Raw genomic sequence first — 232,189 nt, forward strand, 5'->3', positions numbered from 1 at the left:
TGACCTCTGCCTTTCTTAAGGGACTCGGCTTCAGGTTCATTTTCACTGACTATTACCCTACCTGGGTTTGCCCTGGTACAAAGTTCTCATTACAATTTTATAAGTCACAACCCATCGCTACCTAGTAATTGTGTTGTTCGCTGGGCCACTGGAGATTTCTTTAGCCTTCTGTTTTGTAATAGCTTCCTTTCAGTATTCTTTGGTAAATACCCATGCCCTTCATCTCCCTCTGCCCAAGTTTTCTTGGAGGAAAGTAGTCCCCCAGATGATAAGGTCCTGTCATGTTGTGGTTAAAAGGCGTGTAACTGTTTAATCCCTTGGAAACTTGCTCCCTCCTCTGGCCCTGTCCTAGAAAGTCCCTAGTTCAGCAATTCAGCCCTGGGGGTTCATTCCCCATCCTGGTCTGCAACTCCTGACCTCCAGTCCTGGTTCAGAGGGCCCACTGCTCAGATGTTCTTTCTGGAGCTAAGAGCTAGCTCGTGCAAGCATGAGGACCGTGCAGCCCCACACCCACATAATAAAGCTCAGCTTGGCGCATTGTAGTCTTAGCACTGAGAAGGCAGAGACCGGAGAGTCCCGGAGTTCTCTGGCCGGCCGGTCGATCCTGATTGGTGACATCCAGGTTCAGTGAGAGACCCTGTGTGAAAAATAGACGTGGAAAGCCACTGAATTGACACCTGATGTCATCCTCTGCTGTGCCCCGCCCCCAGTCTCACTTTTGGTTTGTCTCTCTGCCTTTGTCTCCCTCTGCAAAGGGCCCTCAGGTAGGAAGCAGCTTGCTCCTGGGGGCATGGAGATGTGTCGCCTGAGCCATGCCTGTGAGCACCGTCCAACCACAAATGCTGTGCACATTGCGGTTGTCGACAGGCAAACTGAATGAGCACTAGACACAGTTCTCCTCAGTCACAGGACTTTCCACATGTGCCCCTGGCTTTGCCCCTTTGACAGTTTGTTCCATTAACTCTTTCTGTCTCACACCTTTTGCCTACCACCCCCTCTGGAGCACCCAATTAAATAAAAAGGTTTTCAAGATGCAAGTCATGACCCATTCATGGATAGTAAAATCAGCATAGGCTCTCGTTCCCTTTAAGAGTTGTTGAAGAATAATTTGGAATGTAAGAATGTTTTTCCAGGCAGATAGTGCTGATGTTGGTTACCATTGCACCCGTGGACTGGGCTGCAATATAAAACCCATTTCTTGCTATGTATCAAAAAGAGACTCTTAAAACCTTAGAAAATAGTGGAGGCAAAGCCCCTAAAGCCACCTACCCAGGGGCTTCCCTTAGCATCTGGCACTGGGTCTTCCCCCTAAGAACTTTGAAGTTTAACTGCAGGCAATAGGATTTTCCTGCAGATGTGTGGGCTGCAGGATGATGGTGATCTCGAGAACTCATCAAGCAGTTGTACACAGGCTGGCTTGGGGACTGGAGAGAGAGAGGAGGCAAGGAGTCTAGTTAGAAGATGCTTCCCAGGCCTGGGAATGAGCAATGAGGACCTGGATAAGGATAGTGTGGTGCAGGATGGTAATGGCCATAATGGCCATCATGGTTTGTTTAAACACGTGAAAGGGATTTTTGTTTTCTGTTTTGGGTGTGGTCTCCATTTTAGAACCGAGTCACCCTGGATATTTGAGCTCATCTAATCAAATCTGCAAAAGTGTGTTGACTGTCACTGGGAGATAACTCCTGCAGCTGCTGCATTATCAATTTCTGGTCAGGTTCTGTTGGGGCACAAAGTAGGTTTTGTTAGCAGCTAGCTAATCTGAAGAGGTGGTTCCCATGAATGGGTCCCATCCCAGTGCTCTCAGGTTTCTGTGGGCTCACATCTTGCTGGGTGCCCATCAGTGTTGGTTTGTTTGGACCCGGGTGCCTAAGCTCTCTGGCAATGATTGCTTTAGAGAGGAAGGCAACAGATAGAAATCAGTAAGCCAGCAGCCTTCCTAGAGCAGTAAGTTCTGCCTTTCCCGATTAGTTGGATCCTCTCAGCTCCATTACCCTCCCATTCTTACTTCTGTTTGCTTGTGTGTCCTAGGAAGCAGCCCAGCAGCCCCCACAGAGCCCAGCGGTCCCTCTGCCTTCGTCCCGACACCAGTCTCTCCTGACCAACATCACCTTCTTGAAGGTTCTCCTCTGGCTGGTCCTGCTGGGTCTGTTTGTGGAACTGGAATTTGGCCTGGCTTACTTTGTCCTGTCTATGTTCTATTGGATGTACGTAGGGACTCGGGGTCCCGGAGAGAGGAAAGAAGGGGAGAAGAGCGCCTACTCTGTGTTCAACCCCGGCTGTGAAGCCATCCAGGGCACCCTGACTGCAGAGCAGCTGGAGCGCGAGTTACAACTCAGGCCCCCACGGGGGAGGTAGACCCACCTCAGCTGGTCCTCCTAGCCTCGAGCATGGACTCCAGAGGACAGAGGACAGCTTACAGGGTGGCCTTGTGACTGCCACACCCTCCACTTCCTCCTCATCTGCTGCAGTTTCCTTTTTGGACTCCTCTTTGATTTTGGTGACATTTTCTAAAAGACACTCACTGTGGGGCTGGTGCAGTTTATAAAGCCATGGAAGAAGGAGGCTGCTTTGTCTCATTATTGGAGGGTGGTGATAGTGGCATGTTACAGATGCACTGTGCGGTCCTCTGGTTTGCCCAGTGATTAGATGGATGAGTAGGCACACCGGGGCTCTGTATAACACCCACATGCTCTTTTAAGATATTTAAATATTTACTCAGCCATATTCCAGGCCAGCCAGGGGGACTGGTCTCAGTCTTCTTCTTTTCAAATGTGTGAGTGTTTTGCTTGAATGTGCCTGGTACCCTCAGAGGTCAAAAGGGGGCATCAGAGCCTCTGGAACTTGAATTATAGATGGTTGTGAGCCACTATATAGGTACTGGGAACTGAACCCAGGTTCTCTGCAAAAACAACAAGTGCTCTTAACCACTGAGCCCTCTCTCCAGCCCTTCAAGAAAATTTACAGAATTATTTTTCCAAAAGCTTTAAGTTGCAAGTTTTCAGAAGTTTGTTTGTGTCTTGTATCCTCTCTTTTCAGCCATCAGTGCCATTGAAATGTGAAATATCTTGAGGATACTTTCCATAAGCAGGTCCCAACACTGCCCATCACATCTTTCATCATGTCGCTGCTCTCTCCCTACTTGGGAAAGAAGAGACAGAGTCTCAGCAGGACAAAGTCAATATTAGAGATAAGAAAAGACTTACTTGTTTGTCTGCATGTGTGTGCACCACATGTGTGCCTGGTACCTATGGAGGCCAAGAAGAGGGTGTCCAATCCCCTAGAATTGGAGTTACAGATGGTTGTGAGCTGCCTTGTGGGTTCTGGGAACTGGGTCATCTGCAAGAGCAGCCAGTGATCTTAACTGCTGAGCCATCTTTCCAGCCCCAGTGGTGGGGATTTGATAAGAGGCTATTAATGCTAAGTCCATCAAGAGACATTCTTGAGTGTGTGCAGAGGGGAAGGGCTAGGTAATAGGACTCTCTGGAATGACTTGCTTGGGTCATGTTTCATTTTCTTTTAGGTATTTTTGGAAGGGTCTCCTGTGGCCCAGGCTGGCCTTGAACTCACACTTTTGTGGTTCTGGTTTATATACTGGAGCCTTGTACACCTTTAGTGAACATTCTGCCTCTCATGTGCTGATGTAGAGTAAGGAGTCTCTGCCTGTGGCTCTGGTCGGCAGCTGTGGAGACAGCAGCCTCCGCGCCTGGTGTGGGTGCTATTTCCTCTTCCGGCACAGTGGTGGAGTTTAGGTTCATTGAACTTGGGCCACACACACCTTTTCTGTGAGTCACACTGTTGAATAAAAAGACTCCAATTTTGTTCAAACTTAAGGTTTTAAGAAATTACTGATTCCTTCAGTGTTGCAGAATATTCCATCACACTGTGTAAAGATATGTCACTGAGATTGGTTTAATAAAAAGCTAAGGGGGTGGGGGGCTACAGTCAATAGCTGGGCAGGAGGTATAGGTGGGACTTCTGGACAGAGAGCACTCTGGGAAGAAGAAAGGTGGAGTCACTAGCCAGATGGAGAGGAAACAGGGTGGACATAATGGAGATGAGGTAACAAACGTGTGGAAGGACATAGATTAAAAAATACGGGTTAATTTAGGTTATAAGAGCTAGTTAGAGATGCTCAGGTCAAAATGGCGGGCCGACCTGCTGTTACAGTGTCAAGCAAGTGGCTGGCTGGTTTTCAAAAATGGTATTATAATGCTGCAGGATTCAACAAACTGGGGTTAATGCAAGATGATACAATATACGAGATTGAAGATGTGAAAGAAACCATAAGAAGGCTTCCTGAGAATATTTATAATGACAGAATGTTTCGAATTAAGAGAGCTCTGGACCTGACTATGAGGCATCAGATCTTGCCTAAGGAGCAGTGGACAAAATATGAGGAGGTAGAACAGGACAAATTCTACCTTGAACCCTATCTGAAAGAGGTTATTCGGGAAAGAAAAGAGAAGAATGGACGAAGAAGTGATCTTGTAGTTGAGATCTGTGGATGTGCCTGGTCTTAGCATGTTTTTATGAAGTTTCAACTTGAATCACAATTTAAGAATTATTTGCTCTGCAGAGGCCTCTCTTTAAATAAATGTCTATTGTAACCATAAAAAAAAGAGCTAGTTAGAAACAAGCCTAAGCTAAGGCTGAGCTTTCATAATTAATAAGAAGTCTCCATGTCATTTTTTTTGTGTGAGCTCACAAAAGTCCATCTACACTTCAGCAATTTTTCACTAAGCTACAAGTAAGCATAATGCAAGCTATAACTCTTACACTATGAAGGTAACTTTGTGTCTGTGTGTGTGCACGTGTGTTTGCTGGTGCCCACAGAGGCCAAAGGAGGACATTGGGTCCCTCAGTTTTAGAACTACAGGCTGTTGTGAGCCTCCCAGTGAGGATGCCAAGGAGAAACCTTGGGTCTTCTGGAAGAGCAGCGGGCTCTCCTAATTGCTGAGCCTTCCATCTCCCCAGCTCCCGAAGGTAACTTTAATACCTGAAATAGTAATTAAATCGTGGAGGTCTAGTGTTAATTCTTTTGTTCCTCCTTATATGTTCTATCTATGAGACACATTCTTAGTTTTATCTAAGTTTATCTCTTGTTCATTGAGTCCTGGCACCCTCCTAGGCTCCTGGCTATGATAGGAAACACGCAGACCTTGCCAGTCACAACCCCATTGCACACTCTTGCTCACCTCTAGGGAAAGTGGGGGGTGAGCCAGTCACACGCTTGGCAGGGAGTCTCAATTTTCTGAATTTAGACCTGTGGGTCTCAGAACTTCCACTTGAGGCTTTACCAATAGTCCCAAATGAGACTGCCGTTAAAGGCAGCTCTGTCACCAGAGAGAGGACGTCGCTGCCGGAGTTGCATGTGGGAATGGTTGTCTCTGTCACCTTCAGTGTCTTACAGGCATATTGGTTTTGCTCTTTCTCACAGTATCTGGCCTGGTCTGTCCACAGGCAGGGCCACATTTATTCCCAAGTAAAGATGATGGGTCACTAATGACCCCAAGGAGGAGTCCAGTTACAAGGCCCAGGTGCTTCTTCAGGAATTTGTGTCCTGGGAGAACTCCAGCTGCTCTTCCTGCCACCAAGGTTCATTCCTCCTTACTCCAATCTCAGGGCCCCCGGGAGCCCCCGGACTCTGTCCTGCAAGCTGGTGGGCCACGAGTTCTCTCTTCTCCCTCTCTCGGGCTCAGTCAAAGGAATGATGTCCCCGGAACAGTCTCCTTCATTCACCATGGGCCCCCTCTGGGGGCTTCAGGTTGGGGATTTTTTACCAAGAATGATTTCATGCCACTGGGACTGTGCATCGAGCACGGGAGGCTGTCACTATTGTCTTCTGGTTGCTTTGCGCCATCCGATTAGGCACCTGGGTCTGCTACAGAGAGGAAGTTACACAGTTGGGCAAACTCGCCATCCTCATTTGGGCAGAAGCAAGGAAAATGGGAACAATGCAATAGGTTCTTGACACTCCAGCAAATATTTGGAGGTTCTCTGGTCATGACACACAAAGAGCATATTGGGATGGAGAAGAGCCACAGAATGGATAAAGGGGTAGGGCAGAAGCCCGAGGATCATGGTGCCACCAGGGGGCAGTGCAGAGTTGCTGCAGCCTGACCTACATACTTGATCGTTTATGTTAAGAGGAAAACCCTCTGGGATGCTTCTTAGAACCAGTGTGCTGGGTTTTTTGTTTGTTTGTTTGTTTGTTTGTTTGTTTGTTTGTTTGTTTTTTCTTCAGACATTTTTTCCCACTTCAAGATTTGAGTAAAGACCTCTTCATAGGTTCTGGAAAGGCTCTAAAAGCTCCCAGCAGTGATTTACTATATACATATTTTAAGATAAGACAGCAGCCCCTCCCCAAGGTTAGCAGGCAGCCTTGTAGTTCCCTGTCCACTTCTGAGCTCAAGGGGACTGGGGCACAGCTCTTAGGAACCTACAGAGCTAACAGAAACATTGGTCACCAAACTAAAGAAGGTGAGATTTGAACTCAACACTTTGGTTTCTGTTACACTTTTATTTTGAAACACTGAGCATTTGGACCAAAGATTTAGACCTTGTTCTCAAAAAGCTTAGTGCACAGAGAACCATGTCAGAGGGGACGGGTATGCTGGGAGAGGTGTCTCAGACACAGAAATCTCTGTCTCTGTTTCTCTGTCTCTGTCTCTGTCTCTGTCTCTGTGTCCCTGTCTCTCTCTCTCTCTCTCTCTCTCTCTCTCTCTCTCTCTCTCTCTCTCTCTCTCTCTCTCTCTCTCTCTCTCTCTCTCTCTCTGTGTGTGTATGATATGTATGTGTTTGTGTGGGCATCTGATATGTTCATGTGGGTGCCAGTGCACATGAGTGCATATGCTTGTGGAAGCCGGAGGTTATGGGATGTCGGCCTGAGTTACTCCACCAAATTTCTTGAACAAAGTCTCTCGTTGAACCTGGAGCTCATTAATTCAGCTGATTAGCTGGCTGGTCAGCTCTGGGGGTTCATGTGACGCTGCCTCCCTGGCTCTGGGGGTTCATGTGACGCTGCTTCCCCGGCTCTGGGGTTGCAGACACAGCAGCCTTTTACGTGGCACCGGGGTCTGAACTCGGGTCCGCATGCTTGGGCAGCAAGCACTTACCACTGGGCCATCTTCCCTGCCCCCAAGTCACTTCCTGTTGTGGATTTTATATATCACCTGCCTCCCAAATCCACAGGAACTACATTACAAATACTCCTTAGCAGAGACTCAGAACTGTGGGTGGAGACGTTCTCTGTATAAACCTTTTCCTGATGCACATGCATCTATGATAGTGTGAAATTCATAACATGGACACTGCAAGTGATTAGGGATAGCCGATAATCCAGCAGACCAGTCAGAACATGGACTGTAATGAACGTTATTTAAAACTTGCGACATTTTCAATTTACTATGTTTTGTCCTTTGTTGACCACACAAGTAACAGAAACCACAGCAAATAAGAGAGAGAACACTGTGCTATGCAGCTGTTCATTGTTTCTGAGATGGTATCAGATGGCCCAGGCTAGCCTCAAATTGACTGCATAGCCAAGGCTTGTCTTAAGATCCCAGTCTGGGGTCCAGTCCTCCTGTTTGTGGGAGGCCAATTCCCACCTTCTCCAGGGTTCTTATGAGGAAGAGAGAGGGATAAGATATCTTTTTAGATAGAAAGATAGCAAAGAGGAGAAAGACAGAAGCACAGGATAGCTTCAGGAGGACCTGGATCAAAACCCACCGGCCCCTTCTGCCTCTTCAAAAGGGCTTTTTATAACAATGCCAAGGGGAGAGGCAAAAGACCTCCCCCTTGCTAGATCAAAGCACACGGCACAGCCAAGCATAGACCCTTCCAAACACCTGGTAACCACACCCGTGGTCAAGTCATCCCCTTATGCAGCCCTGCTGGGTAAAGCAAGCTCAGATTCTTGGACCCTGAGTAAGTGTTCACTAGGAAACCTCTGTGGGTCTCTATACACGCTCCACCTCCCAAGTGCTGAGATTACAGGTGTGGGCCACCACTCCCACATTAGATGTTCTGAAAAGTGGTCTGTTGGGCCCACAGCTCAGTTGGTAGATGGCATGCCTAGTGTATCAGCTGCTTTCCTGCTGCTATGATGAAACACCATGACCGAAAATGGCTTAGAGAATAAGGTTTATTTTGGCTTATGGTTCCAAAGGGAGAGTCCACAATGGCAGGAGAGGCGTGGTGCCAGATAACCAGAGCAGGAAGCAGAAAGGTCCCATCACAACCGCACACACAGGAAGTAGAGAACAGAAAGTAGAAACTGGGTAAGGCTAGAACTCTCAAAGCCCACCCCCCGTGACATAATGTCCTCTAGCAAGGCTCCCATTCTAAAAGTTCCATATCCTCCCCAAATGTCACCAACCGGGAACCAAAGTTTAAACACATAAGCCTATGGGGCCATTCTCACTCAACCACCAGACCTAGCATGGTCCAGGCCATGAACTTGGCTTCTAGGACCACATAAAATTAGGCACTGATGGTACATGCCTATTATCTCAGCACTTGGGGGGTAGAGGCAAGAGGATCAGAAGTTCAAAGTCATTCTCAGCGATATAGAGAGTTTAAGGGAAGCCTAGGATACATGAGACACTGTCTGAGAGAGAGACAGAGACACAGAGACAGAGAGACACAGAGACAGAGACACAGAGACAGACAAAGAGACAGACAGAGACAGAGAAACAGAGAGAGACAGAGACACAGAGACAGACAGACAGAGAGAGAGGAAGAGAAATACAGAGAGTGTGTGTGAGGGGCTGGAGAGATGGCTCTCGGTGGGTAAGCATGTGCTGTATAAGCATGAGGATTTGAGTTTGAACCCCAGTACCCACATATAAAGCTGGGTAACCCTTGTGCTGTGGGGGGCCAAGACAGGAGGGATTACTGCCAACCTAGCTCCAAGTTCAGTGAGTAGGAATATCCTGGAGAATAATAGAGAGGACACCTTACATTGTCTTCTGCCCCCACATACCTGTGACTGACATACCTATGTACGCATGTGCATATACACTACACTACACACACACACACACACACACACACACACACACACACACGCACACGCACATGCACAGACATTTTAAAAAAGAAGAAAGGAATGAAGAAGGAAAGAAAACCGGAAAAAGAAGGAAAAGAAAATTGGTCCCTTCAGAAGACTCCTTTAGCCCTGTTAAATGTGGCTCTGGGACCCCACTCACACCACTGAACACCTGCCTCCTCTCTACCTCCCTGGCTTGAGGGCTTCAGTGCACTGCAGCTCCCAACATCACCTGGAAATGTACCCTAGGAAGCAGACCCGAGGAGGATGGCATCCAAGCAAAGAGTTGTTTTAGGAGGGCCACAGGCTTGTCATTTTCCAGCTGTTCATCTGGACCAGCCCAGGCAACTTTAAAACAAGGAGGCTCCCAGAGACTGTAACTAAAGGCACTTTACTTCCTCAGTTTTCATTTCAGAACATTCTAGAAACACAGAAAGTACAAATTTGACTGTTGAATTTGTGTGCCTATATATCAGGAACCAAGAGATTCCCAGGTGCTTGTGACGGTCCTCCTGTTCTTTCGTCTTTAAGCTCAAACTCCTATTTACTTATTTATTTATTTAATAAGAGCATCCTGTGCTTGCTTCTGTTTCCTTCTTTAGGAGTTGGGTTCATGTATGCGCTTATGAGGTTTTATGTAGGGGAATTCAGGGTTTGAGGCTCTCCCAGGCTGTAGTGGGGAGTGCCCCTTGTCATTCATACCCTTACCTCTAGAGCACATGACCTTCCCAGGCTGGTGCTGGGCTCTGGGCTCCCCCAGTCAACATGGAGGAGCTGAACTCATCATCAGGGAGGAGGCTGGTCTCCTAGGCTGCTCCCAGGCAGACGGGGAGGGCAGCCCAGAGTAAGACAGTTACAGTGCAGTGTGTGGAGTCCAGAAGGATTCCTGGAGGCAGGGACATTATACTAAACTTGAGGGGGGGGGGACCAGATACTGCCAGAAAAAGTGTGGGAGCAAAGAGGTAACACTTGGGCCCAAGGAGACTTCTTGGAAGAAGGGTGATAATCACTGGGAGATTGACATACCCAAGAAAATGCGTGCATTCTGGGGACTTTGATGTTAAGAAAATAAAATGAAGACCTTGTTGAGAGGCAATTTCTGGAATGTTTGATGCCTCCTGCTTATTTCCTTATTTTCTTCCCTCCCCTTCTCTCTTCCCTCATCCCCCCTCCTTCATTTCTTTCCCTACTCCCCTTTGCTCCCATTTTCTTCCTTTCTTTCTTTTCCAGGCAGGCGCTCACCAAACATTACCCAGGTGGCCTTGAACTTGTGGGCTCAAGTAATTATCCACCTCTCACATATCTAGTATTCAGGCCCACGTCACTGCATCCAACTTGCTTTCATTGTTTTTAAGCTAATAGCATTTCTTAGTAATTGTTCAGTATCAACATGTTTTTATAGTTTCCTGTCATAGTTTTTGAAGCCTGGGGCTGTCAGCTGGAGTTCTCTATGTTGGTGGGACAATGGTCACTGTTATCACCACATGAGAGAGGTGGAGGGCACCTGGCAGGGTCCCCTACTCCGTTGTATGTGCATGTCCAGCTGAGCACTGGAGATTCCTGCAGAGTGTGGAGCAATGTGTGAGGGTCCCAGTTGTTCCTGGGATGTTCCAGTCCATTGTCTGAGGACAACCTGTCTTAGTCACTGTTCTTTTGCTGTGAAGAGACACCATGACCAAGACGACTCTTATAAAAGAAAGTATTTAGCTGGGGCCTTGCTTACAGTCTCAGAGGCTGAGTCCATGTGGCTAAAAGCATGGCCACATGCAGGCACACTACTGGAGAAGTAGCTGAGAGCGACATTTTGATCCATAAGCAGAGGGGGAGAGAGAGATACTGGACTTGGAATGGACTTTGGAAACCTCAAAGCCCACCTCTCATAAGGTATCTACTCTAAGGCCAAGGCTGCCCTCTTAGTCCTATTCCTTTCAAGTGGTACCACTCCCTGGTGACTGAGCCTTCAAATGTACGAGCCTAATGGGGCCATTCTTATTCAAACCACCGCAACACCTAACTATGGCAATATTCTGCAATAAAACTTAAAATTGATAGCAGAAGAAATCTAGTAAATATGCAAACTTGTTGAGATGAAAAAACTCATTACTAAATGATGAATGGGCCAAAGAAGAAATCAAGAAAAAAAAATTTAAAAAAACTTCCTGGAACTAAATGAAAATGAAAACACAGCAAACTCTCTGAGACACAGGAAAGCAGTCCCATGAAGGCATTTTATAGCTCTAAGAACATGCATTCAAAAATCAGAAAAAACATAAGTAAATGGAAAACTAGCTGTCCACATACAAAAGAATGAAACCTGACAAGTATTTTTCACCTTGCACAAACATTAACTGCAAATGGTTCAAAGACCTAGACTTGAAACCCGAAACATTGAAACCTCTAGAAGAAGAGATGGGCAGTACCTTACGTGATATGGGCACATGTATGTAAGGGCTCTGTACATAGGACATTAACCCAAGACCTAAGGCCGACAGCTGACAAGTGGGACTTCCTAAAACTAAAAGGCTTCTGTACAGCCAAAAAAAACCAGTCAACCAGGTGAAGAGGAAGGCCCCAGAGTGGGACGGAGTCTTTGCCAGATATACAGCTGACAGAGGATTGATATCCAGAATATGCAATTAACTAAAAAATCAAGGAGTCAGAAAAAAATGTCCTATTTGAAAATGGGCTTAGGACCTGAACAAAGAGTTCTCAAAAGAAGAAAATAATGTCTGAAAAATATCTCAAGAAAATGTTCACCATACCCAGTAATTAGGGAAGTGCAAATCAAAACAACTTTGAGATTTCATCTTACCCTAGTCAGAATGGCAAATATCAGCTGAACAACTGGTATTTGCCATTCTGGAGGGGATCTGGGGAATGGGAAACCCTCATTCACTGCTGGAGGGATTGGGGAAATCATTGTGGAAAATTGTCAAAAAGCTGCATACACCTACCGTATGACACCTAGCTACACATTCCTCAGCATGTGCCCCAAAGACCCTACCCCATGTATATTTTCTCCCCCAGGTTCATGGCCGATCTATTCACAATAGCCAGGAAATGGCACCAACCTAAATGTCCCACAGCCAGTGAATGGCTAATGAAAATGTCATCCATACACACTGTGGACCACCATTCAGCTGAGAATACTGAAGTCATGAGAACTAGAAAATATCATAGCGAATGAGGTAATCCAGACACAAAAAGACACATATCACGTTTTCTTTCCTTGGAGGCTCCTAGCTCCAAATCTTGAGATGTGAGTATGTAACTTGTAACTACAGAAATCAAGAAAGTAAAGTGGGACCATGGCCAAGGTAGGGAGGCTGGGGAGCAAAAAAGAGATTAGTAGGGAACAAGTGATCTGATCAGGGAAGTGGGGGAGGTAAAAAAATACAGAAGATGACAGACGGGAAAAGGAGGGAACAGAACAATACAAGGAATCTGATAGGGAAATAAAGGGAAAGGGAGGACTCTAGGGAGGGGAAGGAGGTAAGTAGGGAAGAAGGAGGAAGGTGGGCAAAATAACTACAAGGATGTCTGAAAAGCCACAATCGGTCATACTATTAACTATTTACCTAAGAGAAAAAATATAATAATGCAATGCCATGTATAAATATACACATACAGTTTTTAAACATTTTTTCATAATTCCTTATTGATGCTTTGGGAATTTCACATCATACACTCTAATTCTGCTCACCTCCCAGTCCCTCCATGTCTGCCCCTCACTCCTATTGCATCCCCCTGAAAGGAACCCCCCCAAATTAATTAAAAACAAATGAAAGACCCCACCTTGCTCTTCCTTCTTCCTGTCTCTTTAACATCGCTTATTTGTCCCAGTGGCATTTGGAGCTGCTGTCTGTCACACAGTACACCCTTTTCTCCAGTCAGCCCCACCCACAAATGTTCATTGCCATGAGTCATTAGTCTGGTTCGAGGCCTCATAGGACCCTCAATGAAACTCCTCTTGGGTATCCTGCTGTTGCCCGGAGTCAGGGTGATTTGGTGGCTATCACGTACACCAGCAGGTCATAGATGGGGTAGGTGTTAGAGTGGACCAACCCAAGGCCCAGGATGTGCGGCTGGGTGGTAGCTGAGCTGTTTAGTCTCGGCCACTGGCATCGCCTGCTCAGGTGAGGGGCGGAACCAGTTCTCTCCTAGGCCTGTGTCATAGGGACCAGCTCTCCCACACCAGTGGTGAGGGGTGGGGCCATCTCTCCTGAGTGCCAGTTGTGGGGGGGACCAGCTCTCCTGCTGCAGTGTCCAGTGAGGGGCAGGGCCAGCTATTTCAGGATCAGCCAAGGGCTGGCTGGCTCAGCATGGCCCTCGGATTTCAACATGCATGGTTCCTATGGCCCCCTGTGGTAACACGGGCCATGGACATCAACACAGACCTCAACTGCACCAGGAGCGCAGACCCAGACATGGCCCTCGGCAGCAGTTCAGCCCCAGATGTCACCATGGCCTGGGTGACAGCATAGGCCACACAGACCAGTATGGCCCTGGCTGCAGCATGTCCCTCAGACACCCACATGATCTCAGGTAGCTGACCAGCCCCCAGGCATCTGCCCGGCCCGCAGTGGTAGCGGGAGCCACGGACATCAACTCAGACCCTGGCTGCTGTAGGGCCATGGACCCGGACATGGCCTGGACGTCATCATGACCCTGGGTGGCAGCACAGGCCGCTCAGATCAGCATGGCCCCTGAGCCGGCACGGCCCTCAGACACCAACATGGCCATAGGGGGCAGACCAGTACCTGGGCATCCTTGTAGCCTTTAGTGGCAACCTAGGTCATGGATGTCAATACAGACCCAGCTGTGGTAGGACCACGGACCCAGACATGGCCCTTGGCAGCATCCTGGACGCAGATGTCACCCTGGCCTGAGGTGGCAAGCAGGCCACCCACAATAGCCTGTCCCTTACCCAGTTCACATCTTCAATTCCGCCCCTTTCCATAGCACATGAACGGTTCTGCCTTTCCCTCTCTCCCATCTCTCCACTATGTGCTCATCCTAATGACACTTAACCACCTGGCATCCACAAGGAGCGGGGCAGACCTGTGGATGCCTTCAGCCCCCGCCCCCCGGACTGTGAGGACCCAGGCTGGCTCGTGGGTGTCTTTCATCTGCCTGAGCCGAGTGGCACAGGGTGGGCCTGTGGATGTCTTCACCTAGCCCAGACTGTGAGCTACACATACAGTTTTAATGAACTTTTCTCAGTTGGGCTGATGGCTAAAAACCACCTAACAAGAACCCTTGATACCATACATAAGAAGGCCTCTTCTGAGCTATTGCCCAGGATTGCCCAAGAAACTCCTAAAACTTACAGCCTATTGCTGGTGTCCTCGGTTACCCCTCTGGGTAGAAGGTAAGTCCCTATTGCCGAAAACACCATGAACTTCAGAAACGGGCCTAGAGACCCCTGAGCTGAAACTGACCGGAATGCCCCCTCCATGAGGATTAACTTTCACGGGACCTGAAGGCACCAAAGAGGGAGGCCACCAATAGTCCTATCCAGATAGGATGCCTACGAACCACATCAATGACTACAGGGGCACAACGACCCGAAGGGTGCAGCAGCGGTGTGCATACCTTGCCAACAGCTCTCTACTTGGACTTAAGACCCACTCAACAAGAGGAAAGTCGCATCTGTTATTAGACACGACTAACTTCTTAGTGCTAGTGAAGTTTTGGTTATCGGAGGAGAATCTGCAACCTCCACTTACCAAACCAGCGTAATCCCTAACAACCTAAACAGTTATCCTTATCTTCACAGGTAAGAGCAGCCTTCCCCCGCTCATCAAGGAAACAACTTCATAGTGTCAGAGACAGCTATAAAGAGCCACAGTCAATGGAAATGCAGTTTCAGAGCACAGTCCCAACGGATGCATCTGCAAACACTCCCGCACCTGAGGCTTAGGTGTGTGGAAGAAGGATGGAAAGACTGGGGGAGCCAGAGGTCGAGGAGTCTGCTGTGAGGCTGCGTCTCCTTCGAACACCAGAATCTGCACCCGTGAAGTCTCACCAACGTCACTGCCCAAATGTGAGCGGAACAAGGAGGACACCAATGAGTATGCTAAACTGGATGGGAGAAGCCCATGAGGCCTCAGCCCTACACAGAGAACTACAGCCAACGGAGGAAAGCTGGGAGTGAGAGAGGTGGTCCTCCTCTGGGAAGAACACGCCCAATTGGTTGGTCAGTGCGTAACATCCATCTCTGAAAAATATGGGAGTAACATATATGGATGGAATAGGTTATATTTAGGAATATTTACATGCCTATATGCATGCAAGAACAATTATCGAAGAAAGAGCCCATGAATTTGAAGGAGAAAAGGGAGGGGATATGGGAGGGTTTGGAAGGAGGAATTGGAACGAAGAAATATAATTATATATATTATATCTCAAAAATTAAAAAGAAATTTAGTGAAAATAAACATCATCTGGGCTGGGCATGGTGACGCATGCTTTTAATCCCAGTTCTAGGGAGGTGGAGATGGGCGGATCCCTGTAAGTTTGAGGCCAGGCTGTTCCACGTAAGTTCCAGGCCAGCCAAACAATGTCTCCAACAAATCACTGGGGCCAGTGAGTGAGAGGGCTCAAAGGGTAAAGACACTTGCCAGTGAGCCTGACACCTCAGCTGCGTCCTTGAGACCCGTATGTTAGAAGCAGAGACAGGACACCTATTTGTTCTCTGGATCTCACATACACACTACAGAACACCCCCGCCCTCCCCACACATAAAATAAATACAGGGGCTCCAGCGCAGAAATGTGCTGAGCACAGCTCTGTGCCACGCGTAAAGAAGGGTCTCATCTGCCCGGGGGAAATCCAAAGGTGGTGTTTGGGGGACCTCTTCTGGCAAAGGGGTCTTCGTGCATTCGTCCTGAGGAAATGAGAAGGTTCGTAGCAGGCTAGCATGCCACCTACTTCCTGTCACTTTTGTCAAGTGTCTTTGGACAACCTTAGAGTGATTCCTATTTGTGCACCGAGAGATAGCCCGAATGTTCCCACTGCTTCCTTCTGTCAGCCGGAGAGGGAAAACCGTGATGAAATGAACGGATATGGGTGAATTCACATGCCAGAGTTAGGTCTGGAGGGAGTCCATGGTTGGTTATAGGACTGTGCCATTTTTTAAAAAAATAGATGAACTAACCCTGGGAATTATTTTCTTAGAATTCCTAGCTTTATATGTGCCCCCCCTCTGTGTATGTGTATTTTTCTGCATGGAAAACACATACAGTAAAAGCCAGGTGGTATGGAAAAGGCTACAAAAAATGGGTGAGGAGGAAGAGCAGAGATGAAGAGCGTTGGGGCCCTAGGGAAAGAGTGGGGGTGGAGGCTGCAGAGATCTCAGCAGTTAGGAGCACTGTATGGTCTTCCAGTACTCACATGGCAGTTAACAGGCACATGTAACTAGTTTCAGGAGATACAACATCCTCCTCCAGTCTCTGCAGGTACCTGGCATGAATATGGTATACCCATCAGCATACATACACATGCAGGCAAAACACTCATAGGTGTAAAATTATATATGTAATATCTATATATTATATTTAATATGTAATGTATTATACAAACAACATACTAGCATTATATTATATTTATATAAATAATATGCACAATATAACATATATTAAATAATGTATATTATATCTAATATATTTATAAATATTACACAACACACACACACATATATATATAGGGAGAGGGAGAGAGAGAGAGAGAGAGAGAGAGAGAGAGAGAGAGAGAGAGAGAGAGAAATAGGTAAAAAAAAATCCCCAGGGTTCCTCTTTACCCAACTAGAACCACAGAATGGAAGAATTATGCAGCCAATCAGAATTAGCTGCAAACTGATACCACAGAAATGCCCTCATTTACATGGCAAGAATCTAGGGGTGAGCATGGATCTCACTGGACAGCAAGTGTGCTTTCTTTCTTGACTAGGCTTGATGTGGTGGCTTGAAGAAGAATGGTCACCATAGGCTCATAGCTGTGAATGTTTGGTCTCCCTGGAGTGGCACTATTAGGAGGTGTGGCCTTGGGTTCATCACTGGGAGTGAGTAATGAGGTTTTCAAATGCTCAAAGCAGGCCCATGTCAGTCTCTTGCTGCTGCCTGTGGATCCAGACGTGGAGCTCTCACTACCTCTCCAGCACCATGTCTGTCTGCGGATCCAGATGTGGAGCTCTCACTACCTCTCCAGCACCAGCATGACTGCGGATCCAGATGTGGAGCTCTCACTACCTCTCCAGCACCATGTCTGCCTGCAGATCCAGATGTGGAGCTCTCACTACCTCTCCAGTACCATGTCTGCCTGCGGATCCAGATGTGGAGCTCTCACTACCTCTCCAGCACTGGCATGCCTGTTGCCATGCTTCCCACCATGACGGTAATGGACGCTTAGTAACGGCTCTGGGTGTAAGCCAGCCTCAATGAAATGTTTTCCTTTATAAGAATTGCCGTGTCGTGGCATCTCTTCACAGAAATAGGACACTGACGAAGACAGTTGGGTTTCTGTCAGAGAGAAAATATGTACTGTGGTGAGGGTGACCCAGGCCTGTCTCACTCAGCTTTGGAATGAACAAAGGCGACTATGGCTCAGGATGCTGCTCAGAGGCACTAAATTTTTACTTCCACAAGGTGGCACCCTACGCCTGGTATACCCTTCCTCATGGCCTGAGGACAAACACATGGAGACTTTGCCAGAAGAGGTCGCAGAAACACCACCCTTCCTTTCCCTACCTGTTGAGAGGGGACTGTCTTTATAAGCTGTGGTCAGAATGGAGGAAGGTGATAATTTAAGCCAAGTCACTACCATGAATTGGAAGACGGTGTGGGGCCCTAACCTATCATACAACTGTATAGAGAAAGCTTTAGTTAATGTTCCCTAATATAATATAATATAATTAATATATATTACTTCCAAATATAGCATATAATTAAAATATAATACTCCTTAGTATAATATAATATAACATAGTACAATACAGGAGGAGAATAATTCATAATACATATTTCTACTTTACCCTTTCGTGGCAGAAGTAATGTCAAAGCAGAGGCGGGCGAGGAGGGCGGCTCTGAGACAGTGTCCATAGGGTGCTGTCATTTGTGGAGAAAGGCTGGGGTGTATGTAGTTGCTGTTCTTCTTGGGTCTATAAAATAATGGCAGGAAATCCTAAAACGATCCATGGAACAGGGGAGGGTGCTCGGGAAAGGCAGAGTGAGCAAATGGAGGTTTCCAGAGCATAGATTTTCTGTGGTTTAGAATTTAGATTTAGGGGCTGGAGAGATGGCTCAGTGGTTTAAGAGCACTGGCTGCTTTTGCAAATCCCTAAGACAAACTATAAACCTAACAACCTAAAGTATAACCCAAGTATTAAACCCTAGGGTAACCATAAACCTAACCTTAGACCTAACCTAGCCCTAACTCTAACCCTAACCCTGATATAACACTAACCATAGCCCACGCCCCATTACTATATGCAGCCTTAACCTCAACTCTAACTCTAGGACCAAATCTAAACCTAACACTATGTCTAACCCTAACCTTAACCCTAACTCTGCACTCAAATCTAGCCATAAACCTAACACAACTCAATAGCCTAAATCTAAACCTAAACTTAAGCCTAACTCAAATCCAAACCTAGATTAGCTCTATCCCAATGCTAAACCTAAGCCTAATTCTAAATGTAGCTCATGCCATAATTATAAACCTATTTCTATCCTTAACCATAGCCTGAACCCTGACATCAGTGTCAGATACAGCCTAACCTAACAATAACCCTAACCTTACACTATTCTTAAACAACACACATAATACCAGAGCACCACCATTCAGGGCTTTCTCCTCTTCCTACAGGCACCAGCCATAATATTAACATAAAACATGACCAAAAATAAAACCACGGGCGTCACATTATAAATACAACCCTAGAGCCGGGCGGTAGTGGCGCACACCTTTAATTCCAGCACTCGGGAGGCAGAGGCAGGCAGATCTTTGTGAGTTCCAGGCTAGCCTGGTCTACAAAGCGAGATCCAGGAAAGGCACAAAGCTACACAGAGAAACCCTGTCTCAAAAAAACCAAAAAATAAATAAATAAAAATAAATACAACCCTAGAAGCAACCATAAAACTATCACAGCCAAAGCTCTAACACGAACAATAACTACAATATGGTACCTAAGTTTAAATGTAAACACATCCCTAGACCCATCAATACCCAATAGCCTAGATGTAACTATAACCAGAGCCTAAGGCTCAATCTACCCCTAGGGCTCATGCAAACAATAACCTTAACTCTAAACCTGTTCAAAGGCCTGAGAAAAACAATTCCATGAATCCTAAATAAAAACATTGTAACTACTTCAAGGTTTAAAGCTTAAACTTTAAACCTAACTTTACCCAAGGTCTGGACCATCATAAATATAAACCCAAGATGTAAACCTAAGTAAAAGTATAACACAAACCCTACACTTAACCTTAACCCTAATTCTAGCCCTAACCCCAACCTCACCCTAATCCTAGCCCAAGAGCTGAAGCTTGGCCAAGCCCTAACCTTAACCCTAGTTCCAAACCAAAGCAAAGCCATAGCCTTAACCCTAGCATTAACCCTAAACATAACCATAGCCATAGCTCTAACCCCAACATTAACCCTAACCTAACCATAACCACAGCCTGAACCCCAGCATTAACCCTAAACCTAACCATAGCCATAGCTCTAACCATGGCATTAACCCTAAACCTAACCATAGCCACAGCCCTAACCCCAGCATTAACCCTAAACCTAACCACAGCCACAGCCCTAACCCCAGCATTAACCCTAAACCTAACCACAGCCACAGCCCTAACCCCGGCATTAACCCTAAACCTAACCACAGCCACAGCCCTAACCCCAGCATTAACCCTAAACCTAACCATCTCCTCTGACAGTTTCCCCCCTTCAGCTCCCTCTTCCACTTTGATCCTTAAGCTTTGGGGGCTGGTACAATATGAATGTTCCCTTTAGAACAGAACATTATCTTATTCCCAGCACCGTGGCCAGTTGTGGGTCTGTGTTAAATCACCATTGACAGCAAATAGAAGCTTCTCCAATAAGGGTTGAGAGATGCACTGATCTATGGATGTGATAATAAGTCACTAGGAATCAATTCCATATTATATCGATTTAACACCACAGTAGTAAGTTCTCTCTAAGGGCCTATGACATATCGGGACATATATTCTTGGTCTGATAATGGTGCTAGATACAGGTTTCATTGTTTTGCAGTGGGACATAAATCCAATCAGAAAGTGGTTGGTTGATCGTGTGATGTTCATGCCAGTGGACATTTCTTGCCAGGCCAGTCATTGTTGTAGCTCACAGAGTTAATAGCTCATCATGATGGATGATACTTTTCTCCCTCAGTAGCCTTCAAAGACGCTCCTAGCACTAGGAAAACCAGCCAGAAAGGATGAAGCATCCAGGTCCACACCAGCTTGATTTTCAATGTGGAATGTTCAGTGAAAGGGTCTTGCCATCAAATTCTGGAGGGCAACTAAGAGCAATGGCAATAGCTTGTAATGTTTGGGGCTCAATTGGACCCCAGTGGTCAACGAATTAAAAAAAGCAATCCATTCCTGGCACTGGGCTTTTCGTTCATTAGCCTCTGGTGTCTTGTTGCCCCTGTTATAAAGTAACTCAATTGCCAAACTTCTTAATGTATATTGATACCAACTTGAGGTTCAACTTAAAAGAAATGGACCAGTCTCTTTGGCAGAGGAGTAATCTGGTAACACTTCTCCATGACCTCTGCATCAGTTCCTGCCTCCAGGTTCCTGCCTTGAGTTCCTGCCCTGACTTCCCTGGATGATAGACTGCAAGCTGTAATATTAAATAAACCTTTTCCTCCACAAGCTGCTTTTGGTCACGGTGTTTTATCAGGAAAATAAAAGTCCTAACTAAGACACTCTCTTTTCTTGAAAGCCGCTCTCCATGGCCCTGAGTGACTTTCAGACCTATATGGATATTTCAAAAGAAGCCCACATATCTGAAAATTCAAAGCTAACATTCACCGATGAGAGAAAACACTTGACATCTGTCTTTCTGGGTCTGAGTTACCTGACTCTGAATTACTGTGGCCAGCTTTATCCATTTACGTGTGAATTTCATATTTTTTCTTTTTCTCTTTTTTTAAATAAAATTTGTTTTGATACAAAGTGGGGGTGGGGCAGGGCTGGGAAGACATTTAAACAAGGATGAGTGTGAGGAGCCAGCAGCAGCGGGTGCAGGGACTCTGTGGAGTGGGATGATTGGGATGATGTAGATTGAGTTCTGAGCCTCTTTGATCTCAACTCCATCATTGGCCAAGTCTGTGCTCCAGTCCCACTCCAGCTACCAAGAAGTCTCCAGCTCTGGAGCACTGGAGGCTGTTGATAAAACCCACCAGGGGAATGTCACAGAGGGTCAAGCTGCCAGAAGCCTTCTCCACACTGCCAAAGCCACACACAGGCACTGTGGGATCCTTTGGACACAAGGTCTGTATTGAGTAGGGCTGCCACCGATCATATCCAGAAGGGCTGTTCCAGGCCTGGCTCCCTATGCAGCCCATGAGCTTCATGCTGGAGGGCAAGGGGCTGTTTCTTGGAGAGGCCCTACAAGGCCTCAGAGCTGTCATCGATACAGGACCCCATGTGCTCCTTGTTGATCAGATGGATACAGTCAGTGGAGTCCTGGTAGCCATAGAAAACAAGCTGGGCTTCCTCTGGTATCTTCCACACACTCACAGTCCCATCCCAGCCCCCAGCTGTCACACAGCACTCTTGGCTCAGGGTGTCCAATGCAGCCACAGTATCCTGGTGCCCGAACAGTGTCTCCTTGTAGGAGTTCTCTGCTACATTCCACATCCCCATAAAGCAGTGATGGGAAGTGCCGTAGAGCAGGTGGGTACCTCTTTGGACTGCCAGTCCCTGACACTACCCCGGTGACCCGTGAAGGTGTACAGGTGCTGGCAGCTTTGGGCCTCCCAAATTAGAATGAGCTTGCTGCAGTTGCCAGAGGCAAGGTACATGCCATCACAGGAGAGAGCCATGCAGATGCTGTGGCTGCTGTGGCCTGAAGGCTGCCCCTGGGTACCCCACTTGGCTCAAAGAATCACACACAGCTTCCACCCTACTCTCTACACTCTGCAGTCTTTGGAGGCAGAGAAGATGGCCAGGTCATCAGGGGTGATAACCAAACACGCGATGGAGAGCTCCAATGGTGGCGGGAGCTGGGGCCTGGATCTCCTTTGCCACCGATTTCTGCAACCTGCCTCTCGGCTCAACCATGTCCTCCTTCAAGTGCTGCACCCCCGGGTCCTCCTCAAATGCACCTGCTTCAGCCTTCTCCTCTTGCTGCCTGAGCTGTTCAAGGTAGAGTTCGGCTAAGCATAGCTTCCTCTCCTAGGCAATCTCCTCCAGCTCCTCCTCCTCTTCCTCTGTTTTCCTGGGAGCCAAGCTCTGGCTTCATTCAACTTGCCGCCACTTTTGAACTTGCTCTTGTCCCCAACGGAGTCGGTTTTATCCCATGGCTTGCCAGCTCCCATAGCTGCCCGGGTCCTAGGACCAGTTTTGCCCGCTTATGAGCTGCCATGATGGATAACAAGATGCTCATCAAGGTGCCAGTGCGGCTGTGGGAGAACTCACGTGGCTGCTAAACCCTGCCCTTTTATTTTTCTTAATCCTTGACTAATATACTGTTATGTAAATGCCATCAGTTGATGGGCATCTACGCTGTTTTCACTTCTTGGTTATTGTGAGTACACGGATTAGCATGTGTCTAGAGTCCTTTGGAGATGTACTCTAGAATAGCGTAGAATCTACCCTGTAGATGAATCATATGGTAGATCTATTTTTGGCTTTTCGAGGAACCATCACACTAATTTCCATAGTAGCTACAGCAGTTTGCATCCCCATCTGTGGTGACTAAGTGTTCCCTTCTCCCGCATCGATGCCAACACTTAACATTTGTTATTTCTTACCTCAGCCCTTCTGAGTGTGCACATTCCTGACAGCTAAGGATGATGAGTATCTTAAAAAGACTTTCTCAGCCATTTGTATTTCATGTTTTGAGAATCTCTGTTTAGTTCTATGTCCCATTTTTAACTGAGTTGTCCATTTTATTGTTATTTAATTTTTTTGACTTTTTACATAGTATAGATACTGCTCTGTCAGATGCATAGCTTGTTAATATTTTTTCCTAATTCTGTAGGCTGCCTCTTTATCCAGTGTTTCATGAAGTCCCATTTATTAACTGTTGGTCTTAATGCCTGTGCTAATAGCATGTTGTTCAGAAAGTCCTTTCTTGTGCCAATAAGTACAAGCATATTGCTTGTTTTCTCAACTCTCCGAGTCAGGCTATCAGGTCTTATATTGAGGCCCTTGATGCATTTGGTGTTGAGCCTTGAGGACAGTGAGGAATGAGATTTGAGTTTTACTCCTCTACATGCTATCTAGTTTTAGCAGCACAGTCTGATGTGTTGTTGGCTTCTTTGTCAAAAATCAGGCCTGTTTGACCTGTTCATCATCCAGTAATGAGTTGTTTACCCTCCACCAGTGTGTGTTGTGTGTAATCACTAGGGCTTTGCTGTTGACTTAGTCTCACTGCATTATGATCAGATAGGATACACTGAGTGATTTAGATTTTTCTGAATTTATTAAGGCTTGTTTTGTATACCAAGACAGGGTTTATTTTTAGAAAAGCTTGAATGTGCTACTGTGTAGAATGTATATTCTTTGCTGTTGGGTGGAATGGTTAATGGAAGTCTGTTAGGTCTATTTGAGGCGTGATGTCATTTAAATCTGGTGTTTCTCCATTTTTTAAAATTTTGTTTAGATGATCTGTCTATTGGAGAAAATGGGGGATTAGAATCACTTACTAAAAATGTGCTGATGCTGGTCTGTGTCTTTAGTTCCAGTAATATGCTTCTTATGAAATCGGGTGCACCAGAGTTTGGTGTACATATGTTTAGGATTGCAATATCGCAGTTAATTGTTCCCCTGATTAGAATAACGTCTTTAGTTTTAGTTTTGATTCTCTTTTCTCAACACTAGGAGGGCAGCATCTGCTTGCTTTTTGGTCCTATTTTCTTGGGATATTTTTTCCACCCTTTTACTCTAAGGTAGTGTTTATCTTTAAAGCTGAGTTTCTTTTGACAAAAAAAAAATGGTGGATTTTGCATCTTAATCCCATCAACTAACCTATGTATTTTGATTAGGGAGTTGAGACCATTATTGTTACTCATTATTTAGAAGCATCTGTTGGTTGCAGTAGTTTTATTTTTTTTTTCCTGTTTTTGTTCTTATTCATAATTTGTGTTTCAGTGATTATAGTTTTGTTTAGTTTTTTTTCTGTCCTTTGGCTATACTTACTTCTCTCTTAGTCATAAAAATTGCTTCCAGTATTCACGGTCATAGATAGTTTGATGAACATGAGTTCTTTTATCCCATTTGGATCATGGAATTTTTTCTTTCTCCTTCAACAATGGCAGATAATTTGCTGGGTACAGTAGTGTAGGTGGCCACCTGTGTCTTTTAGGACTTGGAATATATTACTTTAGGTTCTCCTGGCGTTTAAAGTTTCCATTGAGAAATGTTGTTTTTCTGATGGGTTTTTCTTTATATGTGAATTTTGTTTATTCTCTTAAGGCTTTCAATAATGGTTTTTTTCTATATATTTAGTCTTTTAAGTATAATATGTCATGGAGCATTTATTTGCTTCTTGTATCTGTGTGGGTAAGTCTTTCCTCAATTTGGGGAAGTTTTCTCCTATGGGTTGTGGTTGAGGTTAGGGTTGGGGTTGCGTTTGTGGGTGGGGTAATGTTTGGGGTTGTCCAAATGAAGTTAGGTCAGGGTAGGGGTTGGACATCAGGTTTGAGTGTACTCAAATACTGGGGCTTGAGTAACAGTTGAGGTAGCAATTGAGGCTGGGTTTGGGGCTGGAGTTTTGGTTAGACTTGAGGTTGGGATTCACTCAGTTTTGTGGTTGATGTTGGGTTTAGGGTTAGGACTGGGAATGTGTTTGGGGTCCATGGTTAATGTTGGGGTTCAGGCTGTAGTTGTTGTTTAGATTAGGAATAGGGTTGAGTTTGGGGTTCAAGTTAAGGGGTAGGATGGGGCTAGTGTTGGAGGTGTGGTTAGGATTGGGTTTATAATCACGGTTGGGGCTGGATTAAAGCTGGGGTTATGGAGCTGGGCGTGGTGGAGCTTGCCTTTAATCTCAGCACACAGGAGGCAGAGGCAGGCAGATCTCTGAGTTCAAGGCCAGCCTGGTAGTTACAGGACAGCCAGGGCTATCTAGAGAAACCTTGTCTTGAAACAAAACAAAAAAGCTGGAATTGTGTTTGGGTATATGGTTAGGATTAAGATTAAAGTTGGGTTTGGGTTTGGGTATATGTTTGGGATTAAGATTAAAGTTGGGTTTGGGTGTGGGTATATGGTTGGAATTAAGATTAAAGCTGGGTTTGGGTCTGGGTATGTAGTTGGGATTAAGATTAAAGCTGGGTTTGGGTTTGGCACCAAGGTTGTTGTTTGTTTGGGGGATGGGCTTAGGATGTAAGCTGGGGAAAAGAAAGTATATCCAATAAACGGTGCTGGGGATATTGGATGCCCACATGCGGAAAATGTAACTATACCAAAATCTATCCCCTTGTATAAAAACTAACCCCAAATGGACCAAAGACCTAAACTTGAATCCTGAAACTGAAATCGCTAGAAGAAAACATAGAAGTATGCTAGATGATGCATATGTAGGAAAGAACTTCCTGTTTTTCTTTCTTTCTTCTATTTTTTATTTTTTTTATTTTTTTGTTTTTCAAGACAGGCTTTCTCTGTATAACCCTGGCTATCCTGGAACTCCAGGCTATGAGCATCTGAAGATGTGGAGACCAAGCTGGCCTCAAACACACAGAGATCCACCTGCCTCTGCTCCCCAAGTGCTGGGATTAAAGGCTTGCGCCATCACTGGAAAGGACTTTCTGAATAGGATTCCACTTACTGAGAACGAAGGCCAACAATTGACACACGACACTTCATAAAACTAAGAAGCTCCAGCAGAGCTAAAGAAACAGTGAGCCAGATGCAGAGGAAGCCCACACAATGGGGGAGTCTGTGCCAGCTATACATCCGATAGGGGATTCACATACAGAATACATTAAGAACTCAAGGAAACAAAGAGTCAAAAATACAAATGACCCATTCTAATAATGGACCTGGAATCTGAACAGACAGTTTCCAAAAGAAGGAAAAAAAAATGACTGAAAAATATCTCCAAAATGTTCATTTTCTCTAGCAATTAGAGAAATGAAAATCATAACAACTTTGAGATTTCATCTTACGCCAGTTAGAATAGCCAAAATCAACAAAACAACCAACAACAAATGCTAGAGGAGATGTAGGCAAAAAGGGGCCCTCATTCACTGTTGGTGGGATCGCAAGGTGGCATAGACAATATGAAAATCAGTGTAGGGGCTAGAGAGATGGCTCAGTGGTTAAGAGCACTGGGTGTTCTTCCAGAGGCCCTGAGTTCAATTCCCAGCAACCATGTGGTGGCTCACAACCATCTGTAATGAGATCTGATGCCATCTTCTGGCCTGCAGGCAGACAAAGTATTCATGCACATAAAACACATAAATAAATAAATCTTAAAAAGAAAAAGAAAACAGTGTGGAGAAGTCTCAAAAAGCTGAAAATAAGCCTAACATATGGTTCAGCATAGGCCCAAAGGACTCAGCAGTGAAAATATAGTATATCGAGAGTATGGAATAGTATTTGCTGTAAAAATGAAATAATGAACTTTGAAGGCAAATAAATGGAACTAGAGAAGGTCGTATGAGTGAGGTAACCAAGACCTAGGAAGATGTTACATAGTCTCTCCCATCAGAGGCTCCTGACTCCACATCTTCAGATGTTCATAGCCTGGAGCTACCACAGAAACCAGGAAAGGAAAAGGGAGCCATTGCCAGGACAGGGGTGTCGGGAGCCATGGAGAGAGAGGAATCACATGGTACAAGAGTTCGATCAGGGAAATGGAAAAAGAGGGATCTTCAGAAAAGAGGAGATATAGGTACAGAAGAAGGAGGGTAAAATAACAATAAAGATGCCTGAAAAGGGCATAGAAAATCATGCTATTAACTATATACCTAAAGCCCCTATAATAAATGTAATTCTATGCGAATATACATATACTGTTTTATTGAACTTTTCTCATCTGAGCTAATGATGTTCCCTACAAAAGCCAAAAATCACCTAACGAAAGCTCCAACACCAGGCACGAGAAGGCCCCTTTGATATGTTACAGGTCAGGGTTGTCCCAGACACTGCCAACACACACAGCCTACTGCTACAGCCCTTGGCTGCTCCACAGAGGTGGGAGGTAAGTCCATATTGCAGAAGATACCATGTACTTCAGATGCAGGGCCCAGAGGTCCCTGACCTGGAACTGACCTGCATGTCTCCTCCCTGAGGACTAGCTTTCATGGTACCAGAAGACACCTTCTAGCTTGCAAAGTAAAGAGACAACCCATAGCCCCAGCCAGCTCTGATGCCTATGCATCACATCGATGACCAGCATGGCATGACGACCTCAGTGGTACAGCAGAGGCACACAAATACCTAAGCAGTTCCCAGCAGCTTCTAATTGGGCTGAGGTCCTGCTCAACAAGAGCAAAATTGTCTCCGGTACTGTCTCCGGTACGCTGCTAACTTCTCAGTGTTAGTGAAGTCATGGATGTTGGAGGAGGATGTAGAGACATTACTTTACTAAACCCGCATAATCCCAACAACAATCTAAACATTTGTTCTTCTACCCCTTGCCAAGGAAACTTCCCTTTACAACAGATGGAGACCACGACAGAAAACTACAACCCATCAAAATGCAGACTTGTAGAGCCCAGTTCTAGTGAATACATTATACAGCACTTCCACCGCTAAGACTCAGGCAACACAGTGGAAGAGAGTACATGAAGAGTGTAAGACCAGGGAGTTTGCCAGGACATTGTGTCTCCTAGTAACGTCATAAAATACATCCATAAAGTCTCATCAATATGATTGCCCAAAAGTGAGCTGAATAAGGATGATGTCAATAGACATGCCCAAATAGATGGCAGGCAGGGGGGCGCGGGGAGCCCACCAGGCATTAACCCTGCAGAAGAACTACAGGCATTAAGGGATGTGGAGAGTGGGAGAAATAGTCTTCCTAGGGAAGAGCACAATGATTGGTTACCCCAGAGTTGGTCAGCCCTGAAAACATGATATATATACACATATATATATGTGTGTAACATCACACAGAATGAGCAAGTTGTATTTAGGAATATAGACATATATGCTTATACACATATACGTGTTCTAAAAGTTGATAAAAACAGAGGCCATGGGGTTGAAAGAAAGCAGGGAGTGGAATACGGGAGGGGTTGGAGGGAGTAAATGGATGGGAGCAATGTTGTAATTATATTCTCAAAAATAAAAAATTGACAAAAGAGAAAGACAAGAAATACAAGACAGACAAATGGCTGAGCAGAGCAGTTTTTAAAATGTTTGTTTGATCCCAAGTTGTAATCATAATGTTCCTCGCACAGAAGTCATTGGGTATGCTGTTCATGTATTGCTGGATAGAGCAAAGTCTGAGCAAACCATTTTCGCTGTTTATGATGCTTAACGCTACGTAGACATGCTGGTGGGGCTGTTGCAGATGTATGGGAAAAGCAGGCAAGGGACCTGCAGAGAATAGAGTAGCTTTATATATATATAGAAATTTGTTGTTTATTGGCTGAGCTGTTTAAGACAACACATCACACTTCTGACGCACAAAGTGTATCCAAAGTTGTTGACTGTGTTTCTAATCTCCTCAGACTTACAGTTCTGAGGCATAAAATGAGTATGGGAAGATTATCTGATAAGCAAAAGCAGGGAACTCTTCCCTTTATTCCAGCAAGAGCTGCGTGGTCCACAGCAGTTTCAAGGTAAGCAGCTAAATGAACTCCACAATTCTGTGTACAATGGACACGTCCAGTAAGTATTTCTAATCCTAAAGAGGAGCAGAATGGTGTGAACATTTTGAACAAGAGAATACTGGGGAAGTCTAAACAAATGACAATGTGGCATCGCTGAGCCCTAGTTATCCACTAAATCCCCTGTGTTGAGCTGCTAGAAGAGATGGTAGGAGTCTTGCTATCATTATATCACTTTCCTTTTCCATATTAAGGAAAATCACACATTGTGTATTGACTGTCCAAAGTCCCTCTTCACTAAAATACCAACCTCCACTTTTCCCATAATCACCTTGATTTCTCCTCTGTAAGACTTCTACTATGTAAGACTTTGTATTAGGTTTTGGGGACTGCTGTAACAAATTGCCAGAAGCTTGGTGGCTTTAAAAATCATTGCTGGTACACAATATTCACATTGAGTCCTGAAGAATGAAAAAGTTTAAAAAAAAAAGTTGGAGAAGATGTGGCAGAATGGGGAGGCATACTGAATTAGGGGTTTTGCTTTGGGCAAGCCTGGGAAACCTCTGATATAAAATCAAAATACCAATAAGCCATTAGAAAGTCAGCTATGTGGTTGAGCAGGAGAGCCAAGGTAGCAATAGGAATCAGGATTCCATTGACTTCAGGCTCTCCAGAGCATTAAGGCTGAATGAAGGTGACCACGGGTTAGAGTCATGTTCCCTTTGGTCACTGAGATTATTTTATTGTTTGCGTGTATCACATTGGGTCTTCTTATCTGTGGCCAGCTTCTCTAATTACCAAATAGGAAAGAACAAGTCGATAGAAATGCATATAGGATTTCTATGAGAGGATACAGGAGCCCCCTCCACCCATTTTTCTCACTGATCAATGGTGTGTATGATTATAAATTCCACTTCAGAAGTTCCCAAGAGGGTGTAGAGACATTTGCAAAGAAGAAAGGAAGGAACTCACTGTTGTTATGGAGTGAGACCGTATGGTAGGCAGTTTCAGGCACCCACTTCAAGCCTAGAGTTGATGGAAGATGCCTGGCGGGTTCTGTAACGTCATTACCAGCATTCATCCGTCCAGCAATGAATGGAAAAGCATGTTGATGCAGGTTGGGAGTGCAAGTTGCACTTTCCAGATGAGCCTGATAGAAGGAAGGAGCAAGGCGTTGTCAAGGGCATTATATACTGGCAAACCTAAGCTAGCTAAAGAGGAGAGTGGGCGCTGCATTCTGATGGATGCCAGTGCGTGATAAGGTTGAATGAATTGTGGGCCTCATTGGGATGGTGATTTTGTTGAGAGGCTTATTAAACATGTGACCCTGTGGAGTCTGATGTGGAGGCTACAGAATGGAATTCGAAGTTTGAGATCTCAGTGGCATGCAGTTTCTCATGATAGAGTCTAGTTTGTGACTGTGTTGCGAAAGAATGGCTGAGTGGCTGAGGAAGTACAGAAAGGAAGTGTGGAAGAGCTGGTGGGGAACGATGCTGACCAAGCTGTTGCCTCTGGTCACATGTGAATGCTAATGTCATTAAGGATATTAGCAAGGTCTGAAAAAAGAATTAACCAACTTCATAAAGAACATCACATTAGGAGGTGGTGGTAAGAAGCATAAGCAAAGAGGAGAGAACCGTGTTTTGGAAATAGTGTATAGCTAGCAATAAACTATGAATTGATGCTTTCCCACCCTTTGGCAGAGAGTTGTAAGGGAAATGGTGTATTCAGAGTGGCCACATTTTGTTTGATAAAAAGATGAAGGGTGCTCTGTTTAAGAGAAGAATTTATTAATGTCACTTAAAAAAATACACAGACTTAAGCCACAAGAGAAGGATTTTATTTTTTTTAATTTAATTTAATTTTTTTCATTTGGAAAAAATTTATTAAAATAATACATGTTAGCTACATAAAAAAATTTACAAATAAATTCCTTCATTATCCCACAAATACAGTTTAAGTGATTAGTGTGTGTCAGATATAGTTCAGGTACTTGGGATTCAACAAGAACAAGACAGATAACCAGCTGCCCTTCAGATGCTTAAGTTTTGGCAGCAAGGCAGGTAGTAATATAATGACTGTATGAAGCATACAACTAATATGTGACAACATGGTAAATACTGTGGGAAAAAGTGGCAGAGAGAGGTAAGAGAGTTGAGGCAATGTGGAAGGGGCTGAGGCCTGACTGGAAAGGGTGGTAAGCACAGATCTGAGAAGGATTTTATTAATGTCATTTTGAAACAGACTTAAGCCCCATTGGATTTTGAGAAATAATGTGGAAGAAATCATAAACTCACTGCAACATATTCAAGTGGTTATGGACATACTTTAGGCATTTCTTTTCAGTAAATGGAATCATTTTTCAGTGTGGGACTATAAAATGAAGTTTTAGCCAATCATAAACACTTGGAAATTTTTCTATACAGTAAAAACTTTTAGATTGTGAGTTTCTATTAATAAAATAAATAAAATAATTAAATTGTTTATTAAATTGAATTACAAATAATTCTCTGCATGTGAAATATTTGTGTCTGTCAACTTAAAACATGTTTAGTTTGAATTTAATCCTATTCCTAAAGGAAAAAGAATAGAATAGGTTATTATGCTTGCTGTAGATGTAAGTTGAGGCGTGTTTTTAAAGCAATTATTGGAAACCGAAGATCAGTCTACCTGCTTAGAAGGATATAAAATGACTCCAGGAAGCTGGGTGTCATAGCTTCCCTTGCTGCGACAAAATACCCTGACAAAGGCAGTTATAGGAGAGAGATTTTACTTTGGTTCACAGCAACACATATGACAACAGGGCACTTGGATGTGCTAGTACAGCAGTGCACATGTGTAAACTAGTACAGCAGTGCACATGTGTAAACTAGTACAACAGAGCACACGTGTAAACTAGTACAGCAGTGCACATGTGTAAACTAGTACAACAGGGCACATGTGTAAACTAGTACAGCAGGGCACATGTGTAAACTAGTACAGCAGTGCACATGTGTAAACTAGTACAACAGAGCACACGTGTAAACTAGTACAGCAGTGCACATGTGTAAACTAGTACAGCAGTGCACACGTGTAAACTAGTACAGCAGTGCACATGTGTAAGCTAGTACAGCAGTGCACATGTGTAAACTAGTACAGCAGTGCACATGTGTAAACTAGTACAGCAGTGCACATGTGTAAACTAGTACAGCAGTGCACATGTGTAAACTAGTACAGCAGTGCACATGTGTAAACTAGTACAGCAGTGCACATGTGTAAACTAGTACAGCAGTGCACATGTGTAAACTAGTACAACAGGGCACATGTGTAAACTAGTACAGCAGTGCACATGTGTAAGCTAGTACAGCAGTGCACATGTGTAAACTAGTACAGCAGTGCACATGTGTAAACTAGTACAGCAGTGCACATGTGTAAACTAGTACAGCAGTGCACATGTGTAAACTAGTACAGCAGTGCACATGTGTAAACTAGTACAGCCAGGCACATGTGTAAACTATTACAGCAGTGCACATGTGTAAACTAGTACAGCAGTGCACATGTGTAAACTAGTACAGCGGTGCACATGTGTAAACTAGTACAGCAGTGCACATGTGTAAACTAGTACAGCAGTGCACATGTGTAAACTAGTACAACAGAGCACATGTGTAAACTAGTACAGCAGTGCACATGTGTAAACTAGCACAGCAGGGCACATGTGTAAACTAGTACAGCAGTGCACATGTGTAAACTAGTACAGCAGTGCACATGTGTAAACTAGTACAGCAGGGCACATGTGTAAATTAGTACAGCAGTGCACATGTGTAAACTAGTACAGCAGGGCACATGTGTAAACTAGTACAGCAGTGTACATGTGTAAACTAGTACAGCAGTGCACATGTGTAAACAAGTACAACGGTGCACTTGGATGTATTAGTACAGCAGAGCACTTGCATGTGCTAGGACATCAGCACACGTGAATATAGCAGTACAGCAATGCATATGAATGACTTGCATTTTTTTTCTTTTGGAGCTTTCAATGTGCTTGTTATGAGTATTTAATGTTTTAACTATGGTATGCTGTGATTGTCTTTTCTGGTCTTGTATATTTGGTGTTCTGTGTGCTTCTTGTATTTGTATGGGTCATTCCTTGGTTTGGGGAAATTTCCTTTTATGACCCCAACATCAACCCTAACAGCAACACCAATGCCAATCCCAATGGTATTACTGTATTATTCAGGATTCTCTAGAGTAATAGAACTGATTGGCTATATATATGGAATTTATTGGAGTGGTTTACAGGCTGTGGTCCAGCTGGCTCCCCAATGGCTGTCTATCAGAAAGTACAAGATCCAGTAGTTGTTCAGACCACGAGGGTGAGCGTCTCAGCTGGTCTTCAGTGTATACTGGATCCTGAAGAAACAGGCTCTATTGTCAGTGAAGGAACAAATTCATGAGTGAGAGTTAAGGCATTCAGGCAAAGAACAAGTGCTTCCTTCTTCCATGTCCTTTATACAGTCTGCCACCAGAAAGTATGTCCCAGATTTAAGGTGAGTCTTCCCAATTCAAATGATTTAATTAAGAAAAATCCTCCATAGGTGTATCCAGTCACTTAGGTTTTAGTTAATTCCAAATGTAGTCAAATTGAAAATGAAAAGATAGCCATCATACCATTAAACCTCAAACCCAAACCCAGTCTAACTCCAATCCTAACCACAAAACTAGACCCAGTCCCAGCCTGCACCCCAAATCTAACCTGAACCCCAACACTTACCCCAAACTCAGTTTGAACACCAAGCACAATCAAACCCCATCCAGGAACCAAAAACTAACACCCCACAACCAACACCAATCTTATCCACAACCTCCAACACCATATTTAATCCCAACCTCTATCCCATCCCAGACCCCAACCCAACCACAACACCAACCCTGGGCACCATGACCTCAACTCTAACTACAACAACCCAAACCCAAACCCAACACCAGTCCCAACACCAATTCAATCCTCAACCACATCCACAAAACCCATCCAAGATCTGACACCATCCATAACCCAACCCCCAACTCCAACCAAGACCCCAAACTTGAACCCAACCTTGACCCCCACTCTAACCCTAACTGGTATCCCAACAATAACCCCAAACCCAACCCTAACCACAAGCCTAATGCTAACACCAACCTAAACCCAACCACAGCCCCAATCTGAACTCCAATCTAGATACCAAACCCAGCCCCAACCTGTAACCACAACCTAAGCAAACCTAATCACAACTCCAAACCCAAACTCAACCCAGACTCTGTGTTATTAATCCTCACTGTCCTGGGGACAGGGCAAGGAGGTGATATAAGCCCTCCACATACTAAACTAGACTTATCAACTATAAGAATTACTTATGCAATGAAATCACTTGACAGGACAACATAAATCCAAAATCCACCTGCACATTGGCTGATGAGCTGGTTTTTCCATGGTGCACAGTTAAGACATTTCTTAGCATCCTACACTGAAGTACAATTCATTGAAAACATCTCTTCCTGCCTCCCAATTATGGTCACAGCTCTCTGACTAGGAAACCAATTATAGTGCGCTAATAGCCTTACAGGTCTGGCTCTAGCACATTAATATAGCCCTGCTCCTCAATAAGAAACCCGTGTGGGGCTGCCATTCTAAGCCCAAGGCCTCTCCATCCTGCTGGACACCAGTACCTGAAATGAAAACAATTCATCCAGTCTTACATTCAAATGGAAGACTCTGGTGCGCTTGCTGGAAATGAGCTGAAGTCACATTCAAGGCCAGGAGTGTGAAACAAGGAAGAATTCCGCTATTTCATGTTCAAGTGTTATAGTCTAAATCTTGAGCTTATCGCTGACCCTAGAAGGTCACCTTTCCCCAAATTGACAGTAATTACCATAAGCCGGGCCAGGCAGGCACAGCACTGCGGTCAGCACGCAGAGCAGGTAAGGTCCAGTCTTCAGGCCCTTAGGGTCAGTCAGAGCTGCACAACATCTAAAAAACTCAAACCGTGTGGGGCAGGTGATGTCAAGACTTTTTACAAAACAGTAAAGCAGCGTGCCTCAAGGCTGCACAGTGGCTGAGATGGTGTGTGGAAAAATAAGCAGAAGACTCCTGTCGTCTCTGCCTGTGAAGGAGAAAAGGAGAAGAGTGTACTTTCACATGAGTTTAGTTAATCATAGTTTGATTGTGCTTACTTAGGGAATACTAGGTTACCCAGGAATAAGGAACTCTTCCCGTGAGCTGAGACCACAGAGTGAAAGCCGAGCTGCTGATTTCTGCCTCTGTGAACCTGCTTGCCCCTTGCTCTGTTTCTCTGCTTCTCCCTCGGGAAGTGAGCATCACCAACATCCACTCAGATAGCAGGTCCTGTTTGCTAAAGATAAAACTGTCCTAACCAGAAACCTGCAAATGTTTGCTTCTGTAAAACTTGCTTAGTTCCAGGAAATCCCTCTTTTGGGCTGGGATAAAAAGACCACCATAAGATGGTCACATGACTATGCCGATGCCGAACCCTATACAAACCATGAAATATTTCTGGTCAGCATTGTGCCTGTTTAAGCAATAGCAGGAAGCCGAAGTAGCAAACCAATTAAAGAAATTTTTCCCTTATTTCCGAGGGCTGAGAATTTCTCACTGGGGAAGGCTGAGGCCTGACCTCAATGCCTAAACTACAGTTGAGGAAAGAGCAGTTAGAAGGCAGGAATAACCGAGAAGCAACTGAGAACCCTCCTGAGTCCCCTTGAAGAACGTCAACAGGAACACTAAAGGCTGCCTACAATGACTACTGTTCCCGTCCATTGCTCTCTGTGTCCCACATACTCTGGATAGAGAGTAGGGGCCTGACAACCCATGCTAATCCCTTTTGCTCTGTAGTAGGTGGCTTGGATCATGCTTTGCTGCAGACATAGGATAGACTAGTCACCTTTTTCCTCTGCTCATGCAGACCATAACACTGTCGTATCCAGTGCCTACATGGTACTGATGGCTTTGCTGCCTTTTTGAAATGCTTTAACTACTCTAGGAGGTGGTTGTAACTCACGGCAATTTTACAGATGAAGAAAACAGTGCACACTGGAGCCAAGCAGCCAGCCAGCTTTGCACAGCTGGTATACAGTGGAACAGCTCTTGTTGCCATGGAAACCTTCCCTCAAGGCAGAGAGCCCTGGACTAAGAACATAGCCTTCCAGACCGAGTAGGCCAGGAGCCTGTTTTAGAAGAAAGGCTTCAGCGACAATAGGAGTTCACACTCACAATCCACACTCTCCTTTATTTCCACTGTCGTTCTTAACGTTACTACATCGCCATAGGTTTTTAATTTAGACCTACCCTTGTCTGTGCAGACCATCTCCTCTCCCTCATGTAAGCTATTGATGAAGACAGGGATTATCAGAAATCGGATACTGGGGTTGGTGAACTGGCCTGGAAGAAAAGGTGTTTGCCACTGATGATGCAAGCCTGACCAGCTGAGTTGGATCCTTGGAAACTGTACGAAGGTTAGGAGGAGAGATGTGGCTCTATAGTCCTCCTTCGCATGTTCATCATGGCATGTGTACCCGCACACATATCATGGGTACATACACACAATAGTTCTTAAAAAAGAATATGGCATTGTTTAGATGATTTTAACATTGCAACACAAGCAATTTTAACATTGCTTGTGTTGTGTAGTAGTTTCCTCTGAGATTAAAACCTTCCACTTTGGAGGGAAGCTCTTCAAGGTAAAGGATGTTAAAGGGGAGATAAAATAACATGATGTTCTAATGGGAGGTGAACGATCCCATCCTGTAGCTCAGGGAGTATACAACTCAATAGCCCCAGGAAGTGCCTAAAATTGACCAGATTCACTGGGTCCCTCCTTCCCCAAGCATATATAAGCATGAGGACTGCTAAGAGACTCTCAGATGGGCTGGGGTGCTTGAAAGAGCCTCAGACCAATTAAACTACCTGGAAACAATATTCCATGTAGAGCCGCCTTCAGGCTGTGCAGTGTGCTCTAGGCTTCCAGCTTCCATGACATGTGACCCATGCTGGGGGTGGGTTGTTGATGCTGCTGTCTTTGAGTCATTTCTGCTCCTAAAACTAACCCCAATAAAACTATTGATGCGCCAAGTTGGACTTTGATAACATCCTCTGGCCTGTCGTCCATTCTGTTGTAGGGTAAAAGGTTCGAGTCTACTGCTGTGTTTGAAAACTTACCCAAACCCACCAAACCCTGAGTATGAAATCCCCCTAATCCCTGGGCTTGGCTTGAAATCTCACCAATCCTCACCCTGGAAATCTCCACCTGAAAAACTCCTCCCCTTTCCCCAAAATCTATATAAACCTGCTCCTGCTCAGTTCTCAGCTGCTTCCTGCCTGAGGAGAGGCAGCCACGCTCTTGTGTCTTTCCTAATAAATCTCTTGTGTGAGGTTTGTTGTGCTGTGTGACTTTGTGGTGTTCCTCGGCTCCCGATCGCTAGGATACCTTTCACTCAGAGCTGTAGCACTTGCATCTGTGTCTGAGGTGAGGGGATGTTTGTTCGTGTTTCCTCAGAAATAGTGTCACACAATACTCACTAAATACCTGTTTCTCTTTCCCATGTGTACATTCTTGGCGCTTGAGGCTGATCACTTGAGTTCAAGAGTGAAGACATGCGAGTAGTTCCATTTCAGAATTCGGGGCATGAACTCTGCATACGGCTTTCATCTCCTAGGCTTTACTTGGCAAGTTTGTGTTGCAAAACAAATAATAATGGCAGGAGGACTCATTAGAGGACATTCAGATGAATTATGACAGCCTAACAGCAATTCGGCCCCAAAGCAATTAACTGACTTAATGCATTACTATGACCATTCTCAGTCTGTGAGTGCATCTAAACCCACTTCCCCGTTCCTTTTTCTTAGAAAGAGCAATGATAAACTGTCTATGAACAAATGCAACAGAAAAAAGGGAACTCAGCAGCCACAGAAAGTGACAAATGGTCAGGCTGAGATTGCATTGTCCCAGAGGTCTGCTCTCTGCTCACAGTTGCTCCATGGACTGGATTCTGTCACACAGGGCAGTCACTGCTGGCTCTGCTGTCCAGACTGCTGCTGCAGAGCCTTGACACGCAGGGCAGAGTGTGTTGTGCGTCAAGATCGGAACCACCAGGATCCAGAAGCCTGTGGGCAGAGTTGGTTGTCCCAGCATGCTTTGCATCTGGAAAGTACCGTTATATTAAAAGAAAGAACCTTCTTCAGTCTTGGGAGTCCCGGGCTTGAGCAGGTGAAGCGGACGTGAAGTTGCTCAGTCAGGAAGGCTGCCCCTTGGATGATTCTAAGCTTCGCGTCGGGCAGTAGATGTGGAGTTCTGGCCCTCTGGAAGTAGAGGTTCTGTCTTAGGAGGAGCAATTTCAAAGCCAAAAGGCACTTAGCATCTTCCCCTGAAACATTCCTCCTGTGATGCCCAGGTGTCTTAGGAGAAGAGGACTCCTTAGGGATTCTATGAACCATCTTCTAATGCCCCGGCTTTGGAGTCTAAACCCCAGACTTCACCTGACTCCTTTGAGACACCAAACGCAATAGATAACATCCATCCCACTTAACAAAGCTAGTCATTGTCCCAGGACTTTCGATGAGCCCGGTTAACTCTTAAAGCCCTAGGCGGCCGAGTCGTGTATAGTAACTAGTGCAAGCTTCTGGAGTATGTCGGGGTGGAACTGTGAATCAGATCTAGATGAGCACACACACGATGAGAGGCAGAACAGAGGCTTGGCTGAGGGGGGAACGTCATCCAGCATGAGACAGAAAGGCGGTGCAGGGGAGGGCAGCGAGGGAGGGGAAGAAATGGGGGTGAAGGATCGTGACACCCATGTACAAAGATGCCAGGGTGAAACCTCCCACTTGGAATGCGAGCTTCAAATGCTAATAACATTTAAGAAGTAAAAGGCAAACCCAGAGAGCTCCAGTCCTGGAGCCCTCTCCTCAAACACTGCGATCATCTAGACCTGAAGGAAGCTCTGGAGGAAAGAACAAAGGAAGAGGAAGTGTTGAAGAAGGTATGGCCACAGCCTCCCTGACACAGATGAGTATCCGAGACCTGCTCCGGCCCACGGCATGTGGCACAAGTTCACTGTGTGTGCTACAGGCTTCTGTTTACGTCAGTTTTAACCGTTTTCGAAACTAGCATTTGTAAGGAAGTCCACGCTGCTTCCTGAAGGAGACAGAGGCCATGTGGAGAATCTCTGAGATGAGAGCGCTTGGAGAGAGCCACCATGTGGAGAAGATTCCGAGGATGAGACATGGTGTGGAGGGTGAGCCCATTTGAGAGAACACGGATGCTTCTTGAGGACAGAAAAAATGTTAGAGAGGCCTTGATGGATTCCAAGTCCAGTCCAGCTACAGCCAGATGGGGCCACCTGAGTAGCAGCGACTGAGGAACAGGAAACACCCAGTCATGCAAAGAATTCTGAGGAACAGTAAATCATTCTCTTCAGGCTGTCAGTTTGGAAGTGGTTTGTTCCACTGTGGTTGGTAGCTTGTACAGATGACTAGGGAATTACTCAGGCTTGGGGAAAGAACAGAGTGCCTTGGTAGGGAGAGACCCAAACATGAGGTTAGGAATGGAGGAGGGAGGTCCTTGTTATCACACTAAGCACTTTGGACTTAACCTGTTGAGTTCTGAAGGTTTGTGAGGAGGAAGTGGATGCAGTGACAGGTTGTTAGGGATGCTAGTGGAACAGCATCACAAATAACAGAAATGCGAACACGCAGATGTGAGGGAGAAAGGCTGGGGGAGGGCTGACTGCTGAGCTAAACAGACGCTGTTGAAAATCACTGAGCAATAAGGCAGCAAATGCAGAATCAGGCATTCAGTCTTGGAGGCACAGATGTTTCCTGACAAACCATAGCCTCTCTCAGTTCTTCACCCAGTTTTCCAGCTAGGGCTGTCCTTCCTTTCAAAGATCCGTAGACGGAAACAGGGTGTGCACTGAAGAGGCGAGCCTGAGGTTTAAAATGAGAAACTAGCATCTCAGTCCATCCTCGTTTACCTTCTAGTTGTGCGCCTCTGGGCAAGTCCCTGAACCAGCTGGGTCTTAACTTCTTTTCTATAAAATAGATGCAGCAACGCTTGCTTCACGTGGGCATTGTAAGTGTCAAAAGAGACGGTGCCTGATGAATAACTGGGGTAAATGGCTACACACCCAGATATCAGTCCTCAGATGATTGCTTCTCTTTGCGTGGTTGAGCTTCAAGCTGGTGGGTGGGTCTTCACGACTTCACGCGAGAACTCGTGTGAGAGCTGTCTTCAGGGCGTGCCTCCCAAGGTTAAGCAAGCCATCACCGTTCTCCATACAGATGGAAAAGGCATGAAAGGCTCTGGCCAAGGAGTGTGTTCCCCTTCGACTCACGCTACAGCGTCAAGAACCTAGGCACTGGAACAGAGGCTTCCAAAAGGCCTGGGAAGTCCTACCATTCTACTCAGTGAAGACAAAGGGAAGAGAAAAACTGTATACTCTTTAGCTTTAGTAAGCCAATAAAACAACCTAGAAGGATACACCCTCACATTGCACTTCATGCGAGCTGAGTCAGGTCCCCCAGGATGCAGCCTGGGCACCGTGGCTTCATCAGTCTCTCCCAGTGACTAACACACAGCCATTTGAGAAACAATAGTTTGAGCCACTGCTACTTGGGTTTTCTGTCACTTGAAGCTGACATCATTTCTAATTTATAGGTTTGGATCATGCATCCCAGCTGTATGTGAACATGACAATTTTCTGGAGGAAAATTTAAACCTTTCAATTCCCAGGCTGTAGGGTGGAGCAATCATATCAGGTTTCCTTGGAATGATACTCAGGCATCCATATTTTATGAAATTTCAATGTACAGGTAAATTTGAGAGATATTGCATTTGGAAAAAAATACAATGTTTGGGATTTATCTCTTGCCTGCCTCTCTGCCTTGTGAGTTAAGTCTATATATTTCCCATGCTTGGATGGGGATAGCACTCACCAAGCATTCTTGTTAAATACAGACTCTGATTCAGTAGGACCCAGGTCAATACCTACAAGTTACACACCTGTCTTAGTTAGGGTTTCTGTTGCTGTGAAGAGACACCATGACCACAGCAACTCTTGTAAAGGAAAACATTTCCTTTTTTCAGAGATTTAGTCCAGTATGATCATGGTGGGAAATGTGGTGGCATGCAGGCAGGCATGGTGCTGGAGATGGAGCTGAGAGCCCTACGTCTTGACTTGCAGGCGACAGGAAGTGGTCTGAAACACTAGGTGTGGCGGGAGCATATATGAGACCTCAAAGCCCGCCTCCACAGTGACACACTTCCTCCAACAGGGCCATACCTACTCCAATAAAGCCACACCTAATAGTGCCACTCCCTACGAGCTTATGGGGGGCAATTACATTCAAATTATCACAATACCCATACCCACATAAGTCATATACCTACCTACATTCAGGTCTGTATCTATAAGGGTTATATCTATGTAAGTATATACCCACTTCTACGCTTCTGAGTTGGTGCTTAATGGTTAGTTCCACAAATAAAGATTAGTTATAACCAGCAAAGACCAGCATGCATTTTATTTTTCTTTCAATTGAGCTATCGAGCCATAAAAATATCCATAAAAATATCATGACTACTTCCATCTTTCAGACTTTCTGGAGGGTTGACTACCCCCAGGAGACAGCCCGTAAGAGGGCTGTTCAATAAATATCCTATCTCTGATTTGACCTTTTGTCTCAGGAAGTTAAAAAATTATATGAGGGGAAAGTTTGAGTGTCTCCACTTTTTATTTTAAACTAAAATATTTTTTACTTTCATGACTGTACTTATCTTTAAAGTAAAAACAAAACTTTGATCATAACTTTGGAAAGAACATGTAAGAATGTTTTCTTAAGAAGGACACAGGGTAAATAAGAAACACACACACACACACACACACACACACACACACACACACACACGGCCTAAACTTGAACCCTGGAAGTAAGACTGTGCACACAAAGCCTGCTAAAACTGAGAAAACAGGACTCATTTCCCTTTCTCCCATCTTTTCCTGAACTTCACTCATTCAGATTGCCACCCGTGTGTGTGTGTGTGTGTGTGTGTGTGTGTGTGTGTGTGTGTGTGTGTACCATGCTTCCCAACACGCAGTGTTCAGCGTTCAGTACTCAGCTCTCTCAACCTTGCTCACAAAAATTACTGCCAGATGTCCTTTAAAAGGTAGGTGATCAACTCCCTGCATGGCTGAATAATCCATGGTCCTAGAATCCACGTGTCACTAAACACAAACCCTGGCACCAGGTGTGGGAGGCCTCCTATATGTTGTTGATCAGGAAGTCTCTAGAGGCCCCCAGACGCTTGCCATTCTTCCTGGCTGCATGCCACAGCTAGAGGCTAAGGCCGTATTGTGGAAGCACCAGACACCTCAGACACAAAGGATGGAGAAGGAAAGCTCAACAGGAGCTAGGGACTTCCTTCTTCCTGGCTAGCTTTCATGGTTCTGGGAGGTGCTGGGCAGGGTACCGGGAAAGAAAAGGCAGCGATGGCCCTACCCAATGGTGAAGCTACAAAGTACAATACAAACATTCCAGCCCAGTGAGCCCATCTGTGCAACAGTGGTACAACAGTCACAGGGGTAACCACCTGCTCTCTGATTGGATTTGAGATCCAGTCCACAGCAGGGAATTCATGCCTGGTACTCAATCTGATCAAAAACATGTGACTGGGTGGGTCATATGCTCTAGGGGGGACCTCACTACTGTTGTTTAGATAAGTTGACTTGGTGCCAAACCGCCTTCTAAATATCTGTTTATACACATAAACAAATGGTACTTTCGATCTTAACCAGATAAGCCTCTCTTTGCTATAAATGATAGTGAGTACAGAGACTTGTGGCTCCCCAAGGAGCTAAGGGTTTGTGATGATTTCATGTTCATCCCTACCTAAATGAGACAGTTATGTCACCCATTCTAAGGCTCACAGAATGCCATGGAAGAGGAGACAGAAAAAAAAATGTAATTGCAGGAAGATAGGGAAATGCTGGTTCCTGAGCATGACACAGCCCTTCAGCTGCTGCGATTAACTGTATCAGGTCCACACAAAGATGGCCCTGTCAACAGCCAGCCATGGATGGGAAAAGAACTCATGGGACCCTGCATCTCCCTTCTGAACTATTTGTTACTGATAGACCCTAGGAGAGGAGACATCACTGTCTTCAGTTGCATTCCAACTGGTGAGTCCACGGAGTATGGAGCCAGGCGCCCAGTGTGTACTTCTAAAGCCACAGTCACAGGAACAACCCTGGTGACACTCAAAGGGTGAGAAAATGAATCAAAAAGATGTGAGTGCAGCAAAGGGATTCGTAGGAAGGAGGGTTCTGAGAGGTGTGGGAGGGAGGCAAGAAAGAGTGGGAGGTGGGAGCAGTCAGAGTGGGTTATATATGTGTATGAAATTGGTAAAGATTAGTATTAAAAATTATGCAATACTATGTTTCATAAGTTATCAAGGAACCCTTTGTTTCATAAATATATTTTTGTTTTCTTTTTAAAGAACTGTTTGCATAGTATCTATCACTTATTCTTTTTTCATTAACTCTGTTTTTATAACTACATGAATAGGCTTAAAAAGTAATGTGCTGCTGAAGGTTTATAAATAAAAAGACACTGTCCCATCACTTGCCATTCCTGATGACTGTTCCTCTGGGGCAGCTGCTTTTAACTCCTTAGCTTTTCCTTCAAATATTTAGGTGAATAATATTCTTGAATTACTACTTTCTAAATCATCTATTTTAGATGTTTGACTAATGTAGAATCTTCCACATCTTCCTTTTATAGAAACACTTTTGTTTTTTGACTAAATAAACATTTCATACAAGGCTGTGATCTGGTCTGTTTGCAGCCTTTCACATGATAGTTTTAGCATCTATCGATCATTATTGCCTTAATCGAAAATTACATTGGGTGCTGACGACATTTTTTTTTCTTTTAAAATTCTTTTTAGTCAAGGTCTCCTGTATGTATGTGGCCAGCTGAAAATGACGTGGAACTTAGGCTGTGTCTACCTAGAGCTACAGAATACTATGGTGATAGGCATGAGTCACCATGCTTGGTTTTATGCTGCCCTGGGGATCAAACCCAGGGCTTCGTGCATGCTAGGCAAGCACTCTACACACTGAGTTACAGCCGCAATGCACCGATGGCTACTTTTCTAGACTCATGTCTACATTTCTTATCCATATATATTCTTTCCTTTCTTTTTTACCTCAGTGTTATTCTATGTATTGCCATTAGTTATGCTCATTATTTTAAATGCTCTAATTGCTCCAAATTTGGCCAGTGAGAGCCCTTCGAGCTGGCGCCTGTAACCTTCTGACACAATCCCATTAATGTCTGAGCATTTCCTCAATCTGAAACAACATGTCAAAACTCACCTTGAACTCTTCCTGCCCCAGACAGCACACTGCCATTTTCTAGAAAAAGCCTTAATTCCTTTATACTGTGAACTGAGGCTTTGCTTTTCTGATTATGAAAACAATACCAATTCACCGTGAGAAGAAATAGGAATAGAAAGGAACATGTAAAGAAGAAAATGAAAGCCACATCACTACTCTGCCATCAATATCTAACTATTCTAAGATTCAGTGTTCTGCCTCATAGGCTTTTAAGCATGTATCTGCCAACAAATTTTTTTTTAATGATTTATTTTTATTTTCTGTTCTTTGATGTTTTACCTGTATGTACATTTGTATGAGGGTGTCAGAAGCCTTGGAACTGGAGTTACAGACATAGGTGCTGGGAATTGAACCCAGATCCTCTGGAAGAGTAGTTAAGTGCTCTCAACCACTGAGCCATCTCTCCAGCCCCTCAACAAAGATTTTAAACTTAAATTATGAGCTGACATGGCACCTTGCTTTTATTAAGTACACCATGAGCTTAGTTTATAACATATCATCAAGTACTCTTCAAAAACCATAATTTTATGATTTTTACCTTAGAAACTTTGTCTTAAAGTGCTTAGATCTTCCTCAGCCACCTACTGGATCAAATGAAAGCCAATCCACACCTCCTAAGGTGCATCCTAAATCACCATGGAGCCATCGGGCATTAGCTGAGTATCACAAATTAATAAGGCTGTGAAATGAGCACATCTCTTCAGAACAGAAACTCATACAAGGCAATATGATCCATTTCTCATATGCCAATCGTGATTCTGCTAGTCACTGTAAGGGGATATAGTTCCTTGAACATAGGCACAGAAAATAAAACGTCAAGGACTTCATTGCAAGTGTACCAAGAGTGGATTTTTTAAAAATATAGTTGACTAAGAACTAGAGATTATTGCTCTATGTTTCCTTGTAGCATGTCCATGGAATGTCATTCAACTGTTCTCTGCTTTTCTTATCTAAAAGTTAAGGCTAAATGTCATTTCTCCTAAATGGCATTGTTATGTAAATCAAATGAAGCAATAAAGTGTTTCTCATAGGGCTCGCATACAATAAGGGATCTATAATTCTAACTATTAGAATTATCACTGCTGACCAGAAGGCTGAGTTGGAATTGAACTACCATTAACGGAAGGGCACGAACTGGGTTGATGGGGGTGAGACAGAAAGGCATTGTGGGAGAAAGAACACCCCAGTCTATTGAGCAAGCCTGTTTGGCAGGAGAGGTGTATTGGTTTTTATTGCTGCGACAAAATACTTGACAGCTACAAATTAAGGAAGTTCTTTTGAGGGCTCACATTTCCCGTCATTGTGGGGAAGTCATCACAGCAGGAGGTTAGCTGGTCACCTTGCAGCCATAATCAGGAAGCAGAAAAAGATGAACGGTTGTTATGAACTGGTTTTCTTCTTTTAATTCAGTCCAGGACTCCAGCCTAAGGAACAATGTCACCCACACTTAGGGTGGGTGTTCTCACTTCAATTAATTCAATCCAGAAGCCCCCTCACAGATATGACCAGAGGTGTGTCTCCTAGGTGACTCTCAATTCTGTCAAATTGTGTTATGAAGATAAAACAAAAATTCTCTCATGATAGCTGAGTAAGCTTTTCTCCCATTTTTCTTTCTTGACATATTTTTATTTATGTGAGTCTAGCACTTCTGAATTGGGTTAAAAAAAACAATAGAGCTAATTTTTGTAGGAAAAGAGTATCAAGCTTGTCATTAAAAAAAGGGAGGCGGGGGCTGGAGAGATGGCTCAGAGGTTAGGAGCACTGGCTGTTTCTTCCAGAGGTCCTGAGTTCAATTCCCAGCAACCACATGGTGGCTCACAACCATCTGTAATGAGATCTGGCGCCCTCTTCTGGCCTGAAGGAATACATGCAAGCAGAACACTGTATGCTTAGTAAATAAATAAATCTTTAAAAAAAAAAAAAAAAGAAAGAAAGAAAGAAAAAAAGGGAGGCAGGGCTGGGTGGTGGTGAGGCACACCTTTAATCCCAGCACTCAAGAGGCAGAGGCAGGTAGATCTCTGTGAGTTCGAGGCCAGCCTGGACTACAAAGCGAGTTCCAGGACAGCCAGGACTACACAGAGAAAACCTGTCTCAAAGGGGGAAAAAAAAAAGAAAAAAAGAAGAAAAGAAAGAAAAGGAGAGGCATTAAACTTGAGTTAAAAAGCATCCAAGGAAACCCACTGCTGCTTTGAAACTTTGGGAGCATCTGCTCTTCTTCTTGTGGCCCTTTCAACCCTTTCTTAAACATGACAGGCCACACTTACACATGGCACAAGCTCATGCAGAGGCCACTTCTGTGGGTGATGCTTTTAATACCAACTTGCCATTCATTAAAATAACCTGACTAAGGAGCCTCAGCTGCTGTGTTGTCCTGATTGCCTTCACTGATGTGGGAAGACTTACCTTAAATGTGGCCTCTGTGGGAACTCATGCAAAGATTTACACATGCACACATGCACGCACGCATGCACGCATGCGCACACACACAAATGAAAAAGAAAAGGTGAAAACGCTCAACTTGGGTGGGCTAATGCTCAGACTTGACAGTCAGGGTGCCTACTGGATGATAATGCTAGTTATTAAGCATGTGGAAAATCAGAGCAAAAATTTTGATCTTTAAGACATTTCCAGATAACCTCAAGGGCAAGGTGGGACCTGCTGGATGTCTCGAGAACATGTTCTCCAGCTCCTTCACCGTGCACAGCTGAAGCACACAGCTGTATCTCACTTTTGAAGGACTTGATGTCCTGTAGAAGGGTGTAGAGGACACAATTACTGGAACTGGCAGTGGCTTTGAATTCAGAGACCCACCCCGACACAGAGCAGCATTTTCAGAAGGGCTCCCCTCTACTCAGGGTTTCTAAAAATGTCCTGAGCTATAAGCTTTAGGTCAGGAGTTAAGAGAATCTTCTACAGGATGTTTCTGGAATAATCCATTGACTTCAGATAATTGAACCAGCTATGCCACACATCCATAGGCAGTACTGAGTACTTGAGAAAAAACAAAAAGACTATGCATTGGAGGCAATGGGGGCTGAAAAGGATGTGATAGGGACAAGGGCACCAGTCCAGCCTCCATCACCCATCCATAAAACCCCTTATGTGCTGGGCTCTCTATCACTTATGTGAACTTGTCTACATTAAGGGGCTCCTCTTCTTGAGACAAAATGACTCAAGCCACAGTACTGGGTGGCTTCAGACAGCCACAGATCCTCCACAAGGGCCCTCAATCTTCACAGTCCCGGAGGGATCCAGGGGAGGTTTAAGAGTTCCCTGATAGAATACCAGGGCAGGAACCACAGTTTTGATGACAGAAGAACCCCTCAACCTGTCCTTCTCAGGTCCTCTTGGCACTGACGGCGGCCATCATTTCACCTGCTCTTAGCATCTAAGTAGAGGGGAGATAACCATTGGAGAGATTTGGCTCAAACTCTTTACCTTGCTTAGGGGCATGAAGTTCAATAAATGAGAGCATTCTTCTGGCTGGGTAAAGTTTTCGACCAGGGTAAAGTTCACAACTGTTTTCATCACAGTTTGAACTGGACTGTTTTCTGTAGCTAAAGTGTCTGCTTTCAAAGGGAGAGAAGAGGAAACAAAATAATCATCGGGACTTAAAAATGCTAAACACAGAGGATAAGGCTTGATCTACCTTTTAATCTCCCCTTACACACACACACACACAGAGAGAGAGAGAGAGAGAGAGAGAGAGAGAGAGAGAGAGAGAGAGAGAGAGAGAGAGAGAGAGAGAGAGAACTAGTATTTACAAACTAACATTTTGATACCCCCTCATTTTCTGTAAAGATGCTTTTGGAGCAAGTTACAAAAATCCCAAATCAAATGACACTAAATAATAAAGAAATGGATTGACAGCATGGATCGCACCAAGCTTGGTCTCTTCACTTCCACTTCCGTGTTGGCACCACCCTCGAGAGTGGTGAGCGAGCTGCGGGCATCAAGGTGGGCACAGGGTTCACAAAGAAGGGCAGACCAATTCTTCTCCATGCTGGCTCCTTAACACTGGCAAGGGAGATGGAATTGTGTATGGCCAATCAGTACTATCCTCATAGCCAGTGATAGAGCAGGGACCACTGAGGTCTGTAGCTGGGCAGGATGGGCAGGGAAGGCTGAACAAATCAGTGTTCTTCTGAGGAAGTGTAAGGGGACGTTTGGTGGGCTACCCTCAGCAGCGGGATGAAATTAGCCTGACTGACAAGCGGCTTAAGCTAAAGAGTTCTTTTCCCCATAACGTAAATTATGGCGTTAGCTGGCTGTTGGCACTGATGCAGCGTCCTGATGATGTCGTGACTAAAAAAACTGGTGACACACTTCACCTTTCCTTCACAACCCCAGGATGACAGTTTCAGCTCCAGATGTATCACCTAGGTTCAAAGCAGGAAGGTAGACCGGGGTGGGCGTGCCACAGGCTATAAAATCCAATATGAAGTGTGCTGGAATCTGTGGGGCGTGTGAACAAGGTAGACTCAGTCTCTCTACCTCACAAGTTTGCAAACTTCGTATGGGGAGACAACAAAACACAGAGCCACCGCCACCTCAGGGACCCCCACGCTATCAGTACCAACAACCAAGAGAAGCGAGCCAAGAGCTCGTCCAGGAGCTCGGAGGAGGAGTCCCCACAGACTGTATCTCACAGCTGTATATCTCCACACCTGGCCTACCCTGCCCACCTTAAGTCACAGCCCTGCTGCTTACTGGGCGCAGGTCAGCTCCAGGCAAGCTTCCGGCGTGCCCACCTGCAGGGGGCAGGTCTACGTCTGCGTGTCCTTCCAGCAGACAGCACATTTTCTCGGGACGACAGATGAGTGTACCAGACGGTGGCTCTTGGATGGTGACACTGTGCTGGCGGTGCTCCAGGGTGGCTGGGAATAGAGAGCTTTTAATGGGCCTGGTGGCGGAGCCGCTGAGGTGTGACTGGATGCGAAAGGACAAGGGCTGCTTTGGCAATGACATTATCAGAGCCTGGGTGGGCTAACTCAAGCTCCCGAAAGCCAGGCATCTGCTGCTGGTAGCCACCCGTTGGCCATGTGACATTTGGTGACCACGAGTTAAGTTTAGAAGAAGTTTCTAGAAAGGCAGGTTGTCATTTGGGTGTTGCTGTATCTCACATAGCATTTTAAACTTCGTAAGGGCAGTGAATATCTAAGTAGTTAAAGTCTGGGGTGGGATGTCCCTTACTTACCCTTATTGCGCTGTCCTCACTCCAGGCACACAATGGGTGACACGTGACAAGGTCTCCATCACTCCTACCACCCTCCCTAAACTTACCTTCTTCTCCCTATGTCCAGCTACCCTCCTAGCTTGGAAATTAAATACATAATTGACCCCAAAGTGGCCCATCAGCTTTAGTGCTCTGCCCTGTCTGTAGCGCTTGGCACCATTAACCAGACACCCCCGCCCCACCCCTTGCCCCTCTCTTCTCCTCTCTCTCCTCTCCCCAGCACCTGGCCTACCCTGCCCACCGTGTTGCAGCCTGCTGTTTCCTGGGCTCACTCCAGCTCTAGGCAGGCTTCCTGCTTGTGGGCTCCCTACTTCCTCTCCTCCTCTTCTCCCCTTCTCCCCCTCGCTCTCCTCCTCTTCTCTCTCCCCCCACATTCTCTCCTGGTTCCTTAGGGGTTTCTGAGGCACTTCTTCATTAACTGTTTTCCTCTGAGCCCTGTCCCAGGCTCAGGGTTCCACTTTCCATTTTTCCCCCCCTTGGGTCCTTTATCCAAATTCATAGCTTAAACTTTCCAGGAATTCTTTCTCAGCTCCCTCCCAAAGTCCAGACATTTGGAGACATATCCATCAACGCATTTCAGAGAAACCCTGAACTCAACAGGGACAAAACCAAAAGCACCCTCTCACCTCAAAATGGAACTACCCTTTTTAGAGGACACCAGCCTCCATGGACAAGAAGCTACAGTGTCTTCCTGGAATCTTAATGTGTTGGCATCTTGTGCCAGCTTACTCTTAGTAAGACACTGTTCCCTACAAGTTTCCATTAATGAAATAAATAAATAAATTGTTGGGTACCTTCTTGTACACACACACACATACACAAAAGAAAACCAAGCTATTATTCAGCTTTTCCAAAAGTAAAAGAGGGGATCCTGTCACTGTGAATAAACCTAGGGAACATTATGCCAAGAACATTATGCCAACAGATGCTGAAAGCCAAACATTGCAGGATTATAGTTATTACATTATACGCTGGCAATTTAATAAAGATACTGCTTTAGATTCCTTTAGACATTAAAAATCGGAAATATTTTCTGCATAATTTGAATTATTTCCCAAATATTTATGATGACGACTGAATCATGTTATATTGTTGCCCCGTTCTTCCTCCTCCTCTTCCTCCTCCTCCCCTTCCTCCTTCCCTTTTTTCTTCTCCTCCTCTCCTCCTTCTTTTCATTAAGTAGCCCAAGCTGGCCTCCAACTCACAGATATCTCCCTGCCTCCGGTTGGGCTTAAAGGTTTGTGCACCACCCTCAGCTTTCACCTATTCTATGTTGGACTTCAGGTTGCTTCCAATTTATTATAAAGTGTTACAAATAGCAATTAACTATCATTGTGTTTCGTGTGTTTCATAGTTCCTGCTAGTAAAATTCATGTGCCAAAGCGTGGCTCTTTTCAGGTGATTGATACATTGTCAAAATGCCTTTTTTTTTTTTTTGCCAGTTTTCTCCTTGCTAAACTGGAGAAGACATCCTCACTAAGCTGTTTCCCAATACTTAGAAATGACTGCCTGTCAGACTGACAGACACTTAAAGTTATAGGTTTGTGCTAAATCTTACTGCTGTTTTCCTTTTCTTTGTGCGTCTGTGTGAGGGGGCGGTGTTTGCACACGTGGAGCTCCGACCTTGATATTAGGATCGCACTTGCTGCTCTTGCCTTATTATTTAGACAGGGTCTTTCAGAGAACTTGGGGCTTCCCATTTCAGCTAGGCTAGCTAGCCAAGAAGCCATTAGGATCGACTTGTCTCCAGTGCTGAGTTATAGGCATACCACCAAACCCAGCTCTAACATGCATGCTGGGGATTCGAACTCAGGTCCCCACACTTGCATAGCAAGCGCTTTACCAAATGAGCTCTCTCCCCAGACCCAGCCGGTTTCATTTTTATTTCTTGTACTATAAACAAGATTGAAGCCCTCAATGTTCTGAAATGGCCATTTATAAATTGGCTTCTTTTATAAGTTGCTTAAATATGTATTTTGAGATCTTAGTTTTGTTTTTGTTTGTTTGTTTGTTTGTTTGTTTTTGAGACAGGGTTTCTCTGTGTAGTTTTGGTGCCTGTCCTGGATCTCCCTCTGTAGACCAAGCTGGCCTTGAACTCACAGAGATCCGCCTTGGCTCTGCCTCCCGAGTGCTGGGATTAAAGGCGTGTGCCACCGTGGCCTGACTATCTTAGTTTTTTAGTAGACATAGTTTGCATTGTTTATATTGATTTATGTAAGTTCTTAGTATCAGATCATTAACACTTTTATTTTTATTTTACATTTTTCTTAGCTTATTGTTGCATCTTTAATTGTATTAATTATTTTCTCTATAAATAACAGGGGATTCTACTGTTTATATAATAATCCAATATTTTCTTTATGATTTTCTATTGACTTTTAACCTTAGGAAGGACTTTTTTGTCCATAAAACAAATATTAACTATCTTTCCACATTTTCATGCTTTGATGTACTTTTTATTTAATGTTTTAATCTCCTCGAATTTATTTTGGCATGCCCTGTGAAGTAAAGTTCTGAATATTTTTGTCTTAACATTTAAGCAGTTGTATAAACATGACTCTTGATAACATTATAATGTTTTACATTGAATTGCATCTCAAGACAAAATTGCTAATAGGAAGTCAGGATAATGTTTAATGATTAAATTAAAGCTCTTCTTAATGTAATTTGAAATGGAAGAGAAGGATCTGGAATCCCAGGAACAGGGGTAAAGTGGAGTCAAATGTGACTAAGGCCTGGGGAGCCAGGCTGAATTCCACTTCAGGAGGCATCTCCAGCTGATGAAAATAAAAGGCAGAAGTCTTAGGAAGTTCTCAGTCCCAGAAGCAATTATGCATACAAATGACTGATTATCAATACCTGGGTAGGACATCAGCACCCCCATTTCTGTGGCAGGGTGTGTGTGTGTGTGTGTGTGTGTGTGTGTGTGTGTGTGTGTGTGTGTGCGTGCGCGTGCGTGAATACAGAAAGACAGGATTGTAATAAAGAACAGATGGGTGAGATATCATTTTAATGAGTGTCACTTCACACCTAAACAAACCTTAATTTCGACCCCAGAGTAAGCTACAGTTTCCTTCTCTACACAATGCTAAATACGCCAAAGACTGTAGGATCTCTTTACAAACAGACGCAGTTGCACATTTCTCTGCAAAACCCTGGGCTGCCTTAATTGACACATTTACTCACATGTTAGGAAGGACTCTCCACGAGCATGGGAATCACTACCGAGGTCATTCTCTCCTCTGCGAGTGTGGACCAAGAGTGGCCGGCAGGAGATGAGCTGTCTGTCTGCCTTTGCTTGACAGATCTGGGTTTTGTTGGGGAAGTCAAGTACAGGATCCTGCACTGTTTGGCCAAGACCTCTGGGTTTGACTTAGGCCTAAGCAAGCTAGCACGGGCGCTTCCAAGTCCTGAGAAACCTGCCGTGTGCTCTTTTTAAATTGTCATAATAACAGAAAGACTTGCTCTTTTTTTATTTTTTGCAGAAGCACAAACATGTATTCAGGGTACTATAACACTCAGTAAGAGAAATCAGGTCTCATTTAAATCAAGGCCACTCTGTTCCTCCTCCACGCAAATTCAGTAACATAGTTAGATACTCCATTCCACCCAGGTAGAGTCAAGAACACAGGACTCTCTCTTGATAATTTCCTTGGAAGGCATCGACTTCTTGGGAATGGAAAGATGGCAACAATCTTCATCTTGTAGCAATATTCTTAGTTCATGAGTAACTTTTGATGATTGGCTCCCTCATGAAGGCCACTCTCAGAACTCTTTAAAGTTGGGTTCACTCCTAAGGCTGAATCTACAGTCTCTGTATTCGTAAACCCATGTGAGTTGTGTGTGTTGCTTTCAGAGCACAACTTTGCTTGGTAGCTTTCCCAGAATCTGTGAGTTTATGGTGCATCCCAGACCTCTGACCTTCCACTTTGTAGGTTGGAGGTGTGGGTGAATGAATGCTCTCTACATCAGAAGCTGTTAGATTATTAAAAGGCAGCTATAGAGAGACAGAAGGCGCAAAGAAAGAAAGGCTTGGTCTGACCTGAGGTGGGACCATGTTTATTCTCAGCAAGGAGGCATCTCTGTCACTCACGTGTGCAGATGGTCAAAAGCCTATGGAGGAAGATAGGATGCGGCCCCTGATAGGGGCGGAAATGACTTCTATGGTCAGCAAGGGAAGCTGGGAAGTGTAGTCTTTCAGCAGGAAACTATCCATTCTAACTGAGAAGATTAAAAATAATAATAATTCAGGCCAGGGGTGTTTTAGCTGTTTTCTGCTGAGGAGGGTCTCTGTTAGATGGAGTAGTTCTGGGTTCCATCGAAGAGGGGGTCCTGTGGTCATGTAGTAAGGGGAGAGTCTTAACTTGATTGACTGAGAGAGTCAGCCGATTGCCGTCCTGTATTCTTGAAGAGACTTGGAAAATAACTACTACAGGACTGTAAGCAGCTGATCTGGTTACATAATAGATTTGAGAGATTTTCTGGGAAGGTTAGGGGGAGGTGAGGCCAGAGAGAGAAGTGGGCATAGAGTTGACTCAGAGTGAGTGTGATTAGTCCCCTGGCCAGGACTGCTGCACCAGAACGAACTAGCAGAAGTAGCAGGGAGCGACAGCATCCAAGGCAGGAGACAAGAGAAAATAGAGGACTAATGTAAAGAATTCTATGTGGCCTGGGCTGAAAGGGATGAAGGTCCATTCTAGCCAGTTTCTCCACAGCATCTAAAAGGTCTTTTTGCAGATGTACCAGAAACAAACAGAGCTGTTGTAGGGTGAGGGCTACTGGAGAGCTAACGTGGAACGTATTGTTTGGGTATAGAGTGAAGTTCAGCAGGTAAAACATTTAAAAGACAGGGTAAAAAACGTAAGTGTGAGGATAATAAAGAGGAAAGCGGTGATCCAGGGGGAGGAGCCAGATTGGGAGGGAACCAGAAGCTCATACATAGGAGGAGCTTTGTCCTTGAGTTTTTGTCTAGCCCCTGTCTCTAGGTGGCCCCATTTCAAACCAGTTAGGATTTGCTGTGGGAAGCAGCGTCCATGGAGGAGGGCACAGATCCCATCTGTACAGTACTGCGGCGGTCAGGAGTCCAGCTGGTCCTGAAGGATGGGAAGCTGATCTGAGCTGGTGAGACAGGGCTTAACTGAGGCAAAGAAGGCTTCAATACAGATGTTTTAGTTCTGAGTCCCCCAAACAATGTCCAGAGTGGCAAGAAGACAGATAAGTTGCATAGTCCATGGCCCATTAATTCCCTTTCAGAGGTCACCCAAACATTCTAGGGGTTTGGGGGCATCAATCTTCCAGTAATTGCTTCAAGGCTGACAGAAGGGTAGCAGAGGAGAGGCAGTAGAGTGCCTCAGAAGAGGGTCCATCCAAGGGGTCACAGTAAAACGTAACAGTTGGCAAAGATCCAGAACGTGAACCGGGAGATAATAATTGTACATGTGTGTGGGGAGCCTTAAGAGATAAAGTTACAAGAAGAAAACTTTTACATCAAGGTTAACAGGAACCAATATAATATAAGGTTAAATATAGAGTTAACAAGGTTAAATGCAATTGTACAACTGGCTGGACCATGACCAGAGTTCCGCAGAAAGATAGGTGACTATAATTAGCTGTTTGTTACATCAGACTCCTGCATGAGGAACAAGCTCCTGGAGGCTATGTAGAAGAAGCCAGTTAAAGTCAGCATCCAAGGAATGAATCTGAACAGAAAGTATCTAAGTGATACTCCTTGCTTCCACATATGACAAACTTTGTATATTTGTTTCAACTATTAACAATATCACCTATTATTTAATGACAACAGAGTATCTCAAGTGAAACACAATTTTCTGTTAGAAACAACTTGGTAAGGTAAATTTTTTTTATAAATTGGGACTATTACTTTAAATGGCCATATGTTGTATTTGAAAACATGACTTAATACATGTTTTTGTTAACACCGAATTATTGTATATCTATTCCAAGATTATATAATAAACATAAAGTTCAAATTGTTATATGTCTATTCCAAGATTATATAGTAAACATAAGGCTGCATGAAGAGACAATTTAATACTAAATTGTATTCCCCCAAAAGAAATGATTTTCAATTTCCAATTTAAAATTACTCCCAGAGACAGTGACTGCCTTGCTTTCTCCTCAACAGGCATTTCCCTAGAACACTCTAGAACATTCTAAGTTACTACTGAGTCAGCAACTACCATGTCAAAGTAGATGATTTGCTTTACAAAGTTTTCTGTTTTATTTATTTATTTGTTTGTTTGTTTGTTTGTTTGTTTTTCGAGACAGGGTTTCTCTGTGTAGTTTTGATTCTTTCCTGGAACTCACTCGGTAGCCCAGGCTGGCCTCGAACTCACAGAGATCCACCTGCCTCTGCCTCCCAAGTGCTGGAATTAAAGGCATGTGCCACCACTGCCAGCATGATCCTTTTATAGTATACTTTTACAAAATACCAGTTTTTTTTATATGACTAAGTTTCATCAAATAGCTAAAACTTGAAATTAGTACAGATACTGAATGAAAAATAAATAAATAAAAAAGAAAGGAAAGGACATGACTGATTCTAGGTTTGGTGGAGGAGAAAGTTTATTGTAGATATGTGGGAGAGCATGTCAGAGGCAGAGACATCTGGGAGAGTCCAGAGTGGACATGACCAGACTGAGCTGGACCATGTGGGAGATGGGAAGGGGAAGGAAGAGGTGAGAGAGAGGAACCAGGAGCAGCAGCCAGGAAGACAGGGGTCCAAAACGAGTGGGTAATCAAAATGTCTAAATTATATAAGGAAGAGCCTCTGGGGGGAGGGCAGCCCAGCCCTGGACTGGAGAGTTCAGGGTAGAGGGTGGGGTATGCCAGCCATACCCTGAAACAGGTCGGAACTGAGGGATGCTGGGAGAACCTGGAGGCCAAGTCGTTTTGATATGCTAAAGAGGCACCTTGGTCGTTTGGTTTGAAACTTAACAGATGTAAGCAATTACATGTACTGATTTAAGTCAGTTTCTACTAGCTTGAATAGACCATTATAACTTACAGAGTTTATAAGCCTTAATTATCAAACATATGTTGCATGGACCTTCTCCATGGTTTTGTCCTTATCTGTTATTTTTCATACTCAGGACAAAATAATATCACACAAAAATCCATCTTAATCCAAAATATCCTGGAGACCTGCTGTTGCCTCCTAAGTCTAATAAAGGGGACACAATGATAAGTAGAGGGCTTAATGGGTCTAATTGTCATATGGATGCTGCCTCATATTTATACCACGTGGGCACCCTACCAAGACGGTGGTGAAGTCACATGGCATGCCCTTTCTTTGACCTTGCTGAAGATGATGGCTGAGCCACAGGCCTGCCAAGATGGAGGCAAGCCACATGGTTGTTACTTATGCCAACGTGAACCCGGCAGGAAAACACCCTTTTTTATTACAGATTTTAAAAGTAACCTTTTTATTTGGAATTTTACAGCCTTTTAAAACCACACTTACAGGTTATGATATAACACGTAGTTTTGGAATGATTAAAGACACAGGCAGGATTTTTCGGGCTTGGAGAAGCAGAAGGGTGCAGGTAGGGCAAAAGCAAAAGGCCGGAGAGTTCTGCATTACGTATGCTAAAGGGTTAGGAATCGCAAAGGGACAGGTTGGGAGGCCCAGCATCCCGGCCCTGGGTGTGGCTGTAACTCAGACCCTTAAGAAAGATTTAAGTGAGCTGGGAGTTTTATGGGGAAGGGGGCCTGGACCACACTGCCACTCAGTCTTATGGAGTTATTTAAATCAGTAAATATACTAAAAATCAGAAGTTCTGAATTTGGGCCAGTGGTGGCCATTTGTCCAATGTATGTTGAGGCCAATTTTGCATTGAAAGGCAAAGGAGAGCTGTTGATTTTTAATTCTACAGAAAATTTAGAGCAGTTGAAGAGAAAAGCAAAAACAGAGGTCAAATCCAGCCTCGTGGAGCACCCCGCCCCCAAGTCCTGGATTCAGTCAAACCGGCCTGCAAAGTAGAAGGGTGTATCTCTTCTCCTCCACAAGTTCCAGCTCTAAAGATGGCAGAGCCTGTGGAAAATTCCAAGAAATCTCAGTCACTCTCAATGAGTGGAAAGCTGACATAGAAATGTGGGGAAAGGGTAGACTATTATGATGGGAAAAAAGGGGCAGATTATTGAATCTACTTTAACGGCCCCCCCAAAAAACTGCTAATCTCAAAATATTTTACATTGGTATGGATTTTAGTTTATTGATACAAATTTAAAGTCAATTTTGTTATATTGTATGTATATGTCTATTCTTATTTAAGGTATTATGTTTATGTAACTAATTTAAAAATGTAATGTATAATTTTAAAAAAAGATGAATAGTTAGTCATCTATAATAGTAAAACTTATAGCTTATTAGTTAGGTTTTCTAGATACAAAGATATACTTCAATTAGATAGGTAATCTTTAAACACTTCAAAGACCTATAGAATATGGCATTTAAAATGTTTTAAAAATTTAGACTTTTCTGGACAGTGAGACACATCTGCTCCTGGCAACACCAATTACTTCAAAGAGGATGATGGGCATTGAAGAAACTCCTTATAGAGTTTGCTTTCAATGTGGCAAGGCTAGCCATTTGGGCAAGAAACTGCTCTTACCTAGACTGCTTGACAGCATGTTATATAAACTGGACATCCAGGACCCACAGGAAAGTGACTGCTAACCTTTGCCAAAACAAGGTGGGATGATCCCTCAGGTTCCTGTTTCACAGAAGAAACTGCCAGACATTCTGCAGGACACAGAGGAAAGTGACTGATGAGCTTTGCCAATATAGGTGGGATAGTTTTTCAAATTTCCTGCTTCACTAAAAAGTCTGCCAGGTCCTTTAGGCCTGTAGTCTGAAGATGGATGCCCCACATTACAGAAAAACTTTGAGCGACTGTCCAGGCAGCTAGATGTCTCTGTCATTTCTAAAATTTTGGTAGTTGCTTGCAATGTACTTCCTGTTTACTCAGGTAATACTATATCCTTCTGGAATCTTGCAAGGAGTTGAAGACTAGATAGTAAAATTATAGTTTTCCTTAGTTATAATAAAAGGTAAGTTAGATATGAAACTTTAGACTCACAAAGATAGGATTGATGATAGAATATTTCCTTTAATTTTGCCAAATACAAATAGACTGGATATTGTAACTTGATTCTTACTTGATAACTGCTTTTGTTGTATATAATTTTACTATGTTAAAGTAAAAACCTTCCTTTGTGATTAGACAGAAAGGGGGAAATGCTGTGGGATCCTGTACGCTGTGAAAATGTGTTGTTCTCATTGGTTGATAATAAAGAATAGCTAAATAGAGATACAGGGAGAAGAAGGGCAGAGTAGGGGTAGATGCCAGTTCAGTTCCCCAGACCTGCAGAACTGCTAAGTTACTAACTGCCCTGCTGAGCTTAGGAGACAAGCTGGTGGGAGACAGCTTTGTTTCCTGTGCTAATGAAGCTCAGACCATCCCTTTGCCTTGAGGAGGCCTAGTGGTTCTCCAGAGCATTTTGACTGAGAACAAAAGATGTTTTTACATATCAAGGTGAGAGATAAAACAACATTCCTGAGGAGGCAGGGAATCACATGCCCAAGGAAAGAAATGATAGGCATTTTCTGTAGACAAGGACAGAACAGCATGGTGAGAGAGAAGGAGAGAGAAGAGAGGATGACAGAGGTTCCATAGAGGGTAAGCGGATCTCGAGTAGAGTCTTCTGAGTGCCAGGAGTAGGGAGTAGCAGAGATGGGGAAAGAGGATACAGAGGACGAAGATGAGGTTGAAAGCATAGGAGTTAGTCGTTAGCTGGACTATGAGCTAGGGAGCTGGACGGAACTGCAGTTATGGAGACAGGATTTCATCCCAGAGAAATAGAGTAGATGGATATAGAGCTTAGTATGTCTAGAGTTATTCCTGCCTTGAATGCCTGGTGGAGCTACAGCTGAATTGATAGAATTTTGTCTTAGAGGAATAAAGTTAACAAACATTAAGAACTTAGAGGAATAAAGTTAACAGACATTAAGAACATAGTGTACGTAGATTTGTTTTCCCCCTGATATTTCATGCCAGACATAGCAAAGCCCTCTTAGACCTTGGGGAATCGATAATGCATATATACGTGCACATATAGTCACAGACATACACACATATGTAGATATACATAAACATATAATGCATGTATAGACACACATGCACACACAGACATATACATATTTATGCACACACATTCACATATATACATACACAAGCACATATACACATGTGCACATACACATATGCATACACACATAGTCATATACATTCATATGCACACACATGCACTCACTCATAAGCACATTGACTATATGCGTATATACACATACACACATATGTATACACACAGATACGCATCCACAGGCACACACACTCATATGTTTGGCTCAGCTTACTTATGAGGCCTTGACTTGGAAAAAAAAAAACAATGTTGTAATTCATGCAGTTTATGAAACAGACCAAGAAAAATCACTAAATAAGTAGTTGTCATGGGAACATGGCAGATCTGTAAGTTACCAGGCCACATGCTGCATAAAGAGCCTGTATACAAATTACTCAGGCTTTGCTCTAAATACAATATGGCTGCAATTCAGGGTAAAAGCAATGAAATCAGACGCAAGGCTGTTATGTGACATTTCAAGGATCCCCCTTGATTTTAGTATTTTCTTGTCATTTAGGAATGTTTCCTTAATCATTCTTCGGCTCTCTTCTTCCCAGCCAGGTATTCAAATGCTTGAGTGCACAGGCTGCATTGTCTGTGTGTGCTCACAGGACAGTTCCATGCCTTGTACGTGGAGGACGTTCTGGAATGTGGAGGATGGAGTTGGTGTGGTACACAGCTTCCTAAACAGTTCCAGACAAGAAAATAACAGATGCACTTTGTCTGTGTTGTAGATGGTCCTTAAGGATGAGTAAGGCAAGCTGGGGCCATAGTTAACATGAGAATGGGGAAAAAAACGCTGGTTTCAGGCAAGAAAATGAACCAGCTCTTTTGCCAAAGTATATCGAGTGATCCAGCCTGGATTACTCAGGCCTCTGGCTCGCCTCCTTTTGTAAGGAGAACTGAGAAGAGGGGCGTCCAGAAATTTCAGGGTGTCAACACCAGTTCCTATGATTGTGTGGTCAGTCTCAGTGTCCGCCGTCAGTATGAGCCACCTGAAACCCCCAGAAGTCTTTCCTCTCAGTGTGTCATAAATGTCTAAACCTGTAGTTCAGTCAAATAAAAGACAGAATTTGGTTAAGTGGTAATCTGAAGAATTGTTGCTTTCTTCCTCTCTTACTGAGGTACAGCTGAAGTATCACAGCTGCACAGTCTTTGCCTCGCTCAGAGAGACTCCTCGGGCCTATTTGTTCATCATAACTCCTACTTCCAGCCCTAGGCAGCACAAATTGCCTCTGCCTCTGTAAACAGACTGAGTCCTAAACACATCATACAAATGGAGTCATGCACACAATAATGCAACCTTGCATGTGGCCCCTCTTGGTATATTGTAAAAGTGCATCTACATTGCGGCATGAGTCAGCAGTTTATTGATTTGGAGACAGGGTCTCCTGTATCCCAGGCTCATCTCTAACTCAATATGGAGTGGAGGATAAACTTGCATCCTGATCCTCTTGCCCGTACCTCCCAAATGCTGAGATTACCAATGACATGAGCTACTGCGCGGTTTACATGGTGCTGGGGATTGAACGCAGGGCTTTGTGCACGCTTAGGCAAGCACTCTGCCAATTGAGCTACATCCCTAGTCCAGCAATCCATGATGCTTTCATTTTAAGTGTTGACGATTAATTATTCCACTGTATGGACTTACCATACTGTGTTCATCTATTCTCCAGGTGACAGATACCTGGGAAGTTTTTTTTTTTCTTCTATTGAAAATAGTTATTTTTTTTCATACAATGTATTCTGATTACAGTTGCCTCTCACTGTACTCCTCCCAATTCCTTGTCACCTCCCCTCCCAGCTAGATCCACACCCTTTCTGTCTCTGTGTAGAAAGCAAACAGGCATCTAAGGGATAAAAAATAACATAAAATAAAATAAGAGATGAATCAAATATAAACAAACCAGAACATGATAAAACAGCCAGGCAAGAAAAATAGCCAGAGGAAAAACACAAGAAATGCCTTTAGGTCCTAGACACACACATTTGCAGACACAGGAATCCCATAAAACGTCCAAACCAGAAGCCATAATACATACACAAAGGACCTGTAAAAACTGTCATGACATAGCATTATGAGACAAAGAACCTCCAAATATGCCACTGAGTGTGTTTTGTGCTGGCCATCGACTGCTGGACATGGGGCTTGTCCTTAAGAATGGCTTGTTTCCCCCGTGAGACTCCTTGGAGAAAAGGACTTTAATTTACAAGTAGTTACATATTGGAGATAAGCTTCTGGCTTAGGGGTGAGGGCATGTGCCCACTTCCGCTTTTAGCTCTGCTACTCAGTTTGGTCCTGATCCATGCAGACCCTGTGCATGCTGCCACGGTCTCTTTGAGTTCCTATGGGCCCCAGCCCTGTTGTGTCTGGAAAGCCTGATTTCCTTGATGTCCTCCATTTCCTCTGACTCTTACAGTCTTTCTGCCTCTGCTTCCATAGTTCCCTGGGTTTTGAGGGGAGGGATTTGATTTAGGGCTGAGTGTTTCAAGGCCTCTCACTCTTTACATATGGTCTGGCTATGTGTCTCTGTGTTTGTTCTCATCTGCTGAAGTAAGAAGCTTCCCTGATAACAACTGAGCAAGGCATAGAGTTAGGAGTATAGCAGAATGCAGGGGTCATTTTATTGCTATATTCCTTTAGCAGAGAAGTAGTGTTTGGTTTTTCCCCTGGCCTATCTAGCCTCAGGTTCTTAGCCAGCCAATCAGCATTGGGTTCCATCTCAGATGGAATACCTCAGATAGTGGTTGGTTACTCCATAAGCTCTGTGCCTCTATTGCACCACCGTATCTTGCAGGCAGGTCATCATTGTGGACTGAAAGATTTGTGGCTGGGTTGATGATTACCCTTCTCCTTTAGTAGCATGCAGAGTACTGTGAACACTAGGCCGTAGGAGTGAGGGCTCTTTGTGGGCATCAGCTCAATTTCTCTGTGTTCAATGAGTTGTATTGGTGTTGTTGTCAGCAATAGGGTCTTACTGTCTGTTTGTAGCCTTGACAATATTGTGGGTTGTTGAGCGGTTCCCATGGAACCCCTTTGGCCAACAGCTGGGTTAGACATAACCCATTCATGGTACTAAAAGCTTCTTTTGGTGATGAGAGCTGTCCAGTTAGGAATCTGTCTCCACCATTATTTGGTGATTTCATTTAGGTCACCATCCTGTATGTGTATATTTTAGAAAGCTTCTACTGCATTGGGTTTACATATGACCCCTCAAATGGCCATTAGTTATAGCTGTCCCTCCTGAATTCCATCCTCATCCCCTTCTTCCCTCCCCCTCCCTATTTGATACTCCCATTCCAGTCTCTGCTCCACCCCCATCCATTCATAAGTATCTACCCTTCCCCCACTAGTCCCTTACTCTATCCCTAACTTCTGTGATTATACAGACTGCAGCTTGTTTATCAGTGATTTAACAACTACCATCCACATATAAGTGAACACATACCATATGTGTCCTTCTGGGTCTGGGTTACCTCACTCAAGATGAGTGTTTAAAGTGCCATCCACTTACCTGTGAATTTCATGACTTTTTTTTTTTTTAATAAATGATTAATTCCACTGTGTAAAGCTACCACATTTTCTTTATCCATTCATCTGCTGAGGGACATCTAGGTAATTTCCAATTCCTGGATATTATGAATAGAGCAACTATGAACATGATTGAGCAAGTCTCTCTATAGTAGGATGAAACATATTTTGGGTATATGCTCAAGAATGATATAGCTGGATCTTGAAGTAGATTGATTCCCAGCTTTCTGAGAAACCACTACACTGATTTCCATAGTGGCTGTGTAAGTTTGTACTCCCACCAGCAATGGATGAGTGTTCCCCTTACTCCACATCTTTGCTAGCATGAGCTGTCATTTGTTTTATTGATTTTAGCCATTCTGACTGTTGCAAAACAAAATCTCCAAGTAGTTTTGATTTGCATTTCCCTGTAAGTTAAGGATGTTAAAAATTTCTTTAGGTGCTTCTTAGGCATTTGAGTTTCCTCTTTTGAGAATTTTCTGTTTAAATATTTTAAAATATGGTTATTTGTTTTCTTATTGTTCATTTTTGAGTTCCTTATGTATTTTAGAGACTAGCCATCTTTCGGATTTGTAAAATGTCGTTTGTAAAAATCTTTTCCCATTCTGTAGATTGAGACTTTGTCCAAATGATGGTATCCTTTTCCATGTAGGAGCTTTTCAGTTTCATGAGGTTCCATTATTAATTGTTAATCTTAGTGTCTATACATTGGGTTTTCTGCTCAGAAAGTCTCTTGTGCCAATGAGTTCAAGGCTATTTTCCATTTTGTCTTCTATCAGGTTCAGTGTATCCAGCTTTATGGTAAGGTCTTTGTTTCATCTGGTGTTGAGTTTTGTGCAGGGTGATAAATATGGATCTATTTGCATCTTCTACATGCAGCCATTCAGTTTTAGCAACACCATTTGTTGAAGATGCTGCTTTTTTCCAGTGTGTATTTCTGGCTTCTTTATCAACAAATAAGGTGTCTGTAGGTGTGTAGACCTATTTCCAGGTCCTCAATTCTATTTCATTGACCAACGCTTTTGTTTTGGTGTAAATATCATGGTGTTTTTATTACTATAGCTCTGTAGTACAATTTGAGATCAGAAATGGTGAGACCTCCAGCAGCTCTTTTTTTTGTTTGTTTGTTTGTTTTTTTTTTTGTTCAGAGTTGTTTTAGCTATCCTGGGTTTTTTTGTGTTTTCATATGAAGCTGAAAATTGTCTTTTCAAGTTATATAAAGAATTGTGTTGGAATTTTGATAGAGATTGCATTGAATCTGTAGATTCCTTTTGGTAAGATGGCCATTTTTACCATGTTAATCCTACTGATCCATGAGCATGGGAGATCTTTCCATTTTCTGATATCTTCTCCAATGTCTTAAAGTTTTTATTATACAGTTCTTTTTTTTTTTTTTTTTTTTTTTTGGTTTTTCGAGACAGGGTTTCTCTGTGTAGCTTTGCACCTTTCCTGGAACTCACTCGGTAGCCCAGGCTGGCCTCGAACTCACAGAGATCCACCTGGCTCTGCCTCCCAAGTGCTGGGATTAAAGGCGTGCGCCACCACCGCCCGGCTTATTATACAGTTCTTTCACTTGCTTGATTAGAGTTACCTCAAGATATTTTATATTTTTGAGACTCTTATTTGAGGCTATTTCTTGGTCTGTCTGTCATTTGTATATGGAAAGACTATTGATTTTCTCAAGTTGATTTAGAAGCCTTCTACTTTGCTGAAAGTGTAGCTGTAGGAGTTTCTTGGTGGAGTCTGTAGGGTTGGTTAGATATACTATCATATCATCTGCAAATAAAGATACTTTTACTTCCTCCCTTCCTATTTGCATCCCCTTGATGTCTCATTGCTCTCTAGCTAAGACTTCAAGTACTAGATTGAATAGGTATGGAGAGGGTGAGCAATCTCGGTCTTATTTCTGATTTTAGTAATATTGCTTTGTGTTTCTCTCTAAGTTGATGTTGTCTGTGCTTGCTGTGAACTGCCTTTATTATGTTGAGGTATGTCCCTTGTATCCCTAATTTCTGCTTGGGAAGTTTGTGTTTGAATTTTCATACATCATATTCCCCTGAACATTCACATGCATCCTTTTATGCTTGATATATTGCAGCCAAAAGTTTTTTCAGGTCGTGCCAAGCCACGTTCCTTGGTTCCACCCGGCCCTGCAGCCCTGCGGTCCTGTGGCCTCTTATAAAATAATCATTCAGAGGCTTAATATTATTTACCAACTGTATGGCCTATGGTGGGCCTCTTGCTAGCTAGCTCTTATAACTTAACTCAACCCATAACTATTTATGTATCACCACGTGTTCCATGACTTTACCTGTGTCCCATTACATGTTGATCCTTCAGCAGCTGGCTCACGTCTCTCTAGACTCTGCCTTTCTCTTTCCTGTCTCTCTCCTTGGATTTCCCGCCTGCCTCTAAGGTGCCTTGCCATAAGCGAAAGCAGCTTATTTATTAACCAATGGAAACAATGTGTATTCACAGTGTACAGAAAGACATTCCCCAGGAGTGTACATTTTCCTTTCTTGTAGAAAAGTTGACTAGAGTAGCATTGGTGGATCATACAGTATTTTTGTTTAGCTTTTTTTCAGAGACTGCTAAACTTTTCCCCCAAAGAATCTGTATCATTTTAGTTTCCTACTGTCAATCCATGGAGGTTCCCTTTTTAATCTCATCCTTGCCAACACATGGTATTGTCTGTCCTTTTGGTTAATGCCATTCTGTTTTATATGTCATGTGGTTTTGCTGTGCATTGTGCCAATGATCAAGTATCTTGAACATCTTTCCATATTCTAATCTCTGTTTCTGCAGTCTCTAAATTATTTTTTAATGGACATGAAGTTGGGCAGAGTCACAGTTTGGAAGGATTTGATGGGAGTTTGAAGAGGAACTAGAAGTTGACTATGATCATGTTTCATTAACATACATGTGTGAAATTCTTAAGAATAAGGAAGTTTAACACTTAAAAATTTGGATTGTGGGGTTAACAGCCGTTAAGAACACTGACTGTTCTTCCAGAGGTCCTGAGTTCAATTCCCAGCAACCGCATGGTGGCTCACAACCATCTGTAATGGGATCTGATGCCCTCTTCTGGCCTGCAGGCATACATGCAGGCAGAACACTGCATACATAATAAATAAATAAATCTTTAAAAAAAATTTTGGATTGTTTTCTTATTATTGATCTGTAAGAATTTTTATGTGTCTTCTGGTTACAGAGTCTCTGTCAGGTGTATGATTTGTAAATGATATCTTTCAGCCTATGCTTCATCTTTCCATTCTCTTACTGCCTCCTGGGATGTTGGGGATTGAACCTGGGGTCTCAGATGTCTTAGACAAGCGTTTCACTACTGAGCTGTATCCAGCTTCATTTTTACTTTTTATTGTTTTAAGACAGGATTTCATTAAGTTTCACTAATTGGTCTGGAACTCATTCTGTAACCCAGCTTGCCCTTAAACTTGGAATCCTCCTGCCTCAGCTACTCAAGTAGTTAGAATTATACTGACTCAATAATGTCTTCTAGGCACAAATGATTTTAATTTTAATAAAATCCAGTTATTTGTCTTATCTATCACATGTTTGATATCATTATATTATGTCAAAAATAAATTGTATCGAGTGTCTGATACTAAACCATGCACATGTACTATATAAGTACAATATTTAATATTACATCAAATATATTGTATGAGGAAATTTTGTGTCAAAGTTTTCTTCATTACCACATCTGACCTACTTTGTACTTGGAGTAAAATCAGAAGTAGCACTCTGTCATAATTTTTAGGTTTTCGGAGCTACTGTAAAGGAAATTCACCTCCTACCCCTTAGTACAAGATACTGAATACAGCACCCGGGGCACCGTGCTGTGCAGGCACACCTCCTAGACGTGGCTTTATTGAATTGTAGTAGTTGAGCAAACAAAACCACGCAGAGGCTCTTCTGCCTGCCTTTTGATTTCCTTCCTGTACTGTTTCCTGTTTGTGTTTTTGACATTTTCTTTTGTGTGCAGAGTGTTTTGTCTTGTGTTTTTCCTGCACCTGCTGGAGCTGTCACTCTGGACAGGATACTCTCACATCCCTAGACAAACCGTCTCCCAACGGATTTCTTGGCGGCCGCGGTTTCATTTGCTGACGGAAGCAGCACCACCTGCCTTTCATTGAGCAGCACCTGCGTGGTGCCTTATGCTTCTGAGCAGCCTTCTCACGGGGGCTTAGCATGCCGCAAATGTCAGGTTCTAGAAATAAACAGAATTGTGATGTGGGTGTGCAAAGTCCCCTTTCCTGTGGCAAGGCACATGCAGGGGGTAGAGGGGGACAAGGGCTCAATCCTGAATACCAAATCCAAGAGGCATCCGGGAGAATTTACCCCTCCTGAATCTGCCATCAGCAGACCACAGCAGGTGACATCAACTGACAAATAGATGATGGTGAGTGAGCAAGAGAAGAAGGAAAAGGGGGTAAAGAGGTGCGGGGTAAGAGCGTGGAGTGATCCTGGCAAGTGTAACTTGCAGTGATATGAGGAGAGGGTCTTGACCTTCACTTGGAGTAGGGATGCATCATCCTCTGAGAAGAAAGGAAGAGGGGGGAGGAGTATCAGCTGCTATAGATAAATGTTTTGCATGTGTGGAGCAAGAAAACAGGAAGACGTCATGACTGATCATGAGATAGGACATGATGTCATCTGAAGAGTTTAAGGAGGGGAGTTAGAATGAAGCTGTTTTGGAATTATGAGTGAAGGGTGGAGAAAGGCTGGAGGCAGCGGCTATAGACAATAAAGGAGTCCTAAAAAAATAACTCATGATTAAACATTAATAGAAGGATTCCTAGAATGTGAAGGCTGCATGGCTTTCTCCAGCCACTCAGAGCAAGTGTTCAGAAGGAAGGCTGCTGAGACGGTGCTGGTGGGAGCAGGACATAGACACCAGCACTCTTTGAAGCTGCCCAGGTAAATTTTACATGAAGACAGCTTTGGAAAATACTGGGCTCATACATGAGGCCAGTAGTTTTCAAAGGATGCTCCCCAAACTAGCTTCATCAGCATAACCTAGACAGATGCTCTCCAGCTCCATCCAAGCCTACTGAGTTACAAATTCTGGAAGGAGGTTTCAGCTCACTTTGTTAAAACTTGGCAGTCACTGAATAGGGAGAAAGGCATACTGGTTCTGGCGATTCCTGGGAGCACCCGTAGTGAGGAGTCTGGAAGGACTCATAATCACTGACAGGCATCCATAAATTATAGCTAACTCTTTTCTGAGCCTCAAAGGGGTCAAGGAAGTAAAGGCTGTTGGTGTGCTGGATGGTTGCCTACAAGTATGTTTAAATATTCCAGGAATGTGGCAGGATTTGGGGATGGTGGGGAAACTTACAATGCTGACCATATGTCTAGAGTTTCAGTGTTTACAAGAGATGAAAAAAAAAAAAAAGTGGGAGCCTTCAGTCGCACAAGAGTTAGCGGAAAAAATGCTATTTTATAAATGATGGGATGTAGAAGTCCAGAGCTGGGTGTGTTCTGCCCCTGATCTGCAGGTTCCCACCTAGGGCTGTGTACAGGGAACAGGGGCCCCCATTGGGGAAGAAGCAAGAGATCCTGCCTGTCTGGTAAGATAGGCTTCATCTAATGGTGGTGAAAAGACGTCGTCAAGAAGAAAACCTTGGCTCCAGCCCAGCTTACCTAACATGCACGAAACCCTGGGTTTTATCACTGGTATTTTAGTCAGGATTTATTTTACTATGACACCATGACCACGACAACTCTTATGAAAGAAATCATTTATTACTGTTTCAGGGGCCTGCTTACCGTTTCTGAGGTTTAGTCCATTTTTATCATGGTGGGAAGCATGGTGGCATGCAAGCAGATATGGCTGCAGGAGAAGGAGCTGCAAGTTCTACATGCAGATCTGCAGGCAGCAAAAAGAGAGAGACACACACTTGGGTCTGGTTTGGGCTCTTGAAACCTGAAAGCCCACCCCCAGTGACGGACTCCCTCCGACAAGGCCGCACCTCCTAATCATTTCCAATAGTCAACACTTCCTGGCGACCAAGCATTCGAATCTATGAGCCTATGAGGACCCTTCTTATTCAACTGGTAAACATAAAGCTGAGCACGGTGGCACATGCCCACCACTGGAGGGGACATGACGAAGGCAGGAGGATCACAAGTTCAAGGTCATTCTTGGGGAAACAGAGAATTAGAGGCCAGCCTGAGATACATGAAACCCTGTTAAAGAAGGAGGGGGAGCAGGAGCAGAAGGAGGAAAAAATTGACAGGGAGGAGGGAAGGAGAGGGAGGAGGGGGAGAGGAAGAAGGGAGGACAGGGAGGAGGGGGAGTGGGGGGAAGTAGAACAAGAATATACTGAAACATTTCTGTTGGGTGAAATGGGGCTTACGGGTGTGCGGGAAAGGCTAAGGGCTCTCAGAGAGAGGTTGAGGGTGGAGGGCATCAGAAGGGACATAAAGTTACAGGACAGATGTTTGCGTGTCCAAAGGTGGGGGAGATCAAGTCCTATTGTCTTTCTGACGGTGGCATGATTATCAGTATGAGAGGCCTTGGTCCACTGATTAGCTTCCTTGACCTGAATTATTTGGTGCCACTGTGGTGGATCGTCCCAGACAGAAGCCTACGGTTTCCAGCAAGGCTGCTTTGTGACGGGCAGGGTGGCTGTGGGGACTGGCCAACGGCCCTCAAAGCGAAGCAGCCATGGCAGAGCCTGTCCAGAGATTAGGTCTTCTACGTGAGCCACCAAAACTACTCAGAGTCATGGATATGCTACCCAGAAGAGAGCTGCGCCTGCCTCAGAATGCTTCCGGGTCCTAGTTGTTATCATAAGGTTTAGCAGGACCAGAAGATTTTTACAAACTGTCAGCTATTGCTTATCTTGGCTTTGGCTGAGGGGGAGGCTGGAGGAGGCAGAGAGGAAGGAACGAATCGAGGAGATAATAACAAAGGCAGAGCACGGGTCCTTTGTGCTGGACAAGAATAATTTGGTTAATAACTTCTGTGTAACTCATGACCACACTGAAGATTCTAGAATGGATTACAAACAGGTATTAACGGACATTCTAATGGTCACAAAATACAACTTTTTCTTTTTCATTTTTTTCCATAGTATTGACTGAATCAAGGAGTTCTTCGAGGCTCCTCCTTTGGACTTTTTCAGTATTGATACTCGCCTCTTTACTGGACTACTGTCCTCAAGGGATCAACATCTTTGCCTCGACCACTCTCAAGTTTACATATGTAGTAAGGACTTCTCATTTCACCTCTCTCTCAGAATTCTTGATGGAGAAGAAGCGGTTCATCTTTAGTGTGTCTAGAGTGGAACATCTGATGGTATCTTCAAGCTTGTCCGTACTTCTTCCAGCTCAGCCAACAGGAAACAATTTTTTCCAGTCACTCGAGTCAAAAGTCAGGGTCATTTTACCATGGTGTTACCTTTGACCTATATCTGTGCATCAGCAGGGTTTTAGCAAGCAGCCACCATGAGTTCTTAGCTAGCAGCTAACCACTTCTTAGTACTCCAGTACCATCACCCACATCTCTAATCTGGAGTATCAAAATAATGTCTTAATTAGTATCTCTATCTCGGTTTTGACCCTTTCCCGCTCTAATCAAATTTCCTTACAGCAGCTGAGGTGAAGCATTTCAAATGCCGAGTAACAGTAGTTCCTCCTCTAAAAGTCTACCAAAAGTTCCCCCACTTCATTTATAATTTCATTTCAGAAACTGACATCCTCCAGATTTTGAGGTGGCCTGATTGGATCTAGAGCAAGCTGAGTCTTTCTGGCTGTGGTCTCCTCGGCCCCTGTCCTTCTGCCCTCTGACAAAAGTGCCACACCCCTCCCTCCTCTGTACCTTTGTCCTTACTAGTCCTTTGGCCCGGAGACTCTTCTTTCAGGTGTCCGCTTTGCCAGTTCCCTGACTCCAAAAGTACGTAACCTAAGGGCTTTAATGTCACATTCCAAGACATCCCTGCATGAAACATTTCAGCCTACCTCCCCAACTTCTTTTGCACTTTCCAAAAGAACATCTTTTCCTTTTTAATTATTTCCAATACTTAATCACATCTGACATACTGTCTTGAGTTTTTCATGTATTTATTGTGTGTGCTTCCTAATCCAATATAATCAGAATGAGAGCATTCAGGATTTAATGCCAGTACAGATCACAGTGCAGTCCTCAGGGCACAGAACAGTATCAGGGGCATATTATCCCTTGTTAAGTATTTTTTAATGAATAGATGGATAAAGATGAGTAGACATGCAAGACCAATCTTGATTGATAAAATCTAGAAATCAGTAGTAGAAACTATGGGTCGAGGACTGTAGCTCAATTGACTGCCTGCTTAGCACGGGAAAGGCCTCAGAACAAGTCACCGAGAAAACAGTATAAGGAGAAGTATTACAAGAAAATGGGCCACAACCAAGCTATATATTGTTTGAATATCCAATTCTGAGGGAAGGACAGGCAAAAATCACTTCCTTTTAGCAGTTACAATTACTTAGCAATCCCCCACCACCACCTTGTTTCATGGCCTATAAGAAAGTGAACCTCAAAATAAACTCAAATTTCACATACACTAGAGAAATCCAGATGTAATTGACTGACCTCATGGACTGTGGTAGTGTGAATGTAATTGGCCCCCATAAGTTCATAGGGGGTGGCACTATTAGGAAGTGTGGCCTTGCTAGAGTAGTGTGGGGGGTGGGATTTTAGGTTTCCAGGGCTTAAACTATGCCTAGTTCAGTTCACTTCCTGTTGCCTGTGAATCAAGATGTAGGATTCTCAACTCCTTCTCCAGCATACCTGCATGCTATCATGTCCCACCATTATGATAATGGACTAAACCTCTGAACTGGAGTGTAAGCCACTCCAATGAAATGTTTTCCTTTATAAGAGTTGTTGGGGGGGTGGGGGGAGCTAGAGAGATGGCTCAGAAGTTAAGATCACTGGCAGCTTTTCCAGAGGTCCTAAGTTCAATTCCCAACAACCACATGGTGGCTCACAACCATCTGTAATGAGATCTGGCGCCCTCTTCTGGCCTGCAGGCATACATGCAGGCAGAACTCTATACATAATAAATTTTAAAAAAGAATTTAAAAAAAAGAGTTGCTGTGGTCATGGTGTCTCTTCACAGCAATAGAAATCCTAACTAAGACATAAACAATGACAGCATATGTTATTTTCAAAAGAAATCACAGCTCAATTTCTAAAAAGTAATTTAGATCCTAAATGGTCTCACATGAAGATATAAAAAGCATATAACATGTAGTATAAAGATTCTCTTCTTTTTCCAAGTATTATTTTTAAAATAAAAAAACGTAATTATTGTAGAAATCCTCAGTGAGTATGTGTCAATTTTTTATTTCAACTAATTAAAATGACGACGATAGTTCAAGCAATAAGAAAGATAGTGCACATAGAAACATTGAAAGGAAATTGCAGAAATAAAGTTGTTAATTACATGGAATGCATATTAATTCATCATTGGACAAGAGACCATTAGCTTTGGGCTTATCTAATTATTTGCATCTCTACTTGGAAAAGACTTCTCAGTCAGTGTTAGGTGGCTAGGGCTGCTATAATTAAATATCATAGAGTGAGGGCCTGGAGCAGTAGAAACTTATTCTTTTACAGTTTTGAAGACTGGCAAGTCCAAGATCAGGCTTGATCAGTTTCTGATAAGGGCTCTCTTCCTACCTTTCAGGTGAGGTTTCCCTCTGGGTCCTCACGTGGAATGGAGATAGAAAGCAGCTCTCAAGCATCTCAAGGTCATGAATCCCTTCACAGGCTCTCCACCCTCATGTCCTCATGTAAACCTAGTCACCTCTTACCTAACTGACTCATTTCCAAGCACCATCACATTGAAACTAAAGTATTCAGCACCAGGGATTTGGGGGTGGCGGGGGGGGGGGGGAGGAGACAATTCAATCCATGGCAATGGGCAAACACATTTGCATCTTGATCTTTTGCAGCTTAAAGGATACACTTACAGAGCTATAAATGATCTAGTTAATCAGTAGTCAGCTGTAGTGGCTCATGCCTCTAAAGCCAGCACATGGGAGGCAGAGGCAAGCAGCGCTCTATGAGTTTGAGGCCAGCCAGGTCTACATGGTAAAACCCTGTCTCAAAACAACAGCAGCAACAATAATAATTTGTGGTTAGTCAGTTGAACAATTTCATATGCTTCTATATTTAGACAACTTTTAGATAAGCTCACTGTCCTAACATGACAGAGATGGCAAACAATATTCTATCATCTATCTATCTATCTATCTATCTATCTATCTATCTATCTATCTATCTATCTATCTATTGTCAGTTTATTTTATGAGTATACAAATGAGTGAATGTGTGTCTAGGGGTGTATATATGTGCACCACATGCATGCAGGTTCCTGAGGAGGGCATCATATCCTCTGTTCTCTGAAACTGGACTCATGGCAGCCTCCCTGCGCCCCACCCCCAGTGTGTGTGTGTGTGTGTGTGTGTGTGTGTGTGTGTGTGTGTGCGCGTGTGCACTGAAAATTGAACCTGGGTCTTCTGAAAGGGCAGAAAGAGCACTTAACTGCTGAGCCACCTCTCCAGCCCAGGAAAAAATAATTAACATTATCTATTTGCTTCTCTATAAACTCACTCATGATTCACACTTACGGAGCCCCAAACATATGATTTGTGGGTGTGGGTGCTATGTAATAAGAATATAAAGCCGGGTGGTGGTGGCGGCGGCGGCGGCGGCGGCGGCGGCGGCGGCGGCGGTGGCAGCAGCAGCAGCAGCAGTGGCGCACGCCTTTAATCCCAGCACTCGGGAGGCAGAGGCAGGCGGATCTCTGTGAGTTCGAGGCCAGCCTGGGCTACCAAGTGAGCTCCAGGAAAGGTGCAAAGCTATGCAGAGAAACCCTGTCTCAAAAAACAAAACAAACAAACAAAACAAACAAACAAAAAGAATATAAAATAAACATACAGACACATAAGCCAGGTTCCTGGGACCTAGAAGGAAAATATACTGGTGAGAACTTTGGGGACAATCTACCTTTACTCTCTCTCCCTAGCAATCACCACCCCATCTCCAAATGTGTCTTCTCTTCTAGGCATTCTATGCAAATCTCCATCATCATGGGTTTGCCTGTCCTCCATCAACTCTTCTCTGGTCGTTCTTGGTCTGTGTGATTTTTTTTTTTTTTTTAATGATGCAAACACATCAACTTCTCTAAGTATTTTCTAGTTCTTGCTTCCTGTTACTTTTATGATGAGAAGGAAAATGAGTCTCCTAAAAACCTGGAGCGAGGTAAGATGACGAATACAAATATAACTACATTTCCCATTAATCCTTGCTCTTTAAAAGCAGGAGCCCAAATGCCTTCTTCCGGGAAGGTGGAGATGTCTGCTACTTGAGAGACTGAGGCAGGAAAGCAACCCTTGAGTTCAGGAGTTTGAGGCCATCCTGGGGATAGGATGTAGTCAAGAAGCTTCCACTTAACAGTAGCCAAGAAACCTTCCTCTTAAAGAAATGAAAATTTTTATTTATTTATTTGGAATTTCAGAAAACAAGGACAGAGGTGTGAGAGTTGAGGGCCATAAATAACGACGGTGACTTATTTTTAGAAAAGTTATCAGGAATAGCAGCGTTGAGGGTACCGCTCACATCGGCCATCACAGCCAAAGTCCCGCGGATCATCTGCTTGCACAGTGGATAGAATTATTACCCTTGCATCGGGACCGCTGTCACCCGCCCTCCTTTTTTTACGACATAGGTGGCCAGATGCATAGCGTCGGATCTACTGTGTTTTTATGGCTTACTGTAGATGTCGAGATACTCTCAACACTGCCCTTCATTACGTAATGCCAGTCCCTACGGAGTTAGGAAGCACGGTTTTTGGACAAAGAAAGTGTTGACTTCATCCAGAAGCTGTGATAAATAAAAGACACACTGGGACTTTTAGAGAAGGGGCAGGCCTTTGAAGGGGTAGGGTGGGAAACGAAAACAGGAATTGCTTCAGAATTCCCTTCTGTCTGTGAACCGGGACGCAAACTCGTATTCATACATAACATTCGGAGCACTTTCTCTCTTCCATCCATGGTGCCCTGACCCGGAGCGGTAGGGACTGACGCCTGCTCCCTGATCATCTTGCCAGACTTCTGCAAACCTCAAGCTCCCCTGCTGAGGTCAGAGCCACGTGGAAGAGAGGCCTTCCCTGGTGACTGAAAACAGAGCTTGTCAACCAGCAGGGAGACAAGAGCCAAGCGCTGGGTGAAGGTGGCAGATGAAAGGCTGACGAGATGCTAATGTCGTCCCCTCCAGAGGTGGACAAGTCAGGTACAGCGGGCTTTGTGCTCCTGTACAGTGTGGCTGCAGATGCCCCTGGATGCCGAGTAAGGAGAAGAGTACGCCCAATCCACACAGATTGCTGTAAAGGGCAGCCTTTTCCGCCAGGGAAGAAAAGGATCGCTTTGGGGTGTTGCCCAAGTGAATTCTGGGAACCCATGAAGGGAGCTCTATATGGCACGCAAAGTTATGGAGAACAGACGTACTCATTAATAAAGGGCAAATGTTATAGATATGCATTTTTCTTTCCCTCCCTTTTGGGGCATTCCATTTGTTCCTGCTCTGTCCTGTTTGGCCTTAGCACATTGTATTACACGCAGATAGATACCCTATGTGCCCCAGCATCCCCTGCTGCATAGCTGAATAAGGACAAAATTCTGTGCTCGGAATAGCGGGGGCCGTGAAGGGTCAGAAGAGTCTCAACAAAAGAGCAGGGTGTAAACCCACAGAACTTTGTAAAACTAGGCACTAGCCACCGGCTCAGCTTCTTAAAAGCTCCCCTGTGAGCATCTAGTGAAAGCTGAGCAGAGAAAGTTCCTAGGCTGTGCGGACCTTTATTAACGCGCCAGGGTTCAGAAGAGTTGAGAAGGAGAGCCAAGTCAGAAATTACCATCAGAGGCAGAAGCGCCAAGCTGGCATAAGAGACACAAAGCACCCAAGACAGAAAAAGGGGGGTCGGGGGAGGCTAGGATTTGATTATCTCTGCATCTAAATCCACCTTCCTATGCCGTTCTTTTTATCTTGATAAAGAAAAAAATTATTTATGTCCTGATCTCTCAGCTCTCTTTGCAGCAGACAGAGGCCATTACAGAAAACCACAACCAGTCAATAGACAAGGATATGGAGCCCTGTTCCAGTGACTAGATCTACAAAATAACTCCCACACCCAAGGCTCAGGGAACACCGAAGAAGAGGAGGCAGAAAGATTGTAAGAGCCAGAGCACCAGAGAGTTTGCTGTGAGATGGTTTCTCCTAATGAATGTCAGCAGCCGCAGCCCTAAAATCTCAGGAGCATGACTGCCTGACCACAAGTGAACAGGGATCACAACAGGATGGTAAAGTGGACTGGGGAGAGTCCGCATGCCTCAACCAATACCAAACAACTCCAGGCAACTCAGGAATCCGAGAGTGGGAGAAATAGTCTCACCCAGGGAAGAGCACACCATTGGTTATCCCCTACCAAATGGTCAGCCCTGAAACATACACACAAGTAACACTATACAGACTGAGCAGGCTGTATTTATGTATTTAGGAATATATGCATGTAACAACAATTAATGAACAAAGAGGCTGTGGGTTTGAAAGAGAGCGAGGAGGGACATATGAGAAGGTTTGGAAGAAGAAAGGGAAAGGAGAAATGATGTAACTATATTATAATCTAAAAAATAAAAGAAAAAAGGTTTTTACAAAAAGGTAGCCATGCCGGGCGGTGGTGGCGCACGCCTTTAATCCCAGCACTCGGGAGGCAGAGGCAGGCGGATCTCTGTGAGTTCGAGGCCAGCCTGAACTACTAAGTGAGTCCCAGGAAAGGCGCAAAGCTACACAGGGAAACTCTGTCTTGAAAAACCAAAAAAAAAAAAAAAAAAGGTAGTCATGTTACTGTTCAATTCTTTATTGAACAGGGTTATTTACAAAGTAACATCCAGTCTTAGAAATCTCTGGGTAAGAATTGTACAGGAGAGATCTGGTTACACGTAGATTTGGTAGGTGTCCAGGTCAAATTTTGCCTGCTTTAACAGAATCCCATAGGCTGGTGGCTCCGTCAGGCAGACATACTAACGTACAGAAAATTGGCAGCCTCTACGCCTGCAGATACTTCATATTCTAAACAGTCTACAACTGCATTTCTGGGTCTGCAGTTATTTTTGTTCCTGACGCACAGGCTGATATAATCTAGGATTCTGAAAGAGGTTGCTCTCCATCAATGGCCAGACTCTAGATCTGCGCTGGCCTCTCTCTCCTCCAGTGAATGAGATTTGATAGATGATTGTAATTTTTTTTTTTTGGCAAGAAAAGAACAACTAAGCTGTCGGGCTTCAAATCTTGCTTCGATCACTCACTCACTGTGTGATCTTTGGCAAGTCACCCCACCTCCGGGAATCTCAGTTCCCACATCCCTAAAACTGGAGGAATGGCTGCTACCTAGAAGGTTGAGAATCCAGCACCGTACTTAAGGCTCTTAGGCCAACCCAGCAATCCAAGTGCAGAGGCTCATGCAGTAGAAGGAGTTTGGAAATCCTACTTCAAATAGTCTTTATTCATTTCTTTAAAATGTCCTCTTTGGGTTTCTTTGTGTCCTCTTTGACACTTCTACCCTCGGTCCACACACTTCCCCACACCAACCTATACCTGATACTCTCAAACTCAGAAGACAAGATGCTCGGAAGCGAGGGACCACTGAGGACGGAGCACTCTGGATGGATCTCCAGAACACCATGCTGAGTCCGAGCCTCACTCAGGAGGTTAGATATTGCATGCCTCTGCTTAACCGACACTCTGGAAAAGGCAATAAATGAGAAGGATGTCATCATGGAGGCATGAACTGCAAAAGGGGGTAATAAAACTGGGGAACTGATGCCATCAACCCACAGTTTTATCACAACAGTGACTTTGACGTATACAGTGGTCAAATCTCACATAACTATACTTTTTAAAGGGTAAATTTTGTTTTGTGCCAATCATACATTCTTCTTCTTCAAAATAAATGATAAGAGACCAAGATGTACTACAAAGGTGATTGTTTAAAGAATAACAATATCACGACAGTCTTATTGCTCATTCTGTAACACATAAGCGGAGGCAGCATGTACAGACCAGTGTCTCACTTCACACTTGGACCTTCTCCTTCCATTCTGGGAGCGGAGCTCCAACAGCCCCAAAACTTTAGTCAGCTGCTGGGTACTCTGACAGAATTATCCGTTGCTCACAGTTGTCTTGCAGTAAGCACTAGAATACTGTCATCGTCATTGTTTTGTGTCATTGACTAACCCTGTCATGAGCAAAGAACATCGAAGGACGGAAGAAGCTTTGAAGATAAGAATGAGCGAAGGTGGGTCCCTCTTGTCTGGTGAAATCAGCATTCTACCCAGACAGCTTCATCCTAGCTGTGTGTCTCCATGGGATTGGTGGATCTGGAAGCCTGTACTTTAGTCTAGGCACACACTGCATTTTTTTTCTGCTTTACCTCAAAACCATTTTTATCCCTTGGTTACTTTTCTATTGCTGTGAAGAGACACTAAGGATAGCCAAGGCAACTTATAAAAAAGCATTTCAATTTGGAGCTTGCATACAGTTTCAGAGGGTGAGTCCACAACCATTATGGTAGGGAGCATGGTGGCAGGCAGGCAGGCACTGAAGCTGTGGCTAAGAGCTTACATCTAATCAACAAGCAGGAGGGGGGAGGGGAGGAGGGAGGGAGGGAGGATGGGAGGGAGGGAGGGAGAGAGGGAGAGGGAGAGGAGAGAGAGAGAGAGAGAGAGAGAGAGAGAGAGAGAGAGAGAGAGAGAGAGAGAGAGAGAGAGAGAGAGAACTAATTGGGAATAGCATTGGCTTTTGAAATCTCGAAGTCCACCTCCAGCAACACACATCCTCCAACAATGCCACACCTCCTAATCTTTACCAAAGAGTAAGTTTGGTAAAACAGTTCCACCAACTGGGAACCAAGCATTCAAAAGTATAAGCCTGGCTGGGCAGTGGCGGCACACACCTTTAATCCCAGCACTTGGGAGGTAGAGCCAGTCTGATCTCTGTGAGTTCAAGGACAGCCTGGTCTACAGAGCAAGATCCAAGACAGGCACCAAAACTACACAGAGAAACCCTGTCTCAAAACAACACCACCAACAAAAAGTATGAGCCTATGGGGGTCATTTTCATTCAAAGCACCGTGATCCCTTATAGTTTATCATGAAGAAACCTTGTTTCTATCTGTGCCTGATGTATCTTTCCATCATTCATGTCTCCCAGGACCTCTATGGACCCTTCTCCATAGATTCTACCTTCAACAGTAAATTAGAGGCAGCAACTTCAGCCTTTTTGGCAAGTCTCCTCTTAGTTGGGTACAGGTTTAACTCTGCCCTTTGGATACAGCCTAAGTTTTCAGTTCCAAGACTTCTGAGGATGCTCTCTCCTCCATAGATGCCACCCCCCACTGGGCCCCACTCTCCTGAAACTCTCTCTACACTCTGAGTTTAACTCCTTCATTTTGCTACGTGAACCCCATCTCATCACCTTAGAGGTTTAGAGCTGACACTTGATAAAGAGAAATGAAAACTACCTTCATTGGTCTATTCTCTAGTCAAACAACCAGAATAGTGGTCCAAGCTTTCAGAGGACTGTAAATGACATCTCTTACATTACATGCCATGAGACAGTTTGGCTTCATTCATTAATCCCCTTTCGTTATATTATGTAAACAAATATCTCCATCTCCTCTAGCCAGCAGTATCCTAAGTCTTAAAGCCGGGTTCCATCACCACATATATTAAGTCCCATGACACCATCTCTTACCCTGCACCATAGCAAACAGGCTCAGTATAAACACCTGCATCTGATCACTTTGTTCCAAGAGAAGATGTCACACAGGCACACACACTGAGGATCAGGAAAATACTTTGCTCCACAAGGAAGAAAGTATGGGTAGCTCTATATAAAGATCTACACAAGCACAGCACCAGAGGAGAAACCCCCTCCATACACATAGTTCATGCAAAGGTTCCCAGATGTCACTCAGACACCAGGGCCCTCTGGACTGTGTCAACTACTGGAGCTTTGCCCAGGAGTCTGCACAGTAAGATTTCTCTCTAGGGCATTCTGATACTTGACCAAGTTGGGAAACCCTGTGGCCAGAAGCTCTATCAGAAAGGAAGCCTGGCACTGCCTACAGCAGTTCACGTGATCCCCTGAGTCCATGTGATCGACTATTGGTATGAGCACTCTGCAGACAAGAATGCTGAGGCTGAGGGACAGGCCATCCTCCTCCATAGGTGGTGGAGTAGACTGTTTCACAGAGTCCACAGGTTTCAACACAACTATTAAAAGCTAACAAAACATTAAGACACATGGAAGGAATGAAGGAGGAAGAGAGGAGAGGCTGAGAAGAAAATCACTCTAAGGGAATCAGTAGGTTACTATGAAAACCGGATATGAGTTCTGGCCACTAGAGGTAGGCGCGGAGCCCGGGGAAAGCTGTACTTCAGGGCTGTACAATGACTGGCATCTGAGGCTCTGCTTTGTTCTACATGGGGTCTTGCTACCTAGCCCAGGCTGGCCTCAGACTCTAAATTCTCCTGCCCCAGCTTCCAGAGTGCCCAAGTGAATCTTAATGACAGTCTGGAAAAAATGAAAATGCTATCAGGAAAGAACAAATTGTTTACAAGAGAGTATGATGGAAAAATTAGTCTAACCTTTAACATGAGTTAACTGTTCACAAGGAACAATGTAGAAAATTCCACCAACATTTCTTTTAAGGGTGTGCCTAGACCACTGTGCATTATTTCCTATTGTCTTAAGGCCTCCTTCTTGTCTAACCTAGATGACAACTGTAATGTCATGCTTATTTCTAAACCATTAATAAAACCAGGATCCTTGAAAAATCCTTTCAGAGCCAGAACACCGAGTGTATTCAGATCCAAGAGGACGGGGCTGATAATATCTAGTCTAGACGTAGGGATCCATCAAAGGAGGCACAATTAGAATCTTTTAATCTAAAGTGGGTGTCTTGAAATGCGTCTTTCTGAGAATCCAATTTTAACGTGTCGTTTTTGTAAAAGGAGAGAGCCCGGGCTTTCTCAGGAGACTAGACCATTTCACTGTGTCCACGTTGTGCCCACCAACGACTGAACCTGTGACTGGCAGGCAGAATTCCATCTGCAACAGCTGTGGGGCTCTGCATAGCACATCAGCATAAATGCTGAGGGGCTGGGTACCCCTGTTCCGAGCCAGGAAGGACTTTTCTGAGGTCCCACCAGAATAGTCACAGACCCAGCATTATTTAACATGATGGTGACTTGGCTTATGCGGCTAAAGGGATGACCTGTGGCTGACCTGTTTTCACAAAGGACAACTACTTACTAGAATTAAAGTAAAAAAAAAAATTCTCCCCCTCTGGAGAACTCTACCACTAAGTAATCTTGTCACAAAGGCCACAGCTTGCGATGTGGCTGCTAAAGACTCACTGGTATCATTATAGAGAGGAAAAGGCCAGCAATCCAATTAAGTTATAATAAGCTGAACTATTTCAGGTGCTTTTAATCAACTCCCTTCTTACTCTAAGTCCTAGGGAAGGTCTTCAGGGCCGAGAGAGGGGCCGGATACAGTTAACACAAACGAGTGATTGCTGAGTGGTTTGAATGAAGGTAGGAGGTCTACCTGAGAGAATAAGCCTGGCCTCCTCATCCCCGGGACCTCATCTTGTGCCCTTACACACCTGACCATAACATTCTTTGGAAACACTCAAGGATCTGAAGTGTGTCCCTTCTTGCCTCGAATTCATTGTCACTGAATGGTCTTTTCCAACATAAACCTGGGAGTGCCGGTGCCTAGACAAAAGTCTTCCATGGCTTTTCAGTCGGTGTTGATTGAGGCATCATGGAAAGTAAGCACTTCCCATCCAACCCCAAACCACCTCTTCCATCCACAGTGTGACCCTAGCAACACACTCTAGCCTTCTACTTCCCTGATGCCGAATCTTTCCTACCACACAGCCATGCTCTGTCCTTCCTCATGCCTCTAACCCACCAGTTACCCTAACTCACACAGCCCCCTCTCCCCCACCCCCTCAGTTCTGTCTGTAGCATAGATTCTCTGGGTAACCCGGGCAGAGTAAGTTCATCTCCCTGTATGTCCTTACCTCCGTCCCTGCCTCTCTGCTCCTCAACAGTGCTTAATGGCTGTCCCCAGCTACTCAATTGGTTTGACTGAAGACATTCAAGCCTCTGAGGTAAACACAGGGACTAATTTTAACTTGCAAATGGCTGCTACTGACTGTTTCTCATCTGCTCTTTTGTCTCTCTGGGCAGCAGGCTCCTACAACAACATTTTGTTCTAAGTCATAACTCTTCAGTCACTTGTGTTTCTTAAAACACTTTGGTCCTGTAAACTATTGAATATTTGGCTCAGACCTCTCTCCTCCCCAGGGAAGCCTACATGAAGCAACTCAGTGGCAGATCCACTCGGTGACACTGTCCCTTTCTTTCTTATGGAGTGTGAAGGAGAGGAAGAGAAAGGACCCCTCTGTCCTGGTTTTTTCACTGCCTTCAGTGGTGGCAGGGCTGCGAAAATTCTGCTGTTTTCCACAGCTGGGCTTGGGGAGAGCATCCGATCACGAGTAAACATGTGTTGGCCTTCAATCTCTACTCAGGAGAACATCATGCCAAGAAAGTCTCTCATTCAGTCTGGGGAGACGGTTCAATGAATGGGTAAAATGCTTGTGTGCAAGCAGGGTGACCTGCGTTCAGAGCCACAACACCCACTTCAAACAAACAAATAAGCACCCCAGAACTGGAAAGCAGAGTCGGGAAGGTCCTAGAGGTTTGCCCGCCAGCCAGTCTACCCAACTGGTGAGTTCTGTCTCAATAAAACAAGTTGGAGAGTCATAGAGGAAGACATCTAACATCACAAGTCCCAGCCTCCACATGCAAACACACATCAGCATGCATGCATGCATGCATACATACTCACATATGTACCACAAACCCTTCCCAAAGTTCCCTAACCACTGATGACTCCTTCTAAGGAGACTCAATGGCACATTCCAGCTCACCCCAACCTAGAGGCCCCCACCCCCACTGCTCTTCATGCTTCTTTGCCTCTTCTCATAATGTTTTCATAAAACAAACTCAACTTCCAGTGGATTTTATTGTTAGAGAATTTCACCTATCAGAACTATAGAACGAATAACAAAATCTTGAAAAGGAAAACATGCGCTCATGTACTCAGGTTTAAAATACAAGGTATCTTATTTACTGTGGGGTCTTTCTTCATCATTTTCTTTTCCCTGTTGGTTCTTTCAGGAATTTGTCTGAGATCAATTAGGGATCTTAAAAATTATACAACTTTAAACACAAATAAAAGTCCACGTATCTTTATATTGGATTTTAGACTCAATCTGGCCCCATGTTTCTCAAAATATGTTCTGAAAACACAAACGATGTGCTGAGAAGACCGTGTTCAGTGGTCAAATATATTTGGGAGACACTATGTTCTCTAGACTCGTCTCTTGGAGAATCATCATATTAGAATATCAACAAACCTTGTCAGGTCCTGCAGTAAGTGAATCTGATAGATACTCCAGGACTTAGAACTGCACAAAATTATTAAAGCTCTTAATTTCCTGTCCCAGTCTTGTAGTTACATTAGTATTGCTGTAATAGGACATCATGGCCAAGGCAACTTATAGAAGAGTTTGTTGGGGGCTTACAGTTTCTGAGGGTTATCGTCCATGACCATGGTGGGGAGCATGACAGCAGTCAGGCGGCCATGGTGCTGGAGCAGTAGCTGACAGCTTACATCTTGAGACACAACTAGGAGGTAGAGAGGAAGACATTGGTAATGGTGTGGGCTTTTGAAACTTCAAAGCCTGCTTTCCTAAATATACCTCCTTTAATGAGGCCACACCTCCTAATCCTTCCCAGATAGTTCCACCAACTGAGAACCAATCATTCAACCATTTGAGCTTATGGGGCCTATTCTTACTCAAACCACACACCACGTGACATTTACTGATCCATTTTGGAGCATGCTCACTTTAGGATGAGTACTAGAAAGAATGCAAGAAATGCCCTTACAGGAATCTGTTTGTACTCTGTAGTTCCAGTGGCCTTGAGGTCTGTCTGGGTATCATGGGTCAGGTACTAAGATCTGAATAAAGGAGAGGTTGGAATCCACTGCTTCATCAACTCTGATAAGACAGATTTTAGAAGGGACCTTGGGGTTCCAGCAGTTTATCTGTGTGCATTTTAGAAAACCTAGGAAAATTCTACCGTTAGATTTTTAAAACATGAAGATTTTGTCAAAAGGCAGGAAGATATTTTGTAGAAAAGTCAAAAAATGATTTTAAACCATGTATTCTGAAGTACAATGATGAAAAGTCCAGATGAATTATCAACAATTTTAGTTTTTTGCAAAATTATAGTAGTACATATTTTACATTTTTTCCGTCAAACAAGTGCACTATGGAATTACTAAGGTAAATATTTAGGTTATGATAATTAGAGAAATCCAGAGTGACCAATTTTTGGTAGGCAGTTTTAATCAGGGAGTTACATATCAATAAAAGGGAGAATAAAAATAGTTAATATTTTGTGGTTAATTTTACAAAATCATTGGATAGAAATAAAACTTACACATGACCAAACATGAAATGAAAACATTTGGAATCTTCACTCTGTTCTTTTAGAGTTAAACAAATGCATTCTGAAAAGAGTCCACAAGACCTGGTTTTTGTTTTGCTTTGAGGCTAACTTAATTTTTTCATGCCTATTAAGTCAGATTTCCTCTGGGTGGGACGGATTGCTGGAGGGCTCCAGCTACCTGAGAAAGGCATCTGTCTTCCTGTCGCCATGCCAACTGCTCGGGATCTCCCTCTTTTTTCCCCAGTGGGAACAGCACACTCCCCCACCTCGGGAGGAGCACTGTTTCTAACTACATTTGGCCCCTTCCCTCGCTTTTTGTGTGAGACTAGAAAACTGGCGATGAAATTGTCTTTTCGAATATGATTTTCGTTCTGTTTTGTTTCCTTGCTTTTCTTTCTGACGTCTTTGTGTGGTAGAGCCGGCTGGGATCCCACGGCATTCACATGGCAACCAGGAAATCAGTCATTGGCGTTGCCTTGGTAACCAGAGTGGGGGAAGGGAAAGGTCCATTTATCACAGTAGGCTGTGTCCCTTGTTGGAAGCCTACAGAATTTTTAGACAAAGGTCATTCTGAATACAGCAACCAAAAGAAAGCAAAAGGAAGAAAAGAAGGGAAGGAAGGAAGGAAGGAAGGAAGGAAGGAAGGAAGGAAGGAAGGAAGGAAGGAAGGAAGGAAGGAAGGAAAGCAGGAAGAAAGACCCCCAAACTCTGGCCTCAGGACAGGCTTGTGTGTGTGTGTGTGTGTGTGTGTGTGTGTGTGTGTGTGTGTGTGTGTGTGTGTGTGTGTGTGTGTGTGTGTGTGTGTGTCCTCTGCACAGGACACAGGGCTCTGACAAGTCAAGTCAGCTGAAGGAAGTCTGTGATCACTTAGCCCAGTGAGGCAGGAAGCCTTGTTGCTTGCGGAAAGCTCACCTTGGTTGCCTGGGGTACCACTTTACTTTTATGGTTGCTGCGGAAACAGAGCTCGGGGTACAGTCCTGAGAAAAACAGACGCGTCCATTGAGTCTTCTTTCCCGTCACATATATTAAGGACAGCGGTTCTCAACCAGTGTGTGTGTTGGGGGGGGAGGACGGATAGGGAGGGGTTATCAAATGACCCTTTCACAGGAGTCACATCTCAGATATCCTGCATATCAGACATGTACATCACAGTTCATAACAGTAGCAAAATCACAGTGATGAGTAGCTGGGAGTCACCACAACGTGCGGAGCTGTATTAAAGGGTCGCAGCATTAGGAAGGTTGAAGATCACCGGGTTCGGAATAATCAGCTTTCAAATTCAAAGTGGACAAGGCTAAGCACGGTGATGTCTCTTTTATAAGCCTGGTCATTAGGCTCTTCAATGAGGAAAATGAGGCAGATTTATGTTTGGTAACAAAGAGGAGTCTAGACGCCCGTTGGGCACAGACTTTCCTCCTGGATTTCCTGGTGTGACTTTTAGAGGAAGATTATCAAGAGTCCAATCGCACTCTAAGGTCGAGGAAACATAATTTGCTTTTAAAAGTTTTTTTATTGGCAACACTAGAACAAGCCAAGAGATAGGACCGCTGTGGCTGTAAAAGCCTTTTTCTTGTAAAATAACATCTTCCTTTAAAAAAAAAGTAGGTCGCTCTTTACCCCCTTACAAGCTGAGAGGAGGAAATTGTTGACTTCCTCCTCCTCTGCAAACTGTCCCCTCCCACCCCTCTGCTTCCATCTCTGCACAGGGCTCCACCACCCATCATTCACTTCCCACCCCTCTGTTTCCATCTCTGCACAGGGCTCCACCACCCATCATTCACTTCCCACCCCTCTGCTTCCACCTCTGCACAGGGCTCCACCACCCATCATTCACTTCCCACCCCTCTGTTTCCATCTCTGCACAGGGCTCCACCACCCATCATTCACTTCGAACCTTTCTTCCTCCTCCTCTCCTTCTCTCACATCCAATTTAGCAGCAAATTCTCACAACCTTATTTTGAAAATACACCCTGACTCTCTTCTCTGAGCCCTCAATATCTGTCATCCTGAACCACGCTCGCACAATCTTAAAAAAAAAAAAAAAAAAAAGCTCCCTATGGCACTTGCACAGCTTCCCTTTTGAAAACCCTTACTCTCGTGTTATCAGGCAATTCAGACCAGGCCATGCCCAGCCTGTCCCCCACTCTGCCCCACTGCTGAGCGTCACATTCACTAACCGGCCCTCGACCACCAAACCTGTTCCGATGTGGCTCCTGATGACGTCCCATTCTCACACCCTAGCTCTCTCACACTTGTGCATTCCTTACCCATGTTCACTCTTCTGTGCTCCTTGGAAACATCTGCTGATCCCAGGGGCTTCACGCTTGTTGAACACTGTGCCCTGGAAATGAGAAGCCTCCCCCCGCCCCCATTATCTATTCAGAGAGCCTCCCCTACAGGAAAACATTCATTTCTACTCTGGAGACAGAAGGCAGGCGATTTTTTCCCCCAAGAGTGAAGGGACTAGTCACATTGGTGTGTGCAGGGTTAAGGGAACCACAGCAAGATCCATCGCCACAACCAAGACCTGAAGGAGCTAGGGTTGCAGGATCACAAACAGCTGCAGTCCTGGAAGCAGTGGCCATGCCCAGAGGACTTGTGGCTTTTGCGGAAGGAAATCAGAACCAAAGCAATGTGGTAAGGGACATGCTGACCTCACTCCTGCCCATTGGCCAAACACAGACGGAAAGGCAGAGGCAGAAAGAGTGATAGAGAGTTAGCGCACCATGACTTTCCCTAACACAGGAGCGGGACATCAACTATTTTTCATTGTTTCTGTGGGTCAGGAATTTGGGAGCTCATCTTTGTACTTCCAGCCCCTTCTCACCTAATGCTATCCAGTCAGAATGCCAGTTATTTGAAAGCTTGCCCCGATTGGAGAGTCTCCTCCCAAGATGGCTCACTTACAAGATTATCAGGGCGCTGCGGGCTCTTGACAGGGGATCTAAGATCCTTTCTCTCTCCACAGGGCTGGCTGCCTGAGTGCCCTCAGAACATGACACCCAGGGCCTCTGACTGGTCGATCTGAGAGGCCACGGTGGGAGCTGTTGTACATTTTGTGGCTTACACGTGTAAGTCTCATAGGTAAGTTCAATGCAAGTGTGAATAGAAAGGGACAAGAATGGCCAGGATAGAAGACCCATCTTGAAGAGTCTGTAGGCAGAGAACAGAGCAAAGAAAACTAGGGGATGGATTAGAAAGAGCGGGGGAAGAGAAAGATCAAAGAAAAAAATCAGCACAGCCAGCATGCTTTGAAGACCGTCTTCCTTAAAATAGAGCATGTGTTCATGCCACTCTGTCCCTTTACTGTTTTATTTTCCTTCACAAGGTTTAATGATACACGATATATATTTATCTGTTAACCATTTTCTTTGTTGGTTCCCTTTGATCGCATAAACTTCGTGAAACAAGTGACATATTCTATTTTGTTCCTTAGCAAGTTCTTAATAAGTATTTGCATGTTTGAATATATAATTATATCCAGTTTTAGAGAAAAAGCAAGTGCTACTAAATGACTAATTCCAGCAATATTTCCATTCCTTTTAAACTGAATTTATTTTCTTCCTTCTCACCTAAAGAGTGAAGTAATACTCTTGGGTGAATTCAGTTTTGTCTGAGCCCCCTTTTAGAGGCTGTTACATGTTGTCTATTTTCCCTCCTCAGTTTCTTCTACTTTCATTTGAAAAGTGTATTGTTACTAGGCAATGGTGGTGCATGCCTTTAATCCCAGCACTTGGGAGGCAGAGGCAGGCAGATCTCTGTGAGTTTGAGGTCAGTCTGGTCTACAGAGTGAGTTCCAGGACAAGCTCCAAAGCTATACAGAGAACCCTGTCTCAAAAAACCAAAACCAAAAATAAATAAATAAATAAATAAATAAATAAATAAATAAATAAATAAATAAATAAAAGTGTGTTGTTTTGTCTCAGGTAAGAGGAGGTCCTGAATTTTAGAAGCAACTGTTTACCTTTCTCCCTCTTAAAATAAGAACACATGAGGGCTGGAGAGATGGCTCAGAGGTTAAGAACACTGGCTGTTCTTCCAGTGGTCCTGAGTTCAATTCCCATCAACCACATGGTGGCTCACAACCATCTACAATGAGATCTGGTGCCCTCTTCTGGCCTGCAGGCTAAACACTCATTGTAAACATAATAAATAAATAAATCTTTTAAAAAAAATAAGAACACATGAAATTGGGTTTTGTTTGTATGCCTGTCTTTGAGTTATCTTTTTGGAGATTTTATTTTAAAGTAGGTCTTCAGGAGACAAATCCTTCTTGTCCTTCTCGAAATATGCCAACAGTACCTGGGGGAATGTCTTGTCCTTTGCAGGACAGACAAGCTGTGGAAGATTGCTGACTCTCAGTTACTGATACCAGGAGACAAGAGCTCACAGTGTGAGAAGCATGTCTTCATGGGCACCAGGGAGTTACTCCAGTTGATGGATCCAAACATGGTGGCAGCCTCAGGGTCGACACACCCATCTATCTGTGCAAGGATAGGTTTCTCCCCGTCAGTCCCCAAAAGCACCTGTAGATGAACCACTTTCCAGGCACCAAGTGGGGAGAAACCAGTCCCTCAGGGTATGAAGCAATTTCCTTTGGGTGAGGGAGACAGTCTAGTATCAAAAGGTACGACCTGATGCCGTGACCACAGATTCATTGCTGCACGCCAGACACCGAAGTCCTCACCAGCAACCCTTCACCTCAACACCATATCCAGGAGCTTTGACAATTGTGGTTACTATGGTTAGCAGTGGTAATAGTGGTGTGTGTATGTGGGGCGTGGGGTACACATGAGTGTGTACCTGCCCCAGTGCTTGTGTGGGTATCAGAGGACAACTCTGGGAGCTGGTTCTCTTCTTTTACCTTTATGTGGGTTCCAGAGATTGAGCTCAAGGTGGTTGGGCTTGCATGGCCAAGTTCATCTCAGTTCTACCCACTGAGCCATCCTGTTAGCCTAGAAGCTGTGAGTCTAATCCATACTAAATTCCATCATTTACTTAATATGATAAATAGTCTCTGTTATTTCTGGGGTTCTTTGTTCATCCACGTAGCAAAGATTTAATGCCTACTGTGCTTTCTAGGTACTGGACACTCTGGAGACGCTGGCTAGTCAGAATAACCTCATTGTGACTGGTATCTCCAGTGTCTCCTCAAAGTCTGATGTGTTGAAGGCTTGGTTCCAGGCTGATGGGAAGTAGTTGGATTATGACAATCCACCAAAATGTGAACAAGCTGCATGGCAAGGTCCTGCCTCCAGGCACCCAGTCACTTCAGCCACCATGTCCCCATGAAGATAGACTATATCCCCGACCATAAGGCAGAATCTCTCATACCTTAAATTGCTTCTGTCAGGTATGCGGCCTCAGCGAATATTCAGAATTTGGTTTTCTGCAGGGGGTGGGGTTGTTTCTTTACACTCTGGCCAAGCTCTCATTTTGGACTTTCTTCCCACCCACGCCCCCTTCAAGGTACCCCAAGAAATACAAAAGCTTGAGACTTTCTGCTACAGTTGTTGTTTGCTCAATACACAGACATCTATGAACTACCTGCTACATTGGTTAAGAAAAAACAAAGGGACCCAAACCAGAGGGGCAAGACAGGCATACAGCAGATGAGCACTGAAACAACCAGTGTTGAAGCAGCAAGGCAGAATGCCTCACAAAGGAGAGAACCCGCTCTGCTTACATGGCCAGGGGATGGATGGATGGATATATGGATATATGTAATTTTTTTTTCTTTTCTTACTGCTCTGACAAAATACTCGACAAAAGCAACTCCAGGAAGGAGGGTCTATCGTGGTTCACATTTAGAGGGTGTCATCTGTCATGGTTGGGACAGCACATGGTGGAGGAAGTATGCAGCATCTGGCCACGGGAAGCAGGAAGATGTGAGAGTTGGACCTCAGCCAGCCTTCTGCCTTTCCCCTTCTAATTCAGTCTGGGCTCCCATCCTAGGGAATGGTGCTCCCCACATTTTGGGTGCATCTCCCTCCCTCAGTGAGGCACCCCGGGAAACACCTTCACAGGCACATCCTGAGATGTCTCCTGGGGTGATTTGAAACCCAGTCAGGTTGATAACAAAAGTTAGCCATCACAAAAGGCCTTTAGGAAAGGCTGTCTTGAATGATAAACAGGGGCTTTCCAGACTGCATGGGGAGAAGGATGAGGGAGGGTGTGTGTGGAGACAGGGATGGTAGGTGTCAAGGTACAGAGGTGTGGGCGGAAGCAGGCTCTACCACTCACCCACTGGGATGGCAGACATGGGATAGAAAGAGACAATGAGGCTGGAGTGTGGACAGGTGACATCATGTAGGGTCTTGTGTGCTGTGCAAAGAGGTTCAGGGCCTGTGTCTCCTAAGCCCTGGGGAGGGCAGAAAGGGGGGAATGAAAACGGGGCGGTGTAGTGATCAACTCTTCTTGGAACTGTAATTCTGGGGAGGATGGCTTAGAAGAATGGCTGGAGGTAGAAGTACATATTTGGGACATTGCAGCACATAGTAGGGACATTGCAGTCACACGGGAAACCCGAGCAGTGGGGACAGAAGGTGGTGGCAGGGGAGAGAAAGGATCACAGTGAGTAAGGAGATAATTTGGAGGCAGCAACCAAAGACTGACTTACTTCGAAATAGCAAAGAAAGGGGTCTGGGGCCATCCTAATACTGTGTGTACAACTGGTTGATGTGCATCATTAAAGGAAATGGAGAATATAGAAAGAGGAATAGGCTTCGGGTGAAAGTAACGTCTAGAATCTTCTAGCCAGAATGCTCAAAAATGCAGGACAGACATCAGGCTAAAATGATGTCCTCATCAGCTCCCACTATCAGATACATGTGAGAAATGCAACAAGCGATTAATTTCTGCAAACAAGGACAGTGGTGGACGTTAGGGCTGTTTTCAGTCTGTCCCTGTATTGATCTAATGTATGCAAGGCAGCTTGCGTCTGACAATTGACGGCACAAACATTTCACGTAAGGTAAAATGGTACCATGGTCCCTGTGAAATGGATACTTTAGAGATCTGGTGTCAGGACTTCCTATGCTTGTGTTTGAGTTAAACTAAACTGGGTTAATCTCTTCTCCTGGCTGAGCTACACACCCACCCTTGTCTTCTGTCTCCTGAAGAAGAAAAAAAAAGAAACTGCTAGAACTAGCTGGAAGCAATGAGGCCAATGACAGGAAGGGAAAGATCTTAAAATCTGACTTTTTACTTTGAGGAGTTTGGTTGACCTCTCTGGGACTGGGCAGCTCAATCTACTGTGAGCTTTATGACCAGAGATGAAAGGATGGATTAGAAGGTAGCAGGGCTGATTCCGAGTGATTCATTGATCAAAAGAGATTTTCTTATAAAAGCTTACACACAAGTATCAACCCCTTTCTCATGGATGGACGGATAGATAGGTAGGTAGATAGATAGATAGATAGATAGATAGATAGATAGATAGATAGATAGACAGACAGATAGATAGAAAGGATTCAAAGTAAAGATCTACCTGAATCCATAGCTAATGCTAGATTCAACTGGTCTAAAAATGACCAAATTCTTCGTTTTTTCCCCCCAATCTTTAAAAGCATGCTTTTAATTTTTCTTAGGCTTAGCATCATGTATCTGTGTTATATATATACATTACATATGTGTGTTGTAATTATGTAAGTGTGTGTGTGTGTGTGTGTGTGTGTGTGTGTGTGTGTGTGTGTGTGTATAATTTACATTAGACGTCTCTGGTAACCTTTGGCATCAGGCTTCTTGGCTTTGTGATAACCCGTGTGACACTGGACCTTTGTCCCATCTTCTAGCAGAGCACTCCTACTTGCTGTTACTTCAGAGGTGGTTCCTCAGCTTCCACATGGAAACCAACAAAAACCCAACAACTTTCCACGTCAGGGTCCCTTACAATAAAAAGATTTCCAGGAAACTTCATGGAACCTGAAATCAAAACAACAGGGAAGGGAGATTAAATTCTGTACCTGCCAGGATGACAGGCTGTGGTCCCCAAGGTGTGCTAGAAGGCTCACTTGATGAGCCTGAATCAATCCTAGATTTCTAATGATCCTGTCACTTTCCTTGCTGGGGGATGAAGGTAGGATAGGACCTTAAAAATACAGTTGCAGACTACTTCCAATGCTTGGGAAGGGTCCTGCTTCTGAGGGAGGATTTGCTGATTTATTATTTACACTTGAGACAAGATCTCACAGTGTCAGCCAGGGAAGCCTTGAGCTCTCTGTGATTCTCTTGTCTACCACATCCGGCTGGTACAGCATCACCTCCCTTCTGGAACAAGGACCCACTCTCCCACCCCCCCCTCCCACCCTGCCGGTGTTTAAACTGTAGCTTCCTTAATCAAAAGAGAGAATGACTCAAGCCTTGGGTATATTGTTACCGTGAGCATCAACTGTAGGGGAAGCCAGGGGAACAAATACTGGTTCTGGTTTGGCTGTTCAGGTCACTTGTCACATCTGAGTTTCAAGCTCCTCTAAATAATATGCACTAGTATGTATTGAATAGTTCTTCTCTTCCTGGAACTATAACGGTGCACCATGTGTCTGGTCTTTTTTAGTTCTCAGATTTTTCCACTGTGAAATATGGTATAATCATCTCTATTTTGCAAGTGGGGAAACTGAGGCACATAGAAGTTAAGTCATTTGTTAAAATTCACAGGCAGGGATGACAGCTCAGATTCTAACTCTGGAGGACAGACTGCCTGTGGGTTCTACCTTGACCCATGACACCAGCCATGAAGAGGACAGGAGGCCATGAAGACCCTCTCAGTCCTACCAGTATATGCGTGGGTGGTGGAGGAGGGGATCTGTTTCTAGGATGGGAATCCAGGCCATTCAGGACCTCCTCACTCCCTCCATTCACGCTCTTTGCAGCCTGTTTTCACTGTTCAGCCTACCTCAGCGTTGCAGGACTTGGCTTAGCTCCCATGTCCCAGAAGAAGTCCTGTGGGGCCATTATTTTCTCAGCATATGGGTTAAATAAAATCTCAGTGGTAGGGAGACCTTGGGGAAATGAAGCTCCGGGAAGGTTGGCCGCAAAGGAAAAACTCGGCAGCAAGAAGCTGCGAGCTAGCCCGGAATGCGGATCGGCCATCAAGCAGAAGGAGCTGTGGAGTCTGGCCCGGGATCTCAGGACTAGAGCCTGGTGGGGGCCACAGACCCAATAAACAGCAGCTGTAGTTCAGAATTGAGAATGCAGCTTAGGTGTTGAGAAGGAGACCCACTGAGGCACTCTGTGGGTGGGAGATGAGGGCTAGGGAATGAGACAGGGAAAGAAAACAGTGCCGTAGGGATGTGGGGGTGGAGGGCCGCTGGAACAAAGGGGTCCAGGGGATTAGAGCCAAATTACTATCAGCAGCAGGCAAAGCGACTTAGAGGAAGCCCTTTCAGTGGAGTGCGAGGCAAACAAGAAAGCTGGCTTGCTAGCCGGTACTAAGAGAGGAGGAAGTGGGAGATGCGCTGCTTCCTGTAGAAATGATGATTGAAGACAAAGCTGGGTGGGGACTCACGCCTGGGCTGCAGCGGCTGCTACACAGACACTCGACGCCGCTCGGTGGGCAACTCCTACTACGGCGGGGCTGGGCTGGGCTGGGCTGGGCTGGGCTGGGCTGCGCTGGGCTGGGCTGGGCTGGGCTGGGCGGGCCGAGCTCACCACCCATCAGCTCCGCCAGGGGAAGCTGCTCTCTAACCAAGCCTCGGGAGCCAAGCAAGGTAAAGGACACGTTTTCCATGTAGCTCCTTTTGAATAGAGATAAAATGACCGTGCCTGTGGGTTTTAGGGTGGATTTCTTAGGGAAGCGAGGGACATTGCTCCAGGCTTTGGTGTGTGTGTGGGGTGATTCAGGTGCGGTTTTTAGCTTTCTTTCTTTATTTTTTTTTCCGAGAAGGATGGTCAGATTTGTGACACATTTTGTTTAGGGAGCGGGGAACCACCCTCAGTGTTTAGGAAAACACGCTGAATGTAAGAAGTGGTTTGCTTAGCTGGCCCGGGAGTCAGGCAGGGCTGTGTAGCTGCAGTCTGGGCAACCGAGCGTGGCAGTCCCTTGTTTTGGGGTGTAAGTAGTGAAAGACGTTAAGCACGTTCATATTATATATCGCTGGGCCGTCTTCTTTCCAACATTATGGCTGTGGTTTGGCTTTGGGGAGATTGGGTCCTTTTGTGCATAGTGTTTTTTGTTTTTTAAACCAACAAAGGCTCAGATTTCTCGAGTGAGGGACGGGCAGTATTTACCACTAAGGAACCAGTGTCTTCCTCTCTGCTCTGTGCTCTGTGCAGCTCCTTCCTTGCAGGGTAACTAACCTCAGAGTGGGTTTGTCAGTAGGTCTTACCCTGAAGTTGCATCCTTATCCAAAGGACCGACTAGGGACGGTAACTTGCCCCAAATCGGATACCGGTGTGTGAATGCAGGATTCTATGCCTGTGTGGATTTATTCATCTCTAGATCGAAGCGATTGTTATTCCAGACAGAGAGATAATATCAAAGTGAGCTGGTTTGTCTCCTTGTCTGTGTATGCTGTACACTGAAGTAATATAATCAGAACACAATTTTTATTCGGTAATTTTTCCCCAGCAGTGGATGCTGATAACGGGTCTGGGACTGGTAATGGTAACTCTTTCGGTTTATGAATGATACATGTAAAAGTGCAATAAAGAGGTCTAACGGGCTTGAATGGAGATTGTGAGTTTTCTTTGGCAGAATATGTAGGATAAACAGTTTAATAAATTGTGGCATAATTTAAAAATATCTTCAACAGAAAGTGTGTGGTTATGCACAAGAGAGCATTGATTAAAATTATTTTTTAAACTTTTTATGTAGTGAAAGGAGATAATTTTTCAAAACAAAGAAGGAACCTCGGGTGCTAGAATGAAAACAATACAATGGCACGTTTGGATACTCAGGAATTATTAAAATACATTTTTTTAAAAAACCAAATATACCAATTGACAAAGTACATACTTTTGAGATAACACTATTATCAGTTGAAGGAGCCATATGATTGGGATTCTGTTCTGTTTTGTTATCGTTATGAAATTAATTTAGTTTCTCTGACTTTGCAGAGTAGCAGTGCATTTTCTGAGACAGGAAGCGTTCATGGGCACCAAAGAAATAAATCTCTATTTTCCTGAGTGTGTAGGAGTTGCTGTAACCATGGGGCTCTTGGGAAGGCTTCCTTGAATTTAATCAAATCAAATCGTGTCAGGGTTCCACAGTCCCCATTGTATCCTAAAGTAAAATATGTAGCACCGATCTTCCGGATGGGGCCCAGGCTAGACCTAGCCTGGTGATCCGGCTGTGTGTCTCTAAATGAAATAAAAAACTGGGCCTTTGGGTTATGTGGAGGCTGGGACATTCCTTCTATCCAGATCATCTACAGCCTGCCCTTCCCATACGATGCCAACACCCTGCTTTGTTTGGGGATGTCTAGAAAATGTGTTACACACCCATCCCACCCCACCCTGTGTCTCACAAGAGACTGAGACGATGAAACCTTGGCCAGTAGGCAGAGTAGAATCCAGGGACCCCCTGCTACCTTTCTGAAAACAACTAAGAGGTGCTTATTTTCTACCCAGCACAAAACATTTCCTTAATTGTGAAATTCCAGCTTGAGGCAGAATGTGAGTGAGGAACAGCAGATCAGTAAGGATAAAAGGCAGGGTTCTTTCTTAAGCAAGAAACAGATGGACATGCTTCTCTATTGCACAATGAGACTATTCCCACTCTTCTGGCTGTTTGGAATACTAACAGGCATTCTTTTGCCCAGGGTATTCAGTGGCTCTAGAAGGAAGGGACAAACACCGACATTTTAATTGTACGTGCTTTCCCCCACCCCCTCTTTCTGACATATGGTCCATGACTGAATGGAAACATGACTCGTTATTTTATGGCCAGCCCTGGGCCTCGTGTGATGGGTATATATAGTGATGTGTTTAGCCGAATAACAACTTTTTTAGTCTGCTGCAGAAGGCAGGGCCGACCTGTAAGTCTAAAAGCAGAAAACCTGTTCACAAGAGGTCCATCAGCGTGAGGCAAAGAGAGCACTATGGTAACGCACGCGCCAAGAAAGCAGGCTGTGGAGCAGAACGGTGTGCCTGGGCCCTGCCATGCTCCTTCCGACATGGCTCAGGACAGCCACTGGGGAACGTAGTTGATCCCCCGTGAAGAAGGAGTAACAGCACATAGTCAGGGTTTTATGTGGTGCAGCCTTTGCTTTGGTGCGTGGATAAAGTGAGTGTCGGGTACAAAAAGATGCTGGGGTGTCATGGTGTTCTTCTGTAGTAACCGTAAGGAAAAGTTGGCTTAGTCTTGGTCTCTGCCGTTGCCTCTGAGAACAGAGATTTCTTTATCGTAAAAGAATATTCATAACACAAAATGCCCCATTCCGTTCACATGCAAGCATGCAGTTCTGCAGTCACACTGATGTTGCCACCCATCCACCTTCTCAATTCTTCTTCATCTTTTTTATTTATTTATTTTTGATTTTTTTTTTTTTTTCAAGACAGATTTTTCCCATGTAGCTCCTCTGGCTGTTCTGGAACTCTGTAGACGAGGCTGGCCTTGAACTCACAGAGACCTGCCTGCTTCTGCCTTCTGAGTGCTGGGATTAAAAGGCGTGTGCCACCACCGCCCGGCTCTTTTTAATCTTGTAGAACAGAAAGTCAGTAAATACTAAATCGTAATTCTCCTTTTCTGCTGTACTCCAGGCTCTGTCAAACGCTGTCAACTTTCTCTCCGTGGATATGATGGAGAACCTAATGGATAGGGAATCATAGTGTTTCGTGATGAACTTAATTCATCTTCTATATTGTCCCCAGGGTTCATCCATGTTGTAGCACATACCAGAATGTCCTACCTTTTTAGGTTGAATAACTTTCCATCACTTATATCTATGACATGCTGTTTTTCCATTCATCCTTTAATGAATACTTGGACCGGTTTTTGGCTATTAGGAACAATGCTGTTGTGAATAGAGGTGGATAGAGTCCCTGGCTTCTGTGTTCAGGCTTTGAGGCACCACTGTACTGTTTTCTACAGCAGCTGCCCAATTTGACATCCCACCAGAAGGGGACAGTGGTTCCAGCTCCGGCACCTGCGGTTGCTTCTTTTGTTTATTTGTTTGGATAATCACCACCATGGAGTGGGCAGGGGACTCTCTTTGTGAGTGGACTTGCATTTTCCTGGCTATGGCCATAGCGCTTCAAGTAACCCCAATGCCATCTTGCAAGAGCGGATCCCGCGTGGCCGACGGTTTCCCAATGATTTTCACTTCCCATTTCCTTTTTGGTCACAGGTGCATCTTCTTTGAAGAAATGTTCATTCAAATACTTTCCAATTTTGAATGTGATTCTCCCTTTAAAAATTTTTGCTTTTTACTTTAAAATTATATACATGTGTGCATATGTGTGTGAATGTGAGTACAGTGCCCATAGGAGCCAGAAGGGGTCAGACCTCCTGGAACTGGAGTTACTGGAAGTTGTGAGCTGCTTGACATGGATGTGAAGCCAAAGTGATGGCTCCTCCAGCACACACACACACACACACACACACACACCATACACACACTCCACACCACACACCACACACACACACTCCACACATACCACACACTCCACACACACACTCCACACCACACACCACACACACACACCACACACACACCACACACACACTCCACACCACATACCACACACACACACCACACACACACCACACACACACCACACACATACTCCACACCACACACACACTCCACACATACACACTCCACACCACACACACACCACACACACACACACACACACACACACACACACACCACACACACTCCACACCACACACACACTCCACACATACACACTCCACACCACACATACACACCACATTCCACACCACACACACACACCACACTCCACACCACATACACACACACCACACCACACACACCACTACACACACACACACACACACACACACACACACACACACACTCCCATATGAACATGCACACACTCTGCACAAACAACACACTCAACAGCAGAGGGTGTCCAGTGATCTTGGGGTGATTGCACATTTCTTTGAAGTTGTTCTCCTGCGGAGGTCTGAAGTAAGGCAGGAGGAGCCTTTTATCTCTAGGCAAGTATGAGCAAAAGGACCAGGGGAGACGGAAGCAGCCACGTCTTCACTGATTCCTCCACCCTCGAGGCCTAGTTGGAGGCAGGCCTTCATGCTCCAGATCAGTCCTGGGGCCTAGCTAGTCTCCGAGGCAGGAGAGAGGCCTGGAAAGCAGGCTGAGGCTTCGCCTTGCGATCCGCCATTCTGTCAGCAGGCAGTTGTTTCTTGAAAGTCCTCTCCCCCTTTTTCTTTTCTTTCTTTCTTTCTTAATTTTTTTTTTTAATTTCACTTTCACTCCCTCCCATGCATTCACGGTGAAATCTGTACAGCCTCGACCGCTACTCACTTCGTTCCTTAGAGTTGGTCCAACCCTCTCTTTTTCTAACATATGTTGTAGGCTTCCTCAATCCTTATCTCTTCAGATTTTCTCCTTGTCTTCATTCAGACTGCAATAACGAATTACCACAGACCAGGCCATTTTACAAAGCCCAGAAATCCATTTCTCACAGTTTCTGAGTCTGGAGATCGGAGCTCATGGTGCCAGTAGATTAGGGGAGGACCTGTTCTTCAGAGATCCCGTCTTCTTGTATCCTTTATATTCCGGAAGGCCCTCTTCTCTGAGGGAATCAGTGCATGACCTGATCACCTCTGCAAAGGCACCCCGTCCTCTAATCCCAGTGCAAGACCACTGGGGTTAAATTCTAACCTATGAGTGGGAGAGGAATACAAGTGTCTGGACCAGAGTCACATGCATTCTGTGTTCTTTCCCTAGCCTTTCCTTCAAAGTGAGCTATATCCTTCATTCCAACTCTGTCTGTTCCCTCTTACCGCCTAAGTGATGATGCTCTGACAATAATCTTCCTCCCTCCATGTTGGCTTCCTTCTCTTACCATATTTATTATATTCACTTGTGTGTGTGCACACAGGCCATGGTGCACGTGTGGAGGACTTAGGATGGTTTGTGGGAGTCAGGTCTTTTCCTACCATGCGTATTCCAAGGACTGAATTCAAGCTGGCAGGCTTGGTGGCAAACGCCTTTACCTGCTGAGGCACCTCATCAGTCCTGGATTTCATTCCTTAATTGGCTCCTTCTTATTACCTTTGTCTTGTTTTTTCTTACATGCATAACTTAATGAATAAAATCTGCTAATCTGGGCTTTATTCCTTTGAGATAAGGTCTCACCGTGGAGCCCAGGCTGGCCTTGAACGCAGGTTTCTCCTGTCTCCTTGTCCTGAGTACTGGGATTACAGGTGTGTACCATCATGCCTGGGGACTCTGGACTCTTACGACCTTTCCTGCCTTCCATGTTCTCGCCACACCACTTGAAGGTTTCCAGCACCAATCACGCTTACACAGAATGTCGGACGGTTCTGCCCATTCTCTTTCCCTCTCGCCAGCTCCCATTCTTTCCTCTGGGTCTAATCATTGCTGCGTGAGGGTCAGCCCCAGCTCAGTTCCCATATCTGCTCTTTCACTGGTTTCCAAGCTTCCATAGCAAACTCACTAGACCATCCAATTCAACGCTCACATCCAAGATAGCACTCACAACCACCTTTTTGTACCTCAAATCCACTCCTCCCCTAACGCCATGGCTGCTAACGAACGCTCCTCTTTCAATTCTTACTTAGAAAAACTCTCTCTCACCATTTTCCTCACCAAGCAACCCGAGGAGCAGTAAACTGAACAGCTCTGGCGATTGGGATTGGAAGTGAACCCCGCTACCGTCTACTCGTTTCTATGGTGATAACAGTCTCTTGGTTCAGGGCCTCTTGGTCTCTCCAGGAGTGGTTTGTCCTCCCTTTAGATTAGCTTGCCTACTTCTGTATTTCACCTCACAGTCGTGCTTCTGCAAGGAGCTGGATTCTAACTAGGCTCAGGCCAGTGGTTCTGCCTTCCATGAAGGCTGCGTCGCTTTTTTCTCCTCCTTCCTGAATAAACAACAGTCTTTTTTCTTCCCTGAGCACAGCATTTAGCTCCTTCTCGTGTGTGTGTGTGTGTGTGTGTGTGTGTGTGTGTATTAATCTTGCACACTCACTCCCCTTTTAACCACGCAGCAAACACTTTGAGGATAGCAGCTACGTTGGGTTTTGTCCGTCTGCCTCATAGCACACAATACAATTTGTTTATCATGCACTTATTTAATGAACTTTCTTGAGTGACTCATAGTTTTGATGCAGAGTGAGCTAGACATAGAGCTCGTTCTCTGGGCTCTCACAGACCACTGGGGAAAACAGGCAGATACAGAAATAATTACAATTCAGCTAGTCAGTCTGTCCACAAGTCTCAAATGAATGTCTGCCCTGTGCCACCTGCCCTTTGAGATGCCAGGGAACAAAACAGGCAGGTTCTTTCTTTTCTTAGAACTTAAATTCTAGTTTTGAGACAGACTCAATAAACACATAAACCATAGATCTGACTACACATTAGCAATCACAAGGGAGTACTTTGGTTGGGGGAAGCTATGTCCCAGCTCCACCCCAGACTATGAAATCAGGATCAGTCAGGACTGGAAACCATGGGCAGAGATAAATCACAGCAGAAGAAAGTAACAGCTACCACTGTGTGTGGTGTTATCTGAAGGGGGGGGTAGTGTTAGATAGGTTGTATGTGTGATGACAGGGATTTAGGTTTCTTTTTTTTTCCTGTTTTGTTTTTGTTTTTGATAATCTCAGAAGGCTTCTGAAGAGGTGACATCGGGGTTAAGACCTAGGTTGCTAAGGACTCAGGCATGTGAAGCTCTAGGCTGTACCAGAGTGCTTCCAAGCGGAAAGTACAAGTACTTTTCTGAAGTAAGGATGAGGTGAGACCCCAGAGGCCATATGTCCTTCCTCCCACAGAAGCAGGAAGACCTACAGACTTTCTTCTACTGGAAGCAGCTTCTCAGTCAACCTAGACAGGCTCCAAGGCAGAATGCTTGGCTATGTGGTTGAGTATTTGGCCTGGGTTAGATTTTATTTAGATCAAATTGATTTGCACAGTCAGGAAGACTTCTCCATTTAATTATAGATTTTTCCTACACTGCAATCAACTCAACAGGGCTTGTTGTCTGAAGTAAACACTATCCTTATTGTTTAAAATAACCTTAGATATATGATATCCATCTCTTAGCTGAATTAAGAAGAGAAAGCAATGCTCTGTCCCCCATTGTGTTTGGGGGAAGCAGCAAAAAACGCTTACAGAGGAGTCCTTCAAGCCACATGAGGAAAGCACTCCCTCCTGGTAGAAGGGTGAACGGCACCACCCTCACAGGCCAGTTGAGGAGCAGCAGCATCTGAGGAGCGTTCAAACTGTGCTCTACACTTTATATGTTACTGTTTCCAACTCATTGTTACATTAACCACGTGAAATGAACTTTTTTTTTTTTCCTGCCAGAATATTTTGAGCTGCTGGTGAGGGAGAAAAGCTGTTGTCTAAATGGAAACAATAGGAATTTATCTCGGGATCCAGAGTCTGTTAGTGAGCAGCTGGGCAGCGTCCTCAACGAGCTGCACTCTTTTATTCTTCCCGCTCTGCTAGCCTTGCATGCTGATGTGCTCTCTCGGGCCAGCTCCCCTCACTGTGTGGAGATGCTGCCTACAAGTCCAAATTAGGAGCAGTTCGGAGCCCACAGGCACAGCTGAGGGGCCAGGTTCTTCTCATGAAGCTCATGTGCTCCCTTGTGTCAGTTTCTCGCTCAGTCTACCAGAGTCCTAGAGCTCATCATGTAGTCCAGGCTAGCCACAAACTTGTGACAATCCTCTTGTCCCAGGCTGCTAACTGCTGAGATTATAGGCATGACTACACGTATACCTGTCACTCATGCACCCCTTTTTAAAGTTGAAAAGCAGCCTGTGGGTCACCTGTACACTAGGGAGATATCGGAAGGAATTTCTTAAGTATGAGGCCAGCCTGGGCTACATAGTGAAGTCAAGGCCATCAGAAGCTACAAGGAAAAAAAAATCCCGCCTCAACAAAATAAGGCTATGCCTCAATCACAGAGAACTTACCTGTATGTCCAAGACCTCAGATGTGCTCCATAGCACTGCAAAAGAAAGAAAAAGAAAGGGAAAAAAAAGTCATCTCCAGCTGTATTCCCCTCCTGAGTCACACTTGACCAAGCAGAAGGAACCGCTGTGATTGTCTAATTTGGGAGCTTCCTTCCAGAGGCCTTGGAGCAGCCCAGCCTCTGTGAAAAACAGGGTCACCAGGACCCAGAAGAAAGATTCACTACTACTAACAAAAAACAAAGGGGTTAGTGGCCCCCAGGTAGGCTGTGAATATATTTTGCTACTATTAGTCCCATTTTGCAAGTGAGGGTACCAAGACTTGAAGATCAAATAGCTCCCCCAAACCACACAGCCTGACCTGAGTTGTTTTCCTACATTTCACTTTGAGAGCAACACACACACACACACACACACACACAGACACACAGACACACACACGTATCCACACATATGCATGTCCACACACACATGCACCCACACATATACACACACGCTCAGCACTCACCACTTACACACATGTCAAAACTTGTTTTTGCTGGTGATGGTGATCTAGATAGGATGGAGAAAGAAGTCCAAGCAGAGGAAAAATAGAACTCTGAGGTAAGACAGGTAAGAATAACCCTCTGAAGAGAATAGTCCTGAGGGAAATACAGCAAGTCCTGTAAAGGCAATAGGAAAAGTACTCACTTTAGACAGTCAACCCTACATTTCTGCATATGTGTATATAATTAAGTTGGTTCTCTGTGACTGATCATGCACATCAATTTGATCTAAATAAAAGCCAGCCTGGGCTGAGTATCGAGCTCGGCGGCCAAGGATTTGTCTGTCCAACTTCCATGAAAAGGCTGTTTTCTCCCGAGGGGTACGCTTGGTTGGTTACAGCACCTGTAAGTGAGACCTGACCAATCTCGGACATGTCTGATTACAAGTTTCTCAGACAATAGGTCTCCACTCTTTGGCAAGTGTGTGTGGTTCCAGCAGTGCCAAGGCTTGTCTGTGTCGCTGCTTTCTACTCAGGTGTTGCATTTCTGAGGCCATGTGTGTGCCACAGCGATAGGGAAGAGGAGAGATTTCAGTGTTGTGACGGCCTGTCGTGGAGACATGCGTCTGTGTATTCCCATCCTGGCAGACAGGTGGTGGTGGGAGTGATCTCTCTGCAGTGGATGATGGAGTGCTTCCTACTCGTCTATTTGCATTTTTAAACGGGAAAGTACAGTTAATGTCTAGTACAGTTACTGTCTAATGCCAACAGAGCCCTTCTTAAACAGAAGACATTTGTCTGATCTGTGTCGAGCCATATAAGAAAAAAAAAATGACATGGGAACAAAAAAAATTTTTTTCACTGTCGTTTTTGAGGGTTTCCATGGAGTGAACTGATCTCTTGTCTTTTTTTTTCCTTTAAGACTTCATGAATGAATTTATGGAACCCTGATATCCATGAGTATTATTAAACTACTTCACTAATAGTTTTATCATTATTTTTTCTCCTTTAAGCAAAAAAAAAATGTTGATATTAAACAGCTTTAAGATTCTTTTTTTCAATAAAAAATGTAAGGCAAGGTGAGAATTTCTAGGCCAAAATATATTGGTCCAGTCTTTTATTCTGTCTTGAAATGATCCAAAAATACAGCAGTGTGGGAAAGTTAGAGTGTAAGGGTTAGTATTTAGGAGTTAGGTAGTTAACGGAGATCAGTGTGGAGGTGTCACTTGTGGAAGTTGCTTGGACATTCTGTGTCCTGGCTTCCTCATCACGGCTACAGAGTGTTCATTTGTCATGAGCCTGAACTACAGTGGTTATCGCGGAAGTGCGGTTATACCTGTAACTTACACTGCTACAAACCTGAAGGAGAGTGCCTTTTAGTTTAACCAGGGTCTTCTTGCCACTCTCTAGTAGAAGGACTCGTACCCATCCAGTCAGAGTTCACCACTGGAGACTGGAGTCAACTGGGGAAGCCCATTTCCCTGGCACAGAGCACGGTCAATGCTCGGACTTAGTGAAGTGTTAATCTCAGATTTGAACTGTTTACCTGGGAGTCCACGGGCTTATCCGTAATCACGTCCAGGTTTCCTGCCAATTCATAACAGACTCACCAGACCCAAACCTGCTTTTTGGTAGGTGTGGCCAGGTGCCTGGCATTGGCCCGAGATAGGTGAGCGGTGTGGAACGCGTCATCAGTCGAAAGATGCTATAAGAACAATACACAAACGTGTCTCCTGGCCACTGGCGGTAGTGGAAGGGGCGGCAGTGGCTTTGATTTGAAAGTGAGGACAACACGAGGGAGCTCCCCGCGCTGACCAGTAATGACCGCGGAGCATGAGAGGAAACAGGCTTTGCCGGGTCAACAGTGGCTGTGGTCAGTCCAGTCTCGCCCACGCTGCCTGATAGTCACTTTGGTTTTCCCTTTAAACTGTGGGGGCGGCTGTTGGCCTTAGTACATAAAACATTTACATAATTCTGAAGATGGTGCTTTTAAATGCACGTTTTGAGGCATTGGTGTGTATGAATGGTACGGGGGGGGGGTGGAGATAATTAAGTTTACATAAGTAATTTGCATTTTAATTTCTTTTTGCAGTAAGGCTTATTTTCACTTCACACAGAGGAAACCCCTATATTAAAATGCCCAGCATATATTTCTTTGAGGGAGTCGATAGTAGTACCCAAGTCCTGCCTGTGGCGTGCAGCAGGTGAGGAGAGGTCCACCCTCAGGGGTGCCTTGTGAGTGTTCAAAGAGAAGGGAGCAGCCAGGCCGGCCCATGGGCCTCTGTCTGGAACGAGTCTCCTTAAGCCCTGTTGTTGTGTTCCAGCTATGTTCATACACGGCCTTCAATGATGTTTATTAAATAAATGGAAGTCATTTTCATTTCTTCCAGTGTCTGGATTCTTTCATGTTTTGAATTTTAAAAATAAATTATTTAACTTGGGACACCCATTTTAAAATACCTTGATATTAAGATTTCTAATTATTCTTCTGTAACAGTTCGTGCTTCCAGATTTAGGTTATTTTGTTTGGTATTTCTTATTAAATATTTTATTTCTCCTGCTGTTTCACTAGAGTCTTTAAAACTACTTCATGGAATTACTTAAATTATTTAAATTAGGAAGAGATTATCTCCCATACATAAATTCAAATTAATTTAATTGTAAACCTGAAGTAAATAGATTTATCTTGGAACATTGAGAGAACTGATTCGCTTTTTTCTTTCTATTCCTGATTTCTTCCTCCTTTCTTCCTTCCTTCCTTCCTTCCTTCCTTCCTTCCTTCCTTCCTTCCTTCCTTCCTTCCTTCCTTCCTTCCTCTCTCTCTCTCTCTCTCTCTCTCTCTCTCTTTCTTTCTTTCTTTCTTTCTTTCTTTCTTTCTTTCTTTCTCATCTTGAAGAAGGGCCTGTTTGATTTTATGGATCCCTCCTCATAGCAACAGATATGCTAATAAGAGCCCCCCAAAATGCAAGGAAACTTTAAATGGATTTTATAAACCAGCCAGAAACCTGTGTGTCTGGGGCTTCTGGGGGAACAACCCGTGAGTCATTTTAGCAAACACACTCATAATCTCATAGTGCATGCGGTTGCCATGGTAATTAGGCCTGTGGAGCTGCCTTGCTTATGTTCCTGCAGAGGGAAGACGGGAGAAAAACTGTGAACTCTGAGCTTTGACTATCGGCTTTGGCTTCAGCCTGCCTGCTGTGGGAGAGTTAGGGTTTCCCTTGAACACGCTGGCAAAGTCATTCTGGAGGGAAGTGGAGAGACTCTGGACTCCCCCTCCCCTTGTTGTTACTGAAGACAAACTAGCCGCCATATTAGTCTTGGGGATTGCAGTTCACGGGGGAGAGAAGGACGGATTGGCACTCTCTGGAGAAGAAGAGCACAAATGGTTTCTTTAGCTAATAGATAATTACAGGTAAGTCTCTAAGGTCAACCTGCTGAAATGCTTTGAGTGTCTGTGCACAGGGCCCTAATGATCTCCTAAAAGGTGCCGAATGCCTCTGGCATATCATTATTGCAGAATGTAATGATCAGCCATGTACTATCCAGGTAGACGCTGGTTTTATGTTTATGATCTGATTCATACGGGGACCTGCTATCTTTATTTATGGACTGGATTTGACTCCTTTATATTGGGCAACCATCTGATGATGCAGGCCCATGGTTCTCCAAGGAGACCACCAAGCTTACAGGAGTTCTGCTGAGTCAGTCATTGCACCTAAGCAAACCAAAATCAAAGCACATGCTTGATGGACATCCAAGAGGTCCTGGGGCTCCGTGAGAGGAATGTTGTGGAGGTCACTCCTCTTGGTTCTACTGAAGAACAAGCAGAGTCAGGAGCCAAAGACATGAGGGCACACATAGAATGTGTCAAACTCACCTTCCTAAGGCTGGGCATCCGCTCACATTATTATTATGTATAGGCTGAAATTTTATTCTTTAGAGCATACCTCTCGGAAGCAGGTTTTTACCTGGAGTTAGATTAAGATTTCCTTATTCCAAAGGCTTGAAATAAAGTGAAACGTGTATGATTGGTTCTCTCTACAACACTGTTGGTTCTAAACTCCATATTTATTTTTATTCTCATAAGTAGAGATAATTATTACCCCAACTTTATTTTAGATTTGATCGTCTTAACGTTAGTAAATAAAGTTTAACTTGAGCCCCTAAGATAGCTTGAGGGGTGAAAGCACCTGCTGCCAAACCTGACGGCCTGGATTGGACCCCGAGCTGGTTAGAGGATCCGCTCCTACAAGCTGTCCTCTGGCTTTCCAGCATGTACCAAGGTGTGCGTGTCCATATTCACACATGTGCACACACACTGGGAAAACATGCAAAGTAAATACATTTTAAAAACATAATAATATATTTTACTGATCATCAAAGTAATTCATGGAGAGCATTAAAAATTTGGAAGTAATAACATTACAAATTATGAATAACGAAAGTAAGAACAGCCCCGTTTAAGTTTGTGGTTAGTTGAACTAATTGCATGTGGCGGGGACCTGATTTTACAGTGGCTGGAGGAAGTTAGGAAGTATTTATTTCTTTTTAACACAACAACCCAGAGGTAAATGACCAATAGCAGTACTCAAGACCACACAGGGGACCCAGCTCTTCTGCCAGGTTGCTCCACGATTCTCTTGTTCTTGAGGTCTTAGATGACTTGTTACAAGAACCCGGAAGAAAGGGAGAAGGAGAAAGCATGGACCCACAGCTACATATGGCACCTTTACAGTTCTCCCATCGAACTCTGTCACATGGCTGCACACTTCCAGCAAGGGAGGCTGGGAAAATTAGCCCCTCTTAACATGTATGGGCATGTAGTTCTTTCTCAAAATATCTTCTTCTTGTGTACTCACCTTCTTGAGGTGATATGAGATAATAAAATACCTGCAGGATAAAATAAAGTACATTAAATAATAAAGATGTTGTCACATAGCATTAGGCCACTGTTTAAAGAATGATTGACTTTGAGACGAGATGTCTAATAAGTGACTCTAGTTAATGATGAAGAGGCAGGCAGCATATACAGTGTAGATACGTTGGGCAAAGGGATGATTAGTGCCCTGGGCAGGACCGAGGGAAGCCGAGTGGCATAATTTAAAACTTATGAATTATTCACTCCTAGAATTTTCCATTTTCCATGTATGGACATTTTCAGACTGCAAGTAACTAAAACCCAGAAGAGCACATTTCAAATGGGACTGCGGGATGCACCTAGTTGTATGTTATGGAACTAGCTGGCATTACACTGTAGATAGTGTTTTTGCTTTGGTGTCTCTGCGCCATATCAGATGCAGTTTTCCTCATCATTTAAATTTCTTGTATCTGGGCTGGGGATGAAGTACACGGGTAGAGAGCTTGCCTAAAATGCAGTCACCACCCTCCCCAAGCAAAAAAAAAAAAAAAAAATCTTGTCTTTATTGTTGATTCACCATGCAGAGTTCCCGTTGCCTAGGAAGTTGTATTATTGGTAATTGGGGTTATTTCTAACACCTTGGTAATCATTTTTGTCTGCAGCTGTTGTTTGAATCAAGGAGCGGACTCACTAGCATGATGACTGTGAACGTCTAAGTCCCTTGATAAATAGTAGCAAGCTGCTTTCCAGAGACGTGTGCCAGTTTACGCCATCGGCACTAATATATGAGCCCGCTCCTCAGAGCACCCTTGTGCAGGCTTATTTTCTGAGTCCCACTTAGTCATTATTATCCCCAGGGTTCAATCTCTGAAAATAGGTTGTTTTTTGCCCTTGGCTTGTTTTCTTTTCCTTTGCTGTCATTAATCACAAGATAATGATTTTCTTTTTTAATAACTTTGGCTCATTTAAAAACCTGTGACCTCTTCCGGCCCTCCGAGAACACAGCTGATTGGACTGAGACATACGTGCCGGTCTCACACGGCGTGAGATCTCTGGAGACACCGATCCCATTTAGTTAGTCCTAAGACCCCCTTTGAATTTGACTCCCACCCTTCGCCATGCTCCTCTTGGTGTAAGATACCTTTTTATTCTGAGTCAGAGATGAAGTAGGAATGGGAAGGTGCTCCCTGAGGCTTCGGGGTGAGTGCTCCTTCTGTGGGAAGCACAGACACTAGGCATAGTTAGGCTGACTCAGTTGGAATTCACAGGGGCATCAGCGAAGAGTGCAGGTGCCTTTAGACCTCAAAACAACCTAGGAAAGACTACATGCTAAAGAGACCTTCTCAACCACCAGCTGACTTCCATCTGCCCTCTTAAAGGGCCACATACCCACAGACTGAGCACTCTAGCCCCCTTAATTAACACCTAGGGCAAAAGGAAGTAGTCTCTGCTTTGATCTTGGTGGGAACCAATCCACCTAGCCCAAGAGCAGAGTTTAGAACTACCCATCCCAGGGTACACAGCTTCTGCCACCAAGAACTCTGCCTCCCTGCCATTGTGTTCTCGTGGTGGTTTTTGGTGGTGGTGGTGAGGTATGTGTGCATATGTGTGTGTGGTGTGTTTGGGAGGGTAGTGGATTTCACAAAGCAAAGGATTCCTGTTTCACTTGCTACATACCTTTTTTTAAAGAGAAAGTTCATAAAATACAGGTTCTGACATGGACACCCAAGATTCTCCGCCCTTACCACTTAGCCACAGCGCCCTTACCCTGGCCACAGAAACGTCCACTTGCTCACTTGGCTATCATTAATTTTGCTATTTCTCATTTTCTTAAAGTATGTTTTCTTCTGCTTTCTACACAGTCAGATCTACCAGTGAGCCTCCGGCCTTGAAAACTGACAAGGTAAGAATTTTGAAATATTTTCTCTAGGCTCATCATGAACCTAAGTAGAACTTCAGAAGGGACCATGAAAACATCAGTAATCTTATAGACCAGGACCTTTAAGTATGTGATGTTTCTGTAGAAAATAACCATTTATGGTCTTTAACAATGCTGTTATGGCTCTGGTAGTTAAAGAAAACATGGTTCTCTTTAGTGATAGTTAAAAGTGGAGTTTTACCCAGATTTCCCCTTATCTTCTAAGAAAAATGTCTGAGCTGGAGGACGTTTGAAGTTGTCGCCTTAATAATGAGATCCCTGTGGTACCAAAAGTGATTAAGGGATTTCAGACATTAACATAATCTGTGCAAGACAGAGCCCTGGGGTGACTGGCTTGGGAAGGTTAGCCTTGACTTGATGGATTGGTTATAGGCGTTGTACAAGCTTTTCCCTTAGCAATGACCGGAACAGCCAGAGGTCAGCTGAGTGCTGGTGGGCTTCTTCTGAAAGACCCTTAATTAACTTTGGACACGAGTTAAAGCCGTTCAAAACCGTTAGCCTGAGACAGGTAATACTGTAGTTTGTCCCAGCCCAGAAGTGAAGTTTCCATTCAGCAGAGGCTCAGAATTTTCTTTCCATTGTAAAGTTCAACTTCATTATGAAAACTTTTCAGCAGATGTCAAAGCAGAGATAACTATTACAAAAAAATCCCCATGACCTCATCACCCGGTGTCAACGGTTGCAGATTCACAGCTGGCAGTGTTCTTTATACTTTCTTCTATGTCTCCCCTGCCTTTCTCCATTGGGTTGAATGGTGTGGCCACTAGCATTTGGTGGTTGGACTTGCAGTCATTTATTTACATATGTGTTGAATGGCTTTAGCAAAACGTTGGTTAAAACAGAAAGCCTCGGTGCCTGGCTTAATTGGTTCCCAGAACTCGTCATTCATTTGTTTCTTCACACAGCAAATGTATACTTAGCATTTCCCAAACCCTAGACCTTCCTTTGGATAAGAGGGTCAGTTGTTTGGGTGTTTTTTGTTTTTTGGTTTTTTGGATTTTCGAGACAGGGTTTCTCTGTGTAGTTTTGGTGCTTGTCCTGGATCTCGCTCTGTAAACCAGGCTGAACTCAAACTCACAGAGATCCTCCTGCCTCTGCCTCCCGAATGCTGGGACTAAAGGTGTGCACCACCACCCTCCAGATTGTTTTTTTTTTTTTTTAACTTACAATAATGAGGTCCTCAGTTTGGACTTTTAAGATCATCAAATGAAGTCATCCATCAGAGACGCACTGACAGAAAGAAAAGACGACCTTCATCTACAACTTTAACAGTCAAATGTAAACATTTGACATATATCACAATTCTAGAAACCCGGCAGGGGGTCATTTCTGAACTTATTAATATAGTGGGATTGCAAAGACCACACACAAAACAAAGCTTCTCCCCACTCTCAGATCAATCCTGTTTTATCATGCATGTTCCTCCAGCAATCTATTCCAGACAAAGCTCTGTGAGAGCAGGTGTGGTTTCTAACCCGACAATTCTGCCTCCAGCATGTAGACAGCACGTCTGGCATTCGTTAGATATGTAATAAAAGTGTTGAATGAATGAACAAAAGAATGAATGCCAGATGCAGGAGCACGAAGATGCAAACCACACAGCATTGCCACAGCATTGCCAGTTGCATGGGGGAGTACTGTAGGACGAGGGGCCCCATGGGTGAGGTGTGAGCAGAATCACCAGCAGGTGGAGGAGGGGGCTGGCCCGGTGGCCCTGGGGAGAAAAGCTTTGAGTAGTGGTGAGATGCCCTCAGTCAGAAAGGGAGAGAAAACTCAACCCAGCCGTAAAGAATCCGGTGACGGAATACTCACAGTAAAGAATGCCGTGACGGAATACTCACAGATGCCGAAGGACGCGGTGTGTTCTGAAAGCCATCAGAGATGTAGAGTGGCCAGAGTGGAGTTGGCTGAAGCGGTGGGACTTGAGTAGCAGGCCAGCTAAGTGCGGAGGGACTCTGTGATCTTCTGGGTGGGCAGGCAGAAAGAATATGCGATGAGAAATTAACTTGGAAAAGATGGTTCTACGGGCGGCAGGGAAACGGAAGGAAGGCTGCCGCGAAGACGTGGGTCAAAGAAGATCCGTGTGGGTCGGAAGACGTGGGATCCCGGGGAGCTGATGGGGCTGATGATGGAAGTGGGGAGGGGAGGAAGCCCCTAGGAGAACTTCAAAACCTCTCTCTGGGGAGATGAGCTGGGGAGTGGTCACCAGGCCCCAAACGCGAGAAGAGAGACTGGAATCCAGATCCCAAGAGTGGCTTCATCCGTGTGGGCATGCCTGTCGGCTGCTTACTGCTGGACAGAGCAGCATTGTTCTGGGTTGGGGTTGTCCGTCAGCACCCGCAGAGAGAGGAACACGGAGACACATGGCTACGCAGAAGCCACCCAGATCAGTTGAATCAGAAGCCCCGGGAAAGACCTGGATATCCGTGTTTTCTAAAAGCCTTGCAGATGCTTTTACGGTGCAGCCAGGTTGAGAGCTTATTTGAAGATAGCTGTGTGTGTGTGTGTGTGTGTGTGTGTGTGTGTGTGTGTGTGTGTGTGTGTAAGACCACATAGAACCTCTGCTGCGTCATAATCAAGTTCTTTAGGTTTAAGTACCTCATACCTTTTGGATGAGGACTGGGTCATCCCAAATATTCCTTCAAATATTAGTAATAGCTAGGAACGCTTTATACATCTTCTGATGCCCTTCGTATGTTGTGTGGGTTTCATGTTTAAAAGTAAGCTGAAAATTTTCAAATCGACCCAAGCAGAGTTGACCAATGGAGTCTGTTCATGTGTCCAGTGGGACAGTTCTTCATTGTGCTTTCAGTACTTGTAGCTCATTAAGGGCAGTGGCATCCTTTAGTCATTGTGGCCTCTGGAATGTTCTAGGGACACACTGAGAACTACTGTGCCTTTGCACACAACTTTAAAGGAGTTATTTGGCATTTGCCGCTCTCCCCTAAAAGAAATCTTCTTCCAGGCAAAATTATTGGTCTCAGTGGTCCCTTACCTAAACCGTCTCTGAGTTAATAAACTAAAGAAAGAAACTAAACAAGGTAGATACACAAAAGCTGGTGTTGTTTTGTACTCTCCTGGGGATTTCGAGTAGGTTTGGTTTAGTACTGACTGCTTTCAAAGTCTGAACAGAGAACATTTAGACACTAGGTAAGAAGTGGTCAAATATGGCTGGAAGCAAAGTCCTGCTAAGGAGGCATCAGGCAAATGGCACACCACTGATGAGAGATTGTTTTCTTTTGCTACCTTAACATGTTATGATAAGTTTAACATCTTAAAAGCATACATATACATTTTCCAGTGCTGTAGAATAGGGTCTGTAGGCTCTCACTCGGGCTAAAAGCCACATATTAGGAGGCTCAAGGCTCCTCATCTTTATAGCTTCCAGTTCCATATTCAAAGCCTGGGACATTGTGCATCTGTGTGACTTTGTGCTGTAGGCACGTTACCCTCAGACTGGGTACATCTAGATGAACGGGGATAATCTATCTCATCATAAGATCCTTAATTTAACTGTATCTTCAGAGTCCCTTTATTCAGGTCAGGTTACACATTCACAGGCTCCAGGGGATTGAGACATGGACATATTTGGAGGCTGTTATTCTGCCTACCATAGAGGAAAGAGAGGAATTGTTCAGAACGGTAGGACCGCTTCAGTTTGGGATCTTGTCAAACTTCATTTGACCAGATTGAGGGGTTTTAGTGCTCCTGAGTGAATGAAGCAAGTTCTTGTCTTAGCTCTACAGTTTCTATTCTGCGGGTCCAGGCACTGGGAGACTTTTGCTTTTCTTAGAGTATTTGGCAATGAAGCGAGCAGACAGGTTGAAGTCCAGTGCCTCCCTTTATCTTGGCTAGACTGCAGTACTGTGGGTGTGGCCTTTGGAGAGCTTGCTGCTTTTGGTGTTTCTCCAGCTCTGAGTGCTTGCTTGTCTACTGGTCATAGGTTCCAAGGACTTTGAATAGCACCAAAGAGTGTGAAGGTTTTATTGTAGGCTGCTATGTCTGCCTGCCACATCATACATTATTTATTAGACTCCGAAATGTGGAGATTGGGGAGGGAATGGTATAATATTCAGCATCTCTATGCAGCATGGCTATTGCAGCCAGTTTTCAGGTGTGTCTCAGTTGCCTTCAAATGGATTATTGGGTTATGTTTTTTAAATAATTTATTTAAATTTATTTTATGTGCATTTGTATGAAGGTGTCAGATCCCCTGGAACTGGAGTTACAGACAGTTGTGAGCTGCCATGTGGGTGCTGGAAATTGAACCCAGGTCCTCTGGAAGAGTAGCCAGTGCTCTTAACCGCTGAGCCATCCGTCCAGCCCCTATGGGGTTATTTTTTAAAGGGATATCTTGTAAGGATTGTGAGAGTTTGAAGATTCTGGGGAGATTTTAAGCTCTTCAGATGTTTTTGTAGCAGGTCTCCCTTCTATCAACTTTAGATACTCCAGCACCCCAAGTCTGAAGTCTAAACCTAGGGCTCTCAGTAGAGCACCAAAATGTCCTGATTTTCCCAAGAGTGGGGGACACCGTCTTTCTTTTTTTCCCCTCAAGATACAGGACTTTCAGAACTAGAACTTAGAGAGTCCTAAGCATATCACAATAGTGGGTCATTTTAAAGGGCTAAGAAAATGGCTCCATGGACATTGGTGTCATTCTGATGAATTTTTAGAACAGAGGCTTTAGTTTAACTGAATAATAAAAACAGCCTCTGGGGTTTGGATTGAAAGTGGTGGAGGATCTATCCTGTTTGGAAAACCTGCATCTATTACCCTCTGTATTTTCATGGGTTCTGCCTCAGCAGATTCAACCGACCATGGCTGGAAAAAATATTTTTAAAAAATTACTTCTGGTGGTGAGCAATGTATCTTAGTAGGTAGACTGCTTGCCTAACATGCACGAAGCCCTTGGGTTTGATCTTTAGCATCACATAAAGCAAATGTAGTAGCAGCACACCCTTCAGTGGAAGCCCTTGGGAGGTGGAGGCAAGAGGATCAGAAGTTCAAGAGCATCCTCAACTACATAGGGAATTCAAGGTCAGCCTGAGACACGTGAGATCCTGTTTCAAAAACAAAACAAAGCTCTCAGTTCTGTACTATGCATCTACATGCTTTTTCCCTGGTCATCCCACAAACAATGCAACCTAACAGCATTTTCATAGCATTTACAATGTGTTAGGCATTATGAAAAAATCTAGAGGTGATTTAAAGAGAAGATGCATAAGAGGTTATGTGTAAATATTACGCCATTTGACAGAAGGGATTTGACAGCTACGGATTTTGGTATCCATGGAGGGTCTTGGAAACAGTCCTTCACAGACACGCCACAAGTCAGGATGGCCGGACACAGGCAGACTGATACAGTAACAATTCCTAGGATTCAGAAGAACTGGCAATGTTTGGGAAATCACAAGGTTGATTCAAAGTGGTTTCCTGCCCAGTTGGTTCCCCGGTGGCCGCTGCCGCTTCCTGTGTGCCTCCTGCAGTAATGGAAGCTTTAAGAGCTATGTTACTGAGGTAGCCATGGGATCTGAATCTTCTTCAGTATGTCAGCATGTGGAGGTTATAATACCGGTCTGCCACAGAGTCCTCTTAGCTTTCATTCTGCCTTTTGTGTTACAACACTGGACCCTTGCTCCCTAATAAATAGCAAAGAGTGTTTGGAAGAGTCTGGATGCTCTAAGGGATGGGATTGAGCAGACAATGACTTGGATGTTGCTGCATCTGCTAATGACCCCCCGCTCAGCTGTCCATAGGAAAGCCCAACAGGAGAGAAGCGGAGGGTCCCAGGTCGGTGTCCCTTTGCTCTTCTGTGGCTTTTACTTGGAGTTTTGATCTCTCTGAACCATTAGGACTAAGCAAAGAGAATCGTAATCGTACTGGTAGAGTACTTATTGAACTCCAGGAAAGGTCTTGTTTGCATCGAGCATGGGAACAGCAAAATCCCCAAACAGCAGCAAACCCTCATTTCAATGTCTGCTGGTGTTTTTGTGAACTAGCAAGTTCTATAAGAAACTATACAATTTCTTAAGCCCGGATCCTTTAATTCTTTTCAAAAGAGAGATTAGAGAACACGCAAATAAGGGATCAATGACTCTTATGCCTGGGTGGTGGTGGCACACGCCTTTAATCCTAGCACTCGGGAGGGAGAGGCAGGCCGATCTCTGAGTTGAAGGCCAACCTGGTCTACAAAGTGAGTTCCAGGACAGCCAATACTACACAGAGAAACCCTGTCTCCAAAAACCAAAACCAAAACCAAAACAGAAAGAAAGAAAAAGAATAAAAGCCCCTTGTGCTGGGGATGGGGTTTCCTACTGGGGAAACGTCCTGGAAAGAGATAAAGGTGACGTGTGCATTATTACTAAATGCTGTCCCATTGTTTGCTTTAATGAAAGGTGAACACTTTTACCTTAATTCTAAAAACTGATTAAACTTCCAGAGGGGAAAAGAAGCTGATTCCTCCTACCTTCAAACTCTCAGAGAGGTCTGTACCCAATAGAACGTACTCATGTTAAACCCCTGGCCCTCAGTGATTGTCTGTTCTGTTCCATTACTGGGAGGAAATACGAGCCTCAGAGTCATGGTGGCCCTGACTGAGGAAGCGCTGAAGGGGAAAAGCAGAACACTGGCTGTTCGCTGTTAAAATGTGTCCCTTTTGTCACTGGTTATCACTGGTCTATCCTTGGCAAAGCTTATCACAATAAAATGTGATTTTTTTAAAGTTTAGCTTCTTTCTGCCTGTCGTGGGATACGAGTCCTTAGCACCGTTGTAAGCTTTTGCTCTCCTGCAGTACAGACAGCTATTGGAAATGACAGAGTGGAAGAAGTCCAGATGTGACAATTTTAATGAAGTGTGAGCGAGGCAGCATATTTCATATATAGAAATATCTTTTATTAAACTATCTCCTTAGACATCCCAAGGGCCATTAATTGATGGGGACTTCTTTCAAGGGATCACGAGTAAATGTGGGTTTAATTATGAAATCTTGGGGCTTTAAATTTCTGCCAGATTTAGAGATAACCATTTTAACCTTTCTACAGAGATGTAACTAGGCAACCAATATAGCATTTGGTCTCTGCACAGCACCCAAAGTGTGTAGCTATTGCATCTTTTTTTTTTTTTAGAAATACTATTTAAATCTCTTCTTTAGCTTTGGCATATGCTGCCATGTAACCTTTATTTTCTTTGAAAATATCACACGCGTCCCCAACCTGGAGCGTGGTGTGGTTCCTAGAAGGCCAGCGTCCCTCTTAAGGCGGCATGTGCACAGGAGCAGGGATGTGCTTGACAGTGGCCACATGCACTGTGTTATAATTGAGGTTAAGGGGGTAGGTTTCACTTTAAAAAAAAAAGCTATAACAATATTTTTAAAATATTTTTATTAGTCCTTTGATAATTTCATACACTGTATCTTGATCATAATTATCCCCACTTCTCCCCTTAACTCCTCCCAGATCTACCCCACCTGCTTAGTCCCTCAGATTCATGCCTTCTTCTTCTTCTTTTTCAAATAACCCTTGACTCTGATTCGTGCTGTCAATATATTCCTAAGTGTGGGGCCGTTCACTGTAGAGTAGTCAGTGGGCCTACCAGGAGCCACACCTGATCCTCTCCCAGAGGGTCCTCTGTTTAGGATCCTCTCTCCCATTCTCACCAGTTCAGTTATGGTAGAATACCATTAGTCCTTCCCTTTCCCATCACGGGCTTGATCTCTGCAGGTCAAACACAGGCTGTCACAGCTGCCCTGATTTCATGACTGCAGCAGCCCCGTCATGCCCAGAAGACACTGCTTTGCGTCAGTCCTCTCCTACCTCTGCCTCTTAGAATCGTTTTGCCTCCTCTCCCATTTTGGTCTCTGAGCCTCGGGGAGGGGCTGTGATATGGATGTCTCAGTCATGGTGGAGGTTTGGTCAGTTTGTATGTTAGCCACTGTCCACTGCACAAACTTCTGTGAGGTCTGAGGGCTGCACCGATCTATGAGCAGAGAGATCTAAACTTAGAGAGCAACTTGGTGCACTACTTTGCAGAACAATAGTAGTAGGTTTTCTCCTGAGCCCTGTGAGTTTCACAAAACCATAGGCTCTTGGCCAGGCTTATAGTACCAAGCATACGTCTCCTCCTGCACAGCAGGACTTAAAACCAATCAGGAAGTGGTTGGTGACTCTTATGACGTTTGTGCCGCTGCTGCATCCATGGTCAGTTGCCACACTGGTTGGCCATTATTGCAGTTCACAGGGCTCCCAGTGGGTAAGACTGTTGATGAATCCCTCCCCCAAGCAGCCTTCACGGCATCTTCTAAAACTATGACCGTTTGCCATCAGGGAGAAGCGTCCTGGTCAGTACCAACTTGATTTCTCCATGCCCTGTGACCAGTGTGGGTGTTGTCTCCAACAATAGGGAGTAGGTGTCACTTTTACTGTGGGAACATGTAAAAGTGTAAACCTCTACCCTCAGCAGGTAGAAATGAGCATTTTTCACAGCATTATTAATGAAAAAAAAATAGATATCATAGAGAAGAAAACTGGGTTTTATGCTAATGGATTTGGTTTTACTGTACTGTATATGTGGTAACTAGAAATATCAAGTTTGGTCAATAAGCAAGAACTTACTGGAAGCATTTTATATCTCAAACACTCTCTAGGTAGGTGCTGTGTTCCTTTTTGGTTATAATCATGATTTTAAATTTTTAATTAGCATTTTATTAATAACATTAAAGTATTAGAGATGGATGTAAGTGAAAGGTGAAGGAGTTTTCCCCTGTCAGCTCCTAGCATCACCGTTGGAGGCCCTGAAGTGAACAGTTCCTGGTATCTGTGGGAGAGCTTCCCCTGTCCTAGTCTCTCTGTAGAGAAGGTGGGTGTGTTAAGTAGTACACAGCCATCTGTCCCTCAGCTTCTCCTCGAAGCTAAATCTTTTCGTTTTGAAATGCTGTTTGAGGCTTCTTTTTCAAATGTGCCTTTTAAGAATTGCCAGGGCCAGCGTGGAGAGGGCTGAGGGCGTGGAGGCCAGGGGAAGAGTCAGTGTGGGCGACAACCAAGGAACAATCTTTAGTGTTGTTCTCTGTAGTCTCCGTATCCACTGTAGTACATGATGTCCCTGTATCCTCTGGGTGACCAGTGACACAGCAACTGCTTATTTTACAGAACGGGAAGCTGTGGTTCCCAGAGTGAGACAATTTGCCCATGATCATTAGGTCACATAGACGATCAGTGGAGACAGGGTCAGGATAGACACCAAGTTTCAGCCTGTCTTAGTCAGGGTCCTATGCTGTGAAGAGACACCATGACCACGGCAACTCTTATAAAGGAAAACATTTTTTTTTTCTTAGTTTTTTTGAGAAAGGGTTTCTCCATGTAGTTTTGGTGCCTGTCCTGGATCTCACTCTGTAGACCAGGCTGGCCTCGAACTCACAGACATCTGCCTGGCTCTGCCTCCTGAGTGCTGGGATTAAAGACTTGTGCCACCACCACCTGACTAAAGGAAAACATTTAATTGGGGCTTGCTTACAGTTTAGAGGTTTAGTCCGTTATCACTGCGGAGGGGCATGGTGGCATGGTGCTGAAGAAGGAGCTGAGAGTTCTGTGTTTGGATTCTCAGAGAACAGGAAGAGAGAGAGAGAGTCTCTGGGCCTGGCTTGAGCTTCTAAAAACCTCAAAGCCCACCTCCAGTGACACACTTTCTCCAACAAGGCCAAACCTCCTAAGGCCACTCTCTAAGCGTTCAAACATGATCCTATGGGAGCCATTTGTATTCAAACTACCACACAGCCTTAAACCAGAGCACACTGACGACCGTGAAGATGAGGTTAACAACACTTAAGTGGTTCCTGAAGTGACTGCCTGACAGGGACAGTGAATTCTCAAGGTCTGGTTACACCCTCGTTCTGATTCTGCCACTGACAAGTTATTTAAGGCGGTGAGACCGGGGTGGGTGGGAGGAGCCAACTCTCTCCTTTCAGTTTTCCCAGTGGCTGTTCTGTCCCCATTTTGTTTCTTTAGGGAATTCTGGGTGCAAAGTGAGGGCTCAAGTCAAACTGATAAGGCCATGCGTCTTCATCCCTAGATGGGGTTAATTTAGAGAACCGGCATGTGACCAGCAGGGGCCAGAGCATTCTTTGGGTCATGCAAAAGTTGAGCAGGTGAAGGCCCCATCTCTTCCGCTCTTGAGGCAGAAGGAATTGTGCCTGGCTATGTTTCAGAAGATGAAGCGCAGTGCACAGTGGGAATCGGGGGAGGGGGGGGCTAGAGGTGGAGGGGGAAGAAGGGAGGGAGGGAAAAGAGGAAAACCGGAAGAATGGAAGAGTAAAGAGACCATGCAGGTAAAAGAATGAGCTCCAGCTGTGCCTAGAAACAACTGGGCTCTGAGAATCCAGCCAGTGCGAGCCCAGCTGATCCCACACATTTCCACTTTTTGCCTAATTTAATTCAAGCTGTTACTAAAGGCGCTGTCTCCGGCCAACACCTCCAGGCTTTAGTTCTCTCACCTGTAAGCTGGGGTTGTGGTAGCTCTGCCCCGTATCTGAGCTTTTACAAGCAACAATTGAGCTAATGAACAGGAAAGCGCTTTGTAAGCCGTTCAACACAAACGCCGGACGGACGGCGCTGTGCATGGGTGTTGTATTGAAGTAGGAAAAGTTGAAAGAATGAAGTTACCACTCATCTGGAGAATAAGAGGCGAGAGCTTGTGAGCCATCTGGTCTTAAGGAAGCTGCCAGAGCTCTCTAGGGTTTCTTCTCCGACCTGCTTTCAGAGTCCTTCAAGCTCTGCTTGTGCCCACAATGGACCCGAGGCTAGACCTGAGTTAGTCTAGTGGGTTTCTCCTCTCTCTCCTCTGCCCTCTTCTGTCACCCCCACCAAATGCACACACACCGTCTTATTAACACTTCAGCATTTTCTAGCTTGTCATCCAGAGAGCTTTACCAATTCATACTAAATAACACTTTGGCTTTATTAAAGAAAATATCATGAAAGAGCTTAAGGCAGCTATTTTTGTTGTATCTTTTTTTTTTGGAATGATATTGTGTAGGTGATTCTGGGAGTTGGTTGTTTCCGGATTTAGACAGGCTCAGAATTCACCTTTTTTTTTTCTTTTAAAGAGAATATCTTGCTAGTAGCTCCAAGTCTTGAGATTATAATTTATTCACGATGCAAGACTCACATTTCAGTTTTCTAGTATCCTTCACTCTACATGACGGTAGCTCCCAAGGAGATACCACAGATGGAGCCTCCACAACACCTTAGCTTTGCCGCCGCCGTCATTGCAGTTCACATTCATTTCCTTTATGTTTGATAATGAGCACCTCCTCCCAAGTCACTTAAGGCCTCAGTCTGAGAGGAAACTGTTTACAAAAAGGTTGCAGCAGTGTGGAAATTCGATCTGCAAATGTGAAGGAGCATGACCCACCCACCCCAAGGTGCTTTGCATTTCTCATGTTGGAAGATCTGGAAAACATATTCCATCCCCTTCGCTGTAATAAAAAATCTGTGAGGATGTACCATCCGACAGCCACACGTGTGTGTGTGTGTGTGTGTGTGTGTGTGTGTGTGTGTGTGTGTGTGTGTGTATGAGGCTGGATCTGTGCTGGCACCACCCCCTCCATACATCAATACCATACTGTGCCTGGTATTGATGTCATGAATGTCAGCGATTTCGTGTAAACTGAGGACTTAGAATAAGTTCGTATTGTGAACTGTGGGGTCTCCAAGCTGCAGAAAATGCCAGCTGAATTGGAAACAGTTGGCACCCTCAAATTGGTTCATTTCAGCCGAGCAACTATAAATACAGGGAGTGATTTTCAAGGGCATGGGCAGAGTCTAGGGGACATGGGAAGGAATGTGTGGTTGTCTTGGTTGCCCTTTGCCCTGAAGCAATGACAGATGAGGAACAGGACCTTCAAAATGGAGTTGAAGCCACCAGGAAAGAGGTCTGGTCATATGATGATGATCCTGTAGACAGAAGTCCCAGGAAACAAAAAGCCTGAATTGCTTCTCTTCTTCCCTCTAGTCTGGTCACGTTCCCTGCTGGCCAAGCCCACTGGCAGGCAAAGAGCCAGGTTGCCTGCGATGGAGTCTGTGCAGTTTAATTTCCTAGGGGTGTAGAGCCAGGACAGCAAATAGAAGACATCCAACCTGGTCCACCTAGGGAAGTCATGAATGAAACAAATGGCCACACTTCTCCCTGATGTAACCCTACCAACCAAAAAAACACTGTTTTAGTAAACGTTCATGCTTCCATTAATTTAACTTGATCAAGGCTGTAGCCCATGTTCAAATGGACCCAAAAACAATGGCAGTATTTGAACAGAGCTGTTGGGTGAACAATGGCTTGAAGGAGGTCACAGGATCTTCACAGGAAACCAACCTCATTCTTGTCTTATTCAGAGTTGGGGTGGCAACTTCAACACACAGTTTGAGTTTACAGCATGAAGTAGCTGGGCACCACTGAGAAATTTTTTTACCCCACAGTCAGGGGCTTGCCACAGTTAAAGGAATAGCTGTCATCCCAAAGAATTGCCAGGTCCGGCTAGAGAGCTGAGGGGCCAGGTGTTTGTTCGTTCTTGTTTTTTTAATATCAGTTCAATTATTTTCAATCCTTTGCCTAAGGAACCACCATTTCTTACTTTGATCAATCTAGTTGACCTACTTTGAATTGCTGAAAATGAGTAAATCCATCGAGTTAGCTATGACTTCATAGTTAGCAAAGGTGCTGGGAAATAACAGTCAGAGGAAAACCGTGTGTAATCAATCTTCTTTTGCACTATAACCCTCTTCTGTGGACCAGAAACTTCCCTGACCTGGTAAATCCAGGTGGGCAGAATTGAGTGTATAACAGGAACAATGGAAGATGTGGGGTGCAGAAAAAGAACATGAATGTCAGGTATGGAATAAGAGATCTTGACGTGATAATGCCTGTGAGCCTTGTGGCTTACTGAACTCTACTTCAGAGTCTCCTCACGGGCACCATAGGAATAATTCAACTTGCTTCAGAACTGATTGACATTTGGTATGCCAAATGAAGACATAGCTTTCTATCCAATAGTCATGAACTATTTGGGAGATATGTGTCCATCTTGATTAAAGAAACACTCATAACTGAAATGATGCATGCATTGAATGTTTGTAATGTGATAATGGATCGAGGTACGGCAGTGCACTCCTGTAATCCCATCACATGGGAGACTGAAAGGAGAGAATCGCAAATTACAAGTGAGCCTGGATCACATAGCAACATCCTGTCTCAAAAACAAAGCTCAACAGGAAACTTCCAATTAGATTTGTCCATAGACTCACTTAATAAAACCATCACTTCTTAGGTTTATTGATATTTAACTGATACACAATAAATGGTACATTTGAAGAGTATGATTTGATGAACGTGAACAGTATGAAACCATAGCCATAATCAAGATAATGATGATGCCCACCCACAAATCGCTTTATCACAGTGATAAGCCAGTTTCCCCACCCTATTCCAGCATAATCACATGGAGAAGCAGGCATGCTGTCCAGTCACCTGTTTATCCCTTTTAAGGCTGAACTGTATTTACTATAGTTAATGTTGTTTGCCTCTTGGTGGAATTATTCAGTTAGGTGTTAGGCCCTTTTCCCTCATTAATAGTATAACTTTTTTTTTTTTAAAGGATCCCATGTTATTACAGCTGACAGCTCTGTTATCATCCCTTTGGAATAAAACAGTAAACAAAGACTGGGTACAAATGAAGACAGAGCAGTAACTGAATTCACTAATGTCTGGTTTTGCTTGAGTTCAGAGCTGAAACCTGCTTCCTCCAGCCTCCTAAGCTTACTAAAAACAAGCAAGATGGTGGGAAGAACCTAGTGGCCACCAGCTGATGGGTGGCTAGCCAAAACTGTGGTCTGGATTATTCATCTGTAAGGAGGAGGGACACAGTGATGCATGTTCCAACATGGATGGACCTTGAGAACATTCTGCTAAGTGAGAGAAATCACATACTGTGTGGTTTTATTCACTGACATATCCAAAAGAGGACAATCCCCAGAGTAGACTGGTGGTGTTGAGAGCTGGTGGGAGGCTGGAGAAAAATGAATAGGATTCTGCTTTTGCTGTGATGAAAGTATCCAGGCATGTAATGATGATGGATATGAAACTTTGCGTTGTATTCCAATAAAGCTACGTGGGGTACGTGTGGAGGTGTGTTTGTGTGTGTGACACTTGTAGAAGCCAGAGATCAATGTTAGATGTCTTCCTGTATTGCTACCCACTTTATTTTCTGCCATAGGCTTTCTTCCAAACCTGGAACTTATCAATTAGGCAAGAATAACTTGCTAGTGATCCCCAAAGATCATCCTGTCCCTGAGTCCTCAGCACGAGGGTTACAGGTACAAGGAAGACACCATGCCTGGCTTTTACACAGATGCTAGGGATCCAAACTCATGGCCTGTGCTTTTTGTGGCAAACATTTTACTGAGTCCATTCTCCAGCCTGAAGCTAGTATGTGTGTGTGTGTGTGTGTGTGTGTGTGTGTGTGTGTGTGTGTGTGTGTGTAATGAAAAACTTTGCTTGGGGAAAAGCATTCAGGAACAGCAATTAACTGAATTCTTTCTTCTCATTGCCTGTGCTGCATCTGTTCCCAGGTCTGGAGCACAATGCAGAACATGCCAGCAGTAGGTAGTAGAAATGTGTCACTTGCAAATAAGTGGTATTCACTGGTAGAGGGGGCTTGGCGAGGTGTTGCTTTGGTTTACTTGAGATGATAAAGGACTTGTAGCCCTTTTGACTTCTGTTGTTGTTGCTGTTTTCTTTCCTTTTAAAAGTGGCACCACCCTGATTACCCAAGCACCTTGCTTCGCAGGATATCCTGTGTACAAGAGTCTTAGCTCTGCTGCCGCGGTGACTAGATACAGGCTATCCTGCGTGCAAGCGTCTTAGCCCTGCTGGCTGATTTGTCGAAGAGCTGACAGCGGTAGAATGGTGCAAGTCCAGGTTCTCGGCATAACCCTCAGAAAGGCAAGGAGCCAAATCAGAAAGCGGAGAGATTCGGGGATGCGGCGATGCGGTCAGAGGGCAGCTTGGGTTCCAGGCCGCGGTGCAGGGTGGACTGAAAACAGACTTTCTTCCTTTCTAACTCTCTTCCTTCATCTGGGAGAACATTACCTCCTTTAAAACCCATTTAGCTCTCCCAGGGTGTGATGCAGGGTGACCACTGAGCACTGCAGTCGCTCTAAGTAGAGCCCACCTTGTCTAGTTCAGTAAGCGTGTATGTTTCCTGGGTGCTCAAGGTTTACAGGAGGGAGACACCTCCTCCCTCTCCCCTCTCCCTTGAGAAAATCTTGCTGGCCCAGGTTTGAATTTCGACGCCATTTGCTTTAAACCTGAAGGTGACTGAAAGGTACTACCAACCTAAGAGGAAGACGAAACCGGCATGGTTCCACCCGGAAGTGTTGCCTGTGCTTTTGGCTGTAATTTGACAAGTTTTGGTTTTCCAAGGTGACCTGAAAACTTTTAAGGTGACGTGTGCATTTAGCTGCTTTTTTCTGTTGTTTGCTAACTCCTGGTACACTGCAAAACAATATTGCATAACCTTCCATTTTACCGTGGCACTGGAGCGTGAGGTGCCCCAGTACGTGTCTCTGGGTCATAGTCTACTAACCCATGTGGTGGATGTCACACAAAGTGTGCTAGGGAGGTGACCACGAGGTATCCGAGTCAGATGATGGGCTGTGTGGCCTGAGCAGGCAGACATGAAAACAGATGTTCTAGGATTTGCATCCTCTTGAAATCTGGGGTGGCTGAGAGTATTTTCCTATGTTTTAAGGGATCTTTTGCATTTCCTCTTCTGTGAGCTGCCGTTTCTCATCCTTTGCCTATGTGTCTAGAAGGCTGTTTGGCTCCTCCCTCAATTTGTGTCACATTTTAGTTGGGTGATGATAAAGCTTTGCTCTGCTTAATACAGTTATCTAATTCCCTGACTATCATTGCTCTTTAGTTTGGTTATAATGGTTTTCATCTTTAGTCACTAGTCTGTCTTGTGTGGCTTCTTCATTTCTTGCCTTGCCTAGGGACATTTCCCTTACCCAGAGTAATTAATTTAAGCACATTCCATATTTTTCTTCTGATACTTTAAAATATATTTTCATATGCCTATATTATGGAATATATTGCAATGGTTTGCATATGCCCCTGTGAGCTCAGGCCAATGTCCAAGTGCTTGTGGGGGTGCTGGGAGCTGCCTGTGGGCAGGAATGCCATTGCTTTCAATTGTCAATCAGCCACAGTTTTGCTAAAAGTGATCTGAATAGAGGAGATGGATTATTATATCTAGGTGTAAACACTCCTTGAAGCAGAGCCGTATCTATTGGATAGGGGCTCATCTTCCGACCAGACCCGGGATGCATGCTGCTGTCAGATAAGGGCCATCGTTGCTGAAGAACTTTTGTTATCCATGCAACTCAATCTATACTTGCTGTGCGTGTGCTCATTTCTGAAGACTAGACTTTATAAGTGGAATGTAGTTACTTCTGAGACACTAATGGCCTCAGCAATGTAGATGGCATTCTTGAGGCTATGAAAACACCTGCCGAAACCGACAATTGCCTCCAAGCAACATAACCTCAGCCTCCAAAGTGCAAGTCCAAGAGAAATCTTTCCAAGTGTCCACTTCATTTTTAAAAACCATGACTCCAAAGAACAAATCTACAAGAGAATAGGAAAAAAAAGAAAGAATGATGAACTTTAAAGTGATCTGATTTGAAACAACAAAAAGTCCCAATCAGAAATAACAACAGCAACAAAAGCCGACAACCTGAATAATAGTCTACATGAGAAAAAAAGAGATAAAATGCATGAGACCAAAGCTATTTCAGGGAAAATTGCAATGTCACAATTGAGGGTGTTTCCAGAAATAGTAAAAAAGGGAGGAAGACAGAAGGGATTACATGGTTATGTGGGGACTAGCCGTAATTAGGTAAGCATGTTCATTAATTATAGAACCAAATAAGTTAGATGGCTTAAATAAGCTTTGAAAAATAATTCCAGATCAAGTTGACCCATTTCTAGAATGGGACATCATTTATTACTTTAAAAAATATATAGTTTCTTAACTTTAAAATAATGGGGGGGGGAATACTTGAGTCAATGAAATATATATATAATTTTTAAAAAGCCAACAATTTGATATATAAAGTCTCCCTAGAATTCATTAAAGATGTGGCATATTGTATAAATTAGCATTCAGGGGAAGATGCTGAGGCTGATCTGATAACATTTCAAACTCCAGTGTGGAAGAAACCCTGAAATTTCTGCAAAGTAAGGCCAGATGACACTCTAAATACTGATTTCCAATGTAGCCACTATTAAGACCATGAACTTTCCAAGGCATTGAAATAACATCTGCAATTGTATTTATAGAAAAAAAATTCAGGCAAGAAAGTTGTTCATTTGGGAAAACTCACGAAGGATTTCCACATATCCCACCAGCCCTAAATAGTCATTGACTCACACTCTGGTTCCACACAGCTATTGCTCTACACTGTGGCCTCTGGCCAGGTCCTCCTCTCAGGAACATTAACCAAGGTCTGATCCAGAACTGTCCAAAAGAACAGCTCAGACCTACCATGGGGAAAGATGTTCTCATGTGCTTCCACATCCTCATTTAATAAAAGTGAAAGATACAAGACACATGAATCAAGGCCTGAAAAGATTTCTCATTGAAGAGAGAGAGAGAGAGTTGTTAAAATAACAGCTCCAGCCCAAGCCCAGTGGAAGAAACAAAGCAGCCACAAAGGACCAGGGAAAGTTCTTTGTCTGAATTAAAAATAACTAAAAGTGGTCAGATGTGAGTTGACTGCAAAATGCTGCATGCATGGCCGAATCCCCGAGCTCTCTAAGTCTGCAGCCTTCCTGACAAGGCCTGTCTCTGCTCCGCCCAGCTAGGACCAAGTCCCCAACCCTACTGTCTTCGCGGTCCACAACAGCACTTGGCCAATGTCGACTCTTCCCTGCATGCTCCAGCTGCCCAACCACAAGGAGCTGGTAGAGATCAAATAGATAGTGTGAAGCAGCCCGCTGATCCACAGAGACAGGATTCTAAAGGGAATGCGGAGATGGGAGCAGAGTGGAGAGGGGAGCTGTGCTCAGACTTCCCTGGCTGACAGTTCTGTGCTGGGCTATCTTCAAACATCTCCCCTGTGGAAGAGACCTTCAAGAGCTCCCCAAATGCCAATGGGTGAGACTTGCCCTTTGAAGGGCACCCCTGTCTCTGTCACACACTTCTGGTCCTGGACCCTCTCTGATAATAGTGAGCTTGCGACAGGAATTGTTTGGATGAAGTGACCCACCCAATCCGTTCTGGCCCTTCCGCTCTTGGCTGGCATGTCACAGGCTCTGGACAGCCCGTCATTTGTGGCTCAGATTAATTATCTTGATTTAAAAAAATTTAGATGGCCGGGCGGTGGTGGTGGTGCACGCCTTTAATCCCAGCACTCAGATCTCTATGAGTTCAAGGCCAGCCTGGGCTATAGAGCAAGATCTATGATAGGCACCAAAACTTACACAGAGAAACCCTGCCTAAAAAAAAAAAAAAAAAAAAAAAATTTAAATGTATTTATTTCATGTGGATGAGTGTTTTTTGCTTTCATGTACATCTCTGCGCTATGTGCATGCCTGGTGCTCTCAGAAGTCAGAAGCGTGGGTTGCATCCCCCGGAACTGGAGTTATGAACAGTTGGGAGCTTTCAGGTCTGTGTGCTGGGATAGAACCTGGGTCCTTTGCAAGAGTGAGCGCTCTTAACCCTTGAGCCATCTCTCCAGCCCCAATTATCTTGTTTGAGTTGGCTATGAAAAGTAATTTTTTCCCTCAAATATAAAAAAGCTATAAAAATGAATCCTCCTTTTGAACATATTGAAAATTTTAGTAAGAGCTGAGAAATCAGAAGTTATATACGCTAAATTATATAACCCGCAGTACATCTCTCCCCAAAATAATGTTGATTTAAAAAACAACAAACAACAGCTATACTTACAGTCCGCCTGTCATGGCCAAACAGCTATAAAGGGAGAAACGTATTGCTTGCAAACGTTCTGTTCTTCGTTCCTGCCTTCATTTGAACAAAGATAACTATTAATTAGGTAGAGAAGAAAAGGAGTGGACAGTGTTTGAGAATGAGACAAGAAGGAGCAGTGGCTCTTTGGGCACCTGCCACCCCCCAGGGGATTTTATTAATTTCTTCAGCAGGCCCAAGCAGGAGATGTCGTAGTTAGTTCCCAGGAGCAGGCTCCTTATCTTGCTTCCAAACATGCAGCCATTGAACCTATTTTTGCCTTTCTATTCCACCGCCAAAGTTAATTAATATGAACCAAGTTAACAGTTTCAGTTGAAATAGTGATAGGAAGGACACTTTCTCAATGATAACAAAGTCACTTTAAAATTGGTTGACCAAGAATTAATGTTTTGGCCAGGCAGTGGTGGCACACATCTTTAATCCCAGCAGAGCCAGGTGGATCTCTGTGAGTTCGAGGCCAGCCTGGTCTACAGAGCGAGATCCAGGACAGGCACCAAAACTACACGGAGAAACCCTGCCATGAAAAACAAAACAAAACCAAAAAAAAAAAAAAAAAAAGAATTAATTCTTCAAACAGTCTATGGAAGTCAAGGAAGAGTAAACCCATGAGCCACTAAAGTATATTTTAATATGTCACAATTCAAAATGGCATGGCATAGATAGTTACAGATAGGAACATAAATTATCACACACTTAGGATTTAATACACAATGCTGCATTTGTAGTTGGCAGGGAAAGTGATTTATTGTTTCCTCAAGTCATTGATTCATTAAGATTTTGTCTGCGTTTGAAAAAATAATAAACCTGGCTCCATGCTGGCCAGTAGAAGCTTTGTGTAGAATGTGTGAGTTTGTGGAGTGTGATGTGTGTGTAACTGCATGCATTCATGTATGTGCATACCTTCATGAGGGGATTGTGGGTGTGAGCTTCTGTTGGGACGTCCTCCCTGCAATCCTTTCCTTCCCCAGGATATCTGCCACTCATCTTCTCAGATTTGTGTTTCTGTACAGACCTGGCCCTTTGACATCTAATATTGTGACTTCTGCTTTCTAGTCCTCCTCCATCAGTGAATCTTAAGATTTAGCGTGTAGCCGAACCACTCAGGGCCTGGTTCTTAGGTCCCATCTCAGAAATTGCACTTCAGTGGGTCTGGGATAGGGCCAGAGGTTTTGCATTTCTGGCAAGTTCTGGATGCAGCATCCTTCCTCCGCCTAAGGTAATATATTAATGGAGAGGGAGTACTTAGGAGCTTTTTATATTAGCTGAAAAAGCTTCTGTTTCATAGAGCAATTTGGACTCTTTAGATTTAATAATTTTTTTAAAAATGAGTGCACTTTCAATGAAGTTTTTGTTTCATTTTTCTAGTTATCTAGAAATTGTAATTATTTGATTTTTATAATAGCACCAGACTGCACAGCACTGGATATGAAAAACAGACAAATAGGGCTGGAGAGACGGCTCAGCGGTTAAGAGTGTTTCTGCTCATACAGAGAACTGGCATTCAGTTCCCAGCACCCACAGCAGACAGCCCACAGGAGATGGATGCCCCCTCTAGGCACCTGTACACAATTGCACAGACACACATATGTACACACTCACAAATAAAATCTTCTTTTAAATGGACAAATAAAGGCATATCCTCACCGTGGATTGTTCACTATGGTTTCTCTTAGAAGGGTCACATAGTTTGGGGCAGACCACAGCCTACAAGCCCTTGTAGATAACCTGGTAAAACAAACAGAGATGAGCTGAGTGGTGGTGGTGGTGGTGGTGGTGGCGGCGGCGGCGGCGGCGGCGGCGGCGGCGGCGGCGGCGGCGGCGGCGGCGCACGCCTTTAATCCCAGCACTCAGGAGGCTGAGCCAGGTGGATCTCTGTGAGTTCAAGACCAGCCTGGTCTACACAGAGAGATCCAGGACAGGCACCAAAGCTACATGGAGAAACCCTGTCTCAACACCCCCCAACCCCCCAAAAAAAGAAAAAACCAAGCCGGGATGATTTCAATACGACATAGACAGATGCCATCAGGTCCCACAAAGCACCAGAACATAAGACCACATGGCACTGCTGATTTACATGTTGACCATGAAAAACTAAGCTAAGCTTTTGGGAGTGAGTTCTCTCCTTCCACCAAGGGTTCCATGGGTCAAAACCAAGTCATCGGCTTTTATGGCAAATGATTCTACCCACCGAGTTGTCTTGATGGCACCCAACATTTGACGTTTGCTTGAAGCTTCCAAGTTCCTCTTTCTCATCAACTTGTGATGGAATTAATTCAGTCAACTCACTGCCCTGTCTGGAGGCCATTGTCTGCTTTTGATGATAACTTTGCAAATCTCTATCAGAGCCCATTATGTTATAATGTCAAAGCATGAACGTCACAGATATATAACAGGAACAGGGCAAAAATTTAGCTAACACATTAGAGGACAAATCAATATAAAGCCTGGTTTAAAGAAGCCTAAAGTACCAATGCTCTGAGGAACAGGAAGAATGCTGAAGTATGGTTGCCATGTTATATAAAAACCAGTTAGTATCCTCCAGAGCAGGAGAGATGTGACCTTTTGGGTAATTTCCTCATTCAGATAATTTGTACCTCTGCTAGACAGAACTAACTGACAATTTACCAATCTGTAAGTAGACTCCTAACTTTCTGGAGTCGCGGCCCTAATATATATTAAGTCAGAAAATATCCTACAAAGCAGTGAGTCACATCAGATGAGCTTACACAGTTGACTTCCTATTTCTGAGCTTTGAAAAAAAATTGTCTTCGCAGACTTAAAAGCTTTACTCACAGAGAGAAATCCTTTCCTTTGTTTTCCTGATGAGTCTGGGGGCAGAACAGAGAGAATGTTCTTTTTTCCAATGTCCAGGAGTCTGAAATGACAGCCATGGTCTTAAAGCACTTTGAGAGCCTGCAAAATGGCTGTGGGTAAAGGCACTTGCTTCCAAGCCTGATGCCCTGAGTTGAAACCCCAAGCCCCACATGGTGGAAAGAGAGAGTCAACGTTCATGAGTTGTCCTCTAACCTCCACCTGTACACTGTGGCACATACATGCCAACACATATAACACACACACACACACACACACACACACTCGTGCAGGCACACGCGTGCAAACACACACATGTAACTAAATTAATTAATGTAACATTTAAAAAAAAAAATTTAAAGCTTTGGGATCTATTGTCTAATTGCCAGTAAGAGTAACACCATTTTCATGCCTGAACAAGAACGATGGGGTAATTGTGCCCACTGGCATTTAAAGGCTGTCCTGTGTGACTTTGGGGTTTGTTTGTGTGGGTCAGATAGTCAGTGCATACAAAGCTCAAATATAGACCTTGATAACCTCTGCACCCCCACATCCTGCCATGTAAACTATCTCCATGGCTTGAAAATGCATGGGACCTGTTGTCTAAGCATGATAAGCCCCAGGAACAACTTTTCTGCATTATTGTGTGATTAAAGTATTTGTTTGGGAGTACCCAGAGGCCTATATACCAGGGGAGTGCCCATGTTGATATACTGAAATGAGCTCTCACCAGTCGGTAAAAAGACTCCATCTCTTCACTAAGATTAAAAGTACCTAATGATGTGGCCCGTTGGTAGCCAGGAGGTGGTAGTGGACCTGGAAAGAGTGCCAAACAGATGTGGATTGCAGCAGCCACCCAGTGCCCAAGGGCAACATCGGAGGTACATCTGTTACCTGTCTCTGCCTAGGAGCCATGAGGAGAGGAGAACGGGCAGGACCAGGTGGCCCCATGCTGCTGTTTTGCAGGGTCAGAGGAAGACCCAGTGAAGCAAAGGCCTGCTGGGAGGTCCTGGCACCCAGATGTGCACTGTTCTGGGAGCTCTGTGGTGCACACCGCTGCAACAGACCCTTGAGTTTCAAGACTGTCGGTGCAAAAGGAAGTCTCCGGTGTCACTCTTATGTGGTCTGGCCAGGACGTCACTTAGCCTGGCAACTCCAGCATCAGTGACGATCGCTGCAGAAATTTGACTTTTGCCTTGTTTGTTTTACGAGGGGGCGTCATGTAGCCTAGGCTAGCCTCCCTATGCAAAATGAGAATGACCTCGTGTCTACCTCTCCACTGTGTCCCCATAACCCATTTGTGCTGTGCCCGGGAACGGAACCCAGGGCTTTGTGCGTGGTAGGCAAGCACCTTACCGACTGAGCTACAGTCTCATGACAGCAGTTTGTGAAAAGTCAGCCGAGGACTTGAAAATACCTACAGTATGCTGGCACGTCATTTCTGCTGCAGTTCATCGTGTGTGTGTGTGTGTGTGTGTGTGTGTGTGTGTGTGTGTGTGTGTGTGTAATGGTGTAGCTGACTTAGTCAATAAAAGGAGTGCTAAACATCTTTTAGCCAAATACTTTGGGTTTATCACACTACACATTAACACTTATCCAGCTATCTTTAAAATATTCTCATTTTGGGTATGGCTCTTCAGACTATATAAAGTTGAAATTATTTTAGCCCGACCATCAAAAGTAAGAAAAGAAATGATATTGGCAACATGAAAGATAATCTTTTTGTCTAGAGCCGGCAAGATGGCCCGGTGGGTAAAGGCACCTTCCACCAAGCCCAACACCCTCGCTCAGGCACCAGAATCCGCGTGGGAGAAGGAGAGAACGAGCTACCACAGGTTGCCCTCGGAGCTCCACAGACACACATCCTGAGTCAATAAACGCCTTTCTGAAAGACTCCCTGTCCAAATTTACAGAAAGTGTTTATTCAAAGTTAAAAAGACGACAGACGCTTTTCGTGAGTGCACAGTCAAAACTGAACAGTTTGTGGAGAAGCAATGTCAGGCATGGAAAAGGTTCCCGAGGGAAGGGGACAGTAGCTGACCTGGGCCCGGCCTCCACGCCTACCTGGAAGCGGCTAGATAAAAGTTAACAGATGAATGAGAAAACGAGTCAGCACGTGAGCAGCTCATTGGCCTGACCGGCAATTAAGTGAGTGCAAATTGAAGCAATAATGAAATATAATTCTGTACCTGTTAATCCAGCAAAATGGAAATAGAAATGAAGTCCACACTAAAGGACCTTGAGGAAAACACCCTTATTGAAAGGACCTGTTCATTTGTGTCCCCTAGGGCCGCTCCCTTTCTTCAGCCCCTCTTGAAGAATTCCCCCGGGAAGCAATGGTAAAAAGCACTGTAGTAGAACTCGTAACACTGAGACTAGACACAAGCTACGCACACCCAGCCAATCCATACTGTGCAGCCCTCTGAAAGAATGTACTTGGACGGAACCGTGTCAGGACCAGCACCATGTGGGCTGGGGAGATGGCTGTGCAAGTCTGAGGACCTAAACCCCGGCTCCCAGCACCCACCTAAAAAGCCAGGCCTAGCAGCACACACCCGTAATCCCAATCCCGGGGAGGCAGAGACAGGAGGGTCCCTGGGGCTTGCTGGCCATATTAATGAATTCAGGTTCAGTGTGAGACCCTGTCTCCAAAAAATGTGGATGTGTTCATTAGGTGTTTTGTCAACTCGATACAAACTAGGGTCTTCTGTTGTGAGGAATCTCAGCTGAGCACATGCCTCCATCTGTAATTCTGTGGGACATTTTCTTGATTGCTGTGGGAAGGCCCAGCCTGCTGTGGGTGGTGCCACCCCAGGCAGGTGATCCTGGGTCATATAAAAATGAAAACTGACCAGCTGTGGGAATCAAGCCAGTAAGCAGTGCTCCTCCATGGTCTCTGCATCAGCTCCTGCCTCCAGGTTCCTGCCCTGCTTGAGTTTCTGCCCCGACTTTCCTTCATGTTGGACCGAAGCCACAAGATGACATAAGCCCTTTCCTCCCCAAGTTGGTTTCGTCTGTCACAGCAAATGAAGCAAAGTAGGCCAGTGGAGGATACACAGGATGGCTCAATGGGTAAAGGCACTTCCCGACCTTGAGGACCTGAGTTTGATCCCTGGGTCTCGCATGGTCACATTCCATGGAGCGTTAAGACTTTCCATCTTTTGGGAAGGTTTTCAGGTCCATTGTTCAGATCCCTTTTCTCTAACAGATTGTTATTTGAGAATCATGGATCTGTACAATAAATCCTGAGATGATGTCATCCTCTGGTGGACCTACACAGCGCTCTTTCTTGTGTGCCCGCAAGGTTAGCTAGTGATAACTACTCTCAAGTCTCTGCTTTGGGAAGAACCCAGGTAGGGACATAGTAGCTTCCACCCAAATCCTAATCAGAGAACTTACACTGAGAAGAAGAGAACCATGCTGTCTCTTAGCTCTGGCCTCTCTGGATCTTCTTAGTTGTCTAGTATTTGTCCGGTAAATGTCTTGCTCTATGAACGTGAGGCTGTAGGAGATGGATTGGGTTGTGCTCTCTGTGCTGTCTGAAGTCACGGCCCTCCGCTTCTCTGCCTCTGAGTCATCCTCGTAGCCAGGAACTAGGAGGGGTCTCTGTGGAGGTTTGAATGAGAATAATGCCCATAGGCTCATGTATTTGAATAACTGGTCCTCAATTGATGGAACTGTTTGGGAAGGATTAGGGGGTGTGGCCTTGTTGGAAGAAGTGTGTCACTGGGGGTGTGGGCTTTGAAGTTTCAAAAGCCCATGCCAGGCCCAATTTCTCTGTCTCTCTGTCTCTCTGTCTCTGTCTCTGTCTCTGTCTCTCTCTCTCTCTCTCTCTCTCTCTCTCTCTCTCTGTGTGTGTGTGTGTGTGTGTGTGTGTGTGTGTGTGTGTGTTTGTGTGTGTTTGTGTGTATCTGTCTGTCTGTCTTGTGATTGTGTCTCAAGATGTGAGGTCTCAGCTACTGATCCAACACCATGCCTACCTGTCATGATGGTCATGGACTGCAATCCTATTAAGTCCCAAATAAATGTTTTCTTCTGTAGCTTTCCCTGATCATGGTGTCTTATCACAGTAATGGAAAAGTCACTAAGACAGTCTCAAATAATTATTTACATTCTGCGGTGGCCCCAGCCCCTAAGAAACTCTAGGCTTGCTTCTTAGACACTGGGGAGTCAGTAATATTTTATGTGAAAGAGTTTGTTTGTAGAAGATTTAAGTTGTCTTTGAGACAGCTGTAGTTTGGGTTTTGGAGAAGGTTGGTGCTTTCTGGTTATTTTACTACATCAGTGAAAACTAAAGTCAACCACTGAAAAACAATAACTAGTAGTTACTGTAGCTAAAACTGTGGTACAGTTTCCATCTAGACACTTCTCCTACCTGATTCAGCTGAATTTTTCCTGAATACAACTTTGGATGAAAAGATTAAAAAAAAAAAAACTCACATAGTAGCCCATGAGTGCATTTAATGCTTACCTTTTGTAAAATATAAATTTCAGATTATAATATAATCACATCATTCCTCTTTTCCTTTTCCTCCCTCCAGCTCCTCTCACATGCCCTACCCTGCTCTCTTTCAAATCATGGCCTTTTAGTTGGTTTTTTACATGTGTGTATTCCTAAGTATATACATACAGCTTGCTCTGCTCATAGTGTTGTTTGTCTGTATATTAACGTTTACCTTATTATGCATCAGTTAAAAACAAAGATGCCCTTGGAACAGCTGGATGCCTTTGCTTCTTCAGTTTGAATACTGGGTAGGTTTGTGAAGAATGGGATCAAAATGCCACAGGGGTTAGGTCTGCCTCGAACAGGAGAGGTTTTCCTTGTCAGGGTGCCACCAAATACAACAGACACCCTGGACCAGCAGCATTTGCCTCCACGGCTTGAAGCCAGCAAGCTCAGAGATGATCATGCCTGTCTTTCTGTGCCGTGAATTGCTAGAATCCAGACTTTCTAGGTGAGGCAAGGGTTTCTACTTCTTTTCTACCACCTGGTTTTCAGGACCCCCCCCCCCCCACACACACACACACTTTCCTCCGCCTTCCTGTTTTGATTTTGCTTTCATATTATTTTTTTTTTACCTCCCAGGAGTTAGAACATTATAGGCTAGTTTCTGCATCGTGCTCCATCATGTTCGAGTTTACTTGTCATTTAAAACATGTTCTCTAAATGTAAATTTCTGGTTAAGTCATTACTCGGTTTAATCAGTGTCCTGGATTTTCCTGTTGGAGGATGGGTGCGTGGGGCAGGACTGCCTTTCAGTCTCACTGTGTAGCATCACTGGAACAGTAGCTCCCAACATTTCAAATTGGAAAAAATCTTCCTTTCTCCACACAACTTCTCAAATCTCAGTGTAGTAACTGGTAGGAGACAGGCTTCTATGTGTGCACGTGTGTACACGTGTGTGGAAGCCAGAAGTAGATAGCTGGTCACATGTGTCCACGTGTGTGGAAGCCAGAAGTAGATATCTGGTCACATGTGTACACGTGTGTGGAAGCCAGAAGTAGATATCTGGTCACGTGTGTACACGTGTGTGGAAGCCAGAAGTAGATATCTGGTCACGTGTGTACACGTGTGTGGAAGCCAGAAGTAGATAGCTGGTCACATGTGTCCAGGTGTGTGGAAGCCAGAAGTAGATATCTGGTCACATGTGTACACGTGTGTAGAAGCCAGAAGTAGATATCTGGTCACGTGTGTACACGTGTGTGGAAGCCAGAAGTAGATGGCTGGTCACATGTGTCCACGTGTGTGGAAGCCAGAAGTAGATAGCTGGTCACATGCGTACATGTGTGTGGAAGCATGAAGTAGATAGCTGGTCACATGTGTACATGTGTGTGGACGCCAGAAGTAGATAGCTGGTCACATGTGTACATGTGTGTGGATGCCAGAAGTAGATAGCTGGTCACATGTGTACATGTGTGTGGACACCAGAAGTAGATAGCTGGTCACGTGTGTACACGTGTGTGGAAGCCAGAAGTAGATAGCTGGTGTCTTTCTTAGTCACTGTCACTCTGGCACTGAGCCTGGAGCTGGCCAATTCAGCTAGACCAGCTGGTCAGCCGTCCCCAGGGACCCTCCTGTCTCCACTACCCAGTAACAGGCCCCTCCTAGCCTGCCTTCCTTCCTTCCTTCCTTCCTTCCTTCCTTCCTTCCTTCCTTCCTTCCTTCCTTCCTTCCTTCCTCCCTCCCTCCCTCCCTCCCTCCCTCCTTCCTTCCTTCCTTCCTTCCTTCCTTTCTCTCTCCCTCCCTCCCTCCCTCCCTCCCTCCCTCCCTCCCTCCCTCCCTCTCTCTCTCTCTCTCTCTCTCTCTCTCTCTCTCTCTCTCTCTTTCTTTCTTTCTTTCTTTCTTTCTTTCTTTCCTTTCATATGGATACTAGGAGTAGAACTATGTCCTCATACTTGGGTGACCAGCACTTGACTAAATGAACATCTCCCCAGTCACTGGAGATGAACTTTTACTGTCTGTTATTTGGGAAACAATTTACTGAAAAATGTCTTAAGTGAATTTGCATCCAGCCCATCACTGCCCTCTTTGTACATCCATGAAAACAGAACTTGTGTGTCTGGACTGTGTTTTACTCACAGCCCGCTGGACAATCCTTTACATAGATTCCGTGCCTTCATTCTGAAGCCAAGCTGGAGGCACAGGGATGGCAGCTCCTGGATTGGAGTCAGGCTGGCAACCGCTGCCAGGTCTTGGGCCCGTGGAGGAGACTGGCTCTCCGTGCGCATGCTGCCACGCTTCTCTGACCTCTCATTGTGTTTAGAGGTCCTGATTCACACCACACTTTCTCACGTATACAGTAACGACGAGATGCATACCAACTATTTTAAACAGAAAAGAAGAGGCATCTTAGCTGCATTTGGACGAATTCTCTTGGCTGGGTTGAGACCATGGAAAACAGGGATCATGAATGGGAGCACACTAGCAATGGCAGCAAGGAATTCTGTAACATGCAGCCTCAATTCCCTCTGCGTCCGGGGCATTAAGGGAAATTAAGCCTCCATACACAAGGAGCCCATTTCTTTACTCCTCAGAGATCACGCTTAGCAGGAGAACAATAGGCAGTTTTCCCAGCATGCTCTTTGTTAGGGTGTGCTCCTATGACATCTAATTTGAACCACTGCCTGGCCCAATAATGGAACAGTGAGTTGGGTCAAGAAGAAAAGGCAGAAGTCTTTTTTAAGGTGCAGGACTTGAATCTGAAGGCTCGGGAACACATCAGTCCCCGCTCCTGCGATCCCTGTGACCTTCATCCGACTCATTTCCTGCCTCACATCCTGAGGAGGCAGAACACCCTGAGGGCGGGACAAAATGCCTTGCACTAAGTCGAGTGCGTGGTCCTTACCCACGTGGAGACGGCACACGAGTGGTGTGAGAATAGTTTAGAATGTGGAGGAGGGATCCACAACTTGGGAACAGGCTTGAACCCTTTGAGCTGGCTAGGTCCAAGTGTAGTGAGGAAAACTGGCGAACACTTGCCATCTAGAATTTACTGCACGTCAGTGTGTGCGAAGGACTGACCGAAAGAAACTGCCCACACGATTGCTCCATGATATGATGAAGACTTTTTATTATAGATATGAGAGAGAGAGAGAGCAGTCAGAAGCACCTGGAAGAGTCTAGATCAGAGAGAGAAAGAAGCAGCCTGAATACGGCCGGCCAACTGGACATGGCCAGGGCTAAGGAAGCGGGAGAGCGGGAGAGAATGGCGGGGACAGCAGGATAGGAAGCGGGGGAACAGAGCACAGTGAGAGTTTAGAAGGAGAGGGAGTAAGTGCTGGGATAGTACAGAATAGCAGGTCGTAAGGAGGGTGAGTAGTTGTGGGAGGGAAGGGACAGGAGGCTGCTGTGGCGCCTTTGAAACGTGTAACCAGTGCTCGTGAGTAGCAGCCGAGGAAGCCTGGAGGCCAGCACGGGCTTCATATACAGCCAGAGATGTATGTCAGTGGCTGTACGTCCCTTCTGCCAGAGGTAAGGGAAATGACTCCTTTTGACAGATGGGACCAGGTATTACACGTTTCTGAGGAATGTGTAACTATTTCTATAGAGATCCTCCGGTAGTCCAACTTAAGCTCACTTCTGGACATATGAACTGCCCTTTGGGGCTTGGGGAATCGGGGTTTCCTGTGGACCTGACCGGCCTCGTGCGTGTTTTGGAGGGTGGTCTGTCACGAAGCTGCATTGTGACCTGAGCTGAAGCCGAAGCCTCTGAGTCCAGACTGCGGCTGCAAATCTAGTTCCAAGCTTGTTTGTGGGGCTATTGGCAGGAGGCCTCAGTTCCTTACAAGGACTTCTCTAAAGACCTCTCTTGACAGGCTTGCTGGAGCACCACTGATCCAAAGAGCAAGACGAGAGACATTTACAGCCTAATTTTAGAAGCAACACATCCCCATTTCTGTCCCTTCGGTTGACCACACAGGGTATGAATACCAGGAGGGAATAAGTCTAGAAGGTCATCTTGGAGGCAGGCTGCTGAAGGTCCAACATGACCAGCTTTCTAGGAAGCACAGATAGCTGCATTCTTTGTAATTCTGGTATTTGATCAAGGTAATAGCAATATTATATTTTGAAAACAAAAAGCTGTACCTTTGTTTTTAAATGTAAAATTTTATATGTGTAAATAAAATATACTCCTAATGTATAAATAATAGATACTAGCATATAATATAGAAATTGAAAGTTTCAGTAATACCCATGGTTATCGATAAATATTTATATATCACTATAAAATATATCCACTTAAAATACTCAATATTGTGAATCTTGCTTTATTTTCCACATAATATCATGGGTATCTAATAATGTCATATAAAATCTATTCTTTAACTTTGAAACACTGCGTTGAATGACTATAACACATAGAATTCCCATATCTAGAATTGCCTCACCAGTGCCCATTGCTGGACAGTTGAGATTTCCCCCTTCACCTGTTTTGAAAGTCCGAGTCTTGCTTACACCCATAACTCTACATGTGCTGTGAGAATTTTCAGGGTAAATGATTTTCAGAGGGTGAATTCTGGAGGGAAGGGGTGTGTGCTTTACCAGGGTGCTAGACATTGCCGAGTTATCAGATAAAAAGCACCCAATTACATCTTGCCAGAGGTGACAAAAACATGTGACTTCTGAAGCCAGCACCACTTCCCTCTGGTATGCCCTGCTGTGACTTTAAGGAAGGCATGATATACTTGGCAGGAGAACTCAAGAAAAGGAAGAGAGAGCCGAAACCCCTGGTGAGCACAGTTTTCTGCGGGCGTGGCTGCTGGACCCCAGTAGACCCTCCACGTGCGGCAAGAAGCTCCTGAGCCTTGCTCCGGCTTCTCTGCTTGGAGCATGGACCTTAGGGACGCTCACCCAGCTCCTCTACAAAAGAGCCCACTCCGGTGGTGTCAGCCACCACGGCTCTGTCCACTGAAGCCAGAAACGGCAGGAAACGAAGTCAGTGGTTGACTATGGCAAGCCAGCTTCCCTCTGTGCTTCCCAGCAGTCCACCATCTTCCTTTTTTAAAATCTCACACTACTGTGGCCAATGCTTCAGACTCAAGAGCCTTTAAACAACCCACAAATCATTTGAGGGATGCAGTGCATGCATGGAGACTCATCAGTAGGGCCCAAGCAAGGTAACCACTTCCCCGTCCTTGACAACTGACCTACGACCACAAAATTCATTCACCGTATTACATGGTGTGATGGCAACAGCTTCCGTTCATCCACTCATCCACAGACTCGACTGTGAGAGAGTGCCACTGTGTGCCAGAAGCTAGAAGAGGCCCTGGGTAGGGGTGACAAGAGACGTGGACATGAAGTGTCCTTCCAGTGTGGGAAATAGACAGCATCCAAATAGCCACAAACAGTTAAATGCAAACTGTGTCTAAGAAATGAGTAGTAGCTCAGAAATCCCAGGAGGTCGAGTCTAAAGGATGTGTTTGAGGTCAGAAAGCAAGCTGGGAGGATTGTGCAAGGCAGGAAGCCAAGTCACACAGGCATGCAAAGGCCCTGAGGTAGGACATAGCTGGCGGTGAGAGAAGCCAGTGTGACCAGATGGCTAGAGATGAGGTAGCGAAGGAGGAAGGAGCCAGGCCATGGAGGACCCACACAGGCTGCTGGAAGTAGTGTTTTCAGAAAGATAGACTCAGGAAATGGATCTATGAAAGGCAGGCTCACAAGCGGATGGAAGTGGCATTTGCCGTTGGACTGGTGGGAGGCATGTGGGCTAGGAAAGACACAGCTGGAGTCTCTGTCGGCCGCATACCTCCCGGTCGTCATTGTCTGCCTGGGACTTGTGTGAGCACAGTTCCATTGTGCTGACCCTTACTGCATGTGACAAGCAGCACTGCCGGGACCTCCCTTTGTATCCATTTCTGCCAGCTGGGAGCATTCCAACAGAAGTCCATGCTATGAACTGAACTACAAGAGGAACATTCAAGAAGACTTAATCTGTCTCCATGTCACCCTCAAGTGTTCACAGCTGTGATAAGCCTGGGGTGGTGGGCCTCGGCAGCAGCCCTCAGTGGACACACTGGGGGTCACCCGTCCACAGGGACTTTGCTGCCGTAGTGTCCAGGACAACCTACATTGCTTTTAGCTGGTGAACTCTTGAGGTGTATTGCTGTGACCCCGGTCAGTTTTGAATCGTTATTTAACAAAGAGCCGATAGCTAACAGATCTGTGCGGCTAGCTCCTGAATTTACCTCTTTTGGTGCTACTGTGGGGTGAAAAGTCATGTGGCTGGGGCCTTGGGAACTAGGTCAGGGCCTGTTGGTGATGTCCAGCCATCTGGTAGCTTCAGCATTATAAATCAAAGGTTGCAACATGAGGACTAGGGATGTGACTCACTTGGTGGGATGCTCGTCTAGCACCCATGAAGCCCTGGGCTTGATGCCCAGGACCACACAAACTGGGCATGGTGGTGCATGCCTGTAATCTCAGCATTTGGAGAGGGGGAACAGGAGGTCAGAAGTACAGCCATCCTCTATGCATAGCAAATTATGATGGCAGCCTGGCATCGAATAAAAGTGTCACATGATGTGACATTCTAGCAGGGCTTGCTTTAGAAAAGATGTGTATGAGTGTGTCTGCAGTGGGTTAGGGATGAAGAAGGAACTTCTCACGGGGCATGGCAGGGTGTGGTTATCCTTGCCAGGGGCTTAGCGATAGTCCCTAAAATGAGCATGGTACTCTCATGGCTAGGCTTCGGATACCACAGAAATGAATGGTCAAGAATATGGCCTTGGGGACCCATGGCCAGAGTTCAAATCCTGACACTACCACTTAATAACTGGGAAGTCTTAAGAGTTTAACAAACTTACCTGAGCTTCATTCTCCTCTGGATGATGGTCATATTGGCAGGTGTTGTTCTTCATAGGTTTTGGGTTAGGACTACAGTAGCAGAGGTATGAAAAGTCCATTATTATTATTTTTTTTTAAATGCCGAATGCCGTTTATTGAAGGAGGGAGGAGGTCTTGAATACAGGCTTACAGCACAATGGGAGATTCCATTATATTTAGTGATTTTTTTTTCCCCCGTAAGAAATGGAAAAGAAAGTGAACAGCACCCAGGCCAATTTAGTCCACACAAGATCCTAGGGAGTATGTGTTGCTACCACCACCCCACTTCCCAGATAAGGAAACCGGGGCGCAGAGGCAGTATCACTTTCCACAAATCACATCCCTAGTAAGTGGAGCTGAGGCCTGAGTTCTGAGCGGCAGGGCTTGGAGTCTTCACTTCCTCACTCACACCTCGCCCAGCTGTAGAAAAGTATTAGCTTTTGTCGTCACCAAGGGCAAGGAGGAAATTGTGCTGGAATGTAAGAGGTAAACATGCAGAGAGTTGGAATAATCCATCAAGGAGCCACGCGAACACCAGCTACCCCAAGTGACAACACTGGAGTCTGTTCCCTGTCCCTCTGTCTCTCCACACCCTTGGATGCCTCGAGGCTCCATCCATGGAAACTCCAGCAATCGCCTCGCTTTGAAAGCCAGAGTTGTGTGAGAGCGAGCTGCTGCCCCTCAGTGTTTACTGTAGCTGTTTTCCACTCCACACCCCCACACCCCCACACCCCCACATCCCCACACCCCCGAAAGTAGCAACATACCCCTCCCTGCCTGGAGCAACATAGCCCCCCCAAAGAGAAACAGCTGCCCCCCCACAGGAGCAATGTACCCCTCCCTCACAAGGAGCAACATAAAGAACTAAGGCAAGCGGGTAGCTAAGTTAGGAGGTGTCCAATCCGTCTGTCCAGTGAGGCAGAGAAGAAAGCAGTGTCACACCTTACTGCCGCCGGCAGGACTGGAGGCCCCCCCCACCCTTTGCCCCACCCCACAATCCTTCATTCCAGTGAGCTGTACTGATAAGGCTCCAGCACTCTTTCCCGGTGAGCCACCACACTCTATCCTGATAACATTCCAGCACTCATTGCTCACACTTGGGCGGTAGGGACTGTCACGTCCTCTTCTCACTGCAGCTTCCCTGGCTTGTGGAGGCTGCCGCGGGCCTCTCTTAGGGGGCCTGGTGCCACTTGCAGGGCAGAAGCCCTCTTCCTGGTTGTGTCCTGTCTGCTTTCATTACTCCTGGGCTTCTTCGAAACTACCAGAAGTTCCTCCTCAGGGGCAAAATTCCCCTAACAGAACTGCGTGATCGACCCAATCTGACATTCCAAAGCCAGTCGGTCCCTCTGGGCTCACCAGCCTAGATTCTTTCTCTTGAGATGTCAGTGAGTCTAATAAGAGGCCAGAGGCCCCGTTCAAGGGAGCAGGATCCACGCACAGTCTTTATGGACCTTTTCTCCCAGCAGTATGCAGAGACGCAAGGCTTCCCTAATCAAGAGGTTTCGTGTGGTCTTAGCCTCCCTCAAACTCTGTGGTTCCTTAACATGGAATCTCAATAAAGCTTGCTATACAACTGAGGATGACATGGATTTACCCCCATCCTGCTTCCTTTTTTTTTTTTTAAATATATTTTTGAGATGTTACTTAGGTTACAATCAGCTTTAATTTTGGAGAATGCAATAGTTCAGTTTGGGCTCATGGGTCTGTCCGTCTCCATTTTCGTTTCTTGTGGTGTGGAGAATGGGATCCTGGGCCTGACACGCGCTTGGAAAGAGTTCCGTCCACTGAGTTACAGTCCCTCCCCCTGTCACCAGTTTAATACAGCTGGAGGTGACTGGATAGGCGTCACTGGGGAATATAAAGTGGGTAAGTCAGAGCGAGGCTAGGTGGGAGAGGATCGCCATCTTAGGCCACTCCCATTGTCTAATGCAGAGGAAGAAGCCACGCCCACAGGCCCCTGCTCCGGCTTGGCTTTCACGCTCCTCTGAATCTTCTTGAGGGACCCTCTGTCTTGAGGGTGCTCAGGGCATACAAGAGATCTGTCATTTCTGCGTCTGTGCTTTGGTGTTACATTCCCAGTGACAGCATCTGATCAGAGTGTGATGTCAGTGCTTTTGGTGTGGCTGTTTTAAATCTACTTAAAGCTTTAAAGAGACCACGTGAGTAAAATACTTCAGGTGCTGCTCTCTCATTCATTCATTCATTTGTAAGTGAAATGCCTAATTAAAGCAGGCTGGGGAGTGTCTCGGCAGCCACGCGCTGGCGGATCTGGTAACAGATCTTTGCTCGTGACATGTGTGGGGCCTGCCCTCACGCTTTCTCAGATGTTGGCAGAGGACTGCTGTTGGCTTTAAATGTCACGTGGGATGAGCTGGTCCTGCTGTCTTCCAGCCTCCCATTGGTAGCTCTGGGAGAAACCTGGTGACAGTATGTTGGGTCTCTCTCAGTTAATATGGGGGGCACGGGCAAGACAGTGCTTGTCCTTGCTCTGTTGCCGACGGCAGCTCACAGTGCCATCAGGATGAACTGCCACTTCACGACTGCTTGCTCACCTTCAAGGCTTTTCTTTCTACCTCGCGTCTGCTTTGGCTCCGGTCATTTGTGAACTAACTGTGGCACTCAGGGTGCTCACCATTGTGATATGGCTGTTGTGAGTCCGTGTTCTATTTGTTGTGAAGAGACACCATGGCCACAGCAACCCTTTTAAAGGAAAGCATGTAATACGGGCTGGCTTATGTTGTACCCATTTTCCAGAAACCCCCAGAGACCACTAAGGAGCAGGTTTCCAATGCGAGCACATAAGGGTCCTTTTATTGTCAGGTTCTAACCTGGGCCACCGCCAGGCAGATGGAGGGAAATGCGGTGGCGGCGGCGGCGGCGGCGGCGGCGGCGGCGGCGGCGGCGGCGGCGGCAGCGGGCCCAGGGGTAGAGAGTTTTTATAGGGAAAAACCCACAAGCCAGGAATTACTTGCTTTGGCATCATGAGATTGTGTAGAAGGGATACAGGGCAAGGTGATTTTTTTTGAAACTATTGGTCTAGACTTTTGGCACGAAACCACATTTGAAACTATTGGGTTAGACTTTTGGTGGGGAACTACAATTTGCTGAGGAGGATTATCTGGGCTGCGCAGCAGGATTAACTGGATATCTTCAAGGGCCATAAACTGCAGACACAATGTCTACAGGAGCATACTGCCCTGTATCTGTTCAAGTTGTCATGGCACATTCCTGAGGTAGGTCCTTCCTGGAACTGAGTACAGCAGGTGGTCTGAGATGGTGGCCCTACCCTAAGATGGAGTCTGTATTGCCTTCACCCTTACAGTTTCAGAGGGTTAGTCCTTTACCATGGTGGGAAGCATGGAGGCATGCAGGCAGACATGGTACTGGAGAAGGAGCTGAGAGTTCTACATATGGATCCACAGGCAGCAGAAAGAGAGAGACACTGAGCCTGGTTCGGATTTCTGAAACCCCAAAGCCCAGCTAAGAGACACACTCCCTCCAACAAGACCACACACACCTCCTCCAACAAGGACACATACCCTAATCATTTCAAGTAGTGCCACTCCCTGTGAGGGCCATTTCATTCAAACCACCACAGCTGGTGGGAAACAGTGGCCACTTGCAGGGCCACTGCCCATGCTCATCAGTTTAAGTATCGTTTCTCTATGCTGCCTTTCATCTCCTTGTTATTGCCTTATAATAAGGGCATCATCCGGGCACAGAGATGGTTCAGTTGGCAAAATGTTTGCCCTGCAAGCTTGAGGATCTGCATTTGATCCCCAGAACCCACGTGAAAAAGCCAGACAGGGTGATGTGCACTTACAGTCCTGGTGCTAGGAGACAGAGGAAGGCAGCCAGTGTGGCCTAATTGCAGAATTCCAGGCCAAAGAGAGAGCTTATTCCAAAAAGTAAGGTAAAGGAATGGCATCCAAGTTTATCACTGTCTTCCACATGTACACAGGTGGGTGTGTATGCACCTGCACACACACAGACACACAGACACACAGACACACACACACACACACACACACACACACACACACACATACAGAATGTAAATGAATACGAGGACACTATTTCTATATTGGAAGAGCCAACACTTGGTGCAGGCAGTTAAGACTCTTGTGGATGAAAATGTTTGGACATGGAACTCCCCTCAACACTTGGCCCCGCTGATCCTTTCTGAGGGAAAGGATGCGTCTTGAGTGTAGTGGGCAGGGCAGACCTGACAGTGCTGTGTTCTTTGAACATGCTTACTGCTCCGAGTTGAAGAAGAGAAACAGGGGCCTAAGTGAGCTCACGAGACAGAAGGCTGGGCTGTCCCGGGTACAGGAGGGGCTTCGGTTAGAGGCAGCGGGAAGACAACCCGAGGAAAAGAACAAGCTGCAAACTTGGGGTGGCGGCGGTAACGTGAGTTCACCCTTAGGTCCTTCACCCTTTGGTATTTTTCTAAAAATGCTTTTTTCAGATGAACTAAACTTAGTCTCTGACAAGTTCTTACGCGGCACATGATGCATTCTGAACACTCTCACTCCCTCATGCTCTCATTGACCTCTCTGAAATATTTCATGGAACAATGCTGTCGCTCTCAACCAGTGCTCCCCAAGGGGCATGTCCTCAGCCTGGAGCTGAGGAGTACTGTAGTACAGTGTAGTACAGTGTAGGAGCACCTGCAAGGAGCGTTAGGGGGCCCGGGGAAACCAGGCAGAAGCACAGCACGGGTGCCTCATCCAGCTGACAGTTCTCCCGGGACTGTGGCGGTGGGTGTCGCGGCTGATACTTACTGAAAGATCAACCTATGGCTGGTCATTTTTAGAGAGGGAAGCATTAGAAAGACAAAGATACCGTGGGGGGCCACAACAGTCAGCCTCAGAGCTCAGCCCAGGAGCCTCTTTGTGTGTGTGTGTGTGTGTGTGTGTGTGTGTGTGTGTGTGTGTGTGTGTGTGTGTGTTTCTTCTCTTCCTGGACAGCAAACAGTCGGGCACCAACTGGGTGCGTGAATGAAGCCCCGCCCCCCACTCCACGTCATTTTCTTCTGCGTGAAATGTCTTGGGATCAGTGACAGCAGATCTTCTCTGAACAGGGCTAATTTTAGGGAGAAAGCCTTGTTTTCAGCACTCTTATCATTTCAGCCAGAAGAAAACACTGACGTCGAGCGGGCGCTAGAACACAGCCAGCCGTCCTGTGCCCTCTGCAGACGCATCCGATAGTCGGCAGAGGTGCAGCCAACCGGTTGGGAAAAATCGCCCTGCGCCCCGTGGGCCTCCCAGGAGGCCTGTTTGATGCTGAGTTAGTTCGTATTTCAGTCTCTGCCCCTGCGAGAATATCCTAACGTGTGAAACTTTCTCCACAGAAATACTTCTGGGGGGAGAAGGGAAGGAAATCCGAATGAACATACCCTCCCTGGGGAACAGGATTTGAGCTGGTTAAGCCCGACCAAGGGAGATGGGAAGGAATGGAGAGGGAGCTGCCCAGGGAGAGCCAGCCAGCTGCAAGACATTGGGGGAGGCGCAGGGGCCCTGCTGGGCCTTAGGAAGTGTAGTTCCCATGAAGAAGCGAAGAAGCGGTGTGACCAACAGGGTGTCAGGCAGTGAGTGAGTGGATAGTGTTCCCCACTTCTCGGAAACCTCAGATATTGCCAGAAAGGGATTGAGGAAGGAACATTTTTTTTTTCCACATTGCACCTGCTGAACCCCAGGAGGAAAGAAGCTTCTAGAAAATGCCATCCCATTTTTCAAAGGGCGATGACAGGATTGGTTGAGTTTATATTACAGTCGCCTCTGTAATCTTCCTGAAAGATCACCACCCTCTGGAGGATTAGTGTCGCAACCCCAGCCTGGGGCAGAGTTGATTAGAATTCTGTCTTTTCTGTCACTTACCATCCAGCAAATGGAACTAATCCCTCAGACACCAAACTTCCTCAAATTAAAAGTATGTGGAATTAATCAAAGGAGATTTGTTATTCCCTGAAAGAAAAAAAAAATCCGAGTCTTTTTTTTTCTTTTTAAATCTATACCATTGAGCTTGTTAATTGTTATTATTTTGTTCATAAAAGAAAATCTGAAGTTTTGATCATTTCCTTATTAATCATCAGATACATTATATTAGAAATGAACAGATGAGGCTGGGGATATGACTCAGTGGGCAAAGTACTTGCTCCCCAAGTATGAGGACCTCAGCTCGGTCTCCAGACCCGTGTAAAAACCTGGGTGTGATGGCACATTCTGGTAACCCAGCACAGGAGAAGTTGGCACAGGTGGATCCCTGGGGTTCACTGGCCAGCCAGTGTAGCTTACTTGGTAAACTCCAGGCCAGTGAGAGGCCCTGTCTCAACAGACAGGTGAATTGTCTGTTGAGACCTGAGATTGTATCGTGGCCTCTACATGCACGTACCTGCACGGGCACACAAATATCCATGCACCCACTAACACACACTATCTGTGTCTGTGTCTGTATCTGTCTGTCTGTCTCTCTCTCTCTCCCCCTCCCCACACACACAAGGGGGAGGGGAGTGGGATCAAACAAAGCTCCCTTCTACCACTACCACCCCCAAAAGGAAGAAGATAAAAGTTGTAACAAAATGGGTGGCAACAATCCTGGAAGCATTTTTATTCAACAGGGTTGTAAGTACTTAACAGGGCTGGGAGCTAAGAGCTTTTTTTCTTTTTTTAATATATTTTATTTTATTTTTATGTGCATTTGTGTTTTTGCCACGGGTGTCGGGGTCTCCTGAAACCGGAGTTACAGACAGGTGTGAGCCACCATGTGGTTGCTGGGAATTGAACTTAGGTCCTCTGGAAGAAGAGTCAGCACTCTTAACCCCTGAGCCATCTCTCCAGCCCGAGCTAAGAGCTTTGACTATGTCCCCATGACACCCTGTATGGTGGTTTGAATAAGAATGACCCCCATAGGCTCAAATATTTGACTGCTTAGTCACTAGGGAGTGGCACCACTTGAAAGGATTAGAAGGACTAGCAAGTGTGGCCTTGTTGGAGGAAGTTTGTCACTGGGGGCTGGGCCTTGAGGTTGCAAAGCCCATGCCAGGCCATCTCTAGAAGCTCTCAGCTCCTGCTCCAGTGCCTACCACCATGCTCCCTGCCGTGATGATAGTAGATCAAACCTGGGAGACTCTAAGTGAGCCCCAACTCAATGCTTTCTTCCAGAAGAGTTGCTTGGCCATGGTGTCTCTTCACAGCAATAGATCAGTGACTAAGTCGACCTGTGTGACACCTCACTTCTCCTGTGCCCCATCCTGTATGACACCTCACTGCTTTTGCATCCCAGGAGCTGGGCTCATTGGCTTCCAATTGTCTTTATGTAGACAGAAGTCTTCATTGAGAACAAGTCTCAAAAATATGTTGTTTTACCACTGCTTTCCAGTTTTATCTTGGTAAAATGAGGCAGACAGAGGGTCAAGTCCAAATTTAAAACTGTCTCTCTCTGTAGTTGGACTTTTTCTTTTGGACCATCAACTCCCCAGTAATGACACGGGAGACTTACTATTAATTATGAAAGCTTGGCCAATAGCTTAGGCTTGTTTCTAACTAGAGCGTATAACTTTATTTAACCCATATCTTTTCATCTATGTTCTTTTACGTGGCTCAGTTACCTTCACCTTGTAATGTCCATGCTTCTTGCTCTATGTCTCCTGGTGAGTCTGGTCTTTCTTCTCCCAGAACTCTCTCCGTCCAGAAGTCCCTGTTATACCTCCTGCCTAGCTATCAGACGTTTAGCTTTTTATTAAACCAATCAGAGTGACACATCTTCACAGTGTACAAAAAGATTATTCCACAATCTCTATTATTCTCTATTCCAACTTTCATGAAGGTGTTTCCTAAAAGTAACGGGGACTTGTTCATCTCTGGCCTGGTCCCAATAGGGTGCTTACTGGTGTTTGCAGCCTGTCCAGTGACATGTGTTTTTTGACATAAGTATTAAATTAAAAAAACCCTCACACAGAAAAGACCAATGTATGAGGCTTTTGCTTGGAGATCGGCTTTGGAATAGAACCCAGCAGACTGTCACATCTCCATAGAAACTGACTGTGTACCGTCATCACATGGGGTCAGAAAACCACAGGGCTCCGGTTCTTGACACATTCTTATGCCATCACCAAAGAAACAGGATTTAGAAGATACTTTTGCATTCAGCTACAGTAAGCACTCTGTCCATTTCAATTCTGTGATGTCCGGTTTACTTCAGACAGTGACTGGCAGTTAACTTCGTTCCACACACCCACTCTCTGTAGAGACACGGGAGGCTTCAGTGCGCTAGCACTCTGTGAGAACAAAAATACATTAAAGGATAGTTCTTTTTTAAGCATCTTTAAGAATAGTTCTCAGGCCAGGTGGGATAGTGCATGCCTGTAATCTTAGAACTTGGGAAGTGTAAGCAAGAAGACGGTGAGTTCAAGGACAGCCTGAGCAATGCAGAGAGGGCTTGGCTTTAAAAGGAAGGGATAAGAGAAGGAAGGATGGATAAAGAGAAATAGCTTTTTGCACATAGTTACTGAATGTGCCAACCCACCCATAAAAAATCCTTTAGCTTCTCAGTTAGGGTCTCACAGAAGGGTCTCTATAATGTAGCCACTTCAGCTGAGCGTTTGGTCTCTGCTGAGTGTTGTGTTGGAACCTGCAATGTTACCTGTCCCACCTACAGGATACCTCAGAGGGCTTTTGGACACCCAGTGATGGGAAGATTTGGAAATCAAGTCAGTTTCTGCTCTTGACTTGAATGTGTTCTGCCTTGGGGGCAGACATGGTCCCATGACTCGGTAGCACTGCAAACTGCACAGTAGTTGCTTCTCAGGTAAAATATGGGTGGTTAAGATCATCTTCCAAACAGCGCTGCTGAGAGTCCGGCACACATCTGTTTAACGTATCATAGTCGAGGACCTACTATGTACCGGGTTCTCGGTATTTCTGGGTAATCCACATGGCCCCTGTCCTCATGGACCGTGCAGAATAGCTGCTGAAATGGGACGTAAATGCACGTATCATTAGATGTGACTGCAGATCACGTCACAGAACTGGCCTGAGGGGAAAGAACAGGAGGCCATGGAGTATTACCATCGGAAGGGCTTGCTGTGGCCATAATTTATAAGGTGAGGTCTAGGTAAACCCTGGAGGCCCTAGGCTTTTAGAACAAATGTCTGGAGCACATCCAAGCTCCCTTCCAACCTGCAGGCATTGGTAGGAAGGAAGATGGCAGGAATGTTCCCGCTATGGGCTTGACCGGTGCCTCCACAAGATGTTGTGGATCCACACAGGCCTGACGCGGTTGCCGCTGGAGTCATGGCAACATGCGAGCTAGGCTGCTGGGGAGTGCAGCTGGGAAGGGGACGACTGGGCCTCACACTTCACTAGGACTAGAAGGATCCGGGTTCAGATGAAACCTTGTCAGGAGCCGGCTGGCCTCCCCTTATGGCCCACCTAAATTCCTAGAGCCTCTTTTTTTTTTTTAACCTTCTTTAAAGTAAAAGGATTAAGGTCCATTTGGATTCAAACTCCTAAAAGGCTGCATGGCTTTGTGAGGAAAGCTCATTTTCTGCATCCAGTCTGCGAGGGTTCTGATCCCCGCTCTGCCACCTGCCCACGGTGTGGCTCTCCCCAAGTCTGTGAGTTCAGTTCCTAAACAGTGAGGCTGGGCACGTTAAGGCTCACCATATACTAAAGAGAGCCCCTGAGTTAACTCAGCACTTAGAACAGAGCCTGCAAGACTGTGATCGCATGCCCTGAAAGCAGGCCGCCTCCTCTAAGGACCAGGCCACCATGAAGCAAAGGATGAGCACACAGGGACGGGCAGACAGTGAGAGGGTGAAGAGAGTGCAGTCTGGGGCCCCAGCGCATGCAGCCCTCTGTTTTAGGCTTTGAAGGCAGGCACACCTTTTTAGAGGGGCCGAGCCACGGGGAGCTGTACTTCACGCACAGGGAAATGTCTTCTCTGGGACTCGCCTGGGAATTAAACACCCTCTGTCCCCCCAACTCCTCACCCCCACCTCGCATACCCCACGCCCTGTGCATGAGGTGCCACACCTCATGAGGTGCCACGGAGAGCCACACTGTGGGCAGGTGGCAGAGCAGGGATCAGAACCCTCGCAGACTGGATGCAGAAAAGCTAGTGCTCACTTCACCCTGCTTTCAGCCTGCACCCCAGACCACAAGACAGCAGAAGGACCAGGCAGAGGCCGATTGTCTGAGGCCGATGGCGTCTCTAAGCAATGCCATGAGACCTCTGAACGAAACTTGTGAAGGTTTTTTTTTTTTTTTCCCTCAAACCAAGAGAATATTCCCTGGAAAGCATACGGACACTGGCCGATGCCTGTCTCCCATGGAGATGGTTTCAGTGTACCCTGTTCAGCTCCAAGCTAGCCGGCATTGTGTTCTCATCTTTTCATGATGTACCACCACCACCACCAAGGCCCCGTCATTTCTTCCACGCTCTATTCTTTAGCGTTGTAAGGATAAATCTCATGATACCACCTTTTATATCACGATGAGTTCTTATTAAATATTAAATTGATAAAGGATAAACTAACTCCGAGGGTGTGGTTCAGGTAGCAGAGTGCTTGCCTAGCCTGAGTGAAGGCCCGGGTTCTGTCTCTCCCCAGCTCCACATAAACTGGGTGTGGTGGTGCCTGCCTGAAATCCCAGCTCTGAGAGGGAGAGAGGCAGGAGGGTCAGGAATTCAAAGCCAGCTTCGTCTACATACTGAGTCAAGGCCAGCCTGGATTACAGAAGAGCCTGTCTCAAAATAAATAAATAAATTAGGCTTTGTGTGTATAGAGGAGGTTAGCCTTTCCTGCCTTCTGCTGAGGGGATTTGGGAATGTCAAATATAGTTTTGGCAGGTTCAGCCTCTGTAGTTAAAGAAATGTAGATGAAAAAAGCCAGGGATGTTGACCTCTGACCGCCACACTCAAGTGCACACATACAGACCAACATGCATGGACCCACACCACACACACATGCTCATGGAAAGCAAATACACAAACCAGGAACTACTTCTGTGATACCAAACTACAATAGTTTGCTTCTAAATCTTTGTTTGTTCAAGACAGATTCTCACTATGTAGCTCAGGCTAGCCTTCGGGTCTCTTGCCCTGCCTCAGCCTCCCAAGTGCTGGGATTACAGTGGCGAGCCGCCATGTCTGCCCTGAATCTGGTCAAACAGAAGACAAAGTGGCTTTTCCGGGAGAGAAAATCAGAGAGGGAGAGAGACAGCGAGGAAGGGAGAGAGACACAGAGAACAGATTAGGTCTATTTAGGATCAACTCAGCTGAAATTTTCCGGGGGTGCCCTGGGTGTGTCTCCTAGCTGTCCTATGGCTGTCTGATTTTCCGCAGGGAAGGGGGTGCTCCAAGTAACTAGATCAGCCAGAGTCTCTGTGTCCTGTCCACACTCCCTAGCAGCAACTGGAGGCCATCACCATAAGCTTGGAAAAGTGGGGCTCCACTCCAGACGAGAGTCACTAGCCCTGCCGCACCACCAGTTTTATGCCGCTGCCGCTGCCGCCGCTGCCGCCGCCGCAGCCGTCATCCCCCAGCATCCTTCCTGCAGTCAACATCCCCACCCTCTGCAAAGACTCGGGAAAGAGCTCAGCGTTTCTAAAGAGCGAAAAACAAAAAGACCTTTATGTGGGAGTCTGCTGAAGACATAACGGCCTCCTGTGCACAAAGACCCCTTTCACTCCGCCCCGGGCCGACAATTCCTGAGCTGTGGGGAGGGTGGCTTAGTGGTCCAGGGAGAGATGGCAGCCACTTTGCCAGGCGGTGGTGCGGGGTGAGGGCGGCCCTGTCCACAGGCGGCTCTGTCTACAGCCGCCCTGCGGGCACTTGGCACAGAATTTACTCCGAGCAGCTTCTGGAGCTCTTGCTTAAACAGGAAGATATGCATCTTGAGCCGGGGAGTTCTGTCTGGCAAGCGCTTTTCTTTATGGCGTCCCGCAGGCCGAGGAGGAGTGGGTACGGTGGGGGGGTGGGGGTGGGGGTTGGTCTATTTTTCATAATACTCTTATTTAGAAATACCACCCTGAGCGGAGGAAGTAATAGTCACCCGGCAGGAAATGCTGATCTCTGTGTGAGGTTTTCTTCTGCCATGGGTTAGCAGAGCAAAGGAGTCTTAAGCCAGTGAGCTGTGGAACCTATAGGGACTGCGGTGGGGGGTGTCACCCAGCATCCCTGCATATGTCAGAGAGAAAAGGGGCCACCAAGCTTCCAGGAAAGGGGAGGCATGGATCTGAAGTGTGATGGAAAAGAGGACCATGTAGAGAGATGGACAGCACTGTTGGAAGCTGAGAGGCAGATTCCTTCATTTGACTATGCCATGCATATGCAAATCCATCTGTACACACATTTGCATTTCCCCATTCTCTCTGGGTATTTGATTTCGAGTTCAGTGGAAAGACATTTGTTTGGCAAACTTTAAACAGATTCTATGCCATATCAGCACCTTCTTCAATGGGGGAATGGTACAAGTTTCACTTCACTGTACTTCATCTTTTTTTTTAATTAACAAAGCATGAGCTAATACACAAGATGCTCTTGACTTTAGGGAGCAGTTGTCTGAGGCAGGATATGCTCACAAACTTCCCTTCTCTTTCCACCCAGCAGATATGATGGGTCACCTCAGCTTAGGACGGTTAGGAAAAAAAAAATCAGCAAGATTCTGTGTTCAGAAAGACTTACATCCACTCCCTCCCCCACCTTCATCATGTAATTATAAATCCATTAACCTGTTTAGTTTCTCTTTTCAAACGCAAGCGTCTCTCCGTAAGTGGAAGGTACCGGTTGTTCACATTTTAGTATGAATTACTTGAAACAAGCAGTATTCTCTTGTGATTGGCTGCAAAGACCACATCAGAAACCTTGATTTCCTAACCAAGAGCTACTTGACAGTTTTGTGTACTGTTAGAATAAACTGCTGGACTTATCTGAACTTCAGTCTTACAAGAGCGGTTACACCTGCCCACACATCTCAGAATGGCCAGGATGTCAAAGTGGCGTCCTACAGATGGAGGGCCTCTGGGAAATTATGGAGCACCTTGGTCACGAGCGGAGATGCACGTATGCGCTGCCAGCTCTGAGGGGAGTGAGGCAGGAGGAAGAAGGATGTCTGTCTTAGTTAAGGTTTCTGTTGCTATGGTAAAACACCACAACCCAAAGGGGAGGAAAGGGTCCATTTCAGTTTACAGTTCCATAGCACAATCCATCCATCACTGAGGAGAGCCTAAGGAGTAACTCAAGCATGGCAGGAGCCTGGAGGCAGGATCCTGGAGGCAGGAACCTGGAGGCAGGAGCCTGGAGGCAGGAGCCTGGAGGCAGGATCCTGGAGGCAGGAACCTGGAGGCAGGAGCCTGGAGGCAGGCACTTAGAGGCAGGAGCCTGGAGGCAGGAACTTGAAGGCAGGAAACTGGAGGCAGGCACCGAAGCAGGGGCTATGGAGGAATGCTCGGAGTGCTGGCTTGCTCCTCATGGCTTGCTCAGTCCGCTTTCTTTTACACCCCAGGTCCACCTGCCCAGGGGGGTGGCACCATACCCAGTGAACTGGGCCCTCCCCCTAGCAATCATCAAACAAGACAGAACCCCAGTAGTGGATGCAGCTCCTCCTGGCAGGACTCACCTAGTGTTCTGTTTGCTGCATGTGTGGAAAGCAAGGGGGTTGCTCGGGGCCAGCACTCGCTAAGCAACCTTCCAGGGCCTCAGGAAATGAATCTCCATAAATCACGTTTCCCTCTAGCAGCGGAATTGGCTCCTCCCATCGAGGCACGGGATGAAGAGTACTAGACTCTCATCACAAACATAAAGCTGTGAACTTAACAGCCAAGAGTGAGTGCAGGTGGGTGGAGGCGATGGTCTACGAGCGCTTGAACGGGAAGCGATGCCCACTCCTTACGAAGTTTGGCTTAGATTTTCATGGAAATGTTCACTGGGATGAGAGTGATGCCGCGTGCCACAGGAACACTGAGGGTGAGAGGAGAGGCTGGCGAACAGTCATTGGTACAGGGAGCCCTGATCCCAGGGGGACAGACAAATGGCAGTTGGGTTTTTTGTTTGTTTGTTTCTTTAGTTTGGTTTTGATTTTTCGAGACAGGGTTTCGCTGTGTAGTTTTGGTGCCTGTCCTGGATCTCTTCCTGTAGACCATACTGGCCTTGAACTCACAGAGATCCGCCTGGCTCTGCTTCCCAAGTGCTGGAATTAAAGGCGTGCGCCACCACCGCCCGGCCTTGAATGACAGCTTTGATGGGTACCGCACACCTCGAGAAAGCTTTGCTATGATGATGTCATCTGCTCTTGTCAGAGCGTGTGTCACCCTCATTTTTATTTCCCTAGTAATGAAGCATTTGTCATTTGAATCTTGACATTCGATAACCCCCCTTCCTACCCCCTTCTCTGCAGTGAGCTGAAAGGGACCCTGCAAGTGGTCACAGCAGGCAGCGAACTATGAAGAGGTGAAAATTAAAACTCGGTTCAGATCGGCTTTGTCAACCTGGATCAGACCTCAGGGAGGCTGATGCCAGGCAGTTTATTACCAACAAATTTAAACACAGTGTAACTGAGAGGGGAAAGTTTCCTAGTGTAATACAAACCCTGATGCATAAGGAAGCTTAATTCCATCAAAATTCCACTCAGAGTACCTGTCATTTCTTCCAAGAAGATGGGTTCTGGAGATAGGCTACCTGTGCTAGCTTAAGGGCCTAAGAAGGGTCTGGCCTGGACTTGATCATACAGATAGCGTCGAGGTCATTTGGGCGATTAGCCACCTCTGGTCATGGTTGTGGGAGCTTTATATGGCCTAGACCAACAGATAACGCAGATCACCAGGCTGTTAATCACTCCCAGTTTCCAGCTTTCTGGATGGAAGAGCAGGTTTTACGTTGGAAAGACAATCCTGCATGCTTAGCATTCCTGGTTTCTCTGGAGATCTGTGGGAGCCGGGACCTTCATGCTGTACCCTCCACAATGAACGTTTGCCTCAGTCTCAATGTAGATGACTTGGTGCTCAGCTCTCAGCCAAGTGAATGGCAGCCTAGCCAGGCCGGAATTGGTTGCTGTTCTTTCATATGAACTTCCTATGACATACTTGGTGAGTGTGCTGTACAAATACGGTCAAAGCACTCTCGTTCCTCCTGGCAGAGTCAGCCCCCATCCTGTCTTGGTAATAAGGGGATGGCATAACCATGCGGGTGGCTAATTCCTACCTACCAGAAGCTAAATGGCTCAGGATGTGACCTCTGTCCTTGGCCCCAATCGTGGAGCAAACGAGTCACGTTGGCAGGCTGTGCCTTGCCTGGGAGAGGATTCTGGCTTTCTGGAGGTTTCTAGTGTGAGTACTAGTTCTCAGGGTGTGAGAATCACTTCTGGTCAGTCTGTGGCCTTGGTCAGGTCACCTGTTCTCCCTATTGTTTCTTCAACCACAAGATCTGTTTCTGTTTTACCTTAGCAGTGTTTCTCCTAAAGAGAAAAATACAATGAGTCCTTGACGATAACCTTTCTTTCTGCACCTACCTTTCTTTTTCTTTTTTCTTTTTTTGGCTTTTTGAGACAGGGTTTCTCTGTGTAGCTTTGCGCCTTTTCCTGGAACTCACTTTGTAGACCAGGCTAGCCTCAAACTCACAGAGATCTGCCTGCCTCTGCCTCCTGAGTGCTGGGATTAAAGGCGTGTGCCACCACTGCCCGGCTTTGCACCTACCTTTCTAAAGATTAATTGAAACTAACAAGTCCTAGAGGTGCCACATAAAGCAGGCATCTAATTTCCTTATCCACAGGTATGAGCAACAGGCCAACAGGAACTCTTTGCTATTTTAGAATTTCATACATAAGTACTGTATTCATATAATTTCCTCTCTCTCTCTCTCTCTCTCTCTCTCTCTCTCTCTCTCTCTCTTTTCTTCCTCCAACTGCTCCTGTACCCACCCCCCACATCTCAAATTCATGGCCTTTTATTCTTTAATTATTATTGTTTTATACACACACACATAAATTTATAAATATAACCTGCTGAGTCTGTTTAGTTTTGTTCAGATGTATTTGTATTTAGAACTGACCTCTTGAGACTGGATAATCTATCATGGGCTTTGTCCCTGGAAAAGATGGAGTCTCCTCTCAGCAGCCAGTAATTGCCTATAGTTCTTCATCTACGGATAGGGTCTGCTCTAGTTTGCTTTCTGTTGCTGTGACAAAGACCATGACCTAAAGTGACTTGGGGAAGAAAGAGTCTATTTGGCTTGTACACCCCAATCACAGTTCATCATCGTGAGAAGTCACGGGCAGGAACTCAAGCAGGACAGGAACTTGGAAGCAGGAACTGATGCAGAGGCCACCAGAGCAATTTTGCTTGCCCAGCTTGTTTTCTTATAAAACCCAGGAACCTGCCCAGGGGTGGCACCCTCCACAATGAACTGGGCCCTTTCACATCAATCATTAATCGAGAATATGCCCCCATAGACTTGCCTACAGGAAATCCAGTGGAGGCATTTTCTCAGTTGAGGTTCCTCCTTCCCATGGAAATCTAGCTTGTGTCAAATGGACAAAAACTAACTGGCGCAAGGACCTGTGAGACACACACACACACACACACATTGGCACGTCAGTTGTTATTGTCATTGTTTGGGTCTTGTTTTGGCAACCGCACTGTGCAGTTTCACGGGTTCTTCCCTGTCCTGTATAGAAGACACTGACTCTCAGCAGACACCCTGGTTCTCCGACTCTTACAGTCTTTCCACCCCCTGTTCCGAGATGCTTCCTGAGTCTTAGGGGTGGGGATTGTGTTGTGGATGTATCACTTCGGGGTGAGCACCCTCTGCTCAGTTGTTCTCATTTTTGGCCAGTTTTGACTTTCTGTGATAGTCTCTGTCTTCGGCAAAAAGAAACTCCTTTGATGGGAGTTGAGAGCTGCACTTATCTGTTGGTTTAAGGCTAAGTGTTTAGAGCGCAGTTAGAAATTATACTGGTTTGAGGAAGTGGCAATCACAGGCTGTCCTCTGGACCCATGTCCTCACCAGCCAGGGGCAGCAGACTGAGATGGAAGCGCCAGGCATGACTTCCCTCCTATTGATCAGTGACCTTCAGTTCTGATTGGGTGACTGTTGGCTGCTCCCTGGATATAAGCTCCATCATTGCGCCTTTCAGGAAAATTCGCTCTTCTTCTCATTAACAAGAAGTCTTGAAAGCTGCCTTCTGTTACCTTTCTTTTGTTGTTAATGAAGTCCCAAAGCAGCAGACCTCTGAAGGCTCATTTTCAAATGACTCTTGTATAGAAAAAAAAAGTGTACACCTCACACTCATTCATTCATTCATTCATTCATTCATTCTATGACTAGTTACTAAAATTGAACAAGTGATTTATCCACTCTTCCTGCAGGAGCAGGGCCCCATTCTAGACTTAGTGATTCAGCAGCATGAAAACCGTGTTGTTAGAGGAGACACATGACTAATGTGATCAGGAAGAGTATGCCAAGCTGAGGCATGGGGAAGTGCAAAGGTCCCAAGACTGTTCTAGAAGCAGCAAGTTGATGCTGTCATCATACTGGCATAAACAAGTTGGATCCAGTAGAAAGTCAATAAGAGGGATTCTAGGTCCCTAGCCATTCAGAGATTGGTGTCCATTAGAAGGACTTAGACCAATGGCTGTGAATGAGAGTTTGAGAGTTGTGAACAGATTGACATCCTGTTCGTGTGTGTGTGTGTGTGTGTGTGTGTGTGTGTGTATGCATGTGATGATGGGCAGGAGTTAAACCTAGGACCTCAGGTCTCACATGTGCTAGGTCAGTGTTCTACCACTGAGCTTTATTTCTTCTATCCCTAAGTTTGTTTGTTTGTTTGTTTGTTTGTTTAATTTTTGAGACAAGGCCTTGTTAAGTTACCTAAGCTGGCCTTGCGCTCAAGTAATAGCTCAAGCAGGTCTTGAAATGAAGAATCCCCCACCTTGACCTCTCAAGTAGCTGGAGTCACAGATCTCACTGCCCGATGTGTCTTTTACAAAAGGATGTTCTGTGTGATGCACAAAAAGTGGACTGAAAGGGACCAGGGCAACATTTGGCACCATAGGATGCTGTGTAAATATTCAAGACAGGAAGCAATGTGGTTAGACCTGTGAGGAGAAGGGGCTGGATTCTGAGTGCATTCTGAAGGAAGTGGAGATGAGATGTGAGAAGCACTCGTGGCAGCGAGGTTCCCTGAGAGTTTTCAGTGTGATCCACCGGAAGCACAGAGCTGTGGGACTGTGGTGGGACAGGCCACAGGACCAGCCAGTTGACAGGAGGAAACCAACAGTTTGATTTGAGTGGCAGCAAGTGGGGGCTGCATTCGAGTGCAGAGAGCAGGTTAATGGTTGGGTGTGTGGCCCCAGAAGTCACAGGCAAGATTGGTGCTGGACACATAAACCTGGGAAATCGAAGTTGGTTTTTATAACTGGGGCGGTGAATGAGATCGGAAAAGGTGATGAGTGTGAGCACAGAGAGGAACAAACATACTAAGGTGTGGGGACCCAGGAGCTCGTGGAACCAAGCAGGCAGAGCTAAGAAGGGGCCGGAAGGACAGCAAGACAGGAGTCCAGAAAAGCCCAAACCAACAAGCATTAATGAGGATGTGGTCACAAATGCCAAGCGAGCAGAGTCGGGCAACAGGCTAAGAACTGAAGAATCGGGGCCGCTCTTCCAGACGGGAAGGCCAGGGGAGACTGAGTCGGCTTTGAGCATTGGTGCTAGCCATTCCATAGAGTGCTGATGTTACGGAAAACATAGGGGATTACTCAAAAAATTAAAAATAAGCAGGATGCCATGACACCGGTCACAGCAGCTCAGGGGCTGAGGTAGAAAGCTTGCTCTGAGCCCCCGAGTGAGATCTAGTTTCAAAAACATTAAAAATGGAGTGGCATGCTCCTGCAATCCCACTTCTGGGTGGCTATCTGAGGAACGGCAAGCAAGACCTTGAGAAGCAGTTTGGACATGCGTGGTCACTGCAGCGGCACCTGTAATAGCAGGCGCCGGTGGGGACCCCACTGTCCATCCCTGGCTAGCTGGATAACATGCGGAGTATCTGTAAGAGGTAGTCGGTGTCCCTCGCCATCACTCCCTGCCTTTTTCCTTTGAGACAGGGTCTCTCACTGAACCCAGAGCCCTAGCAATCAAGACTCCTGTCTTCATCCCATCTCCACCCCACCGCACTGGAGGTACAGGCTTTTTTCTTTTCTTTTTTTTCTCTCTCTCTCTTACCTGAGTACCAGGGATTCAAACCAAAGCTCATGCCTGGTCACCAAGCACTCTTACCTACTGTGCCATCCCCTCAGGCCTCTTGTTTATTTCTTACGATGAGAGGTGGTCTGGCGTGTTTATGTACTGATATCAGGTAGCATTTCCATAAAGAGACAAGAGCAACTACTGATGTCAGAAAGAGCCAGAAACACAGGGGCAGGACCTTCAGACAGCAGGAGAAGATGGGACCCTGGGATCCCCTGAGAAGGAGCCGTCCTGACACAGAGCAGGAAGCACTCACGCACCCCAGAGAAGAGAAGTCAATCTTAGAAGGGGGATGCTCAGATGGGGTGCAGGGGTATCACTGGGGAACAGACAGACACGCTCTCCTCTGGTTGCTGCTGCTCTTCTTACTGAGATGAGAAGTGAAGTCACCGGCTGAGAATGGCCCGGGGGCAAGGATGAGGTAGAAGAGGAGAGAAGGGAAGGGTGGACGGATCATTCAAAGGGAACTAGGGATGTGTGGGTGGGAAGCAGGATCCACTGCCGTGAACTCCGGGTTCTCACTGAGTGTGTGTGCTCACTTCTCACCCTTCAACTGCTCCAGACCCAGCTAAGCACCCTGTCCAACCAGGATTGGGGGAGCTTACCAACTGGTGCGATGGAGAAAGGACCAGGAAAGGCTGCTGGGAGTAACAAGGAGACAGACATTGGGAGGGGAGCCTGGTAAGGTCCTGGCAGCTTGGAGGGACAGTGAAAAGACTGGAAATTCAGTAGAGTGCAGTCTGGGGTGGGGTGGGGGGATCTAAGAGAGGAGAATGGGAGTACACACACCAGGGGCAGTCTGGAAAGCCGGGAGCAGACATCTCGGGTGGGAATGTCTGACATTTCCTTTCCACCTGCACTGCGGTTGGCCTCAGAGGATTTCTATATGTTTACCCATGTTTCTTAGGTTTTTTGTTTTGTTTTGTTTTGGAGTGTGGCCTGACAGAGTCCAGATCTGTGGGACTCACTGATAATGGAAAAGTAATGCCACACCAGGTCTCTTGAAGAAATAAACAAGGGGGCTGATAGAAAGAGCCAGAAAGGAATCAGCGGTCATCAGGAACAGTACTGGAAATCCCTCCACGAGGTAGCCATGCAATCACCCAGTAAAGCAGATAATCAGATCCAGAGTTCCAGCCTGAGCTTTCGACACTGCGTTCCTCTCCACAACGATGCTCTGGTCTCTTCCTGTGCTGAGGACCACGCCTAGCTGCTCAGGCTGCATCTCAGTCCGCAGCCTCCCGGCTTTGCTACTTCCCCCCGATTCTCCCTTTCCTTTCCAATTTCCATCTCAAGATACCACACTTACAAAAGAAAAATGTCCTCTAAAAATCCCCTGGAGATCCACACAATTATCTTTCCTCCCTCCGCACAACATTAAACCTATTTTATTGAAGTGCAGGGACTTGCTTGGCAAGAACCATTCACACTCTAATCAGAAAGCCTTTGTAGTTCACTGTTCCCCCCTTTCATGTTAAGTTTCGTAAAGCAGCACAAAAATAATAATAATAAGGTGAGCAAATCCAGGCTGGTGCCTTTGATCTCAGTACATTAGAACTGATCGACCACCAGACCCCACCCGGTAGCTGGCGGGATATCATCACCACTCACTGACTCTGCCTTTCTGCTCTCCTCACAGGGTTGCTCTAGCTGTGGTTGGTGATTTGAAGTGGGGGGACAACTTGTCGAGAAGTCTGGACCTCAATAATGCTCCCAGTGTTAGGGAAAGGGGTTGTCAAATGCTTGAAAAACAAAACAAACAAACAAACAAAAAAAAAACCCCGAGGAACAGTAAATAAGTACATCTAAGTAGGTTAAAGATGATTTTAAGTCCTTGGCTCTGACATTTGTTTGTAGTCGTGTTTTCTAAGACAATTCAGGTAATCCTTCTGTCTCTTGTGTTTAATCTACCCAGCACCTAAGGGTCGTGGTCCAACAGGCTTCTAATGTCTCATATTGCATGCCTGTTTAAAGTGGGTGAGAGAAATGGATAGGAGAGTCTTTTCTGTTTATTCCAAGAAAACTCCTCAGCCAGTTCCTGGAGAGAAACTACTTTCATGAGCTAGCCACCCACTCTCCCCCCCCCCAAAAAAAAGAAAAATAGAACCTGTGTTTGTTAAATAAAAGTGTCACTCTGGGTGCTATAGTTTAAGAGGGCTTTCATAACCTGTATGGCAAGTGCTTGAGGTGTTTAATTGGCAGTTATAGAAGAGATTCCTGCTTTGGACGATGGCTGTATCTACAGGACTTTCGGCTTCTGTTTAACTCTGGGATTTAAGGATTTCTGGTGTGTTACCTAAGATGGGTTAAGGTCACAACTTTGGCCCTTTCAGAACTGCTCTTGATGCCTGGGGGCCTCATTTTATGATGGTGGGATGGAATGGAAGAAGGTGAGCATCAAACATGGCTACCAGCTCCCTAAGATAGCACATGCTATGATGGTGGTTTTGGAACTGCACAATCATTGGCTGCCCCAAAGAGGTAAAGGTATACATGCATTATAGATGTGTTGCAAATTGAGCATGTTTTATCGATACAACTTGGGACCCAGAAGTGTGGATTTTTTGTTCTGGACTTTGCCGTATTTTCCTATATAGTGAGATATCCCGGAGAACCAACCTCAGGGTAATTCTACACAGTGTTTTTAGGATTTCTGTGTTTTGCCCACAACCTGTCACAAGGGTCAGGTGTGGAATTTTTGTGTCATGCTGGCACTTTTCAGCATTTCAGATTTCAGATTTGGGGGTGAGCAATGTTCAACCTGTTTGTGAAAGGTAACGCCCAGGCCCCAAGTCAACCTTCAAGTAAATTCTTCCATCTGCTTGGGGAGGATGAATGAACAGCTTCTTGAGAAGGCGCCTTTCTGGGTTCACCTTGTCACCAACCTGGGCATTTCTGAATCGGCAAAAGCAGTAACCGTCCACTCTCTACCTGAGCGACATTGTGAATGGAAAGGGTGCACACCCCTCCCACATCTGCCTTGAAGCACTTCTTAAAAATAAAAGGATATTGGCGCGGCCGTTTATTTTTATGTACTTAGAGAAGGAATTTAAAACAGTGCCGACTGCAGGAATAAAAAGAGGCTCTGTTCTGTGCAGCGTTGCTGATGGAACTGCTCGTTATGAGGTATAACATAAATGTTGACACATGAGTGACAGGGGGACTCAGAATCACTTCATTCTCCAGAGGGAGTGTGTGTAGAGCGGCAACTCTCACAGTGGAGATAAAAATAACTCACCCCAGAAAGTCAGCCTTGCACGGGGCCCAGCAAATGACCACATATTAGCTAACTGCCTTCTCAGCAATGGGACACACACACACACACACACACACACACACACACACACACGGGGGGGGGGCGCGCTCCAAGTGTGGGGGGGAAACATTGAGAAATTACTGCAAAATTTAACTTAATTGTCTACAGTTGAGAGGATTACAGGGAATTCTTATTTTCTGAATCGTCATGCTTTTCGGTTTTCTAAAAGCAGCTACGTAGTTATTTTATAAGAAGACAGTGGGGGTGGGGTTGGAAAGATAGCTCAGCAGGTAAAGGCCCTTGCCACCAAGCCTGACAACCCTTAGGACCCTGTTTAACCCTTAGGACCTCTGGTGGAAGTTGAGAGTCAGCTCCTGAAAGTTAATCTTTGACCCCACACATAAGTACCATGGCATGTGCCCAACCCCCCCCCCCCAACACACAGACACTAAGAAGCATCAGGAGCTGGATGGAGGCCCTTCCAGAGGCATGATGGGAGAACTTGATATTTGAGCCTGGGCCTGAGTCAGAAAACTGCGTGGCAGTACCAGCTGACAGCAGATGTGGCTTCTGGGGGGGGGGGGCACCCTGTGCAAAGGCCCTTGGGGGAAACCGGGAGCAGACTAGTTAGTGAAGGTAGATACCACGGCTATTTCAGTGGTTCTGGAAGTTTCTGCAGGATTATCCTGCAGGTTTCTGGACTGCTGTGGCCTGAAGGAGCTGAGAAGGTTATGGAAAAGACACATGACAGAATCACCATGGCCGCTATAGAGCTGTGTTGGGGGAACAGAGGATTTGCCTGAAGATCAGAGCTGGTGATGTGAGCCCAAGGCAGGCAGCATCTCTCTTGCCGGAACCACTGGCCGTGGGTGATGCTGGTCCTTTGCATACAGGAATCAGGCCTGAGGAGAAGGTGTGGCGGCCAATTCCACAAACCTGGCTGCTAGGCTTGCCAGTTTATTCAGTGGTACGAGAAACCTTTACAGGCCAGACGGTGGTGGCACACACCTTTCATCCCCCTCACGGGGGAGTCAGGCAGAGGCAGGCGGGTCACTGAGTTTGAGGCCAGCCTGGTCTACAGAGTGAGTTTCAGGACAGCCAAGAATACACAGAGAAACCCTGTCTCAAATCCCCCTCCCCGCAAGGGAGGAAGGGAAGGGGAGGGGAGGGGAGGGGAGGGGAGGGGAGGGGAGGGGAGGGGAGGGGAGGGGAGGGGAGGGGAGGGGAGGGGAGGGGAGGGGAGGGAAGGGAAGGGAAGGGAAGGGAAGGGAAGGGAAGGGAAGGGAAGGGAAGGGAAGGGAAGGGAAGGGAAGGGAAGGGAAGGGAAGGAGGGAGGAACCTTTACAGCTGCCATTTGTGGACATGGGTTTGTCCTGCAGAGGGAACTGTGAGAGAGGCTGTCCCCCTAGAATCACTGAGGAAGCTCACAGCGTGTGCTAGAATTGCTTAGCCTCTGGTTCCTGTAGCAACTTCATAGACCATGTGATTGTGGCTTCTGGATGCCACCCGTTGAGTACTCAATAAATCCTTGATAATTTAAAATCACAATTGGCTTCCAAATGACTGTCATCCCTTTGACAGGAGAGGGTGTTCATACAAATCAGACATTTCAGCGGTGGGTGTGAGGATTTCCTTACTCGCTCCTCCAAAACAGATCCCCCGCCCCCAAACTGTTCAAGTTTTCGTTTGTTATTTAAGTTCTTTCTTAATTGGGTTCATAGATTTTTTTTCTTCTTCTTTGCCTTTCTTATTCCATGACTCCTTTTCCATGGCCTTTGCTGTATGGAATGTAGCTGTTCATGTAGTGTTTTTAGGCCGCCACGCTCCGCGGTGGTTCCGTAAACGGTAGGAGCCCCTGTCCGATGTTCCTCGCACAGCACTCTGTAATTCACAAGGGTGGCCCACCTGTGAAAGGTTCCCTTTATGGCCAAGCAGGAGGGGGCGAGGGGCCACGGAAGACTGGCATTTCCGCTCTAGCGCAGCCGGAAGCGCCCCTGCCCACTGGAACCCAGCGCTCCTGTCTCCTGGGGCCTGCATTTCCAGTCCTGTGTCATCTGTCACTTGCATCGAGGGAACACCCAAACGGTACATCGATGGAAGCTCACCTGGGTGGGGCAGGCCCAGTTCACACCTGGAGAGCCCAGCATCTCTGTTGACCGGCTGGCTCGTCCCATTCCGTGAGCGAGCGGGACCACCGGAGCCTCGACAAGGCAGCGCAGCCGGGGAAGCCTACCGAACCCCAGGAACCGTTTTTTAGGTTTGAGATCGACTGAAGATTTAAGAACGAGGCCATGGGTTTTTATAAAGAAATTAATTAGCCAATAGATAATCTCCTAAAGGAAGCAGAAGGCTGCTGCCCGGCAGAACCCTGTAGTCTGCTGTTACAGAGGATTAGGCACCGGTAGGCTAACAACCATCTCCATAGAAACTAGCTTGTATTTCTCTGTCCTCAGAATCCTATGGTTCGTGGTGTAGGTTTCCGTATGTATAATTTAAAAAACAAAAAACAGCATATATGAAACCCAATACTGATCTTTTCTTGGTGAGAACAAAGCTTACCTAGTACCTAAAAATGCCAGCTCCTGTTTACCGGAACAAGCCATTGCCTTATGCAAAGCACAGATGAAAACTAAAAGCTGATGTGTCATTTTTGAGTGGCAATACAGCCTAGCCCCTTCTGTTTCATTTTACAAAATTCGTGACGTTGAAGGAAACATTTTCATCAAGGCCTCTGCTTTTCATAAAGGTCATGAAAACCAGCTAGCCTGTGTCCATAAGGAAGGCTCCGTCTTGTAGAGGTTAATGTTTTCTCAAAACCAGCAGCTTGCCGGGAAGTGGGGAGCTGTCATTTCAAATGATGGTTCTTCACGGAAGCTGGGCTGCGTCTTCCTCTCCACCCACACCACAGAAGCAGCCCCCTGCAGAGTGAAAGGCACCCCCTGGAGAGTGCTTTCTCTCCTTCCCTGAGTGACACTTGCTTTCCAGGGAAGTAAGTGTGGCTCTGAAGCCATTCCCTGGGCCGGTTTTCATCCTTTTTGGCCCAAGAGCAGTCTGGTTGTTGGTTTCATTCTCATTAGCTCTCCCGGAAGCAACAGAGACCTGCGGAGCATAAGAATGGCCTTGATGTGTGTGAAAAATGACTGAACAGGCACCAGAGACCCCAGATCAGGGACCAATGCTGTGAATTAGGAAGTGCCTGAAGAAAGTCTTTCCCAGGGAGAAAGGAGCAGCCTTCTCCATAATGTGCACACTTAATCCAAGCCGCAGTTTCCACTGAGGAGGGAGAAAGCACCCGCACTTCCCTGAGTCATGCTGAGGATTAGACAGGATAGTGCTTGAATGAGCCTGGCCCAACCGTGACATGTGGCAGGCTCTTAGTGTACAAGTGAAATGTATTCACAGGAACTCTTTGTCCCTTAGTGAAAGCCTAGAGCCAGGAGAGGGGAGCCAGGGCTGGGAACTGCTCCTGGGAGATTTCTGTTTTTCTTACAAATCCAGTCTACACTTTAGCCAGTGCCATGGTTCCAGCCCATGGCATGATGGCAGACCTGTGAGCTTCTGAGGCTTCCTAGGGATGGCTTGTTTTGCTCTGCCACCCCACCCTTGCTCCTGCCTGTCTCTGTTCTGTCTGCCATCCCTTGTCTTGCCCGTCTTCTCCATACAGTGTGCACTCAGGGAGCCCAAGACCATCCCACAGCTTCTGTGTGCAAGCTGCTCATGGTGTCGGTGTGGACACATATATACTGCACACACACCCTGTCCAGTCTGTTTTCATTCTCTCCCTCAGGCCTTCACAGTACTGCTCCAAAGTGAGCAAAGGTAAGGAAACCAAGACACTGTGACACCAAGGAGTTCTCTGTGACTACCCAGTTGTTGAAATACGTAGATAGCTAGGGCTGGATGAGCAAAGATGCAGTGTGGATTCTAATCCAAGTAATGTTAAGGGAGAATCGGTAACTCACGATACATCTTTTATTGATTTTAACTGTCCCTTGTTGCTGGGGAACCAAAGAAAATGAGTGTGTGCTGATTGGCAGAGACTGATGTGCTGTTTCGAATGTGCTGTTTTGCTCTTTCCAAGTCCAAGTGGCCAGCTGTTAACAGGAAGAGATGCAAGACCATTAGATCCTGCAGACTTGTGTTTTTTTTTTTTTTGGTTTTTCGAGACAGGGTTTCTCTGGGTAGCTTTGCGCCTTTCCTGGAGCTCACTTGGTAGCCCAGGCTGGCCTCGAACTCACAGAGATCCGCCTGGCTCTGCCTCCCGAGTGCTGGGATTAAAGGCGTGCGCCACCAACGCCCGGCTCAGACTTGTGTTTTATCATTATTTGATTTATACTGCAGCCACTGTGCATAAGTACACTAATGTCTGATGGTGAAACTGAAAGTGCATATAATCTGATATTAGTACGTACACTAATCTCATCAGTATATATAATACAATTAATTTGATGATATAGATGACATATAATGTAGAATGTCCTTTATGATGTATGTTTTATATAATAAATAATGCCGGTTTGATGTCAAGTATACTTGCAGTAAATCTGAATAAGGATCAAAATGCAGAAGACAAAAGTGCCCAAGCTCAATCTGGATGATTATGGGTGTGTGACTGTAGCACAGATACCAACCTGGATGATTATGGGTGTGTGACTGTAGCACAGATACCAACCTGGATGATTATGGGTGTGTGACCATAGCACAGATATATTTGCAAATAAATCACTGTAGGATCTCTAAAAAATTTTAAAATTGGTACATTTAAAAATTAGTCTTCCAATTTAAAATGAACTAAAACCCCCAAACACCAACGATAGCTAGCTGACAAATGAAAATAGCAAAGACATTACCAAGTGGCTGGGAGACTATAGCCTATAATGGGTATTTTAGATCTATAAATGGTTTATTACCAGTTTAGTACAAAACAAACTAATCAAACCCCACACACACCTACTGCAAACATCAAAACATGGTACAGAGAAACACACAGTTGTAATTAAAATAAAAGTTCCTAGGGAAGTGTGTCTGAATGCTAAAAAAAAAAACAAAACACTATTAAAGGATGAAAAGAATAAAATACTCTACAATTAACCTACAGTCTCTAAGGCAAAGATCCCAGTTTCAAAACATGTATTTATCTTTGTGCCATGGAAATAAAGGGATGTGTGTGTGTGTGTGTGTGTGTGTGTGTGTGTGTTTGTGTGTGTGTGTGTATATATACATATACATATATATATATATATATACATATATATATATATTTTTTTTAACAAAGCCTAAGTGACAGGAAAATGTACGGTTCTTTAACCAAAACATTCCTCCTGAAGAAAATGAAAGTGCTGAATGTGTTTTGAGGAAAAAGAAATGTTATCATCACCCTGCTAGAAGTCTGCTGGTCCTTGGAGTGGGTGGAGACTCATAAATGGAGTAGAACAATGCTTTGTGTATGCTGCTTGCATCTGGAATTCAGGTGGGATGGGACATTCTGGCAGACTTCTACAAGTCCCTCACATATAACCCCTGTGACTGTTCTAGAGATATTTGTGGGGGTTTGGTTTGTTTTTTGTTTTTCCTTATGGGCAAACCCAGCTCAGCATAATCTCAGTCCACCCACCAGGACACTGTACAAAGAGACCGTGCTCCATTTTAAATGAGCAGGAACCACAGATCCTTCGGGCACAGAGATGCTGATGAGAATCATGAGCTCTCAGCACTCATGCATCACTGAAGGGGGTCGTGGGAGTAAAAAAATATCAGGCTCTAAAAGCAGGTAGTGAACGGTTCTGCGTGGTATGTGTTCTGTGAGCAGCTTTGTCGTGAATGACTGAGGGCACCAGGGGCGTTTGGAACAGCCCACCTCATTGTTATGTGGTATGCTGCAAAGAACGGAGTGTCTGCCTCAGCCCATTACATACCACTTGTATCTCCATTTATTGTCACAACCTGAAGTACACACGTACACACACACTTCCAAATGACTTCTGGGTGTCACTGCCAGTGGGTCAAGTTCAGGGTGTGGAGCAAAGATTAAGCCTGTTTGAAATTGCCATATTTATTTATTTGAGATTATTTAAATGAGGAGGGAGGGAAAGAGGAGAGAGAGATCAAAGTCAAGAACGTAACCACAAGCGTCCCATGCTGTGTGATGGCTGCCAAATGATGCACACTTGGCGGCTACTACAGTTGTCTCCCAGGACAGTTTGCTAGTCCAAAGTTTGACCATCTCCCCAACTGACTCCCAGAAATGTTCTGAGGGCTTTTGGATTTTCCCCCAAACAATTAAAATTGGACTCTATTTCCCTCTGCCCTACAGATTCCTGGGAGAGATGACCACTACCACCCAGCACATCTCTGTTGCAGTCTTGAGGGCTCAGGGCCGGTGGGTCTCTGCAGAACTCTAGCTTGTCACCAAGGACCAGGCTGATAAGAGAGCAGGGGTGCAGTGTATAGAATAATCACTTTGGGTTTGGGTTTGGTTGGTTTGGATTGGGTTTTTGTTTGTTTTGTTAGTGTTGTACTGAGGATTGAATTCAGGGTTTGGCATGCTAGGAAAACGCTGTACTGCTGAGATACATCCTGTCTTAGGGTTTCTATTGCTGTGAAAAGACACCATGACCATGGCAACTCTTACGAAATAAAACATTTAATTGGGGGCTCACTTACAGCTTCAGAGGTTCAGTCCATTATCGTCATAGTTGGGAGCATGGCGGCGTGTAGGCAGACATGGTACTGGAGAGGTAGCTGAGAGTCCTACATCTTACAGGCAACAGGAAGTGGACTGAGACACTGGGCAGTATTCCGAGCATAGGAAACCCCAAAGCCCGCCTCCACAGTGACACACTTCCTCCAGCAAAGCCATACCTACTCCAACAAAGCCACACCTCCTAATAGTGCCACTCCCTGTGACATGATGGGGGCCAATTACGTTCAAACTACCACACATCCCAACCTGTATTTTTTTCCCAAGTAAATAAACTCAGAATTTTAATAAAGTAAAAAAAATATAGCACTAATACTACAAAACACAATGGTACACCATGATACAAAAATGCTTATAAGAAGAAAGCAGCAGAAATCTTATGTGAGAAATGCAATGGCTGTTCAATGTTAACAATCATAGACACAGAGGGAGTTTCTATTACTGTCTTTCTGCCTATCTCTCTTTTCAGTCATCATTAGCTCATTTTTCTCCTATGAAGATAGGATAGTTTACATGGATAAACATTTAAAAATTTGTAGCTAAATGATAGATCAGATAATCAGGGTAGTAGGTGTTAATGATTCATTTCCTAACTTCTGCTCTTTTATCTTGCCTTCTCCAATACTGTAACATTTCCTTCCTAAATCAGAGATTTGAGGTAAAATAAAAGCTCTTAAAAATATTACAACAGTCGTTACTTTGTGGTTACATATTCTACCATTTGTTTTCTATGTGTAAGTTTCAGCAAGATTGAGTATTAACTTCTGTCTTCAGTGCCTATATTGGTAAATGACACTTTAAAGGGGAATCATTCAGCCTTTCTGTGACTGCTCCACTTAGCTGTTATCTATCATTGTTTGCCTGATCTAGCTCACAGAGACTGATGTCCCACATGATTTAACTACTTACCTGTGACATGATGGGGGCCAATTACGTTCAAACTACCGCACATCCCAACCTGTATTTTAACAACAAAAAATGCTTGGTTTTTTTCCACTTGTTTTCAAGAGGTAGGTGTAATTTGAAACTTTGTCTGCATGATCTCAGCAGAATGTCCCTTTCTTTTTAGAGCCACTTCAGAGATTAGCAAGTTTGTCTTAGTTTCTTCTCTCTTCAAGTAAATGCTGTCCAATTTGACTTGTGTGTAAAATGAAAGAGGAACATTAGCCGATTGTCGACTGTGTGGTGGTGCTTCTCTGCTGACATGCCTAAGTGTCTGATGGAGTGAACTCATAAACCCATCGTGTTCATGAGGGGCAGCGCCATCCCTCAACAAGTGAATGGATTTCTAAGCTGTGATATACACACACAATACCAATCAGCTGTAAGAGGAAGAAGATTTGCCTACACTGCTTCCTGCAGGAACCTTGAAGTCCTCATGCTCTATTCAATAAGCCAGTCACAAAATAGACAAGTTCATGATTCCACTCCCAAGAAAGAGCCAAAGTAGTCAAGATCTCAGAGGCAGTGTCTTAGTCAGTGGTCACAAGATCTCAGAGGCAGTGTCTTAGTCAGTGTTCTATTGCTGTGAAGAGGCACCATGACCACAGCAAGTCATATAAAGGATAATATTTAATTGAGTCTGGATTACAATTTAGTAATGGGCTTAGTCCATTATCATCATGGCAGAAAGCCTGGTGGCACACAGGCAGACATGGTGCTGGAGAGGAGGTGAGAGTTCTACATCTGGATCAGCAGGCAGCAGGAAGAGAGAGACACTGGGCCTGGCTTGAGCATTTGAAACCCCGAAGCCCACCCCCAGTGACGCACTTCCTCCAGCAAGGCCACACCTCCTAATCCCTGTCAAATAGCACCACTCCCTAAGGACCAAACATTCAAATCTATGAGCCTATGGGGGCCATTCTTTTTCAAAGTACCACAGGTCAAAAATGGAACTGTGATGGGGGGGCTGCTGGAGAAAGGGGTGCATGCGTTATTGTTTAGAGGAGTTTCAGATCAAAAGTATTCTGGAAATGGATAATGCAATGGCCTCATACAGTGAAAAATGTCCTTCACACTACTGAAATACATGCTTAAAAGTGATTTAAGACCGTAAATTATATGCTGTGAATTTTACAGCAAAGAGGTAAATATTAATTAGTGATGCAGAAGTCTCCTTTCAAATAGGTGTGTTTCAAATAGGTATTCACAAAATACACACACACACACACACACACACACACACACACACACTAGTACAAAAGCTTAGAAGACAGGTTAATTGTTTTAAACCTACCACACTTAATCATGAGACTGGTCCATCTCTTCTTTCTCCCACATTGTTTCAGTCCTGTTTGTTTGTTTTTTGTTTGGGTTTGGTTTTGGATTTTAGGTCTTTTTTGTAGTACTTGGCTTTATAGGGTTCAGAGGTTCTCAACCTTCCTAATGCTGTGACCCTTCAGTACAGTTCCTCACACCGTGGTGACCCCCAACCACAAAATTACTTTGTTACTACTTCATAACTGTAATCTTGCTACTGTTATGAATCGTAATGTAAATATCTGATTGCAGGATATCTGATATGTGATCCCCAAAAGGTCACAACCCACAGGTTGAGGACTGCTGGTTTAGATAAACCTGAATAAGCCAGAAGTAGAGACATACCACATTGTGCTTCTGAAGCAGCTGGAAGGCACGGCTGCACGTGTTTTCTTCCACATCATTTCCAAAGCCACTTGTTTTTGGAATGTTGTGAGTTTGCTATCGGGAGGCTTAAGTTTTCCCTTACTGGCCTTCAAATTCTGAGTAAGTCTCCATATGAGCAAAGATCCTTCGGGACATGAGCTTCAGAAAACCATGGCCTAATTCATTTCTTTCTTTCTATCTTCCTTCCTTCCTTCCTTCCTTCCTTCCTTCCTTCCTTCCTTCCTTCCTTCCTTCTTTCTTTCTTTCTTTCTTTCTTTCTTTCTTTCTTTCTTTTTCTTCCTTCCTTCCTTTCTTAATTCTAAAATTTTCATACAATCTATTTTGAAGTTCCCCTCCTCCAATTCCTCCTAGATCCTTCCCACCTCCCAACCTACTCAACTTTATGTTCTCCCCGCCCCGCCCTCTTTTTTTTCAGTTGTTTGAGACAGGGTTTCTTCTGTGAAATAACTCACCCTGGCCTCGAACTCACAGAGATCCACCTGCCTCTGCTTCCTGAGTGCTGGGATTAAAGGCGTTCGCCACCACTGCCCGGCCTTTTTTCTCTCTCTTTAAAAAAACAAAACAAAATAAGAAACACACACACACACACACACACACACACACAAAATAACAGAAGTCGAAATAAACAAGTGAAAGGCCAACAAGTCAACAAAAGCCCAAACAAGGTAAAATGAGACAAAAAGTTTACAAGTACCGTATCGCTTGTTTTGTGTTAGTCATCTACTCCTGTGCATGGGGTGGGGCCTGCCCTGAAGTGTGGTTAATATACCCTGTGCGACGCCATTGGAGAATGCTGATATTTGCTGTGCCCATGGGTATCAATTAGAGATAGCCTCTCGGTTAGGGGTCGAAGCCCATGTTCACGTCTTCCCCTCAGTGCTGGGACCCTGTCTGGACTGAGCCTGTGTAGGCAGGCCTTGTGCATGCTGCCACAGTCTCTGTTAGTTCATCTGATCATCAGTCCTGTTGTGTCCGGAAGACACTGTTTTCTTGAGCTTATGGCTCTTACAGTCTTTCCATGTCCTCTTTCACATAGATCCCTGAGGGGAAGACTTGAATGTGAACACCCCATTTAGGACCGAGTGCTCCAGGTCTCTTACTCTCTGCACGATGTCCAGTTGTGAGTGAGACACTGATCTATGAGTATAGCAGAGTGTCATTAGGAGTCATTGTACTGCTATCTTCCTTCAGCAGAATAGTAGTGTGAGGTTTTCCTCTAGGCTCATGACTTATCTATTCTCGGGTTCTTGGCCACTTTAACGGTGTTGGTTATGGGTTCCATCTCATGGAGTGGGCCTTAAATCCATCAGAAAGTAATTGGTTACTCCCAACTTCCCTGAAGTCGGTCAGGTTCCAATTCCTAGAACCTGTAAATGCACAGCAAAGGGGACTCAGATTGCAGATGGAATTAAGGCTGTCGATCAGCTAACATAAAGTGAGGAAGAGTATCTGGGGTGACCTGGGAAGTCACAATGGAGTTACAAGGATCCTGGCAGAGAAAAGAGGAATAGGAATTAGAGTCAAAGAAAGATATGACCTCAGAAAGCCAAGCAGTGATAGGAGAAAGACTCACTCACCTTCTCCAGCCATGAAAAATGCCCTGGAAGCCATGATAAAAACAGAAATGGGTTCTTTCTCGGACCATCACCCTCCAGAAGGAGCTCCACCCATCCTCTCTACACCTGGACTTTAGCCTTATGAGACCCATTCCATATTTCTGATACCCAGAGCTGCAAGGTAATTTTCTGCTATTTCCGAAGCTAAGTGTGCAAGGTACACTACTGCAGCAACAAGTCTGCACACACTAAATCCATCCCCTCCAGAGCGTGAAAAGACACCAGGACTCCCCTAGAATCCAAAGGACGAGACTGGAGCATTCAATTGGTAAACAGCTGGTTTGGGGGTGGCCAGCACCAGGCAAACTCTTACTAACAGGGCTGTGAGCAAGATGCCCCTTGCTTCTCTCTCACATAAAAAGGTGGCCAGTCCACAGCTGGCATGGTATCTTTACACTGCCATCAAGAATGCAGATTTTGGACCTGGAGAGACAGCTCAGCAGCTAAGAGCACTTGCTGTTCTTCCAGAGGACCTGAGTTCAGTTCTTAACAACCATAGTGCAGCTCACAACTACCTGTAACTTCAGGTCTAGAACATCTGTCACACTCTTCTGATCTCCACATGTACGTGCATACATGTACACACACACACACACACACACACACACACACACAAATAATTTTTAAATGAATCTTTATTTTTAAAAAGGGAAAAAAAATGAAAATTCTTCCTACTCATCCTGGAATGTTCCAGATGGCCAGAAACAGGGAAAATGACAGTGAGGCTAACTCCTTTCCCCAAGGACATCACTCATTGACCCAAACTTAGATCATCATTTCTAGCTGCAAGGGAGTCTAGAAAACAGATCACTCAGCAGGTGACACTCAGCTGTGCTTCAGGGTTCCTGTAATCGATGTGAAACAGAAGGGAATGTGGGCTTGGGGGACAGCTAAGACGGTGAAGCGCTCTCCAAGCAAGTAGGAGGTCCCAAGTTTCATCTCCCAGAACCTACATGAAAACATTCAGAACGGGGGCTGGCAAGGCAAAACCAGGAGGATCCATGGGGCTCACTGGCCAGCCAGCCTGGAAGAATCAGTGATCTCTGTATTCAGTGAGAGTCTCAAAAAATAAGGTAAAGAGCAGCTGACATTGACGCCTGGCTGACACACTCACACACCCATACACACATGATACATGAACCTATACAAACAGGTAACCCCATATACACTTAAGAAAAGAAATAAAAAGGAAAAATCCCATTACTAATGAAGAAGAGAGCAAACGGTGCTGGGAAGCAAATTCTGGTCTGTGCTTCTCATTTTTTTTTATAGGATTTAGTTTCATTTCAAGACCGAAGAGTAGTTGGCCAGGCTTCCAACTCTGTTTCAGGTCCAGGGAAGGTTCAGTCATTCTATGATTATCTGCATTCTAATGTGATGAATGAATTGTAGTTGGACAGAAACATTAGCTTCACAGACCAGTGTCCAGGAACTTAGAGATCATGGCTGTTTATATCTCAGGCTGACTAGGAAGTCAATACTTCATCTTGGCTTTGTAAAGTTTTGCTAGGCTGTTAAATTTTTATTGGGTTTTGGAAATATAATATCCCTGTGCAATGACTATGCTGATTAAATCATAGTCTTTTACATTTATTTTGTGTGTGCGCGCATGGAGGGCACACATCTGGAAGTCTGAGGACAACTGGCTGGAATCATTTCTTCCACCATGTGGGCCTTCAGGGGATTGAACCCAGGCCGTTTACACATTGAACCATCCCTCCTCCTCCTTCCTCTTCCTCCTCCTCCTCCTCCTTCTCTTCTTCCATAAATTTCTCCCTTTCTTTATCTTCAAGTATGTGAAGGTACAGTTTGGAGTTCCTCGTTGCTGCAGACATTACTTCAATTCCCCCCACACACACTGTGTTGTCTCCAGATCCTTTGAAACAAAGTTGCCAAAACAGTTAATTGCCTTCCCATTTACATGGCTAATGTCTGGCGGCTTGTTTTTTCAGCATGCCCTCTAAGCTAACTTCTCCGAAGGAAGGCAAGAGAGAATTATACATAATGTCTTCTTTTATCTTGAAGAATTATGTATGAAAAATTACTGAACAGATAATTTAGAAACTTTTTTCTTAAGACTAAAGAGATCACTTATAGTCTTCTGCTTTTTTGTGGTAATTAAAACAACAACAAAACAATTTTATTTTAGTGATAGATAAACTTGTCTATGACATATTATGGGTTATCGTTCATACCTTGGGTTTCCTATGTGCCCTAGTTCTTTTTTGAGGTAAAGAACCTACATTTAAAAAAAATTCCCAAAGAGAGCCAGAGTTACAGTGTTTAATATAATGGATCCAAAACAAGATTGGACCAGTGTTGATCGATGCCATGTGTCAGGTTTCATTTCCTGGGTCTGGCATTCTAGTTAAATTAAAGCTCTAGGCCATTGCTACTCTGTTGGGGGGGGGCAGCTTTACATGATAGCATGGGACTTTGATGAGAAGCAAGGCCCCATCAAGATTTGGGGGAGGACAGTGGACATGAAACAGAATTGCTTTTAAAAAGGACAGTAATAATAAAGTACAATGATATGATGGACCAAGAAAGAATAACAAGAGAACTAAGATTAGGATAGGTTTGGAAGGGTGTGGGAGGCACTCCACATGACGGGCCCCGGGAGCTCTAGCAGAGACACTGCCTCATGAGCTACACAGAGGAGAACGTCCCTTTCAAAGCACAAGTGCACTGAAGAGGAAGTCTTTTGTGCTTAGTTTAGAAAAATACTAGTAAACTAATTAACGTCCTTAGCAATTTAGACATGGTTCTGTCTTCCCTCGACACTGTGGATGCGTTCCTGAAGGGCTGTGAGAAAAACAACTGTGAGCAACAACTGTGAACTCAGCCATGTTCAGAGCGTGGAGGGATGGCTCTTGGCAATGTGCAATTAAGTGGCGTTGAACAGCTACCCTCCCCACATCCGTCACCACCCCTGGTTCCCCAGTGTAGTGGCCCTGTGGTAAGCAGTCTGAGGTGGTCACAGCTAAGCAGCAGGGTGGAGCTTGAGCCCATCAGAATACTGGAAATAGTGTTGAGACCTGAAGGAGCGTTGAATTTCCCCCCATCCCTCTGCCTCATCTTCTAAGGACATTTCACCCAACTCCTGACAACAGAGCACCCACAATCCACAGCAGCCACAGCAGCCACACAGTGTTGGTGGGCACCAGTACCCTACCACTTCCAGAGCATTTTATAAGTTGTCAATTTAGCATCATATATATATATATATATATATATATATATATATATATATATATATATATATCAGTGCATTTTACTCTGCGTAACCAGGTGAACATTCCCCTTTGGGGCAGGGCAGAAATGGGAAATCAAATCCTGCTGGTTATACATAATGCTGACTGGGTAGATGGCTAGGGAACTGGCCCGAGTTCCCGTCACTGTTCTGAGATCCACCAGGTGTGAAGACGGCCTGTCCCGCAGCTTGTGAACTCTGACGCAGTTTTCCTTTGTTCTCTAGAGTGTCTGAAACCCCCGTCCAGCTCTCCAATGGCCAGCAACAACACCGCCAGCATAGCACAAGCCAGGAAGCTGGTAGAGCAGCTGAAGATGGAGGCCAACATCGACAGGATAAAGGTGAGGGTGACGTCATCTGCCGCTCATCCAGCTTGACTGAGGAGCAAATGTCTTGCAGCCATTTGACGGGTTTCCCATGGAGGTCGATAGTATCAGGAAGGATAGGAGCTGGGTCTCACACCCTCACTCATACTCATCTCTCTAAGATGTCTCTGCCTCCCCGGGGTTTCCCAGTGTAAAATGACAGCATGCGTTGACACAGGTCTCTCTCTGTGTGTTGAATCAGAAACAAATACCACAGCAAAAGAAAAACGGGCTTGGGCTGAGCTCCAGCCAAGGAAATGAGTGAGCACTTGAGACACCCAGCCTGACCCAATAAAGACATTTTCCTCACTCTGGGTTCTAACTTGCTCTGTCCCATTCACTATCTAAGACTAAGTGCCTATTTTACAAGTCTAATCTGTTTTATTCATTCACCACTGAAAAAGTTTTCATCTTTATATCTTACTGGATTTTTTTCTTCAAAGTACAAGAGTCACAATTGAGGCCTAAGTAGATGGTTTGGGGGTGAAGTGCCTTCTGTACAAGCAAGGGGACTTGAGTTTGCATCTCTAGCACCCTCACAAAAAGTCAGGTTTGGGGGCCTGCAAGATGGCTTAATGGTAAAGCTGCTAGTTACCAAACTCAATCATGAGTTCAGTCTCCAGAACCCACTTAGTAAAGAAGAGAATTGACTCCCTCTGCCCTCTACAGGTGCACTGTGGAACACACACACACACACACACACACACACACACACACACACACACCACATACCACCACCACCACCATCACCACACCACACACCACATACATGCAACACATCATAACACACTACACACAAACCACACCATATCACACACAACACCACACCAGGACACACCACACACACACACACATACACACACACAAAATACCACATCATACCATACACCACACTACATACCACATCACACACACACACCACACCATACACACTCATACTATACCACACACACACCCCACACCACAAAACACCACACACAGACAACACCACACCATACCACACACTACATCACACACCACAACACACCATACCACACGCACCACATACACACACACAAAAAAAGCACCACATCATACTACACACCATACACACCACTTCACATACCACCCCCCCCACACCACACCACATACCACAACATACCACATCACGTACCAACACATATCATACCACATTTATACACATACACACACCACATACACCACATACATACACACACACCATACCACACCACACACACAAACACACAGCACACGAGGGGAGCAAAGTAAATAAATGTAAAAAGAAAAAAAACCGGATGTGTTAATGCGCAGAAATGCAGATCTCAGGGACTTGCTAGCCCAACAATTACAGAAACAGCGAACTCTAGGTTCCGTGAGAGACCCTGTCTCAAAAGCTAAGGTGGGCAGTGATGGAGGAGGATGTCTGGCATTCACCCCTGTTCTCCACATACACACACACAAACACAAAGTCACACTTGGTCTCCAAAAACAAAACAAAACAAAAAAACCAGCATAGAAGTTTAACGAAGGTTAGTAATCTACTTTTTCTTCCATGCCCCAGACTTGTTCAGCTTGTTGAGGCTGACTTAGATGCAAGGTTTTTGTTCAGATCATTTATTTAGCATATTTCGAATGTGAAGTTAACCCCATTATGTCATTATGAATAGACAGCTATTATAGGATGGATTACCAGGAAGGTAGATTTTTGTCAGTCATCAATTTTACTTTCTCAAAAGCATTTTAGGAAACGGAACTCAGAAACATATCTCATTGTACTCAAAGAAAAATAGAACATTATTCCAAATGTCTTTTTTCATTTATTTTTATTATTAAGATATTTTCTATTCATTTTACATACCAACCACAGATTTCCCCTCTCCTCCCTCATCCCGCCCCCCAGCCTTCCCCCTCAACCCACCCCCCATCCCCACCCCCTCCAAGGCAAGGTCTCCCATGGGGAGTCAGCAGAGCCTGGTACATTCAGTATTTAAAAACTACAGTATTTTTCCATTTTTTCCCCTCTACCTTAAAAAGTTTGGATTGTTCAGCGGATGCATTGGGGTATGCAGTAGGCAATAAAATGTGGCTCGGGACTGAATTCCAACCCATGGTCTGTCTTTATGAATAAAGTATTATTGGAACACACATATACTCATCCATTTATATTTTGTGTGTGGCTTCACACTCCAACCACAGAACAGAAGTGTTATCAGGGATCATGCAGTCCATAAGACTCTGAATAATGACCTTCTGTCCCTTTATGATGCAAGTTTGCTGGCTCCTGGTTTAGAACAATTGTTCTCAGCCCGTCTGTGTGTTCACGTCACCCAAAGGGTTCTATAAACAGACCAATTCCCAAACCACACTAAAAGGAAAACCAATTAAATTAGGATCTCCTGGGTTTAGGATTCAGGCATCAGTATTTTTTTGTATCTTCAGCTAATTCCAATATACAGCCACCGCTAAGAACCGCCACCTCCAGGCAAGTGGTTGGAGCTGTCTCACCAGATTTGCTCAGTCCTGGATAGTGGAGGGAGGCCTCACCCACCTCCATAAAGAAGCTGGGCGGACATCGTTGGACATTTCCCCATCCACTAGAAGCCTCCTTTGTAAGCTCAGACTCCTGGGGATGGGCCATACCACAATCAGATCCTGCTCCGTCGTCCCTGGCGTTCATCCTTCCCTGCTCGTGAATGAGATGGGGGCTCCTTCCTGTGTGTTTTCTTCCTCTGCCACTTTCTGGCTTCTCCTCCTTCGCTGCTCTTCTTTTTCATCCCCCTACTGAAAAAGTACAAAGAGACCATCAGGCATTTAACTGATCGGAGAGGAGAGGTGGCCGAGAGACTGCTGTATCCTTCCCTCTATGGGGGACAGAGGCTCCACCCATCCTCCTCCTGAGAAAGAGTGGTTTTGCCATCTCTGCAAAGCTCTGCTGTGGTTGGCATTTTCTACCACTCCTCAGAATCCCCAGACACTGGTCCTGAAGGAGAGTGTGATGTCCCGATGGGTGATAAAAATGACAGCAAGAGAGGGTGCTGAAATGACCTCTTCAGCCAGGCCATCCTTCCCGGAACCCTTGACTGCAATGGCTCCTGCCTGGTCCCCGCAGTCTGCTCAAACCCACGTCCACCAGGCCGACAGGTGCCTGGGACAGAGCTGCCAAAGAAAACACTCCAGAGGAAAATGTCATCATGTTCCTCTCGCACTGAAAACTTGACTATACCACAGCTCCCCATCCTTTGTACAATGAATCTCAGACTCTTTCATGGAAACTACAGAACTCCTCTGTGCGTCTCCTCAGCTTTATTCCCCTTTCTCTTACCCACACTGGTCATATCAACCACTTTTGATTCCCTCGAAAGGAACCTCAAAGCTTTGAATGTCCTACATCTTCCCCTTCCCCTTTTCGCTTTATTCATGGGAAATGGCACTGATTCCCTGAAGAGTCAGACCAAATCACTGGGTTCTTGGTAAAGGTCTCCAGGACCTTCCCTGTGAGGTTGGACTTGTCATCTGTCCATACTCATCTATTTGTCTAATGAATATTTTATTGAGATTTTCTATGTTGTCAGTACTTATTAGGTTTTAGAGGTAGAAATGAGCAGATATGGGTCTTACCCTCGATAATGTGCCGTATAGTGAGGGGTTACAAAAGGTCTGAACAAGACCGACTATCAGAATGAGCAAATACATCAGGGAAGCATAATTACCAAAGGTGTCAAAGCCAACTCCTGATTGCCCTTTCAAGAGGCATAAATAAATAGCTACCGAGAGAGAGGGGGGGGGGGGTAGCCTAATAAACCGTGCACCCAGCGGCCACTTGGCAGGCGATCTTCACAGCTGCATCTCTGACTTCTTCTTGATGTCACCAGACCTTCTGATGATGGAAACCCAGCAGCAGCCTGTACTAGGGCGTTTGTTCTGCACCACACAGCCAGGCGGGCGTGCTGTGGTGACAGATTATTTTTAGTTCCCCTGTTGGCTAACACTGTGACTACATTGACACTGTTGTCAGCCAGCTGGTTATCTGCTTTCAGGGGTCCGCCAAGGGCTTCGAGGTTTCTAGCTTCCCTTCCTACTTTCTGTGCATGAGCCTGTCGGGGAGAGGGGCTTTTTGAAAGATGCCAGGCTGGTGATTTTCCAGTGACAGCAGGAACCTCAGCGTATGATCACTTTATGCACATCTGGAAGAACCAGCGGCAGCTGAGTTGACATGAGTAGGACCCTGAACTAGAGTACAGCTCCGGCTGGAGTTTCTAAAGGTCTCACAAACACCTTATCCCGAGGGTGACCTCCAGAGTAACCCAGCCTGCTCCACTGGACCTCAATAACATGGTCTTGTTTTGAAACTTTTCTTGTTTTCTAGCCTTTGTATCACATGTCCCGGGGGATTCAGACTAATAAAACCCTTCTCTGTTCAGAAGCCCCAGACATATATCAATGATGCTTCCTTCTGGCCTTTCTCTATTTCTTTGATAGCATTTCCTTCAAGGATAGGAAGTAAAATCAAGGGAGTCAAAGTGGAGGAGTATGGAGGGGCTGTGAACAGTGACGCTTAGATCTCTAAAGCAGGACGTAGACAAACACTAGTAGTGGAATAAGGGGGTGCAGGAGGAGGGAACATGTACCGAAGCAGAGGACAGCGGGGGTCAGGAACTACCGTATTATCACCACATTAGGACTCTTCCGGTATCAAATAGAAACCGGAAGTGATCTAGCTCAGGCAGAAAGAAAGGATTAATTATAGGTGGCATGAGGTGTCTTAGAATCCAGGATAGAAATGCAGCGGTGTCAGCCATACAAGGGACAGCTAGAAGCCACCGGGAACTGCGAGTGCTCCATCGTGAGCCATTGCCTCTCCTACCGTCTGTGTTTCCTGGGAAGAGTGGGTTTCTCAGCTGTCTGGTGCTTACAACAGACACAAGATGGCCACCCACTGTTCCCAGGGTAACGGAGACTCGACCACGTCTTTTCAGTTTCACGTCCATAATCTGGCATCTCTGTTTGGCAAGAGTAAGATACCTCCAGCTTCAATCTCCTGCTATCAAAATCAAACTGCAGTACAAAATCATAGTTCCTAGGAATTAACCCATCCACATGGATAAGAAAGGAACTAGGGACTGATGTAAGCTAGGGTGATATATTTGACAGAGACTACTCTTTTTTTTCTTTATTAAGAAATTTTCTACTCATTCTACATATCACCCACAGATCCCATCTCCTCCCTCCCAAGCCACCCCACATCTCCACATCCCCCAAATCAAGGTCTCCCATGGGGAATCAACAGAGTCTGGCACACTGAGCCTAGGCAGGTCCAAGTCCCTCCCCACAGCACCAAGGCTGTGCAAGGTGTCACACCACAGGCACTGGGCTCCCAAAAGCCTGCCCATGCACCAGGGGTGGATCCTGATCCCCCTGCCTGGGTGCCCCCCAAACAGTTTGAACCAAACAACTGTCTTCCGTATCCAGAGGGCCTAGTCCAGTCCCATGGGGGCTCCACAGCCACCAGTCCACAGTTCATGGGCTTCCACTAGTGTAGCCGGTCATCTCTGCATGTCTTCCCATCATGATCTTGATGTTCCCTGCCTGCAGAATCCCTCCTCTCTCTCATCTATTGGATTCCCGGAGCTCAGTCTGGCACCTGGCCGTGGATCTCTGCATCTGCCTCTATCAGGCAGTGGACAAAGGCTCTATGATGGCGGTTAGGGTATTCACTAGACCAGTCACCAGAGTAGACCACTCTAAGCACCCTCTACACCACTGCCAGTATTCCAAGGTGGGATCATCCTTGTGGATTCCTGAGAGCCTCCCCGGTACCCTGCCTCTTCCTGTTCCCATGGTGTCCTCATCTATCATGATATTTCCCTCCCTCCCCTCCCACTCTGTCCCTGTCCCTGCTTGACCCTCCCATTTCCCTATGTTCTCATCCCCCACTCCTCACCCTCCACCCCGCCCCCACTCCCAGTACGCCCATGCAGATCTCATCCACTTCTCCTTCGCAGGGTCATCCATGTGTCCCTCTTAGGGTCTTTCCCTGTTAGCTAGCCTCTCTGTGGGTTGCAGTCTGGCCATCCCTTCCCTCACATCTAGTATCCACTTATGAGTGAGTACATACCATGTTTGTCCTTCTGAGTCTGGGTTACCTCACTCAGGATGATATTTTCTAGTTCCATCCATTTGCCTGCAAATTTCATGATATCATTGTTTTTTACTGCTGAGTAGTACTCCGTTGTGTATATGTGCCACATTTTCTTTATCACATTCATCAGTTGAGGGGCATCTAGGTTGTTTCCAGGTTCTTGCTATTATGAATAATGCTGATATGAACATAGTTGAGCATATGTCCCTGTGGTAAGATTGAGCATTCCTTGGGTATATGCCCAAGAGTGGTATAGCTGGGTCTTGAGGAAGACTTATTCTCAATTTTCTGAGAAACCACCATACTGATTTCCACAGTGGTTGTACAAATTTGCATTCCCACCAACAGTGGAGGAGTGTTCCCCTTGCTCCACATCTTCTCCAACATAAGCTGTCTTCAGTGTTTTCAGTTTCTTAGCCATTCTGACAGGTGTAAGATGGTATCTCAGAGTTGTTTTGATTTGCATTTCCCTGATGACTAAGGATGTTGAGCAATTCCTTAAATGTCTTTCAGCCATTTGAGATTCTTCTGTTGAGAATTCTCTGTTAAGCAACAGAGACTACTCTTAATCATTATGAAAAATAATCTAGAGGTAAAGGAGGAAAGTCCAAGGCCAGAAGCATGAAGGAAATGGTTGTTTCTTACCTAATTAGTCTCATAAATTGATCGCACATAAAACTTTCAAGCTTATTCACTTCTCCCAAATATTTCCAACCGATTCTCCTTACTGTTCTGACAATGTGTTTTGTAATTCCTGCATGCCTGGTTATTCTGGGTTCCTCCCTGGGGACACCCCACCCCAAACCCCTCTTTGCCTGTGAAAATCATGTTCTTTCATTGAGTGTCAGCTCAGAGCCTCACCTGTTCATGAATCTTTTTTTTTTTTTTTTTTTTTTTTTTTTTTTTTTTTGGTGTTTTCGAGACAGGGTTTCTCTGTGTAGTTTTGTGCCTTTCCTGGAACTCACTTGGTAGCCCAGGCTGGCCTCGAACTCACAGAGATCCACCTGGCTCTGCCTCCCGAGTGCTGGGATTAAAGGCGTGCGCCACCACCGCCCGGCTTCATGAATCTTTTTATATTCCTACCAAATTTGCTAGTTTACTTTTATTAGATAAACTTTTCCAAACGGACTGCACGGTCCTTAAAGTTGAAGGCAGTGTTCGTGTTCCCTGTGAGTCTTTGAAGATTCTAGCACGAATGTAATTAGGTAAACAAAACTGCAGCAATTAGAGAGATTCAAATGCTGTATGAAAGGGGGCGGGATAGGTGGTTTTAGAGTCAAACTGTTGTGTGTCATGGTGTGAGTGTAAGTCAACACCATGTGCAGTGCATCTTTATAAACAATTCAAAACTAAAAAGCCAGGCTCATTTTAATAACTGAAAAAAAATACATAAATTAGTGCGTCAAGTCTGGGCATTTCTAGTGAGTACATCGTCTTTCTGATGATAGACTCAGTGCATAGGAACTGAACTTCAGAGAATGCTGTCCTGGGAGACAAAGTGATTTACACCAGGACCAGGTTTGGTGGTGTGCACCTGTAATCCCACCTGAGAGACAGAGACAGGGGGATTGCTGCAAGTTCAAGAACAGCCTGAGCTGCATAGCGAGACTCTGGGAGAGTGGGAACGAGAGAGAGAGAGAGAGAGAGAGAGAGAGAGAGAGAGAGAGAGAGAGAGAGAGAGAGAGAGAGAGAGAGAGAGAGCTAGTTAGACATCATGCTTGATGCTAGGGAAAGGACACATAGCCTTGGTTTGGGCCTTTGTAAATATTTTTCCAGCATTTGAGTTGAAAGCTTTAATATCCCTTCCTCAAAGTGATAGGTTTAATTTTATTGGGAAGAGTAGGCTATAATCCTCCTTATAGGTCAATTGAGAACATCTCCGTGGATGATAAAATCAGTAAAGCATACAAAGAACTTACAGATATTCAAATACAGTCAGTCTCAATTCACTGCAGTAGCTGGAAATGAAGCAAACGCTTTTCAATTAAATTCTGCTCTGTATTGATATGAGTGTGGAACTTCGGTTTCTTGAGGGCTGATACAGTTTTTAAAAACTCAGTAGCTATTTTTCCATCACAAAGTGTATACTTAGCCTTATGCATCGTACATAGCCACCAGGGAAACATTATATACTAAGCACTCTGAATTAAAAAACCCGAAGCGTTCCTAAATCCAAAACTTCCTAAGCATCAAGACAGTCACAGTGTCACCAGGGGAAAACTCCACAATGACCTCATTTGACAGGTCACAGTAAAAACATAAGCTCACTCATACTATGTAGCATTACTTCCAGGCCATATGCATGAGACATATGAAATATAAATGAATTTTGTATTTTGACTTACGTCTTAGCCACAAGAAGTCTCCATATAATATAATATAATATAATATAATATAATATAATATAATATAATATAATATAATATAATATAATATAATATAATATAATGTAATATAATATAACTTCATTTTTTTTATTTAAAAACTTCCAAAACACAATGGTCTAAGCATTTGAGATCCTCATTTGTACTATAAAACCTTAGACATTTCAAATCTCTGGGAAGTTAAGTTCTTGAAGTAGCCTAGTTTTCAGTGAAAATGGAGTCTCCCTTCCTCAAAAAAAAAAAAAAAAAAAGCTGTTTAGCCAAGCCTGGTGGAGTAAGCTTGTAATGCCAGCTACACCAGAGACTGAGGCGGCCCTGGATAAGTGCATTAATGTGGGCGAACCAACTGAGGAAGCGACTTCATGGTTGACACCCTTCAATGGGCAGAGGCAACGGCGGTCTATTGGGGCTTGTTTCTTTGCCTGATGGCTTGCATGTGTTCTGTGACATCCATTTGAAGATGGAGCTCAGTTTCAGGATGCAATGAAAATGGAACTGTATCTTTTCATTCCATTTAGGTTTGGCGGGAGGTCTGGTTTTTATCTCTGTAAAAAGCTGCCCCTTCTGCAGCTTCTCCGAGACATCAAGGCATCTGTCTGCCTAGAATAGGTTCTTGTGATTTCAGAGCTTATGGTCCTAGTCTGATGGCCTTTACTGGGGCTGTCCAGAGTCCCCCTCTCCTCGCTCCTTGGTTTGAGGTTGGCGAGGTTACCGCATAGCTGTATTTCAGCAATTGTCAGTCTGGGAAAATAAATGCTACTGTCAGAAGTAAACTCTTGGGCTCCAGACTTCTCAGTTACGGACAAGTCACAGGTACAGTGCCGAGCGCCTGTATTTTCCCACCGTGTGGAAAGCTAAGGAGCGGGCCCACCGCCTTCAAACACTTCAATGTCTGTTTTGCATAACTAAAGACCCTCCTCTCCATGATCACAATGTGATCGTCAGAGTCAATATTGATACACAGTTCAACTCTAATCCTGAGACCCCCATCTAAATATTGAAAATTGCCCTCAATCATACCTTCTTTAGAGAAAGGACTTGACTGAAAATCCTGCCTTGCACTTAGCTGCCCGGTATGACACATTTCCTCTCATGACCTTGACACATTTAACACTGTGGGCCATTTATTTTACGCAAGGGCACTCAGTTTGGACTTGTCTGACTTTTCTTTCCTTTCACTACGTGGGCCCCGGGGACCAAACTCAGGTTGTGAGGCTCGGCAGCAAGGACATTTACCCACCGAGCCCCTTTGCCATCCCCCAATCTGATATTTCTCTCTGAATAAATTCTAGTTAGAACACTTTGGCCGTATGGAGTGTTACTTTGTTGTGCCCCCTTCAGTGCAAGTGAGACTTGATTTTGAGTTGTTACTTACTAGTGACGTTAACTTTGATGATTGACTGAGGCAGCACCTTCCAGGTTTCTCCATGAAAAGCAATTCTTTTTTCCCTTTGTCCTTCATCAATATTTGGGAACCCTGAGGAACACTAGATTCTGTAATTCTTTGACTCCTCTAGAGCAGTCTGTTATTTTTAAAATGTATTTAATTATGTTGCTATGAGGTCCGGGTGTCCCCTTTAGATCAGTGGTTTATAATCATTATTAAATTTTTTATCATTTTATTTTATATGTACAGATGTTTTGCCTGCACTAAGTGTATGCCTGGCACTCCAGGAGGGCAGAAGAGGGCACCAGATCCCCCTGCAAGCAGCCATGTGGATGCTGGGAATTGAACCCAGGTCTGCTGGAAGAGCGGCCATGCTCTTAGCCACACAAACCACTCTCCAGCCCCTCCAATCTGTTATTTTTACATTTGAGATTACCTGAGCCTCTTTCATGTGTCAGCACTGATGACCCAGTGATGAATAGACAGATAAGGTTCCTGCCCTCCTACCAAAGAGGGCTTGAAGAGTTAGAAAAGATTAAGCAACCAGTGAGCAAGCTCAGAAGGATAATCATGCCGGCGAGGGGTAAGGCTTCTGTGAGAGAGAAGAGGGCTCCACTTGGACAGAGAAGGTTAAAGAGGGTCAGTTTGAGTGAGGGGATCAGTGAGCTCTCTCTCAGGAGCCATATTTCTGTTGATTCCTGGCAGAAAAACATGGAGCACACGGCAGAGGATGTGAAGGAAGACTGTTTTTCAGGATCAGATATACAAAACTATAAGGCAGAAAGGACTAGAGAGCTTTCAAAATTAAAGGGGAAAAGTTTGAGGCATGAAACTGGAGTGTGATATTTTTGTTTGTACAAAGTATAGTGGGAAACAACTCACGATTTCAAATGGGGACTTCCTCCACAAGGCAATCTGGGTTCCTAAACCATTCTGGATTCTGCAGCCACAGTGTGATGACACCAGTTGTGACACTTTCGAAAGCAGAGAAGTCATTCCGCTTCCTAAACAGTTTGGTGCCCTTGACCTAACTATCTGCTGAAGTTCATGGTTCCCTTCTCAGAACAATGCTCTTAAATTACCAAGGAAACTGATTATGTTGAAATAGAGCGTATCACAATATTTTTATAAAATATTTTAGATAATAGCATACTTCGAAAACTATTTTCAAGAACTATATATAATATATACTATGATTATAGATATGTCCCTTTATTATACAGTCTAATGCCATGCCTGTAACTATAAAGTGGATAAATGGGAATACAATGTTGAGCTGTGAAGATGACTGTAATATGACTGAAAATACCTGATTCTATTGACTGACTGACTCACCTGAAGAGCTCATGCTAGTATCCGTGTTTATAATGAAAGGAGATGATAAATTTCCATTTGACGTTAGAAAAAAAGTAAAGGAATAATTTTTATCATCAACGTTCACAGACCACTCTTTAAATTTTGTTCTTGGGCCCATTGGGGAACCCAATGAAGGACTGTTTATATAAGTGGTGGTTATTTCAGTTGTCACAGAGAAGATGGAGTTTCCGACTCTGGAGGTGACAGACAGCCAGGGGTCTAAACGTAGGACATTTTTGGAGAATGAATCAACAGGACAGAAAAGGTAGAGACTATTCTAAATTTCTGGGGAAAATCTCCATGGAACACCTGCGCCTATGAAAGAGTTAGAAAGGATCCCCCAAAGCCTGAGATCCAGGCAGAACGTCGCATAGTCTACACTAAGGCAAGGGACACACGTGACAGTCTGGGTAGAGTCTGAATCGGGAACATGAACACTCACCATTGGCTGTTCCTGAGCTGAGACCCAAGCCAAGCACTTACTCAGGGAAGCCTAGAATCCACACACCCACGTTGAGGACAGTGCTGGACATGACGGCACACATCTGTAATGCCAGTGTCTAAGAAACTGAGACACTGAGCCTGAGCTACAGAGCAAGGGGCAGGGCAGCAGGATAAGATCCTGTCCCCAAAGCAAACAACAGAAAGAGCAAAGCCTGAGGATATTAATCACCTATAGACACACACGCTACTGCTCTACAGATTAAATATGACCCGTGGTGGAAAGTGGTTTACATAGTGTTGACACATAGCAAAGGCCACAAATATTGGCAATTATTCTAGTTATTAACAAGATTCTGATGTGGTGTTGGATTGTCATCCACAGGAGACTGCAATCTAATTGAGGAAACAAAATATATTTTGAAAAGGAAATCATTCAGAATCATTTGTTCAAATATAAACTATGAGCAACTCCGTGTTATTAATTTTTCCCACTCTAGTATCTTCTGGGTCATAGAAAAGCATGTTGGGGACTGGAGAGATGACCTGGTGGCTGAGAGCACTGGCTGCTCTTCCAGAAAACCTGGTTTAGTCCCCAGCACCCGCTTGGCATCTCACAACAGTCTGTAACTCTGGTCCCAGAGGATCCGATGTCCTCTTCTGGCCTCCTGGGGCACCGCACACACAAGGTACGCAGACATGCAGGCAGGCAGACACGGATACACGTACACTGATTCTGAAGTACTTCAGAAACTTTGTGCCCCGTGTTTGTATGTGAGCGTCGTGGGTGCGTAGGTGTGGATGGTACCAGATCTCTTCCTAACAAAGGTGATTTCAGTACTGCTGTTTTTACAGTGTCTGCTGCTCAGCAGGTAAGCTCCTGTTTAATGATGACTGCTCAAATAAGCAAAAGTCACGACCAAAAAATAAATAAATAAAAATGGCTGCAGTTCCTTCTCAAAGTCCGGCGTTTGCCCTCGTTTCAGGGAGTAAGCCTAGAACAGGCCATTTCCTTTCATTTTGCCGTCAACGAGTTTAGTAAAGGTGTGTGAAGAACAACAGCTTCCACCTTTGGGACTAGCCGAGGATTTGAGTGGTTTGCACGCAGATGGCTACTGCTTAACAGAAAAACAACAGTCTGAGTTCTCCTTCTGCCATATCATTTGCTGCCTGAGGATGACCACACTCAGGAAATCTGCTGATCCTCCGGGTTTCATCCATAGATGGCAGATGCTGGTTTTTACTTAAGCACTGTCATGAAGATAGGAAGAAAAAGATGACTTGATGGAACAAAATGGGCCACAATGAAAATATTTCACAAGGGCCATAATGTCTATTAAAGAGATAGGTTTCTGGAACAAATATACTATACCACATAGTCCGCCCCCCCCCCCTTAAATTCATGTCCACCTAGAATCTTAGGATGTGACTTCATTTGGTAACGGGGTGTTTGTAGGTGTGATCGGGTTAACGGGAGACCCTAACACAATGACTGGTGGGATTTGAACAGCGGAGAGAATGCCATGTAGACAGGGGTCAGCACTGGAGTGAGTGCTCCGTGTACAAACCAGGGAACGTAAAGATCACCACAACCCGCTAAGAGTGGCGCGGAGCAGATTCTCCCTCGGAGGGTTGGGGACCAACCCTGCTGACTGACACCTTAATTTCAAACATCAAATTTCTAACACCGTGAGAGAATGTACTGCTGCTGCTGTTTTGGTCTGTCTGGTTTGTAATGCTACATCAAGGCAGCCATGGGAAATGAATACATGTATCAGTGTTTATATCCGAACCAAGGTAAGCTGGGCTTCCTGGCAGTAACCATGGGTCCTCTTCCCCTTGTCCTGGACTTCCAACACAGATATGCTTCCTACTCCTACTACAGAGCAAGAGAAATTTTAACTTGATGTCAAGAGCAAAGTAGGTTTGTGATTACAGAGCGACTATGAGATCTTTCCTAATGAGATCAGCTGCCACCCCACACATTGTCACTGTCATCAGGAACACTGGCCTAGGGAGCAGTGTCCATCTGGAATATTGCGTCTTTCTGGTCTGCGGCAGAGAGAACAGAGAAAGGAAAAAATCGAGCATTTATTGATTGAGAATATGACATTGATTTCCATATCCAACCTGTTAATCATAAAATTGGTGCACCTGTAAGTGATGGGAGTCTAATCCACTTGGTCCCAAGGCAAAGACCAAAGCAAGGGTGTGGCCATTTATCCATGCATGGAAACGTGTGACTGGATGAAGGGAGGTCCTAATTATAACATCATATGGACAGAGTGGCAGGGGGAAGAGTGTCTGGCAAGACACGCATGGATTCTTCTACCCCAAAATGATCACTATCAATTCTTCTCACATCTCATTGGCCAGAACAAATTGTTTGCAGTATAACCATGTCGGACAGCACATTGTGGATCTATGGGCCCTACCTGTAGTGAGGAGCATGGTATATTTTTAGCAATAGTATAATCTGCTCAAGTCTTAGGGAAGATTATACTTGTAGCAGTCACTGTGAGAGACTTTCACACCCTACAGTGGTGGTGGTTTCATGAGCAAATGTCTTTGGGAGTGACCTTCAGCACAAGTGTATTGTGTCATATAAGAAAGCAATGACTGACTTTGTTTCTGATTCTAAATGGCATTCTTCTGGGGGATCACCTAAATCATCCCCAGATGTCAGCTAATCTCTCAACATTAAATTTAGCTCCCCAAGTAACAAAAATGTGCAACAACCACAAAGGAAAGTGCCACTGGCAACACCTCACAAGGAGCTGGGATGTGCAGCCCACCATCTCCAAAAGCAGGGCAGCACCCTACTGGGGACCACACATAGTGATGCCATACTGTATATATTCTGCACTACATGATTTCAGCGTGTGTGTGTGTGTGTGTGTGTGTGTGTGTGTGTGTGTGTGTGTGTGTTTGTACTTGAAGCTATGCATCCTGGGTAGAAAAGGGATACCAGCCTGGCTTTGGCATGCCTAGCAGAATTCCAAAAGCAGGGGCATAGCTATCGATATGTAGATATACAGATATCTTATATATGTTATCTATAAATATGGGTTATCTACAGGTATATAATAACAGTGGCTGTCCTGTGTGAAAAGCTTCCTGTATGTGAGGTCCTGGAAGTTTTTCCTGGGTTTGCTCACTCGGGTCGTCCTTGCCAGCAGGTGCAGCAGCTGAGGTATCAGAACAGGGTTGGCCCTTGCACGCCCCTGATGTTGAGTGCTTCTCTTGTCTGAGGCCCTAAGTCTGAGGCTCTTCTCTTTGAGGCTCCTTTTACACTAGATCCCCACCTGCTGGCAACAGTCTGTCCGCTCAGCTTCGTTGACACCTTGTCTGCGGATCAGGGAGCTGAGTTTCTGCAGGTGGAGGAGAGTCTCCTCCCTTCACTTTCGTTCTTTGCTTAGCTGGATGAGCCCCAGCGTGGTGGAGGCCAAAGCTGAGGTTTGGGTCCAGGCCTGTCTAACCTTTCAGACGTTTCTGCCTTCCCTTGCAGGTGTCCAAGGCGGCTGCGGACTTGATGGCCTACTGTGAGGCACATGCCAAGGAAGACCCCCTGCTGACCCCAGTCCCGGCCTCAGAAAATCCCTTTCGGGAGAAGAAGTTCTTCTGCGCTATCCTTTAAGTCTCTGAGAGGAGGCTGAAGAGCGCCGGGGCTCCTGGGACATTGGTGTAGAGTTCCTAACAAAGTGGGCGCCTTTCTCGTCCGCAGCATTTAAAGAGAGGAAGGAGAACCATCCTGGACACTCCGGGCTGTGCATGTTTAACGAACTGTCCCCTTATGAGAATGGAAGCTGATTCCACGTCCCAACTTTAGAGATCTGACCCAGCAGACCTGCCTGGAGGAGGGGAATGTATAAAAAAAAAAAACAAAAAAACAAAATCGATGTCACTTCTTTTCTGCTATCCCTCTAAAACCTTACATTTCTGCTTCATATTTAAAAACAAAATAAACATTAAAGCCGGTGTCCTGAGCTGAGATATGGCTGACCTTCTGGGAATGAGAATTGTCTTTCAAATACCCTCTGATAAGCTGTCGTCCCATGTAGCCACAGTTCTGTTGAGTGACATCCATGTTTAGTCCTTCGTGCCTTTCCCTTTCCCTTCCCTTTCTCTTTCTGTACCCCTCCCTGTTAGTGTACTGTGGAGAGAAGGCTGGGTTTGTGTGTTACCCTGAACTCTAAGGATGAGTGAATAGCTGAGACGGTTAGAAAGATGTTCCCTATGATATTTCTTCACAAGAATAAAAAAAAAAGAAAGAAAGAACACACACACACACACACCACACACACTCACACAATGCCGGCTATCTGTGTTCTCTTACCACTCTTAATATTTGTATATGATAGTTTTGATTCTGCAAGTAAAAGTAAATCATGTGTTGTGACTGGTGCTTTCATGTCTTTGTGGTAGTTTTTGAGTAATAATACTGCATGAAAATGTCCCCATGTTGCATCCATTCAGAAGTTTTGTTGTTCAGCTGGAAAGCTAAGAAGAGAAGTGAAAGAGAAAAAGATTGGGGGGGGGGGTCCTCTGTATTTTGAAAACTGAGATCACTTCAGCGCCTTAGTCATCCTGAAATACCTCCTAGTTAACTGTGGTGTCAGCGCCCAGACACAGATTTTCCCCAATCCACAGCGTTTGAGCAGCACAGTTACTCCGTACTGGAGACAGGACAGGGATCCACCATGACTTAGGAAGGCACTGTCAGAATAGCAACCCGTTCCCACTTTCCAGGAACCGTGGAAATCATAGGCAAAAGAATATTGTCCCTGTTCAACACTAGAAACCTATGGCCCTCATTAGCTCAAGCGTCAGAAGAAATAAACCCCCCAGCTTCAAAGAAGGTGGCCACCCCCAGAACACCCGCTGCTGGAGAGACAAGTCCCCCAGACACACTGAGCAGCCCCCGCAGCTGGCTCTTCTTCCCACCGACATGGTCCTCACTTTTCACACCCCGAAAAGTTCGAAGCAATCATTGCTTTGCGCCCTGTTGGTCAGAGCCTCTCTGCCCTATTTACAGCTTCCTTTGGCTAGCGCTCTCTTCCCACAATAAAACACTGAGAGCGGTGTTTTGGTTTTGGGGTGTTTTGTTTTGTTTTGTTTTTTGTTGTTGTTTTGATTTTTTGTTTTGTTTTTTGGTGTTTTTTTTTTTTTTTTTTTGGTGGTGGTTTTTGTTGTGTTGTTTTGTTTTGTTTTGGGTGGTGTTTTGTTTTGGGTGGTGTTTTTTTTCACTGCAGTTGTAACCTCCATAGGTAATGAAAGGTCCTGGGAGACTCCACAAGCTTTCTGCGTTCTTCCCAGTCAAAGAGGGCCTTCTGTACATCTTGTTTGTTATCAAATCCTAAAAGACCACTACAGCCAAGTTAACTTTACTTTCTCCTCCTACCATCCTCTTCCTCATTTTTAAAAAGAGTGTGTGGGGTGGTGGGGTGGGTACCTGGAGGGAAGAGAAGATAAAAAAGATTTCCTATTTATAGCAAGGACCCATTTTGAAATAGATTTGGTAAATATTTTTCTCTTTTATGGGTTTTCGGTAAAGGAATAAATATGTCCATTTAAAATTTATGCCTGAGGTGGGAAGATGAGGATATCAGAACATGTCTCAATGCATAAATGCGATTTTGTAACCAGGAACTCTCTTCTGGTCAGATCTTGGGGGTTTGTTATTGTGGGACACTCAGGAAGATTTAGTGGTTGAAATAAAAAGCTGTGGGTCTTTACAGAACTCTGCTGTTGTGCAATTGAGAGTACTGTGGAATCAGCTAAAAGTGTCACACATTTCAAGTGAGCTGAAACGTGAGTATGTGTTCACACGTCAACTAGGGGCACTCTTTGCTGGTGAGTGGCATCACTAGAAGGATTCTGGACTTCTGTGCAAATTTAGACCTCTGAAGCAATTAAAGTGGAATCACAATCTTCAGAGCACACCTTGTACAGGTCTAACAATTAAAAATTAAGGGTTTATGAATTACTCATGAGCATGCTTACAGAATGAGAAAGCAGAAAATGCATTCCCCTTCTGAAAGGAAGTTTCAGGAAAATATCTTGTCTCTTTCACAATTTCATATCCTTCGGTATGGAGCTATAATCAGAATCAGTTTTACTTATTGATGTTTGTATTTATTAAAGGGGGAAAAAGTTTTGTTTACTTGGGTCTCCAAAGAGCTTACTTCTTTTGGAATGTCAACTATCATTTTCATCAGCATAATTTTATCTTAGGTAACTAATAGGAAACTTCAGCTAAGTTATTTAGGGCCCTCATTTCTATATGCCTGGATAATAATTAAAATCTGCCATGGAATTAGGAGATAATAAATGTCATACTTATAATGTAATGTCTGTTAAATGCAATGTCTGTTAAAATACTTGAACCATTTTCAATACCAACTCCAATTTAAGATGTTTTTCAATTTGAAAGCAAGTAAGATATAACTTAAATCATCATCAGATTTTAAAAAATTAATCATATTTTCCCTCATATGCTTGTATTCACATAATGAATTTTGAGTAAATCAAGCCAATGGTCTTTAGGAGATTTTTATACTTTTTTCTTTTTCCTTAGTGTTTGTTTCTAGCTGCTCCTGGAAATGATGGATATCATGTGTATATTACTGTCTCATAGCCCAACAATTGTTCAGATCTCCACACTTCCTGTATAAGATCTCTGGAATGTGTCTTTAAAGAGAAGGGAACAGAAACATTGGGTATAGGGGGGTGGGGGGCTTGTTGCGTTTTGGGTTGGGTTTTTTTTTTTTTTTTCAATTTTTCAAGACAGGGTCTCACTATGTAGCTCTGGCTGTCCTGGAACTTGTTCTGTAGACCAGGCTGGCCTTGAACTCAGAGATCCCCTGCCTCTGATTCTCGAGTGCTGGGATTAAAGGTGCAAGCCACCATGCCCAGCTTAGAAATGTTAAAGCAGGAGAACCTGAATGTAGTGTGCACATCTTTATCCCACATAAACCGTGTATTTGTTATAATAAATGGAATTTTCAGATGCATTTCCTGTGGGGTCACTTTCATTGCAAATATCTGTGGACTACCTCCCACGTCAGTGTTGATTTTAAAAGGACCTGGGGAGGCAGAGGTGGGGAAACAGAGATCCATGGTTTCTTTAGGAGTTTATTCACAGCAGTTTTTAAACAGAGGCTGATGCTCTGCAGAAAGACCGTCTTCCTAGGTTGCTGTGTCTCGTGTACAACCCTTGGGAACAAAGAGGCATGGCCGGGAGGGTGCTCGGGCTCTGCAGCTGGACCAGAGGAGAGATGTGCCAGCTGCATAGACGGTGTAGCTTGCTGTGGCTGCCCCCCAGTAGTACCACCCTACCCCCACCGTATCCAGAGTGTGCTGTTCTGTCTGTGATTTTAAAACTATACTTGAGAAGACCGAACCTTTGAATCCTAGATTCAGCAGTCTCCTTGAAGATCTTCTCAGTCAACACAGGCTTTTTTGCCTTTTTTTTTTTTTTTTTTTTTCCAGTACTGGGATCGAACCTAAGGTCGCATGAATGCTGGGAAAGCACCCTACCATTGACCTGTGTGCTTTTTCTACTTTTAAAAAAAATTTAACAGCATCTGGCTGTGTTGCTCAGACTAGGCTTGAATTCATTCTCTACCCCCAGGCAGTGCTCACACTTGCAATCCTGTCTCAATACCACCACCTCCCCCAATCACTGGGGTTGTAGGTCTGTCCCACCCACCCCCACACCCCACTAAGAGAGCCTTCCGACTGTCCCTCAGATTGTGCTGGTAGTAGGTATTGCTAGTGAGGAAGGAAGCGCTGGGTCTCTTAGGACTTGTGCCAGCAGCAGCAGAAGCAGCTCCAACCCAGGGATGGAGGAACCCCATGGTGGAGTTTGTGCATGACCACTCCAAGTCCGTCGCTGTTTCTCAAATGGCGACCACCCCCGTCAACATCACCTGAGATGCTTATTAAAAAGGAAAGGTCCCGCCCCTGCCCACCACGCACACAGGTGAACTCAGATTCTCTGACGGTGACTTAACAACACGTGTTCTTTTTTTTTTAAACAACACGCATTCTTTTGCATGCTGCCTACCCTCCGAGTTTCGTTCTCTAAGTACCCAGCACCGCTTGCTTTCCCTAAGGCTGAAGAAGGGCACAGATCGCCAGCATGCAAGAGTGAACACTGGAGAGCAGCAGGTGAGGACCCGGGCAGCTCCTGGCCGGAGCCCTTGCCAGGAGGATGCGGGTGGGCTTTGGCTCTGTTCCTGTTTCCGTCCGTCCCTCTGGGAGGATCCCCTCCAGCACTCCTTCTTTAATAAGCCAGTCACATTTTAGACAGCACTCACAGTGACAGAGGGAATTAGAGCTGGGTCAGCTCCAATCCACAAATTGCAAATAATTTGCCAAGGGAAATCCCTTTCCCTTCGGTTCTGCCCCAAATCTACATTTTTCTTCTATTTAGAATCAGGAGAGTTGGGCAGAATTGATTTCAATGAAGGGACTACTGGGTTCCCGACCCTTCCCCAGTGGGAACTCCTGCTGGAACCAGCAAACTGCATCCCTACCCTAAGTTACAGGTTGATGGTGTCTGGTGACCTCAAACACATTTGGGACTCCTTACCAGCCCATTGTGTGAACTGAAGAGTCAGAATGAGGCTCCAGGTTCCCACGTGATCTCCAAGACCCCTAACATCTCCAAGCTATAAAACTGAGGGAAGACTACTGAATTCATTTGTCTTACAAAGTACCCAAATACAGCCCCGTGTGGTGGTGCACACTTTTAATCCTAGCACTCAGGAGGCAGAGGCAGGACGATCTCTGGGTTCCAGGCCAGCCTGATCACAGAGTTAGTTCCTGGGTAACCAGAGCTACACAGAGAAACCCTGTCTCAAAAAGCCAAAACCAAACGACAACAACAAAACAAAGTGACTAAACCAAATGAAACAAAACGATTAAAAGGCATCCTGAAGGAGGCAGAGGTGAAGGATGGTGCCCACTACTTGCCAGCAACCCTGGAAGACAGAAACACTAGGCAGCCCTGCCTCGGCTCCTGAAACGCTCTCCTCTCTAGCCACGCCCCTGGCTCTAACCCTGAGTGCCTGGTGTCTGAGTTTCTCCACACCCACTGCTATGATCACCCTCACACCCCTCTCACTCTCGGCTATGGCACCAAAGTGGTCAGTACTCAGGCTCCCTCTTTGCAGGAAGCAAGGTCTTCTTAACGACTGCCTGAGTGTAGAAGAGCGCAGAAGCCGGTCCGCTCTGCTCGGCCGGCTTCCGGCGCTCAGTTGAGTACTTCCTGTGCCCCTGTCCTGCTCCGCGCTCCCCTCTGCAGCATCAGGATACTGTCAGCTCTGACCAGCCCGGCAACTGCAGGAGAAAGACAATGACAGTCCCAGAAAACGTGTCCGGCCGTGCCCCTGGAACACGACCTCACAGTCTAGGCTGGGGGCAGAGTCACTGTGGCCACGTGGGCAGAACAGGGATCCTGGGGAACTGAACTCCTTGCCAGACTCAGAATCCCATGGTGCTCTGCTTCCAGGTACTCCTGTCAGCTGCAGGCATCCTCCTTCAAGGCTCCAGAGGGTCAGGCCCTGCCATGCCAATCTTCCTGCCTCACCAGACCTCTCTCTTCTTTCACTGCCTGGTGACTCCCTGCTTCCTCAACACCTTTGCTTACCCCTTCTGGACTGTCCCTACATGTGACAAGAAATATAACTGCTGCAAAACACACCTCTTAAACCAGGTGGTGGTGACGCACGCCTTTAATCCCAGAACTTAGGAGGCAAAGCAGGCTGATCTCCATGAGTTCGAGGCCAGCCTGGTCTCCAGAGTGAGATCCAGGACAGCCAAGGCTACACAGAGAAACCCTGTTTCGAAAAACAAAAAACAAACAAACAAACAAAAACCTCTTTGAGCAACTTCCTTTTGCTCTTCTTTGGAAGTCAGTTTGAAGTCTGCGCTGTCTCTGAATGGCTTTACCCCTATCACTGGTAATTTAAAGCATGTAAAGTAAACAGCGTTGTTCTGCCTTCATGGAACTTGTGGGTTAATGGAGAACGTAAAGTCAATGCCAGTTACCAAGGACTCAGGAAGCCCAGAGGGAAGCAGGGGTGGATTATGGACTGGAGGGGTTGATGTTGAAGTTAATAGCCCACCATGTGAGAGTCTTGTCTTTCAGGAAAAGTGTAACCATCTCCAGAGTCAGGGAGACCCCTTTCAGAAATGTTCCTTTATTCCTCCTGCATTCTTAAGGCCACTGAGAATGAAGTTCTCCACACAAAACAATAGGCCACCTCTGAGTGGAGATCTTGGCCTCTTCTCCTAACCTGTGTGAATGAGGTCCATGGCCTCCATGCCCTGGTCTGGGCATTCTGTCAGCCAGTGATTCCTTGACCTCAGTGATAATACTGAGGGGTCTGTGGGCTTCTCCAGGTTTGGTGATCAGAGGCAGTACAAGATTGACTGCAAGATTCATCTTCCACTTAGGCCTGAGGGAGGGGCCTCTTCTCCAGTCACTAAGATCTCTGTCTGATTGCCCTCCATTCTGCCTGTGTGTGACTATTCAAGGTTAGCCATAAATCAACAAGGCTTCAGTAAAGTTAAATTTCAGCCCCTCAGATAAGCTAACCCCATGTTAGGTGTCCAATGGCCACACTCAGCCAGCAGCTACCGTATTGAATGGCACAGATACAGACTATTTCCATCCCAGCAGAGAGTCCTGCCGTACACTAGTCTAGAGCAGTGGTAGCCTGCTTTACCCCAGACAACTGACTGACTGTGCTTTATCCTTGTATTTTGACAATGTATTTTTTTTAAAGGAAGAAAGAGAAAGTGAAAGTCAATGTGAACTTGATATTCAAGGGCTCTGCAGCTGTCGATTGACCTACAGGTGGACAATATTCAGAAAAAAACTTTCATCTGTGTTGAACATGTAATGAGTTTGTTCTTTGTCCTCGGTCCCTACATAATACAGTATAGTGACTCTTGGTGTAGTATCAACATGAGGTTAGGTATTATATGCAAGCCAGAGGTGTCCCCCTGAGGGACAACTATGCTATAATAATTCATAACTGACATACTCGGCAATAGGTCGTGGCAAGTCATACAGGCTGTGGATGGTCATTCCTGGAAACCTCTAAGCCACACATTGTCACCTGTTTGTCACTCCTGAGAGTACAGTAATAAGAACAACCATGATGATGACACCAGCAATAGCCGCAACAATAAAGTGAACGTGTGTTAAATAAATACTTAACGGGGCATCAGGCATGAGGCCCAACATTTTGTACACAATATTCCGTTTAATTCCCACAGTAACTCAAGGAACACCATGGATCTCCTGAGGCGGACATCCTTTGTGCCTCCCAACACATGCATGACCCACTTCTGACTTCAGAGGCAGTTGGTGCGGTATTCTCGGTAAGGATACAGCTTCCCAGAGGAAACTAGTACCCTCCCTCTCTCCTCAGCCCCTCCCCGCCTTCTTCCAACTCCCTCCGCCCTGAAGCAACCCCTCAGCCAATGAGGCAGGAAGAGGCGGGGCAATGCCTGAACTAGGGTGTCCCCAGTCATCTGCATTAGTAACCAGCCCAACAAACACTTCAACGACTTCTGCCAGTGACTTCAAACTGCCTCCTTTCCTCATTCAAACTTTTTATAATCTGTTTTTAAGTATGTGTATGTGTGTGTAGTCTCTGTCTATATGCAGGTGCCCCTAGAGGGCGCTAGAGGGTGTGAATGCCCCGGAGCTGGAGTCACAAACAGTTGTGAGCTGCCTAACAAGGGTGCTGGGAACCGAACCCGGATCCTCTGTAGGAGTGGTAGGTGTTCCTAACAACTGAGAACATCCCTCCATCTCCGTGCCTCCTTCCCTCTTACTACATTTTTGCCTGCTGTACTCATTCTCAACACTTCCTCCCCATAAGCTTCCTGCCTTCAACCCACAGACCCAGGCCTTGACCTAGCAAGAACTCAAACAAATCCATCCTGTTTGGGAGATAAAGAATTTGAGGTTTAAAAAGATAGGCATTCTCCCAAATAGCAGATGAATGATGCCTGTGTAGATTCATCTTGATTTCAAAGATCCTTCTCTTAATTCCTATCCGAGGGTGTAAATTGGAATGCCAGTGCAAAAAAAAAAAAAAAAAAAAAAAAAAAAAAAAAAAAAAGAAAAGAAAAGAAAAGAAAGAAAAGAAAAAAAAAGAAAAAGAATTTAAAGGGAAGTTCCGACTGTGTTGTTGTCTATAAGATACACAGTTTGTGAACATCAAGGCCCTGGATTGCCTCTCTGAATGAAGCAATCAGTATCATAAGTCAATACTTAACCCTTTCTTCACTGAGCGGACTTGGAGCCTCGACAGTGTCAGCAGAAACTATTAGGTTTGCCTTACACGAGAATATTTCTTGATATCATGGAGCCTGTGCAAGGAGAACCAAGAAGATTGGTTATATCAGGGATGATGCAACGTGCTGGTTATTTCTTGAAGACTTTCAGGAGGAGAGAGAGAATTCTTCGTTTTCCAACTACTGTTCTAACAACAGCTGCTCTGTCAGCTAAGCCCAGCAGCTGTCTGTGGGTCAGAAGCAGAATCTTCTGAGAGGCAATGGAGGCTTCTGGGCCCTTCTCCCCTCCAGCCATGATTTGAGTAAAGTTCAGGAAGAAAAGCAAGACCGGGGCCCTCACCCATGAAGCTATAGGCCTCATGGAGCCTTGGAGAAAATAAGAGAAGGGTGCTCATTTCTGCTCCAATCCCCATCCCGTTTCTGTCCAAATGCCAGAAACACACGAAAGCTTGGATCTGAATCACAGCACAGATCAACAGATGCTGCTGCACACGGGTGTACCCGTCCACATGCGCACATACAAGGGAAAGCTGTCCCAGAAGGCTTGTGGAAGCCAACCAGCGTTCTTAGATGGAGACTAGCACAGTGTACCAGCACATCCCACCATCAAATGTCACTGGCCCCATCTGGGGGTGATTTGTGTTTATTTTATAATGGCAGTTCTCACAGAGTGCTCCAGGAGCTCTGTAGGGTCCCAGAGGTCCTTCTGAGGGCTCTCCAAGGTCAACACTGGTGTGGTAATAGTACTGGAGTATTTCTTTCACTTCCTTCTCCTCCCAGAATGAGACCTTTGAGAAGCTCCAGGACACTGATGCTACAACAGACTGAATGTGGGATCCAAGTGAGACTCCAGCTGCCTTCTAATAAACCACACACTAAAAAGATCAGCGAAAATTATGAAATGAGGTCCATCTCTTTTTACCATGGCTTTAGTCTTGGAAAATGTAATTTTTTCATTAAAAAAAAAACATGCTAACATGAAATAGTTTGCTGTTGTTGTTTTTAATGAGTTAACATGCATAATTTCTGATCAATTGTTGTTTGTATGTTTTTAAGTCTCACCCTTAGCCCACTGTGTAGCTCAGAGTGACCTCAGATTCACGGCTGTCTTCCCACTTCAGCCAAGGGTTAGAATTACTGATGTGAGTCATCTTGCCTGGTAAATACACCTATTTCAAAATGTATTGGTTTAGTCTCTAGTACGGTGAGTGACGATAGGTCCAACTCACATAAGTCAAAGTCCTAATCACTGGAGGGGGTGGCCAGTAATTTAAAAGATAAGAGTCCAGAGGTCACGAAGTGTGAGGACATCTGCTTGCTGTTGATAGACTGTCTTCTCGTATAACTATTTTGTGGATGAAAAATTTAAGCATCATTCAAAGTCCTTGGAACTATTGAGGAAGACCCATGAGCAGATAAATGTAAGTAGAAAGAGAACATGATTTTTTGGTGGGGGACAGGGTCTCATTATACAGCTCTGGCTGTCCTGGAATTCACTGTGTAGACCAGGCTGGCCTCGAACTCACAGAGATCCATCTGCCTCTGTCTCCCGAGTGCTGAGATTAAGGGCGTGCACTAAAAGAGATGATTAAAGGAGAAAGAGAGAAATGTGTGGGGCCGTCTCCTGGGATGCTATTAAAGACTTTCTAGGAAGACATTTCTGATTTCAAGTTCATAATTAAGCAGGAAATTAAGGGATAATTTTCCATGCAAAAAAACCCAAAATCATGACTGACATAACTGTTGAAAGAACACATATCAAAGATTTTATTTAACTCATTAATAAGTAAATTAGGCAGATGTCATAATGAGCTCAAAATGGAAGTCAAAAGACAGAGGCATTCGTAGATCGGGAATACTGACGAATCTGCAAATGGATGCAAATCTGGCTTTGTTCATAAAGAAGAAACATTCAGCTGAGCTTCTACAGGGCAGGATTTAGTTGTGTGGCTAAAGCCAGAGCTGCTCCATATTGCTATCAGTGACCTACAACATCAAGACTGGCCGATAGATCAAAGGCAAGGAAGGGTACAGAGCTCCTACAATCCAAATCGGGCAATCCGGGAGCCAGGCGTGTGCAACCCATGGCCTCGTGGCCATTTGCCACCAAGGAGAACTGTGAATAAGGCCCAGCAGTAAATGGTAAACTCACTGAAAACAGTAGGAGGGTTTTGTGACGTGTAGCTGGATTGCATAGTTCTCTGGTGTGACGTTTGTAATTGACAAGGCCACGTCACAACATCAAAAAGGTCAGGTACTCCTGCCTAGACCGTTTTCTATTAAAGCCTAGGATTTCCCCTTCATTGTCACCCTGAGTTAGAGAGGGAGACTTGGTAAGCACTCTGATCTCAAAGTCTTGCAGATTCATTCTAATAAATAACCCCTATCCTGTTTCTCATACATGGGCATTTCTTGGAGTGTCCCTCCATTGCTTGGTACTGGAAGTTAGTATGGGGTAAGTGCCTACTTGAAGATTATAATATGAAATGTCCCCTAGGTTCTCAGTTGAACAGTTGGTCACTAGCTAGTGACACCATTTTGGAAGGTTGTGGAAACCTTGGCAGGATGGGAAAGTAGGTCCCTGAGAGTATACCTTTGAAGGTTATGCCTGGACTGGCTTTCTGCTTCCTGCCCATCATGAGGCAAGGAACTGCCTGGGCATGCTCCCACTAGCTGGCCACAGAGCCAACATAGAGTACTGTAGGCTCAATTCTCTGCAACCACAAGCAGAAATAGGTCCTTCCCTATGGTGATATATTGTGTACCCTAATAAACTTTGCCTGAAGATCAGAGGACAGAACAAGCCACCAGATTAAACATAGAAGCCAGGCAGTGGTGGCACACACCTTTAATCCTAGCACTTGAGAGGCAGAGATCTGTCTGGATCTCTGTGAGTTCAAAGCCACACTAGACTACATGACATTAACTCAGTCTAGGAGAGAAACCACGCCAGGCAGTGGTGGAACACACCTTTAATCCCAGTACTTGGGAGTCACACATCTTTAATCCCTGCACTTGAGATCTCATGCCTTTGCTTGGGAAGCACACACACCTTTAATCCCAGGAAGTGATGGCTGGGTGGAGAAAGGTATATAAGCCTAGAGGAGACAGGAACTAAAGTCTTTCGACTGAGGAAAGTTTTTCAGACTGAAAAGTCCTAGAGGTAAGAGGTGGCTTGTTCCTTTGTCTCTCTGATATTTCAGCATCCACCCCAATATCAGGCTATGGGTTTTTATTATAAGACCATTTAGCAATTCGTGTGACACTTCCCATTTTACACTGATTCCATGAGGTGCTTTGCCAGGATGAAAAGTAACTAACATATCTATTATGCTCCAGGACTCCACAAAGTCCCATCGGATAATCTTCCCTTACAGCACAGTAAACAACCTAGAGAAGTTGAGTCACGTGTACAAAACCTCCATCAATAAGGCTTCGTTTGGGATCAAACGAAGTGCATCAAATTGTACCTTTTCTTTTGCCCCTTAGTTCTGCGCCAGGCCACCAGAGGGCGTGCTTGACAAGAGGCAGATGCTATAGTCGCCGTTCATGCCAGGAGAGCAGTTATCTCTGCCGGCTCTATTAGAATATATTAGAATATATTCTATAATAGAACTGTGTTTCTATTCATCCCTGACCTCCGTCCCAATTTTATTTATTCATATTTTATATGTATGAGAGTTTTGCTTGCACGTATGAATGTGAATCATGATGTGCCGTGCCTGCAGAGGCCAGAAAGGGATGCCAGATCTGCCCGGAACTGGAGTTACAGAGGGGCGTGAGTTGTCACATGGGTGTTGGGACCTGAACCTTTGGTCTTCCGCAAGAGCAATGAGCCCTTATGTGCTGAGACACCTCTCCAGCTCCTCAGTCCCAGTTTTAAATGCTCTCTCTACTCAGCAATACACATAGCATCTCAAGAGATTTTTTTCTTTTTGATAGTTTGTTTTGTTCTTTGAGACAGGGTCTCTCTACACAGCCTGAGCTGTCTTGGAACTCACTGTGTAGACCAGGCTGGCCTCCAACTCACAGAGATCCACCTGCCTCTTTCTCAACAGTGCACAAAGAATTTTTGTTTGTTTGTTTTGAGTTTTTGTTGTTTTGTTTGTTTTTAAAGTGACTATCTCTACGTGGGCCCAGGAAGAAGATATTTAGACAAGTATTCCTGAAGAGAAACAGACACAGATGCAGTTCAGAGGTTGGACTGAGGGTTGCCTTAGATAAGAAGTTAACAAACCAAAGCCATAAGCCAAGTCCAGCTGGTATCAGTAGCCTACAAGCTAAGAATGCTTTCACTTTAATGATTAAAAACTCTCAAAAGAGCTGCGGGGTGGTCATGCACACCTTTAATCCCAGCACTCAGCGGGAGCAGAGGCAGGTGAATCTCTGAGTTACAGGCTAGCCTCATCTGCAGAGTGAATTCTAGGACAGCCAGAAATACACAGAGAAACCCTTTCTCGAAAAATAAAATAAATAGAACAATTTAAAAATTGTCAGATGGAAGTGGTGCAGGTCTTTAATCCCAGCACTCGGGATGCAGAGGCAGGTGGATCTCTGTGAGTTCGGGGCCAGCCTGGTCTACGTAGTGAGTTCCAGGATAGCCAGAGCTTTTACACAGAGAAATCTTGTCTTGAAAAAACAAAATAATAAATATTTTAATTAAATATGTAAAATTAAAATAAAAATACATATCAAAAGAAAAGTTTGTGACAGATGGACATTACTTGGCATTCAGATTGCAGTTTCTGTGTCTTAGAATACAACCTTACCCATCAGGGCCTTGCTGTCTGTCTTCAAGCTACCAGAAAGCTAAAGACCAGAGAACAGCAACCTCTCTACAACTCCCAGCCCACATGATTTTCTAGTTGGGAATAATTTCCCAGAAACCCCAGAGCCAGTAGCTCTGAAGAACCTAAACATCGTTTGTCCTAAATGCCACAGGTTTCTGAATTATGTAATGGGAATGAGGCCTGGAACCCCGGGCTTTAAAAGCACTTGGGGAAGGTTCTCTACTGTGCCCCCTACACTTGGTGTCTCAGTCAATTCGTGGCTGTTCTGGTTCGTGTTCTGTGGCAGTCTGCTTGAATTTACCATTAATTACAATAATTCAAATCACAGAGCCTCCTCTGTGGGAATTTTCCGGCTCTTGGACAGAGACGTTTCCTCACACTTCTTTCTCAAAAGCTCCCTCTGCTGACCAAGTTTTCAGAAGGACATGGAACTGCAGATGGACTTGAGACTAGGGAGAAACCAAAGCTGTAGATCTAAAGAAAACAGTTATTTGGGGTATTGTTTCCAGGCCTGGTCAACTTGTTCACAGTGCATGAACATCAACATTTGAGTATATACAATTTTTTTATTTAATCTTTTTTTTTTAGAAACTTTACACATGAGCACTGTGTCTCCATTACCCCAGCCCTTCCTTCTCCGTACCCCAACTCCTCTTGTGTCCCCCACTCTCAAACTCATGATCTCTTCAGTTATTATTGTTACAGGTACACACACACACACACACACACACACACACACACACACACACACATATGTCTGTCTAACCTACCGAGTCCATTCAGCTTTGTGTACATGAGTCCCAGAGGACTACTTGGGTTTGGACAGCCTATGTGAAACTCTTCAAGACTGAATCTCCATCCCTCAGCAGCAGCATCTAGGGATGGGATATGTGGAATTTCCCCTGTCCACATCGGCTCGTCAGCTGGTGATATCATTACATTGGCCTTGCTCAAGCAACCATATCATCGAGGGCTCATGTGTGTGGCTCCTTTGTCACACAGAAAGGACACGATCTCCCAGTAGACACAGCCTGGTCTTCTGGCTCCTACGATCTTTTCAATGCCCTCTTCCACGATTTTCCCTGAGCCTTGGGTGTAAGTGTTTCATGTATCAGATAGAGTTGTGCTACCCACAGTTACTTATTCTCTGCATGCTTACAAGTTGTGGGTCTCTATAACAGGCCTCGTGTCCCAAAAAGAAGCTTCTTTGATGAGGGGTCAGAGCTACACTTCCCTCTGTATAGGTTATGTATTTAGAATACAGTTAGAGATTATATTGGCTTAGGAAAACGGCAGCAGTAAGTTCTTCTCTTGGGTCTCTATGATCCCTCCAGCCATGGGCAGTCGGCTAAGTTCACAGTCCTGGCATCAGTTCCCTCCTGTTAGGTGGGCCTTAAGTCCAATAAGGTGACTGTGGGTGACCCTCCCCCAAGATAAAAGTGCCACTGTTACACTATTGGGTGCAATTTAGTCATTGTTGTGGGTCGTTGACTTTACAGCTGGGTAGGAGGACTAGCGATTGTTGCTCTCTCTTGGCAGTTTGCATAGAACCTTCCCATACTATGAAAGCTGGTCCTCATGTAGGAGGCTTCCAGGTCAGGTCCAGCTTGATTCCTCCAAGGTATGTGTTTGAAGTGTGGGACCTTCAGCAATAAGGTCTGACCTTCAAGTTCTGGTGGTTTTCACCGAGGGCTATGGCGATCCCCTATACTGTTTGTGTGTGGGGTGTCTCCTGGAATCCCCTGACCAACAATTGAAAGGGACATTTTCTATGCCTGTCCATGGGGTTAGAATAACATACTATTATGTTTACTAAAACGCATATATAGGGGCTGGAGAGATGGCCCAAAAAGTTAAGAGCACTGGCTGCTCTTCCACAGGTCCTGAGTTCAATTCCCAGCAACCACGTGGTAGCTCACAACCATCTATAATGAGATCTGGTGGCCTCTTCTGACGTGCAGGCATATATGCTGACAGAACACTGTATACCAAATAAATAAATAATTTTTTTTTCCAGGAGCTGAGGACCGAACCCAGGACCTTGCGCTTGCTAGACAAGCACTCTACCACTGAGCTAAATCCCCAACCCTTAAATAAATATTTTAAGATATATATAACATACAAGTATATGTGCATACATATGTAAATAATTTAAATGAAGTTAAGTCATTTTGCATGATGTTGCTCCCCCAAGAGCCATAGTTTTGTACAACATCTCCAATGTGGGAACCAGCGAGAGATCAAAACTTCCTCTGAATGCAAATGAACAGCTCTAAGGTGAGTGGGAGAAGCCTTGGCAAGCAATGCCTTCCTGAACACTGGCTCCCAAGACACCTTGCTAATGACACACAGCCGCTCTTAACTGCTCACCCCAGGGAAGGATGAGCATATGTAGGTAGGAGCAGAGCAATGTCTGCTTTCCTAAGCAGGGTTGGAAAGGACTGTGGTATGACATGTTATGACCGACGGACGCAGCAAGGTCATGGGAGTCTAGAAGTATAAACTGCTTGTTCACCACTCGAAGAAACGCCTGTAAGTTTCTGCCATAAAACAAAATTTGTAGCTTGTTCTTTCTGGCCAACACTCTCTCTGCACTGATAAAATCATACATCATCCCAGAGGTGTGGCAGAGTCCCTGAATACTGTTGCGGCTTGATTTGCTACTTAGAATTCCACCCCAGCTGCATGGTGGTAAGTGGGTGTAAAAAGGACAGATAGCTGGGAAGTTCTGCTAGAGCTAACAGAGACAGACCACAAAAACAAGAGGTTTTGTGGATGAGGAGGAGAGTCACTGGGCCTAGTGGCTGTATTGGTCAGACATTGTGTTGCTATGACAAAATACCTGGTATAAGCAGTTTAAGGGGCAAAGGCTTACTTTGGCCCCTGTTTTCCAAGGTTTTGATCATGGTGGAGAGAGCCCGGGCCACCAAAGTGGCTCCCATCATAGCAGCTAGGTTTTCTTGATTTTCTTGTGCATCTTGATTTTCTCCTTTGCTCCATTTTATTCCATTGGGGCCCCAAGACTACAGGATGATGCTGCCCACATTCAGGGTAGATGCCATGCCTTTAGCTAATCTTCTCTGTAAACACTCTCCCAGAGTTTTACTTATCTCTGAAGTGTTTCTCCGTCCAACCAAGCTAACTACTAAAATTCACCAACACAAGCTCTGCCCCTCCTCAACTTGACACACGGTAACCAAGGCCCCTGAATGCGGAGCGGAGAAAGAGTTTCTAGTTTGAAGACTTTGGTTCAGTTCGCTGAAATAGGAAATGAAAGGGAAGAAGTGGATTTGGATATGTGGGCTGAGCGCAGAGGACAGGGCTATTCTAAGAAACGCAAACTTGAAGCTCCTCTGTGAGCCACAGAAGGAACACACAGCTCTGGCCTCTCTGCAGGTAGGAAGAAAAGGCCACAGCATAGGTGTAACCACCAAATGAGCCGGTGTAACTAATGAGTAGAAATTAAGGCAGCCCTTGAAGGAAACAGCCATTTCTGCTGCCACAGCAGAGCCGGCTGATGGAGCTCTGCTGCTTCTTCCTCCACCCACGGAGGGGCAAGTGTCTTAGGACCTGAACTGTCACTGACATCTGAGGGGGCCTGAGCCCCCTGCCAAATGCAAACAGTAGGAATGTGCTCCAGAGAAGAATGAAAAGTACCCCGCCCCCAGGAAAGAACAGGGCGATGGAAGGAAATTGGTTTTTGTGGAACAGAAGAGTTGGCCTATTTCTTAGTCTGAATTTAATCAACTCAATGCCTGAAAGGTTGGGGAACAATAGAAGTGGAGGAGGGGGGAGAAATCGTTACAAATGAAGGCTGCCTCTCCAGGGAGCTAGCCGGCCCTGAAGGCAAAGCCAATCCACGCCTGGGCTGGGGCTCATGGCTCAGCCGTTGAACAAAAATGAATCTATGGCCCCAAAGAGAGGCAGGGTAGAGCAGAGGCCCAGTAAGCGGCCTGAGCTGAGAATTCCTGGTGGAGAGGACAGTGGTGTAATGATCCACTTAAGACAGTTACTGACAACCTCACCAATTAAGCCAAGTTAAGAGTTTGAAGTACTTTTTATTGATGGCCAACCCAAGAGCAGGCTTGAGCCTCTTGGTGCCTATATTTAGGGACATAGCATTTGGAAAGGCAAAACCCACAAGGATACATCAAAGTCAGATGAAGGTCAGAGTAACCTTGAAACCTTTGTTCCTTGGCAAAGCACGGTAGTTACTTTAGATGTAACCTGCCAGTTACTTTGGTTAACGTATCTGGACCATAGTCCAGACCATGGACATCTCAAGTGTTGTCAAGGCAGGTGTGACTGTTGAGGGGAGGGAAGGTAAAGGGCTGAGAACTGTCCAAATGATCAAAAATGGAGTCAGAACATGACAGCGTGACCTTGGTCATTTCATCCCCCCCACCTTTTTTTAGTTATTTTCAAATCTTTGATCTTGGCTAAGGGGTACAGACTGAGTCCTCAGGATCATTGGCTTAATGGAGGTAATTTATTATACATGGCTTCTCAGCAGATCTTATAAAACGTAGTGGGAGGGGCCAGAGAGGCCAGGGAGAAGGTAGAGAGCCACGGTTTTTACCCACTATTTTATGGTACCAGAAATTATTTGATTTACATTCCTGTTGTCTCTCTTTGTTTGGTTGTTTTTTTTTTTTTTGTTTTGTTTTGTTTTTGGTTTTTTTTTAAGACAGCATTTCTCTGTGTAACAGCCCTGGCTACCCTGGAACTAGCTTTGTAGCTCAGGCTGGCCTCTAACTCACAGAGATCCGCCTGCCTCTGCCTCCCAAGCGCTGGGATTAAAGGCGTGAGCCACCACCACCCGGCTTCACTCCTGTTGTCTTTTCTCTAAATGATTTTTAACTTTTTGTAAAGTTTCTGTGAGAACTCCTGATTTGCTAGCATAGGAAAGACAAGCCTCTCCCAGTGTCATAGAAAGTCCTCTCTGGGACATGAAAAGCAAGTCTAAGCCTCGCTGGTTTGGGGGAGACTTGCGCCGGAAACTCTACCTAGACATGAGGCATATTGAGGAAGAAGGCATCTGAGGTCTGCATCTAACTGATAACTGTTATAGGCCCATTTCTCCCAGTTAGAACCGTAGTTTTCAAGGCAGCAGGGCCCGCTACCCACATTTCTACTATCACCGGAACAAGGAGAGGGGCAGCTCTCTTATGCCACCAGTGGGACAGCCCAAAGGGGAATAAGAGGAGAGTCCCCTCTGGTCCTGAATAAGCATTCACTCTGGGGTTGGGGAGGGATACATGTACAACCATACATAAAACTGGATTATTACACAGATGTCCTGAGGTCATACAGCGGGTGAGACTGGCGGAACACACCAATCAAGTTCCTGTGGAAGAGAAATAAGTTTCTGAGTTACGAGTAACCATGAGATTAGTATTACAAGAGGCAGAAAGGGGATGCATAACCAAAAAGGAGTCCTATTCTGAGAGAGTCTTAGCCTGGGTGGAGCTGGTCTAGGTGAGATGGTTCATTTCTGGTCCTAGTTTGGAACAGGCTTGGCAAGGGTATGGTGAACCCAGGCAGACATCTGGTCAACCTTGATTGTAGCAGCTGGTGTGGTCAGCGTAACAGTGGGAGTCCTTTCCAGGCAGGTGTTGATCCTCTTTTCTGAAACTTCTTGATGTACCTGGGTCCCTGGATCAGAAGGAGGGACGGGGCACCGAGGAGGCAACCAGAAGGGCATCTTGAACCCTAGAATGGACTGCAGTCTGGACCTGTTGCAGAGGCAGGCGATACTTTAGAAGAAACCAATTGGTAATCTCTTCAATGATAGGGTCTCTTAAACAGGGCCACAAAGGAGTGGTCTTCCAAATGTAATCTCACAGGGGGTGAATCCTGCCTTGTAGGGGATACATCTTTTCCTAAAAAGTGCCAGGGGTAACAGGTTGGGCCAGTTTTCACTGATTCCCAAAATTAATTTGGAGAGAATGGACTTACTAGTGGAGTGCATGTGTTTGGCCTGGCCAGAGCTCTGCAGCTGGCAGGCACAATGGAACATCCAGGTTACGTTTAAGGGCTTACTGACAATTTGAGCTATGGACAAATGAAGTGAAGGCAGATAAATTATCTGATCCAATTGACAGGGGCTGCCTGCACCTAGGAATAATCAAAGAGTCTTGACCACTGTCAGAGCTGTCTCCCTCCAGGTATCCAAGGCTTTCACCCATCCTGAGAAGGTGTCCACAGACATTAACAGATACTTATACATGACATGAGAGGGCTTCATCTCTGTGAAGCTGACTTTCCGTTTCTCACTAGGGGCTAGTCCCTTCAGAGGAATGGTGGGGACTCCTTTTGGCCCTTGCCTTGGGGTGACTTCTGTGCAAAAGAGGTAGTTAGAGGCAGCCTAATCAATGGCCATCTCGCAGATGTAGAATCCGATGCCTGGAAGATAATAACTCGGTTAGTCTAGTAAGATCCACTATCCAGCTGGATCCTATTTAGCATCCTGGAGCAGGCCTTGTTTTCTTCTTGGGAGTACGTGGGCTGGCAAGACAGCTGGGAATCAGAAAAAGCAATGGTCAAGACAGAACAGGACTCTGCAGGAATCTCCGCTGCTTACTGGGCTGCCTGATCTGCCCTCTGATTTCCTTGGGCTTCTGGTGTGCTGGCTATTTTGATGTCCCTTGCAACATGTAACGGCCACCCCCTTGGGGAGCCAGATCACTTTAAGAAGAGCAACAATTCCTCCTTTAACAGTCTTTCCTTCAGCAGTCAATAGGTTTATGCCTCGGGTAGGGGAGTATCTATCTCGGAGGTCTGGGTGAATGGCCTGAGATATGTCCATCAAGTCCCCACAGCCATGGAGGGGGACCTTGGGGTTGTCATCAGCACCAATGTCGCAAGGTTGAGACTGTACAGTAGCAAAAGTGAGGCTAAGCTGATGAAGCTACGGACTCCGGTACTGCGTGATGCAGGAACTTGTCCCTCTTAGGAGGGCTCACACTGCAAGGGGAAAGGCAAATATGGGCTAGCTACCTGGCCCCAGGGAACTAGCGAAGCAAGCATCCTTAAGGACCAGGATTGGACAGACCTGGTGGCCTGGTGGGAGGAGACCGAGCAAAGTGTACAGATTTGGAACTGTCAGATGAATGATTTCAGCCCATCGGTGATTTGTCTCCAGTAGGTCCTGGGCTGGCTGATAACCTGAGGTCCCTGGCTTACGCACAGGCAATGAAGGAATATTCCAAGCTGACTGGCATGGGGTGAGGACGTTAGCTTCCAATCTAGCAATTTCCAGTCTAGCCTTTTGGTTCAAGGGATATTGACAGTCCTCTATCAGTATGGCTGTAGCCAAGAGACTTACCATAACTGGTGGACGGTGTGCTGCCAAGACAGAAGGGTTTGTCTCAGCCCATATGTTAGGAAATTGCTGTTGCAAGTCCTCAAACAGGGGCCCTGGGTCTGGATTTGTTTCTGTTGTGAGTGGGGGAGCGAGAAGATGTTCTTCAAACAGAGGACAGTTAAGCTGAATTGGCAGGACAGGCATAAAGGACATTTTAGCTTTCTTGGAGAGTAAAGGTGATAGTGATGTTACAGAGTTCCAGAACACCTGGAAAAGACCCCCAGACTCAACTCAGATTCTAATTAAGCAAATTTATTAAAGCTGCTAGCAGGGCTGCAGTCTGTAGCTCAAATTAGAGATGTGCTGCCCAGATGTAGGTGAAGGACGAGCTTTTAAAGATGAAACCCACAAGAGCTGGTTGTCTCCGCCAAGATTAGGTAGTCAAGGTGACCTCAAAATAGTCCTTGAATGCCTGCATAAGCAGGTCACAGAAGCCAAAATCAGCAGTTAGTCATATCACAACAAGCAGATGGTCAGGGCTGCACATTTCTGGGGTCAAGGAGTCAGGGATGCCCGGAACTTATCTTCCAGGAACTTGAGTCCAAAACCAACGGATATTAGGTTCCAAGGCGGATGCCTAGCACAAAGTGGAGTTTTTTTAGCCATCACAGTGGTGCCCGAGTTTTGAAAAACATCTTTGCCCAGAAGCGGGGAAGGAGGAGTGAGTCGCCTGTTTCTGGCCCAGACTAACTGTTCTTTTAGGTGTGAGGTGATTTTCCTTAACGGTGCCCGCTCCTCATACTGGCATCTTTTTATTGATAATTAATATTTTTTTTGAGGATCTCTCCCTTGGACACACACAGTACAGAAGTAGCCCCGGGGGGCTCAGAGTGAGCTGACTGGAACACAGTCAGCATAAGCCTTGCTTGCCAGCGTACGGCTCTTTCAGCAGCCAACACATCCTGCCTCTCTGCCTTGTATCATCTCAGTTATTGTAAACATTTTGGGCTACAGCGATGAGCTGCAAAGCCCTCTAGCATTCGGAGTTTTTATGGACGCCCGGAGGTGACTGAGTGACAAGAGCCAAATTTAATGCTCTAGCATTTTTCGGAGCCAGCGGATCAAATGGGATGTAAAATCTGAAGGCCCTTTTCCCCTCGAGAAATGCCTTGGGAGACGTCTCCTGCCCTGAAGAACCTCGATAGTTTTAGACAAATCAGTTGTTTCAAGCTGCACCCTGAATTCCAGCATAAGATAATCGTGACAAGTGTCCAGGGCCTGGGAACCTGCATACGTATTGGGGTCCCAATTAAGGCATTTGGATGGAAACGCTGCCTCAAATCGAGTAGCTTTTCAGCATCTGTCCAATGGCTGACCACCCCCCCTCCGAAAAAAAAAAAGCTTTCCTCGCCTCGGCCCTATACATCCCTCTCTTAAGTAAACAGAGAAGGAATTGCAGACGAACACCTCCTTAGTTGGGGCGATAGATGAGAGGCACAGATTCCAGGATAGCCGTAGTAGGGCTTGGGGCTTATCAGAAAAAGAGGTGTGGGTCTTCCGGTTATGCAGATCTGAAGTAGAGAAAAGAACACAGATCAAGGGAAGGGCAACGCCCTTCCTTTAAATCATTGCCCCCGCCTCGGAGGGAGCAGCGTCTTGGATGACAGAAAAACAAAGTCTGGATTTGAGTCCAGTAGGGGCATGGCGGGCCCCCAAGCGGGGAGCCAAAGGTGCTCGGAGGCCGGCAGGACAATAAACGGAGTGGAGCAGCCCACGCCCGGCGAGGGAGCTGGTGAGCTCGCGGGTTCGCCCGGGAGCATCGACACCGCCCGCCCCAGCTCCACGCAGAACCCCCAGGAGCGGCGGGCCCGCCCCGCCCCCTAGCGGTCGCCCGGAGCGAACGCAGCCTACGCCGGACCCAGGGACCTTGCCGCGTGCCCGGGCGCGGGGGGAGCGGGAAGCGGGGTGCGAGCCTGCGGTGGGAGAAACCTTGGGGTGCAAAAAGACCAAGGGCCAACAACAGCAGGGGGTGCCACCTACTGGCAGAATCCGGAAAAACAGGCAGAATTTAATCAGATCCCTTTGGGGACAAAACAGAAACACCAGCCGCGAAATCAAGAAATCAATTCAACAACTCCCAAAGCCAAACTTGCCTGTCATGTGTTCAATCAACTCTCTGAACCAAACTTGCTCTTCATGCATTCAATCATTCACACAGTTGGCGGGCCATTCACCCAAGCAAAACCAAAATCAGGTCTCTCATGAAAGGCAGAGCCAGGATAACAGGATCCCCCACTTTTCGGCCTTCCAACTTAGTGTGGAGGGAGGACTAGGAAAGAGTTTTCCTGCCAGAAATAATCTTCCTAAACCAGGTCGAGGACCTTGAATATCCATCCCTCTTATCCAGAAGAGCCTCCCCTTTGGGGCCTCTCCCTCTTATCCAGAAGGCTCCCGTGGGGCTCGTCCTCTTCAACCAGAGTTCAGCATGCAGACTCACCTCAGCGGAGTGTCAGAAGACTCTGTTTTGGGCTGGGAACACAGCATTCACTTCAGACCTCGTCTCAGTGAGAGGCGGAACCTGGAACATTTGCCAGGGGGGGCGTCTCCCCTGCAACCTCTCCCTGGCCAGGAAGATGGGAAGCGAGGCTGAGTCTCATGGAGCAAGAGCAGGGGATCTCGCTGTGGCCTCCAGTGTAATGATCCATGTAAGATAGTTGTTGACAATCACGATGGTTAAGCCAATTAAGAATTTTAAGTCCTTTTTATTGATGGCCAGACCAAGAGCAGGCTTGAGCCTCTAAAAAGGCTTTTGGTGCCTAAATTCAGGGACACGGCATTTTTAAAGGCAAAAAACAAAACAAAACAGAAGATCCATCAAAACTGATTGAGGGTCAGGGTAACCTTGAAACCTCCATTCCTGGCAGAGCATAGTAGTTATTTTAGACATGACTTGTCAATTATTTTGGTTAATATATCTGGACCATAGTCAAGGCCATGGAAATCTAATCTCAAACGTGTAGCCAAAGCAGATGGTGACTATTGTGGAGAGCTGGGTAAAAGGGCTGAGAACTGTCCAAGTGGTTCTCAACCTTCCTAACGCTGCGATCCTTTAATACAGTTCCTCCTGTTGTGGTGATCCCAACCATAAATTATTTTTCCTGCTACTTCATAATGTAATTTTGCGACTGTTATGAATCATAATGTAAATATTTCTTGGAGACAAAGGTTTGGTAAGGGGTTGAGAACCACTGAGACACAGCTGAACCTATCGTGTCTGTGGTACATGTATCTTCAGTTCTGTGCAAAGTATTAGTTGCATAAAAAAATCATAACTTCGAGACCACTATTTGGAATATATGTAAAGTAGGTATAAATAACAGAGCTAATTTAAACAAAAATATTAAGCATTTATGTAGATAAAATGTGGGCCTAGCTGGATATGGTGATGCATGCTTTTAAGCCCAAATACTTGGGAGACAGAGGCAGGCAAATATCTGTAAGTTCAAGGCCAGCCTGATCTACATATGGAGCTTCAGGCTAGCCAGGGATACGTAGGGAAATGGTCTCAAAAACAAAGGAAACAAAACCAAAAAATTAACAAAGGAATGAATAAATGATAAAAATGAATAAAGGAAATCCCAAGCTTTACAAATAACTAACATTTAGTTAAATAGGAAAATAAAGTGAGAATGAGAAGAATAGCTCAATGGATTAGAATACATGAAACCCAGTTCATACTCAGCACCAAAATATGCCATAAAAGAATAAGAAGGATGCCTCTGCTAACAAAATAGTTAGGACACAAGTAGATTCTAAAATTAACAGCCAGAGAGGATAAGAGTCAGGAACCATGCTTGGGCTACAAGGCTCCTAGCCCAGTGATGGACACAAACACCATACATGGAATGCATGTAATACATACACATGCATTGTGCATTAATTAGCTGAATTCATAAGTGCAGTTTCATATGCATATGATCCAATAAATGTATTTATAGTGTATATGTACACACAATTCACAGTGACACATATATGGATCTAATCTTAAATTCTCACAAGCCTGAGGCAGGTACTATTTTTATTTACATTTAATACATGCAAAAGTTGGCACAAAGAATGCTTTAATAATCCTTCAAAGAAAATTATTAGTAAGTAGCAGAGAAGGTATTTGAAGGCAGGATGTCTTAGTCCAGAACTTAACCTTTTATCTATTACTTAATACTGAGATGAGATGAGACAGATGAGACAAAATGAGACTAGGAAGGGTGTAGATGGCTGCAGACCTTGAGGGCCTCAGACATTGTCTTAGAGTTTCTAGGGCTATGATAAAGCTGTGACCTAAAGCAACTTGGGAAGGAAAGGGTTTATTTGGCTTGCATGTCCCAGGTCACAGTCCACTGAGGGAAGCCAAAGCAGGAACCTGGAGGCAAGACCCGACGCAGAAGTTACAGAGAGACACTGCTTACTGGATTGCAGCCCAGGCCCATGTTCAGGTACCATTTTATACCGCTCAGGACCACGTGTCCAGAAGTGGCATTGCCCACAATAGCTGGGCTCTCCCACATCAATCATGAATCAAGAAAATGCCCTCACAGATTTACCAATCTGATAGAGGCATTTTCTCAACTGAAGTTCCTCTTCCCAGATGTGTCTAGGTTTGTGTCAAAGTGACAAAAACCGGCCAGCACATAGACACCACACTGAGGAGCGGACCCTGACACTGAAGGCTGACAGCTTAAGTATTTCAAGCAGAAGGAGGCAAGATTCAATGTTTCAGCCTGTCAACTGGTATTTGCCGACTGGGGTGGATAACCCTTCACTAGGGCCTGGCCAGAGCAATGATCCAGGGAGAAATAACCCTTGCATTCAGGAAGCTCCTTTCTGGCAGTGGAGTTAGCCTTGAAGGGAAAAGCATCCAGTTAACTAGTGCTCACAATAGAAAGCAACATATGTGTGTGGAGGGGGGGGGGCTGTTCTGAGTAAGAGGGATTACTCTCTTGGTGCATGTAAGCACTAGACAATGGGAAGCGGGGAGGGAGACCTCTGAGGGAGTTCCAGGCAGAGGAATGGGATTCACAGAAGAGACCCAGGAAGAAGGATTGGGCTTGACTCAGATGCTGAGTTTAAGGTACCCTCAGGGCACCAGTGGAGTTTATGGGTTGAATACAAAGATCTAGACTTAAGATTTGAAGATCATCAGTAAACATAGAGCGTCTAAAACCACCACAACGAACAAGATCTGAGGTCAGTTGCAGTATTCAACGACAGCAGAAAAATGGCTGCACATGGTTCCCAGCTATTAAGACAAGGGGACAGAGATATGAAATCTTTAGAGCAGAAAAGGAAATACCAGCCATGAACTGCCAATTGTGGGACACTCCTAACGTCTATCACTTCCACATCCTGGCTGAATCCAGGTTCTCACGCAGACTAATGACTTCCATGTAAGGCAGTGGTTGTATGTATGTGTGTGTATGTGTATATTCCCACGCATGCACCAAGCATGTGCACTGTGTGGTGTCTGTGTATCCTTGTGATAAAAGCGTCCATTTGCTATTAAACACTTCATATATACCACCAAGTGTTTTGAGATTATGTCTCATGCATCCCAGGCTGGCTTTGAATTTCTTTGTAGCAAGAGATGGCCTTGAACCATCTTATAGAGTACAGATCTTTCTGCCTTCACATCCTAAGTGCTAGGATTGCAGGTGTGTGTCACCACATTTAGTTTATGAGATGCTAGCTAATAAGTCCTGAGCTTTGCACATTCTGGGCACGCTCTCTGACCAACTGAGTTACGCCCCTAGCCCCTCCTCTTCAGTCTCTCCCCCTCATGCCACAACTTTTTCCACAAGGTTTAATGTTCCTTGTCTGTCTATCTACCTATCTACCTATCTATCTATCTATCTATCTATCTATCTATCTATCTATCTATCTATCTATCTATCTATCTATCTATCTATCTTTGGCATGAGTGCTCTGTCTGCATGTATGCCTGCAGGCCAGAAGAGGGCACCAGATCTCATTACAGATGGTTGTGAGCCACCATGTGGTTGCTGGGAATTGAACTCAGAACCTCTGGGAAAGCAGCCAGTTCTCTTCACCACTGAGCCATCTCTCCAGTCCCCAAACCTAAAAAGTAGAAATAGTAATAGTCTGACGTCAGACTTCAGAGAGGAACTGGATATGTAGCTAAGGTTTTACATGTGCCCTCAATGTCCCTGCAAAGGTGGCTGGGATGAACATGTTGGAGCTTTGGAAATCATTCTGTTCTAAGGATGGTTTTTTGGGTGAAGTGTCTCTAGCAATCCTTAGTAATGTCCCTTTGGGAATCTCTGAAGAGTTCTCATTTTTTTAAGCTAAGAAAACAATTAGGAGGTTTCAAGTTTGGGCTGAAGGCACACCATGTCCAAACATGGATTCTAATCCTAGAACATTTTGTGTGCTTGCTCAAGATGCACATGAGCCATCCACTCGCATTTGGGTAGATATCCAGAGGTTTTCACTGGGCAACAGTGGCCAAAGCTGAATGTACGAGGTTCCTTATAGAGTACAGCTCAAGCTTTAAGGCTGAATTAGGATTTGTAGAGTGGAACTCAGAACTGAACCCAGTGGCATCTTTGAGCCTCTTCATTGAACAAGAAAAGAAATTCAGGCTGGGGAGATGGCTCAGTGATTAGGAGTACTAGCTGTTCTTCCGGAAGTTCTGAGTTCAAATCCCAGCACCCACATGGTGGCTCACAACCATCTGTAATGAGATCTGCTTCCCTCTTCTGGCTTGCAGGGATACACACTCGCAGGATACTGTGTGCATAATAAACAAATCTTGAAAGAAAGAAAGAAAGAAAGAAAGAAAGAAAGAAAGAAAGAAAGGAAGGAAGGAAGGAAGGAAGGAAGGAAGGAAGGAAGGAAGGAAGGAAGGAAGGAAGAAAAAGAAAAAGAAAAATTTAATTGAGCAGCTTCAAGTTCGGACATTTGCTACATGGCTTAGTGACATTCTATGTTGCTGTGATAAAATCTAAACCTAAAGCAACTTAAAAGAGAAAGTGCTGCTTGGCTCACAATTCCAGGTTACAGTCCATCACTTCAGGGAAGTCAAGGCAGAGAAAACTCAAAACAGTTGGTGTCGTTGCATCCACTGTCAAGAGCAGAAAGAGAACAAATGTGTACACCCTGTGCTCATCTCACTCTGTTCCGATACTGTCCAAGGCCCAGCCCCTGAAACCCTGCTGCCTACACTGGGGGAGACTTCCCAACTCAATTAATGTAATCAAGATGATGGGGTCAAGGGCAACCTGATCTAGACAATTCTTCACTGAGCTCTTCTTCCTAAGTGATTTTAGATTGTGTCAAGTTGTCCATTAGACCTCATCATCACACTACCAATAAGGCATTGTGTGAGTACCACATGGCAAAGTGTCTCCACACTCAGGTAGTGTCAGGAAGGGGTATTGTAACCCCACGTAAAGAGTCATCGTATCGGGATGCCGAAGGGGCAACAATCAACCATGGGGTTCAACATCGCCAGTAAAAGGATAAGGAAGGAAGCCTTCTAAACAAAAGCAGCGTTTGAAAGAGCCCTGGAGGTCCCAGAGGTCTCTGGAAGATAAGCATGATAACAAGGGTGGAGAGGGAAGAGAGCGTGGACAGTGATGGGAATGGTACAGAAGTGGAGAGGTCTGGAGTCATTTAGGGCCGTGTTCATGCTCATTACTGATCCATAATAAGTGCAGAAACTGAAAACATTAAAAAGAATCATGCAGTGATTTAGTGGAATCACTTTATTTCTTTTAAAACTGATATAAAGTTGAGCTTAGGGGCTGGAGAGATGGCTCAGAGGTTAAGAGCACCGACTGCTCTTCCAGAGGTCCTGAGTTCAATTCCCAGCAAGCACATGGTGGCTCACAACCATTTAATGAGATCTGGCACCCTCTTCTGTATACATAATAAAAAAAATAGTTGAGCTTATACCTGTGTGTGTTTTATTTTTGTCTTCCAGTATTATATTTTGTTGTACCTCAGTTTCCCCATCCCACTCTGCCCCACCATTGCCTTTATCTGTAGTTTACTTTCTGAAGTTTCTGACACACAGACAAATGATACGGTTTGATAATATTAAATGGAAAATTCCAGAAATAAGCAATTCATAACTTTTAAATTGGATGAGTTTCTAAGTAGTGTGATTATCTCATATTGTGCTTCTCTGTCCCACACAGTACATGACTCATCCCTTATCCCTTTACCCAGTGTATCCATGCTCTATATACACTGCCAGCCACTTAATTAGTAACTGCCTTGATTCTTAGATCAATAATTGGCTATCACAGTGCTCATATTCAAATAACTCTTATTTTATTTAACAAAGTCCCCACAGAGCAAGAGTAGTGACCCAAGGAGACACCAGAGCATGGAACTTGGGCAGATTAATTTTGGTACCATGTGACAAAAATACAGTGTGGATAGAAAAACATACAGGGTCAGTAAAAAGGCTCAGCAGATAAAAGTATTTGCTGTGCAAGCCTGATAACCTGAATTCAGCCTAGGGTACACTGAAAGGAGGAAGGAGAGAAATGACCTCCACAGTTGAGCCCTCACATGTAAGTGCCCCCATCACCACATACATACAAATATAATATAAATAAATAATGCATGTGTTCAGAGATCTACCAGGGGTAGATGGTGATGGTGGGGTTGGAATGTATCCAACATGGATAAAGAGGGACTTCTGTATTTTACAAAATATTGATCTGTAACAGATGGACAAGTTTAAAACTGGTCCTTTGCCGGGTGGTGGTGGTGCACACCTTTAATCCCAGCACTCAGGAGGCAGAGTCAGGCAGATCTCTGTGAGTTTGAGGCCAGCCTGGGCTACAGAGTGAGATCCAGGACTGGCACCAAAACTACACAGAGAAACCCTGTCTCGAAAAACAAAACAAAACAAAACCAAGAAAAACTGGTCCTTCATCCCAGAAGGTCTGAGAAACACCCTACATGAGGAAATGTGGACTCTCACTCCACACAGCGTAGGAGGTTATACAGAGCTGGACCACACTTGAAATGGTAGACTGAAACAGGTTGTGTGTCATGGGGGTAAAGATCAAAGTGATATAAGTCTGTATGGTTTCAGAGAAATCAAGGAAGCCATGAGAAAAGATGGGAAGGGGCGCAGACTCTTGGGAATCTGAGTTATGAATACAGATTCTCATTTTCAGTTCTTTCCCCTACCAGCACAGACCAAACATAAAACACCTGTGGGCCACCCACTTACAATCAGCTAGGGCTGAGCTCCTCAGTGTCACATGCCACAGGGATCAATGTCACCTAGCCCTGGAGACCACAGGTATGGAATTCCTGTTACCTGGATGGTGCAGGAGCAGTATGATGTTCCTGTGAGATTGATGACTGTGACCTATGCTCCAACAACCTTGAACTCTGCAGAAGGGAATATGTCCCAGGTGACACCAGAGCGGGCCTATGCTGACTCTAAACTGAAATGACCCCTTGGCATTTCAGAAGTTCCCCCAAATTTACTCACAACTGACAGAAGAACAGATCATGAACTGAGCATCGTAACACTAAGGTGACTTAGTCAGTGACGATGTATATGTTTATGTATGTGTATGTGTATATGATGTATATGTATATGTATATGTTTGTGTATATGTATATGTATATGTATATGTATATGTATATGTATATGTATATGTATATGTATATGTATATGTATATGTATATGTATATGTATATAGAGATGGTCCAGTACAGAAATCAGACTCAGCACTGTGGACTGCTTCTCTCATGCTCTCCAGCTACAGTTTGAGTGACAAGCAGGCAAGATCTACATTCTTTTTCCCAGGACACTAACCAAGATGGCCCAATGTCAAATCTATCCTGTTTGGACTTTTTCGTGGGAGTTGGCTGTTTTTTTTTTTTTTTTTTTTTTTTTCATTGAACCGGGGTCTTGCGTGGCCCAGGCTGGCCACAAGCTCACCATATAGCCAATGATACTTCTATACTCACTTGAAAACTAAATTCCACAGTTCCTCAGCTGTGAAGAAACAGTAACAAAAACAGGAGCTCTGGAAATGCACGCTCCATTCTGCTGAGTTGTTAAGACTACAGCTGCCAGAAAGCTGGGCGCGGTGGGGAAATAGCTCAAACCCTCGTTAGCAATCTGAATCGTTTACTCCTATACAGTCACTTGTGGGACCAATAAGATCAGGCTTTAGGTTCTCCCAACACATCTAGGAAACTGTGATTTAAGTAGTGAAGGAGGGGGCTGGAGAGATGGCTCAGTGGTTAAGAGCACTGGCTGCTCTTCTTAGAGGTTCTGTAGCTCAGTTCCCAGCAACCACATGGTGGCTCGCAACCATCCACAGTGGGATCTGCCTTTTCTGGCATAACAATGGAAGCTGTTTGGCCCTCTGCATTTGCTGATACCTGGGCACAGCATGGAAGACTAGGCACTGATAGCTGAAGTGGAAGGAGGCTTGTCTGATTTGCTGATGTTATATAGGATAACCCAGCAAACAAGAAGAAATAAAAAGAAGCATAGCATCCTGGTGGCTAGGACTCTAAAGAACAATACTTTGCCTTGTGATTAAACCCCAACATAAGAGCATGCTTACATTTTCCATTTTAGACGAAAAGACATACAGAGAAACCACCATGATTTTTCTGAGCTGAGGAGAGGAATCTAGAGCAATGTCTTTCTGAACAACTGAAAAATATTATTATTGTTCTGTGTTTTTTTCTGAGGCAGGTTCTTACTGTGTAGCTATGTCTTGCTTGGAATTCTCTGCTGATCTCAAACCTGTGCCAATTCTCCAGGCGCTGTGTCCTGAGTGCTGGGATTACAGATGTGAGCTACCACATCCAGCCAAGAAAAAGAAATCTATCCTCTGATAGCAATGGCTCCTCCAGGAAAGCAGTGAATTGATAGCAAGTACATGCTCCCTTTTCTCTCGGATGTACTCTTTCAGCCTTATACTTTATTCTGTACTGGAAAATTATCTATGCCTTTAATCCCAGCACTCAGGAGGAAGAGCAGGTGGATCTCTGTGAGTATGAGGCCAGCCTGGTCTACAGAGTGAGCTCCAGGACAGCCAAGGCTACACAGAGAAAGTCTGTTCGAAAAAAACAAAAAAGAAAAATTATCCTGATAGCTGTCTGCATCTTCTAAGAATGCTGAGAAGAGAGAGTGTGAAGGAAACACACACACACACACACACCCTCTGCATGCATCACCTTTGATACTCAAAGCTCACATTCTCCCTGACCCTCACTTACCACAGCAAGTCTCCTAAACCACCTTCCAGCTTCCCACTCACTCTCTGCCAGCTCCATTCTCCTTCATAAGGATATCATAACTCAAGGCACAATTTGCCAACCCTAAAACCTTCAGTGGCTTTCTGCTGAACATTGAATCAAGCCCATGGCACCCAAGGCCTCCCTTCAATTTCCTTCCACTGCGGGTGGGAATCCCTAACCCAAAAGCATACAAACAAATAAAGCCTGAGATGCTAAAAAATCTGGAACTTTTGGTGCACTGACTTGACATCATACTACCGGGGAAATCCATACCTAACCTCATAGAACAGGTTGCCGTAAGAATACAGATGTTCCAAAAACGTTGTATAACATTACTTTGGAGCTGTGTGTATAAGGGGTGTGTTGAAATAAAAATGAATTTGCACGTTTAGGCTTGATTCCATCCCAAGGAATCTCTTTTGAATATGCAAATACTTAAAACTTCCCAAAGATCTGAAATCTGAAGAGCTCTGGCCAATGAAAGCCTTTGTCTCAAAAACTAGGATGGAAAGTGAGGATGCAGGACATTGACCTCTGACCTTCACATGCCTTTCACACAGGCATATATCCATACTCACACGAACACTTGCACTCAATGTCCACTGGTCTAAGAGTCAGCGTGGGACCAGGGCAGAAGTACAGGAGTTCACTATCCCCCATCCTCTTAAAGCTTGCAGCTGTGGGTTCATGGGGAGCAGCCCTAGGAAGCCTCATCCCAAAGTAAAGCCTGCATGTGGAGCTCAGCGGTCCGAATCCCTCCCTTTGCAAGCTAGTCAGAGGTCCTATGGAGAACAGGACTGTAGTGGGTAGCCATTCCAACCTTGATCTGGAAGTTCCAACCCCAATTAAGGCTTTGGTAACTGTCACGCCTACAAGGCGGGGCCAAGAGAGGACCCTGAAGACCCAAGATCCGGATGCACCGTCTCTCTTGGTTTCCGGACCCTGGACGCTGCAGATAGACCGAGCAGAGTTCTCTAGAGAACACCACCGGACTGCGCTACGTCTTTCCCAGACCCTGCGACCTACCTGTCCCTTCATTTGTAACTTACGCCACTAAATAAACCTCCCTTTTAACTACGTGGAGTGGCCTTAATAATTTCACCAATACAGGACTTCTCCACACTATTAACAGCAACCTACCCTACATAACTGCTAGTCTCTAGGAGAAAGGCCCATTCTTAGAATTCAAAACAGAGAGAGAGCCAAGCCTTTGCGAGGCTCAGAGCTAGGGAGCACGCACGCCTAAGGCGCTCAGCCCAGCACTGGGGAAAAGGGAAGAGAGGACAGATGGGACCGTGCACAGGAGGTGTGCAAAGCAGGCAGGGGAAGGAGGTGTGCAAAGCAGGCAGGGGAAGGCTGTCTGCACGTTGGTCAGTCCTCTCTACATTACTCATTGTCTGCTTTCGCGTCTGAGGAAGTGGCTTCCCTGATATGTGGAAGACTTCATAGAAGTCTATCCATGAAACATTGATCTCCATTTCTGTGTCTTCACCTCCCCTCTCCAAGCCCTCTCTGTTTTCTGGGACACCAGATATCCCTCGTTCTCTTTGCTCCAATCACGTTTTCCCACTCTCCATGACTCTCTCTCACTCCACTTGGACACGAGCACTGTCTTCTTCTCAGACACGTCCTCAGCCCTCTTTCCTCTCCCTGCTCTGTTGGGAACGTGTCCAAGCAGTTGCAACTACAGCTTCCTACGGGTGGTTCTTGGGGGGCATCTCTCGTCTTGTGACTTCACTCACGTTCACCCCTGACATCTCAGCAGTTGGTGGAGTACAGCTCCCATCACCTCCAGAGTCACAGGCCCCACACCTGACCCCTCAGGTGCCACACCTGGGTCTGCCCCCACCAGCAACGTTGTCTATTCAGAGCTTCGCTCTCAGGCATGCCCTTGACGTATCCTCACTGTCTCCCTCTCACCCCATGGGGAGTCCCACTGATTCTGGGGGTCATTTGTTTGAAATCTCCCTGAGGTCTGTCCTGAGGTTAGGACCATTGTGACAAAACCACACCCCAACTGACTCACTCACCGAAGGGAATTATTGGCTCACACCTCGGCAAAGCTCGTGGCTCCAGGAGTGACCAGTCTCTAACTCATGTCTGTCTTCCTGTGCAGACTCAAGTGTGGGAGATGGACGGTTATGCTCCTTGTGCGACTAGAATTCCTACTCATTCACATTCCATTTCCACCAAGAAAATGTAGCTCGACAGGGATGTTCTTCTGCTTCTTGGAGCCCCTTCAGACATAACAGAACAAGTCCCAGAAGGAGCAGAAACTCTCTGCAGTACATAGAACTTGAGAAAAAAATCTGATTTCCTAAGGTGTGTAATTGGTAACATTTATCAGAATATAAAGCATTGTTGTGTGCAATATAAAGACTGTTGTGAGCTTCTCTAAATGTTACCAACTCAGTTCCTTCACTCTTTTTTTTTTTAAATATTTTATTTATTTTATGCACATTGGTGTTTTGCCTACATCAGTGTGAGGGTACCAGATTCCATGGAACTGAAGTTACAGGCAGTTCTGAGCTGCCATGTGGGTGCTGGGAATCGAACCTGGGTCCTGTGGAAGAGCAGCCAGTGCTCTTAACTGCTGAGCCATTTCTCCAGCCCATACATTTCATACAAATATGATTTTTTTCATTTCTTATGGTTTTTTTTGTTTTGGTTTGGTTTTTTTGGTTTTTGGAGACAGGGTTTCTCTGTGTAGCTTTGGCACCTTTCCTGGAACTCACTCTGTAGCCCAGGCTGGCCTCGAACTCACAGAGATCCACCTGCCTCTGCTTCCCAAGTGCTGGGATTAAAAGCGTGTGCCACCACTGCCCAGCCCTCGTTCACTCTTTGGAAGAATAGCTGAACAAAGATTTAGTGAACTCACTGACTTTAGAAATTTGACAAGTTAAGCCAGGCATGGTGGTGAACACTTTTAATGCCAGCACTTAGGAGGCAAAGGCAGGAGGATCTCTGTGAGTTCAAGGCCAACCTGGTCTACATAGTAAGTTTCAGAATAGCCAGAGCTACATAATAAAGAAGGCTGCCTCAAAAAGAAAAGAAAAAAAAAAAAAGAAATAAAGAAAGAAAAGAAAAGGAAAAAACAAAAGATAAACAAACAAACAAACACATAAATTCGACAAGCTTCAAAGTGCAATCTGTACCTCTGATGGTTATCTTACTTAATACGAGTTGTCTCTAACAATGCTGATATTGCTGCCCCCACGAGACTGAACCCTACACACCCTTGAAGATACTTTAGATTTTGTAAACTACATACATTGACTCTATTCCACCTGTCCACTGAAGCAATCAAGGCAGCCAGTGAACAAATGGACATGGCTGTGTTGAAACATAACTTTATTTAGAGATGTTGAGATGTGAGCTGCACACACATTTCATTTGTCATCGTTACTCGTCTTCTGAGATAGTCCTGTGGCTAACCTCTTAGCTCCTTCAAGCCTTTCTCTACATTTCACCTTCTCAGTGAGGCCCTACCCAGACAGACCACCCTGCCTAAAACCACAAGTGACACCATGTCCCCACCTGTCCCATTGTCTCACCCACTTTTACCTTCCTTAGCATCTTGTGACTTGCCCATAGCACTTAGGGCCTTCTAAAATAATGAATCACTACATATGTATTTTTATACCGCTTCTCTTCCCTTGCTAGCTAGCGAACTTCTCAATGCAGAGTGTGTTGTTTATAACATCACAGAGGCCTGCAAAGGGCCCAGAAGACTCCCTGGCTCACAGTTGACATGTAAAAACTTAGTTGAATAATTCAACAGATGGGTTAGTGGCTTATGAAACTTTCAACCGGCAACTGAATTGGGGTTCAGGTCGTTTGGTGATGAAGTGTTTCTCTTTACGTTTCCCTTTGAAGTATTTAGAGGGCTTGGTCTTTAGAAATGAGGCTGTTTACCTTCTATTTCAAGGCCCCGGGGTGGTTTGAATGAGAACGTCCCCACATCCCCGCCCCCCATTAGCTCATATATTTTATTGGTTAGTCCTCAGCAGGCTAACTGTTTGGAAAGATTGGGTATGTATTCTTGTTAAA

The 232,189-nt window shown here is 45.2% G+C and overlaps 2 protein-coding genes, 2 long non-coding RNA genes and 2 pseudogenes across 6 annotated transcripts in view; 3 read left to right on the plus strand and 3 right to left on the minus strand.

Moving 5' to 3' along the window:
- Saysd1 (SAYSVFN motif domain containing 1) overlaps positions 1-2,565 on the plus strand; it is a 5,520-nt gene extending 2,955 nt beyond the window's left edge. The window contains exon 2 of the mRNA XM_006984818.4: positions 2,032-2,565. Coding sequence (XP_006984880.1) covers positions 2,032-2,358 — 327 coding nt within the window. The 3' untranslated portion in view covers positions 2,359-2,565. The remainder of the gene's footprint in view (positions 1-2,031) is intronic.
- Positions 2,566-3,959: 1,394 nt separating this feature from the next.
- Positions 3,960-4,622, plus strand: LOC102913313 (cytochrome b-c1 complex subunit 7 pseudogene; annotated as a pseudogene).
- Positions 4,623-13,047: 8,425 nt separating this feature from the next.
- LOC102913626 (U3 small nucleolar RNA-interacting protein 2-like) lies at positions 13,048-22,666 on the minus strand (annotated as a pseudogene).
- Positions 22,667-77,332: 54,666 nt separating this feature from the next.
- LOC143267149 (uncharacterized) lies at positions 77,333-85,497 on the minus strand. Its single transcript, XR_013042061.1, has 3 exons — positions 85,263-85,497; positions 84,151-84,253; positions 77,333-78,230 (listed from the first exon to the last, which is right to left on the minus strand). It is a non-coding gene; the product is annotated as an uncharacterized LOC143267149 (long non-coding RNA).
- A 9,033-nt stretch (positions 85,498-94,530) lies between these two features.
- Gng2 (G protein subunit gamma 2) lies at positions 94,531-196,811 on the plus strand. 3 transcript variants are annotated; one of them, XM_042284698.2, is made up of 4 exons: positions 94,531-94,633; positions 110,383-110,423; positions 180,566-180,681; positions 195,921-196,811. In XM_042284698.2, exons 3-4 carry the CDS (start codon positions 180,595-180,597, stop codon positions 196,047-196,049), a joined length of 216 nt encoding a protein of 71 aa, XP_042140632.1. In that variant the 5' UTR covers positions 94,531-94,633; positions 110,383-110,423; positions 180,566-180,594; the 3' UTR covers positions 196,050-196,811. The 3 variants fall into 3 exon arrangements, with proteins under 3 accessions (XP_042140632.1, XP_042140631.1, XP_042140633.1); XM_042284697.2 differs by lacking the exon at positions 94,531-94,633 and adding an exon at positions 94,671-94,791; XM_042284699.2 differs by lacking the exon at positions 94,531-94,633 and adding an exon at positions 106,894-107,074.
- On the minus strand, positions 123,750-129,532 carry LOC143267322 (uncharacterized). Its single transcript, XR_013042329.1, has 2 exons — positions 129,458-129,532; positions 123,750-127,131 (listed from the first exon to the last, which is right to left on the minus strand). It is a non-coding gene; the product is annotated as an uncharacterized LOC143267322 (long non-coding RNA).
- Positions 196,812-232,189: the final 35,378 nt, after the last annotated feature.

This window comes from Peromyscus maniculatus, chromosome 9 (assembly GCF_049852395.1).
Source record: "Peromyscus maniculatus bairdii isolate BWxNUB_F1_BW_parent chromosome 9, HU_Pman_BW_mat_3.1, whole genome shotgun sequence".
Classification (NCBI taxonomy): Eukaryota; Metazoa; Chordata; class Mammalia; order Rodentia; family Cricetidae; genus Peromyscus; species Peromyscus maniculatus.

Bases quoted from the DNA above. Each gene is read 5' to 3' on its own strand.
- Gng2 (XM_042284698.2), top strand. From the start codon at position 180,595: ATGGCCAGCAACAACACCGCCAGCATAGCACAAGCCAGGAAGCTGGTA. The intron at 180,682-195,920 runs GTGAGGGTGACG...CTTCCCTTGCAG, and splicing joins CCAACATCGACAGGATAAAG to GTGTCCAAGGCGGCTGCGGA.